At 45.2% G+C, this 234,213-nt stretch overlaps 1 protein-coding gene across 2 annotated transcripts; it reads left to right on the top strand.

The window, feature by feature from the left end:
• Positions 1–5,890: 5,890 nt before the first annotated feature.
• Positions 5,891–227,651, top strand: PID1 (phosphotyrosine interaction domain containing 1). Of its 2 annotated transcripts, none has more exons than XM_066345922.1 (3): positions 5,891–6,242; positions 113,019–113,165; positions 225,481–227,651. In XM_066345922.1, exons 1-3 carry the CDS (start codon positions 6,213–6,215, stop codon positions 225,955–225,957), a joined length of 654 nt encoding a protein of 217 aa, XP_066202019.1. In that variant the 5' UTR covers positions 5,891–6,212; the 3' UTR covers positions 225,958–227,651. The 2 variants fall into 2 exon arrangements, with proteins under 2 accessions (XP_066202019.1, XP_066202020.1); XM_066345923.1 differs by lacking the exon at positions 5,891–6,242 and adding an exon at positions 29,686–29,789.
• Positions 227,652–234,213: the final 6,562 nt, after the last annotated feature.

Here is a 234,213-nt window from a genome sequence, read left to right as displayed (position 1 = left end):
TAGAAGCCAGTTTGCCGAGAACACCAGTGCTGTACTGTCGCCTCTGTCTAGACTCACTGTGGGGAAAGTGGACCCCAGCTCCGTCCTCTGTTCCGGTCTCACTTCCCCAGGCTCTGGTTGGAACGAGGGCTGGGTTTATCCCTCAGAAAGGATGGGCCAAAGGTCGTTTATGTAGACTGTGTCTCAGAGAGAGTGAGGAGGGCTGCGGCCGGGGAAACACCTTCATGTTCACTGCTGATCGTGCTAGAGAAACACCCGCCTTGATCATGATGTACCTGAGACACAGCCCATTGCCCATCTTCCTTACAGGAGGACTTACTAGAAAACTTGGCTGGCATGACTTGGGGAGCATGGACCACAATCTGAGACTAGAACAGAGGTGGGCATGAGGGAAGTGGGAGGCGAAAAAAAAAAAAGAAAGGAAAATGTGCCTTGATGTTCAACTGTTGGGCTTCCTGTCAGTGTCAACTCTGACAGATCGGTCCTTGGGAAATATTGAGAAGGATGTGAAATTTCGTGGGAAAGACAAAGACTTAGCAATGTTTTCTGGATCAGGAGTCTACCATGACCTACCACACCATCCTAAACCTCAGGGATCAAACAACAAACAACAAACAAAACCAAAACCAAACCAGTCAGCTTATTTGCTCACAATTCTGGGGGTTAGCAATTCGGTCTGTTCTCAGCTGAGTGGTTCTTTTGTGGGTCTCCCCCGGGGGCACCCACGAGGCCACTGAGCTGGGTGTTTGAAGGTGAGCTCACTCACCTGCTAACGGTCAGCTTGGCCTCCCTCTCTATGGCCTTTACCTCAAGGAGGCTAGTCCGGCTTCCTCCTGCAATGATCTCAGGTTCCAGGAAGGTGATGGTAGAAGATGCAAGGTCTTTGCAGCCCAAGCAGGGAGCTGCCACAATGGCACATGTGTTACACTGTGTTGATCAACGCAAGGCACACGTCAAGTGGAGGAGATCATGGAGACGATACGACCACCAGTTGTTCCTGGACCTGGACCCAGGCAGGGAAATAGGAGTCTCCTCACCCCTGCCCCATCTTTGGAATGTATCCTTTGCCCACCATTCCCACCATGGAGCACTTTCAAGGACGCAGCCTTGAGAGAGCCCTGTGCTGTTGAGACCGTCTGGACCAAATACATGACTAAACCTCTTCAGGCTTCTTCTACATAGAAACTTCTCAGATTCTGGCGGGCGAGTGCGGTGATCTACTTGTCTTGCAGTTGCCCAAGACAAGCCCATGTTTTTAACACCTGCCACCTCCCCGTCTGGAGTGGTCTGCCTCTTCCTTCTGTCTCTCTGTGCCCTTCGGGTGTGGGAGCCAGTTTACAAACCAGCGTCCAGCGCAGATTCGAAGGGTGCAGATAAATCTCATCTCAGGATGACAGGAAGAGGCAAGGGCATGACTTCTGGAGGACGGGGATGTTTGTGGCCATCTTTGAAATTAACTGGCCACATTTCCAAGGTAGGTGAAGGCAGGAGGAAGTTTCGAATAGAAGAACTGCAACTTGCAGTCCTGGGTATGAACTGCTCTTGCACCATGTGCCTTTAACCAAGTTTGCAGATGCACTGTGAAGGTTCCCCTTTAGGAAGGAAAAGAGTTATCTGCACACCCTAGTAAATGCCTATTACTATGTGGGGACAAGAGCCAGCAGCTCTGTCACTGCAGAAAGACTTACATGGTTGAATGACTTCTCAGACTTTTCTATATTGCTCATCTACAGCTGTTTTGGTGACTTTGAAATAAGGCTAATGCTACCTGAGGAAGAAGTTTCCATGCTTGCTCTGCTAAATATCCAACCATAGTAAATTTTGCTGGCCATCTGATTATATTAGAAAGGTAAATGAGCTTAAACATGGCTTATTCACACTTGCTTGAGAAACTAAAGCAGATAACTGAAATCCACAAATATTCCAAATGAAAATGACTTAACCATGAGAAACATGGGCCACTTTGTGAGAGTTTGATCATTTCAATAATAAAAAGGGAAAGGAAAGCAACTGGGTGGAAACTAATGTGTTCTGCACACCTACTGTGTGCCAGGCACGTTGCATATATTCACTCTGTCATAGATTCCAGTAATTCTAGGTGTTGAGTAATATTATCACCCTTTTTACAGATGAAAAATCTGAGGTCCCACAAGGCAAATGACTTGCTAAAAGCAATCACCTAGAACCCCTGGTCGGCAAACTGCGGCTTGTGAGCCACATGCGGCTCTTTGGCCCCTTGAGTGTGGCTCTTCCACAAAATACCACGTGCGGGCGCTACCTTGATAAGGAATGTACCTCCTTATATAGTTTCAGTTTAAAAAATTTGGCTGTCAAAAGAAATTTCAAGCGTTGTATTGTTGATATTTGGCTCTGTTGACTAGTGAGTTTGCCGACCACTGATCCAAACCCTGGGACTCAACCTGAGCCTCCCCATTGTTCTAGCTTCTTTCCAATATTTACTGAGATTGAAACATGTTTATATACACTGCTCACAAAAATGAGGGGATCAGGGAACGTGCAGACACTCCAGTACTTTCAGCCTTTTGTATGGTGCATTTTCACCAATGAAATAAAAGTTAACTTTTCATTTATTTGCATAATAAAACAACTTTCTTTGACTTGTCGTTTGTGTTCTTATTTAATAAAAAAAATATCAAATGCTTCTTTTTTAATCACTTCATAGTCATTTTGAAATATCCCCTAATTTTTGTGAGCAGTATATATATATTCAAATTATGCACATTTTTACCCTACTTTTAAAAATCTATAATTACACAATAAGCATTTTCAGATGCAACACAGCTTCATAATTATCCTCCTTAATAGCTGCATACTATTTAATATTTCTTTGATATTTTGGACCACAGTTGACTTCACCTTTTTCCTGATTTAGAGTTGTAGGTTGCTTACCAGTAGGGCCCAGAATCATGGATGAGATTTAATCTGGTTTACAAAAATTTCTAGGGATGGTTGTAATTCTTTCCTTGGACATAGCATCGTTTTTATACTTTGTGTGGGCCTTGTCAATCTTTTCTTTTTATTTCTGTTTTTGTCATTTTTCTTGACATGGTATTTATTAAGATTAAACCTGTTTAGATGATTATGGGGGATTAAGGACATGAAATTAGCCACATATTTATGTGCCGGGCATTTCTACTCATTGTATCCAAACACCTCCTGCTTATTTCAAGAACAGTTCTTTGCTCAGAACAAATCGGTTTGTGCCCTGAAGCAGCAAGTTCAGACTCCCCGGGAAGCGGCATCCCACAGCGGAACCCGGAGAACAGAATGCATGTCCCGCCTCTAGCCAGTAGATGTCTCTATTTCATTCACCCTCTCTGGCAGCTTCCTCCTGAATGAGAAAGAGTTGGGAGCAAAATTAATGGGTGGGCAGGTTGACCCATCCCTTTTGTTACCTTCCTCCAGCCTCCACCTCCGCTGTCAACCCTCCCCTGGGGGTTTTCTGATTCATGACAGAAAGGTAATTGGGACAGGAGTGTCTCTTGAGTTCATGCACGATCTCTCCTTTACCAACTCTGTTTGCGGTGAGACTGGTATAACTAAAAGCAATCTCTACAGACGTTTCTCTTTAAATAGCACCACACTCTGAACTAAAAGCTATATTACTGAGTCATAACAATTAATTACACTCGGAGGTGAGAAGGCAGGATTTAACGCTCTAATGGGATGTGAAGTTAGGCCGTTATCTCATCCCACTGCTATTTTAAACAAAATCACTTTTCCACGAGGCATCTGCAACTAAGGAAGGTTTCAAAGCTTAAGTCTGAAGACGTCCCCTGGCAACCAAATATTCCTGTTTTAGCTTCCTGTGCGGTTTAGCATGCACATTTGGATTTTCTAGATTTTCATCACAAAGGGCATCTCTTTCTGCTTTGGGATTTGACAAAAAAAGAGAACGAAGAAGCTGGAAAGGTCTATTATTTTCATCAGGATTTTTTTCAGGTGTGGGAGGTGTGCAGGATGAGTTATAGAAAAAGTAAAAATATCGTCTCCAAACAGAGACCACATGACCAAGCATCTGAGATGTACGTCCATATAGGGCTGACACACCAACGCCTCCTCACAAGAGATCTATTGACGGTTTCAGAGCAAGTGGCAGGGACTGGGGGAAGGAGCTGAGAAAACAAGCCCTCTGGTCTGCAGGCAGGAGGGGGAGTGGGGGCCTTTGGGGAAGGGGAAGGGTATGAGTGAAGAGGGGGGTGGGGGGTGTAGGGGGTGGGGGGGTGTCCTCTGGCCGTCTAGGGACAGATCATCAGCCTCTCAGAAGCATCACTGTGGCTTTGCCAGAGGCTTGAAAGACACTAAGGATCTTGTCCCTTCCTAAGTGGGTAGCACCAACCAACAACCGTGTGGACTGGAAGGAGCACCATGGGGGTCCGGAACCCTGGATCTGGAGCCCCGCTGGTGACTCTCCTCTGGGGGGCCGCACAAGCCTTGAGAGACAGGGGTCTGGTCCTCAGCTCGCTGCTGGCTGCGTCTGCCGAGCTGAGCGCTGGGTTGGGAGCACTCTGGTACCACTCTACGAACACACGAAAATAGAGCTTCCGACGCCGGTGTTAATTTGGACAATGCACAGGCTGTGCACATCCCAGCGCAGTGTGCCTTCAGGCCCCTCCTCCTGCCAGCTCTGCGGCTCAGGGCCCCCCTCCTGAGAGCCTGGCACCCCCTCAGGCCCTGTGTTCTCCTCCCCCTCTCTAGTCCGCCTGTCTCACCATCTCCTCCCACACGCGTGGTCAGCCCTGCAGAGGCAGCTGGGCATCCTCCTCCTGCCCCGTTTCTCCTGCTCCAGACCCAAGTGGCGGCTCTTTCCAGGTGTTTCCATGGTCAGAGCAGTTAGAGCTGCATGGCAAGGGCTCTGGCCTTGATGTCACCTGACTGTGCATACTGACCCCCTCACAGTGTGACCTGGACAGTGACCTCCACTCCGGAAGCCTGATGTGTTCTATCTGTAGCTGGGAATATGAATACTTATCTTGCCTAGTTGTTAAGAGGATGTGAAGAGCCAGGCCATTGTCTGAAAGGTGGTTATTGGGGGGGGGGGGTGTTGGGAGGGCAACAGGGGCCTGTTCTCCTGGGAGCTCAGGGCGGCCCAAGGCTTATCTCTGGGTTCACAGAGCCTCCTGCAGCACCTGGCGGAGCTCAGGGATGAAAGATGGAGGACTGTAGCTTGTCCCCTTCATCCAACTACAGGTGCCCCAGTCTTTGGCCTGCATGCCATCCCTCACTACATCTTTCGGGTCTTCCTCTCGCATTCCCACGGCCCATTCTAGCCAGGCCCCCCCCCCCCCCCACATCAGCCCTGGGTGATTTTCTTCCGGACTTTCATCTCCACCGGACGCATCCCCTGTTCACACGTTTGCTCGCTGTGGACTATCTCCCCAACTAGAATGGAAGTTCAGGAGAGGAGGAACATCTTGTCTTCTATTCTGTGCAGCTCTAGCCTCAGACCCCAGCGTAGGGACTGACTGGCGCATACTAGGTGCTCAGCGAAGCGAGTGGAAAGCATGAATGGAAGTTTGCCGCGCAGCAGTGCCAGGCAAGACCCAGGCGGCCCAGAGATCCCCGCTGCCCAGAAACCTGGGACCCCAGGGGGCTATGGTTCCTTTTCTCAGAAAGCCCTGCTCTCCAGGCCCTTCCCTCCCCAGCCAGTCTGTCCCCTCTGCCACTCTGCCAGACCCCATGCCACCCGGGGTGCCCGCTGAGAGCAGGGCCGCCGGCTCTGGCCTGCCCACTCTGCTCTCGCCGGGATCTGGGGGCCGCCGTGCAGCGCCCCAGACCCCCGCGGCCCCGGGGTGCGGGCTGTCGGGCGGGCGCCGGCCCCGGGCATGCTCAGAGCGCTCAGGTCCGGAGGCGGCGGCGGTGGGGGAGGAGGAGGGAGCGGTCGCCGCCGCCGCCGCCGCCGCCGCCGCCGTGCGCTCGCGGGCCCGGGCGGAGCTGCGCAGTCTTCTCGCAGCTGCGCCAGGACAGCCGGCGCGCGGCCGTGCCCACAAGTTGCCGGCAGCTGAGCGCGGCGCCGCCTCCTCCTGCACGCAGCCCCCCCCCCCTCGCCCACCCCGCGGCGGTGGCCAGCTCCAGGACGCACATCCCGCGGACGCCGACCCCAGATGTAAAGCGGGACCGCAGCCGCTCGCCCCCAGGCGCATCCACTGAGTCTCCACAGCGTCTCCTGTGCCAAATCCCTCGGCTGGAAGATGTGGCAGCCGGCCACGGAGCGCCTGCAGGTAAGGGGCACCCCGGCAGCCGGGGGCCAGCCTGGAGGAGGAGGTGCCCCGGCCACAGGAGCCGAGCTGGCGCCTTTGCCCACTTGCAGGGATTTGCCCAAAACGATCGTGTAAAACGGACGGATAGGAACATGATGCTGTCGGCTTAACCTAGCGCCGGGCATCGGCGGGGACGAGGGGTGATCAATTGACGAACGTATTGCTTTGGGTGTCAGAACTTTCGGCCCGGGGGTGCTTGTGTGATGGAATAGGAAAGGTTGGACTTTCTGACCAGTAATTTTAGATTGCATTCCACTAACACAATTTTACTGGTCTGGGGTTAGTTAGGGTTTTTGCATCCAGATTTTTCCCCTTCTTTTTGTCTCCAGGAAAGACAGAGCAAATGATTTGTGAAAGCATCCGTTTGCCAATATAATTTGGAAATATCCAGCTTGGTTTGGCTTGGTCATGGTATGCTACTTATTTCTCCCCCCCCCACCCCACCCCCCATTCGTTGGCGCTCTCTCTGATTCTACCCTGAACCTAAGCTTCCCCAGCTATTTGAAAATCAAAAGTTAAGTTCAGCCAGGAATAATTATGTCCTGGGTCATCCTATCACAAGTTGTTCACAGCTGTCTACTGGAATCCCTTTCCTTTGGATTCTGAAGCTATGGCGTTGGGAAGGAGGTCAAAGTGAGAAGGGACTGTGTTTTCAGAGGGGACACTTGGGACTCTGGAATTGCCCTGCCTCGAGGTTTGGTGACGACTGCCTTTAGCTCGCAGACATTCTCAAGAGGAAGGGCAGCAGGTCTAGCCAGATAAGACCCACTGAGTCCCGTTAAACTTCTGGCAGGCTCAGAGCCACACTGTTCCCCAGTCAAGTTTGAAGAAGTGTTTAAGTGGTAAAATATAGCACTGTTGGCGGCCAAGTGGGTCTGAAGAGTTAGGACGGTGCAGGCCAAGAGGCCCAGCTGGCTCGGACGGTTTCTCAATAAAACGTCAAAGCTGCAGACTGCCCCTCAGATGCTGGGAGAGGCTAACCTGTGGGTTCTCATCCTGATTCACCTGCCAACACCGCTGCATTTGGCAGTAGCGGATGTGCCGCAGCGCCCATCCACGCCTCTCTGGGCCTGAGATACGAAGGGACTGGGTCCACAGGAACAGAACTGGAGCAATCAGGCCAGCCCTCCAGGGTTTCAAGTGGACTAAACAAGAAAAGGGACCTTTGGTCTTGGGGATGGGGTGGTAGGTGACCAGCCTGTAACCTCCTCCTTGTCTTAGTAAGATATCAACACTGGGCTCTGAGTGATTGGCCAAAGGTGATGTCAATGCACTTCGGCAGGGACACCAGTGACCAGTTGTGCATTTGAATTCCCCCTTCAGTTTGGGGCATGGATTCTGTTCTAAAGGAGGTGGGTGGCAGAGGGGTGGAGGGAGGAGTGTTCCCCATCAAGTGAGGTGGGTAGCTCTTGGGAGTCCTTAGAGAGCTGAGGCCACGCTTCCTTAAGGTGGGTCTTATGGCCCGGTAATCAGTGCCTCGGCAGAGTTTGTGGATTTTTGTCCCTTGAAGTTATTTCTGCCGGCCTGTTTGCTTTCAGGACTCCCGTGTGCTGCAGAGCCCGTGCCCCTTGGCAGGAGGGAGCTCTGGCTTGCCTTCGGCGTGTCAGTCATTACTCACTGGAAATGTCCTCCTGGCTCTTCTGTGAAATGTACACATGCACATTTGGCAAGAGTCTGGTTTATTACAGTTTGTGTTTGCAATGCACTTCTTTCATTTGGAGACGTCATGTTGAGAGAGCCCTGGCTTTTGGCTTTCGAAAGCGCAGGTAAACATGACTTATCCCTGACTCAGATCAAGGCACTGTTGGACGGTGCCTATCAATATGGGGCTTAACCTCATGCTCCCCAAATTTAAATCAGGAAACAGCCTGGTGCTCTTTTTACAAAACCACCTCAGGCCTCGTGATGCTCAAAGTGCGCCAAATGGAGGAAAAAACCCACAAAACTTCATATTCGTGGCTTCTTCCCCAAGAGCCTCCGGATACTTCTTTGCAGCACACACACTTTGTGGGTTTTTCCTTCTTGCTCTGGGGGAGGGAGATGTTGAGTGTGAGGTGGCGAGTGAGCTGCTTGCAATTCTATTTTATTTGCATTCCTTGTGGTTACCTTTTTCAGGGTCCCTGCTGTCTGGGAGCTTTTTCTTCCCCTTTCTGCCCTCTAAGGCAGGGGTCCCCAAACTTTTTACACAGGGGGCCAGTTCACTGTCCCTCAGACCGTTGGAGGGCCGCCACATACAGTGTTCCTCTCACTGACCACCAATGAAAGAGGTGCCCCTTCCGGAAGTGTGGCGGGGGGCCGGATAAATGGCCTCAGAGGCCCGCGGGCCGTGATTTGGGGACACCTGCTCTAGGGGAATCATCCTAGAGGAACGTTGCTTTCTGGTTCCTCAGTGCATGGGGTGCATCCACTGGCCCAGCCTCTGTGGCCTTGGACACGGCCATGGAAATCGTGTCCCACCAGGAAATAAGTGATGAGTCCTGCTCTTTGAGGAAGGCCCACCTTTCTCGCACAAATCTTTTTGACCTTCTCATGTCACCTCATTACTATTTTTTCATTAATTTTTTTTTATAAATAAATTTTTATTATAATGGGGTGACATCAATCAATCAGGGTACATATATTCAAAGAAAACATTTCCAGGTTATCTTGTCATTTATCATTAATTTTTAATGCAAACATTCTAATTGAGATGAGCTGAAGTGAAGAAGGCAGCTTCCTGTTGGGACTAGCAGTCAATGTATTTGCACAGATAGCTGGAAGCACAGGACACAAGGGACATCGTCTTTTCTTAGTTGGTTTTGGTAGTTCCTATTTCAGGGGGCCCATTTCAAGGGCCCAGGGCCCAGGGAGAGGGGCAGAACTTTGCTGAGGCTTGGCAGTCACCCTCCGATTTGAGTCGAGCTGATGGCCTCTTTCATCTTTCATCTTCTTGGATTATCATGATCAATATTTATTTATTTTTTCCTGCCAAATAAAATGATGCTGATGTTTTCTGATTGGAAGTGTTGCTGCTGTCTGACCCAAATCCAGTCCAGGCGAAGCGACCCGTTGCCCCGAGCAGGCCCGAGCTGGGTAATTTCTCATTCAGTCACACAAACCGCGGCAAGTTCCTCTGCTCCCTTGAATGTTAAAAACTTCGGCTGCAACCCACTCGAGCTCTGGCTGGGAGCTTCTGCCATGCAAAACGTAATAGGATCGAAAGGGATGTGAAGACTTAAATTACTACCCCAACTTTTAAAAACGAATAAATCCGAATTCTTCTCTTTCCCCTTCCCATCGGAGCAACTGACTTTTGTTCTTGAAGGGACTGGGTAAAGTTATACATTTTTAAAGAGAGATTTGAAATAGGCTCCATGCAGAGAAGTAAAGGGGGCTTTTCAGTAGAAAAAGGCTGTTTTGTTTTTTTTTTTAATAGAGATGAGGTGACTTTTGGCTTTATTATTTAAATTGTGCATGCATGGGTGTCCTGATTGTCTTGATTACTGGGCTGGGCAGCTCCTTGAGAAGGTATTGACTCATCCATGCTGGAAGGGGGACTCGCTCAGACATAAGGAATGTCTGCTTCCCCGGGCATATGTCTTCACCAGGCTCTCAGATACATTTTTCTTCGAGTCAGGAGTGGAGGAGAGCCAGAAAAAGATGGATGCGTGGAGACCGAGTCAGAAACAGAGCAGGCCGACGCATCCCTGCCCATGGTGTGTCTGTTACAAGGACGGAGTGGAATGGGATGGCGAGAAAGTACGGGAAGTAAGTTCGGATTCTCACGGCGGGGTCCGTGCACAGCCATCTTCTCCTGAAGCATTCTGGGCAGATTGCAGTCTAACCATTGGCCTGCCTCCCCTGAGGTCGAAAGTCTCCACGGTGGGTTCAGAAAATGTGGAGCTTTTCTCCATCAAGCTAGATTGTTCCATCTTAGCCTGGGCCATGTTTGCCCTGCGTCCCCACTTTCCAAAGGAGGGTGGAAAGAGGAAGTCTAGTGAGACAACCGGAGCCTGAATAAACTGTCTTTGGGCTGCTTGTTAATCAACTTCTGGCTGATAAAAAGGCTGATGTTTTAAACGAAACAATATTTGGAGATTTTAAGGGGGAAGAGCCCTTCTTCTGCCAGAAGTGTCCTGCCCTTTCTCTGCTTGGTCATATCTGCTAGATCTCGCCTCGGCTTGGAGTGTGGATTGTTTTCGATTTGTTTCTCTATTGTCATGCCATGTCCTGTCCGCTTAGTCCCCGAGAAGCGAGACGGAAGAACCCTCCAGAATGTCAGCTGGAGACCGTTAGACCTGGGCCAACCAGGCAGAGGGAAACCCTTGGCGGAGAGGACACATTTCTAGGCGGACCAGATCGACAGAGAACACGGAGCAAGGGAGACGATGCCAGCAGCCCACATTTACGGAGCACGTGCCGGGCGTGTGTGGCACTGTCCTCAACGGTTTTATTTGAATGACCCAGTTCATGGGTTATGTACCTCCCCCTGTGCTAGATAAAGAAGCTGAAGGCTAGAGAGTTTAAACCATCTGGCCGGGGCCAGACAGCTGGAAATGAACTGAGCTGGAATGCGAACGGTTTGTCTCTGGAGCCGACATCTTAACCACGTCTCTGTCGTCCGGAGGGATGAGACGAAGCAGGATGCTCGACCTGTGCTGGTGCTGTTGTTGCTAATGAACAGAGCGAGAGCAGCAGAGGTCTTGCTGGCTCAGAGAGGCCGCTGTCCTGGTTCTTGCTGAGGCAGAGTGTGGTTGCCTACGTTAACCGAGGGCGACCTTCTTTTCGGTGGCCCGCACCGAAACTTAAACCGAAATCCCCAAGTGCCATTTGAGAGTCTCTTCAATGGAAGCGCATAGCATTTATTCAAACTAGATGCTGCTGCGGAAGCTGGTAATCAAGCCCAATCACGTTTGTGGGCATGCCTTGTTTAGACCAAAAATGGGGGAAGGGGGGGGAAGCAGTTGGAGAGGTCAGGAGCAATTGCTTAGGGACCAGTAGTGACTTCTCGAACAGAGCCACAGGCTTCTCACTACATCCTTTCTAGGGTCTGTTGTTTTTCTTCATTCCTCGTAGTTGAGCAAGCGCAAAGCATTGGGCCTTATCGTGTGTAAAGGCAACCTGAAGTTATCATTTAGTTTGCTTCTCTCAGAACGAAAATGCTATCTTATTACATCATTGGGTCTTCCTGTGAGTTTGTCAGCAAAATCTCTCTACCCAGTGACTTGCAAAATGCTAGCCTTGGGAAAGCCTGTCTGCCCCTTGGTTATCCATTGCCTAATGTTGACTGTGCTGGGTTATCTTGGGGTGTTAGGCAACTTTTGCATTTTCTTTGATGTTCCAGATTAGTTCTCTCCTCCCTCCCCCCATTCCTTCCAACGGCCTTCTTCATTCTACCATGTGAGTTATTAGTCCATGAATTGAATCTTAGAAGAGTCGGCCCTGGACAGCCTCAAGGCTCCCGGAGATGAGGCTCTCTTCCATAGTCCTGTTTTACTCCGAGTAGCAGCAGTTCAGGGACTCGTTAGTGGTCAGCAAATAAAACTAGCCTAGAAGCTCTCAATGACTACAGTGTGCCTCGCTCAGCCCCGTTGGGCAGAAATCTAAACGGAGGCTTTGTTTAAGTGGCGTAAGAAGAAATAGTTGAGATGTTTGTCCACAGACCTCCTTAGAGTCTTGCGGAATTAGTTACTATCATTTCATCCCAGTTTAGCTGCTAACCAGTGATACAGCAGTTTTCATCCCAGTTTAGCTGCTAACCAGTGATACAGCAGTTCTCATCCCAGTTTAGCTGCTAACCAGTGATACAGCAGTTTCCATCCCAGTTTAGCTGCTAACCAGTGATACAGCAGTTTCCATCCCAGTTTAGCTGCTAACCAGTGATACAGCAGTTTCCATCCCAGTTTAGCTGCTAACCAGTGATACAGCAGTTTCCATCCCAGTTTAGCTGCTAAGCAGTGATACAGCAGCAGCCAGTCCACCAGGTCTGTGCCCTCAGGGCACGGGCTGGCAAAGGACAGCATCAGCGAGGAGGCACAGCCTGCTTTGTGCCGCGGGCATCGTTCAGGGCTGCCAAAGTCTCAGGGAGCTCTCTCAGGTAAAGCAGATGCCACTTGGGCCGGCTCATCTTCCTGAGGTTTCTTTCTCAGGCCTGAGGGCTGTGGCCTCCTCCCCCCTCCCTCATTTGCAGCAACCAAGGTCTTACTTTGATAAGAGAGGTTTCAGTAGTGAGCAAAATACCATCTATCTCCTTCTGCTTGTTGAAGCCCATGGATTAGATGGATCTGGAATTCTTGGTACCTTTGGCATTCATAACTCACATGGCTACTGAGGGACCCTGGTCTCCATGTCTTTACTCTTTGTTGTGGGTTCACTTGAGTTCCCCCCCAAAAGATGTGATACAGTCTCACCACACTATATGTGAATGTAGTTTTATTTGGAAATAGGGTCCGTGCCGGTGTCATAGAGTTAAGATGAGGTCATACGGGATTAGGTAAGGCCTGAATTCGGTGACTGGTGTCCTTATTAGGAGAGATTTTAAGAGGAGACACAGGACAGAAGGCCATTTGAAGATGGAGTCAGAGTATGAAGTTATGCTCCCCAAGCCAAGGAATTCCCAGGATGGCTGGCAACCAGCAGAAGTGAGAAGTCTCAAGGGTGGATTGTTCCCCAGAGCCATTGGAGGGAGCATAGGCCTACCTACACCTCGATTTTGGATGTCCAGCCTTCAGAGCGGTGGGAGAATACGTTTCTGTTCTTGAATGCCACCCAGTCGGTGGTATTCTGGTAGAGCAGCCCGAGGATGCTAGTATACCGTGTTGCCTTTTCACTGTGTTCTCTGTATTTCTAGAGAGCTAGGTATGCCCAATGTTGACACGCCGGGACAGAATGAACGTGCTTGTATAATGTGCCCTTGTGAATGCTGAGTGTGAATTTACTTAGAGTGAGTTTGAAAAAAAAACAACAAAGGAAAGCAGCCATTGAAGAACAATTAGGACATGTTCTTTCTTCCTCCCGTGTCTACTTCCGGTCAACATCCTAGGAAGAGGCAGCCAGTGGGGGGCCTCCGGAAACTGCAGTGGGCGGCTGCTTCGCGAGAGAGTGCGCTTCCGTCATTTCAGTGGCGGCTGGTGTGTGCAGATCATCACTGGAAGGTGGATCCCAGTGACACGTTTCCAGACGGGCGGAGAGCAAGGGAGGGCTAGGCTGAGATCCTCCAAGCAGCCGGGTGTGCGCAGGGCCTCCGGGCGGCGGGACTCCGGGCCTGACTCTTCCCGACCAGGGAAGCACGCGGGCTGACCTTCTGGTCCTTTCCAAATCGGCCCGCAGGACAGCCTCTGCGTGTGTCCCGTTGATTATTTGTATCTGGTTGAATATTTTGTTTTGTTTTCATCCTCACCTGGTAACGGTATAAATTATTTCAATGAAGAAACCCATGCCTGTGCGGGGACTCGCTTGTAAGACAAAAACATAGATGTCAGTGAGAGTCGTAGCCCTGGCCTTCCTGGGAAAACGCTTTCTGCTGCAGCTGCTGATGGCAGATGTTTCCAGTCCCGGCGAGGGTGGGGGCCTGGGTCACTGCAGAGTGGCTCGCTGGGGTCGCTCACGGTTTAAAATGCTGTTTCACTTTCCATCCATCCCCCACCCCAGGAGGCAGTGAGTTAGCGAATGACTGTGTGTGTGTGTGTGTGTGTGCGCGCGCGTGCTTGCGTGAAGGGAGAGGCGTGGATGGAAGAGAGGGGCTCTTCCTCTGTCGCCCTTCCCCAAGAAGAGATCCATCCCAGTCCTCGCGTGACCCGTCTTTCCTGACAGTGTCTCTGATTGTGGGCCCGAGGATCAATACACAGCTTCCGAAGCCCCTTCTGCCCACGGCGTGCTTGGATATGTTTGCTGTAGGACGGGCGGCTTTTCCTCAGGTGTGTGTGACATCCGGGTGTCCAGGCCACCTGTGCGGTGGGGTTGTGGAAACTGCTGTTACCTCTCTAAGTCTGCTGCGGATGTTCCCTGGGGACCGAGCGGGGGCTGTGGGACCACGGTGTTGATGCGTGGCTCTTTGGCTCTTGCCTTAAATTCTTGGTAGCCTAGCCCGTTAGTTTCCTGAGGGGGCTATGACAAAGTGCCGCAGACTGGGAGGCTTAAGCGACAGACATTTCTTGCCTCACAGTTCTGGAGGCTGGATGTCTGAAATCAAGGCGTTATCAGGGTTGATTCCTCCTAAGCGCTGCGAGGGAAAATTATTTCCAGGCCTCCCACCCAGCTCCTGGGTGTTTGCGGGTCACCTTTTGCATTCCTTGGCTCGTGGCAGCCTCCCTCCAGGCTTTGCGTGGCGTTCTCCCTGTGTGTCCAACTCTCTCCCCTCCAACTTTCATCCAGTCGTGTTGGATGGGGGCCTGTTCCCCGCCAGTGGGATCTTCTTTTAATTTAGCTAATTACCTCTGCAATGACCCTATTTCCAAATAAGGTCACATTCTGGGAGTTAAGATGACTAGATATGAATTTTTGAGGGACACAATTCAATTCATAACACTTAGTGTGGAATACTTTTTTTTTTTTTTTTTGAGAAGCCTCCATTCGCCAATATATTTCTTCCTATGTAGACCGACCCTCTGAAAAAAAAAAAAAATAATGAGAACTTTTTTTCCAAGTAGTAGCGCCACTGTGAAATGGAGGGGCTGGGACATCTGTTACATGTCATGGGGCCCTTGCTACTCTTTTACACTCAGTTGAAAAAAAATACAGAATAATATCTGCTTAGGGCAGTGGTTCTCAACCTTTCTAATGCCGTGACCCCGCAATACAGTTCCTCATGTTGCAGTGACCCCAAACCAAAAAATAATTTTGGTGGCTACTTCATAACTGTAATTTTGCTACAAGTTGAGAACCGCTGGCTTAGGGTAACCAGGTAACAAGTCAGACAGTTTAGAATTTAATAAAAAGAAGTGAATAATCTTCCCTCATTCTCATTTCTTCCCATGAAGGAAACTCACGGGATCCCTCTGGTAGCTATTTTTCCAAAAGTTTCCCCAGATTTTTTTTTGCAAATGTATACGAATATGCAGATGCCGATTTAGGCTTTCAAGGATATAAGGATAGAACACACGCGTCCCTCTGCAATTTCTTTTGTGTGTGTTTACTTTGTCCCTGAGAAAGTTTCAAGGGTATCACTTCTGGTCTGTACCTCAGCTCCCACTCGTTCCGTTGAGACCCGTGGAGAATTCTGTGGGGGGGCTGGACGTGGGATCCAGCCAGTCCTCCCTGACCCGGGCAGGGTTTCGGTCGCGTCCCTGTCCGGTTTTGTTTCCCTGTCAGTGACACTGTTCTACGGATCTGAGCCTCCTCCCTGTCCTTGGGTTTCTTTCGACGGAACTGCTAAAAGTAGAGTTGCTGAATCCATGCCTTTTGCATTTTAGCGGCTGTCAAGGAGGACCTTTCCTGGGAGTTCTGCTTTTTGATCACAAGTGTATGTGATTTTGACAAAGGTGCAAAGCAGATAGTTCACTGGAGAAAGGAGAGTCTTTTTTTTTTTTTTTCTTTTTTTCTTCAGTGAAACGATGCTGGAACAATTGCCTATCCCTATGCCAAAAACAAAAACAGTACCACCACCACCAAACCCCAAACTTCAATCCACGGCTCACTTATCCCGTACACAAAAATACCCTCAAACTGCGTCACAGACATCCCTGTAACGCCTAAAACCCTAAAACTTATGGACAGAAACAGCAGAGCATCCCTGTGACTTCATATACATCTGTGTCAACAATCAAGATAATGAACAGATCTGTCGCACCCAAAACTTTCTCTAGTTTCGGCAGAGATTTCTTGGAACAGTTAACAGAAACACGTCCAGTAAAAGAAACCTTAAATAAATTAGACTTTGCCAAACTTAAAAAAGTTCTGCTCTTTAAAAGATTTTTTTAAAAAGAGAATGAAAAGATAAGACACAGACTGGGAGAACATGCTTGCAAATTATATACTTATAATGAAGGACGTATATCCAGGCTATATGAAGAACTCTCTCAATACTCAACAGTAAGATAACGTGATTATTTAAAAAAAAATGAGCGAATGATTTGAACAGAGACATTATAGGGATAGGAAGTAAGCACATGAAAAGATGTTCAATGAAGCATCCACCGGGTATAATAAAAACAAATGTCGGAGATAGATGTAACTTTATTGGCCAGTTTCACCTGCGCAGGGGCGAGTTCCCTGATGTTCGGAGACACCGTGAGCTGCAAATGGGAACCGCCCCGGGCGCTTACAGCTAGTTCCTTATATATCCTAAGTAAGCAAGCATAAATACAGAAGCAAAAATAGCGGTCACTTATTTGCTAAGGGAGTTGCACATAGCATAGCAACAGGGGCTGGGTCTAGCTCATTGGCGAACTTCAAACATAAACTTCTGATAAGGGTCTCTAACCAATGGAATGCAAACGTTTGTCTTCCTTTGTTCTTAGCCTTACGGGTCCCTATCCTTACCTCCCTGTCTCTGCGTCTACACTCTGGCAATCCCAGCACACTTTCCTGAATCTAACAATTTGATCTTTTCTTGATCCTTACATTCAACGTCATTACGCAGTAGGAAAATGCAAATGAAAACTACAGTGATATAGCACTCCACCAGTATAGAAGAGCTAAGAATAACACCGTGTGACTTCCCCGGGTATTGGTGAGGATGTGGAGGCAGCAGGGCTCGAGGCACCCCTGGTGGGATGTAACGTGATGGAGAGCTGATTAGTAGTTGCCTGGGGCTGGGACGGAGGAAGGGGTTTGAAAGGGCTTGAAGAAACATTTCGGGGTGATGAATACATTCAACATCTTGATTGTGGTGATGGTGTCACGTGATTATGCATATGTGAAAACTCTCAAGCTGTACAGTTTGTTCTAAATCCTCGCTGCGTACACAGAGCCGTTAACAGTGCGTGTAGGACGGACCTTGTTCGCCAGGCTCCGTGCTGGATGCTGGGGAAACTAAACACTACACAGTCCCTGCCCTAACGTCTGTGGATTCTGTGGCATATGAATGGAAATTTATGTGAAACGGAAAATGGAAATTAGAACATAGAATGTAAATAATGAACTCTGTATTTTTCTTCGAGTCCCATTTCCTCTTTTTCAGACGTTTCATTTAGCCCTTGAAAGGGTATTTTTCATCTATTCCAGTGTTGCCCAAGGATCTCAGAGAAACGAGTAGTTGAGCAAGAGGAGACATCCAGCCCAAAGGGGGAGAAGTTCGAGTTGGCACCTCGTGGGTCCTTCCTCACTCGGGATGGCCCTTTCTCATTGACGCTCCCAGGGGTCCCTTGGTCAGCTCCTTTTGGTGTGTTGGCTTTCTGGCTGACGTTCTCAGCTGGCTCAGTCCTCCGAGGACTTTTTATTAGCCCTGTAGCTCAGCATCGAGCTCTGGCCCAAGTGACCGGTACACTCAGGAGATTTTGCTGTTGAAAGGGTGGATTTCTGGGACTGTGACCCGTGTCAGGCTGGGCCATTCAGTGGAATTCACCATGCACAACCACAAATGGGTCTTAATTCTAGTTTGTGGCTGTCATATGCCTAGTAGATAGAGGGTCTGGATTTCTCATGAAATAGTTCCTTTTCTCAAAATTATGGCTACTAAAAACGTGGATAGGATGCGACAACTTTATCAATGGCCTTTGAGCCGTAGTAAGGAGTATATTGAAAAACATTCATAAAAATAGCTTTAGTTTAAAAATAGTTTTCCCCTCAAAGAGGAAAATTTGAGGCATTTGACTCAACCTCTTTTAAAGAAAATGACAAGAGCCCTGGCCCGATAGCTTAGTTGGTTAGAGCATTATCCTGATATGCAGAGGTTGTTGGTTCGATCCCCGGTCAGGGCACATACAGGAAGAGATTGATGTTTCTGTCTTTCTCTCTCTTCCTCTCTCTCTATAATCAATTAATTAAAAAAACAAAAACAAAAACAAAGTAAAGGCCAAGAAGTATAAGACTTGGTTCCATAACTATATGAGGAGATCACCTGCATGTTATCCAATCTGAGGTCCTATTGAGGTGATGGTGGCATCGTCATTAACAAACGAGAACAGCAGGTGTAACCTGAGCATCTCCCAGTCACCAGGATGTGTGCTCACCCCTATGCATGGTGGGTATGACGCTCAACTTCTTTTTCTAACTGAATTCGCCATGCGAGTAGAAGAAAGAAGTGCAATAGGTTGAGGTGAGGGACAGCAGACAGGCTAGAAAGCTAGGAAGAGGGGACACTGGGGAGTCGAGGAGGGTAAAGGATGTGCAGACAAAAAATGAGGAAGAGACGGAGGGTGGCAGGAGCCACACAGGCCCTCAGCAGCCCTGGCATGCGCACAGGCCCACGAGAGTTAGCTGTCACATGTCCCATGCCGCTGTTGGCTTTGGGTCCATTGCTCCTTCCAGCAAAGGCATCAGTGTCCCCACCTGCTTAGTGTTCTGACCAGCTTGGTGGACCGTCTGCTGTCTCGGAAAGACAGTGTTTTTTAGACAAAGAGCCTGGAAACTTTGAGGAGGGAAACAGAGCCGTGCGGAGCCCCAGGGGCGGGCTGTGTGGGGAGACGGAGGCGGTGAGACCACTCCTCCAGGCTGCAAGTCAGCCTGCCTGTGGCCCCCGGCCGGCTACCGAGCGAGCAGTGGACGGGCCGTGGGCTTTGCAGTCAGGCACCCTGGGCTACACGTGGCCAGTTCACATACTTAGGGGTTCCCTTGGGCCTCCGATTTGTATTTTCTCAACTTTGAGATGGGGATCGCAACACTTAGCTCCTGACTGTCAGCTGAGAGAAGGAAAGCAAAGTGCTGAGGGAGGTGTCCGGCCCGTTGTTGGGAAGGAGTGCGTCCTAGCTTCCCCCCCCCCCCTGCTCCAGACCCAAGGGGAAGTCAGGGAAGACAGCACCTCATTGTCGAGCCCGGCGGGGACGAGAGGTGTGCTGTTTCCCAAAGTGCGTTCCGCGGAGCACCAGCTCAGAGAGCTGCTCAATTGAGTCTTGCCACAAAGGGTTCAGTCTGTAAATAAGTTTGGGAAGCCCCCGGGGAAACAGAGCGAGCCTGGTTTACTGCAGGGCTTCTCACAGCCTGTATGTCGCCGCTGCCCCGTGAATTTCCAGGTGAGTGAGTGGATAAGCCCAGCCCCCTGTGAAGGATTTCCCCTGGTCTGGGGGGCTTCAGTACAGAACTCGCACTCCTTTAGGCTGACACACTGGGGGCCTGAGGTTTGTTTGACTCTTACCTTAGAGAACTGTTCCTTTGGCCCCCTTCATTATGTTTAAAACTTTACAAACTGGTCTCCAGGATTGAAAAATTAGAGAAATTCACAAGAATATCATCTGGGCTTGCTGGTTCTCTCTGCAGATGGGAGGGTCTCAGCTCCGTGTGGGCCTGGATTCTCACGTGGTGACCGCTGACTAGCTGGTGTTCCTTTGGGGTGGGTCGTGGCATCGGCTTGTCCCAGGCCGTACAGAGTGTATCTGGCTAATTCACATACCTGCTGGGTGCTTGCGTCTGGGACCCAAGTCCAGGTCGGGTGCTTCTGGGAAAACAGAATCTCAAGTTCACATAGTGCTGGACTCGGGACCAGATGGATCCGTGATCTCCTGACTCTTAAAGGCCAAGGTGACAATTGTGAGACCAAGTGTATTTGTAATTTCTTACCAGGCAACACTCTGGAACCCACCGTCCACTGCCCAGAGCCCAGTTTCTCTCCTGTCTTTTTGGGAAGCTGTGTGTTGGAATTTGCATGGCTGGAGTGGGGAGATGCCAGTGTTTCTTCTCTCCTGATATTGAGCATCTGGGAGGGCTTCCAGGCAGAGGTGACAGGCTTCACCAACTTTTCACTACAATGCAAATCTCAGTTTCCTTCATATGGCACTCTCATTGTTAGGGTATTGGTTCATCTGGGACACTATTACTGCCAACCATTAGAGGGAAGTTTAGAGGGCGGAGAGTAGTCTTTATATTTAAGAATCCCCATTTTACCCCCCCCCCAAAAAAAACCCACTCAAAAGCACTTTTGCTGATGTTTCCTAATCATTCTGGGAGCTCTGTGGCGGCATCGCATGCCTCCCCAGGCACGTCGTGTTCTCGTTACCTCTGCCCATGTCCTGCTGCGTTACAGGGTTATGATTACTTTTGGTATTCAATGTACATGGAACTAACCAGAAAGTGGCTTGAGCTATCAAACAATGGGTGAGCCCTCCCACCCTCAGCCAGTCTGCTTGGTTCCTGAAAGCACAAAGCTGGGTTTTTCCGGGGACCCCAGGATTCCCAGATCCCTCCGGCTCACGCTGCCTCAGCTCTAGGTTTGAAAAAGTTGCCTGTTGCTGCTCCTTTTGACCTCGTTTCAATAAAAGCTTATGAACTTCATTGGTAATTCTTCTGAAAATTATTGCACTCTATAATCAGATTCAGAGTTAGGTCAATGTATTATACATTTATTCATTCTTCTATCTAATCTCCTCTAATCGTCCCCCCCCCCCCATGGCACTGTTTAAAACCAGAAATTTATCTGGAATAGTTTCTGCTGCAGCAGGTTAACTCTGCAGTAGCAAAAAAGGAGAGACAATGTTGAGTGGAAAGGTCTTGGCAAATATGAAAGTTGGTCAATCAGAAAATGCAGTCATACCTTAGATCAGGGGTCCCCAAACTTTTTACACAGGGGGCCAGTTCACTGTCCCTCAGACCGCTGGAGGGCCAGACTATAAAAAAACTATGAACAAATCCCTATGCATACTGCACATATCTTATTTTAAAGTAAAAAAACAAAACGGGAACAAATACAATATTTAAAATAAAGAACAAGTAAATTTAAATCAACAAACTGACCGGTATTTCAATGGGAACTATGCTTCTCTCACTGACCACCAATGAAAGAGGTGGCCCTTCTGGAAGTGCAGCGGGGGCCGGATAAATGGCCTCAGGGGGCCGCATGCGGCCCGCGGGCCGTAGTTTGGGGACCCCTGCCTTAGATGCTTCTATATTTCTGAAGAGGTTGGCTTTTGGTTAGTTAAAAAGAAAAAACCTCAAGTGCTTTTGAAATTTTTATTAAATTAAAATAGAAATATTGAAACATTAAAATAAGACTGAAATAAAACCTTCAAGTACCAGTCGTATCAGGAAGAGAAGGATTAAGTTGTGCCTAAACACATAGAGTAAGGATAGCTACTCTAACTGAGCCAGAAGCTTTGAACTCGGAGCTTCTCAACAGCCTAAGTCAGAAAAGAAACACGATGAGTTACTGACAGTCCTCATTATCTACTAGAAGCATGTAAGTCAGCTCATCTGGAGCCGCAGACATTTTCCTAATTTGAAGACCCTGGCAATTATCATGTGGTTCTTTACTTGGGACAGTGTAACAAGAGTTTGTTGTGCAATAACATCGGTTGCAGCTTTTGCCAAAGTTGTCCCTAGAAGTTGAAAAAATAAACAAGTCAGTAGGAATGCTAAGAGTGTTTATGCAGAAGTAGAAGTGGACATCCATTTCTTTTCCTTCCTCGCTTCATTTCTCATCTTTGGTTAACAGCACCCTGATTTCGCTTTTGGCAAACTACTGTTCCCCCACTCCAGCGGGGATGGAGGGCTTGTTCAATTTAAGAGGGTGGGGTTCTCCATCACTGCGCCCTTGCTTAGCTTTGGGGTCGTTGTGTGTCCCAGATGTCTAGACTAATCAGACACTTTTCCCAGGAGTTAGGATCCTGAGCAGGATGACCAAAACGCTGCAAGTTGCTGCAGGTTGGAAGACGGATCCTTCCGACCCCCGGGACCTGAAGGAACTGCGCTGTCCTGCTGTGTAGAGCCGGGAGCGGCCTCCGCCCTGTCGTGCTTTCTGAGTGTGGGCCTTCTGCCCTCCTTCCAGGCCAGAGTCCCTGCAGTCATTTATTGATGTTTTTTTTCTGCTCGAGCGAGCCGGAGTTGGTGTCCATTGCTTGCAGCTGCAGACCCTGGATTGCTCTACAGGTAGAATTTTCCACAGACCTTCTGATATTCAGAGTTCAGATTCTGATCCACAAAATACGCTGTGGGAGGCAGAGCATACGCAAGGAGAAAAGTGAGGGGGATCGTGCTTGAAGGGTCTCAAAGATTCGAACCAGAAACCCAAGGATGCTCACGTGTCCTCCTGAGGGGTCCACTTCCCTTGTAAAGAGGGTGCATGCCTAAGTGAGGGATGAAGAAAGGCTGCAAACACTTTTTTTTTTGTCCCCTTGAAATTTTTAATGTACATACCCTGCCTTTAGTAGGTGCCACCGAACAGAACTAATCCTCTTTATCCTGTGGTCCTGGCCCGCGCTCCCCTGTTCTGGCTCATGGTGGGAGAAAGGCTTTTGTCTTCGTTGTTTATAAGGGTGGAGCCCTACTTGGGCATCTGCTATAAATCTTAAGGTTTTTATAACTTGGATGTCACCCTCACCTTCCTGCCAAATTTCTGTACTGAGAAAGTAGAGTGTCATTTTAAGTAATGATGCATGCACTGCGTCCAAAATAAATAATTTTGGTACACATTATAAAATGAATCGCTCTTGTCACTGAGTCTGGGATAGAGATGGTTTCAGGGATGCAAACAGCTGCTTTGGCCCAAATAGCCAAAAAGGACACAGTCTCAGGCGGTTTGAGCCTCAGATCTTGAGAAACATTTGTAGTTGTTGGTTAAAGATGTGAATGGCTCCGTCAAGTTCACTCTGGGACAATGTGGGTTCTTTAGCCCAGAAAGTTAAATACCTCTAACTTTGGCAGCCCTGACCTTCTGGGTAGAGAATGTTGTTCTCTAGTTAGTCTTCAAGACCTACTTTGCCACTTTGATTTTAATACAAGGGGGAAATCTTCAAAACAAAGCTGTCTGGATCCAGGAAAGTTCGTCTGCCGTGGGTTAGCTTGGACATCGCCTCAGCCCCTTCCCTTCCTGACCCTTCCCCCACTCCCTTGTCTTTCCTCTAGGAGCTTGATGCTTTGTGGAAAAATGACTGTCTTTGTAAAACTGCAAATTTAGGAGAGTGTTGTACAACCAAAGAAAATTCAAGTTAGTATTCTCCCCCTGCCCTGTGGAAATCCTCTTGGGGAAATTGAAATTATATTTAAATATTCCCAGAGAGTACAGCCAATATCTGTTTTAGGCTGTGGACTGACTGACTGGTCCAGCTCAATGGTTTTCTGGAAGTAAGGCAGTCTAGAGAATGAAGAATAGAGTCTGAAAACTGACTAATTGGTGCTTCCATCACTCGGCTGTGTTCATGGTAAATAGCACAGACTCAATGCTGATTTCTGTGCTCCTTGGCCCAGAGAACTGGCCTTTCTCTTCATAAGGTAATTTAATGCCCTTGTTGAACAGGGGCTGACCCGTGAGATATGTGTGTGCTCTGAAGAGGCGGGGTACCTAGGAGCAGGGCAAGCATTCAATGAAAACTTGGAGGAAGTCTCTTGGAAATAATACTTAATTTGCAAGGCTCTCAACTCTACACGGAAGGTAGATTTACTCTGTGATTTGGGGCCACATCTGTGTTTTCTCTCTTTTTATTTGACCCTCTTTCTTGCTTGCTTCTCTCGTCTTCCTTTCCTCACAATTAATAAGAATGAAGTTCTTCCCATTCCTGAATTTCTTTGAACTCTCTTGCTAACGGCAAGAGAATCCTTTAGGCATTTTTTTAATAGCTTTCTCAAGGGGCAAGCACCACCTTCCTTTTCTCCCATCTTTCTTTCAGCGGCTCTGGGTTCTTGGTGGGCTGCAAATCACAGCTGAAATGGAGAAAAACAAATTTGGCTATTGCTTCAAAGCCATTGCTTTTGGGGGCTATTATAAATTTTTTCTTTTTTGGCTTATGATTAAGAGGGCATTTATCTTTGCATTAGATGGTAATCAAAACTCATTTCTTGGGTCGTGGATGAGAGAGCAAATGGATTCATTTTCATCCAAGGACTGGAAGAAATTGATATACTGTTTATTTCTTGTAAAATGTACTTTAAAAGGTCTATCTTGGAACTTATCAGATGCCTATTTTTAATATGTGAAAGACTTAATGCTATTTGTCTTTTTTTTTTATTTCAATCATTGGCCCCTCTTAGTGGAACATTTAACTTTGCTTTGAAGCTATTAATGCCTACTGGTAAATAAAAAAATGTGTGATAGAGAAAATTATTTCTCATCTCTTGCATTTGTATGGGCATCTCAGATTCAGGAATTTATATGTAGCATAACAATTTCTTAAGTGTTAACATGTTTTTTTTAAGCTTCACATTATAAATAAGAGCAGAAGCCTGCCTCAGAAATTAATTAATTAATTAATTAATTAATTTGTATTTTTCCGAAGCCAGAAACAGGGAGGCAGTCAGACAGACTCCCACATGCGCCTGACCGGGATCTACCCGGCACGCCCACCAGGGGGTGATGCTCTGCCAATCCGGGTCGTTGCTGTGTTGCAACTAGAGCCATTCTAGCGCCTGAGGCAGAGGCCATAGAGCCATCCTCAGTGCCCAGGCCAACTTTGCTCCAATGGAGCCTTGGCTGCGGGAGGGGAAGAGAGAGACAGAGGAAGGAGAAGGGGAGGGGTGGAGAAGCAGATGGGTGTTTCTCCTGTGTGCCCTGACTGGGAATTGAACCCAGGACTCCTGCATGCCAGACCGACGCTCTACCACTGAGCCAACCTGCCAGGACCAGAAATTTAAAAGTAGATTAAAGTTGGCCAAAGCAGCAGGCAACTCATAGTCCTGTTACAACTCACATCCTTGGAGTTCTGGGAAAGGTACTACTGACAGAGGAATAGATCTGATTAAAATGTTCTTACTAGGGATGAATAATTCTTGACCTATGGATCTTGGAACTCATGAGGGTCATGGAATTATTTCAAGATATCTGTGAACCCAGTGCACATTATATAAATACATACATGTCCTATAGGCCAAAAACATACACCTTGTCAATATATCAACCACTTTTCAGATGCTGTAGGCTTTATTAAAAGACATATTTATTTAAATGCAGTATTGATTTATAGTGGCTTTGGACTCTACCTATATTTTCAATTAGTGAGTACTAAAATACTCTCTGTGGGTAAACATCCTTTCGGATTTAAAAGGGAGTGTGGTATTTGAAAGAAGCAGACAATACAGATGTGATTAGTGCCGAGTGCAGGGGGCACGGACACACTGAATCTGGTTGAGATTTGTCTTGATGATCCTTGTCGAATCCCTTTCTCCCAGGCTTTCCTTCTGACTAATGTTTATTGATCTTTTATGTTGGGTGAGGAGCCAACCTAAATTATGAGGTGGGTCTAAAGAAGTAGTCAGAGGAGCATCACATGTGCAGGAAGGTTTCAGTGAGTTAACTATATACAAAGAAAGTTGTTGTTACCACGGTGGAAACTTCCATCCTAAGACGCTGTGATGAGGGCCTTCTCGTGAGGGACACAAACGCTTCCCCTCAAGTCCTACACATGGAGGATTCCAACAACTCAGGGACAGGGACAATGCCACTTGGGCGTATGTTGTTTGGGAGAACAAATATTGAATTAAACTGGGACCATTTTTGCCCCCAGTTGAATCACAGAGTTCTGTTCGTAAGGCCAAGGGGGAACATGGCAAGTATTACGGCATCTCAACCACAAGTGCCAAGACAAGTTTAAAATGATGGCAGATGTGGACAGTACGGCATCCCCAAATTCTCTGAGTTTTCCCTGTTTCCCTTAGAACCTGGTGTTTTCCCCCGTGGTCTGGGCAATTACAGTGAGATCGGCGCCGTCCTCTGACACGAACAGTCCGTCGTTGCTGGTCTGATATGGTATCGGGTGGTGTTCTAGCCTGTCTTGCAATAAAAACATCTTGTCCAATGGCATGTCTTGAGAGTTGCCAAGAGTACTGAAAAAAGGAGACTTTGTGGTTAAGATAAAAATTTGCCTCTGAGTGTTTAGAAGTTTAGAATTTTTGTTTGTTTGGACAGATGCTATTTGGCTAATTTCTTATTTGGGAAAATGTTACTCTCGCTCCCCCCCCCCCCCCTCTCTGCTGTCTTTTGCACATTGGATGTGAGAAAATTATACGGATTAAGGCCGATGAATCAAAATGTCGGTGATTAGGCAGAACCTTTTGTTCCTCTCTTGTGTGCTCAGTGCGTGTAAAGAAGTGTCCTTATCAGATGCTGAGGAGTTGCTTTGATGTTTGGGCTCAAACTCCTATACCATCCTTGTCTCTCTCCATCTTTCCATGAACCCTGGACCATTTTCCATACTGCTGTGTTTTGATGTTGGCTGCTTTTCCTGTGTAGTCTCCTTAGTTGCAGTATTCTTCCTAACCCCGGGCTCTGCCCCGGGGACCATAATCCTGCTCCGGATGATGAAACTCTTCCCCTTCTGCCTTTCCTCATCTCCATCTGCCCAGTCATCCCTTTCTTCTGGGTGTCCGCACTTTGTTCTGATGTTGCAATTATCCCACTTAGCTCATCCTGCTTGCTCTGTTTATCAGAATTACTTGTGGAATTCCATCTCGTAGGTCTCTAAGCTGTGGAGGCGGGAGGCTGGCTCTTTATTCCTCATTACATGTCTCATTGCACCTGGAGTGATCCTTGGTGTGTAAAGCTGGGAATACAATACAAGCTCATTAAGTATATTTATGTGTACGGTGCTCCACTAACCTAATGAAGTTTTATAATTATTTGCGGCCTCTCATAATTTCTGTGGGAGCAGAAGCGAGAGGCAGTGTGGCACACCTGTCTCTGTCCATCGGTGAGGATGCGAAGAGGTTGATTTTGATTTTTGTATTTTGAGAGACAGAGAGAGAGGGAGGGACAGAGGCTATCTCTGCATTTATCTTTAGAGCTACCTATTCATGAGGACACACACCATTCTCTCTGCCCATATTAAGCTCTTTGGAACGTCCTGGGTCTCCTTGACATTTAAGTTAACAGAGCACACTGTATCTTTGTTATATTTAATTTCAGGAATGCAAGAGACATCAACAGTCAGAGCTATTTCTAAGAAAGTGTAATTAATGAAAATATAAAATATGGAAGCTGCCTTGCTTAGAGCTAAGTCTCTTTCTTGGTAATTGATGAGGATGGAGTTTCGGATGGGAGAAATTTTTAGGTTGCTTTTCCTTATGTAAGATAAACTGAACTGCAGTTGGGCATCATTAAGAAACCTGGAGGGGCCTGACCTGTGGTGGCGCAGTGGATAAAGCGTCGACCTGGAAATGCTGAGGTCGCCGGTTCGAAACCCAGGGCTTGCCTGGTCAAGGCACATATAGGAGTTGATGCTTCCAGCTCCTCCCCCCTTCTCTCTCTCCTCTCTCTCTCCCTCTCTGTCTCTCTCTCTCCCTCTCTCTCTCCTCTCTAAAAATGAATAAATAAAATAAAAAAAAATAGAAACACAACATACCAAAAAAAACACTATAAAAAAAGAAACCTGGAGGGCCCCAGGATTGCTAAACGCATTACTTGTTGTGCTGTAAAGCAAGGATGTTTGCCAAAAAAAAAAAATGTTGTTATAGGATTATTTCAAAAGGACCTAGAAGCCAGCTTGGTTTCCATTGGCCAGATATGGTACACGTTGAGTTTCAAAACTAATAACAAATGTTGTGGATTATAGACCATTGAATGAAGTAAGAATCTATGATGCCATACTAGTTTAAACTGATAAAAAAAAAAGACAAAAATAGGCAAAAAGGAAAGCTTTAAAAATTTTTTTATTATACAGTGTCAACTAATAGATAAGGCAAAATGATAGAGTTAGAATATTACCATTTTCAACCATCATCATAATAATATTTGGTCCAGGCAAGAATCCTTACTGAATACTAAAATGAGGGGATAGATGTTTGATGAAGAGCAGGATATTTACATCATCTGAATGTACTTCCCACAAATTATCAACTGAAAAAAGAAAAATAGTAACTTTTCAGTGGAGAAATCAAGTGGGCATCACCTTCAACAAATCGTCAAACTCAGCATCACCCAGAACACGGTGCCTCCTGAGATGGTGTCTGAGAAGGACCTCTTGCATTGTACCCCTGGCCCAGGAGCACCGATTTGACCAAATAACTGGCTCGTGCTCTGAAAACATACCAACACCAAGGCAGACAGAGAAAGGCCGAGGGATTGTTCCAGGCGTGACGACCAAGGGCAGTGCGTGATCTTGAATTGGACACGGGACCAGGAAAATAATTGCTGTAGATTAGGACTTCACTGAGTGGGCTGGTGACAGCATTGGTTATGCAGAGAGGGTTCCTGTTCTCGAGAGACATATACTAAAGCTTTTAGCCATGACATCTGTGGTCTGAATCTTACTCTCAGTAGCACGGGAGGGAAGGGAGGAAGAGAGGAGAAAAAGAAGGGACAGAGAGAGACGGAAGGAGGCAGAAGGGAAGGAGAGAGACAGGAATGGGCGAGGAGAGAGACAGGACAAGGGAAGGAGGGAGAGGGGACTGCATGAGGACAAGAATTACGTTACAAAAGCAGACGTGGTTCCCTGTTGATGGTTGGTAGATCTGACAAAGGGTGTAACTAGCCTTGCTACATTTTGGTAAATTTTAAATTGCTTCAAAGTAAAGTGTTAAAGGCAACCAAATTATGTATCCACGTTCACGAGAGCATGGTTCCTAAGGGTTTGGGCGGCAGTGGCCGCTGAGGACAGAGGCTGTTCTATTTCGTTCCTCAGCAGGCGCAGGGCGCTGCCCAGAACCTGGGGAAGGTCGGGCAAATCTGAGGTGTTTGCTGGACGGTTGTATGGATCCCAGGGCCTCGAAGCCTGTTGAGCTGTGGAATACTGATCTTTGCACAATTGCAAATGCCGTTTTTTGCTGTTTTGAGCTTCCATGGCAGTGGGTTATGGCCGTAGAGCAAGTTCGTCGTAGCCGGTGGGGTGGAAGCAGATAAGGTCTTGGGGGAGGAGGCCTGCCCCCCCATTCTGTCCTCCCACCCCCCATTCTGGTCGGAATGGGAATGGAACGCCGACAGTGGACAGGCTGCGCCAGACCATCTCTGGGAGCCCTGTGCCCTGGGTGGCGGGATGTGACTCCCAGCGGTTGTACCTCGGTGCCAGGAAGCTGCTACCCTAGCCCCAGGCTGCTTACTCAAGATGTCATTTCTTTCTTTTTTTTTTTTTTTTGTGAGAAAGAAATGAACGTCTATTTACTTTAAACCACTGTTATTTTGCTTTTTCTCTCATTTGCTGCTGAAGCTAATCCTAAATGATACACTGTTCTTTCTAAAAATCATCACCCTTGAATTTTCGTTCCTCTCTGAGCTTCGTGTTCAGTGTGTCCTAGATACACATTAACTATTGCAATCCTCTGCCCTCCAGAGTTTTTTTTTGTTTTCTTTTGTTTCCCGGAGTAGACGTTTTCTTATTGTGATAGGGATTCTGTGTCTGCCCTTGAGTTGGTGGTGGGTTAGCATTTGTGGTTTGGTGAAAAGCACCCTCCTCTTTCCTCTGTCCCGGCGAACCTTCTGCGTTCTGCGAATTGCTTAAATTGATCTGAAAAGATCGTGAGAACTGGCTTTCCCTGGGAGAGTTCTTGTCCTGATAGAACCAGCTGGAGCCCGGATGTGCAGAGGTAAGCACTTGGAATAATCAGAAAATAGGAAATTTTTTAACTATTTCCAGTTGTCAAAAACATTTGACTTCAGCAGCAGGATTCGGAGCGGGGTTCTCAAGCGCTCCTTCGGCCCCGGGAGTTTTGTGTAGCAAATCTTTGTCCTTTTTGGAACCCCACTCATGTTTTTACTTGTCCGGCGGACGGTCCTGCCTTCGGAACTCTGTGTTGCCTCAGGTTTGCGGTGCGCTGGGTCCCACAGATAATAGATGGGTGTGCGTGCCCGCAGCACTACCTAAATAGAGCCGCCGACTCCCAGCTTGTTTATTGTTCGACTGATTTGGAAGCAACGGGCTTAAGGCCACAATTATGTGTTTGTTTCTGTGCAGTGAAATTCGGGAACTGAAATGGACCTCGGAGGGGCAGTGCATGGTGTGTTCTACTATTTCCTTTGATGTATTTGTTTTGTCAGGGTTACATAAGTGAAGGCTGTATCTTCTTGCATAATTCTCATTGTAATGTTGTTTTTCCCTGACCCGGGGGGGGGCTCTGTGGTTTGAAGCACGCTTTCAGATGGCCATGGGCTGTAGTGATGACGGGCGCCCTGGCTCAGACGACTCTGGAAGGTGACTGAGAGCCACTTGAATGTGTAAAGGGTTCTATTTGGCATTGCCATGGGTGAAGTCTTCTAGCTCTTTTTTTTCTTTTTTTTTTTTTCATTTTTCTGAAGCTGGAAACAGGGAGAGACAGTCAGACAGACTCCCGCATGCGCCCGACCGGGATCCACCCGGCACGCCCACCAGGGGGCGACGCTCTGCCCACCAGGGGGCGATGCTCTGCCCATCCTGGGCGTCACCATATTGCGACCAGAGCCACTCTAGCGCCTGAGGCAGAGGCCACAGAGCCATCCCCAGCGCCCGGGCCATCTTTGCTCCAATGGAGCCTCGGCTGCGGGAGGGGAAGAGAGAGACAGAGAGGAAAGCGCGGCGGAGGGGTGGAGAAGCAAATGGGCGCTTCTCCTATGTGCCCTGGCCGGGAATCGAACCCAGGTCCTCCGCACGCTAGGCCGATGCTCTACCGCTGAGCCAACCGGCCAGGGCCTCTTCTAGCTCTTTTTAACTCCGACTAACTTAGACGGGAATCAGGAATTGCTGTTGTATGCAAATTTTGATGTTATTCTTACAGAAAAAAAAAAAAAAAAGGAACAAATAACTTTATTTTTCTAGGGTCAGCTGAAGAAGTCCCTCTCATGGTTTTGTCTGCAAAACGAAACAAACCCAACATCAAAGGAAACCGACAAGCAAACAAACTAAAACCAAATTGTAGGGGGGACGCGGGATCAGAATGACTTAAGTCGTCCCGTGAGCTAAGGGATGCTGGTGTAACAGGAACAGGGCAGGGCTAAGGATCGGGACATTTCTGTTTAGTTCCAGCCCCACGAGGTCGTGTCTGTACGGGGCTGGGCATCTTATTATTCCCTCCTCTGGGACTCAGGGTCCCCATATAGTAAAATGAGTCTAATAACAGTGTTTTTCTGAATGTAACATGAGATCATACATGTCAAAGCGTCTTGTAAACTGTTAAATGTGTTGAAAGACTTTTGTTTTTATTTTATTTTTTTTTAAATTTATTCATTTTAGAAAGGAGATAGAGAGGGAGAAGAGAGAGAGACAGAGAGAGAGAGAAGGGGGGAGGAGCAGGAAGCATCAACTCCCATATGTGCCTTGATCAGGCAAGCCCAGGGTTTCGAACCGGCAACCTCAGCATTTCCAGGTCGACGCTTTATCCACTGTGCCACCACAGGTCAGGCCGACTTTTGAGCAGTCTGAGCGGTCTGCTCATCAGTGGGGTGGCCAGCCCTTCCCCGAGGCCCCCAGTGCTGATGCACCGGTAGTTTGTGCCCGAGGTGACAGGAATTGGTAAGGATTTGTCGACGTTTTTACATTTTTATAGAATGTGAAAAAATAGGTTCTGATTAAAATAAGTAGTATTTCTGTACCTGCAGGGTTATTTCTCTTAGTGAAAGCTTATGAGAGAACTTAGGCAAAGTAGAACAAAGTCGCCTTTCTCCCCCCCCCCCCCCCGCACCCTCCTCTCCCCCGAGAATAAGTAGCCAACTGTGGTGACCAGGAGGCTTGGGGTGTTACAGGAAACATCATTTCATCTTGGCCCTGTTTGGTCTAGAGAGGCGTGTGTCCAGGAGGGAAACTTGACGAGGTTGTGTGTTCCGACCCCACAGCGAGAGTAGAGTGAGAGGAACTGAGTCACGCGAAAGGGTTTTAAACAACAGGTGTGTCTTGAAGAAGGTTGTCAAGGAGAAGATGCCAATGGCATCATTGGGTTGAACAGCTTTTTGAAGAAAAAACTTGCCTCCTGGTTAGAGATGGGCTTTGTTACAGGATGGACCGAATGTGGGATTTTGCTCTCAGACCATTGAAAAGCAAATAGCATCACATTTTTATTACCTGAAACTTCTGGTTATGGAGCTTTGAAGTTTTCCAAGATGGTTTCTTTGAGCACCAATATGACTAACACTAATGGCAGATGTCATACCTAATCCTGCCAGAAGCAACATGTGGATAGGGGAGGATCGTGTAGGAACCTTCTTGATGGGAATTCAGAGAGCAAGGCTGGGAAATGAGGCTCTTAGGAGAAGTGAGAAAAGAAGACTCCCTGGCTTTAATTTTTAAAAGAATGGAGAATTGCTTTGGCCGGTGAGGCGATGCCATCATTGGGGTTGAACGGCTCTTTGAAGTATCAAGAAAAACACGCCTCCTGGTCTGAGATGGGCTATGTTACAGGACAGACCTAATGTGGGATTGTGATCTTAGACCGTTGAATGAGATGGTGGGGACAAAAAGAGGTATTTTGCATTTGTAATAAACAGGTCATTTGGAGAATGAAAAATACAAAGCAAGAGGAGGAGAAGCTACGCAGGCTTCTTAGGAACAGTTACGTAATGTAATTGAGTTAAAATGAAGAAAATCTAAAGGCTTTTGAAGGGTTGATTTAAAAAATATTTCACGAGGTGGTCCGCAGAGTTGGAATCTGGGGAAAGAGAGTCCTGAATATTTGTTGATGAAGACAGTCACGCTGTGGAGCTTCGAGGGGACTTGCTCAGACAGACTTGATTTCCAGTGCTGTTTTCCACGGCTGGTTGCCGTTGCTTGGATGAGGATAAGAATCAGGAATATTTGGTTCTGTATTTGGAAAAAATGATGCTCAAGTGCTTAAAAATATGGCTGGAAAAAAAGCTACTGAAGACGAGGTTCTTAGGGACTCTGCCGAGTGCTTAGCGAGAAATCCTGGTTCTCTCTGCCTGACACGGAAACCTCAGGTCTCAGCTGAAATCCTGGTTACATGAGGTTGCACTCATTTTCTGTTGAGAACAAAAAAGTAACATATTTTGTTTACACAGTGCTGGTTTTTGCTTTATTCTTGTGTTTGTATTAGAAATGAGTCATTGAGTCCCAGAGAAAACACACGTGGGGCGCTCTGCCAAGACCCAGTGCCAAACACGAGTTTTGTGATTAAAGTATCCAGTGTGAATCTTTGCTTGCCGAAAACCTAATTAAGGCTTTAAATTTTTTTTTTTTTTTTTTAACATTTATGCTGTAAAAAGAAAGAAGTATAACTAAAATGTCTGCTGAGCTGGGAACAGTCGAGAGCTGTTTGGCTTTGAGTGGTATAGACATGACCTTGAACTCATCAAAAGGGAAGGTCCTTTCCTTCCTCTTGGTGTTGGAGAAATGCAGATAAAGATGATTGTGATTGACACTAAACCTCCTTCTCTCTTGTTTTCTTTGATTACTCTCCTTGGGTGATAGGATTAGCTGTGAGGCAAATATTTTATTTCGTTCTTGTTTTTCATCTCTGGGCTTTAATACTCAAAATGCCACACATACTCATTTATTAGTCCAACGCATGTACAATATATTGAGCACCTACTATGAGCCAGGTGCTATGCTGGACCCTGTCTTTGCCACCTGGAAGCTCAGAGTCTTAAGCATACAATAGACATAGAAACATTTCACTGCAGTACAGTGGCTAATAGTCACGAGCCCTGTCCTAGATGAGAACCCTTCTCCGACGAGGACGAATAAGCATTTTCTAGGTAGAGAAGATTACCCCAGGCATAGGTAAGAAAACGTGCAGAACTGTGAATTCGGGCTTGTCCAAACAAGAGTGAGCGTGCCATGTGAGGCCGGAGGGCAGGACAGGGACTGATGAGCCTCTGAGGGAGGCGGAAAATGGAGAACTTAAAATGTAGGTGTGATATGATTGGGAAGCATCTCGTCCAGGGTATTTCTGAGCATGGACTTCATCTTTCAGGCTTTGGGAAACCACTGGTGGCTTATAGGAGGCAGAGGACTCAGATATAGTGGTCTTCGGAAGATCGTTCTGGGGACGGCATAGATAATGAATTAAAACCAGTGAACTGAGGAGGCTGTTGGAAGTGGTGCCGAAAAAAAGAGGACGGAGATGTCATCTAAAGCAGGAAGTGTTGGGGGGAGGAGGCGGCAGGGGATTTGAGTGAGTTAAAGAGGCAGAATGGCTTAGCAGCAGGTTAAGAAGGAGAGGAAATGTGGAAGATGAGACTGAGGTTCCTAGTGTGGGAGCTGAGTGGAGCCAGCCAGGTTTTGTGGCGGGAGGAACAGATGTCAGTTGGGACAGGGTGGATAGAGGATCCCAAGTTTTCTTTTTGGACCTCTTAACTATTTTAGCTTGTGGGCGTGAAGATGCTGAGTCACAGCAAGCGGTGTGAGTTTTGATTTTTACCGGCCTCTAATTATACAGAACAGGAAAACTATATTTTAGTTGTTGGATTAAACTTTGTTCCACCTCATACTCTAAAGGCAGAAATGTCTGCCTTTGAAAATAACGATTTACTGAGCAATAGCTCTTCACCTGCTGCTGTGCTTCAGAAGGACCTATTGTTGCAAATATTTTGTAGGTGAAAAAACAGATGCTTATAGAGGTTAACAAATTTGCCAGAAGCAGTAAAGATAGAATCAAATCATGTCTCTATGAAATGTAGACACAGTTTTATATTTGATTCTTAAAAAAATGATAACTTCTATGAAAAAATAATTGAAAAAATGAAAACCATTCTATTTTAACAGCAGAAGCTAAATTGTAAGATATTTTGGTTCTCATTTTTTTTTTCATTCAAGGTATTTTGGCTTATTTGGTCTTATCTGGTCAGTAAAAATTTCTGCCCAAATTGGGAAATAAAACTTGATATACACATTTTGTGATTTTTGCAATACTTACAAGCGAAAATCAACATTACTCTTATCACAGAATGACAGTATAACCCAGAGTCCTAAAATGTATCATCCATCATGGTCAGTGTTAAAAAAAAATAATCTGGCAGGAAATGGAACACACAGCCAAGAGAAAAACAAATAAATAAAAACCAACCCTAAGAGGACACATGTTGGACTAGCAGAAAAAGACTGAAGCAGCTATTTAAAAATGTGTTTAAAGAACTAAAGTTTTATGAGTGAGAAAATTGGGGACCTCAACAGAGAAATGGAAACTGTACCAAAGGAATGAGTAGAAACTCTAGAACTGAAAAGTAAAATAGCTAAAATAAAAAAAAGTTCAAGGTCAATGAAAACTTAAAACCATATCAATAGGAAGTAGTCTAATTGAAGAACACAGAGGAAAAAAGTGATTGAAAAATAATTAACAGAGCCTCCGCCTCTCGTGGGACACAACAGGCAACTTGTGGTCTCAAAGAGAGAAGAAACAGACTGGAGCAGGAAAAGATGACAATGTTTAAAAATTCCCCAAATTTATTAAAAGATACCAACATACGGAGATGAGAACCTTAGAAAACCCCAAGGACGAGAGACCCCCAGTAAACCACTCTTAGGCTAATTGTCATCAAAATGCTGAAAATCCAAGTAATGAGAAAAATCACAAAAACAGCTAGAAAAAAACCCAATCTACTACATACAGGGGAACAGTAATGTGAATCATCACTACTTCTTATCAGAAGTAATGGAGATCAAGAGACCATGAGAAGGACTTTTAAGTTGTGAAAGAAAAGAAAAACCTGTCAACCCAGAACTCTGTGTCCTGGGGAGCTATGTCATGTCCTCAGGAACAGGATTTTCTGCTTACTTGGTTTGGGAGCCTCTGCATTAAACAAAGTCCAACAGGTTTCCGTATTTTACGACTTCTTGATAAATTGAGTTCTACAGAAAGGACATCACGTATTACAGTCACCAATTTTTAAGCTTTCCCCCTGCCTTCTTTTTCTTTATAAAATAAGTCATTTATTCATAGACGGTCTCAGGGGGATTAGTTTCATTTGTTAAACACTTCTGGAAATGCTAAACTCCAGGAATGACATTTGATATTATTTGTTCTTCGTTTTTATGTTCCTGGGATCTCAGGATGAAGTGGTTTTGTATCTGTAATAATGAAAATGTAAATGAAGTTGCACCTACATTGCATTTTCTTTCTTCTAACAGCACAGTTTGAGGGTTGAATGGCTTTGGGTTGTTGCCAGTTGAAATATTTTCCAGCCCGGCTATAAACTGTTCAGTGTTGCATCTTTAGACTGCTTAGCTATATAGATGGAAATCGAACTCCCACCTTGAGCTCCCAGTGCATACCTTATGAGCATAATAGTGCCAGGAACATCCGTTGGTTTGGATTACAATGAAATCATTATCTTTTGTGTCTCTGTCTTATGGATATGTACTCCTCTGTGGAGTTTAAAAATGAAGTCTTGTAAGTTAATGCTATAAAAAAGCAAGTCATAAAGGTAGTCCAGAACAATGTTGTAAATGACTTACGCCATCTAGTTATAATAGAATTTCAGCTTCTTGAAATCATTTAATGAAGAATTGATTTAAATTCCATTGCTACCGACCAACATGACCTTTTCTTGCATATTAGAAAACGGAGCTTAAGAGAACATCATTTGAAAGGTTTATTTGGAATGTGTTTGTTGTGCTCATTCCTCATCTTCCAGCCCAGTTAGAGCTTCCCTAGAATTCTAGCCTACTCCTCCCTTTCCTCCAGGACCACACTGAGACCCTCACTGCATTAACATTGATTGACAGACAAAGTTGTGCTGGTTTACCTTCTTGCTTGTGGCTGTTAAAGATATGTTTCTCTCTCTCTCTCTCTCTCTCTCTCTCTCTCTCTCATTTTCTCCAGGACTGTTTTATTTTCTCTTTCAACCAAGGATTTTAAAGTGAAGACCGCAAACCTCTTGTGTAGCGCTGGTTTTCTAATTGGCGACTCCCCAGACCCTCAGCATCAATCACTTGGAAAGTTGTTAGAAATGCCGGGGATGGGCCCCTCCCACTAACGCTGAATCTGAAATTCTGGAAGTGGACCCAGCCGTCCTCGGTGATTCTGAGCCTCGCTCAAGTTTGAGAGCCGCTGCCCCTAAGAAACATGTCTTAGGGGAGGTTTCCCATCCTGCTGGGATTTCAGCAGCAAAGGGAATAGTGCATGCAGGGTGGCAGATGAGTCCCTTTCAAACCAGATGAAATAGTTTCAACAATAACAATAATTCGTGGTAATCATCAAGAATAATAGGACTTACTATTTAGAGTACATTTCTTTTTTTTCCTATGGGTCAAGCCCTTTGCTTATTTTATTCCCATCAATTCTCATGATATCCCTGAGGTCAGTAGTAAAGTAATGGCTTTCTGCAGGGAGGAAACAGGTTCAGGGAAGGTGTCGGCCAAGGTCAAGATGTTTAGAAGGACATCCAGGATTATAATGCTGGTCAGACTTGTGTTAGCAGCAGTGTCATGACCCCACTGGTAATGCTCTACGGGACTTCAGACAGTGCTCACCTCCTCCTGTCCCTGCCCATGGCTCCCCTGTGAAGCTAAGGACCTCTTTGCAAATTCAAGAAGTGAAGCCAAAGTTCCTATCTTTATAGATAAGCTCATGTCATACTTATTTGTGACTTACCCCCCCCCCCACCAAATTCATATTCAAAGCTACTTTGATCAAGAAGAATGAATCTTATACTTTATGCCTTGTGCAAACAAATTTTTGTAGCCTGTTTTCTTTCAAAAGTTTATCACATTCTGGAAGTAACCAATTCCCTGACCTTTTATCTTTGGGTTCTAGTTTGTGGTTTTTGAAGCTTTCCAAGATCAGCTGGATGGTGATGTGTTTTGGCATTTTAAACAGTTAATACCGTATCTAGCTGGATGGTTTTGGAAGTGATTAATGCCTGAATGAACTCCTTATCCTATTGAGTTATGGTGCCTCTCTTTAAGAAAAAAAAAAACAAAAAACTTTATTGGATGATTAGAGGCAGGCTTTCAAATTCCATTCCTGGTAATTGAAGGATTTATTCTACCTCCAAGATATTTTTGTCTTCTTGACCAAAAGGGAAATAGAACATTTTTTAAAAAGTAAGACAACCATATTAAATGGAGAGAAAAAGCCTTTCTAAATTGAAATTTAATGTCATCATTTTTTTAGCATGAAAGTAAAAACTTAAATGAACCTTCAAAGTTACTAATTAATTAGATGCTAGCCCCACCCCTCTCAACATGCAGATTCCATTTAGTAGAGGAGTCAAAAAGAAGGACATTAATTAAAATTGGAATGATTAATTTTATTATGGGTAAGTCAGAATGAATTAATCCCAATGTCAGTATAAATTAACTCCAGTGTTAATAATTCCACAGACCTCCTTTTCATGGCTTGCTTCAGTAATCGAGAGTTTAGCAGACATTCCTAAGGATTCAGAAAAAGCCTTTGTGTGTGGGGGGAACAGTGGAAATGTCATTTATACTCCAAATTCTTATTTCTGTTAGGCTAGCTTTCGATTTTAAGCAAAATATCTGTTTAGAATGATGGTTTTTTTTTCTCCTTCTCCCTCTCCCTCTGTATTTGTGTCCATTTCCCTCTCTTTCTCACACCCCTTACACGTGGAGACAAGCGAACAGTTTTGCACTTGCCTGAGAGTTAAGGACTGTTCTTTTTTTTTTTTAATTGCAAAAAGTGGGTTATTGCCAAGTGTTGCTTTGTGTCTGGTCAAAATTGTGTGCTAACTAGAGAATAATGTTTGTTAGGTCTGGTTGGTATGGCAACATCTTTAAGGGACACTCTTGAATAAAAATGATAGGTGGGAGTGTTCGTGTGGCATGGATTTCATATTTCTTTTGAATTACACCCAAGTAATTCAGCTCCGTGGTGCTCTTTTGACAGGTTGACTGTTTGCCCTGTGACTCTGAGACGTGTTGGTCACGGCCTATTTTCTCCTGAGTTCTTTATTGTGTTGGCAGAATCAGTAAGAGTTTGGTTTGAGTTTTTATTATTATTCTTTGGATGTAAAGGGATTTCTTAGTTCCCAAAGTGGGTAATTGTCTTACTTACACATGACCTGTCATTGAGTTCTTCTGTTTGCTTTAATTTACTCATATTAGGGTGAGGTTTTACAGTACTTAATAAACATGAGATCATCATCTATATCAAAGGTCAGTGGTATGTCTGTGTGTGTTTGTGTGTGTGTGCAAAGGGCTGACCAGTAAGTTGATTAGGCTCTGTGGAACATTCTCTACCATAACTCTACTTTGATGTGGGAAAGTATAGACAGTACAGAAAGGAATGGACATGGCTGTGTTGTAAAAATAATTTTATATACAGAAGCAAATAGTGAGTTGATATGATGCAGGCTGTTGTTAGTTAGCGGACTGCTGTCCGTATTAATAGTTGTGGACTTATCTGTCCTCCATAACTGGCCTTCCTTCATTTCAACCTTTTGGCCCATTTCTTCTCCTCAAGGAGGATCGCGTGTTTTTGCCATTCCCCACCTTTGCTCACCTGTCCCTCCTGCCTCAACGTACTTCCTTCCTGTTCGGGCACGGAGCTGCTCCTTGAAGGCTCCCAGAACGTGCAGGTGACCTGGTGGCAGCCTCTCTTCCCCGCTGACAACCAGGCTTTATTCATTTGGTCTGATCATCTATGCTGGGCTGCGCCTTCCCCTGTTACCGCTCCAGGAAGATGCACTCTCGGCAGGCGTCTCAGAGAAAGGAGGCTGTTTCTTGGTAACAGGGAGGCAGTGGTTTTGTTCCCGGCCACAACAGAGCTTATGGGAGGACCATCTCCATGAAGCTCCCACTGACTGTGCGACCTGGAAATGGTCTCCCCTGCCCCTCGGAATCCCCTAGAAGTTTTTGGACCTACCCTCATTAGGTGCCTCCTGCTTCTCTCTCCTCTTCCTTCTGTTACGTACTTTCTTTTGGGGGTGGATTTATGTTAGGGGGTACCTCTGTTCCTGAAAGACAGCCTCTTTCTTAACAGTTAATACCCAAATTGACCCTTTCAGTGACTGTATATACATCATTTTTTTTTTTTTTTTTGTATTTTTCTGAAGCTGGAAACAGGGAGAGACAGTCAGACTCCCGCATGCGCCCGACCGGGATCCACCTGGCACGCCCACCAGGGGCGACGCTCTGCCCACCAGGGGGCGATGCTCTGCCCCTCCGGGGCGTCGCTCTGCCGTGACCTGAGCCACTCTAGTGCCTGGGGTAGAGGCCAAGGAGCCATCCCCAGCGCCCGGGCCATCTTTGCTCCAATGGAGCCTTGGCTGCGGGAGGGGAAGAGAGAGACAGAGAGGAAGGAAGGGGGGGTGTGTGGAGAAGCAAATGGGCGCTTCTCCTATGTGCCCTGGCCAGGAATCGAACCCAGGTCCCCCGCACGCCAGGCCGACGCTCTACCGCTGAGCCAACCGGCCAGGGCCTATACATCATTTTTTAAAGAGCTGATGCCCCTTACTAACGCGATCATGGAGTAAACCATTTACAGCCATGTACAGGTCATCTTTGGGATGATACGTTGTCGCCAGATCTCCTGGAGTGTTGTTCCAAGATGATGTCATCCATTTTTCTCCTAAATACAGGGTTTGGTTTTCTACTCCCTTGAAGGACTCCAGAAGAAGAAATGTCTTGTATTCTGCCCACTTTGCTACAAGCAGCTTCTTGTGTCCAGCTGACCGCGAGTCCTTTGTCGTCCTCTTGACCCGAGGGTGCCTGGAAGCCATAACGTGGAGTCTCTTTTCAGAGAGATCCTCCTGGGTCAAGCTCCCTCACCTCAAACTGCAGTGGCTGCGACCAGCTCTCCTTGAATGATTTTAATCTCTCGTGCCTCCAGCCCATCCAGTTGAAGAACCTGATAGGATTCCAGTGTCACCATCATGACCTAAGATCCTTGCTCAAGGACAGGGATCATCCCGGTCACTTATTGCGACAGTGGAGGACAATGCCAATGCCAATGTGCCAGTGGCTATTTCAAGGATTTATGTTAGCATTAAAAAAGAAAGAAAGAAAGAAAAAAAAAAAAGAAGTGGTTAAAAGTCAGGTAAAACCAGTGAAACTGATCTGAAATGTCTAATAGATGTACAAAACCTTGTTGGAAACCCCACCTGGCATTTGCCGGTTCTCCTGCGCCCTGCCCCCCGCCCTGCCCCCCCCCCCCCTCCTGGAGCGGCTGCCTCTGCCGCCCCAGCCGGCCCACTGCGGGGCTGCCTGCGCTCTGCTCCCCCGAGTGTAACTTTCAGGACCACAACCTCTGGGCAGCTCCCCGGCTCTGCCTGCTGCTCTGGGGAGAGTTGTGTTGGTTTTGATTTATTTCTCCTCCGGTAGCTGGGTCCTCCTTTTCCTTTTCTCCAGGAGAGAGCCTCGCTGCCTGAGGGTTCCTCCTGCCATAGGATGACAGGGGTCAGGGGTGAGGAACTGTGTCCCTAGGAGCTGAGTGGTAAAGGGCCACAGAGAAGACTTGGGGGGTGCCGGGGAGTAGGAATGCCTGCAGAGGGCCGGGGCGGGGCCGGGGGAGCTGTCGATCAAAGCCTGAACTAACAGTATCACCACTAGCATCTCAGTACTTAAAATTAAGCCTGGCCTCCGAGATGACCAGGATGCAGAAAATTGGACTTTGCAGTCACTAACCGTGTAAAAGTAACAGTTAATCTTTCCTGAGGGTTGTGATAGGCCAGATGCTGTGCTGGGTACTCAGAATACCCAATCGGTTATAATAATCATGGCCTTTCAAAACAGGTCCCTGTTTGACCATGACACGGCCATCAGGAATTCCAGGCTTGCCGACCCGGTCCTGTTAGTCCGCTGTTCGGTGAGAGACGTGAACACACACCTGTAGGTGCCCCTGCCTGGAACGTCCGCACTCTAATACCTGAAACTGAAGAGTGTCCTGAGTGTTAGTTCCCTCCTGCTGCTGCAGTAAACCATCACACCTTTAGTGCCTTAACAGGACAGAGTCATTATCTGACTTTTTTTAATATCTGACTGTTTTGAAGATTGAAGTCCAAACTGGGTCTCACTGGGCTCCAATTACACTGATCGGAAGGGCTGACTTCCTTCTGGCCACTCAAGAGGAGAATTTGTTGCCTTGCCTTTTCTGGCTTCTAGAGCCTTCCCGCTTTTCTTGGCTCATGACTCCTTTGCGTCTACAAAGCTGGTTGTCTTCCTCATACCGCGTCACCCTGGTGCGGACCCTCCTGCTTCCCTCTTCCCCTTGGAAGGACCCCTGTGCTCGCATTGGGCCCGCCCGATAATCCCGGCTCCTCTCCCTGTTTTAAGGTCGTGCTTGGCAACCTTAACGCCACCTGCAGTCTAATTCCCCCTTGCACTGTAAAGTGACACGATGGTGGCTTCTGAGGATGAGGATGCGGACATCTTTGGGGGCCGTTGTTCTGTCTACCACATGACATAGCAAAAGGAACTGGGCAGAGATAATTAAGGTTATGCACCTTCAATTAGGAAGATTATCCTGGATCCTTCAGATGGGGCCAGATGAGTGGGATGAGCCCGTACAGGCCGAGAGCTTCGCCTGGCTGGAGTTGGAGAGGGGCGGCGGCGGGGAAGGTGTTAGTTAGCTGGCTCCGCTTGCACAGCGCCGCTGGGTGGATCTTTTTGAGCGTGCTTTCCTTCCCTCTCCTTACCGCCCAGAGACGACACTGGATCTCCTGTGTGCCTCATGCAAGCCCAAAGTGCTGTTTCCAGTTCCAGCAGTATTCAACGTATTTACTAGGCATCCTGCATTGTTTTCTGGGCATTTCCTGAGCAAGTCTTAGCCCTCCAAGGTATAGGATTCTTGAGAGTACAGACGTATCTTCCAACACTGGCTCACCAACAGCGATTCGGTGGGAATAAGTGATGCATGTATTTGGTAGTAGACGTTTCCTCATCGCACAGTCTCACACGCTGGATTTTTTTGTTACTGGGACTTTAAGACCTTCAATTTCTAGAACTCATTTTTTCATCTTGGTCCCCATCTCCGTTACCCGCGCTCCCCGCCCCCACCCTGCCCGGGTACATCTAACACTAGTTAGCGGTGCAGGCGCCCGTGTTGCGGCATGCTGGTTGGTTGCCCTCTGACAGTGCCCACACCACAGGATTATTCTCATCCTCTCTCTCCCTGCTCAGCCAAAGTCTCTCATTCTGCCTTTGAACAAGTAAGCTGATTAAAGTAATTTCTATAGCATGAAAAACGGATAAGAAATTTTAACCCTTCTGGGTTGTTTTTGGGTTTTTATTTTTTTATTTTTTATTTTTGTTTTGTTTTCTACCAAAGGAGATTGTGGTTTATGAGGAAATCTTCTGCCTTCTCCTCTTTCCCTTCCTGTTCTTGGAAGCATGTTGAAGCTCCCCATCTGTACATGTACAGCTCAGCTTCACTGAGAAACGGGACACACGTCTGTATTAGTGGCCGTGTGGTGATATTGAAAAGCAGACTTAATAAATACATGCTCTGCTCACAATTCAGAGTGACTTCCTGCTGCTTTAGTTAGCATTTCGTATTTCACATACTTTTGCTGGTAGTTACTTTCTTTTGAGCATGTGAGTAGATATGTATGCACGTGTATATGCCTCTGGTGGGTGAGGTTGGGTGTGGGTGAGGGGGTTGAAGAGGAGGTGTGGAAACAGGTTAGGGGAAATGGCCTCCCACATCTGGACTATTGAGGTGCAGTGGTAGCAATGCCCGTCATAAGAACACGATTCTGGGAGAGAATTGAACCTGGGGAGCTTTGCTGCAGCTGTGTGTGTTCTGCTTTGCAGCCACACACATTTGGGTTGATGCCTGGCTTTGCTACTTGATCAGCTGAGTGACTTTGGTGGGGTGGGGGTGAGTTTTTCAGAATGCCTGAGCTCCATTGTCCTCATCTATAAAATGGGGCTAGTAATCCTTTCCTTGATGGGTTAGAGTGTGGGTTCAGTACCTGGGAAATGGTAAATATTAAGTCAGTGGCAGACATTGTTTTATCTGAAGGCTGATGTGACCTTGTCCTGTGATGATCTATCCCAGGATGACTTACTGTGCCGAGGGATCCCCTCTAAGAAGAATAGGAGTATCCGAATATGTAAATTACATAGAAGGCCACATTTGGGGCTTGGAGGACAGTTCCCCATAGACCAGAGGGACAGGTGGGTCCTGTACTTGGTGCAGGGGAATCACTTGAACTAGTCCTTGTTTGCTCGTGGCTTGGCTTCATTGGTGGCCTGTCGATTGAACGTTTGCCCTTGAATGTGCTTTCTGGCCAGACAGGTGGCCACACGGTTCTGCATCGTTTCTGATGCTTGATGGTTGGCTTTTTGTAGAACACCGGCCGAGGGGGAGAGAACGCAGTGCCTCATGTGGCTGTGGTTTCACCATTGCTGGGTGGTCCTTGTTAAAATATATAACAGTAATTTACTCATTTCTACGACTGTCTTGTGAATAGGTATTGATGAGACTCTTCAGTTTAATAAACACTGTTGAGTGTTATGTGAAACAAAGAGAAACAAATCAAGAGAAATGACATTATATAAAACATGTGTATATGGCCAAGAAGGTATATGTATGTGGTGTGTGTGTGTGTGTGTGTGTGTGTGTGTGTGTATATATATATATAGTTAAGTTTCTAGAGTGTATATTTGTGTATAAAATATATCCTTTTGGAGATTATTCTGAGCTATGTTTTGAAAAGAAGACCGTGGTTTGATGTAAAAACCAAAAATATGAACTTTTTTTTCATCCTCGGTAATTCACACAAGGCTTCCTGAGCCGATATTATAAAATCCCGAAGGGCAGCAATAAATTTCTGTCGTTGATTTAAATCCCATTAGGGTTCGAGTTTGTGAAACAAATGTTGAAATCATATAGCTGACAAACCAGATGACTTACAGGGGCTTTTTACCAAAGGGGCTTATGGAAGTTACAGAAAAACTTCCCGTTGTCAGAGAGAGAAGCAAGCTTAGGGTCTGTCTAATCTGAGTGTGCAGTTGGGCCAAGAAGGATTCAGATTGCAAAATGCAGGACTCAGGAAAGAATCGCAGCCCTTTGAACCTCTAGTGGTCTATGCTTCACCGATCAAGTTTATCATTTTTTTTCTTTCTCCCTTTTTCTTGTCAACATAAGCAATGTCCAAACCTGTAGAGAATTTTTATGGGTTTATTTGGGCCAAACTGACGACAATTGCCAGGAAGTGAAATCTCAATGGTTTGAGATAATGCTCCAAGAACGGCGGCATTGCAGCTTATATTATACAATAGAATAAAAGGCGGAGACGTAAGGAGGGTTATTACTGAGATCCATCGGTGGTAGGTTAAGGGGGCGGGAGAAAGCTGAGTGGGAAATCTCTGGGATTGAATAAAAAGCAAACCGGAGGGACACAGTTCTTTGACATTGGCGGGTACAGGGTGGTTACTATTTACAGCGCCCAGAGATGCATGCAGGCCACCAGGGAGCAGGGAGAGTCCGGGGGTCTCATGCTCTGGGGTCGAGGTTGTGTCCTGAGGGGTCTGGAAAAGAAGATTACTCTGACATTTCAGAGCTGTGTTATAAGATGCACAAGGACAGTAGACAGGCTCACCTGAAGTACAGACTGACCTTTGTCAAGAGAGCCACGTGCCTAGGATGTGACTACCCGCCATGACTCTCTTTCAGTTAGGAATTTCTGACTTCAGACCATCCTCTGTGGTTACTTCCAATCTCGGAGTCGGTAGGGCAGGGGCCCCCAAACTACGGCCCGCGGGCCACATGCGGCCCCCTGAGGCCATTTATCCGGCCCCCACCGCACTTCCGGAAGGGGCACCTCTTTCATTGGTGGTCAGTGAGAGGAGCATAGTTCCCATTGAAATACTGGTCAGTTTGTTGATTTAAATTTACTTGTTCTTTATTTTAAATGTTATATTTGTTCCCGTTTTGTTTTTTTACTTTAAAATAAGATATGTGCAGTGTGCATAGGGATTTGTTCATAGTTTTTTTTATAGTCCAGCCCTCCAATGGTCTGAGGGACAGTGAACTGGCCCCCTGTGTAAAAAGTTTGGGGACCCCTGCGGTAGGGCCTGCAGACCTCCCTGAGCGTCTCAGGTTTAGTATGTGGCTCTTTTTGCGATCCACACTCCCTCTATCCCTTTCTCTCTCTCCTTTTTTAAATTTTACTTCTGATTGTAGAGTACAATGCAGTACCTGATGTTGGCACTACATTACAATTCCAAGCACCTCTAATTGACCTGTAGCTACATTTAAAACTCTTTGACCACCCTCTATAAGAAATGATTACCGCTTGACCTGTGGTGGCACAGTAGATAAAACATTGACCTGGAATGCTGAGGTCGCTGGTTCAATACCCTGGGCTTGCCCCGTCAAGGCACATATGGGAATTGATGCTTCCTGCTCCTCCCTCCTTCTCTCTCTAAAAGTGAATAAATAAAATCTTAAAAAAAAAAATTATTACCTTATTGTTAGGTTGACACCCTTTCCTAGGCCAAGGTTAAACATCGCAATTACTCAGAGCAGTGTATGAGCAATGAATCAAAATATCAGAAAAATACCAAGTGATTGGTGCACTGAGACGGACAGTGGTTTTACATCGTGACATCTTACCAGAGCTCTCTCCCAGCATGCCTTGTATCTATCTCCATAGAAGTCTTAATATGTACCATGTGTGTAAATAGACGAGCTCAATAAAACTAAATAGATCACCTGGGGGAAGTTATTGAATGAAACATCTGCTTTCAGCCAAGTACAGATGTTCTCTTTGTAGAATCAGCATGTCATGGTATAATCTACACGAAGTGAAGAGGGATGCTTACTTTGGGGATTTGAATGTGTATTGTAGCCCCACCGAGAAAGAGGCACATGTAAGAGAACCAGGTGGGAGATACGAGATGCCCCCCCCCCGAAAACCGGTGGCGACCCTACATTTGTGTTGTCTGTATGATGGGAAAATTATATTAAAAAAATTGTTTATAATAAACTGACCATAACCTCACTTTTCAACATTGCCTTTGTTTGGGACCTTGCAAGGACATCCAGTCATTGTGCAAGTTGGGGTCAGAATGAACGTGATGCATTTCAGAAAATGCATGTGTCAGGTCTCGGAGGCTATGGGGGCTTCCAGGTCACCTTGCTGGCAGCCTTCTGGGAGGAGGTGGTACCGCAGGAGGAGATACGAGTTCCGGAGCGAAGGGTGGGTTTTATTGCCGGCCATGCAGTCATTCACAAAGCCCTATTCAGCTCCCACAGTGAGGCAGTCTTCACTTCACTCAGGAACGTGGTGACGGCCCTAGGCTGTGCTGGAAGACCTGGGCACCAGGTTGAAAAGGGAAGTCGTCAGACCATTTTCCCTTCATTCCACTTTGATGACACTCCAAGTTTGCCCTCTGGAAGGACGTGGTGGAGATAAGGGGTATCTCTGACACCAAACAATTTACAGGACCAAGTAGAGATAGATTTTCTCCTCACAGAGAGATGACATTTTTAACAGGCTTCACAACCCCTGTTTCGCCGAAGCCAAAGACACTTCTAGTGGTGAGATTTCAGACACCAGCAAAGGGTATTTCTGTGTATGAAGAAATCTTTCTATTAATCTTTAAGTTGATTTCAGGACAGTGACTACCATTGTGCTTTTAACAGATATCTTTTTGCTTAAATATGAAAGAGTAGGAAACCTTCTATCCCCATACATTATTGGGTGTTTATAAGTTACATCCACACACACAAAAGGAGCATGTACTCATTAAAGAACATTTTTTTATGGCATAAAACTTATCTGTGCATTTATTGAGTATATGTTCATTTTATACACACACACATATGTATATATATATATATACAATATATATATATATTTGCATGCATATTCAATAGTAAATGTAAAATCTAATTACTTTTGTGGTTGCATTATCTGCTTAAAGATTTGTGAGCCTTCCTTGGCCTCTGCCTCAGGCGCTGGAGTGGCTCTGGTCACAACACGGCGATGCCCAGGATGGGCAGAGCATCGCCCCCTGGTGGGCAGAGCGTCGCCCCTGGTGGGCGTGCCGGGTGGATCCCGGTCGGGCGCATGCGGAAGTCTGTCTGACTGTCTCTCCCTATTTCCAGCTTCAGAAAAATGAAGAAAAAAAAAAAAAGATTTGTGAGCCTTGACATGAGCATAAACATAAATATAAATTCTTATAAGCAGTTGGATTGTTCTGGACTCAGGAAGTCCAAAGTCTTGAGTTATTTCAGATCTTAGGGTACTAAATTTATAGAACCTCACCATTGTAGAGTGATGATTGTTACAGGAATATGTCTGTTTCTAATAGAAATGCCGCTACCAGTGGTTTAAACAAACAGGGACACAATTTGTCACGTCCCACGTGCAGAGACGAGTGATTGCCGAGGTGGGTTTGATTCTCCTCCACCACGCCGTCAGAACTGCAGGTTCGTTCTGTCCTTCTGGTCTGTTGAACTCAGTGAGCTGACCTTCATCCTCATGCATTGCAAGATGGCTGCGATGACTCCGGTCATTATATTTCTATTTGAAGGTAAAGGAACAAGGAAGGTCCAGTACTTTTATGAGGGAAATGAAAGGTTTCCCATGAGTTTCCCGTAGGGCTCTGCTTACAGTTTATTGGCTGCCGTTGTATCACAAGTCTACCAAGTCTGTTTAGCGTTTCCAGCCTGGGAAGAGGAAGGCAGAGGTGAAGGGGAATGAGGAATTGCAACATTCATGAACTGCAGTTGCTGCAACTACTCTGCCATCAGTGAATATGTAGATGGACATAGTGCCGCGATTTTCAACCTTTTTTATCTCATGACGCACTGAAACTAATTACTCTACTAAAATTCTGTGGCACATCAAAAAATATATTATTTTTTTTGCCAATCTGATAAATAAATAGGTATAATTTTGATTCGTGAACAGCAGATGGCTATGGTTGTGTTGGCTGTTGTCTTTTTTTTTAATTTGACAACCGGAGGGAAAAGAGGTCAGTGCCCCTGCCTAAATAGTCAGGTATTGCATGTTTTAAAAACTCTTGGGGCACACCTGTTGAAAATCATTGATATAGTGCGCAGAATGAAATAGAATGACCCAATGCTATCCGATAAAACTCTGTAGTGATAAAATGTTTAGAAATCTGTTCTCTAATATGGTAGCTACTGGCCACCTGTTGCATTTGAGCACTTAAACTGTGACTGTTGTGACCAAGAACCAGTTTTTAGATTGTATTTAACTTTAGTGAATTTAAATTTAAGTAGTCATAGGAAACTAGGTTGGTGGCCGCCATATTGGCCAGCACAAGTTTGATCATTAAACCTATTGGAGTAATTTTGAGGAGCAATGTGGACATTGGAAAGAGCCAGTCCTTTTGTGGTTAAGAGTGATTTTATAAACCATGTGGCAAAAATGGTTATTTCCTCATGTGTCTGTCTACTTTGTATTCATTGATCTGTGCTTTAGAAAGTTAGCCCAAATGTCAGTTTCTCTGACCATGCACAGACTTCTTTTTTTTTTTTTTTTTTAATTTTTCTGAAGCTGGAAACAGGGAGAGACAGTCAGACAGACTCCCGCATGCGCCCGACTGGGATCCACCCAGCACGCCCACCATGGGGCGAAGCTCTGCCCACCAGGGGACGATGCTCTGCCCATCCTGGGCATTGCCATGTTGCGACCAGAGCCACTCTAGCGCCTGAGGCAGAGGCCACAGAGCCATCCCCAGCGCCCAGGCCATCTTTGCTCCAATGGAGCCTTGGCTGCGGGAGGGGAAGAGAGAGACAGAGAGGAAGGCGCGGCGGAGGGGTGGAGAAGCAGATGGGCGCTTCTCCTATGTGCCCTGGCCGGGAATCGAACCCGGGTCCTCCGCACGCTAGGCCGACGCTCTACCGCTGAACCAACTGGCCAGGGCCTACACAGACTTCTTTGAAAGAACGTTTCTATCTTGGAGATTGCACTTTCATAGTTTAAGAAAATACGATGCCATGGCAAATTAAAAAAATTTTTGATTTTGAATGCCTTGTTTTTGTCCACGTCAGCTCTACTGCAGTCACAGTTGGATAAAGGGAGCCTTAAAAGGGGTCATTCTCACAGTTTCGCTCCTTGATGTCTGCTGTTGTACAAACTGGGAATATATTCCCCTCACCCTCTCGACCGTGAAATGGCCCCAGTTGTTGAGAAATGGGTGGGTTTACTCTGGATTTAATGATTTTCCTGGCAGGTTGCGTGGGAAAGAAATCCGAGAGAGGAGCAGGGCGTTCCGGTGCTGGGAGGGCTCCGCCTCTGGTCTCCTGGTCCGCTGGGTGTCGGTAACCATGGTGGCTGAGCTCCCGGGCCAGAGCTCTGACGGTGTGAGCGTGTCCATGTTGGGACGGTGCGCGGATGTGCTGATGGGAAACAGCACTGGGGCTCGCAGCTCTCGAGTCTCGGGTGGGGTCACGAGGAGTGGGGAGGTGTCATCTAGGGCTATGTTTCCTCAGGCGATATGACAGGGATGAGGCAGTTCATCCTCCAAGCTGGCATGTTCATATTGCTTTTAAGATATTTTTTAAAATTCATTTTTAAAGAGGAGAGAGAAAGAGAGAGAGAAAAAAAAGAGGGAGAGAAGCAGGAAGCATCAACTGTCACATGTGCCTTGACCAGGCAAGCCCAGGGTTTCGAACTGGCGACCTCAGCGTTCTAGATTGATGCTTTATCCATTGCGCCACCACAGGTCAGGCTGATAGTACAATACTTTTAGGTTCAACAACGACGTATCCTTTGCCTACTGTGATATTTAGAATAAAAGTATTGGCATTCTCAAATGGGGAATTCTATACCTCTAAAAGCTATCCTCAAACTAATTCTAGAAGATTGGGAAATGTGAGAGGTGCGTGCTTTTGGACTGGGTTGCAGACCCAGGGGGATGTGGGCCGGCCACCTGAATGTCGGACCTAGAGTGCTTGAGGGACTGTGACGAGTTTGCTCGTCCATGTTAGCAAGAATGGAGATTTGTGTCCGTGTCCCGGCTGAAGAACAGTGGGCGAACTAAAAGGATTCTCCGAGGTGACTTTAAGGATAGACTATCAACAAAGTGGAAACGGGGCCAAGGGGGTGCACAAGGGATGATGACACAGGCAGTTCAGCATCACTGTGTTGCTGTGATGGCCTCCAGGTCTCCAAAGGAAGGCTGCCGAATAGGAGCCTTGTCCCTGGGGAGCGTGGCCACTGTGTAAGCCCTGGGCCCCGGCGAAGAGGGGGAGGAAAGTAATAACACGTTTCTCTTACCAGGCGCTTCCCGCGCCTCAGGGTGCCTGGCAGTGCTCAGGAGTCTGCGGGCCAGTGGCGGACAGTCCACGGAGGGGGAGAGTGGCCCAGGCTGCTCAGTACTCACACACCTTGGCTCCCTCCATCCTCGCTACAGTCTTTACAAACGAGGAGACTGAAACTCAGGGAAGTCATGCAAATTTCCTCAAATTCAACAGTTGGCCGAGGCAGACTCTGACTTCAAAGCCCTTAACTTGTACGCTGTGACAGGGACGGTGAGGTCTCAGAAGTTGAAGAGGTATGGGACCCAAACCCGTGGTGACAGCTGTCGTCATCAGAATGGGAGGACGGCCCCTGCCTTCCCTTTCCAGACATCATCGCACGAGGTCCTCTCGGTATTCTTGGGCGTTAACCAGGTTAGGAACTGTTATACTCACTTTACAAATAAATAAAATACCAAGGTTCAGGCCAAATGTCTGGCTACGAAACAGCATCTCGGAGTGGGCACTTGAAGGCGGGTTTTGTGATTCTGCATCCATGGGTGAGGCAAGCGCGCCACACTGCTAATTAGGAAATGCTGGCAACAGGACCATTTAATTAAATTAAGTCAAGACACAAAGCAAAACAGACCAAACTCCGTGGTATACGGCTCTTCTGCTTACACATCCGTCTCCATCTGCCTCCCGGATCACTGTTTCCTGTTGCCCGTTCTGGAAAGCCCACGACCGGCAACGGGCCACCGGCAACGAGGTGGGTGGATAACACGTGAATCAAAACTAAGAGGAAGGAACACAGTAGTTGAATAAGCAAGTGGCAGTTTCTAAAGAAAGAGTTAGTTTAAAATGCGTCCGATATATCGAACATCAAAAATTCCGCTAGGGGCCGGAGCGACAGGAAAGCTAACCTGCGGAGATCTGAGAGGAGACGATGAGAGGAAGGGGGCAGTGTTGCTGGGTGCCATGCCAACTGGGCGCCGGGTGCAGTGTAGGGGCCGAGAAGGGTCTTCTCATCCAAGGCTCCCCGCAGCTCTGTGAGGAGGTGACTGCCCCACTTCACAGATGAGAAAACGGAGGCCCGCAAGCCCCGTGGCGGACGGTGGTGCGGCCCAGAGCCTTCCGCGTTCTGACGCCAGAGTCAGTGCCTTCACCGCCGTGGATCTCCGGATCATCCTCATCCTGGGACGTGTATTTTCTAGAAGACCTGGTAGGTTTCCGTAAGATGAACAATAATGTAGCTCAAAGCAAACAGTAAAACCAGCTGGGAAAATATTTGCATCACGTGGAAAAAAAAGGGTTAAATTTTATAACAAAATATTTTAGCGAAGGCCTAAGAAATACCAGGTCGGTAAGTGGATAAAGGGTATGAATAAAAATTAGAATATGCTTAGTAAACACATTTGAAAAAATTGAGCTTATTAATCATCAAAGAAATGCAAATTGAAATAATAATGAGTGGGTACTTTACATGTTTCGAATGAATAGTAGGATTTTTTTTTTGTTTTTTTTTTTTCAAGACCAAAACTGGGGAACATAGGAAATTGTTGGTGTGGTGGTGGAGGAATTTGTATGGCCTCTTTGGAAAAGCAATTTGGCAGCGATTATAAAGAATCGTAAAATTTCCACACCCTCTGACCCAGGAATCCCACTCCTGGGAATTTATCCTGAGGCCAATTATTAAAAAGGCAACGAAAGCCATGTGTAAGAACATAGTCACTGCAGTCATGTTTATAATAATAAAAAATTGGAAGCCATCTAAAGGTCCCACAACAGGGAAATGATTCAGAAAATTATGGGTCGGTATAGCCATCAAATTAATTATGGCAGCTATATAGTAATAGATCACCGATGTTATTATACTAATGATGTTAATTGAGAAGAGAGAGAAAATTCTATTTATACTGTGCCTTTAATGGCAAAATGTCCACATAGGGATTAGCTTTGAGAGCGAATACAGAAGAATAAACATAGTGGATGGACCAGGATGGGGACGTTAGTTAGTGGCTCATCTGAGACGTGTGAAGGCATGGGACGTACAGCACTGGGATGTGGCCCCCTGGCTGGGCCGAAGGGCCGTGTCCCAAGGTAAGGCTGAACAGGTAAGTTGAAGCCAAGTCGGAGAAAGTTTCCAATACTATTCTGAAGAGTTTGAACTTTGTCCTTAGAGGCCTTGGAAATGTTATAACTACATTTATGTCATGGGAACTCAGCACCGAGAGCTTCAGGAGTGGGAGGGAGCCACTTACGAGGCCTTCCCTTGGCCCTGGCAAGAGACGTGAGAGCTGAGTCAAGGTCCCAGGGTGGGGGTGGGAGAGAGCAGAGGGAGCCACTCGGGAGTGTGGGAGGCTGAGTCAGCAGCGTCTGTCAGGTGTCAGAGGTGGGAATGTGGCAGAAGGAAAGACGCCGGCCTCTTTTCTTACTTGGTGGGGATGCTATTAAAGGAATGAGAGGCAAGATCATGGGCTCCATTTTTTTTTTTTTTTTTTTTTTTTTTTTTGAGAGAGACAGAGACAAGGACAGACAGGAAGGGTGCTGACTTCTGACTCTCTGTGACTCAGTTTCCTCATTGGTTGTATAATCCTTTGGTCAGAATTAAGTACAGTGTTTGCATCAACTTCTTGTTGTGGCACTTTAGTTGTTCATTGTTTGCTTTCTGATATGTGCCTTTATGGGGCCAAGGGGACTCCAGCTGAGCCAGTGACGCCTTGCTCAAACCAGCAACCTTTGGGCTCAAGCCAGCGACCATGGGTCATGTCTATGATCCCACGCTCAAGCTAGCGATCCATCACTCAAGCAGGTGAGCCCGTGCTCATGGTGGTGACCTTGGGGTTTCGAACCTGGGTCCTCAGCATCCCAGGTTGATGCTCTATCCACTGTGCCACCACCTAGTCAGGCATCATGGGCTCCATTTTGAATGTGTTACAAGTAAAGGCATCATGAAGCATCCACAGACAGTTGAAATGTGCTTCTTGTCTTTGGGAGAGAGGGCGTGGTCAGCCTGTGGGCATTGTTGGAGTTGGAAGAATGGAAGATGCCCAGGCAACATGTGTCTCAGGGAGGAGAAGACTGTCAAGGGCAGAACCCTGGAAAGGTCCAAGATTTTGAGACGGATAGAAAGAAGAATTGACGAAGCCGTTGGAGAAGGAACGGTTGGAGGTCAAATGGAAATGGAAGAGGGAAAGCTATGAGAAGGAGGGCCGTGGACAGTGAGGCTGAACAGGACTGAGAGTCCAGAAGGCTGCAGTGCCATGACGGCCTGAGGTTAGGTCATTGGACCTTGGACAGAACAGTTTACAGCAGAGCATGGAGTCCCGGGGAAGGAAGGGGACAGAACCCAGATGACTGTGGGGTAAGAAGCTAAAGGGAGATGATGAGGTAGACACATGACTCTGAAGTACTCAAGACTTGAAAAGGTTCAACGAGGGAGTTACCAGCTGTCCCACTCTTCCTGGGACTGGAGGGGACTCCAAGGGCGCAGAGCTTTCATGCCTCAGTCAGGAAAAGTCCTGGGCCAACCGGGACAAGATGGCCACCCTACCTGCACAAAATCTAGAAGCTGACAGATCTGGCTTCTGAGCCAGCTGGAAGCCGGGTGAGGATGCAGATGTGTACGCAGAACACTGAGAAGGTTCGACACAAAGGAACAAGTCCGCGCCGCGCTGCCAGCGCAGTGGGAGGGAGAGTTTGGGAAGGTTTTCGAAAATATTTTTGGGTAGAAGCAATCTGGTGAAATTTAGAGGAAGCAAGAGTTGTTTTTCTTTTAAATTCTTAGTTAAAAAAGAATCAAGCCAGAGCAGCATAATAAAACTGTAGGAAGTAAAGCGCTGGTGTAAACACTGACAGTTTGAAACTAAGTGGCTTCCTTATTTGAGGCTTCCAATTACTGTTTTATTTATTTAGTTTTAATTTTACACCAAGGGGAATAAAAAAAAAAACAACCTGTGACAACACCTCATTAATTTGCATTAATGGAGAAGTAGTGTACTATTTGATAAGCAAAAAAAAAAAAATGCTGAGTTTAAAGACATAGGGTGGTAATAGACCCTGGGTCACAGAACAAACCCAAGTCCTCTGCTGGGGCCAGCACGTAGATGCGGTGTCCCTGTTTGTCGGGCTGGGCCCCGACTGCTGTCACCTCCTGGGTCCTGGAATTCCAGACCCTGGTTCGGATCTCCAGCCTCGTTGGTTCAGTGGAGAACATGGACCACGGGGCTGCTGACTTCTGATTCTCTGTGACTCAGTTTCCTCATTGGTTTGTACAATCCTTTGGTCAGAATTAAGTACCGTGTTTGTGAAGCAAAGGTGTCCCTGTGTCCAGGGCTCTTACCCCTGGCTTCTTGTCACTTGGTAGTTCTGTTCAAGTCACCTCATGCTTCCGGGCCTCTGTTGGTCTGTAGAAGAGCAACAAGATGGCGTTTAGAGCGATTAGCACAGCGCCTCTCCACAGTTTTACTATTATTTGTCGTGGCGCCGTCACTTTTTCATCTCATGACCTTAGACAAGCCCCTGGCCCTCCATTTTTAAAATCGACAGAACAGGTCTGGCCTAGGGGAGCCCTGGGGTCCCCTGTCTGGTTGTTGGCCAGGGCCTTGTCTTTTATACATATTTGAAGCTTGGACTGAGGCTGCACGCCTGTGTGTTTATGTGGCGATTTGAGAGATAGATCTCAAGAGCAAGTTTCGGATGAACACCTCCTGACCTTTGAAAGTGAGAATTGAGTCGGGGCAGAGGGCCTTTAAGAAGGCTGCAGAGCAGAGAGCGTGGGTCCGGGTGAGTTAATGTCACTCTACCCAGGTCCACGCAGAGGGTCTGCTCAGCAAAACAATAAATCAGACAGATTTGGGGCTTTTTTTTGCCTGCCTCCCTACTACCCAGCTTTCTGTTTGTTGCGGTAGCTCCTTCTCCCCGTTTCTGAATGTGGTACGTGCCTTTGGCCATTGGCCCTGTGCCCACGCCTTCTCCTCTCCCCGAGTCCCTCTGTGCGTGGAGCCTGCTTCCAGACTGGGCCTGTCTGCTCTGCCCCAAGTCCCGGGTGTCAGAGGCCTGGGGGAGTGCAGGGCAGCCGGGCCCGGTTAGAACAGGAACCGGGGTTGGGGTGATTGATTGGAGGTCGTCTGGTGGCGAGGGGATTATTGCAGCGTCGGCGTGGGTTGTGTCTCCATTAATGAGATTCGACTGTGAGGAGCTTGGGACATCACTGCTGGTAGTTCCGTGTTGGTGTCCTAGTGTCATTGAAGCTTTTGAAGGCCCTGTTTCTAAGGCCACTCATCCGGGCTCCTCTCCACCATTGTCAACCGTGCACGGATCGACCCCCCCCCCCCCGGCCTGGCACTCGACCTGGGTGTGCCGTCTTTCCTTCGGCAGCCGCCCTGTCTTTGTGGTGGGGCACCTGCCCACCTGCGGCCTCCTCCTGCACCCCTGCCTCTCAGGGAGATGAATGGGGCTCGGTCACTTCAGAGCCAGGCTTTGAATAGATCATCCCTGACTGGACTCCTTCTCTGTGCTGTTTTCTCTCCAGAAAGGCACTATCATTAATTAAGCGCCAACAAACAAAGCAAATCCTAAACAGCTGAGCTTCATATTTTCAAAGACCCGTATACCCCATCAGCATAAAATAAATTAAGTTTGGAGCTTACCTAGTGCCGGCACTCATTCTGATGGAGTGTTCTGGGCTTAATCGTGTTTCCTCCGCCATCCCGGAGCCCTGACAGGTCTCCCTGTGGATCCTGGGTAGAAATGAGCTCCATCCCCAGGAGGCTGATCCGGCAGAGAGGCTAATGGACCAAGGGACCCCGCGGCTAGCCTGTCCCAGGAGAGTGGAATGACAACCTCTGGGCCCGGGTCGTACAGTGCTTCAATCTATTTATCTATTTAAGAGCTCAGCCCATTTGTACTTGAGATTGGTACTTTTCACTTTGTAAATTATTACTCAATAAAAATTCTAAGAAAAGAAAATGTTTTATTAAAAACATTTTTTTTTTCCCTATGGGAATTTTCAGGTGCCCTTTTCAGGAGAGGACGTTGAAAACCAAAGAGACAATGACAATAATATCATTTTTGGCTTTGGGCCAGTTACTTCTACTTTCTATGTCTCAGTTTCCTCATTTGAAAAGTGGTGTTTTTGGTTTTACCTCCATGTCTGTCTCTGGCTTAGTTTTCCTCTACAGGAGAATCATATTTAGTAACTATTTTGTAAAAAAAAAAAAAAAAAAAAAAAAAAAAAAAAGACAAAACAGTTTAAGCAGCAGGGGTTATTATATTTACTGTTCAAGAACTGGCTAAGTCAAAGATTACCTATGCATTTTTTGAAAGATCAGAATCAAAAGTGTTAATCTACCAACTCTCTAATTCATAGCATCTGCATTGGTTTTCTGCTCTCTTCTCTGAGCCATGTGGTTATTTAGATGCTGGCTGTCTTGTTAGTGGGATAGTCCTCTTTCTTGTGTCTCTGTGTTACTTTCTTGTTGCATCATTTTGGGAGCTGATGCCATAAATACCCATAAGGCACAAGGATGCTGGTGTCGGGTTGGGAAGTAGACTGACCGTGTCACACTCTGAGCTTAGAGGAGAAACCTTCAGATGACTCTGAGCATCTGCGTCTCCTACACTGCTGCCTACACTTGTGGCCCTGGCGCAAGTTGACGGGACCACGTGACCGGCAGCATATTTGCCGTTAGCCTTTAAAAAAAAAGAAAAAGCTTCTTGTATTTTATTCTTCTGCTGCATAGGATGCTACAGTCAGAGTCACAAGACCAAGTTTGAAAGATGTCATCTTTTGAGAGCTCTTCTTGAAGCCAAGTGCCTCTTCCACAGGAAAGTGGTGTTCTGCTGGCCTCCTCCTGGGGTTCAGTGACTCCCAAACCACGGGAGGCAGAGGCGATTCCGGCGTCCCACAAATAATTGTGATTCGGGTTATATTTTTAAATATATTTTCACTGCCTAGATACCGTAATAGCAAGGCCGTACAAATGGTTGACTGTGTCATGGATTACATTTTAACTAGTCGGGGACTACCAGTGCATTAAATGGGGACGGTGAGCGCAAGGTCAAGTTTTTAATTTAATTTTATGATTTTACAATAAAATTTCGTTCTGTCAGGTCTCATCTTTGGACTTATGATAAAAATGTGTCCCTGAGTGGGAGTAAGCTCTACAGAGTTTGTTTTCGAATTCAAGCCGGCGCCTGTTCACGTCTGTAACGTTCATGAGAACACCCGACGGTGCCGCGATGGGGGGCTCCAGGGAGTGTCCGGGGGGACCAGGCGCACCCGCCCGGCCTGTGCTCTGCTCACGGCCCAGTGGTTCTGTGGGAATAGAGAAGTGTGTGGCAATCCGGTATACTCAAGTGAGCGTTTAGAACTTGAAGGCAGAGTTAGCCGAAGATAAATGACACGTCGGGACAAGTGCAGTGCAGGAGATTTGACCAAGGAGAGGTCTGCTCTGTTAACATTCAGAGTGCTTCCACAGTCAACACGAGAAAGGCAAGCGATCTAGTAGAAAAACGGGCAAAAGACTTGGATAAATCGAGCCACAGAAAGGAAGTACACATTTCCAGTAAACATGCCGAAAGAACGCCAGCCTCATTCGGTTAAAGAACTGAAAAATGTGGCGATAGTAGTAGTCTCCTCCTCCTCACCGTCGGGGAGGGAGGTGAGATAAACCCGGCGCTGCTGGATTAAGGGGTGATTGTCCCTTTCGTACCTCCCTGGTATTTGTAGGGGCGTAATTGCGTCTGCAGTCCCTCTGTGGAGGCTTTGGGTGATATGTCTCGAGAAAAATAAGGCAGGCTCTTTTCATACAGCAGTTTCCCTTTGGAAAATTCATTTCGCAGTTGCCCGAAGTAAGTGTTCTGCATGTTGTTTGTAACAATAACAGTGATTTACTCAAACTGCTAGAAATCAAATATTAATCTATGTTCAGGGAATTTAGGGTACCAAGATGTGATGCCACATGAGAGAGCTTATTGGGAGGGAGGGAGAGAGGGAGATGGAGAGAGAGCGGGGGAGATAGAAAGAGAGATTTGACATGCTGCTGTGCTGCTGTTGGGGGGCAATGTTCACTGTATAGAAAGAGGAAAAGGTACGCTGGAAAGTAGTATATTGGCGTGATCACATTTACATAAAAAATGGAAACAAACAAACAAAAACCACTCCCCTTATGCTTATTAACTGAATTGAAAATGCCGGGAAAGAGATGCAAGAGAAAAAAAAATAAAGCAGCGAACAGAGCCTGCTGAGAGTGATTGACGCTGGGATTTGGCATTAAAATTCAGAGACTGCGGAGGGGTCTTTTATATTTCACCGCTGGTAATTCAATTTCCTTTTTTATACTGAGCCTGTGGATCTTCAGTGATAGGAACACTATTTAATAATAAAAAAAGCCCTCTGTACCTTCTCAATCATTCTCTTATAGTGCTCTAACCCTTTCATCTGATTCTAGAATTTTTTTTTTGAAGTCTAAATACCTGTGGATTTGTTTTTCATGGACCAAAGCTTCACTAGTCTTCGGATATAGTTACTTAAGAGGTAGTAATCACATTTTGACTGACTTGTCCTGACAGCTCACTGGATTCTCGGCAGCAGGATTGCTCAGAGAGATTGCCTGTACTAGATCACCAGGGTTGGTCCCGGTGGATGAATCATTGCTTCAGGCCAAGAGAAATGGTCATGAAAGGGAACTCTCGGGTCAGATGACTTGGGTTCAGGTCATGGCTCTACTAGCGGTTGGAGGTGTGCCATTGGGCAAATTATTTAGCTTCTTTCAGCCTCTGTTCTGCATCTGGGGCTTATTTATAGCATTAACTTCGCTTGATTGTGCGAAGGGAAAGCCGTACTACTTATAAAACTCTTCGAAGGGAGTCCGGAACATAGTCCTAATCGCGGTAGATGTTATTCTTTCATTTAATGTTTATAGGCATGAGGTTACCACCTCACCTCTATATTGCAGTTTTCTTACTTTTAATTGAAAATGATGAGACAAGATAAAAGGGAGAGTCTCTTCCAATGCAAAATTTAATGATTTAATACCTGTACTTCTGGAACACTTTTTATTGAGTTCTACATGGCTTAAGATTATGTCTAGCTGTTATGTTTGATAGTAAATTTACTGGCGTGATTTTATGATCAAGGGTCCTTGGCTAGCTTAAGTGATGATACATTATATGGTTTATGGGTTTTTAAAAAAATATATATTCTGTACCGAGTGGTGTCAAGTGTTTGCTGTACTGAGGATTAAGGATGGAAGGAGGACAAAATGCCTGCCCTGGAAGGCATGGGAATATAATATGGCTTGTAGAATTTGGGGCTACTGAGCATAAAATGGACTATCTCAGTCAACACATTACTGACTGAGAAGGTGTTTAGAGGAAAATTGTGAGCAATCTGTTATTCTTGCAGGGGTCCCCTGAAGCTTAAGAGGTGGAAATTGCCCTTCCCTGAACCAACACTTTTTCTACCTTTCTGGATTCTAAGTTTCCCCTTTGCATTTGACTCAGATCCTCTGAATTTAGTTTTCCTAAATGTAAAAAGCCAACCCTGTAGGCAGACGGATGGTGTGGACAGATGTAACCCTTGAGAGAAAGGGCACTGGGAAGGGCTGGCGAGCCCGATGAGGTGAGTGAGGGCCGTGGTTGGGGCAGGCAGGGGTTGAGGATGGGGAGAAGGCCGTCCCTGGATGGCGGGTCCCTGAGCGGGGCTCATTTCTCTCGCTTCCATTTCAGAGAGACACTGGAAGCGGGGCATTTCAGCCATGAAGGGCAGGGGCTTAGGGGATTCATTTGCTTTATTTGCCCAAAGCTACGAAGTTGGTAAGTCCTAGAGCTTGGATTGGATGGAGCCCAACTCTGACCTACTCCTTAACTCATTTATTATTATTTTTCTCTCTCCCTCTAGTCTCCTTGATTCACTTTGTTTTATTTCATGAATCACAGAGTATATACTTAATCGCTTCCCCTGACGTCATTAGTTTGTGTTGCTGGTTCCATAAGGGGATTTGTTTTGAGAGCGAGTTTGGAAAAGGAGTTCAGGATCATGTTGTGGGGGGTTGAGGGGTTGCACTTGACGGTGGGCCCGCTGGGAAGCACCAACAAGGAGAATGCCTGGGATCTGGGGGTTAGAAGCCCTGCTTTCTGATTCTGTCTCTTCCACTTGCCTTGCGTGACTTTGAGCCAAGTAACTAAGCCTCAGTTTTTTCGTCTTTAAAATGGGAATAACATCACCTATCTGGCAGAGCATATGTGAAGAGTAAATGTCAAAAGCCTGTAAAACGCCTCACGTAGTTTCTGGCTAAGTCCCTTGCCCACACTCTGCTTTGTCAACCTTCAAATGGCAGCAATGGCCATGAGGTCCAGCTCTTGAAAAAGAAGCCTTCTGGTATATCTTTGTGGCCTATTCCTGTTAGCATTTTTACAAGGACATCTTTCCATTGAAATAGACTTAAAGTAGCACATTGGAAAGGACGCCTCCAAATTTCACCCCCTTTCCAGTTCTGGGTAGGACAGAGAAGTGCTTAAGACTTGTCCTCAGTTTCTAGTGACATGCTCATAGACATCTCCTCTTTCTGCTCTATGGGAACTTGGGGCGCTTTTGACAGAGGAGGGAAATATAAAGAAATCGCACAGCATGTGACAGCTCTAAAGAACCTTACTGTGATGGCTCCCTGCTTAGTCTATAGGGGAATTTAAAAAAGTTGTCCTCTGAAAGGGAATTATACATTTCTTTAGAAGAAATTTTGGACACCTGAATCAAGGGGGTAGAGGACAAGTCTATTTGAAACATGACTTAGGAGGCACACTGTTATAGGAAAAAGGAAACAAAATGGCTAACCACATATTTATTCTTTGTTTTCTATATCCCCTCCCCCCCCCACCCCGAAAATACAAATTCTAAGAAGAAGAGACCATAATAAATATCTAATGGTAGTACACAAACTTAATGGGTGTGTGGTTGTTACACATTAAGCCAGTCTGACACCTTGTATACTTGAGAAACTATAAAATGAAGATTTATTTCTGACACCCACCATGGTTTTTTTTTTGTTTTTTTTTTTTTGTATTTTTCTGAAGTTGGAAATGAGGAGGCAGTCAGACAGACTCCCGCATATACCCAACCGGATCCACCCGGCATGCCCACCAGGGGGTGATGCTTTGCCCATCTGGGGCATTGCTCTGCTGTGACCAGAGCCATTCTAGTGCCTGAGGCAGAGGCCATAGAGCCATCCTCAGCACGTGGGCCAACTTTGCTCCAATGGAGCCTTGGCTTCGGGAGGGGAAGAGAGAGACAGAGAGGAAGGAGAGGGGGAGGGGTGGAGAAGCAGATGGGCGCTTCTCCTGTGTGCCCTGGCCAGGAATCGAACCCGGGACTCCTGTACGCCAGGTCGACGCTCTACCACTGAGCCAACCGGCCAAGGCCCCCACCATGGTTTTTATTAAACTTTTTAAAAAATTATTTTAAAGAGGCAGGGGGAGAGAGAAAGAGAGAGAGAGAGAGAGAGAGAGAGAGAGAGAGAGAGAGAGAAATAGAGAAGGGCAAGGGAGTAGCAGGAAGCATCAACTCCCATATGTGCCTTGACCAGGCAAGCCCAGGGTTTCGAACCGGCGACCTCAGTGTTCCAGGTCGATGCTTTATCCACTGCGTCACCACAGGTCAGGCCATGTTTCTCATTCATTAGAGACATCCTCAGTTACTTTCAGAATTTTATTCAACCTCAAGTTGACCCAGCTATAATTTTCTTAAAATTCTGATTAACCAAAATTTGGTAATAATGCCGAACATTTTACTGTGTGTTGTCATTGCACGGTACATATACTGTTGCATAATGATGCTTTCTTTCTTGAAATGTCACTTTCATGACAACCTCATCCATCCAGAACACAAGCAGTGTCTCAGGCAGAGAACAGAAGCCGCTGGGGCTCACACGGCTGTCGCAATGCCCATGTGTCTTATCCTGGGGACGTGATAAGAGAACTCACAAACCTGGGTCAGAAATGTAGGGTGGTGCTATTTATACATTTCTCAAAGACCCACGAGACCATGTCTTCCTTTCGGCCCAGGGATATCCTTGATGTTCACATCGGTAGTAAGTATGATCAATCAACAGCTGCATTTTACAAGTACACAAATAAAGATTTTTTTGTTCGGTGTGGTCAACTGAACATTTGGTACTTGGAGCCAACAGCTTGGTGTTCCCCGTCCCCAGAACAGTTCCTGCCCATAAATATAGTGAATGGATAAATGAAGGGCAGAAGGAAGAGAGCCGTTAGATGACACAGAACGCCCCTTTTCTCGGTACTTGTGTAAACAATATGTTTGTATTATTTTGAACCCAGCAAATGCTCCTTTGCCAAACTCTCTGATTTATTGATAACGCCTCCCCCCACAAACCAGTCCACATTTTGTTCACACATTTTGTTGTATAATCCGTTTTATGAAATCGTTTCGCTGCGCCCCTCCCATCCCCCCCATCCCCTTCGGAGGACAGAACGCAACATCGCCGCAATAAATATTTCTTCATTGTAGGAAGGGGGCTTTGTCTGGAAAGGGGCTTTAGAAAATACTAGTTAATGACATTTTCAGCTGAGGCTGTCTGCAGCCACCAAAAGTGTGATTAAATTTTAATTAAACTATACTTAATTAAATCCTATTGGCTGAAAGTAAATGGAAAAAGTGATTAACCCTCTTTAACTGTTCTCGCTGAGTGTTCAGGTGCCCCGCCCGGAGGGCTCTGCTGGCGGCCAGACAGGGTGGGCACAGCGGCCTGTCTGGGGGGGCGGAGCTTGTTTCCTGACCCGCCCTGTGTCACCTCTGGCTCCCAGCGCCATATTGCCTCATCGTGTTCGGCCCCTTTTCTCATTTTTCCAACAAATTATCTGAACATACAGAAATTATGAGGCATAAAACTACATTATTTCAGTTTTGTTTTGGGAAAACCATGTTGAAGTCTTCTGACATCTTCCACTCTGGTTTTTTTTTTTTTGGTGACAAACTCTTCCAATCTGGCATGTCCATCTTCCTAATGCCTTTACCTATTTTGTCCATTTTTACAAGTTCCTTTATTCCCTGTTCGATAATAAACTTTCTGGGAGGTCATCTCAAGTGGAAGGAAGGGCGATGAGCAAGCATTTAGGGAAGGGGAGTTTATAAAAAAGTAGTCACCTTATTCTAGTCTATGTAAGATTTTGTAAGTGAAAATGGGATATTTTATTCCTAAAACCAGAGTGTAGGAATATATGTTCCTGTGTGTGTGTGTGAGTTACATTTACACATGGGAGGCGGTCAAGGACAAGACACAGCAGTGAGCTGAGAGGAAGTCCTGTTCTGACCGAAAAGACTGTTCACAGGGCACCATGAGGCCCCTGCACTAGCCTTGCACCGACTCACTGGGCAGCGATGGAGCGCCTGTCCTACTTTGCAAAGAAGTGTCCTGGAAAGCCAGAGTCCGGAAGTCGCCTGACGGGTTCACCCACTGAGCTCGCACCCAGCGAAGCCATCTTCGTCACTACCCAGTTTGCAGTGGTGACCAAGAGAGGAAGAGCTCAGAAAGTGGAGCCGGCCGTTGCTTTGGATGCCGAGGCGGCGAGAGCTGTGCGGGGGACGCCGCACGCCTGCAGAGCCAGTGGTGTTCCAGCTCTGGGGGTGGCTGTGAGTTCATCGCCGAGCCTCTCTGTGAGCACAGCGACCAGTCTAGTGACCAGTCTCAGAGCCGGAGCAGTTTGCTGTTTACTGAGCCCCGGGAGGAGGTCCCCAGCGGCAGGTGGTCGGGCACGCCCACCGCGCTCAGGGCGGGCTGTGCAGATGCGGGCAGTGGTTTCCAGCCCTCGCCGCAGATCAGAGCCCCTCAGGAAGGGTCCGGTCATGCGGACACCAGGGTTCCTCCTCGGGCCTGTGGTACGGGAGCCAACCAGGCAGAGGAGTCGGGGTTTTTATCAGGTGATCATCCCATGGCCGGCCTGGTGCAGGTCTGACATCCACAGCTGAGAACTTCTGGGCGAAGTGATTCGCCTGAGGGTCAACAGCTAATAGCAGAGCCGGTCTGAACCCAGCGGTGTCTTTTCCTACAGATCCAGTCCGTTCCGTCGGCACCAGGCTTAGACTGTTTGATAACGTTTGATGATCATCGAAGGCAGTGAGAACAGAAACTCGTGTTTGTTGAGGACCTCCTGAGCTAAAGCACTATTCATAAGCTTTAACTTCATCCTGTGCCAACCCCACAAGTGAATGTTTTCCATTCCCGTTTTGCAGATCAACGTTACTGAGGCCAAGAGATGATCAGAACCACTCTCAGGGGCCACAGTTTTGTTGAATGGAAGAGTCGAGTGAGATTCCAAACTGGGTTATCAGTAGGGTGACCCCGTATCAACCCCGTATCATGTCTCTAGATTTCTGCACTTTAAGTCTTACTCTAAATCACGTCATGGAAATTATGGCTGTAACTTTTTTAAGTTTATTGATTTAAATGAATAATTTTATTACTAGCAGGGAAAGCAAAATTAAACAGAAGCATTTTCAGTTCATGCCTCAAGAGAACCAAGCCTTTGATGTACCAAACCCGAATCCCAGCGTGGCCATCTCCCACCTTGCTTCTCCAAGTGTGGGCTGGGGTGTGGCCTGTCCGCAGCCCCTGGAGGGGGCTGGCAATGCAGACCGCTGAGCGCCACCCCACACCTGTCGACCAAGGATCTGCATTTTTAAGTACAATTCCCATGTGACTCGAGAAGCGCTGCACTACCCCAGAGCTGTGAGAAGCCAGACACTGCAGGAAGAAGTAAACAGAGTCGATCTCATTCCCGCGATGCTAACGTGTGAAGAGATGGCTGTGGGAGCATACGCCTGGGGTGGAGCCCGGCATGTGGCTTTGTGGGAGAACCAGGGGTACCCATCTAGCAGATGCTTGATTTGGTTCTGTTTGTAGAGTTGTCAGCCCATTGATTTAGCTTGTGACGTCAGGGTTAAAGAGCTAGAATTGGATCCATAGACCTCGGAAGGTAAAAACCCGCGGCAGAGTACTTCTTAAGGATGGGTGCGTAAGCAACGCTTTTTGGTCATGAAGAAGTTTATTGTTGAAGTTCTGTTGAACTTAATTTAATTGTCAGATCACAGATCTATTTAATTTAAATTAGTTTCTTGTGCTGTGATCATTGTTTCCTTGTGACTCAGAACCCATTTCTGATAACTCTTAGAATATAATGAACATTGAATAAAAATCCATATTAGTCATCGGTCTTTATAGTGGTTAGGCTCTTTGGTACATTTTGTAGTTATACTAGCAATACCTTGGTAGCAATAATTATTTTTTTATGTAATAATTTTAAATTTGCTTTTCTGAGGGCCTCAGAGTGCGGCTGATGCATCTGAGCAACAAATGTCACCTTGGCAAACGGTTTTTGCACGGACTTGTATTTTTGGGGCTGGAGTAAAAAAAAAAAAAAAAAAAAAAAAATAAATCTACATTTCACCCAAAGCACACAGGATCTATTTCGGCATCAGCCTGTTAATGAGACAGTAATTGGTGTGTAAGCCGTTCATTCTCCCAAGTTTTCTCACGAGGCATAATTTGTCTCTTATTTGTCGGGGATGGGCCCTGGGGAACAACACTCCCATTCATGATGGGCAGAGCGAAGGCTCTCAAACATTATCATAGCTGGGGTGAGCGGCCCGCTATGGATTTCTGTCAGGAATGTTAATGATTTGTTTATGAATAAGTGGGCCTGTGGCGCGGTGAAACAGGGCCCTGCAGAACTGCTGAATGGACAGTTTGCCCGCGGAGGCGTCTGGGAGGAAATAAGTCCCCTTGCCAGGCCTTTTGCATCTCTGAAGTCGCTACTGTGAATTGACCTGCGGGCTTGAAAGGGTGGCATTTACCTCACAAAATTCCCGGCTCACGCTCGCTGGTCTTGTCACTCTAAACGGTCTTGATAGAATATGGAGCAAGAATAGATTTTTAGCATGGACTCTAATGTATTTTTTTTAAAAAGACTGTGAAGAAGTAATGATATGATTAAATCTCTCATTGAGCAAAAAACTGCGCCTCCGCCCCACCCCAGACTCTGTGTGCTTTTTTTGACGTGTGTGCAAATCAATGGAAGATGTGGATTTGCAGATTTGGATTGGTAGACAGTCAGTTATTGCCAGGTAGAGTACAAGAAATGAAAAAAAAAAGATTATCTAGTGATTCACATTCACATACTGAGATAGATTGACATAAGAATATGTGTATGTATATATGTGTGTATAGTATGTATTTGAGTGTGTGTGAGTGTGTGTGAGTGTGTGTGGAGGGCTTGCAGTGTAAATGTTTATGATGGAATTAGGTGATGTGAATTCTAGCTACTTTTTAAATGTTTACGTTTTTATGTATGATTATGTTGGCTTTCTCTCAAGGAGAAATATAAAGTTAAGTGTTATAAGTGTTATTCTATTTACGTAAAGAATATTAACTTCTTTTTTTCTTTTGGTTTAGAATTAGCATAGTCAAGTTTTTCTTGACTTATATTCAAAGGGTCCTAATAACTTAAACACCAAAGAAAGTTTATATAACGTTCTAATTGGAATCTGAGAAATTTCATACCGCCAATGTGAATGAAAGGATATAAATGTCTGGGCTCTTATAGAATTGGAATACATGTACACTATTTGGTTAATAAAAGTGACATCTGCCCTCACTAACCAGAGAGCACCCATAATTCACTTGGTCCTTACAACATAGCAGTCCTGGCTGATCTGTTGTTACAAAGCTATGGAGTCAAGCTTCACATCAGGACTGCTCTTTCTGTTGCACAATATTATAGGATCAAACCCCCTGTGACCTGACCCCTGGTGTCCCCCCTTCCCCTCTGTGATGCCATCATGATTGCATAGGTAGGTGGACAGACTCACTGAATGATACTGAAACAAAATGGAGGGCACCGATGGCCTTCTAGGAGTCAGAGAACGATTTGCCGCAATGTGCAAGTCTTGCATAAATCTTGTGCTCCTCGAGTTTTACCTGATTCTTTAAGGGGTCCATGATCTTCCAAAAGATTGTTTTTCTTTGTGCCGAAGATTAACTCAGTACATGTCTAATCAGCTGGAGTGGATGAGCCTGGGGTGTTTGCCATCATCATCATCATCATCGTTTTTTTTTTGTTTTTGGTTTTGTATAGTAAATGTGGTTCTGAAGTTAAGAAACTGATCTTTCGATGTATTTCTTTACAAGTTGCTCTCATGCTTCGTGCCATACTTTATGTAAACTCTGCTCCGTCCCTAACCAACAGCTCTGGCAGTCAGCAACAGATGTCTAAACTTGACCTCTTCTGACCATTCTAAAGTTCAGCACCTTAGAAGAGACTGAATACAGGCGAGTGTATCTTTTTAAAAAAAATTATTTTTATTTATTCACTTTAGAGAAGAGAGAGAGAGAAAGAGAGAGGGAGAGAGAAGGGGGGAGGAGCAGGAAGCATCAGCTCCCGTATGTGCCTTGACCAGGCAAGCCCAGGGTTTTGAACTGGTGACCTCCACGTTCCAGGTCAACACTTGATCCACTGCGCCACCACAGGTCAGGCCAGGCAAGTATATCTCGATCAAGGCTCTTCTAGAATTAAGAGAAGAACTAGTGTGTCAACCTTTCAACTTTATTAAATGCCATTTTTAATATTGTAATGGACCTCAGTGAAATCTATTATCATTAGGCAAATGGTTCGATTTGGAACCGGGTTGTTAGCAGAGCATTAAAATTAAATCCAAAGGGCATGTGGTGAACACCTGCTGTGAACAAGGAATTCATCATGCTTGGGGATGAGAATATTTGGGGACCTGGACAGGATGCTCAAGGGGCTGAGCGTGTCCAGCTACGCATCGATTGTGATCATGATTCACCTGTGTGTGTGGCTATATCTTTTTCTACTGCTAACATTTGCGTTCCTTAAATGTTAGCACACTTAACATTTTAAGGTAAGAACACTTTACTAGAGATGCTCGATTAGAGCCGTATAGGATACTATCTATGGCATAGAATGAATATGTACTTACACTATTTATTATGAATATGTGGTTATTTTTCTTATAGTCACATAGCTTTAAGAATGTCTTCCCCCATCTGTTCCATAGATGTGACTATAATAAGTTTGATTTTTCAGAGAGATAGAAACCCATCTCTTCATCCTGAAGCCCTATCATCTGTGTCATTTTCCACCTGGCTCTATTAACCTCCAGGTCTGTAACCCTCAAAGATACTGGCCTCCAATACTGGTGTTTATTAGATTCCAGCAGGGCTTTTGTTAAAAATGGAGATGCCTTTCTTCTACTCAGAAACCGTCTAGCCTAACCAGCACCCTGAAGGCTTCTAATGTTGAACGGGCTATGTGCATGTCTTTTAGAGGAATGACTATAAGCCCCTGAAACTGTTTTTTAAATTTGGCTTCTGATCTTTTTATTTCTGGGGACACAATTCATAGTTTTGTTTATATTCTCGAAAGGGTCTAAAATCCAAAAAGAGTTTATGTGCTACTGTTCTTGAGGCTGGGAGGCAGGACATTATCTGTAGCCATACACCTGTTATTTTTAGTGCTCGGGAGGTAAATAGATTGAATTCACAGGCAGTGGGATGAAATCAGATTGTCATCAAAACAGTATTAGAATAGCCATTATTATTTTCAAACTGAAAAAATAGACATACAGTTTTAGAATACCATTTTGTATATTTTGTCAGTAGCAGTTCAACATTATAAAGTTGATGGCCAGGTGACGTTTAATTTTTTTTTTTTCTTTTTCTTTTTCTTTCTGAAGCTGGAAACGGGGAGAGACAGTCAGACAGACTCCCGCATGCGCCCGACCGGGATCCACCCGGCACGCCCACCAGGGGCGACGCTCTGCCCACCAGGGGGCGATGCTCTGCCCCTCTGGGGCATCGCTCTGCCGCGACCAGAGCCACTCTAGCGCCTGGGGCAGAGGCCAAGGAGCCATCCCCAGCGCCCGGGCCATCTTTGCCCCAATGGAGCCTTGGCTGCGGGAGGGGAAGAGAGAGACAGAGAGGAAGGAGGGGGTGGGGGGTGGAGAAGCAAATGGGCGCTTCTCCTATGTGCCCTGGCCGGGAATCGAACCCGGGTCCCCCGCACGCCAGGCCGACGCTCTACCGCTGAGCCAACTGGCCAGGGCCCAAGTGACGTTTATAGAAAGATTAAGCTGATGTTACAGATACAGAAACACTTGACAAACCTGGTACCTGATTAGGGCCGGTGTGGTGGAATGTGCAGACCCCTTATGTTCTTTTGGTAGAACAAGAAACCTGAAAGCCCTTTTATGAAATTCACTGTCCCAGCCCAATACCCATGGAAATTTACAGTTCTTGCCAACCCTGTCATTTGCCATTCACTTTCATAGGAATAGAATGGCAAGAAGGCATTAATAATTCAGGGCAGACGTAGCGCTAGGATAGATGAAATAATCATGTTATCGAAGTAATTGACTTGAGTTCAAAGAACAAATGCTACTTTGAGATTCAAAGAGAGAAGTGAATGGAAGCCAAGTGGATGTTTGACCTGGATGGATAGCTCAGCTGGCTTTCTGAAACTTCCTGGTGATGTGGACTTTTTGCAGAGTAGTGATAAAAACCGCATGTTCTTCAGACATGCTTTCTGTGTGTCCAGACAGTCAAATTAATAGGTAGTTTTCCTTTAGGGATTAGGTATGCTTTTCTCTTTTAAAAATATTTAATAATAGTTTCCCGGAATTGTCAGGGCACTCCCTGTGAGCAAAGATACAAATAATTTAAGTACTAGCTTCACTTCTATGTCTTTTCATATAATAGCAAGTGGCAGGGAGGGAAATAAAGGACTAAAAATACTGTGGGAGCTGCAGTAATGTGGCTTTGGCTAGTTAAGACAGGAAATAGGTTTCATTTTCAGAGTCAGATAAAAATATCATTGAAGCAAAAATGAATATGATTTATCTTTAGGGAAATGCAGATCAAAACTACCATGAGATACCTAGTACCTCACCCCCATTAGTATGGCTACTGTCAAACAACAACAGTGACGGAAACACCCAAACAGAAAACTAACAAGTGTTGGTGAGGAGGTGGAGGAATTGGAACCACTAGACACAGTCGGCAGGGATGTAAAATGGTACAGCTACTGTGGAAAACAGTATGGCAATTACCCGAATAATTAAAATTGAATTACATATTATCCAGCAATTCCATTTCTGGGTACGTACCCCAAAGTATCCACAGTAGAGTCTCAAAGAGATATCTGTACATCCATCTTTATTGCTGCATTATACACAGTAGATAAAACATGAAAGCACCCTAAGATAAATAAAATGTTGCATGTGGAATATTATACAACTGTAAGAAGGAAGGAATCTGGACAGATAGCTTGTTGGTTAGAACGCCATCCCAATGCACAGAGGTTGCCGGTTCAATTCCCAGTCAGGGCACTTACATGAACAGATTGATGTTTCTATCTCTCTATCTCTCCCTTCCTCTCTCCCTAAAATCAGTAAGTAAATATGAAATAATGTTGTCTTTAACCTAGTAAGTGCTTTTTTTTATATATATAAAAAAAGGAAGGAAATTCTGACATATGCTAGAATATGGATAGACCTCGAGGACATTATGCTAAGTGAAGTTTATAAGCCATAAAAAGACAAATACATACTGTTTAATTCACTTATATAAGCTATTTAGAATAGCTAACATCACTGAGACAGAAAATAGAGTGGAGGATGCTAGAGGCTGGGGAAGGAGAAAGTGAGGAGTTACTGTTTAATGGGCGCCAAAGGTCAGTTTTGCAGGATGAAAAGAGTGCTGGAGATAGATGGTAGTGATGGTCGCGTACAACGCGAATGGACTTCAGTCGCATACAGCGCGAATGTACTTAAGTCGCATACAGCGCGAATGTACTTCAGTCGCATACAGCGCGAATGTACTTAAGTCGCATACAGCGCGAATGTACTTCAGTCGCATACAACGCGAATGGACTTCAGTCGCATACAGCTCGAATGGACTTCAGTCGCATACAACATGAATGTACTTACCGCTATTGAATGTCAATGGGTACGATGGCAAATTTTATGTTATCTGTGTTTGACCACAATAAAAAAAATTTGGAAAAAAATGGTTTAAGGGTGTTTTCACACAGTTTAAAAAAGAAAGTCTTTCTTAGTTCTCTGTCTTTTGAGGGCCAGAAACTCCTTTCAAGTGGGACTGCAGAGTGTAGAGATTCAGGTCAGGCCGGCTCTGCCCATAAAGACTCCTTAGTGAGCATTCAACATAGGGGCATGGGGACTGCATTCACTGAACAAATATTTGTTCAGTGTCCCACCATGCGGGGTGTTGGTTCAAGTGTGGATGAGTGTGGATGAGGTCGAGCTCAAAACCATTTCTTCTTCTCTTTGAACCTGATAGGTCTACCAGGTTGGAGATGCCGTTTTGTCTAAATAATGAAGTAGACTTAGTGCTGCTGGGTTTTTTGACAACAGTAGTATTTTTTTAAAAAGAGTTTATTTATTAATTTTAGAGAGGCGAGAGCAAGCAAGAAAGAGAAAGGGAGGAGAAACAGGAAGCATCAACTCCCATATGTGCCTTGACTAGGGAAGCCAGGGTTTTGAACTGGCGACCTCAGCATTCCAGGTTGATGTCTTATCCACTGTGCCACCACAGGTCAGGCAAAAACAGTGGTATTTTTATAGTAGAAGATTTCATGGTGCAGGAAGTTATAAAAGATAAAGCAAAAACCATTAAGGTTCTACTGTTAATGCTTTGGCCTCTATTCTATGTCCTTCCCCCGCCCCCAATATTTATGTATACAGTCACACATATTTATTTACAGAACAAGAAATGGTTGATGAATTCTGCTTTGTGACCTGCTTATTTGGGTTAATACATGTCATTTGACATAATACCATAATTCTCTATTTTCATTTCCAATGATTGGGATGAAATTTAAAAGATTGTTAGATGTTTCAGTGAACATCATATCATTCGAATGGTGGAGATAAATGAAGTCATGGAAAAGAAGCAACATGGTTGAAATGTAAGGAGATGGAGGTGCTAGACAGACACATAGAGTGGGAGCTCTGTGGTGGGTGTTAGAGCTCAGGCTGGTAGCAGAGGCAGCCGCAGCTGATTAACCTGGGAAGCTTGGGGACAGGAGACCTAGCAAAGGCCTTGCATTCTTGATGGATGCTGAGTCTTGTTATACAATCTGGTTCTGAATTGACAAGCATTCCTCGAGTGCCTACTATGTGCTAAGCAGTGTGCTGTTTCTGGTAATACGGGATTGGAAAAACTCTTCTTTTTTCCAGAGGAGGTGTAGTGGAGGAGGCCGATACAGTCACTCACAATTATGCTACAGTGTGATATAGTGATATACAATATGCAGAGATTTAAACCAGTTTCTCAACAGCTACCTCAACAGATACAGGCCTCAGACAGAGGAGAGGGTCTTAACATCTATATGGTACAGGGCCTATATTGATGTTAATTCAGCCATCTATTATCTTCTCACTGCCTCTTTGGTAAAAAAGAAAGAGAACTTTGGGATAAACATTCCTGAAAGTGTTCTCTATATATAGTCACCTGATTATTTGGCCCCTTTAAAGAAGGGGGGTATAAGCAGTTGTGCTTATTGTAGATGGAATTACAGTAACTTCATAGACAACCAGAGCCTCCTTCCTGCCAGACCCAGGGCGAATTAGAGGAGTGAAGAGCAGAGTGACCACTTCACTAAATAGCTTCACAAAGGAACCAAATTTCCTTCTCCAAGTTCTCCCTAGTGGTACAACCTCTGCCTCCTGCCAGAATGGGGAGAAGTGGGCTCAGGTTTCCAGTTGACCTCCTACAAGTGTTGGTAACAGTATCTTAAAATTGTGTGTGTGTGTGTGTGTGTGTGTGTGTGTGTGTGTGTATAGCATATGTAGGAATATTTTGCTGTTTGATAGTAAAAGTAAATTTCTTTGATACATGATACATGTTTCATCCTACAGGCAAGCTTAGACTTGCATAATACTGAAGTATTGTTGAATTATGGTTTGAATTGATTGGCTCTGATGGAAAAATATTTGTATATTTTATATTTGCTTATTTTAAATTAGAAATTGCCCATTCATATTAAATGGTTATATTTTTTGGAACATTAAACAGCTCTCTTTAAATTTAGTCATGGAGTTAGTTTATAGATTTTATAAATCTGAAATGTTTCTGCTTAAGGAAGCATACCCCGATTAAGTTTAATTTTTGCTTTATTCCCTCTGTGCTTATTTGAAGAAATTAATGTTGTTGTTTTGTTATAACCAACCACAAAAAAACCTATTGATTGATAAGTCTGCCATGAGCCAGGCACTGTTCTAGGTTACCAGAACCATGGCTCCAATACAATTGTGAAAAAGATCCCTGCTCTCCAGGACTGATAGTTCCATGCTGGAAGCCATGCAATAAATATACCAACAAGAATTGAAAATGTGATATAATGTGGTACAATAATATAATGCAATCTACTACCAGGTAGTGGCAGCAATATACAGAAGCTTAAGTGCTGCTTGGTGGGGTCTGCTTCAGCTCAAGAGAAGCAAGATGTCTGTGAGAAGGTGCCCTTTGAAAAGACCACTATCTATTGAATATTTAGGGGAGGTTCATGGCAGGCAGATGAAACAGCCTCGGTAAGGGCTTTAGGTTGGGAACAAGCTTGGACACAGTGTCTGGAATGTTGTGCGGGACAGGATAGAAGAGGAAAACCAGGTTGGAAAAATAGGCAGGAGTTAGAGACCTTTTCAGCCATGGTCAGGAGTTTGGAATGTTAACCCATGAGTGGTGGGGCGCTGGTGGTAGGTCTTAAGCTCAGAGTTGACATGTAATCCGTTCTTTCAGAAAGAGCATCGTCTGACTGTTGCTTTGGAGGACAGATTGGAGCAAAGAGAAGTGGAGGCAGGGAGGCCAGTTATCAGGCTGTGGCACTGCATCTAGAGAAGAGACGCTGCTCTCAGGGGAGCCGGTGAGCGGTGGTTGGATTTGGGACCTACTTTGAGTATAGACCCAATAGAACTAGCAATAGATACAGAGTGGGCTCTCAGAGAAAAAGAGTAATCAAGAGTGTTTCCTAGCTTAACCCGATAGGAGCATGGTGGGACCATTCACCGAGATGGGAACGGCTCCAGGGAGATGGTGGTGGCACATTTTTGGAGAAAGAACTGTGTATTCGGTTTTGGCCATATTAATTTTGAGGTACCAGTTCAGACATCCGGTTAGAGATACCGAGAAGGCAAGTGTCTAAATAAACCGAGATCATAGAGGGCCAGGCATACGTGTTTGAAAGTGACCGGAACAGAGCTAGAATTGAGAACCATGGGGCAGAATGTGATTACTCTGGGGAGGGTGTGGGCAGAGGAGGGTCTCAGAGAGCAGGTCCTCAGCTGGCTCCCCCTGTGCTAGCCCTTGAAAGGTTGCACTACCATATTGACTGCTGCTGAGGGCAGATGTTGGAACAGATTAGTGCCTCACATTTTGTGAATGTCTAAAAAGCTACTTATGCTGCATATATAAATCCCTCATCAGTTTTGAAACGTTTATGCAAAAACCTCATGTGTTTTATTTTTTATCTTTCTAGTACAATGGGAAGGATAATAAATTTGGGGTGGATTTGTGCATATAGTTTCCAAGAAATATTTCTTTGAAAAGCTAAAGAGATTGCTTTCTCAGTGTGCCAACATTTTATAGCCTTCTCTTACTTTAAACCTGAATGCAATCAGGATTTTTATTTGTAACTAGATTTGCACCAAAGACTCAGAAAATTTTACTGTAGTTGTTCAGTGCTGCCACTTTATAAACGTGGATGTTGAGTCATAATAGTAGATATTGAATTGAGTTTTTCATAGTTGTCTTTTTTGTTTTTCCATAAAAGAATGAAATTCATTGCAAAATGGTTATAAAACAGTCATAAAAGGAAAACTTGTTTAATAAATAGCAACATTCCATGGTTTGAAGAATCATAAAAAAAAATGTACAGATTGGGCAAGACATTGGTGTCCTCATCCCCCCCCCCCCCCCCCCCCGGTGAATCTCAGAAATAAGAGCAAGATGAATTATAATAGTTGTCCTTCGTTATGGTGAGAGATTTTTATCTTGTCATGGTACCAGGATGTAATTGTTTACAATCCACCGTGATAGGTTTAACACTAGACATGTGTTGTTTTTCTAATTTTAATTGTTATATTTGACATGTATAGCAGCAAATTTTATCTGCGAGGAAAAAAAAGAAGTATATGATTTATAGAACACCATTATATAGAGAGGTAAAGTATAACCCCTAATTACTATTGTTAAATGCTGCCATATTCTTTTCTTTTCAAGTTTGTTAGCACATTAATATATTAATACCTAGTGATTTTTCACTGGATAGTGGATGTAATTTCCAGGGGGGCTTTAAAACAAAAAATAATGCCCAGAAGCTATTTACTTTATCTTGGTAATTGTATTATAATATTTTTTTTTGCTAAGTTTCCATCAAAGGCTACCAATTTTGATTTATATCAATTAAATCAACATTACTATTTATATAATTCAGATTCTTTGTGTGACTTTTTTCCTACTTGATATCCCAATTTTTGAAAGTAGTTTTTTAGTGTGTCATTATTTTATGTGGATTCTAATGTATTTTGTGTTCTATCTTTGCACATTATTTAATACACAAAGATACATGATTATTCCAATATCACTGAAAATTGTTTTTTGTCAGTATACAGTAATAAGTGTTTTTGTCTTATATTTTACAATTGATATTGTTTCACTTTTTGTCTTTTTTCTTATTGTTTTATTTTTAACTTACTTGTGAAATAGTTTATCAGTGTTACTTACTATAACGCTCTAATAGTAAGGATTCAATAAAAGATCTAAGTCGGCCCTAATGAAAGCACATATCCTCCCTCCCTCCCTCCTTCCCTTCCTTCCTTCCTTCCTTCTTTTTTCCTTCCTTCCTTCCTTCTTTCCTTCTTTTTTCCTTCCTTCCTTCCTTTTCCCCTTTCTTTTCCCTCCCCTCCCCTCCTTTCTCCTCCCCTCCCCTCTTCTCTCCTCTTTTCTTCTCTTTCTTCACAGTTATTAGGGCACAGTTTCTGTGAGTCAGGAGTCCAGGCATAGCTTAGCTGGATTCTCTGCTCAGGGTCTCAGGAGGCTGTAATTGAAGGTGTTGGCTGGGCTGTGTTCTCATTCAGAGGCTCAAGTGGTAATGGGCGCACTTCTGAGCTCAGGTGGTTGTCGGCAGCATTCAGTTCCCTGAGTGTTGACAGACTCAGGGCCTTGGTTTCTTACTGGTTGCTGGCTGAGAGATGCCTCCAGCCCACAGGCATCCTTTCTAATCCTCACAAAAACTTGGGGAGCTAGGAATTCTATTAAATGACTAAAGGAAGTTAAACCTAAACCATAACCATGCCCTGTTTAGGATGAAATAATGAACAATGGTGGAGTTAGGCTTTTAAACCAGGTCTGTCTGGCCTTAAAGTTTACTCTCCATTGTCTCCTCAGGTAGTTTTATAAGCAGTATGACTGAATAGTATATAGCGAGTCTGAGACACTTTAACAAGATAATCTTACCTGTTTACATTTATTGTTGCAGCTGATGTGCTCATACCATTTCAGTCATCTTATTTTGAACATATTTACATGTTCTCTAATATTGCACATTTTAATTAATTATTTTTAATTTTGTTTTTTTTCCAGTGATTTTGAAAGTAGAGATAACTTTTTATCTTTGAAGATGCAGATTTTTGGGTTATCTCTAAAGAATGTTTTAGAAAAGTTTAACCTATATACATTTTTTCTTCTCGAAGTTAATGAAATTGTATGTCGTTACTCCAAGTATAAAATAAAAATTAGCAAACTTTTATTTTTTTCTCCCTCTCAACTTTCCAATCTTTGCAAATATAACCTGAAGGGCTTAGACTTAGGCCATTATTACTGAAGTATTGTTTTTGCATTATACACATTCGCGTTCAAGGAGTGGTTCTGACTTTTATCTCTAATGTTGTATATATGTTAATAAATTAACCTTAATGTTTACTTGTTTTAGTGATCAGTCCTTCTATATCACTCCTTTTCTTTCCTTGGATTCTTAATTTTGTTGCTTCTTTTAATTTGAATCTTTTAGCTCATTTATAAGAAGAGAAGGAAATGTGGGTGCAATATATTCTAAGCCCTTCCTATCAACATAAATGACCTCTTCTACAGATGCTTTGTTGTTTTATCAAAATTCTGTAATGCTCTGATTGAAAACATATAAAGACATATACTCCCAGGGCTGTATTTCTTTTTGATTCTACATTAGAAAAAGCCTGGGGATATCTCAAAACCTATAAGAAAGGGACCGGTTTAATAAATTGTAGAACACCTATGCTCTCTGTTCTATGCTGTTATGAAAAAAAATTAAGAATGATATTGCCAGGTTAAACAGAACTGAAGTGGGGAGGATTGAGTTTCATAGTCTATTGGTTAGGAAAAGAGTGGAGAAATATGAGTACATGTGTGCATATGCAGACTGCTATGTGTACATATATGAATATATGTATTTGTTGTGTATATATATTTCCTGTGTGTATGTAGAATGTACATATGCATAATATACAAGTATTCTGCATATAGCCTATACACACACACTCACACACATACACACATGTATATAGCCAAAGAACTAAAACTGTGAGGTTACTGTGGGGGGGGGGGAGGAATAAGTAAAGGGAACAGGGATAGAAACGAGAATTTTCTAAATATATATAGAAAAAATTTCTGGAACTATGTAAATATTTTTACTTAATTATAGATAAAAATTAAAACAAAAGAAAATGTATAATCTCTAAAGACAACTTAGAGCAAAACTTAAACATTGAAGGTCACCACCTATCAGGGTGATGATTCAGCCTCATGGAGAAGAGTTATTCCAACTTACTGTGAAGCACGTTCATCTGACTCCCTGTCACAAGTGGGAGAAACCTAAAATCACAGGAAAAAAACCTGCAAAGATTTCTTAAAATAGTTTTAGTAGTCACTTTTTAATTGATCTTTTTAGAGTAATGATACTGGCATTGTTATTCTGAGCCTATTCATGTGTAATATGTAAATATGGGTGTATAATATTTGCATGCATATATACATAGTACATATGTATATGCATATATTCATAATGCATGTAAAAGTGATCATTGTTTTATTCTAATATGTTTTACTGTAAAGTATCCTATTCCCTATTTCTCATTTATCTTATCCAGTGTCTTCATACACTCATACTTACACACACTAACAAATATAAAGGAGGATCTGTATTATATTATATGTATTATGTATATTCTATATGCATTGTAAAAAATAACACAAATCAGTGATGATGTTAATGTCACCCAGGAACCAAGATGTCAGTCAATATACGTTCTAGCAATTCAATGTAAAAATTTATATTTTTTATTCAATTATAAATTTGAATGGGAAACATCTGTTTTTATTTACTATTTTTTTTATTTTATTTATTTATTCATTTTAGAGAGGAGAGGGAGAGACAGAGAGAGAGAGAGAGAGAGAGAGAGAGAGAGAGAGAAACAGAGAGAGAGAAGGGGGGGAGGAGCTGGAAGCATCAACTCCCATATGTACCTTGACCAGGCAAGTCCAGGGTTTTGAACCGGCGACCTCAGTATTTCCAGGTCGACGCTTTATCCACTGCACCACCACAGGTCAGGCCTATTTACTATTTTATTTTTTGAATTTATATCTCTGTATTTAATGTAATGCTATTGTCATTTCATTCCAAGTCACATTCTCATTAGCTTCTAAATTCTCTTTCTTAGAGGTGATGTCATCTTATATACCGCAACATGGTTTTCCAAAGTTCTTTTGTCTCTATAGTTCACAATATGTGAGAATCCACCTCTTTATCTTGTTCTAAGATATTTTTCAAAGGCTATGTCCCCCCCCTTTTTTTTTAACAGAAATGTCTAAGTTGATAAAAATTGAGCTAGCAATAAATCTTAGATCATCCGCTTTAATTCAATTACTTAGTTATTTTTTTTATTATAAGTCACTTTTTTCCCTTTCTTCTAACCTTGAGATTAACTGGCCATTTTGAAATTGTTTTTCAAAAACTCAGAAAGTTCAATATACTGTTGGAATAGCTGTGGTTCTGCTGTAAGCCCAAAACAACAAATTAAATTTAATTCCCTCCTAGAATTTTCATTAGCTTTTCTGGACTGTTGCTGGGTGGCCAGGGACTGGAGATTCCCCTTGCTGTGTCTGGAGGCAATAAGTCCTCTTTGACAGTGTCTTTCCATTTTACAACTCCAGCGCTTCTTCACAATATTACTTGCCCTCGTGGGAGGCCATTTTGAAAATAACATATGGCTTCCCTTTCATTTTGTGAAACCGATGTTTAATTTGGCTGTGAGAAAATGGTACTTGACATCAATTTTGCTTTTTTTATTTTTTTTATTTTTTATTTCTGGAAAAACTACTCCAAAAGGTTATTTTCTAATAAGGCCACAATATAATTTTATTAAGTGGACACTCTATTTATGATATGGTAATGAAGTTCTTCACATACACAGTCATTTGCACATGACACGATGAATAACAGCATACATCCCTCGTTTGCAGTGTTTCTGAGCCTGGACTCACTAGAGCGGCAGCAGGGTCCTGTGGACTGACACAGGATGTGTGGTTGACTAACAATGGCTGGAAATAGTTGCTACTTCTCCCTCTGGGAGATGGAGTCTAATTTCTCTCCCCTTGAATCTGGGTTGGCTTTAGTTATTTGACCCACAGGATGTGGCAGAAACGAGTTTCTGAGACTTCTGAGGCTTGCAGCAGCAGCGTCACCCCAGGCATTTTGAAACATGGTCTCTGGGAGCTCTGAGTCACCAGGTGAGACGAGGGACTACCCTGCGTCCATCCTGGTGAAGTCATGTCCAAGGGTTGTAGCAAAAAAGTCCCACTTGAGCCCCACCCTGTAGCCACCTTGCCGGGGCACCAGATGTGAGTGAGGCCACCCCCACTAGCCAGTCCTTTAACTGAATGTCACTGAGTCATTCTGTTCTGCATCTGCTAGAGGGTAACAATTGCCCAGATGAGTCCTGCCCAAGTTCCTGATCAACTAGATTGTGAAATTTAGTAAAAAAAAAAAAAATCCCTGGCCAGCTGACTCAGTGGTAGAGCGTCAGCCAGGTGTGTGGAAGTCCTGGGTTCAATTCCTTGCCAAGGCACACAGGAGAAGCCCCCATCTGTTTCTCCACCCCTCCCCCTCTCCTTCTTCTCTCTCTCTTCCCCTCCCACAGCAGCCAAGGCTCCATTGGAGCAAAATTGGCCTGGGTGCTGAGGATGGCTCCATGGCCTCCACCTCAGGTGCTAGAATGGCTCCGGTTGCAATGGAGCCATGCCCTAGATGGGCAGAGCATTGCCCCCCTGGTGGGCATGCTGGGTGGATCCCGATCAGGCACATGTTTCTAATAATCTCTGTGGCTATCAGTTATCTGACCTCTTTAAACATTATTTTTATAGTTATAAAACAAGAGAATTGACCTACATAACAACAAAAACAACAACAATAAATCTCAATGTAATAAAGCAAATACTTATGAAATACAAATGTGCAAAGCAATGAACTGAGTGTTCTAATTCATTATCTAATTTAATCCACATACCAACCTGGTAAATTATAGGTCTTGTTATTATTATTATTATTAATACCAGTTTACAGGTGGGGAAACAGACTTAGAGAAATGAGGCACCTGCTCTTATATGCTCTGTAGAATTACTTTTTAAAGCTCCAGTTTTCTGTATTCTAAGATTTGAATTATTGCTTGTGAACTGGTTTTCTATTTGTGATAGTTCCAGAGCATCTTTTTAGTGTACAAAAATAAATTTTATAGTTATAAAGGAGTACAAAATTAGTCATGTAAAGAGACTGCAAGAGTCCTTAGCACAATTTATTTTGATTCTGTTGATTATTAAGACAATAGAAAAGATGGAAAGGTTAAGTGTTCCTTCTGGTCTTTAGTCATGTGGTAAGGAAGTCACACTAGAAAGCGTGGGACAAACCTATACACAGAAATATACTGGTTACAGCAGTTCACACATAATCCATAGAGATGGATCTTGGCAGGAAGGAGAGAAAAGGTACTCCTAGGACAACTGGTAAACTGTTTTGTGTAAAGGACTGTGTCTTCATCTTAATTATTCGTGAAAAATAAGTTGCTCCTACATTTTTAGTATTTTATTCTGTTTTGATTTTTTTATGTCCCTTATTTACTTCTAATACACTTTTTCTTTCTCTTTATACTTGTAGCTATGAAGAGTGCATGCCATGTTTATTTAAAGAAAGAAGGAGGAGGAAGGAAGGAAAGAGGAAGGCAGGAAGACGGGAAATCAGGAAGGAAGGAAGGAGGGAGGGAGAGAGGAAAGGAAGGAAGGAAGGCAGGGAGTAAGGAAGGAAGGAAGGAAGAAAGGAAAGAAGGAAGAAAATAAGGAAGGAAAGAAGGAAGGAAGGAAGGAAAGGAAGGAAGGAAGGAAAGAAGGAAGGGAGAGAGGGAGGGAGGAAGGAAGGAAGGAAGGAAGGAAGGAAGGAAGGAAGGAAGGAAAGAAGGAAAGAAGGAAGGGAGAGAGGGAGGGAGGGAGGGAGGGAGGGAGGAAGGAAGGAAGGAAGGAAGGAAGGAAGGAAGGAAGGAAGGAAGGAAGGAGAGGGAAAACCACTACTATTCCTTGATTCATTGGGTAACTAATTGATCAGGTATTCTGCTAGATGCTTACACCTGCTACTAGCATAGCGCATATGGTATTTCAGGTTTAAAGTTTAAAACATTTAATGCTTACATTTTTAAGATTGATTTGCTTTTCCAAAACCACGTGGCTAGTAAAAGGTGGAACTGGATTTTGAATCCATCCTTGAAATCCCTGTTTCTGACACACAATATACCTGACTATCTCTCATAAGCCTGCTCTTTAGTTGATGAGATTTATTTTACTTACATTTGACTTACTGGTTCTTAAAAAAAAAAAAAGTCTTAATCCAATTTAAGGTTACTGATTCACATAGTGCATAGCATTTCCTGGTGCTCTGAATCTATTAATTTCAGTTGAAGCATTAAGAGTGTCTACGTATAAGCTCATGAATGCGCTTGCTGAGTGGATTGGAAAATACCCGTAAGCCTTTTAGGCTCTCGTGCAGGGTGTGCATTAGCTGTGGACCGTAAGTTTATTCACAGTGAAGATCTCTGTGAAGCACTGATGGATGTATCGCTTCATATGGTTAGTGAGGATGAACTACTAGGTGGAGTGGGGCTCCGCCATGTAAATTTCCTTCCCTGTAAATTTCCACCCTTGGAAACTTCTTCTTCTCCGAGCACTGGGGCCATGAGGCTGAGTTGCTGGCTGCCCTCATTGGATGCCTGTTACCTGTAGCCCAGTTGTTCCTGAATGGAGACAGTTTTACCCTCCTTTCAGGAGGAATTTGCCAAGGTCTCGAAACAGCTGGGAGAATCAGGTGTTCTGATTCTCTCTAGTGGATAGAGGCCAGGCGTGCTGCAGGACCCCTAACATCTCCAGGAAAGCCCTGTATCAAAGCATCTGGGGACCCAAATGTTGATAGTATAGGGGGAGAGACAGCTTACTCTAGTTTTTCAAACTTTTATTTTTTCCTTATTGCCCCCTGAAGGAGCCTTTTTAGACATGTCCCCCTAATAACACCCTTCCCAGTGAATTCTAATGTTATACTATATAATGGTTTATGTACTGCTGTATTTCCCCAGGTAGAAGATGCACCTTAATTTTGGGGCCTGAAATTTGAAAAAAAAAAATGTATTACTTAAAGTTATTGAACTCAAGTTTTATTCATCATAAAATTCATACAACTCCTCATCACTGTCAAAACTCCCATCCAGGCCCTGGCCGGTTGGCTCAGTGGTAGAGTGTCGGCCTGGCGTGCGGGGGACCCGGGTTCGATTCCCGACCAGGGCACATAGGAGAAGCGCCCGTTTGCTTCTCCACCCCTCCCCCTCCTTCCTCTCGGTCTCTCTCTTCCCCTCCCGCAGCCAACGCTCCATTGGAGCAAAGATGGCCCGGGTGCTGGGGATGGCTCCTTGGCCTCTGCCCCAGGCGCTAGAGTGGCTCTGGTCGCGGAAGAGCGACGCCCCGGAGGGGCAGAGCCGGGTGGATCCTGGTCGGGCGCATGCGGGAGTCTGTCTGACTGTCTCTCCTCGTTTCCAGCTTCAGAAAAATACAACCCCCCCCAAAAAAAACACTCCCGTCCATTAGCTTGTCCTCATGAGTGTCTGATGATGAATCACTGTCTTTAACAATGAGCGCAAAAACAAGCACGAAAAAGTGGGAAATGCAAGTAAAAAAACCCACAACCACTGTATAAGACACACCCGGTTTTTAGACTCCAAATTTTTGGAAAAAAGATGCATCTTTTACATGAGGAAATATGGTATATTACATTAGCACTTTACACATGAAAAAAAGAAAGACTTTTTCAGCCACCAAAAGCCTTTTCTGCTCCCTCGGGGGCAAGAAAGCCTCCGTTGAGAGCGCCTGTCCTCGGGAAGTGAGGGCCCGTAAGGAGCCCAGGCCGCAACATCCTTGCATGAGACATAACAACCACAGATCTGGAGGAGTCAGAATGCCCAGGACGTTAGTGAGAATGTCTGGAAGCGTCATATCGGCTCGCTGCGGTGCTGTCAATGGTCAACGTGAGTTGTAGGAATGCAGATATAAAAGAGTGTCTCCTTCCCTATCTCCTACCTCTCCACAGATCCAATCAAACCAAACAAACAAAAGAAACGCGCCCCTCCCCCCCCAAACTCCTTCTCCACAATCAGTAGACAGGACTTCCTGTCCTCTCTGTATGCCCATCACCCTCGTAGGCGGTCAGTGAGCGAGCGTCTCTGTTTTCCGTTATTCATTTGAACAGTTCTTAGTGACATCTGTTATATGTGTGGCAGTGTGCCAAATGCTGGGACCACCACTGAGGCAGAAGACAAGGACCTGCCCCTCCTGCCATTGGTGACGTCCCCCAGCGCTGGTCCAGCTCTAGTTATTTGAGTAATATAATCAACAACATTTTTGATACCTAGGCTGTCTCCAAAATTTTTACATAACTGTGGGCTAAGTGAAATATTTACTCTCTGTTTTCATTAAATTGGCGTACCACATTAGGTAACAGATTTATTTTAAAGGCCACATTTATGTCGTTGCGTCATATGGGAAACCTTGCAGTGTCACTTGTCATTCATTCAAGGAAACAAAAAAATAAATAAAGTGAGGAAAAGTACTTGAGATATTTTTGCTTTCTGAAGGCTCTGAGCTTGGAGCCTGTAAGTACCCTTTGGGCTTAAAAGAAAGATTAGGGTTCAAGAAGGGTGTTCAGGGTATGCTGAGACTTTCTCCCTGGTGTTATGTGAGAGAGAATTAAAGTGGCGTAACTTCCTCAAGAAGTGATTACATACTGTGTAACGCTGTCTGTGTGTACTACCTAAAATCGTCTCATGTGCCCCAGGGGGACATTTCGGGGACACTGACCAGGCTTAGCCCAGTGAGCTGCGTGCCCCTCGCTTTCCTGCCCTTGACCGTCTGCCCCATGTGGCATCATCAGGACTCCACTGTCACCATTGGAAGTTTCTTATTTCCTTCTGTGTTCCCAGTGCCGGGCACCGTGTCTGGCACAGAGCCACAGCGCACCATTTAGCTCTTCACGTGGTTGAATGAGGCTGTGTCCTCACGGACCTGCGTGCACGGCCCCAGAGTAGTCCGCGGGTGGCGCTGGTGGCGATCAGGGTCGGAGGCTGCTTCGTGGGTGCACACGGACAAGCAGGGCTCCAGCGGGATTTCAGCCTCCGCCTGTCGCTGGCTGAGAGGCACTCTTGTGCCAGGGCAGCCCGCCCGCCCGATTGCACCTGGCTGCCCCGTGTAGAGGTAGAGGAGACTGTGGGCTAACAGGTCAGGGGAGGGGATGCTTAGGTTTTCAGCTACGCCTTTGATGTGTCCCTGTTGTTCTGAGGAGCCTTTCAGGAGCAGTTACCAGTGATTGTCACTGAAACGCGATAAAGAAGGAAAATAGACTTTACATCAGGGGTCCCCAAACTTTTTACACAGGGGGCCAGTGCACTGTCCCTCAGACCGTTGGAGGGCCGGACTATAAAGAAAACTATGAACAAATCCCTATGCACACTGCACATATCTTATTTTAAAGTAAAAAACAAACAAACAAAAAAAAAAACAGAACGGGAACAAATACAATATTTTAAATAAAGAACAAGTAAATTTAAATCAACAAACTGACCAGTATTTCAATGGGAACTATGCTCCTTTCACTGACCACCAATGAAAGAGGTGCCCCTTCCGGAAGTGCGGTGGGGGCCGGATAAATGGCCTCAGGGGGTCGCATGCGGCCCTCGAGCCGTAGTTTGGGGACCCCTGCTTTACATTGATATCTGAAAGTGGGCTTACTAAAGACCAGGGTGATTCAAGGAGCAGTCATTTCATAGACTCATCTTTTGTTAATAGGCTAAGGGTGGGAAAGTCGACGTTTCTTTAACAGAACAGTATTTCGAGTGGTGCTTATTTCCTTTCCTTTATTCCTTCCTCTTCCCTCATCCCTCTCCAGCTCTCCTCTCTCTCCACTTCTCCTTTCCTCCCTCCCTCCCTCTCCTGTCTTTCCCTGAAGTGTCCTGCCATGGGAATGGGAATGTTTTCCTATGGGTAAGGGCGTTGCTGACCCCCCTGGGAATGAATGGGAGCCATTCACAGAAAGCTACAGCAGGACTGGTTCAGAGTCAACTCCTAACGTTTCTGGGCGAAAGATGAAGAAACAGAGAGAGATTGAGAGACCGCAGCCGCACAGCTTGGTTTTGATAGTGCGTGTTTTGGGACATGGTACTGAGGTTGTGTATCATGACTGGGGAAGTCACTCTGGTTCTAAAAAAGCCAGCGGGCGTCGTCGGCAGGGGACCGTGAGGGTGAAAATAGCCCCAGTGATCGAACAGTCCCAGTTTGTTATTCAGCAAATATTTGGGGCCAGTTCAGGAGAGTAAAGGGCCGCAAGAGATTAGACAGGGTTTCTGAGAGAGCGTGGAAGGATTGGAACTGAAAGAAAGGGCGAACACAACTTAGAAAACTGGGTTTTTCTGTAGAGGGGATGAGTGAAATGGGGCACTAACTCTTGCGGGAGGGTTCAGGAGGGGTGGGTTCAAGGCAGATTTTTTTCTTTTGGCCAGGGGAAGCTATGCCTTTTTTAAGTTTATGGAAATGACCCTCTAGAGAAGAAAGCATCAGTGACATAAGGGGGAAATTGCTGGGATGATGTCTCTGAGTGGACGTGGGGAGGGGTCAGCGTGCAAGTGAACGGGTTAGGGATGCCTCGAGCCGAGGTGGTGTCTATAAGAAGGTGAGACGAGGCGGGGTCTGAGGACAGACGCAGGGACGGGAGCGCAGGAAGGCCCCTGCTGGGTGCCCTGGCTTCCTCGGGGAAATGCCAAGGGTACTAGCTTCTAGAGGGGCCGGGACAAGGCTCTGCAAGCCCGGGGGCTGTACTAGACCCTCCCAGGGTCTCCTGGGAAACCATGCGGCGGGGATAGATACAGAAGATGTAATTATAAGGAGTGGCTGCACGCCATTGCGGAGGCTGAGAAGGGCCCGAGCCTGCAGCTGGCGGGCTGGGGGCTCTGGGGAGCAGACGGCGTGGTTTCACTGAGTCCGAGCGCCCGAGGACTGACGGTGTGAGTTCCATTCCGAAGCCCGCAGGCTCCGGACCCGAGAGGAGCTGATCCTCAGTTCCAGTCCAAAGGGAGGGAAGGGACCGTGTCCTAGTTCAAGACAGTCAGATGGAGGAATTCCCCGTCCTCAGGGAGGGCAGCCTTTCCGTTCTGTTCAGGTCGTCGCCTGATTGGACGGTGCCACCTGCCCATTGGGGGGAGCAGTCCGCTTTACTCAGTCTGCCGGTTTAAATGCAGATCTCATCCACAGCACCCTCCCAGAGCAATCCTGGACCGAACGTCTGGGCACCCTAGGGCCCCGACATGCTGACCCATGAAACTCACCTTCACGGTGGTGTAAATCGATGGAAACGTCTCCCCCACAGTGCGGGAGGCCAGCGGTCTAAACCCAGCTGTCGGCCGGGTCGGTTCCTGCTGGAGATCCTGAGAGAGACAGCGTCTGTGCCTCTTCCTTCTCTCCTGATGGTTGTTGCTGCTAGTCCCTGGCGTTCTTTTTAGACACACTGCTCCGAACTCTGCTAGCCTCGGTGGCGACACGGCACACCCCTAGGCGTGTCCGTGTTGGCGTTTCCGTTTCCTCAGAAGAACACACTGGATTAGGGCTCACCCTCATCTAGTGTAACCTCCCCTTAACTTGGTTACATGTGCGAAGACCCTGTTTCCACATGAAATCCCATCCACAGGTTCCGGGGGCTAAGACTCCACCCACATCATTTTGGAGGACCCCATTCCACCCACTCCAGGAAGCAAGACCCTCCGCTGAGGACGAGGGTGGGGAGGAGGAGGGAGGGCGGCAAGTAGCCCAATAAGAGAGCGGGAGAGAGTGTGTCTGCCTAATGACGTGCACGGAGGATGCTGGGCCCCCTGAATGCCCGCTGGAGGGTCCTGGTCACGGGCTGCACGGGAGACCAGCCAGCTGGGCTGTGTGGGCTTTTCCAGCCATGTGCGTCTCTGTGCATGCAGCGTGACTTGAGAAGAAAGCTGGTTTTTACCTGGGTTGGTTTTCCACGGGAGTTTGATGAAGAGGATATAAAAGGCCGTGAAAGGGATTGGTTATGCGGATGAAGCTGGGTAAGGGAAGCTGAGGGGACACGAGAAGGATGGGTCACAGAGAACAGGTTGTAAATGAATGAGGTGATATCCCCGTCCGGTTGAGATGGTAGGAATCCAAGATATTTATGGATGTTAGCTGAAAATATAAAGAGACTGGGGTCCAAGAGTTGGATGCTTAAAATTGAGCTGAGGACTCATGGCCTCTTAAGTGCCTAAGATTTCAAATAAATTTCCCCAAATTATTCAGCTGTTGTTCTAAGGGAGCCTCTTTTATTACTTGTAACTACGACATTCAATCTCCTTGCCCTAGGCAGAGTCGGACGGTTATTAATTTCCATTACGAAACAGTAATCTGTCCATGTCGGAGATGCCAGCTCTGTATTTCTTGTCTTTATCGTTTTAGTGAGGGACGGCTCTGGCCCTGTTTACAGAGAGAAATAAAGCAGAATGGCATTTCTGAGCCTCTGTATTGCTGTTTAATGGCTCGTGACTTCTAAATGTAAATTGAAGATGCTGAAAATAGTGTAATTATGAACTGGAATCCTTCAGTTATCAGTGGAGATTTCTCCCTCGGCAGAATATCTGGAGAAAGCGTAACTCTCTGGCTTCACTGGCTTCTTTTGTTTTCTATTACGTGGTAGCCCAGCTAATTTCCGAAGGTATTTACTGGTGGGTGCCTTTGGGCTTGCCATATCCTTTCCCCAAATTCTCAGAGACTTTTTAGGGCCTGCTGAATAGATAGTAGAATCTTTTCTGACCTGACCCATATCAATTTTTTTTCCAGCACTATCTTCTACTGTTCACTTTTTCGTACTGTATCTTTCTGCCAAGCTGGGCAACCTGCTGATTCCCAGATAATGTGTGCTTCTTGCTGCTGGGTTTTCCCTCTTCCTGTCCTTGGCTTTGTTTATTAACGTCCTGTTACGTCACCTGACCTTCAAGGCCCTGATCCAGGGGGACCTCTTTAAGAGGCTTCCCTTTAGTCTTATGACTCTCTACCATTAGCACATATCAGAATCACTGGGGGGAGGGGGGTGGCTAGAAGGCAGGTGCCCCCACCATCCCCCGCCATCCCCCGCCATCCCCAGGGTTCTGATTGAGCCTTTTCTGCGGAGAGGCCTGAGAGCCTGCCCTCAGGGGAGTCCCACCTGGTGCGGAGGGAGGCTGCCTCAGGATCCGCACTGTGAGAACTACCGTGCTGGAGGGTTCAAGTCTTTTCAAGTACGTTGACGTTTTTGAGACTTTCCTCCCTTAAACCTTCATCCTGTCACACTACTACACACATCATGTTAGCAAATAGTTATTAAGCGATGATTATTTATCTAATGTTCCCCTGTGCACACCGATTATGCACGTTGAATGGATTAGTCATTTCAAACACACCACAGAATTTACGGCATGGAAATTATATTGAACTTTGTCCTAGGCGTGGGCTAAGGCGTGTCTGTATGAATGTCAATCACAGTTTTAATGGTTCTCTGGAAAAAGTCAGGTCACTTGAACTTGCTGCAAAAGCTGATAAAGCCGAGATTTGAAAGACGGAGACTTCAGATTTGGAACGTGTATGTGAAGCGCTTGTGGATGCTAGTGTTGGCATTTATAGGCAAGACAGGAGATTTAGGCAGTCCCGGACCTGGCTCTTGTGTTCGGGGCAGATAGGGACTTGTGCTGGGTCAGGGCCTGTCCTCTAGGGGCTCTGCTGAGAAGGACAGGATGTGTCCAGGCAGATTGGGCTGTTTCTGAGCAGAGGTCCTGTGTTCAGTAAGGGTCCAGGCTGTCTTGTGGCTTTGTGTTGCTCCATTCAGGGTTAGATTCAGGACAAACAAGTGACCCACTCAAGGCTGCCTTTGCATAAATCAGCTCGGCACATTGTGTTCTCATAAACCAGATAAGATCTGGCATTTGCTTTCTATCTGTCAACTTTTGCTTTTAGTTGAGTTAAAAAAAAACAACAAGCTGGGACTCTTACATGATTGAGTTTTATAATAATGTTACATTAAAGGCAAAATACAATTTCCGTTAGATTAGTAACGGATTCTTTTTTTTAAAGAAATGCTATCGTCTCTATGTAAATGATGTAAAATTGAAGGGTGTCTTTTACTGCAGACTTCCTTTTGAGTCTTTTGCGTCCCCCAACTTCCCTCTCTTCCGTGTTTCCTACTCACTGCTCCATCTGAACAGTTTGCCCTGACAGCTCTGAGAGGGAAGCTGTGGTTCTGCAGGCTGCTGATCTTGGGCCCCATCAGGGACAGACTTCTGCTGACGCCTCGGAAGTGATGGAAGTGAATTAGCTGTTTCTGAAAACGCCGGGTGGGGGCGGGGAGGCAAGGGGAGCCCTGAGGGTCCCTGTCTGCAGCCTCTGTCTCACAGAACCAACCCTCCTCTGCCCAGTTCCCCTCCCTTTTGCCTTGGCTTGTGGGAAACACAGGACTCGCAAACCTTCCCTTTGGGAACAGGGTTGGGCGCAGAGCCTTGGGCTGAGGAGAGGCAGAACTGAGCTCGGGGCTAGCAAGTGGCTGGAAGCCTTGGGACCAAGTGGGAGTAAATTTCCACCCTCTCCAAACATGTGGAAACCAGAGAGGTGCATGTGTGAACGAGCCAGTGGTTAAATGGGTTATATGCACTTCCTTTGGACAGAGTTTTTGTATGTGACCTTTACAGAGAGAGGGTCTAGCATTGGGTTGGGGCGTTAGTCTCTGCAGAGTCACCCTCTGAGCCTCACCCTGAGCTGGCTCGACACCTTGCATTATCATAGCACACGTCCTGTCATCCTTCCCTCTCCTGACTCGGGCCCAGGCTGGTCACGGGGACAGTCCCATTCAGTCCCATTTCCTCTTTCGCATCTTTTCCTGATGCCTTAGACCACAGGCAAGCATTTCCTTCCTCTGACCGTTTAGACATGCGTAGTCTCAAGCCTATAGTTCGGTTCTATGTGGTTGAAACTGAAATGGTAAAAATTAATTTCAGTTTGAGAAATTCACATGTCTTTATAAGTAATAACATATGTTTAATTGACTATAATTAACAAACACCCACAAGAAATGAATGAAAGGTAATTATCATGGCCAACTACCGAAAATGAGCCATGGAGTTTAGGGCACAGTTTCAAGGAAGGCTGAGTAAGTGAGAAAGATCGGGGCACAGTAAAAATTAAAGACGAGAAAATAGAATGATCGTTGTATGGCCAGTATCTACGGCCACCATCACAGCTGCCTGGCCAACGCAGGTTCAGGTTTGATTCGGATCAATTGTAAAGAAATAATTGAGCCAAAAACTGATGGTCCATTTTCCTTTATTTTGTACTCGCACTTGGCAAGCGAGTAAAAACACACAGTGGGAAAACACTTCCCTTTCCATTCAGTGCTCCCAAAGCCATTGACTCATCTGAGTTTTCCTAGAGTCAAAGGCTTCTATCTCATCAGTCTTCTCCTCCACGAACTGGCTTCTCCTTCCCCATTCCGCCATTTTGGCTGCCTCCTCCATGTGGCCTCCCTGCCCTGCCTCCATGGGCTCTTCCTCTCTATAAGAACGTGGCCACTCTCTCCAGAATGGCTTCCTAGCTCCTCCTTTTAAATCCTCCTTTTAAAACCTTTTGGCACGAAAGCCCTCCCCCCAAAACATTAGCATAACCACGCCCATCCCAAGAATGAAGACAATTAATATTATCATCTAGGCAACGGCCATCCACATGGGCAGTGCCATCTTTAACAATAAGGGTGAGGAGAAATAACTTTATTTGCTCAACAATCACCAACCAAAGAATTATTACCAATATTTTTCTTTAAAAAAATGATGCAACTATGTTAAAATCTTTTTACATCACTGTTAAATCAAGATGCCATTTGAGATCCTCAGCTCAGTGGTTTGGGCTAGTGTGTTACAGGGATGGTCCTCCCCACTGTGACGTGTGGGTCTGTGTGGTCACTCTCAGGGGATGGAGAACCCCGAGGGAAGAATCACAACATAAATTTGTGATCACCTCCAGTAGGAGAGGTTCTACCTTTCCCCCTTAGCGTCTGATAATATGGAAACATGTTAGTGGAGGGACTTGATAAAAAGAATTGATTGGATAGTTTGATTCAGTGAATAAGAAAGAGGGAGAAGTAAAAATGCAGTCCTAGTCTCTGACTTTGGCCTCTTCATTGAGGTTGGGGCTGAGATGGACACCTTGGAGAAAGGAGAAGGTTTATGGGGGTGGGGAGAGTGGTCCCCAGAGAAGACAAAGAGCTCACTTTGGGACATTTTTTTACTTTGAGCTACATATGGGCTAAGTATTATATTTAACCTCTTTGTTTCTCAGAACTGGGCTCTGAAAAATGGGTTTTATTATGGTTTCCACTTTGGAGGGTGGTTGTCAGCATTTCCTGAGTCATTGCACCTGAAGTGGCACATAAGAAACAGCTCAATGTTAGACAAGATAACAGTGATGATGAGGGTGATGATGATGATGGTGATGATGGTGACGGTAATGATGACGACGGTGATAATGACGATGGTGACGATGGTGTAATAAGATGTCAAGAGTTTAACTGGGTCGTCATTTCCCTTCACCTGTCTGATCCACCTCTTATGTTAACCCTTTCCTTATGAGAGGTCAAAAATCAGCAGTCTGCAGAATTTACTCATCAATAAATAGGTCTCCAATAGAAATAGGTCACTTGGTGTTTCACAGAGATGAAAAGAAAAAATATTAAAAATCAGTGGTCAATAAGGAAGAGAAGAGAAATGATGGGATAGGGGAATCAAGAGCATGAGGAAAGCAAAAGCCAAAAAAGAGAATGAAAGCCAAAGGAAAGAATGTCAGTAATTATGCAGTAATGATTTGCATCGCAGTCATGAGCACTGTCCCAGCTCTTGCCCTGTGTCAGGACCCGTGCCAGTTGCTCTGCCTGCTGGGTGCCCCCAGCTAACTCCTTCTGCAGCCCTGTGGAGCACAGGTGCTGTTACTGTTCCCATCTGCAGCCTGGGGGCTCAAATGACCTCCTGTGTTCATGCATCGAGTAAGAGGTAGAACCAGGACTCAAACTCAAGTAACCTTGCTTCATAGAAGAGGAAGAACTTCTTAAATGCCTTCCTGACCTACTGGTGGACTCTCCCTCGCCCACAATAGCTGATTTTGCTTCTTTTTGTTAACTACTTGATCAGGAAGAAAACACATGAAAATATCTGTCACATAAATGAAATATTGGGGTACTTGGGGTTTAGTCAATTCCTTCTTCCCAACCATGGTAGGGTTGAGTAAAGCATGAATGGCATCAGATGACACAGTAGCCGTAGATGTCCATCGAGAATTGTTGGCCTCAGGCATGACTGATCTGCGGACCAGCTTAGTGGGCAAGACCACTAAGCATTGCATTGGGAAGTATCATTAGAGCTATCAGTGTCAGCTAGAGTTTTCTAAACTTGCTGGGACATAGGCTTTTGAATTTGGAGGCCTAGTTACCTAATAAAAGCAATATATAGCACACACTGTATTGGGAATGTGTGCTGAATCCAAGAACTAAAAATTATATGCCCCCAGGGCAGAGTCAGCTGGGTGTGTGACTATGAGCCGCAAGACAGGGGAGCTGCGAGCCAAACGGAACCAATTAGTGTGCGCTGGGATGTGGACCGAAGGTTGTTTACCAAGCCCGCTCACTGGTGACGAGTCCGCTTTCTCTGTCCTTCTTGTTTGTAATTTAATTTACTAATTGTCTTTTAAAAAAAAAGTAAAAGGATGTAGGAATTTGGGACTAAACTGCAAAAATCCAGATTTTATGAGCATGTTGAATGCAACTAAGGAAATATAAAGTTGTTCTAAATGTACATGCTCAATAGGCACCTGTTTTGAATTTGTCGCTCTGATTGATATTACTTGTTGGAATCAGTTCAGGGGGCCTGGGTTGTACTTGCAGCGGATGATAGGAGGCCGAGGCACCGGGAGAGTGAGATCCATCTTGAGCAACCGCAGAACTCACCCCCGAAAGGCTGGTTTGTGTCAGTAGGAGATTGTACGGGAGATCTCATCCCGCTTTCCTGAACTTTCCTTTGTGGTTGAGAACACAGAAAAGCCCATTCAGGTCTGTTTCCTGGGAGAGGAAATGAATGAAATGTGTGTCCTTTGTACGATGCAGTTAGTTGTACTACCATTATTTACATCATTACTATAAAAATAGCTTTTCTAATAACTCTGAATTATGATATTGAGTGGCCCGTGTGTAGGTCAATATTTGATTAAAAGTGGTAAGTGGAAGCCATGATAAGAAGTGGTCTTGTTTTAATCAAAAGATAATTTGTTGGCCCTAGCCCATTGGTTTGGTGGTAGAGCGTCAGCCCGGTGTATAGAAGTCCTGGGTTTGATTCCTGTCCAGGGCACACGAGAAACGCCCATCTGCTTCTCCACCCTTTTCCCTCTCCTTCCTCTCTGTCTCTCTCTTCCCCTCCTGCAGCCGAGGAGGCTCCATTGGAGCAAAGGTGGCCCAGGTGCTGAGGACGGCTCCATGGCCTTCACCTCAGGCACTAGAATGGCTCAGTTGCAGCAGAGCAACACCCCAGATGGGCCAAGCATCGCACATGCCGGGTGGATCCCGGTCAGGCACATGCAGGAGCCTGACTGCCTCCTTGCTTCTAACTTTGGAAAAATATTAAAAAAAATAGATAATTTGTTTAAGGCCAGTGGTTCTGCTAGAGGGGAAATGTTGCATGGTGACAGGAGTGTGTTTCCTCTTTTCCTTCCTCCCTCGTTCTGTTGTTTTCCAGTGTGAGGGAGGGGGCCAGTTGCCCACTACGTGTTTTGAAAGTATTTTCCACTTGGTTCTGGCCTGTTATGAACTACTCTTTTAGGGCTGGCTGTTTATTTTCTTTATTTGAAAGTGTTTATTTAGTGTCTTTCTGCTTCTTGGAAATACAGTAATGCTGTTATTCAGAGACTTGGGATAGTTTTTATTGACAAGCTAATTGACTCATAAAGAACAGCTTTATTTAAAAAAATAGATATATATTTGACAGCAAAGTATGACATGTGACCTTAATAATGAATCAATCCCTTAAAGACTCCTTGTTTACGCAACGCTTGCATGAGTTCTTAGTAGGCAACACAGTCAAAAGCAATGAGCACAGTCAGGTTAAGACTAGGGTGGAGGGGGTGTAAATTTGTAGTGACTTTACTGTCAGATTTGGTATCTTTGAGTAGTGTCTCTAAGCATCAGTCATGTTCCAGTTAATCATTGCTGAATAGGCCTGACCTGTGGTGGCACAGTGGATAAAGCGTCGACCTGGAAATGCTGAAGTCGCTGGTTCAAAACCCTGGGCTTGCCTGGTCAAGGCACATATGGGAGTTGATGCTTCCAGCTCCTCCTTCTCTTCTCTCTCTCTGTCTCTCCTCTCTCTCTCTCTCTGTCTCTCCCTCTCCTCTCTTAAAAAAAAAATGAATAAATCATTGCTGTATAGAAACTCACCTCCAAAATTATCTGTGTAAAACAATAACAGCCATTTATTTTGCTCACAAATCTGTAATTTGGATAGAGCTCCGTGGGGTTGGCTGATGACGTATTCCTACGTCTAGCACGTGGGTGCTGATTTTCAGCTAGGAGCTGCGCTGGGTTGTCTTGTTTCTTCTCCACAGGTACCCTCCCTGGGGCTATTTAGCTCCCTCACAGTACGGTGGTTGGATGCTATACCTTAGTGTTGCAACAGACAGCACCTGGAAGCTATCAGTTTCTTAACACTTGAAGCCCGTGATGGCGAACCTTTTTATAAAATCTGCCTACTTTTGCAGTGCTGGTCAACCTGGTCCCTTCCGCCTACTAGTGGGCGTTCCAGCTTTCTTGGTGGGTGGTAGTGGAGCAACCAAATGGTGCCGTGATTGGCCCACATGAAAGCTGGAACGGCCACTAGTGGGCGGGAGAGACCAGGTTGACCAGCACTGCAAAAGTGGGCGTTTTTTATAAAAAGGTTCACCATCACGGACCTAGACCCTTCCTCTTAAGGTGTCTAAAGTTGGCAGCCATCTTTAATCTGCTGTAGACCAAAGTGGACTACTTACCTTTGTCTCTGTAAGTTCTTCACTTTCATACCTTTTGGCATTTCCTAAGGTACTTCTTTACCTTGATTGTCCCTCCCACCCCTTTATTTTCTGTTTTTCTTCCATGCATTTCCAATGGGAACAAACATTGATTTTTAATGGGAAAGGCAAAAAACTTAGATATTATAGCTGGACTAGCTATACCAAAGAACGTAGACAGATACACTGTATATGTGTTATTAAAATTTCATGGGGCTGGAGGGGGGGGGAGTTAGAAAAATATCAGAAAAGGCCCCTTAGGGGAAATATGTGAAGAACTTTGAGAAACACAACTTTGCTGCCAGCTCAGGTCCGGTATCTGTCCTCCACAAAACCTGTCCCAGCCTAGTCCCAGCAAACAGAACTGTTCCCTTTCAACATGCTTGGAGCCATTTTACTGGAATATCTGCAGCCCATTTAAGCTGGTTGTGTGATGCCTCTTGCTTACCTGGCGGTGAACTTCTGAGGTGCGTAGACCATGGGCCTACAGAATGCCTGCAGCCATTATTCAGTCAATGGAATGAACATGGACCAAGGGGAAATTTTTATCTTAGTTTGGGTTCTTCCAGAAATGGATGCTGAGAGAAGGATTTAAATGCAGGTAGGCTTTTGGAATGGACATGAAACACGGGTGGGGAGCAGGGCAAGGGGATAGGGAAGGAGAGGAAGCTGACAGAGGGGGTGCTATCAAGCCAGCCACCCCGTGTGAATGGAGCTTGATCCTGTAGGGAAGTTTCTCAGAAATGTAAGAAACTGAAACAACACAGACACACACACACACACACACACACACACTCACTCACACAAAAGCCCACAACTTAGAGTTAAGCCACGTGGAGGGCCGAGGAGCTGGCGTGTTTTTACCCTTACTCTCTGTCACTCATTGATTGAAGCTGTCCATCTGCTGTACTGTGCTTCTGGGGCTTTGGAAAAGGCCCTGCCAGAGAGAAGCAGGTAGTGATGGTGGAAGTTGCCGGGGGCTCCCAGGGGTGGGGAAGCCTGCGGTCTCGGGGCAGGGCACCCAGAGCTCCAGCAGTAGGCTTCCTTGGCATGTCATGACTAAAATGGTCAGAAGACAGGTGATGAATGATCTTTGTTTGAAACGGGGGAAGTCTTAATTTCTCAATGTCAGTCTCCGTGACATTGAAGTTCAGCTCCATAAAGACGGGAAACATGCCTGTCAACACTGGATACCCAGCAGAGTCCCGGACTCAATAAATAAGAAGATTAACGAAGAAGTGGTGAGTAAATCAGCACTAGGATTTAAGAGGTGTGTTCTTTATTGTGTTCTAATTCAAGGGAGGTCAGAGAAGGGGAGACGCTGCTGCTAATGAAACCTGACAAGTGTCAGGTGCGATTTTCCATCAAGGACGCTTAGAAAACAAACAAACTAGCCACAAGGAAGATTGGCGCCCAGGGGCGGCCTGGGCTGCTTATTGAACCATTGACATTTTTGTGACTGAGTAGCCTAGAGTCAGATCCAGGTCCGCTGAACTAGACAGGCTCCGACCAGGTCTTGCCTGCCCACTTACTTTGGTGTCGAATCCTGGGACATTTACCACTGTCCTGGGGACAGGTGCAGCAGAAACAAGCAGTGTTGACAGGGGCGGCCAGCAAGCATCTGTGCACATGCAGCGTCCACATGGGGAGAGCCTCTAATTTCTGTTATGGGCTGACTTGCCCCCCAAGGGTATTGAAGTCCTAACCGCCCCTGTCTCAGAATATGACCTCATTTAGAAACAAGGTTCTTGCAGAGGTAATGACGTGACAATGAGGTCATCAAGGTGAGACCTAATCGATATGGTGTCCTTACAGAAAAAGGACACTTGGACTCATAGACAGACATACACAGAGGAAAGATGGCATGAAGACACAGTGGGAAAAGAGAACCATGTACCTAGCGGGAGGCATCTCTCTGTAGGATTGCCAGCATGCACGAAAAGCTGAGAGAGGCAGGGAAGACATCTCTCCTAGAGTTGTCACAGAGAGCGCGGCTCTGCCGTCACCTTGATTTTTGACATCCAGACACCAGAACTGTTAGACTTTCTGTTGTTTCTTGCCTCCCAGCTTTCGGTACTTTTGTTCCAGCTTCCCAAGGAGAGTAGTTCACTGTCTTTTCTTCTTTTATTTTTACAGAGACTTTTCCAAACGGTTGTCCCTTCCGTCTTTTCTCCCTCCTTTTTGCTTGTTTGCTGTGGGTGCTGCACTGATTAATATTTGCCGTTTACCTGTGGGTTCCCTGGGGTTAGGAAGGACATTCCAGTCTGAAACGATGGAGAGGACAGAGAAGTCCTTCTGTAGATGTTTGGCTGTGGCTGTGAAGGGAGGCCTTTTCCCCGCTGAACCGGTTTGCCGTTCCTGCCAGGGTCCAGTGGGAGCGACTCTTGGCTGCTCTGCGGTTGGGTGACACTGGCCCGGGAGGCAGTCTCACTTCCCACATGGAGCTTCTGGTGGCACCGCTGACACAGAGCCTTTCTCTTCCAAGGAAATTTGTGTGGTTTCAGTGAACCCAAGTGAGGCCACCGGTTGTGGTCTCTGTGCCTATGAGCCGTCGGATCCTACTAGTGAGACGGGATGTTTGTCTGGGTGTGCGCTTGGGCCCGAGGTCACGGACGGGGTGATTTTCAGAATGGGGAGCAGTTATTGATACTAGCTGGCAGTGACGTGTTGGCCGGGGCTGGAAAAGAGTGAGGTCAGATAAGAACAGTGTGACCCAGGTGTGTGTGAAGTTTGAAGCATTGGTTTTTGATTTCAGTACTATTGTTTTTATTCACTCACTTAATACTTTGTTTATTCATTAAGCACTCATTTAGTGACTCCTCCCTGAGAGGGGCTTTGCTGGAGACAAGAGATACAAAGAAGAGACAACATATATATAAACAGTACGTTCAGGTGTTATAGGTGGTATGGATATACTGACTATTGTACAGGTACAGTTTGGGCGTAAAGCAGGCCAACTGGGAGGTGAGGAGTTTTAGGAAAGCCTTTATAGGTGTGATTGTAATTGAGGGGAACAGGCCCTGGCCAGTTGGCTCAGTGGTAGAACATCCTCCTGGAATGTGGATGTCCCAGATTTGATTCCCAGTCAGGGCACACAGGAGAAGCACCCATCTGCTTCTCCACCCCTCCTCCTCTAGCTTCTCTCTCTCTCTTCCCCTTCTGCAGCCATGGTTTGATTGGAGTGATTTGGCCCCAGGCACTGAGGATGGCTTCATGGCCTCCACCTTAGGCTCTAAGAAGAGCTTGGTTGCTGAGCAACAGAGCAATGCCCCAGATGAGCAGACCATTGCCCCCTAGTGGGCTTGCCAGTAGATTCCAGTTGGGGCTCATGCAGGTGTCTGTCTGTCTCCTCTTCCCTCATGGAAGAAAATAATAATGATAATTGAGTGGAACGTCAACAAAATACTAATGTTGCAGTCTCCCTCAATGTAAATGACGTTTCTGTCTCTGCCTCTCCACTCTCTTAAAGGCACCATATACAGCAAATGAATTCCCTGTCCTCTGTGGGTGACGTTGCAACACAGCCCTCTCCACTGAGCCCCGATCAAAGCAGACCCTGGCTTGCTGGAGTCTTGGCATGTCACCATCCTGACCACTTAAAGCCTGGGGACAAAATTATTTTTATTTTCCTTTCAACCTGCCAAGATAATGTTCAGTCCTGTATCAACCAAAACATAGTCCTGCAGAGGAATTTTGTGTCGCAAAAATAAAGTGAAAATAAAACCAAACGTGTGTGGATGCAAATATCTGTGTGTTTGTAACATCTCTCTGCTGTGCTCTGATAAGCGGGGATTCACGGACACCAGGAAGGCAAGAGGTTCAAACTGGAACATGAAGGTGCCCTTGGGGCTCAACACAGGGACTGAATGAAGTCCCTTAGGGGAATGTGAGGAACAGTCTTTGGAATCTTAAACTCATAACATTCCGTTTGGTTTCCAGATCTTACATTGTTTTGTCTGACTTCTTTTCATTCTTTTAAAAGTGTGTTGACACTGTTTAGTTTTTATTCTCTGCCCTGTGGCCTCATTGGTTACTTGACCATGCAAAAAATTAAGAGGCAAAGCAATTCATTATGAGCAAACAAAGCCATTAGTAGAACCAGACTCAGAGATTACTCAGATATGGAATTGGAAATCATTCTGATTAACATATTAACAGTTCTTCTAGTGGAAAAAAGGATGGAGAGCATGCAAGAAGAAATGGGGAATTTCAGGAAAGAAACTGTAAGAAAGAATCAAATGAACCTGCAATGAAGTGAGCACAGCAACAACAGAGTAACAGAGATGACACCTTTAGTGAGCTCATCATAGTCGGAATGCAGCTGAAGGACGAAGAAGTGAACTTGAAGATAGACCGCTGAATTGATTGTGTGTGGATGTTGTGTTATAGTTCATTGGTTTCTCCTCTAGTTTTTATTATTTGGCTTCTTCTCTTCACTTTGGGTTTGGGGTTCACTTATTATTTTTTTAGGTTGAAGCTGATTTTATGGAACAAAGAATTTCCCTCTCTCCTCATATTGGCATTTGTGCTATAAAATTTCCCATAAGTACTGTTTTAGTGGCATTCCATGTTTGGCATGCTGTGTGTTTTCATTTTTGTTCAGCTTAAAATACTTTCTGTTTTACTTTTGATTTATTCTTTTATTCACTGGTTGTTTAGAAGTGTGTTATTTAGTTTCCATATGGTTGGAAATTTTACAGAGATTGTTCTGTTATTACTTTGTATAATTTGAATATAGATTTACTGAGATATCTTTTCTTATGGCCCAGAATTTAGTTTATCTTGGTAAATGTTTTTACACTTGAATGCTGTTGTTTTTGGATGGAGTGGTCTATAAATGCCAATTACGTCAAATTGGTTGAAGGTGTTATTCAAACCTGTATCCTTGCTGACTTTCTGTCTACTCATTTTATCAATTCAGGAGAGAGTGGTATTGAAATCTCCAACAATATCTGTAGTTTTTGTCTACTTATCCTTGTGGTCTATCAGTTTTTATTTGCTTTCTTATTTTGTAGTGAATTTCTCATAGACAGCCTAGAGTTGGATCATATTTCTAACAAATATCACTCTAACAGCTTTTCATTAAGGTTATTTTAAATACTTCTCAGATTAATTATATAGATTGTAAATCCATCTTATTATTTTATTCTATTTGTCTCATTTTTTTGTGTGCATGTGTTTACTTTATTTTCTATTTCTGCCTTCTGTTTTATGATTCCATTGTATCTTTGTTAGTGGGTTTACACTTTTCTCAGATTTGGAAATATTCTAGCCATCATTTCTTCAAATATTTTTTTCTGCTTCTACATATTTCTCCTCTGGGATTCCAGTTATACATATATGAGGATATTTGAAGTTGTTGCTTAACTCATTGATATATTTTTCCCGTTTTTCTCTCTGTTTCTTTTTGAAAGTTACTATTGTTATTGTTTTCACATTTACCGTTCTTTTTTGCTGTAGTGAAATCTGTTAGTAATTACACCTAATGGGCTTTTCATATATGACTGTGTGGTTTTTATCTTTAAAAGTCAGATTTGTGTTTTTTTTTAATATCTTAAATATCTCAACTTACATTTTGGAATATGTGGAATACAGTTTTAATGCCATTGCCTGGCAATTATCATATCTGTGTCAGTTCTGGGTAGGATTTGATTAACTTATTCTTCTCATCATTATGGGTTCTATTTTCTTGCTTTTATGCATGTCCAGGATTTTTGATTGGATGCAAGACATTTTGCTTTTACCTTGTTTGTTTCTGGATATTTTTGTATTTCCATAAATGTTCTTTGACTTTTTTGTTTTAATTGAGTTAAATAATTTCAAAGCACTTGGACCCTTTCGGATCTTCTTTTAAAAGACTTGAAGCTGGAACCAGAGTGGCACTTACTCTAGTGCTAGTTATTTCCCACCACTGAGAGTAGACCTTTCTGAGTACTCAACCCAGTGCCCTATGACTTAAGAGCTTTTCCAGTTTGGCTGGTAGAACAGGCAGTGTCACTGGCTCTGTGTGAGCCAGCACTCTCATCTCTAATCTTGCCACTGGTTAGTTTTCTTTCATACATACTCGGATTAATACTCAGTTGAATGTGCAGATTTCCAGAGTTCTTTCTTTGTGTAGATTTCTTCTCTTTTTTTCTCTTCCTGGGCTTTCATCTCTGTCTCCTTAGCTCGGGGATCCTGCTGGGTCCTTTCTGTATTTCTCCTCCCTGCACTCCAGCCTGCAAACTCTCCCAAGGTAGTTAGCTGGACAGTTGTGCTGCTTACCTCATTATTCTCATCTTTCAAGGATCACTGTTCTTCATTGCCCGATACCCATTGTCTTACAAACTGTTGTTTCCTAATATTTTTCCAGTTTATTTGGTTATAACCTTCAGTGTCAATTTGGGCCCTGATACTCCATCTCAGTTAAAAATGGAAGTAAAAAATATTAATCTTTAGCAATTTAATTATATGCAGTGCAAAAAGGAACATGACCAGGGTCAAGTGGAAATACTTTACGCAGATTCTTGACCCATACTAATCGTGTGGAATGAATGACAGACAGGTTGGCCTATTTATATTAGTATTTCTATTATTCATTCACTCTCTCTCTCTTTTGATTAAATTTTTATAATTTAAATATAGGTGTGAATTTGAGTGGCAGTATGCAGATGATGTGTTATAGAGTTGTACACTTGAAATCTGTATGGTTTTATTAATAGTGTCACCCCAATTAATTCAATAAAATAATCAATATAGGTATGAATTAATTCAGCTGTATATAACTTCTTTTTTCATGAGTGGGTGAAAGTTTTGTTTTGTGCTCCTAACAATTGTCCTTTCCATCATGGTTGCAAGCCAAGTGTCTGTAAGAGTCAAACAAAGTGGTGCATAGGAGTGAGGTTGGTTTTGCATGAAATGTCTATGAAAACAGTCACTTGTATTTAGTACAAAAAGGAATGCTGGCAGTGAGGGAAAGAGGGACCCGGGCAAATTGCAGAGCAAAATATCTAAGTAAATAAGGGTAGTTGCCCAACCAGTTGGAGCTAATTGCTGCCATGAGGGAATGCAGATTACTTTAGCAGATCTTCTGATCTTTCAAGAATAGTGGAAGTACAAATTTTAATCATCTGCACCCCAATATTTGAATGTTCTCCAAATTTAAGCACTCTGCAAATCAAGTAAAGCATTTATAGGCCAAATGTGCCTTTGAGCTGAGGGTTTGTAATGTGTGTTTTACAATAGTTTAGCTGTTAACATATATAAAAATTGTTTAGAAGATGACAGAAATAAATTAAACTAAGACTATAGCAAGTGTATGTGTATTTCAGATCAGTAACAAGAATAATTTAATCATGCACACACACATACACTCCCTGAGGGAGCCTTTTACAAGTCTTTGGGGGCTTTTGTGCATACTCTGTGAGCATTTAGTTATTTTGATAGTGCCCTTCCTACATAGTCTCTTGAGAGAATCTGTGATATTCAGAAGAAATGCTTTCATAATTGCACTGCATGAATTAGTATGAATGTGTGAACATGAGTATTTTCAGTCAGCTTAATAATAGCTATCTATTACTTTAATAAATATGGACAGTCTTGTTCTGGCCAGATAGTTCAGTTGGTTAGAGTATCATCCTGAAGCACAGAGGTTGCCCGTTTAATCCCAGATCACGTCACATAGAGGAATAGTTCAGACTGTCTTTCCTTCCTTCCTTCCTTCCTTCCTTCCTTCCTTCCTTCCTTCCTTCCTTCCTTCCTTCCTTCCTCCCTCCCTCCCTCCCTCCCTCCCTCCCTCCCTCCCTCCCTCCCTCCTTTCCTTCCTTCCTTCCTTCCTTCCTTCCTTCCTTCCTTCCTTCCTTCCTTCCTTCCTTCCTTCCTTCCTTTCCTCTCCTTCCTTCCTTCCTTCCTTCCTTCCTTCCTTCCTTCCTTCCTTCCTTCCTTCCTTCCTTCCTTCCTTCCTTCCCTCCTTCCTTCCTTCCTCCCTCCCTCCCTCCCCTCCCTCCCTCCCTCCCTTCCTCCATTCCTTCCTTCCTCACCTTCCTTCCTCTCCTTCCTTCCTTCCTTCCTTCCTTCCTTCCTTCCTTCCTTCCTTCCTTCCTTCCTTCCTTCCTTCCTCCCTTCCCTTCCCTTCCCTTCCCTTCCCTTCCCAATCTCCTCCTCCTCCTCCTCCTCCTCCTCCTCCTCTTCTTCTTCTTCTCTCTTACTGGAGTCAATAAATAAAAAGACAGTCTTTTAAACTTATAAGTATGCTTGATGTTGTCCCAGAGGCCCCTTAAATTATCTTCATTTTAAAAAAATTCTTTTTTTTTTTTTTTTGTGCTGTTCCGGTTGAGTGTTTTCTGTGACCTTGTCTTCCAAATTGCTGATTTTATCTTCTGCTTCATCTATTTTAGTGTTGATCCCCTCTAATGTATTCTTCATGTAAATTATTGTATTCTTCATTCTGACTAGTTCTTTTTTGTCTTCCATCTTGATTTTATGTTTCTTATCTCTTTGTTAAATTTCTCACTGAGTTCATCTACTCTGTCCCTGCGATCACCGAGCATCCTTATAACCAGTATTTTGAACTCTACATAATTGCTTGCCTCCATTTTGTTTAGTTCCTCTTTCTGGAGTTTTGTTCTGTTCTTTCATTTGGGACATGCTGTTTTGTCTCTTCATTTTGCCTGCCTCCCTGTGTTTATTTCTATGTATTAGGTAGAGCTGATATCTGTCCTGGTCTTGATAGAATGGCTTTGTGTACGAGGTGCCCTGTGGGGCCCAGTGGCTCAGTCTTCCTGGTCACCTGAACTAGGTGCTTCAGGTGTGCCCTTTGTGTGGTTTGTGTGTGCCCTTTGTTGTAGGTGAGCCTTGACTGTTGTTGGCACATCAGTGGGAGGGATTGACCCTCAGCTGATCGGAAGCGAGGACTGGCAGTGACTACAGTAGAGGAGCTGTTGTGTAAGGGCCGCCCCCATGGAACAGGATTTACTTTAGTGGGGCTCTGGTGCCCCTTGTGTCTGCCTTCTGGGTATGGCATTTGTGAAGGTGGTTGGGGAGTGTGTGGTGAGCTCTGGAGCTGACTACCAGGTATCTTAGTTCCTGGGCCTCTGGCAAAAGCTCATTTAGCTGCTGCCTATGCCCCATCTGAGGCTGCCTGGTATGGGCTAAAAATTGATCTGCAGATGGTTGCTGCTTGTGCTGGCCTTAGAGGTGCCTGGGATGGGCTAAGTTTTGAACCAAGGCTGGGTACCACTAGTGCCACTTAGCTAGAGGTATGGAACATGCAGAAGCCAGATGCTGCTCGTTTGGGGTTTGAGAGATTTTAGGAAAGCCTGCAGCATGAACCAGACAGGCTGTTTGTATGGAAAAGCTAGTGGAAGAGTCTTGGGTGTGTCTGAAAGTTGAATGAAGTGAGGTCTGAGGGAATTACCAGGGTGGCGCAAACAGTGTTAGCCAGGTTGATGGCAACTCAGATATGGTGCCTGCAGGCTGGCTGGATGGGGTGGGCTCATTAAAAGAAAATGGCTTCTGCCAGCACCTCTGTCTGGGATAAAGCTGCCCCTCCAACCCTCACCTTACAGGCAGACAGTTCAGTTCCTTTCTGTGTGTCCCTGACACTTCTTGAGAGCACTGGGGTTCAGACGAGCGAGTCCATCAGCAAATAACTCTGTGTGGGCCCTTTAAGAGGAATGCCAAGGGCTCCAGTCGCCTTCTGTCTCACTCAGCCACAACCCTTGATGGTTTTATAGCCAGAAGTCTTGGGGACTTCTCTTCTTGGCACTGGAGCCCTTGGCGGGGGTCCTGGTGTGGGAACCCCTTGCAGTTCATGGGAGACCTCTACAGCTGAGACATTCCTCCTGATTTTTAACTACCTTGCATGGGTGTGGGACCAGCCTGGTCCTTGTCTCCACCCCTCATACCAGTGGTTTCTTCTGTATATCCTTAGTTGTAGGACTTCTGTTCAGCTAGATTCAGGCAGTACACAATGATAGCTGTTCTGTAGTTTTGTTGTCACTTGATGGGGTCATGGGAGGGGGCGAACACAGCATTTACCTACACTGCCATTGTGACTGTAAACCCCTCTTTTATTCACTCTTTCTACTGATTTAACAGAAAAATCTTTTTCTTACTTTTATGTTTTCTTCTGTGTGAGTGAAAATGCTAGAATAACTATTTAAAAGCAGAAAATCTAAAAAATGTACATTAGAAATGGTAAGTGAAAAAGATCTTACCTAATATCACCAAAGAGGATTGGTACCTGTTTCTTGTCTCATGTGTAGTGCCTGAATACACCCCCCCACATAGGTGCCATACAATGTTAGGAAGGTACAAACTGAGAGAGTTCGTACATCACCCCCAACGTAATACAGTGCAGTGTGATTAGGAGCAAATGCTGAAGCCCGACTGGTTTTTGTACACTTGCACAAGCGAGCAGTTGTGTGGGGCACTGAAGTTTGCCATTCATTTGCTTCTCACACTTGTTCTTTGTGGGTCTCTTAAGGAGAGCATTTGCAAGATTGTGGAAATTTGATTAGGGCATTACTGACTCAGTAATTTGCAAGTTCAAACTGACCACTGTGGCCAGCCTTCAAAATGCAAGGGTGAACTTGCATTTCTTCAAGGGCGGGCTGGGGGGGGGAGAGAGTGGATTAAAACCTTAATGCCTTTCCCCTTTCATTTGAGTCAGGACAGGGGTCCAGTTAGTTTAGAAAAAGAGGAATCAGCATTTGCCTTCCAAAGATGCTGTATGTTTTGGGTACAGAATCAATACAAAAGTGAGATCCGCCCGATTTGAATTGATAAAATATGTAAATTCTCGCCTGCTAAACTGGCAGAGATTAATGTCTGAATAGGAGGAGGACGCGCCAACTGTAAAATTATACAGGGCACGGCGATTACCCCGTCCGCATAATGGGGCTTGATTTAGAGGCTCTATTTTAAGATCACACATAAAGCACCCAATGCAGAAAGCCGAACTTTGTTGCATTTGTCCGGGGCAGGGCCCTAATTTTCTACACCACCATTCACTTCCCCTCTGGAAGAATGAATAACGCATCTTCTTTATGCTACCCTGTGCATCTTTCTTTTGGAAGCAGGAGCTTTTCCAAGCTCCTCTATTCAGTTCTTCTTCTATGGCCTTTTTAATAATGCTACTGGATTATGCTATTTTAAGTTGCATTGTCTTTGTTGCACTGGTTTGCCCATGCAGAGAAACTAGCGATATCATCTTTGATGTGACATAGCACAGCCCAATTTTAAAGTTGACAGATGAGTAGACCGAGGCCCAGGTGGCCCAAGGCCGTGCAGTTCTGACAGAGCTGGTTATAGGTCTGGGTCTTTGCTACCCTGTAGGGGAGCCTGCCACCCAAATTGGGTGTCATTGCGGGGACACTATGGGGCTACGCCTTGAGACTTGGGATTTATCTCATTTGTCAGTAGCTCGGAGGGCTTTATCACAGACATGAATAATGTGGGGACGATAATACCTTCTTTAGATTATTATTTGGTGCTTTATCGTTAAGGCTCAGCCTGTTCATGTAACTAAGTACAAGATTCACTTTTTATTTTCAGTTTTAAAAGATAATGTTGCTTTTCATTTCTGTAATTTAACATTTACGACATCTTTCTAAAGTTTTCATCAGCGGCTCCGTTTTATTTTCACCAGTGACTTTTTTTTTTATTAAAAAGTAATTAATTTGTATTGGTGAGACTCCTCTAGCTGCAAGGATCAGATGCCTAACCAGAGCTTGCTTAACGCAGCGAAGGGGGTGTAGCGGTTCCTATTCTTAGCAAGACCCTGGATGGATCCGGGTCAGATGCCGCCTGATCCAGGGGCTCTTCCGGGGTCAAGCCTGCGATGCTGCCCCTCTCAGCTCTCCTTGTCACTGTGGGCTCGCTCTCAGGTGACCTGGGCAGACAGGAAGCTCAGCAGCAGCTCAGGAGTCACATCAAGCCGGTCTAGCACGACGTATGTCCGTCTCCCAGGAGAGTGTGTTCAGCCAATCTCGAGTTTCTTCCGAGTCAGAGCCTTTGGCTGGGGACGTGTGGACTCAGACGGTCAGCCTGTGTCACGTAGTCTTTCTCCATGTCAAGGGACGGAGCACGTGACCAACAGCCTCATTCCACCACAGAGCATGGCGTCGTGGAGGAGTTTCCCCAAGGAGAGGGGCAGCAGAGTGTTGTTGGCAGAAATCCTACAGCTGTCACACTCCCCCCCCCCCCCCGAACAGTCAAAGAGCGATGCAGAGTTAAAATCACGTGGCAACAGTAGCTTTCTCTAGAAAGATGTGTGATCATTGCATAGACGCAGCGACTCCATCAAAGCATCCACACTTTAGGCCCCTCTTTACCTCTGTCCTTTCACGGTGGAGGAGAGGACAAAACCATTGAAGAGAAAAAGAAATTATTACTTTTTGAACAGGAATCATTTTCGCTGTTTCACTTTTGAATATTATCTTACCCTCTCTGTTTAGCTTGTCTAACAAACCTGTCACAGAAACGCGCAGTTGTCATTCGGTTTCGCTTGTCCGCACCTGCTGTGACAAGCCTCCACAGCAGAGGCTAGCGCCGTGCTTTGGGGCCGCGGTGCCTGCAGTGCCCGGCGGAAGGCAGTGCTCGGGGAAGGCGTGTGGCAGGGCTGGGCGAGCCCAGGCACAGTGCACGCCCGCCTGGCCGGAGGGCTCAGGCTCTGGAGAGCGGGTAGCTGGGCTTGCACAGCTCGTTTTGTTCAAGCTGGAATTTGACCTCCATCACCCTCCTAGACCCAATGTAGGGTTTTTTAAAATGCTGGATTTCTTTAACCTGACTTCCCAGCCACGTAATCAAGGGGGTCATATGGGTGCCACTCAGGCTGTGTGCTTAGGGACTGAGCCAATCCTTAAGGCATTGGGTCCCACAAGACATTGGGTCCCACAATAGGGACAGGAAGACAGTCTCAGAACTTCTGGGCAGTGTGGTTGTCCAACCCTTTGAGGACAAGAGTCCTTTCTAGTGCCATCTTCAGAACCTTCCTAGCCAAGTGGACACATGAAACTGACCAGCAAAGTGCCGGTTGGTGTTCTACAGCAGTGGTCCCCAACCCCCGGGCCGTGGACTGGTACCGGTCCGTGGGCCATTGGGTACCGGCCCGCAGAGAAAGAATAAATAACTTACATTATTTCCGTTTTATTTATATTTAAGTCTGAACAATATTTTATTTTTTAAAAATGACCAGATTTCCTCTGTTATATCCATCTAAGACTCACTCTTGACGCTTGTCTCGGTCACGTGATACATTTATCCGTCCCACCCTAAAGGCCGGTCCGTGAAAATATTTTCTGACATTAAACTGGTCCGTGGCCCAAAAAAAGGTTGGGGACCACTGTTCCAGAGGATTCTGTGTGGACCTGTAACCTGTTGTCAGCCTGGGAGACCTCACTGAATAGAACACGTTCTGCTCCTGCAGCTCTCACATTCTAGTGGAAGACAACAGACAGTGAAATGAACAGAACACAGATCTCTAGTGGTGATGTGTAGTCGTAACTATAATAAGGGGTAGGGGAGGGACAGTGATGAGTATACACAGCCACCTAATTTGCAGGGCCCAGCACCAAATGGAAACTCAGCATCCTCTATTCAGAAAGTAGAGAAAAAAAAAATGCCTTACAGGAACTAACACCGAAAACTTTTTCTTTCTGTTATTGCTCTGTCTCTGAAAGAATCGTGATGTGTTGTTTGTTTTTCTACTTAATGCTATTCTAAGTAAAGAAAAATTAAAAGTTATTGACATGAATTTACCTTTTCCCATTATACTGAGAAATCCCCACTTCAAATGTAGATATAAGAACTGAATTATTGAAATTACCCAATTTTCATTTCCTTTTTTTTTTTTACCAGAACGGTGGAAACACTCCATAGAACTACTCACCTGTTGTCGATCTGCTTCTAATATAGGGACATTCTACCGACACTGCCTTTGGCTTATTGATTAGTGGAGGGACTGGAAGGGGGGGGGATGTGGTCACCCTGCCTGACCCTCTACTTCTGGGTTATCACTTTCAGCATAAGCGGTCACCTAATACAGGAAAGTTGCCCAGATGGAAAGGATATGACAGGGTTCCTTGGCCATTCGTGTTTCTTACAACACAGCTGACTTCTTTCTGCATTTGAAGCAAGGCCTAGTTCTCACCCTTAGGCTGTCTGTGCACCTGCGAACAGAGTCACAGACCTGACATGCTTACCTTGCGCTCACTTTGCATCTTGCCGAATTCTGTACGTCGGGGGATGCACACATTGTGCGTATCCTTTCTCCTCGCGGGGGCCTCCTCTGTTCCATCGCCTTAGCTTACAGAACACAGACTCAGAGAGAGAGAGTGCTTAAGGATTTCTTCCATGAATCTTCCTTTGAAATAGTCATGGTGGGTTTTAAACCAAGAGCATTAGGCTAAGCATAGAGCCTTCCAGAGCATGCTCATGAAGTACGTATGTATATGTTTGTGTGTGTGTGTGTGTGTGTGTGTGTGTGTGTGTGTATATATGCTATCTTAGATGATTTTGATAAGGAAGGACTGTCTCAGAAGGTGGCATTTGATCAGGGTCCCCGAGAAGGTGAGGAAGCAAGGCTTGCAGAAACCTAGGGCAGGAGGAGCATGTTCAGAGTCTCCAAGGCACACGCGTCTTCGGCTTCTTGTTGGACAGTAAGGAAGCCTCTGTGGCTGGAGCGAAGCAGGCGAGAGGGTGAGGAGGGGGCAGTGAGGTCAGAGAGGCAGCAGGTCCACGGATCCTGCATGGGCCTGAAAGCCACGGTCAGGACCAGGAACCTTCTATGAGGAGAGGAAGAAGACTTGGGAGAGTGTTAGCAGAGAGCTGACACATCCTGATTAGGCTTTAGAAGGACCCCTCTGGGTACTGTGTGACAGTACTCTAGAGGCACAGGGGCAAGAATAGAAGCAGTAAGGACCAGTTTAGAAGTTGCTAGACCAAACAAAGATGGGGCCTGGACTGGGGGTATAGACAACGATGTGATGGAATATGCTTGGATTCTATGCATCGTTTAGAACAAGTGCCAGTAGGAGTTGCACATAGAATGGATGCTTACCGAGGCTTCTGGCTGGAGACAGCAGACAAAATGGTTCATCAAGAAGTAGTGAGTTCCCCGAAGTCCTACAGCCAAGGCAGAGCAACACTGAGGGAGGCAGAGAGCAGAAGCCATGCGTTCTTTTTCATTTTTTTCCTTTTCAATTATCTCTATAAACTTTCCCCAAAATTGTTCCTATAGCATCTTCTTTTGAACATCTTTTTTTTTTTCTTACATGAGAAGTGAGGAGACAGAGAGACAGACTCCTGCATGTGCCTCGACCAGGATCCACCTGGCATGCCCCCTACCAGGCACTGTTCTGCCCGTCTGGGGCCGTTGCTCCATTGCTCAGCAACCAAGCTATTTTAGCACCTGAGGTGAGGTCACGGGGCCATCCTCAGTGTCCAGGGCCAACTTGCTCGAACTATCTGAACCATGGCTACAAGGAGGACAGAAAGAGAGAGAGAGAGAGAGAGAGAGAGAGGAGAGGGGGAGGGGTGGAGAAGCAGATGAGTGCTTCTCCTGTGTGCCCTGGCTGGGAATTGAACCCAGGACCTCCACACACCAGGCCAATGCTCTACCACTGAGCCCACTGGCCAGGGCACATCTTGACTTTTTTAGTTAAACTCGGCAGGGATTACATCTCTGGGATTTCATCTGTCTGTACCAGCTTGGAAGACCTTCTCAGAGCAAGGTCGGGGGTGACTGCCCCTAGCCCGTGTTCTCACGATGTCCGCGGAAGGCTTGGCTGTCTCCCACAATGGCACTTTTGCAACGGCCTGGCAGTGTTTTCCCTCCACTTTACTAACTACCTCTTGTCCTCTTCTATTAAGACAGAGGTAATGAAACAAAGATTTTGCTACTGGGTTTTCTGTACAGTTGCACCATGTACTATTCCAGATGACTTAACGGCGTTGGGCTTATTGTTTTTCTGCTTTCCAGCACTTCCAGACCATGCTGAAGTCAAAACTGAATGTCCTGACACTGAAGAAGGAGCCTCTCCCTGCAGTCATCTTCCACGAGCCCGAGGCCATCGAGCTGTGCACCACCACGCCCCTGATGAAGAGCAGGAGTCACAGTGGCTGCAAGGTAGGTGGCACCTGGCCAGCGGGGGCCCTCTGGCGGGACAGGCCAAAGATCATGTAGCCCTAAGATACTTGTTCCACAATGGTAACATTTTGCAAGAATGAAAATGGAAAACGACTCACAAAGTAAGCTTATGGAGTGATGGTATTAGATTCCTATCCTGCTTCCTTTTTCCTTAATGATATAGCACTCTCTATAATTTAGAGGTAACAGTAAAGACGTAAGTTTGGCCCCGGCTGGTTAGTTCAGTAGGTTAGAGCGTCGTGCTGAAATGCTAAGGTGGAGGGTTAGGGGAGCAAGCAATGAATGCACAACTAAGCGGAACAACAAATGAATGCCTCTCTCTCCCCCGCCCTTCTTCTCTGGCTCTCTAAAATCAAGCAATTAAAAAAAAATTTTTTAAAATAAGGCACAAGTTTAAGGATATGTAAATAAAGTAGTGTTCTTGCCATATATTCTTTTTTTTTATAGCCCTGTAGGACTGCACAAAAATGTCCTGGTACAATGATAATTCCCCCTTTGTGTTTGCCATCTGATAATACATATTTTAACAAGTAAAAAAAAACAAAAAAAAACCAAGTGTCTCAACAGTTATACTCTCTGAGTCCTTTGGGGGCTAATTTGGCATTTTTGTTTTGCTTCATCTCTCTGAATTTATACTATTCATGCCTTAGAATCCATTAGAAACATTTTTAGTGTACGTTACTTGTCATGCCGCCCGGAACAAAAAGTGGAAAGGAAATGTGTCACTTTGGAATGCTTCTGGATTCTTCCATGCATGATACTCTGTTTTATGCCAGGTGAGGAATAATGAAGTCGGTTTAGAGGTAACGAAGGAAACATTTGATGCCTGTTTGTCATCAGACATTCGTTTTGAGTTTTGAAGGGCAGGACGACGCTTGTTGGCATGTGGATTCCTTTCCTAACCTTGGAGACACCCTCCTTTCCTCACTGCTTTCTGGGTTTGGGAAGCAAAGAATCTGATCTGTCTTGTCAGAGCGTCCCGTCCCCTGCCCGGTTTTCACTTAGCCGTGGGTCAGGTCGGAGTCTGCCGCACTCTTGAGCACGGGCCATGTGCACGAAAGCTCACCACGTCCATTCAATCCACGTGGCCTTGCTGGGTGCTCACTGTCCGACGAGGGAGGGCGGGGGGGGGCAGTGGGAGCCACCCCCAGCAGCGTCATTGAGGCGCTTCACCGAATTGGAAGAGGAGGGAGGAGAAAATACAGGTGAACGAGCGTGGGCCACTGAGAAGGCCAGTCTGTGAAGGACGTGTGGAAGCTTTGACGCGGAAGGGACAGGGAGTGCGGATGCTCAGCGGCGGCAGGGGTCTTGTGTGCTTTAGGATGGAAGGCGAGAGGCCAGTGGAGCTGGGAGGCGGAGCACACTGGCGAGTGGCCGGGTGAGTGGGTGGGGGGCAGTATAAAGAGCCTTGTTGTCATGGCGAGAAGTTTCTGTTCTGAATCCGATTCCGATGAGGAGACTTCGGAGGCATTCAGGCAAGTGTGTGATAGGAACGATTTAAAGAAACAGTTTTATTTTATTTGTTACTTTTGTTAAATTTTATTTTTCAGTGACAGCTTGCATTCCGTATTATTTTATATTAATTTCCGGTGCACAGCCTAGTGGTTGGTCATATACTTGACGAAGTGTCCCTCACCCCCAATGTTTCCAGGACCCACCTGACACATGGTTGTTACACTGCTATGGTAACGTTACACTGCACTTCCCATCCCCGTGACTAGTTTGTGACCGCCCGTCTGCATTTCTCAGTCCCTTCACCCGGGTCACCCAGACGTCCCCCACGCTCTCTCTGTCAGCCATAGACTGTTCTCCGTATTTCTCAGTCCCTTCACCCGGGTCACCCAGACGTCCCCCACGCTCTCTCTGTCAGCCATAGACTGTTCTCCGTATTTCTCAGTCCCTTCACCCGGGTCACCCAGATGTCCCCCATGCTCTCTCTGTCAGCCATAGACTGTTCTCTGCACTTCTCAGTCCCTTCACCCGGGTCACCCAGACGTCCCTCATGCTCTCTCTGTCAGCCATAGACTATTCTCTGCATCTCTGAGTCTGTCTCTACTTTGCTTGTTTATTTTGTTCTTCAGATTCCACATGTAAGTGAAATCATGTATTATTTGTCTTTCTCTAACTTATTTCACTTAGCATAATACTCTCCAGGTCCATTCGTGCTGTCACAAGTGCTAAGAGTCCATTTTCTTTTATGGCCGCATAGTATCGTGCTGTATATATGAACCACAGCCTTTTCTGCCGTGCACTGATGTGGATGGGAATGCAGAGGTTGATGGGGTGCAGCCATTATGAAAAAATTAGGGAGGGTCCCGGGTCCTCAAAAAAATTAAAAAATGAACTTTTGACCCAGCGATTCCACTTCTGGGTAAAAAGGCGGTTTGGGATGGTGGCTCTGTTAAGGGGAACTCCCGGCTCCCGAGGGCAGCTGCCAGCGACTCCATTTCACCTGGAGAGGGCGGAGCCGCAGGACAGGCCTCTGGTAGTGCTGGAGTCGGTGCTTTTGGTGAATTGGTGATATGAAGGAATGATCTAAACACTCACTAAATTCAAAAATCGTACATGAGCAAACTGAATTTTGCGTACTTTAGAGACCTCCTAGAGCCATTTTGCATTCTGTTCCAGTGGAGGACGGTCGCCACTCAAAAGCAGGATGAAGCCAGTAGGTTTGAGCACAAAGGGAGTCTAGTTTGATAAAGTCCACGGAGGATGTGCAAATGGGAGGGGGAAATGCAGCAATAGAGAAAAAAGATTTAACCATCCAACCCAGATACATACACACATACATACATACATACATACATACATACACACACGCCGGGAGAGAGAAAGAGAGAGAAATTCGGTAGGAAGATAAAAGCCATCATTTTCCCGAAGAGGAGTCCAGGGTTCAGGGTGCATGGTGCAATCCTATCTTCTGTGGACTGCGTCAGATCACGCCGTCCTCTTGACTTCTGAAAGGGTGTCGAAAACAGTAGACCACGATGAGAAGGGCGTGCCGCAGACCACGAGTGCGGCCCCGTGTCCGCACTGGGGCCGGTAGACGGGGAGCCCTCCATGATTTCAGCCGGGCTCGGGAAGGACTTCTGCCTTCAGGCTGAAAAACACTTCCCATTGGGCTCGAAAAAACAACGTTAAACTTTCCATTCCTAGAAACCTGGAAGGGGAGATTCCAGGCGCAGAGAATTGTCATCCTGGGCTCGGGGCCCCAAGCCAGCCCCTCGGGAGTCACCGTCCACCCAGCTTTGTGATTTTGTTTGAAGGGAGAAAACCTCCAGTGAGTCACTGTCCACACTGTGCACTGTAATGCACTTTATCGGTTTAAATCTCAGCTGTGAGCAGACTGGAGTGACGGCTTTTCATTCTCACGCTCGTGGTCACATTTATGTTCAGAGTCGTATTCTGTTAAAGAAAAAAAAAAAAAAAAGGGGGTTGGATTTTAAACCTTGGTTAGATTTCTGTTTGAAATCTCCAGACCTCCCCCCAGGGTTTTTCCGATCATCCCTTGGAACAAAGTGTAGTGTTTTCTTTCTGATCCTTGTGAATAACTTAGCTCACAGAATGCCAGCTGCAGAAGGAGCGCGAGCTCGCTCTCTCTCCGGGGCTCAGGCCTGCCAGGAATAATGAGCGCGGGTAGCTGGGGCCCAGCCGCAGGCCGGCCCGTGGGGCCCGGCGCCCTCCCTCGACATGGCACGCAGAGCCGGTTGTCTCTGCCTAATCGCTCTCAAGTTGTGCTCGCAGAACTTGAGGTTTGGGGGAGGGAGAGAGGCAGGAGGAAGCAAAGGGAAGGGGCGTTGGAATGGATGATGATTAGCACGGCGGAGGTCCTGGCTCATCTCTGATGCCCCGTGTCCCTCTGATCTGTATTCTCCGAGGGTCCTGATGGGATCGCCCTGCCGGGCTATTCATGTTGCAGGCAGCTGGGTCTTTGTGTGTCCTTCTCTAGGGCTGCCACTTTTTTTTTTCCCCCTGCAGTGGAGTTCTTTAACTGTACAGCCCGCTGCATATCATTAGGACGCTCCCACCAGGTCCCTCGCTGGAGCCGTGAGCAGTATCGAACGCTGTGTCTGATTTTGCAGCGACAACAATGGCTTGCCATTCCTGCCTTCTCCTGCACAATGCAATCCCAGGTGGCTTCTGCTTGTTAGCAAACATTAATTTAATTACTGGTCACTGAAAACCTGCTGTGTACATGGAACTGTGGAGAAAGGAATCAAAGATGTTTTTCGGGTAATATCAATACAATGTATAGCCACACAGGAAGCAGTAAGGTGAGTGTGTCCCCCTTTAGGCCTCCCCCCATTGTCCAGGGCTTCTGAGACTCGTGTCTGTATCAGAAACCCCCGGAGGCAGGTGTCTGGACTTTCTTTCCAGAGATTTTGATTCAGGCACTCAGCTTAGCCGTGGGGAACAAGAGCCTGCCCTGAAAAAACCGAGCGTGGAATTTACACAAAGTGGTGCCTGGACCCTTTTCTAAGCTTTGAGCCTGAGGGCTTGGACCACAGGGTGGGGGTGAGAAGAGCAAAGTAAGTGACAGATGAGTTCGCCCATTAGGTGGGAGCAGAGGCAGGGAATGGCTTGCAGGGGCAGCTGGCACTTGCGGGGTTAGAGTGGGTTTGCCGCACAGCTGAGCGGAGGGCTGAGGTCTAAGCAGAGGCCTTTGGGCCTGACCTTGCCTTGGAGGAAGCTGGTGCCCTGAGCTTGGCATCCCACGAAACCCCCTCGAAGGCCCCTCTGTCCTCTTCCCACTCGTAAGGGTAAAGGCAGAAGCCATCAAACCATCTAGTTTCCAGGAAGACCTTCATGATTCTTAAACCATAACCATTTTTATATCACTCTTCTTGAGACGCTCTGCAATCAGGAGTGACAGTGGTAGTTTAGCTCTCAGAGAGGATGTGGTTGGTGTCCAGTTTCATGGCACAGAGAAGAGGAGTTGCTGAGCTGAAGGTTTGCCAGGCAATCCTCCAATCCTACCGTGGCATGTGTGCGCCCAACAGCCAGGCCGTTTTAGAAGGGGACTCCAGAAATCCCACTGATCTTATGATAATAGCTCCTGATTTGAATTTAAATAGGTTGAGAATAATTAGCATCACCTGTGTCTGTTTTCTACGTAGACCTTTGTGTTTATTTGATCAGTTGTGTATTTAATTAGAAATACAGTTAGGCTTTCTCATTTTAGCTGAAGCTTCTAAATTTTTTACCCTTTAACTTGTCATGCTCATTGGCATCTTACCTTCGCAGCCCTAGCTTGGTATGGGTCAGTTTTGGGCAGGGAGTGAATCCAGTTGTGCCCATGGTACATACTTTTTCCCCACTAAATAAGTTTCTGATGTTGATATCAAGACAGAATGCATATTATATATGAATATAATATATAAAGCAAGATTTAGGCCCACGGTCTTTGTTAGTTATTTTCCTCTAAATTTAGAGTGTAGGGTATTTAATTTTCATTTATTTTCTCTTCCTTCTTTCTCAGACTTCCTTGTAAACATCAAAGCACATCACTTCTGCTTGTCTCCCAAACACAGGAAGATAAAAATTGATTTGAGCTAACCTCTCTTGTTTAAGAGGCAAACTTTCATCTTTCTGCTTTTTTATTTTTATTTTTTGGTCTTTTTGTTGATTTATAAATTTTCTTTCTCCTTCTACCCTTCCTTTCTCTTCTTCCTAACTTTCTTTCTTCATCTACAAGAACATATTGTACACCTGCAGGATGTTGCCGGTGTTGATCGGGAAACAAAGATAATAGGTTTGGATGGTTTGGGTTGAAATAAGAGAAAACCTAACCTGAATTGACTTAAAAATCATTGAAATTTATTTGCTTTCAAATCTGCAAATCCAACAGGAGGGACGAGGGAAAGAAAGGCTAGAGAGACCACAAAAGAGTGTCCACTACAAAGAAGTTTGGCTTCATAACCTGCAGAGAGACAAGTCCACCCTATAGAAAGAGCAGGGGCAGGAAGGGGACACGCAGAGCGTCCTCCGGTTGCTACGCAAAGGGCACCCCCTCCTTCCGTGTTGCAGCCCCAGCACGCACCCCCAGACACGTGCGGAGGAAGTCATTGCCCAGGTGAGATGAGCCCACTGCGAGGACAGTCTGCTCTCTCTCCACGGTCCATGCACAGGCAGTCGTGACTAAGCGCCAGGGGCCACAGTCGGGGTGTGGAGGCTGCTCTCATTCACTGGGGAAACCCTGAGACCCCCCTTTTCAGGATTTTCATTCTAGGTTTCTAATTTGGCCACTCCTTGTTTGAGGTTAGGACAGAGAAAGAGGACATGATGGCAGAAGAGGTCATGAGTTTAAGCTTGCAAATCTGAGAGGTCTGCGGGGCCACCAGCGGATCACACCCAAGGGGCACCATGCTCGGTGATTTTGGAGTTTCAAAGAAGCCTGAAATGGGCCATGGGAAGAGGAAGGAGCGGGGCAGGCACTCACACACACACAAGCTTACACATAGCGATAGACATCCAGCTCTAATGGTTATGGACCAGGGAGAGAAAGAAGAATTATTGGGAAAGAAGCACCGTAAAAACCAGAAGTTCCTCCCCCCCCTCCCCCAGGCACTGAAGCTGTCCGTAGCCTGGTCCTCCCTCTGCACCCTGCTCGCAGCGCTCACTCTCCTGACCACCCTCTTCTCGTCTCAGAAGCTAGTTAAACGTGTCACTCCAGGGGCAGCGGAAGGCTCGGCATGATTGTGTTAGGGTGGGTCTCTGTCTATGTGTCCAAGGTACAGACTGCTTACACTCCCACTGTGCTACCTAGCATGGCAGGGTATGTTATTTGTGGTTGTGGTGGAAACTTCTTGGCCGTGAGTCCCAATTTATGACTTTGCCTTCTATGCTTTGGTCTTCCCGTTGAGGGCCAGAGTGGCTTCAGTGAAGTTCTTTATTCTTTGTGAGCTCACTTTTGCTATTCACTGACTAAAAGGAAAATTCTTTTCATACTGGAAGTGTCTTTATTTCATCTGACAGAAGTGTTTAGCACGTAGATTATTATTCTGCCTGAATGCTTGTTGAGTAGGAGCGCCAACTTCTTTGGAGGGTCAGTCACTCTTTCCCATGATTGATGGATGTAGTAGAGCTGGTTTTCTCATTGAGGAATTATCTGGGGATCCCTGACACCTTCAAACTATTTATTTCGGAGTGCCCCACACAGCGTGAAGGCTGTGGTTGAAAATGGTCATTTTACCCCAGGGAACCAGGTTTGGCATTGAAGCTTAAGCTTTGGACTAACATCCAAGATTCTATCTTCCCGTATCTCCAAAATTTGTGATGTCACAGCCTACTTGAGTCTACTTCTCGCCTCTAAAAACTTTCGGGAGATCAGCAAAGATTTATTAGTGCAAACTGGGGAAACAATCCAAACGTCTGAAGAAAGCTCTGATATTTTTGCTCCAGGATACTGTGGAAAACATGCGGTCATTGAACGTTATGCTGTAGAAAGTCTACCAGTGTGGAAAAGGTTCTCAATGTGTTAAATGAATGAAAAACAGGTTGAAACATGTTAGCAGGGTGGCAGTTTTTGTAAAAGAAAATAAAACTAAGATATATGCAGACATTCATAGGAGAGGGTTCACTAAAGTATGAACAGAAGTGTTGTCCAGACAGACCATAGGATTATAGGCGAAACTTTCGACCTTCTTCTTTTTTCCATTTCCTGACTTTTCTTCAATGAAATAACACCACTTTTATAATTAGTTTCTAAAGGTAATTATTAAAGCAAAATATTTCCTTTGGATTCAAGTTGGCTTGGGAAGATAGCTGTAAGAAACTCCATTCTAAATGGAGCATTTTGGAAAACATTTTGTTTGGCGAGGGTACATGCTCAGGAAGTAAAAACTGTAGTCTTTGTATGTCTAAAAATTTCTTATTACCTTTATTTATTTACTTATTTGTTTATTTATTTATTGGAAATTTGGCCTGCTATGAAGAGATAGACTGAACGCAATTTCTACTTAAAATTATGAAGGTGCCTCCCACTGACTTTTGGTTGGTTCTCCTGTGTCTCGAGGGGAATTTCCTCTGAATTCATCCAGTTGAAACACAGAAGGTCTTTTTCAATTTGGAGATTCTTATTTCTTGGTGTTTTAGGAAATCTTAAGTAAAATTCCCACATTCCCCCCAATTTTGGAACTGTTTGAGAAAGAAGAAACCTGACTCAGGTACATTAGCTAAAAATATCAGTTTCATAAAGCTTGATTTGGATGATGTGGATTAGATGTGTAGACTTCCTTGGTCATCTAAAGCTTTAAAATCTATGTTGAAGCCTCTACTATGTCATGGTCTCCTTGTCCATTTATTTGGTCCTCTTGTGCTTATGATTTAAAATGACTGTTACAGTCCATCAAGCGAGCTTTGGAGAAGAGATAAATATTTAAGATCAACTTGCCATCTTTATCCAGACATCTTCTCTGAGTTGTTAAACACTCTCTAAAATGGCTGATTTTAGTGTTTTAAACTTCCCTTGTTTTAAATCTTTGTCAAAGATGGAAACAGTGATCCTTAACTTACCTTCAAGTATAGAGAGATATTTATAAAATACTCTGAACTTTTTTGCAAGAGCAGAGCTGTATAAATAAGACACTGTTGTTATTCAAATATAGTTCCCCTTGGTTTGAGTAGAAAGGTCAATGAACTGTAGAAAAAATGGGAGCAAATGAGGTATGGATGTTAAAGTGGCAATAAATAACCCAGATCATTAAAAGGTCATAAACTTTTTTCTTAAATATGAACAGCTATTCTTATTGCATCTCTGAGTATTTCAACTCTTGACTACACAGCAAGTAAATTAGAAAAGCACTGTGACAACAGGTGCAGATGTGAGCCTGGGTGTGCTGACTGTTCATTTCTTTATTTTTATTAAAAATATTATACATTCCTTTCTTGGCAAGAGAAATGACGTCTGGGCTTCTGTGCGTACTGCGTTCTCTAAATGAGACATTAGTCAGATTGGCATTTATGAGTCACCAGCCATCTTCATAAGCCAAATCCAGGAATTAGAAAATAATTTACTCAGGAAGCAATGGGGATAAATGAAGTTTATTATCCCGGGAAGCAGGAATGCTACCTTGTGAGCTAAAGATCCCACTGGAATTATCCCCGCCACCCCACATTGGAGGATTAATTCATTCTCTTTAAAACTTCTTTTTGTGACACTTATGAACACGGCTCGAACTCACATATGTCATCATCTAGCTATGCCCCTGATGTTTGCTAGGGCAGGAAAGGTGCTGTCTATTCTCGTAAAGACATTTTACTGCTACTCTGTTCATGGCATGGTGCGAAACACCGATTTTCTTGTCTCATCAAAGAACGCGCCGATGTGCTCAGAGCCTGTCCTGCGTGCACATAAAAGGCCCTTCTCCTCTGTTGTCTTCCTCGTTCTCATTCCAGAGGTTCCCTAAAGTCCTTTCCCTCCTTGACTCTTCTTCGCAGCTTCATCCAACAAGGGTCTTGGTGCATTAGGCTGGGGGAAGTGACGGAGGGCTTCAGGGCCCTCCACCTACATCTGCACGACAGGAAAATCTCTATCTTGATGATAAAATGGAGTCCCTACTGTAGTGAAGCCTGGTTTGCTCAACAGAATCTTGATTTCATAACCCACATCACCCAGGGAGGGTGGTCACTCATCCTGCCATTTGTACCCTAGCGTCCTCCTGAGAAAAAAGAGCCAAAGAAGGGACTTTAAGAGATCCAGGAGGACAGAGAAAATTTAGTTTATTTCTTCATGGTCACTAAAATCCCTTTCTAGTGACTTCATACATTTTTTTCCTTTTTAAATTTCACGTCCTTTTAAACAAAATGAACATTCACTACTGATAACTATACATTTATTAAGATAAGGGTTAAATCTATGTCCTGAATACTAACATACATAAGTACTGTATTTTAAATCTATAAAATGGACATTTTAGAAGAATGAGCTAAACCTGAAATAAGCAGTGTTGTATGTAGACATTGTTAATTGTGATGGTTTCATATTGTCATTATTAAAGAGTGTAGGCAAGGCTCTTTATTAATAGTGGATATAAAACCAAATTCCAAGTGGCTTTAGTGATTTCAGTATTGTTGTACTGGTCCTCTCAGAGCCAACTGGATCATAAGTGTTCACCCCAAATGAGGCAGGGAAGATTGTGTCCCAGCAGAGCGAGATGTGTCAGCGCCACCATGTCCCTGTTGCTTCTTTGTGTGACATTCTTTTTTATTATCTGAAATCGGTCTTTTATTTTCAAGACTCTCAGCTGGGTTTTGTTGAAACCAGATTATGCAAATCCACCATCAATCCACGGGGACAGGCAAACACGAACTCTGTGCCCGGAGCGGTCCCGTGAGCCAGGTGTGTGCTGAGGGCGTTGTTTGGTATAGGGAAGCTGTATCTTCTCCCCCTTCGTGTCCTTCTCCTCTTGTCTCTCTATTTCACCACTTCCTCCAGTCTCTTTTCTGTCTTTCCCCTTTCTTCCCATTTCCTGTTATTCCCCTTGATGTCTTTTTTTCTCTCTGCTTCCTGCTTCCTTTCCGACTCTACACCCTGGATCCCATCTGTCCAGCAAGAGCACGAAGCCCCTCTGATTAGATAGGCTTAGCTCACCTGTCCAGCCTAAACAAAACATCTTGGCCCGAGTAGAATATGTGACCCTGGGCCTGGTGCAGAGCTACCTGGACTCCCAAAGGGCAGTCAGATCTGTTGGGACAGTGGAAGGGGAAATGGAGAGCACGGAACAGTGAGAACGTGTCTACAGCAAATAGCGTCTTTGCTTCGCTGAGGATGAAGTAAGTCCTTTATCTAATTAAGTACTGCGAGATGACGAGGTAGAACATTAGCTGTTAGGCTGCAGGCTGTCTTGTTTGCTCTTCAGTCTTGCTTCAATGACCTCCCAATAGTCAGATGGGTCTTTTAGTGACTGTGGAGGTCATATGCTGGGAACTTGACAAGAGGCTCTTGGAACCCAAAGAAAGTGTAGGGATTTCTGTTGGGTTTTGGTGATGAACGGGAACAGGAGAAAAGCTGTGTGAGAGATCCTGAGGAATTTGCAACAACGCGGGTGACCCTGGAGGACATTATGCTGAGCGAAATCAGCCAGACAGAAAAAAGACAAATATTGCATGATCTCACACGTACGTGGAATCTAAAATAGACAAAATCATTGAAGCAGAGAGTGCTGTGGGGGTTACCAGAGGCTGGGGGGGGGGGAGGAGAAATGAGATGTTGTTCAAGGGTACAGAGTGTCACTTATGCAAGACCAGTAAGTTCTGTAGATCTGTTGCACAGCGTGGTGACTGTGTATAAACAGTCTTGTATTGATAACTTTAAACTTGCTACAGAGGAAGGCCTTGAGGGTTCTCAATACACACACAAAGAGATAACTCGTGTGAGGTGATGAATGTGTTAATCAACATCACTGTGCTGATCATTTCGCATTCTCTGCATCGATCAGAGCATCAAGTTGTACACCTTAAATATATACAATTTTTATTTGTCAGGTATACTCAGTAAAGCTCAGTCACACAGTTCAGTAACATTTTTGAGGTGTTTCAGAAGACAGCTTGTTTGCTAGTTAATCTTAAGTCTCTGCACCTGCTGACATGAACATGGCCACAGTTTGCTCCCTTTCTGAAGGTCCCGCACGGAGGACAGGAGCTGCTTTCTGCGCTGATGTAACAAAGGAGGCAACAGGCCACTTCGTGTCAGTTACCAGCTAGGGTTCTGAGAACCTGTGTGCCTGTCTCCAGGCACGTGGCTTCTTCCTGCCACCGGCCTCGGGCCCAAGGATTTCTGCGGAGCGGAGCGGGAGGGGGCGCTGCGCCCCTGTGTTCGCTCGGGGCCCTCTGCACACAGGAAACGCTTGGTCCGCTCCGTGTAGCGAGGCCAGGTGCTCCCTGGTGCTCCCGCGAGATCTCGCCTCACTTTCCTTCCAGTTCTTCAAACAGCACCATAGGGAACCCGTCCAGGGCAGCTCTCAGTGGCCTTGCTGTGCATAAATTTATGAATTAGCCAAGGAAAATGCGTCATTGATAGGAAACAGAGCTCTTCATGCTGGATTCTGAAGCTTCAGTTACCTGCATATCCGAGGCCGCTGCGTTTGGCACGAACCCGCCCGTTCCATCCGATCCTGCAGAGACCTGTCCGCTTGTCTTTAGTGTTGCTCTGTTTGCTACTGTCTTTCAGCCTTTGAATATTGATTTATTTTACGGTGTGTTGAGTTCAAGCCTGTGTTCATTTCTCTGCCTGGATTCAGGAAATACTATGCTCAAACCATGAATACCCAACTAGAAACCTCAGACTGAATGGAATGGAATGTCCCCGATTTGAAATTGAGTCCTCTGGTAAAAGATACATGCCATCTTTTCTGTGAGGAATTAACTTCAAGACGTTTTATGGTAAGGAATGATAAAAGGATAAATGATGAGGCTTTATCTTCCACCCACTCAGGGCTCCTGGTTCTTTTCATTAAAATACATATGTCACAATTAAGCTACTTACCCATGCAAATATGCGTAATGTATTTGAACAGAAATCATTCCGTTCTCTCTACTCTTTTGTTCCCGGGGCTTCCTCAAGTGCATTAAAGAGAGCAACTTCTTCTTTTCTTAAATGAGGAATCAGAAAAGGGCACTGCTGTGTGCAGTTTATTTTACTTGAGATTGATGACATATGCAAAGGTTTGTGATTTTTAAAAAAAGATTGTGAACTTAATTTATGAAAGCTCTTAAATGTAAGAAGGAAAATAATATCCTTTATCCTCTTTGCATTTTTCCTCCACTCCTGTGAGCAAAGCTTGGGAGTAGGAAATGCCCATTTGCCTGAAGGGAGTTGAATTTTTCCGCTGCATAGACTTTCGTTTCCGGCCCATTTCTCCAAGAGAAACATCTTTACCATAAAGATCAGTGATGAGCCTCAGAACAAGAGGTAGGAAGCGAGCGGCTGCCTAATGCTTCCCATCGCTGCAATGTTCCCCGTGACTGCTGCGTTCAGTTTGAGGTGAAGGCGGGGCTGAGCACTCGGAGGGAATCATTTGTCTGACTTTTCTCGGGGGAGGAGAGGGTCAGTTAGTACTAATTGTTTACTTGGTCAATTTATATCTTTGAAGTTCATGATAGCCTGCCAATAAATTTAAATCAAAGAGAGAAATGACCAATCCTCAATTGATTTTTTAATGGAGGGCAAACAGTCCCATTATCCGTAATTCATGTAAAGAGGCAGAAGGAACCGTTTTCGTATATAGGACACTTGTGTGGGGGTGTTAAAATATGGCTCCGTTCAAGAGAGGGGGATATTACATTGCTCAAATGACTCTTTTTATTAACTAGTGAAATAATCAGAACACTCCATTGTCCTAGTTATCTATTCCATTGCTGCATAACAGGGACCCCAGATTAGTGGTTTAATGCAGCAATTCTCAACCAATGTGCTGCAAGAATTTTTAAAGCATGCAATAGTCAACTATTTAGTCAGGGACACTGACCTCTTTTCCTTTAGATTGTCAAGTCAAAAAATGACAACAACCATCAGAACAATAGCTGTTTGGTGTGAATGAATCAAAATTATATCTATATTTTTTTATTGGACCAGCAAAAAAATATAATAGTTTTTGGTGTGCTGCAGAATTTTAGTAATTCACTTATGTGTGCCATGCGATGGAAAATGTTGAAAATCGGTGGCCTAATGCAACAAACTTTTATAACCCACACTTTCTGCCGGTTAGGAATCTGACTGTGGCTCCGCTGTCTGCCTCTGCCTCAGGCTGTTTCCTGTGGTTGCCATTAAGTCTGGCTGGGGCTGCATCTGATCTGAAAGTGCAGCTGAGGGGCGTTCCACTTCCATGCTTCCTTAGTTCCTTACAGGCGGCTGGACTGGGGACTTCAGTTCCTTGCTGGCTGCCTGCAAGAGACCGCCTCAATCCCTCATCACAAGAGCCCCTCCACATGGCAGCCGGCTTCCCTCAGAACGAGCCGAGAGGACAACCAGAGAGGGTGAGCAAAGCGGAAGGCAGGGTCTTTTTGTAACTGGAAGTTGGAAGCAACGTCTCAGAAGCCAGTCAGAGCCAGGTCCAGTCCACACTCAAAGGGGAGAGGATTCTAGGAGGGTGTGAATATTCGGAGGGCCATCCTAATATTATTAGGTCCAGCTTAGATACCGAGTTCTCTATTTGATGATCACTTTTTCAGACCTCACTCCGTTCATCAGCTAGTATAAATTGTGCTTGTTGCTCACAGTCTAATAATCTGAGTTCTGCATTTCACACGATCTGCCCTTCTGCCTCCTTAAAAACATGCCCATCCATCCTTACCATCAAGGGTCTCCCTTGCCGCTCTGAGGTGCCTTCCTGACTCAGCGAGATGCCTTTGTGCCCTGCACCACTGCCTGCGCCCCATTCCTGCTCCAGGTCACTGTGGTTCGAATGGCTGGGCGTGCTAGAGACTGGTCTTCTGCAGCCCTGGGGTTTGCTGTAATTATGAGCATTTTTGTAGAACCCTTTTGCATTAGATGCCAACAAGGAAGATGTCACCCCGTCATAAGAGGGTCTGTTTTGGTCTACATTTGTAGACCACACAGCTCACATTCGGAAGCTATGAGGTACCGCTGTCTTTGTGTACGTGGGGCTCCCATCGTCCCCCTCAGGGTCAGAGGACAGTGCCTGTGTCGTTTATGACTGACTGAACCCAGCACGAACCACGTTGGAGAGCTGCGTCCAAAGCACGAGGTGTGTCTAGTCCTAGGGAGTCAATGCTGGAAGCATTCTGTGTAACAGGGAGAAAAAATACGCAGTTGACTAAGGTGTTGACCCATGATAAGCTGATTAATTATTGATGAAATGTGAATAAAAGTTCTGTGAGGTGTGTTGGTTTATCAGCCATACCTGTCTGATATTTAGCTATGAGTATCATGAGAAAATATGATTTCTTCACTATCACAAAGAGCTCTCTGCACTCCCATGGTCATTGCAATGTTATTCATAATATCTATACCACAGAAACAACTTTTTTTTTTTTTTTTTTTTTGTATTTTTCCGAGGTTAGAAGCTGGGAGGCAGTCAGACAGACTCCCGCATGCGCCCAACCAGGATCCACCTGGCATGCCCACCAGGGGGCGATGCTCTGCTTATCTGGAGTGTTGTTCCATTGCAGCTGGAGCCATTCTAGCACCTGAGGCAGAGGCCATGGAGCCATCCTCAGCACCCGGACCAACTTTGCTCCAATGGAGCCTTGGCTGCAGGAGGGAAAGAGAGACAGAGAGAAAGGAGAGGGGGGGAAGGGTGGAGAAGCAGATGGGCACTTCTCCTGTGTGCCCTGACCAGGAATCGAACCCAGGACTTCCACACACTGGGCCAACGCTCTACAGCTGAGCCAACTGGCCAGGGCCCAACAGAAAGAACTTTAAGTGTCCACTGACAGATGAAAAGGTAAAGATGTGATCTGTACAGGGTGGGGCAAAAGTAGGTTTACAGTTGTGGGTACATGAAAGACAGTTTATGCTTGTCTTATTATTTGCTGTATTATTTATTTGTATTACAACGGTAAGCCTACTTCTGCCAACGCCTGTATATGTACTGCTGTATTATTCCGCCATACAAAGAAGGAAATGCTGCCATTTGTGACAGCGTGGATGGGCCTTGCGGGCATGATGCCGTGAAATAAATCAGACAGATACTGTGCGATCTCACTTATAGGTAGAATCATAAAGAAAAAATGCATAGACACAGAACAGATTTATGGTTACCAGGAGCCGGGAGTGGAAGAAACGGGGAGATGTTGGTTAGAGGGTGCAAACTTTCCTTTATAAAATGAATGGGTTTGAGGGGTCGGATGTACTGCATGGTGACTAGTTAAGAATGTTACATTGTAAACTTGAAGGCTGCTATGAGAGTAGATGTTAAATGTTCTCAGGGCCACCACAATAACAAACTGGTAATGGTGTGAGGTGAAGGATGTGTTAACCAACCTTATTGTGGCGCATTTTTTGCAATATATGTGTTTATCAAGTCATGACACAGTACACTTATACATGGAAACTACATAAAGGTGTGTGTCCATCAGATACAGTAAAGCTGGAAAGATGAAAAGAGATGATTTCTGAAGTCAGCCATATGCATAAAACAAACACTGTTTTGTTCTTTTTCCATGATGTCCACTCCTCGCCCCAACAACCTAGCTAGCTAATGTGGCTGGTTATGTCTCATTTTGGCACAGGTGGGAGATGAAGGCTGTACAGTACTCATGAGATGGTTGTGGGTGAAGGTTCTAGAATAGGGTGTTCTGTTTTTTTTTTTTTTTATCCTATTTCTTTTCTGCTGAGAAATAGTACCTTCTCTGAGATAAGAAATTTCAATCAGGCCAACATTGTAGGGACTTTCTCTTTTCTAAATGGCTATGTGGATAATCTGTGACTAATCCACTCATGAGGCTCACGCGTGTGTAAGGCCACATTCAAGGATTTTACCCACCGGGTTCATCTGGACTTGTTCCGCAGCCGTAGGGTTTTGGAGTCGGAAGGAAATGCTGATTCCGCCTTCCGGTATTGCCGAGGCTTAAGCAACGTCATCTTCGAGTCTCCCTCACATCACCTTGTGCGACCACAATGGGTGAAACGGGAATCATCCTCACTTGGCAAGGTTGTTCTGAAGACTAAATAAGATTGTAACAGGTGGCAGGTGCTCAATAAGCTAGGTATTCCTTTTCTCACTTTTACTTAATTTTTACATCCTCTCCCTCAGGACTTTTTAAGAACACGTATCATAAAATTTATACCGTTGTAACCATTTGAAAGTGCATCCGTGCCGGTGGCGTGTGTAGTGCATTCACAGAGTTGTGGAGTCATCGTGACTGTCTCATTCCAGAACATTTCATCGCCCTCAGAGGAAGGCTCATACCAATTAAGCTGTCACTTTCCATTCCCGACACCCCCTCCCCCGCCCCCTCCGCTCCCCAACCGCGAATCTACTTTCTGTCTCTGTGAATTTGCCTTTTCCGGATACTTCATATAAAGGGACTCAGACAATATGTGGCCTTTGGTGTCTGGTTTCTTAGCATAATGTTTTCAAGGTTTGTAGCCACATGACTAATATATGATAGACACAGGAAGAATTGAATGAAGGAAAATAATTTTAAATGGAAGCTTTCGGAACGGTGGGCATGAGTAGTATCATGTTTGTATCGAGACAGACATGTGAGCCACCCAAGGACAGGGAGAAAATAAAAGTGGGAAAGATGCCAGCCAATTTATTTCCTAATCAGCTTCTGTGGAAACTGCTTCTCTCCTCTTAGCCCCCTGCGTGCCCCCCCCCTCCTTGTCTCCCCGTCTCCCCCCACCCCTTCATTACCCCCTCCCTCTATCCCTTACTCTTTGTTTTCTCCTTCTTTGATTATTCCTTCTTCTGTTCTCTTTGTGTAAAGGCAGAGCAGCAATTAGGTTAGGACTCTAACTTTTTATTTGTGGGCATTTATCCCAAGGACCTAGACAAAGTAATTTATTACATCAATCTTTGGGATCACATAGAGTCCAATCTAAGAAATTGGTTTTAAAAATATGGCCTGACCTCTGGTGGCACAGTGGATGAAGTGTTGACCTGGAATGCCGAGCTCACTCGCTGGTTCAAAACGCCAGGCTTGCCTGGTCATGGCACATACAGGAAGCAACTACTATGAGTCGACACCTCCAGTTTCTCTCCCCTCTTTCTCTCTCTCCTTCTCTTTCATTTTTTTGCCCTCCTCTCTCTAAAAATCAATAAATAAAAATCTAAAAAAATTATAAAAAAAAATAACAATATGGTACTGGGTGGTAACTCAGTAGATAGAGTGTTGGCCCAGTTTATGGACACCCTGGATTAGATTCCTGGTCAGGGCACACAGGAGAAGTGACCATCTGCTTCTTCTCTTCTTCCTCTCCCCCTTATCTTGCTCTCCCTCTCCCGCATCCAGTGGCTCAGTTGATTCAAGTGTGGCCCCACGTACTCAGGATAGCTCCATTGGAACACATCACCCTCAGGTGCTAAAAATAGCTCACTACTCGAGCATCGGCCCCAGATTGGGTTGCCAGGTAGATCCTGATCAGGACTCATGTGGGAGTCTGTCAAATTATCTCCCCTCCTCTCACCTAAGGAAAGAACACTGTAGAGCCATAAAAAATTATGCTTAATTTTGTCTCTCAGGACAGATTATATATTTAGAGGTAAAAAGACTTTTTTATGAATTAGTACTGCTATATGGTTCTCAGGTTTTAGTAGTTCAACTATTATGTCTATGTGCACCTTTATGCAGAAAATTTAAGGTGGTATGTTTAAAATGATAGTAGTTTTCTAACATTACTGGTAGCTTTAAGTTGTTTTTTTCTTTATGCTTTTTCTAGCTTCAAAGTTTTTAACAGTGCACATACAACAACCTTTGGAGTCAGGTAACAAGGATAATAAACATTGTTATTTGGAAGTATGCTCATGAATTCGATGAGTCTTTGGCCATGAAGTCAGAGGTCTGTTTTTAGTGTAAGGGAGGAACGCTCATTGGCTGAGGGCTCTCGAATGGGATGATTTGACCCAGGGGACATTTGACCATGTCTGGAGACATTTTTGGCTGTCTCAACTAGGGAGGTGCTATGACACCTAGGGGGTAGAGGCCAGGAATGCTACGGCGTGTTCTAAAACGCACAGGACATTCCGTCCCCACCACCGACAAAGAATCATCCAGTCCGGATGTTAGTAGTGCCACGGCCGAGAAGAAGTCAGATCACTTGGGTCGTATCTGATGGGCAGAAAGAAGTAATTTACTTTCAAGTAGCATTACGATGGCCTAATCGTCTAAGGACTCGTGAACACAGGCTGTTTCTCTACTCGTATACCTGCTGTCGGCACATTGTTGTTGTTGTTTTTAACCTGCACTGTTTATCTGAAAGGAAAGAAGCTGGGGCATCTATTTGAAGTTAGTATGTTGCTGCTAATTTAGGTCACAGCATTCCATGGAAGAAATGAGTAAAGGTTGTTGCCACAGAGAGTGCTCAAGTCGTGCAGAATGACAAGACAGCACTGACTGAGGGAATAGTGCCACCTACTGAACTGTGTTTGTGTTCTCGCTGGTTTCCAACGCAGGCAGGTTTACGCCTGGAAATGCTCCTCTCAATTCTCAGTCTTGCGCATTGGCTTAAGCAGGTGCCGCCCGTACCTTAAACAGTATTTACTTATTATTGGATCAAGGTGTAATTAGAATCATGGTGAGCATTGCCTGCCACCCGGCTCCTGACGTAGCAAATGCTGCTGTACTTGAAGACCTCAGATTGATCCACAGAGATTGTATCTGGCAGTTAAAACAAACGTCTCTGGTTTGAATGCTACCAGGTGGTCCCGTTTTACCAAGGTAACCAGAGAGATTAAACATGCATGCAATGCACCATTTCCAAATGTCATCAGGTTTTTTTTTAAAAAAAAAGAAATGAAAGTGCACACTAAGAAACTGTCAACATTTCATCCTTTTAAAAAATTTTACCAGAATTTCAGATCTGATTTTTACTTTCTGTATATTTTAACTGTCCATTTAAAATGCTCTCGTTTTTGCATAAGTATTTTAAAATTTTTCTACAGTGCAGTGCATACATTTTAATATGTCTATTTGATTGGGATTAAATTGTTTGTCTCATAAAATTATATGCCTCGGTGTAATATGTTAATTCTTGCTCTTAATCAAACATTTAATTACATAAAGAACGTGGGTTAATTTGTAGCCTGAATCTAGAAGCTCATTCATACAAAATTCAAAATGGTACGTATTGGAGAGAAACGACACATTTCTAGCAGTTTGCTTCAAATTTTTAGCCACACATGCCAGCAATAAACAGGAGGATTTGTGACAGTTTTCAAGGCCAGCAAAGTATACAGTGATAATGATGGCAAAAACTGGATTTTCCAGGTTTGTTTATTTATACTGATTTGCTAGTTTGAAAGCCAGTTTTATAACATTGACTATTCATTTGATTTCTCTGGAGCAGCGACTGCCTGTAACATGAGCCCGGAGGAGCGAGAGTGTGAAGAGGGTCCCTCTTCCCGAGGTCATCATATTTGGAAGGATCAGGGGTTGTGGTCCTCAGACGTGACTTTGAGAGAATGGGCAAGGGCCATATTCATCTGCTAATCGTTTATTGTCTGTGATAAGTGTCTCTGTCCCTCCTTCCTGGTAGCCAGTTTTAAGCCTTCTTTCTCCCATAAGTGAGCAGTCTGTGCACCTTTAAAAGGAGATGATCCTACCAAGTGCCATTACGTAAATGAAAAACAGGAAGCCATCCAGACTTCCAGGAAATGCAGAAGGGAATATCCAAGGACTGAATGCAAGAACAATGCAGCTGTTTTCAAAGACAGCTCCGTAACCATCCAGAGAGGGTTTACTCCCAGCCCCAAGGATGATATTACTAGATCATAGCTAACCTTCTCCCCCACTCTCATTGAAGTAGTTTGACAGTGTTAATCACTAAGATAGATAAATACTTAGTACAACTTTTAACCTAGGCTGAGTCTTGTTGCCTCTTTCAGAAAACGTTGAGCCCCTTTAACAATGGAATTTTGCTTAATTGACCTTTGTGGTTTATTTAGAACAAAGTTGACTCCTGAGACCTTGGCCTTTAATTGCAAAACGGGATTAATTAGTGAAATGGCTAGCACGAGTAATTCTCTGGTGCTTCTTTTTGGGAGAAGGGACATTTTGCCTGACCTGTAGCCTCAGAGGAAATAAATCACTCCTCAAGTCTGCCTGTCATGGTCATTTTTGTGTGTAAATAGAATTTTTTTTCACATCCCCCCCCCCCCTTTTTTTTTGGCATAGAACCATTGAATACTTATTTAAATTTTATTTATGCCCACGCGTTAGTTATAGGTTGAATTGTGTCCATCCCAAAGACTAGTATGTTGACATCCTCACCTCCAGCACCCCAGAATGTGACCCGATTTGGAATAGGGTGGTGATAATAATTAGTTAAGTGACAGTGAGGTTATGTTGGTATAAAGAGAGGCTCCAATCAAATATGACTGGCCTCCCTATGAAACGGGGCAAGGCGGGCATAGACCCAGGAAGAGGGCCTGGCAACTATTAGAGCTACGCCACCACAAGCCCGGGCAATTCCAGCAGCTAGGAGAAATACCTGGACCAGATCCTGCCCTACCCTCGCCTTGGGGACACCTTGATGGTGCGATCTTCTGGCCTCCTCAACCGTGTGGGACCATAGCTTCTGGTAAGTTTAAGCTGCTCAGTTTGTGGTATTCCACACGGCAGCCCCAGGAAACAAATGCATCAGACATTACGGATGTTGCCATTTCTAGTTAAGTCCCACTAACATTTATGAGAAGGGACTTTGTGCCAGGAGCTGAGCGAGGTGCCAGTGACACACAGTGAGTTATGCCTTCCAGGAACCCGGTCTCGCGGGAGAGGAGGGCAGCTGCCGACGGCGGGGTTTGAAGTGCCTCTCAGTTCAGAGTCGCCGACTTTAAATAGAGACGTGAAATGACCTAAGAAGGCTGCTAGTTCTCTAATTAACTTAACCACGTTCTCCGTCGACTGTCCAGATCACCGCTGTCCTCATGTGCACTCGACACGTGGCTTTCTACTACCTCTCAGGCGTTCTTTCCTAAAGGATGACAGTTCTAAGGACTCTTATATTCTTGTCTTTAAAGAAAGAAAACAGGAATTTTCCAAATGGGTCAAGTTTTTTCTTCTCGCTGTTAACATCACACAGGTGTCACTTTGCCCCTTTTTGTTTGGGCTCTGAGCTCCTTATCTTGGGGTGGGGGGCTCATTGCTGGGGCTTGCACACTTCATAGTGAAAGTCCTGCCCACGTGGGACACCAGGGCACAGGGTGTCTGCAGAATGCCAGATGGGTGGGGGACTCTAAAGCTATGGGGACAAGTCTTTTTTTCCTGCCCCGCACGACACTGTTGTTCGGACTGTCATTCATAGTCTCGTTGTAACTAAAGTTCGAGTATATTATGTTTCACAACTTTTAACACCCGTTGGTAAAAATGAGCAGACATTTATTTTGGCAACAGACAAAGGCGTGTCCCTGACTACGGACTTAAGAGCAAAGTGTCCTTGAGAAATACTTCCTCCTTGGTGTGACCCCTTCAGTTTGTGGGCGGAGCCAGCCATTGCTCTTCTGCTGTAATTTGTGTGAGCCCTGTTGGTGGAAGGTTGCCATGGTGACTTGAGCCCCCTGGGCAGCAGGACAGATTTTCATTGTAATTAGTGTGAAGGCCACAGCCCAGCAGTGGGTGCCATGGCCACCTCCCTTATTAACTCATGCTGTCACTGAGCGGGGTGACCAGAGAAAGAGAAACCTTCCCTTTCATTCTCTTTCCTCTGCCGTATTCTTGGGGAAGAGACCATGGCCAAGTTGGAGGATAAAGGCAAGTCTCATTGTTGTTACAAATGTGCTTCTTAGTAATACTGTGTGCATAAGCTACTACTCCCAGATAGTAATGAATAAAGACTGTCTAGCTAGCTGGGATTTAGTACACTTAAGCAAAGCTTAATATGTTACCCAGTGGAGGAGAACTTCAGGGCAATAGAAAAGGATGATCATACCTATTACCATAGTGACATTTGGGTTTTGATGTGTATCAGTGCCTGTGATTGCCAGTATGGAATTTGCAATAATTTAACTTCCCGTGGAGACATCGTGGCTTGGTGTGGATATAACACACACAAGGTGGGCTTGGGGGTTGGGGATTTGGGTTCAACTCCCAGCTCTGTGCTTACCTAGCTTTGCATTCCTGGGTATATCACTCCCCTTTTCTGAGCCTCAGTTTGTTCATCTTTTTACAGATATGATATAAATACCTATTTACAGTGTATCTGTAGGCATTAAAGAGAATGCGTGTAACTGATCTGGGGTAAAATAACAGACATCCAATGTATGTGGTTACTATGATTATTATTGTTAGTATTATTATTTTATAAACTAATTGAAATGAACAAAAGCTCGTAGTTTGTACTGCAGGTTAGTGTTATATTCATTAAATAGCTTGGGTTTTCCAAGTATTATTATTGTGGAATAAGTCCACTATATTCAAATAAAAGGATTCTTTGGCTTTGAATGGTTTTTTCCTTATAAAAGATTCTCCTTTAGCAATGGAAGTAATAAATAAGTCCCTTTGCGCATTTCGACCTGGTGCACTTGGAATTTTGTACAGTTAGTTGCACCAACATCAGAGAGCCTCCCCCAGTTGCTGGAATAGAACAGTTAGATAAAGGGAGAAGACACAAGTGTTGCTTTTTAGACCAAGATTTTAAAATACTTTTCTATCTGAGGTTTTAGAGAGAATTTAAAGGGAATGCATTTTCTTGAACTGGGTGATGCTTGGATTGAGGGCCCCGTGATGAGGTTGCAAATGTCACATCTGTTTACGGCCTCCTTGGGAACTCCTTTGGCTGTTGAGAATGCGCTAAGCCTGGGGGACTCTGGTGTAAAAGAACCAGTCCATTTGCCTTCTGTTAGATGCTTCTGAGTGCTTTCCCCCCTGACGGAACGTGTGACACTGACGTCTGGGGTGAACGGGAGACACGGACAGGGCCCCCGACAGCCCTCACCATAGCACAAGGACTTGCAGCCTTTCTAATGGCACCAGCACCTCAAAGGAAGCCGGTGTCCTCAGGGAGGGGTGAGCTGCCCCGAGGTCGGACAGAGGGAAGCTGAAGGGCAGATGCAGGGTGCTGTTTTCCCCAGACTGTCCAAGCGCCAGAGACAGACAGACAGACAGACAGGCCTTGTCTCTAGCACAGAGGAGTTTTTCAGCCACACCGTCGATTGTGTTAATTCATTATACTTTTTCATAATCTAGAACAATGATTCTCAATAAGGAGGAATACAGTTTGGTCCCTCAAGGGACGTTTGACAATGTCTGGAAACGTTTTTGGTCTTTATGACTGGGGAAGTGCTAATGATGTCCGGTGGGTAGAGACCAGAGATGTTAAACATCCTTTGATACACGGGACAGCCCTCTAACAAAGAACTAGGCAGCCCAAAGTGTCACCCTGGACACGTGGTCTGCAAAAAGCACACGTTCAGACTGACTGGTACATGTCCTACTTCTCCTACTCCTGCTCAGAATGTCATCTTCCAGTGGCTTTTTTTTTTTTTTTTTTTTTTTGCATTTTAGACACTGTTGGGCAGATAAAATATATTATGCTCACTTTGTTAAAAATGACGTTGCCCACATGGAAGCTGTCTCCCAAGTGATGATATTAGTTGCCCTTATGCTTGGAATGGGCATAATTATATTAATGTGTGTTGGGGGCGGGCTTTGGGCAGGCAGGATTCTTGTAGCCTGGGGCTTGGTTTTAGGACTAAGCCTTTCCTACCCTTTTTGACGTAGGGTGGTGCACTCTTATGAGGAATCCCATTATGCCTCAGATAAGTGACTTTGTATCAGAGACTTCCTTGTTTGTATATTGGATTAAAGGTTTTGATTTCTATACTATAAAATGGGGGCAGAATGGGAACTTGCTCTCTCTCAGTTCCTGAGATTAGCATTAGAGAGGAGAGCAGAGAAAGGCCACATGGAGGAGAGGAGAGCAGAGAAAAGCCATGTGGAGGAGACCAGAAGCAGCCAAGATGGTGGAGTGCTGAGTGAGAAGCCAATTTGTGCAGAGTTTGTGCAGGGAGAAGGAAGGAGATGGGGAACAGAGGTGAATAAGTCTGGTGAGCTAGAAACCTTTGATTCTAGGAAACTCGGATAAGTCAGTAGCTTTGTGAGCACTGAATGAGGGGGGTTTGGAGCTCAGTGTGTGTTTTTACTTGCCCGCTGGGTGCAAGCTAGGATTAAAGATGATGGCCCACCAGTTTTTGGCTTCGTTGTTTCATTACTGTCCGTCCGAATCCAATGCGAACCTTCATGGGCCAGGCAGCTGTGATGGTGGCCATGGATACTGGCTTTACAGACACCTTGACTCAAAGAAAAAGGTTGTCCTAGGTAGCTTAGGCTGCTATAACAAGATATCATAAATCAAGAGGTGGCTTATCTACAACAGAAATTCATTTCTTGTGGTTCTGGAAGCTGAGAAAGTCAAGATCAAGGTACTGGTCATTTTGGTATCTGATGAGAACCCTTTTTCTGGCTGTACCAGGCTGCCTTCTCGCTGTGGAGGAAAGAGTTGACCCACTCTCTAGCTTCTTTTTATAAGGCACTAATCCCATTCATGAGGGCCCCGTCCTCATGACCTAATTACTTCCTAAGGGCCCTACTCCAGATGGGGAATTTCAATATATGAATTTTAGGGGACACAAACATTCAGTCAATAACAGGAGTGTCCTAGTTGGTGACTGATAAATCCTAGCCTCCGATAGAAATGAACTGGCCACCTTGCTCACTCAGAAGTCTTTTAAAATTCAAGTCAGTTTTGAGTCTAGTCAGTTTTGGACCCTTAAAAAAAAAGTAGAAATAGTAAATAAAGAAAAAGAAATAATAATCATAAGAAGTAGGTCCAATTTTTATGCTCATATTGTAGAACAGGAAACAGACAGATTATGTGGTAGCACAGGAGACCAGTGGACTCACCAAATCTTGTCTCCTTCCCTCCTGGATGCACAGCTGGATTCCATTGCCCAGTGTCCTTGGCAGGTAGGCGTCCCATAGGACTGAGTCCTGACCCATGAGATGTGGGCAGAAGTGATACATTCTGTGTCCAAGCCTGGCCAAATGATCTCCTCCTCCTGCCATCCAAATGGAGAATTTCCAAGTTCCAAAAGCTTGGGAAAGCTGTAGCCCAGGGAACCATGGTGTTTGACCCGCTTCTTGGGGGACCACTGTCTGAACCAAGTAATTTAGCCTTGGAGACTTGCATGAACAACAAACAAACCATTATTCTCTTAAGCCACTAAAGTGTTGGGTATTAGTTATAAAAGTTATTAACCTGCCCCGCCTCATAATACAATGAAGTAGACTAGGGCAGACCAGAAGGGACACTTGGCTTGTGGCCATTGGTCTGGGGCCATGTGGAGAAGTTCACCTCAACTAATTGTGCAAAGGTACAAAATTCAGGATGCTTCTCTACCATTTGGTGTTTAGATTTGTACACGCTCTTCTTTGAAGCATGTTTTCGAGTCAAAGCGTCCATTAGAATCCCTTTCTCGGCATTTTTACATGAGAGCTTATTTGCACGGCAAGCAGTCGTTTTAGTGCAAGTTCCTAAACCTAGCATGAAGATAAATAAATTAACAGACCATCCCTTCAGTGCTAAATGTTGCATGTGAGTCTGGGATTTCACCGAGAGATGTGGAACGCAGAATTTTTTCTGCCAGACCAATTCCCAGTTGGTTGGGCATCTCAGGAGCCAAAGCTTATTTACTCTCCAACTTGTAATTGAAACTTGTGAAATTGCGTCCAGACCCGTCTTTTTCATGGAACATGATGGGAAAAGCTCAGTGCTGAGGCTCCAAATGTGTTTCTCTTTTATTTCTCCCTCTCTCCAAAATCCTACCTCCTTTGGAGAGAATCATCGTCCTGATTTCATGGAAACTTTGGGTAGGAGCATCTTTTAATGAAATCTTCTTGTTTTTCTGTAATTTTTTTTTGTTGTTGTTGTTGCTGTTGTTTGTTTTTGAGACGTGCTGTTGCCTCTGGCAGGTGGTGTGGCTTTTAAACTGGTGAGGTAGTCACATTTGTAAATCTTTGCAGGATAGCCGTAAGGAGAATTTAGGCTTTTGTAACTATGCAGGAAATTGACCTGGTAAACACATTACAGGTAGATTATCCTCTATTGCTCCCTAAATAGCACCTGAAGAATGTGCCATCCATGGCCATTTCAGGACCTAGCGGGAGCTTTGTTGCCAAGAAACAGAAAGTTTAAATTTTGCTCAGTGTGCTCAATAGACTTTGATGGAGAGAGCCTTCAGTGGTATACCAGCTGCCCGCATGAAGACCCACTTCCCACAGGCGTAGAGAATGCACACGGGGAACTGTGCATGGAGGGTACACATCAATTATGGGAAAATTTTCAGCAAAATTGTCTGGTTTCATGGTTTATTTTATTCTCATGCATATGAGGCTTCATGATATGTTTTTAGGGCATAGGGGATGAAGGAAAGGGGGAGCCACTTGGATACTTCTGTGTAGTAGAATCTGAATGCCAGGCAGTTTTTCTCGTTATTGTTGTTGGTGATGTTTTCTTCATGTTTCAGATGGCAAATTCTGCAACACTTTCAGATCAAGTTTGATTTGGCTTGTCAGTTGCCTCAATGATTAACAGAACATTTAAGTGTTTGAAGAGGAACTGGACCAAGAAATGAAAACAGCTCTTTTTGCTGCCTGTGTTAGTCCGGATGGAATGTTATGCTGCAGTAACAAACATTCCCCAGGTGTCGGTAATCAAAAGCAATGCAGGTTTCTTTCTTACTTACTTTATATACCCACCAGTGGAGGGCACTGATGCACGTGCTCTTTATTCTGAGACCCAGGCTGAGGGAGGCTCCTTTACGTGGAATTTCACGTGGCACAGTAATGGGGAACAGAGCATGGGGAGCCGCAAGCACATGGGTTTCTTAGTACTTCAGCAAAAAGGAGGCATGCATCCTTTTGCTTAATTTTATTGGCCAGAGCAAGGCTTATAGCCAAATCTAACGTCCAAGAGAGAGAAGTGTGATTGTCCTGAATACCAACACAGAAACTGGGTATCAGTAAACAGTAATATTTGCTTCATGTCCCACCTCGACAAATACTCACACATAATATATATAAACATTTAACCTGAAGCCCAATTATGAAATTGGCCCCTAAGAGAAAGTGAAGAAGTCTCATTAAAGGTAGCTCAGAATAGGAGGCACACCAAAAATTTTACATTCTTCTCCTGGATTAAGGATTCTCTACTCGCCAGGTGGGGGAAAGGCATTTTGTCTTTGGGGCCAGCCCTCCACATTCTACTCAGCGATGGAGCAGCCCAGCATAATCTCTGAGCTGGGAATATTTAGTTTGGGTATCTCATTTAAAATCATAAATTAAATACGGCTCAGACTAAATTTTGACTTTTCTTTTAATTTTCCTTTTAAAGAGCAGGTCAAATCTCAGTGAGAAATATATCCACAGATGTGAGACGTTCTCACTGAATCTAATTTTCAAGGTCTGCTGAACAGACGAAAGGCAAATACGAATCGTGAGAAAAGGACTTGGAACACATGAATGTGGAGAGTTAGAGGTGATGCTCTGAGAACTTCCTGCCACTGACGGAATCCCAGTTCTTTCTTGTTTGTAACTATGTAGAGCTGTAAGTTTATCTCATAATTTTTAATTCGTTCTTTTTGTAATGATTCTTTTTTATTTTTAAATTTTCTTTACCCCAAAGAAACAAATTTCCTGTTGCCCAGGAGAAATCAAAAGGAACACCACCACAGTAAAATGGAGCCCTTCCAGGTTGAGGGAGGCCAGGGCAGATGGATAGATGATGATGAGGGAGACTAATTAGTTAATATGTATATAATGCAGCCAGCAACAACTGCAAAAGTTCAAACTTTTAATTAGGTCAAAAGGAAAATAATAAAATTAACTCAGCGTGATGACTGAAGAGCCAACATTTCAATTTCACTTTGTCTTTGCCCCTGGTTTTAATTTATCGAACTCATCCAGAGGAAGTGTCTCATGCTAACATCAAGTCTGGCTGTGTTAGTAATGTATAGCAGAGCCTGACAGAAATCCAGCCTGCCAAGGTAGCATTCCTGAAGGCAAGTTCACCACCAGGTGTTGGTCTACTTTGTGCAAATCACATAACTGATAAGGGCTTTGTGTTCAGGATATATAAAGAGTCCTTACCACTCAATAATAAAAAAGACAAATGCCCAACTTAAAACATAGGCAAATAATCTAAATAGATATTTCTCCCAAGAAAATTTACAAATGATCAGTGCCTATGAAAAGCTGCTCAAAGTCAGCTCTAGGGACATGCAAATCAAAATTATCATAAGATGGCACTTTACACTGACTAGGATGGCTAAAACCAAAAAGACAGATAACAAGTATTGGTGGAAATTTGGAGAAAGTGCTGAGTCCCTGCTGGTGGAAATATGGAAGGCTCAGTCACTTTGGGAAACATTCTGGCAGCTCCTGAGACTAACCAGTGTAACTGAGAAGAAATCTGGTGTATCTCAAGGGCAAGAATCTTGAACAAAAGAATTTCATTAAACTAGAGTTATCACATCACTGAACAGTTCTACTCCAGCAACATGTAGAGAAGAGAAAGAATTCCAAAAGAAATGAAAAAATTCCCCTCAAAAACTCAGACATGGATGTTCATAGTAGCATTACATATTCACGATAGCAAAAAAGAAAAGAAAAAAAAAGCCAACAACCCAACTACCCATCAACTGACGCAGAGACAAGCAAAATGCGGTATAAGCCATAACCTGGAAAATTATCTGGCAGTGGAGAAAGGAAGCTCTGATGATACATGCTACAACATGCATGAACTTTGAAAACATCGTGCTGAGAGAGAGAGAGCCAGTCATCAAGACCATATCTTGTGTGGTTCCATTCATATGAGAATGTTTTGAATGGGCAGGTCTGTAGAGACAGAGAGTAGATCGGGGTCTGCCTGAGGCTGGGCAGGGGTGGCTGCTAGTGGAAGTGACTGCTAACGGCCTGGTGTTTCCTTCTGAAGTCATGGAATTACATTATGATGGAATTACATTCTGATTACAACCAGGGTGTCAATGGGAAATCTTGAACTTCTGAGGCTCAGAAATCACTGGGTTGGTGGTGCCCTTCAGAGATTTGGGAGTGTAAGGAGGAGGCTCCGTGCTCCTCCTTCTTCCCCAGTAGTTCAAGGTCATTGCCCTGTCTTGTAGATACTGTTCTTTTACCATCTCAACCCTGCCTCCAAGTGATCTCTCGCTATTATTTTGCTAAACCAAAGGAGAAATGATACCATTGCCTTAAGAAGCAAGGGTGGCATCCATCAGTGATGGCTTTAGGTAAGGAATAGATAACACAAGGTTAAGCATTTCACCCACTGACCACAGCTATTTTAGGGAGCTATTTTAAGGTATTAAATCCTTCAGTCATTATCTTGATAAAATGATAACATTGCTACTGTAAAGATAGATAGTACAATACCAAGTCTTCAGACTTCAGTGAGGATCTTAGCTTTGTCACATACTAACAATATAATTTTAGACAAATTAATTGATTTCTCAAAGCCCCTCTTGATTGTGAAGCGGAAAAATATACCACTTACTTTACAAGGTAGTAAGGATGAAATGATGTAGGTAAAAGTGCTTTGTTATAGAGTCTGCAGATAAATGCAAATGGCATCACCATGACCACACCACATATTTTTATGATGGTTTTACTTCTTTAGAAGATGACTGCATGAATTCTGCAAGCTTCTGAGGACATTTCTCACCAGCTGAAGCTCTGGAAATGCTATTTCCTTTGGAGTGAAAAGGCAGTTCAGGTAAAGAAAATGAATTATGTGTAATAAGTTAGAAAGCAACTTGAGAAATAGTCTGCTCCAAGTGGATTTTTTCTTTTTGAGCAGATAAGTGTAGTTTCATGAAATTGACTAAATTCTTTTGTTCAAGATTCTTGCCCTCGAAATACACTAGATTTCTTTGCACAGTTACACTGGTTAAGATCCTAATATTTTATTGACTTAGAAAGACAGCATTTCCTAGGCAGAGATCCCACCTTTCTCAGTAGGATTAATGTATTTTGCCTTCTAGATGTATTTTACTTAAAATCCTTTTATGTAGACTACTTTCCCCCAAACAAGCAACATGTTAACATGGTGTAAATAGGCCAGCAAACACATATGTGGCTTTTGACTCACTTCTCATTTGTACAGAATGACTGGTGGTCTCTCTCCCCTACTCCTTGCCTCTACAAAGCACTGTCATATTAGCGTCTCAAAATAGGGGATCAATAGGATTGTCTTCCCCCTTCATAGAAGAAATATTGGGATGTAGAGCTATTAACTGACTTACCGTTTGTTTCAGAGCTGGTTAGTGACAGAGCTAGGATTTTTTCTTTCCTGTTATAGTAATGACACCCTCTCATCCTTCTTCTGACAAACAGGCATGTGACTAAGTAGAAACAAACATCCTTTAAGTCTGGAGAAATACAGATTTAATATTGTAGTACTCCTCTAAAATGATGTTTTTTATTGTCACCATTCCTGAATGGGGAGACCCCCCCCCACTTTTCTTTTCCTTTTGCTAATCTGTGTCTGTATCGGAGAATGAAAAGGATGGTTTGATTGCAGAAGAAAACAGAAAAGGAAATTGAACAGATCTCATTCTCCTCCCATGGGTTCAGCCATTCATCGATTTATTCATCCAGCCATTTTTGAGTGCTTACTATTTTCTAAGCTTGGTTTGAGTCACTGAAGATGCAGGGGTAGAGAAAATAAGAACTATTCCAGCCTCATGGAACTGCCAATCTGCTGAGCGAGACAGAGAGCCGATGTATCAGTAACCACTCAGTGTCCATGATTGCAGTGAGGGGAAATGCTTGACAGACAAGGACAGGATACCAGGAGCCCTCTAATAGGGCATCTCAACAGAACATGGGGGTTCTAGGAAGTTTCCTGAAGGAGTGACCTTTACCTAGGACTAGAAATCTTGGAGTAGAAGTGTGTAGCAGGTGGTGGAGACTTGGGGGAAGCGGTGGCAGGAGAAGTCCAGGTGGTCACCAGTGTGGGAAAAGGTCCCGAGGTCTCAAGAATCTTGTCGTATTTGAAACACAGAGAGGTTTGCTGTGAGAGAGCAAGTGGAAGGAAACTGTGGGTTTAAGCAGTAGAGAGCCACAGACGATCCTTGGTCTTGGTCTTGGAAGAGCCATAGTGATGACCTAGAAGATTTTGACCTCTATCGTAGAACAATGGGAAGTTATTACAAAGCTCTGACTAGTGGGAATGTCAGCACTTTGGCTGCAGAGGAAGGAAGGATGGAGACCTAGTAGGAGATCTATGCAGTAATCCAGGCAAGCAATGGCGTTGGCTTTGCTGGGGAGGTGGCACCAGAGAGAGGCATGATGGATCTCACCGTATTGAAAGGCAGACTTAATTTGCAGGTGAGGCCTGAGACGAGGAAGATTTGAATGGTAAGTCCCTGGATTGGTACATGGGAGAGAGGAGATATAATGTCATGATTCCATTTATAGGCAAGGGGATGCTTAGAAGAAGAACATGTTTTTTTTTTTTTTGGGGGGGGTGGGCAGGGGATTAATACATGACATACTAAGTTTAATATGTGGGCTATTGAAATAGAAGTGCCAATCTTGGTTGCATTGATCCAGGGTCCAGAATAGAGAAATGGGCTGCAATGATCTGAGCTGTCCACTTAGAGATGCTGTATAAACCTGTGTGGGAGGAGGAGGTCATCAAAGATTAGAGGCAGGTGAGAAGAGAAAGGGCCCAGGGCACAACTGCTCGGTCTGTAAGATACGCATTATGGGAGGTCCTCTCGGGCAATGTTCAGGAAGGGGCCACACGGTTGAAGGCAACATTTAGAGCTCAGAAGGAGAGCCTCACAGGGGAAACTGAGAGCAGGCAGCCAAGGTAGTCGGTGAAAAAGCAGGGCAGTGTGATACTGTGGGAGGCGGAGGAAGGTGTGTGTGGGAGCTATGGAGGCCAGGGAAGGACGTGGCACCATGAGGAGAGTGGAGAACCCAACTCAGACAGGGTTAAATGCTCACACCTCACGTCTCAGGACTTGATTTCTCCCTACCAACTCAGTGGCTCATTACGAAGCAATGCAGAATTTCCCGTGCTGAACATTTCTAATGATTAAAATGATTTATTATTATTCTGAATTTAGAATGAAACAGATGAAGCAATTTAAAAAAAATGATCTAATTGACGCACCTTTGCTTTGGGGGCCAGCAGAAAATCCAGGAAGTAAAGACTGTTTCTGAATGGTTAAGTTGAAGCCCTTGACAAAATAAAATCTTGGAAATAGCCATTTCAGCATCACTAGCTAATGTGGGCACGTGTAGTGCGTCATCATTATAAACTGACGTTCCCCTGGTTTTCTGATAGATTTTTGCAGTTCTAGTTCTGACTGTGAATAGGGCCGAGTCCAAAGAACAAGCAGGTGGTAGATTTGCAACCGCAGGTTAGGAACAGTATTACTTGAAGGGTTCGTACCGTGTGTTCTCTCTCTTTTAATTCTTCTCTGAAATGTACCATTTACAATACATTTTTAAAAAATGATCAGATTTCAGGTGGGTTTATAAGGATTTCCTTGACATCTTCAGTGCTAGACAGCTAACTAAAGAGGGTTGCTGCTTCTTTTAGTTGGTGACTTGAGTTTTTTTATGTAAAACCGCAGCGTGAAACAAGAAACTGGATTCTCCACTGGATAAAAATTCCGGATGTCTATTATTCTTTCAAAAAATTAAGGTGGCTGCAAATCTGAACTGATACTTGTAAATCTCTCAGTAACACAAAAACTAATAAGAAAGGACATAACCACATTTTAACTTTCAAGTTAAATTTAAGCTATCATTGACCAAGACTTGGTTTTTACCGATCCAGCAAAACTCTATGGGAAATGTACCATGTAGGTTTCTAGAGCTTTCGTAAAACACAGACGCTGGTTGGTATTCAGGGAGCTCGTGGACGAACAGGGCAAGACAGGGATACACAAGTGGTTATCAAGGAGGTAATTTCTGTGACAAAGAGGTGGCTGTGGAATTCGAGGCGGAATGTAGAATGGTAAAGAGAAGGATTCACAGAGAGCATAACAACATGAGCCCTGTCACACTGAATAGTCAACACGAACTGCCAAGACCCAGAGGAAGAACTCATCGGGCAGGTTTAGCAGGAAGGCGCACCTCGTGGATTGGAGGTAAATGGCAAGTTAGTACCCAGATGGTGAAGGACCCAGCAAGCCAAGAGAAGAATAGCAAGCAGTTGCTTGATAGGTAGTTTATGCACTATGGGAACGATTGTTCCTGCCCTGAGGCCGAGTCAGTCAATGGGGATGAGGGGTTTCTTGCACAGCAGTGGCATCTGTGAGCTGACTTTAGGGTTCCATTGCTTCCCTCCAGCTGGTAGGGTTTCTGGGACAGAACGGCACCCTCTTCTTAAAGGCATGTTAGTGACACGTTCCCCCTTCTGTTTGGGAGAGGTGTTTCTGGATGTGAAGTGCGTTCATCAAGCTGAGCGTGTCGCTAGGAAGGTTTAGCAGTTTTAGTTGTGAAACCTAACACTAATGAATTAAAAAGCAACAACCAGAAACATTTTCTCCTCGATAGGGAAACTAGGAAATGTCTTGGTTGGTGACTGGAAGCTTTCCTTGTTCTTTCCTACCTGTCTGGAGTGAGATTTGTTTGGCTGTGTTTGCAAAATATGCACGTGGGCTCGTGTGGACTGGGAGCTTTGGACGAGCAGCCTGGTTTTAGCATTGGAATAAGAGAAGGGAAACTCTAGACATGTCTAGTGGACATTTTTGAATTAGTTATGGCGTGCCATCGAATAGTTGGAGCAACGTGCAGTTTACTGGAACAGCTCTAACGATTTTAGGACATTTGGACACTAATCTTTTCCCTCAATCACAGCGATTCAGACATGCTATTCATCTCGGAAGACTTTGGCCGGCTTTTCTTTTTTCATACTAAGCTCACTAGAGTTTTGTCTCTGACAATTTGAGACAATTTTTTTTTTTTTGGAAGATCATTTTGAAGTTATTTCAAATTACTCTCATTCTTATTTTGATCTCGTTTACTTGATCGTCTAATCGGGACTGCAAGCTCACTGCTGCCCTTGGCAGGCTGCTTAAATCTATTTTACTCCTCAATCAATATATTCTGTATTAAAAGGCTTAAAAGGATTTAAAGTAAGCCCATTAAACATTTTAAGCCTTGGTCTCATTTTGGAATATTGTTTCTGATGTTTTATTGGCATAGAGTATCCTATCTGTGTAGAAAATAAAAGATAAGAATAAGAAAAAGAATTCCTTTTCCATTACTTAAATAAGCGTGGACGCAGGGAGTCGGACACGGCCGCGTTTGGGTTCTGTATCTTTCCTTCATCCATCTTTGTTTTTTAAAAGGTGGATTTCAAATAAATATACACCACTTGAATTGAAGATTTCTGGGTCAGAAAACATCACTCTATCACCATACCTTATGATTTGATTTCTGAGACGATACAATTTCAGTCTAATCCAATGTCAGCTTTGTAACGAAGATTCATGGGCGATGCCTCAGCACTTTTATTAGAACCCCATCTGTGCCAACATCTGGATGAGGTGGGTCTGCCCCCACTGCTGGCAAATGCTCTGCCACCTTCCCTCACTGTCTCGGGCTTCCTCCCGACTGTCCAGGTGAGTGGCGGGGCACCTGGACAGGGAGGAGTGCGGAGGGGGTGCAGAGAGGGAGAGGAGGTTCCATTGCCTTGACCTGCCATCATCACTGTCAGACTGATGTTGCTTCTTCACCCCTGAAAGGACTACACCATTCCTAAAACATGACTTAAGGTTTCTTTTTAATTCCCAGGGCAAGTGACCAAGATAGCATAGTTATGAAACTTTTTGAGAAAGTTGTTCAACTTTCAGAGAAATGATCAATTCCATTATTATATTGTACTTCTCTATATAGTATTGTTAATAATAATAATATTATATAACCAATTTAATTTAGAGATTTAGGGTTCCTCCCATTATAGTTAATGATTTTTATTTTCTCTGTTGTCATCTCTGACACATAAATTAAAAAAAAAAAAAAAAAAAAGGTTTTGCAGCTTTTTGAGTTCAGGTCTGTGAACTCAAATGTCCCATTCTGTCTTGGTCCATGAGAATGTCTTCCTAGCTGCTACACCCTGGGAACTGCTCCTTGCCTCTGCCCCCCATCTTCTCAGAGAACCTCTCCTGCCTCCCCCTCCCTCACTCAGTCTTTCCTCCTCCCTGTACAGAGCCTCCCTGCTAGATGGGACTCTTCCTTGTTGTCACCTCCCCCACATTTGGTTCCTGGTGGCTCACCTTCCCAGTATGCTCACACTCAGTGCTGGCTCCAGGATGTCCTGCCCAGCTGAGTCTGCACCCGTGCTCATGGCCAGAAAGGTGATGGGACATCCCTGGTATATGCTGTGGGACAAGAACAATGGTACAGACCACATAAAACCAAAGAGTCTTGTTTCCAGTTACCAAACATTTAAAATCAACCCAAGAGCATTGCTGTGTCCCAAAGGTGCTCGTGTCTGAGGTTGTTTTGCAGGGTGAGAATCCAGGTGTCTTCCCAGCAGATGAGCTGGACACACTCCAGCAGATTGTCCCAGGCAACAGAAGATGGCGGAGCGGCCCCTCCAGTTATAGGGCAACTAAATGGAGCCCTCATTAGTAAGTTCTGTAGGGTGACGTGGAAAACATTAAGCTGCTTGGTTATTTAAAGAAAAAATATTTGGTGTGTGACAGAAGACACCTGTGATGACAGAATCTGTTTACACCAATGTCTGCAGCCTTGACGGGCAACCAGATATAGCAGCACATCCGTTGGGCTTGCTTTTCTCGTTCCTTAACCCATCCAGGACGCCAAGTCTTGCCAAGGCGTGGTAGATTTCTGCGTCCTCTGAGAGCCTGTGTTCCAATTGCAAAGTCTGGTTGTGTCAAATAATCAACAGAAACAGATCATACTTCAGTTCTCATTTCATGAGCACACTTGCACTGGTCCATCCTCAGTCGCTCACCCATCATGGTGCCTTGGGGGGCGATATGGATGGAGGTCCATCGTTTCTGGCCTGCTGCCTTCTGTGATGGGGGAGCAGCACTCGCTCGGCAGCTAGGGGGACACAGTGATGCGGTCTGTGTCCCTGGCCTGCGGACGGGCCCATGTGGCATGACATGTTCAGCGTGACAGCTTTTGACACATTTCTGTGCCAACTGCTATGTGGCGGAGACACGGGCTTTTCTGCTTCCCTCATTGCCTGGAAAATTCCACATTAGTTTTCCGGCTCCTTGCCACGGACACATGAATGCAGACTGTGTTAGGACTTGGGGCTGTTTGCAGCCTGAAGACACTGAGCTTGCATGTGCCCCAGTAGATCTCGGTGACTTATCTAAAGAGGTCCAGAGAATCTCCTCCGATAGGTGATCTGGCTGCCGACTTACCACGCTGACTATCTTGATGTTTTAAGCAGAAAATGTTCTTGAGGATTGAAATCCATGGCCTTTTCTCCTTCCTATGTCGTCACCACGGTCTACAGGTCCTGCAGTTAGTGAGTTCCCTCCCGTAATACTCGATTCCGCCGAATCATCATTATTGTTACCACTGCTACCACTGTGACTATTATTTCACTGATTGAGCTACACGGTGGGACCTAAACATGTCCCGTGTTTCATGTTTTGCCATTGTAACATTTAATCTATGAGAGGTGGCTCTTTTAGAAGCGTCCCAAGTTTTGCTACTGTTATATTCATAATATAATTCAGTTGCTCCATTTGGGGCCTGCTTTGTGAGATTCTCCAGAAAGGGAGATTCAGGCTTTTGAAATTCCACCATCAGTAGCAGGAAGATGAGCTGCTGTCACTCCACAACAGTGTTGTGGCCCCTTAGCTCGGACCACGTGGCTCTTCCCAGAGACTGGCCTCTACCTGCCTCTTCATCTTCATCTCCTTCACTCTCTGACTCCTCCTCGGTGCTCCACAGTTACCAGAACCCCAAATTCTTTCACGCCTCTGTGCTTTTGCTTATGCTGTTCCCTCCTGCTAGGCTGCCGTTCCCTCCCTTCTTTGGCAAGACTACTCCTCTGACTCATTCTTTAAGACTCTGCATAGACAACACCTCTTTGAGGAAGTGGTCCCTGCTCCTCCCAGCCCCCATGTGGGTCCTGTTTGCACTCAGAACCTCTCTGCGCTGTAGCACTTACTCCTCATGCTGAGATAGACCGTGTCCCTCTCGCCTGCTTTGCGCAGGGTGAAGTCACCCTTTGCTCATCAATGCATGGGTGTCATCTGTCATCCAGGCCAGTGTGCTCCTCAGGGGTGGCTTGAGAGGCTGATCACCAGCTGAGCTGTCATGGGATCGCTGGCCCTTTCTCATAAACTCAGTTAATAATAGATCAAAGCCACAGCTGAGAAGATAATTAAAAATGGACTGCTTCTGATCTCTTGGATTTGGGGGTCTAAACCTTCCTTAGGAGTCTAACCCCGTTAGGAAACATTGCATTTAATAAATACAGTGACACACATAAAATATACTTTTTTCACGTTTTCTTCTCTCTCTCTCTCTCTTTCTCTCTCTCTCTCTCTCTCCCTTTTAAATTTCAAGGCTGTGTACACAGTTCTTGCCAAAGTCAAAGAACCGAGAGGAGTAAAGCATTTGTGTGTGTGTGTGTGCATGCATGTTTCATGGGTTTCTGTCACTCTTGTTTTAGGATGAGATAATTTCACAGCCATTGAAGGAGCTGTCAAGTAAGTACTCTGGAGGAGAGCATCTCAAATTTTAATTTGTCAACCAAACACCTGGGGCTCCTTTGAACGATGCCGGTTCAGACTCGGTAGGTCTGGCAAGGGACCTGCGATTGTGCTTTTCTAATAAGCTCCCGGGAGACGTCAGCGCTACCAGCCCACGGACCACATTTAGTGTTGCGAGGCAGTGGTGCTCAGATGGCGTCTCAGGATTTTCATCCTTTGAGACTTTTAAAGCAAAATTGTTTCCTTCTGTTTCAAAATGCTCAGGTAAAAAGAGCGCGTCAGGTGCCTTCGTTATAGGAGAGCCCGTGTGGGCTGTCTGGGCTTCTGCAGCAGGGGGGGTTGCAGTCCCGGCGGGCTCCTGTCACAAACGAGATGGGAAGCCTCCTAATGACTTTCGGCTCTTTTTCCTAGTGGTTAGATTTAGACCGAAAAGAGGCAAGTCTCACCATTTTCTTTGGTAAAATTTCACCAAGAGTCTCTGGTCATTTTGTGGCATTTCTCCAAACCCGTTTACTGCCTCCTGTTCCCACCGGGGCAGGAGTAGAAGGTCCTGGGAGGAGAATATCATTGTATCCCAAGATTAGGAAGCCACGGGTTCCCGAAACCCCTGTTTTCTGGGGCTGTCCCCCCCACAAAATCCTGCAAACCAGGTGGGTGGCTTTAAAGAACAGAAGTCTGTCCTGTCACAGTTCTGGAAGCCGGCAGTCGAAGTGAAGGTGTCGGTGGGCTGTGTACGTGGCTGTGCTCGCTCAGCGGCTTCAGGGAGCATCGTATTTGCCTTGTTCGGCTCCCAGTGGCGCCGGAATTTCTCGGCTTGTGGCAGCAGCACTCTAATCTCTGCCTCCATCCTCACATGGTCTTTCTCCCTGTGTCTCTGTGTCTCGCCTCTGCCCCTCAAGTCTCTCGTAAAGACACTGGTCTCTGGATTTAGGACATACCAGGAATCCAGGATAATGATTTTATCCCTAGATCCTTAATTACATCTGTGAAGACCCTATTTCCAAATATGATCACATCAATAGATTGGGTCTAAGACATATTTTGGGGGGAATACTGTTCAACTCACCATACCCTGTTTCCTTGAGACCATTGTGGGTCCAGAATATCAAGGTGCAGCCGGATCAGGCGGTGGTGCAGTGGATAGCGTGTCAGCCTGGGATGTTGAGGACCCAGGTTCGAGACCCTAAAGTTGCCAAGCTTGTGCATGGGATCATAGACATGACCTCCTGGTTGCTGGCTTGAACCCAAAGGTTGCTGATGTGAAGCCCAAGGTCACTGGCTTGAGTTTAAGGTCATTGGCTTGAGCAAAGGGTCACTCACTTTGATAGAGTCCCCCCCACACACACACACACAGGCACATATGAGAAAGCTATCAATGAACAACTAAGGTGCCACAACAAAGAATTTATGTTTCTCATCTGTCTGTCTGTGTGTGTGTATGTCTCTCTCTCAATGAAAAAAAAAAAAGATATCAAGGTGCAAAAGAATAATTCATGCAAACACTGTTCTGTGCAGAGTGGGAGGTGCTTTGTACTTAAGTCTTGGGGAGGGTTAGGAAGGTGCCTAGGTCATTGTTCCAGCCCTCTGAGTAACTTCAATGATAATTAGAGAAACAGCTGTGAACACGTATTAGGTTTTCATAGAAGACTTGTCAGAGCCTGTGCAAAGGATTTTATAAAAGTTTTTGTTTGTGACTGTGATACCTATTATTGACTGTTTTAGATGGAGTCCTTCATTTATAAGACGTTTTCTTTTAGATAATTGGCCTCTGTCTATTCATTTATTCCTCCTTTCCCCTTTGAAAAGATCTACTTCTCGAGCTCTGTGCCAGTGCCTTTACCCCTCTTTTCCCCTCCCTTTCTGACCACCGACTCGCCAGGCTACCGAGATGTCTCCCCAGCTGTCAGTGGATCTAGTCAGTTTTTACTCCAACTCATTCTAGGAAGGACGAAGGCATGTTTCAATAATCTGGATTATTCATGCCTGTAAATCTTGATATGCCGTTCATTATTTAGATAGCAAGAATTTCGTAGCCAGCACTGACCAATGGGAAGCTGAGAAAGATTCTTCAGTGAATCAAAAACTCAGTGTGTGTACAGCGTCTCAGTGGCAGCAGATTGTACCCAACAGGAGGCACTCCCCTTGCGCCGGTGAGTTTCCCACTCCGCCTGTCTCCTTGGCCGGCTAGTTTTACAGGGGGGCAAGATGGTAGGCGTGAAGCACCTTCTTGTGTCATTTCTTCTAAAGTCCCCTGAAGATGTAAATGGGCCGCGCAGCTATTTGCCATGAAATAGGGAGGGAATTCGCCCGTGTCTTTGAAAGCAGTGGCTGATTAACAAATGAGTTAACCAGCAGCTACTGGGAAATTCATGGAGGGCGAAGCACCTAAGTGTCTTCTGGGATGGTTCACTGGGTCTTAGTATCGCCAAGCCGCAGGAATCGGCTGCTTCACTTTAGGCTTCATCTCAGGATCTGGAATCAGTTGAAACCAAAATTTCCAGAAATCAATTCCGTCGCACAGATAGAATTCCAAGGCTCTTGTTGGGGCCTCAGAAAGGACTCCACGGTCCCTTTGTTGGTGGACAGGGACAGCTAAACCAGAAGCAGATGGTGTTGAGTCGCTGCCTTTAAGGACGAGCACAGGCATCTTAGGCCAGATCTGCTGCCATCGAGATACTCCGTCACGAAAGAAAGGGTGCTGCTTTGAGTTTTCCGATGATTTGACCCTAACACACGAACTTGAACTGATGTGTAGGTAGTGGATCCTTTAGCAAAACGAGATACAGCTATTTGTTTCTCTGGGTACTTGCCTACGACTCCAACCTACACGAATCCCATTGCGCAAGAAGAGGCAACAACATTGTGCAGCGCGAGGTTTCAGGGTCCCCGGCGCTCCGTCTGGGCTCCACGTCTCACCAGCTCTGCGGCTTTGGACCAAGTCCTTCCACCCCTCTGTTCCTCGGTTATCTCATCTGTCTAACGGGGCTCTTTAGAGTCTCCATATTAGAGGGTGGTCGGATGGTTCAATGAGGGAATGCATTTTCACATGTAAGCACAGACTTACCTTCCTAAGGCAGCTCCGTCTGATAGAAATATATATAATATGAATCACATCGGTAATTTTGAATTCTCCGATAGTCTCGTTAAAAGGTAGGAAAGAGGCCCTGGCCGGTTGGCTCAGCGGTAGAGCATCGGCCTGGCGTGCGGGGGACCTGGGTTCGATTCCCGGCCAGGGCACATAGGAGAAGCGCCCATTTGCTTCTCCACCCCTGGCCCCCTCCTTCCGCTCTGTCTCTCTCTCTTCCCCTCCCGCAGCCAAGGCTCCATTGGAGCAAAGATGGCCCGGGCGCTGGGGATGGCTCCTTGGCCTCTGCCCCAGGCGCTAGAGTAGCTCTGGTCGCAGCAGAGCGACGCCCCGGAGGGGCAGAGCATCGCCCCCTGGTGGGCAGAGCGTCGCCCCCTGGTGGGCAGAGCGTCGCCCCCTGATGGGCGTGCCGGGTGGATACCGGTCGGGCGCATGCGGGAGTCTGTCTGACTGTCTCTCCCCGTTTCCAGCTTCAGAAAAATACAAAAAAAAAAAAAAAAAAAAGTATAAAAAAAAAAAAAAAAGGTAGGAAAGAAACGCCGTAGGTGAGAATAATTTTAGTAACGTATTGTAATTAACCTAATATATTCAAAATTATTTTTATTTCCACATGTCCCCCCCTTGTGATTCTGACTCCCGTGGCCTGGGACGCAGCCCTGGGCTGGGTGGGGTTTCAGCAACACCGGCTGATTTCACCTGCTGACTGGGAACGGGACCAGTGGCCTCGCTGCATCACTGTACTGTACCTACAACACAACCCAGTTGGTGCCCATGACTGTAACAACTTCACCATGTCATTGTCAGGAATCAAATTACGATGCTGATAATGAAATGTATGGTAAAATACGGAACGCCACAGGAATTGGCGAGTGTTGGTTGTGAACAGTTAACGTCTCAATATCTCAGCAGACACTCCCGGCGATGCGCAAAGGACCCGTCTGTCTTCTCTTTGATTCTGACTGTTCCTGTCTGTTCCTTGAAAGGAGGTGCCTGTCGTAGCTGCCACTGCAGTTTACTGAGCGAGCATGGTCTTTGCGCCAGGCTGGCTGGACACGGGACAGCGCATGTGCTTAGAGGCCGCGTTCACTGGAAGCAGGCGCCGGCTCCAGCGGCTGGTGGTGTTCTTCGGTCTTGGTTTCCTTGTCCGTAACTGGGCTTTTGTGAGGGCAGATTTAATTAATTAATTTATTTATTCATTTTAGAGAGGAGAGGGAGAGACAGAGAGAGAGAGAGAGGAGAGACAGAGAGAGAGAAGGGGGGAGGAGCAGGAAGCATCAACTCCCATATGTGCCTTGCCCAGGCAAGCCCAGGGTTTCGAACCGGCGACCTCAGCACTTCCAAGTCGACGCTTTATCCCACTGCACCACCACAGGTCAGGCATGAGGGCAGATTTAGATGGTGGATATAACGCATTTTGCTCAGGGTCTGGCCTCCCTCCCAGGCGTTCTTCTGGGCACCGTGTGTGTGTGTGTGTGTGTGTGTGTGTGTGTGTGCCTGCGTATGTGTGTGTGCGCACACATGCCTGCGTGTGTGCATGCACACACACGCGGGGGCCAGAGTGACTCGGGAACTAGCAGTGCTGTAGCAGTTTAAATCACTAGCGGCACTTGAACAATCCCAATAGTGGGCGAGCACACGCTTCCCCGGGGGCCCTGGTCCTGGCCCTCCTCTCCCACCTGTGGGAACTCCTTTCTTTCCTGTGTATGACCTCCCAGGAGATTCGGCCTAATCCATGTTCAAATGGACTATTTCTTTCTGTCCTGAGAGGAGAATTGGGGTTTAGTGTTCCTGAACTGCTGGTGGTTCAGCTTTTAACCCCTGGGGTGGGAGGTAAGGAAACACTGTTGCCGATTGAATCTTCCCTTGGGAGGGAAGGCAGGGGGGGCGGGAGGCCGCCTTCCCACGTGGTGCTGCTATTGGAGTGTGGGCTACAGGAAGTGCCCCCGTCTGTCGGCTTGTGGAACCGAGATAAGTTAAGCAATAACATCTTGCAACTTTCTGAGCATTCTTGCACAAAGATGTCTCAAACGCCCAGTGGCCAACTAAAAAAAAAAAGTCTTTGCTACAAAACGCACCCCGGACATAACCATCCTTTGGGTTGTGGTGACCCTTGACTGGTTCCCACAGTTCTGTGTCCTGTGGGGGTGTTCTGGGGGCCGGGGTCTGTGACGCTAGGGAAGACGCTGGTGTCTGAGCCTTGCCTGGTTGTTCTCAGTAGAAAAGTCTGGGACTCCCCGGGAAACCACACACACGTGATCTGTGTAGCTAGTGTTTGTGGACTGGAGGAATGCGAAATTCTTCAGATGGATTAACTCACTTTATTCCGTCCCTGTGAGCTAAGCACTACTGTTAGACCCATTTTATAGGCTAGAAATTCAACTCAGGAGAGTAAGTCGCTCCTCCCGGGTCTTCATCTCTAGCAGCAACGGAGACAAGATGGGGACCTGAGACGCTCGGCGGAGCACTTCTAGTGAGCACCGCTTGTCCTGAGTTTAGAGTTTACGTTAGCTGGAAGCTCACCGTGATCATTAACAATTTACTGTGGGTCCGAAGCGCTGGGGAAGAGGCCATAAAATGCCGGGTGATTAATTCCTCATGGGTGATACAGTCGATAAGTGCTGTATAGGCATTCAGACTAAGTTGAGTCGAATTTATTTTAAAACGCCACATAGAACATGCCATCGGCTCTTCCCGGCTTCAGGGCCCTCTACGTCACCTCCTGGGGCGTCCCAGGTCATCTGATCTCGGTTGCATCGTCACATAGCTACGCACATGAAGCGTTTCTTGCAAACATTTACGCTTGCAAACATTGTTGCTTTGTCAGGCTAATTAATAGCTGGCATGTTCAGGGGCCATTTCATTGAAAAGTCGTCTATAGGCAGAGGCTGAGCCAGATAAGCAAGTGACTGTGGCAGGAGGTGTGACTCCGTCGACTCTTTCATCATCGGGTCGCATTGGCTCACTGGCTGGCCTAGCTTCCCAGGAGGAGGTGAAAGGGGGAGTTATAGAGAGCTGCCTCCAGGGACGCGGAGTCTTATGGAAAAGATAAATTAGCCCTGGGAAGGTAGAGTTCCTTGGACAGAGACGAAAAGCCTCGTAAGAAATACCAGTCTCCCACAGGAAAGCGTGTTAGTCCAGGCCGTTTCTGTAACCAGTGGCCTTGAAACCCCGGTCACTTAACACACTGAACTGTGATTTTCTTTGCACCCAGCAAAGTCCAGTATGCACTGTCAGTGAATGAGGGATTCTTCTCTAGGGTCCAGAGTCTTAGCTCTTGTCATATAGTCATTCTACTGATCATGCCCCAGGGCCTTGGCTTCTGCCTCTGGGTCCTTTGCATCTGGCAGACAGAGAAAGGAAGAGAAAGTGTGGATTCCGTGTGCCTCCTCCTCAGGGTGACCTGCATCAGCTCTGCGCTCATCCCATTGGCGAGTACCAGTCATAGGACCCCACCTTGCTCCAGGGGCCTGGTGACTGTCATCTACCGGAGTGCACGGGTCTGACAGGGCATCTGATGTTGCTAGATACCAGCAGTCTCTCCCACACCTGGAATTATTGTTATGTCAAAACCTACCATCTCGAGTGCACATGCCACCTGAAAGTGAGGAATCTGAACCCGGAAGAGGTTAAGCTCTGTTAGTACTTGGTGTCTGATGACCAAGCTTTATCCCACCTGGCTGTCCTAGCTAAAGTCTGAACATTTGGGTTACTCCTTCTTCATCAGGTTCCACGGTCTCGAGAGACGGAATAAAATCTCTGCTAAGACTGCAAGGAACCCTGAGGCTCCAGTCCCTGAGAAATGACGTTTTCTTTATTCCCTTGCGGAAGGCTTCAGAGGGGACCGTCCTGTGTCCCATGCTGCCTGGCAGACGAAAGTCGGTTCTGCTGGCCTCGGGCCCTCCGGAGCTCTCTGTGCCTGGTTTTGACTCTAATTGTCAGGCGGAGGCCTCCCGGGACACGTGCTCCACATAGAGCAATGCCTAGCGGCGTCTTTTCCTGTGCGCCCGTTCAGACGGCGGAGGGGTTTGAGGAGGGTGGCTGAGCCCTCTGTGGGTCTGTGATGAGAACGACACCGTCTCCCTGCCTGGTCACATAGCCCAGGAAACAAGGCGGCACACGCCCCTCCAGTCTCTCCTCCCTGCGGAGAGCTGCGAGCTCTGAACTAAGGTGCGGAGGACCTGTCTCTGCTTAGCTCTTCCCGTCGTCCTTACCTGCGGGCCCCGTGGCTTTCCCTCTGGGCCGACTTCTTGCTTCGAGACTCGAATTACCATGTCTCAGGCTCTATGTTAGTTTCTTATTGCTGTCGTGTCAAATTACTCCACACTGAGTGGCTTAAAATGACGTGGTTTTTTTTTTTTTTTTTAATTAATTTTTTTTATAGTACAGTTCTGTAGGTCTGGAATGGTTTTCCGTGAGCTGAAACTGAGGTGTCAGCATGGCTGTGTCCCTTTCTGGAGGACCAAGGGAAGGACCCATTTCTTTGCCTCTTTTAGTTTGTATGGCCACCTGCATTCTTTGGTGTGCGGCCCCTTCCTCCACCATTAAAGCCAGCAATGGCCAATCAGGCCCTTCTCAAAGCCCATCGCTTTGACGCCCACTTTTCTGTCTTCCTCTTCCGTATTGAAGGATCCTTGTGGTTACCTCCAGGCCACCTGGATAACCCAGAATAATCTTCCTATTTCAAGGTTGCACCATTACCAACCTGTGAATTAAGCACCTGTGAATACGTCACGTGACAGAGTAGAAGGGGTGTTAAAGGTTCCGGACAGTTAGAGTGAACATGTTCTGGAGACCATTATTCTGCCTCCCTGCCGGCTCCACGGGTCTCTTGGGTCTCAGATGCATGAGTTTAAGACTGAAAGGAGCCTTTTTATTTTATTTTATTTTATTTATTTATTTATTTATTTATTTATTTATTTATTACAGAGACAGAGAGGGAGTCAGAGAGAGGGATAGACAAGGACAGACAGACAGGAACGGAGAGAGATGAGAAGCATCAATTATTAGTTTTTTCTGGGTTTTTTTTTCATTGCGCATTGCAACACCTTAGTTGTTCATTGATTGCTTTCTCATATGTGCCTTGACCGTGGGCCTTCAGCAGACCGAGTAATCCCTTGCTGGAGCTGGTGGATTTTTTTTTTGCTCAAACCAGATGAGCCTGTGCTCAAGCTGGCGACCTCGGGGGTCTCGAACCTGGGTCCTCTGCATCCCAGTCTGACGCTCTATCCACTGCGCCACCACCTGGTCAGGCTGAAAGGAGACTTTTGAAGCTGGAGATCTCGCATCAGAGGGCCTGGGATTTCTCACCTTCGTAAAGTACTATCTTTGTGAGCTTAGGCAAACTCTGGTGTCTCTGGGCCTCTCTGTCCCTTGAATTATAAAATGAACGTGACCATAGGACTATTCTCACAGAGTCATCTTGGTCTTAAGTGAGATAACACATGTAAATATTTTGCATACTGTTGGGGCCATAGTTAAAGCTAGTATATTAGCTGTTAGTAATCATTCTTGTTGATATATTGTTGAACTGTTGCTGTTGATCACCCAGGGCATGGCTGTATCCTACGAGGCTCAGTTAGTACCCACACCTGCATTGACTTTTGCATTCTCCCGGTGGAGGCCAAGTTGTTTTAAAAACATAGATGCCCTTTTAGAAGTAGAAACTCAATATTTTCTGCCCTGTCCTGACCCTGTGTAGCAATGGTTTTTCATCCCATGTCCAGTATCTTGTGTTCACAGCAAAGTGGATCTCCCTTCTCCATCCTCCCCAAGTTTCTGTGTGGAAAGAAAGCCCTTGTTAGACGATTTCATCAACTGCTTGGTTTGTGCAAAACACTGACTATCTCTTGAGTAGCAGAACATTTGAACATTTACTCGGTAGAAACAGATCAGCTGTATTTTATGAGACCTGTTGACAGTGCAGTAGGTCTATTTGATAGAACAAAAGGCTGTCTAGCTGCCATATTCTATCCTATGATGTCAGACTTCCTTGAGCATCTGACTGGACAAGGAGCAAGTAGGGACAGGGAAGGGTTTCCTCTGGTTTCTGATTATTTCTAGCAGAGTGGGCCCAACTGTGGCTTCAATTCTCATAGTTGCCTATTGCCAAAGCAGGTCTGGGGTAGCTTTCATCTAAAGGTGAGGGCTTTTAGTGGACTGAACCATCTTGGGATCTTGGATCTACCTCTTTATGAATGGGCATAGAGAGTAATTTTTCTATATTCTGCAGAACTAGTTAATCAAAGAGGGGAGCATCTATATGTGTGTGTGGGTGTGCATTTGTCTGTGTTTGTGTGCCTGCAGGCGTGTGAATATTATTACATTGTTGCTTGTGCCAAAAGTAGGAAGGAAGGAAAAAAGAAAAAAAAAAAGTAGGAAGGAAGGGCCTGACCTGTAGTGGCGCAGTGGGTAAAGTGTCGACCTGGAACGCTGAGGTTGCCAGTTCAAAAAACCCTGGGCTTGCCTGGTCAGGGGACATATGGGAGTTGATGCTTCCTGCTCCTTCCTTCTCTCTCTCTCTCTCTCTCTCTCTCTCTTTCTCTCCTCTCTAAAATGAATAAATAAATAAAGTCTAAAAAAAAAGTAGGAAGGAAGCCATATGTGTGTGTGTGTGTGTGTGTGTGTGTGTGTGTGTGTGTGTTTAGCCATAGTTTTATTGTTGTTTTATGGAGAAGCCTGGTTTTTATCTTCTGAAAAAAATGTGCTGGCTCATTAAGGAGTCATCATTTCCTTTGTAGGTTTCTAATTCCCTTTACTCAAAACGTTGTTTGATATTTAGAAAGAATCTATTTTAAATTATAAACTAACATAAGCATTTCATCAAACTGTAACGTATATGGTTTTATTGTAAGCTGTTGCGACCCTGTTGAAGATGCGTTGGGAGGTATACAATAAACAAGGGGGAAGGGTGTTCCGGTGCTACAGCTTAAGAAGAAAAGCTTCTACAAAGACAGAAGGGGGCTTTCAAATGCGGAGGGGATCAATGAAGTCTTTCCCTCCGATCGTTTCACACTTCTTTCAATTTGATCTTTTCGGCAACGGGAGGATTTCCGGGCCTAGAGGCAGGTCTTCTAGAAAGGAACTCAACATTTCAAGTTCTGGCCCGAAAGGTGTGCCTCTCTCCCTGTTACAGCCTCTCAGGCTGAATTTTAACTCACGTCAAACAATCGTGTTTAACCGGAGTGCCATTCTAAAATGGGATTTAAATTTTACATTAATGTGCTCACTCCAAGTTCCTAACCAAATGCACTTTTCACCCTTCTCAGAATTTCTTGAGTATCTTTCTTTGTCCATGTTTTTACATCAGTATTCACAGAATCCTGCAATAAGTTAAGCTATTGGTACCCTGCCTTCGGGTATTGAATTTCCTGCCTCAAAATGGTCTGCGTCAAAGCCAGTGGGTGCAAATCAGCCCATGGAAAGTGGTTAATAGAAACCACATCTGCCGCCTGGTCCGGAGGAAGGCGGGGAGTGAAGGAGGAGTCAGTCTGAGTCTCTCCCCTCGCCCGCTCCACCTCACCCGGTCCCTGACTTCTCTTTGAATTAAAATTACATTTTTCTTCTCCTGTAGACCCATATTCTTAGAATTCCTCAGCTGGTTTCTAACTCACTGATTATATAGTGCAAGATTTGGCACACGGGGGAGGCTGGGGGAGGTGATCTTTCGGACTGTATCCACGGTTTGAACGATGCACAGACTGTTGGGAAAGGGTTGGGGTTTGTGACAGATCCCAGGCACACACCGCTCGCCCGGGGCAGCGCGGGGCACTGGGCAGGACCTGGTCCTCTCGCTGGCTGTTTGTTCTGGCAGACAGGGAGAAAGTCCTCGGCCTCCCTCTGGTCTTGGAGAAATGCAGTGGAGCAGAAAGTCAATATATGATGATGAGATTCAGTCAAGGAAAAGGAAGAACGAAAACTGGAAAAGCAAAAGCCACCTAGCACGGTGAGAGCAAATTGCCCCAGGCTGCCAAAGAAAACAGTCCGTTAACTCCTGACTCGCTGTGAGGAGGAAGCCTGTGGCTCAGGGAGAGGGGTGAGCCGTTGTCTCAGACACAGAAGGAAGGAAAGGGGCTGTGGAAAAGCCGACTGAACTGGGTCTCAGAAAGCAGAAGAGCTCTGGGAGCAAGATGGCTGCAGGGGTAGATGGTGAATGGAGGCTGAACTTTGTTCGATATATTAAATCTTATTCGGGATATATCATTATCCCCGTTTCTTCCCCGTCATTGTCAGGAAAAAAACATTTGCTGTATATCTAACCCTAAGGAAGACATGTCTTCTGAAAGAAATAGATTATTTGGGGCACAGCGTGGGCACTTGAAACCTTAACAAGTAGAAGCTACTTAAGAATGCTTTACTATGGTTTGCATAGGAGTAGATTGGACAAATAGCCTTTAAGGATGCTGAGAAGTCTTGTCATAGAGAAAGAGTTCCCCTTTGCAACAGATTCCAAATTTATTTATCCACGATACCCCTGGGCCCCTTCCACCCCCTACTTTTTACAGTGGCGCTGCTCAGGGAAGCAGATCTGGTGGGGATGCTTCTCTGGGTCTGTTATTGTACAGCTGAGGGAAAGGGAAGGAGGAAAATGTCCTTGTCCAAGATTCCTCGTTCTGGAAGGGCTGAGCTGAGAGTCGAGTCTGTGCTTTGTACAGGACCCAGCAGTGTTAGCTTGTTGGCCTGCGGGGGTGATCTGAGGCCCGGCCCCCCCAAAAGGAGCGCTCTCCGGATGTCCTACAAGCCAGGCTCATGCGTCAGTGGGAGGGACTGTATCGGATGGTCTTGCACTGAGCGAAACTTTTGTTGGACCCAACGCTCATGCCTGTGATAAGAGACCCCAGAAGCCTGGCGGTGTAACAAGAGCTTGACCCCACAGAATTCCTAGCTCTCGTCTATCCAAATCTCGGAATGATTTGGATGGATGCTGCGTTCCACCTAACTTGCAGCAGAGCTGGAATCTGAAGATCTTATTGAAAGCAGACCTCCCGAGGACTTCCCCCTGCTTCTCTTTTCTGTAGAAGCAGGCCGTTACGGGTTCACGGCAAGTCCCGCTCGTTCCCTCTGAAGCAGGAGTCCCCAAACTACGGCCCACGGGCCGCATCCAGCCCCCTGAGGCCATTTATCCGGCCCCCGCCGCACTTCCGGAAGGGGCACCTCTTTCATTGGTGGTCAGTGAGAGGAGCATAGTTCCCATTGAAATACTGGTCAGTTTGTTGATTTAAATTTACTTGTTCTTTATTTTAAATATTGTATTTGTTCCCGTTTTGTTTTTTACTTTAAAATAAGATATGTGCAGTGTGCATAGGGATTTGTTCATAGTTTTCTTTATAGTCCGGCCCTCCAACGGTCTGAGGAACAGTGAACTGGCCCCCTGTGTAAAAAGTTTGGGGACCCCTACTCTGAAGTAAGACCCAAGAGGAAAGCTGTACGCTTGTTAGGTTAAGAAGGGAAAGAGGAATTTCTAATACTACTAATGGGAGGGGGGGGGGATGACGATGAGAAGGTTCTTCTACAGGATGACTTGATGTAACCTAAATCACTCAAATGGTTATTTGGAAACCATTCCCAATTATGCTTCCCACTTTAAGATGCTATTTCACGTTTTAAGAACTATATTTGATATTGTCAACTAAATGAATTCTTTTAGGCAGGAACATTGTAAGGTTCTTATCTGCTTGTCACGCTTTAGGTGAAGGTAATTGGGAAAGTGACTTCTAATTAAAGGTATATATTTCCCCCATCACTGCGAAGGCAACTTGAGACAGCTTTGTTAGCAATGATATCTATCCCAAATTGAGATGCTCAGGTTTTTAGTCAAGATGTTCTAGACCCTGTTATGTCTAAGCTGAGTTTCTTCAATGCACTCGAAGTTCAGTATTCTGGTTTATAACAGAGAACATTGGGTGATACATAGGACGGGGCATTTACTACCCCTGTCAGACTTCTTCAACTTGAGGTTTTCAGTAAGGTACTTTATTATTTATTTATTTTAATAAAAAAAATTTTTTTACTTGTCAATTATAGTTGACATTCAATGTTATTTTTTATTAGTTTCAGGTGTACAGCATCATGGTTAGACATTTATATTAATATATTATAATTTCCGATGTGACCCTCCCCCCATAGATCTAGTGTCTAGTGAGATTTCACACAGGCGGTCAACAGAATTCTGTTTTCATAAATACTTCATGTATTTCTTGTTTGAAAGCCCCTTAAAGGCTTCATTTTATCTTGTAGCAGTGGTGGACTTCAAACATGGCTGTTTTTGTAGAAATGTTTTATTTTTTAATCAAACACAGGGTAATTGGTACAAGCTATTTTCACAGCTGAGTTCCCAGTGCTGGAGGGTTAGAGCGTGTCTCATATGTTCTTACTTAGCTCTCTGCTCTTGACTTGTTTATTTTTCCCGGCACAGCTGAATATCTTCTTGTAAGCAGGACTGTCTTCCCTGGGATCCAACTGTAGGGTTATTAGTACAAGGGCTCGTTACAGGGATCCTCAGTGAGGGGTTAAGAGACACAGTTCAGAAGTGATTTTCTTTTCCGACCAAATATATGCCTGACATTTTCCTCCCGTGGAGATATAACCCAGACTTGAGTTTCTGAAAGCTCTGAGGACTTAGGACCTCGCTGCTTTTGTCATAACCCGTCTGAAGCTCTGTAGAGCTACTTACACCCTTATCTTTCAGCTGAACGGCTAGGTAGGAGGGATAAAGCATCCTAAAGCTTAGGTCAAGGACTGTAGTGCAGTCATGAGTCCGACGAGTAATGGTAATGCTGTCTTCTTTATGTCATCTGGTCAATTCTTAGTGAAATTACCCTGTGACATGGACCTTATGTGGATGAGTTGTGATGGCTTTATTAATGATATGGTAAGGGACTATTGCTGAGAAAAGAGTCTTTCTTTTGAGTGAGGACTACAAATTATTTTCACTCCATTTAGTAGGGATATTGCCTCCAGAACAAATTATTTAGACTTATGCTGACATTGTCCAAAAAAGGCCATACCCCTCTACTCAATAAAACGAGAATATAATGCTGGCATTGTGATTTCCTTTCCTAATTCAAAGTAATCACTTTTTCTGAAGCAAAAGAACTGAAAGCCCAATATTTTCTCAGCTCCAACCTCTAAAGGAATGAATACTTGAACTTGTAAGAGTATTTTAATACAATATGGCTACTTTGCTTAGAGATAAGTAAGTAATTTAGCTTATAAACAAAATGATAGACTATGCTTGTGGAGACATACCTTTGTCTGTTACTTATGTGAGCATTCTTCACGTCGTTTGACACGCTTCCAGGTTTCCCGTGTGTGAACAGTCACATGTAATATGAAACGATGATCATTTCCTTGCTCTCACCTTGGACCGATGCAAAATGTCTTATTCTTCCCAGCTTCAAAGCTTGGAAATCAAATCAAGTAGAAGCCAGTAGATCAGAACAATCCTGTAATTATCATCTATTGAAAGGGTGCGTGGTGACTCTATGATGATAAATCAAAGACGTTTTATGACTATGCCAATACCCAGAAGCATTTTCGGTCTGGAGTCTTCAGGGAGAGATTGATGAGCCTGCCTGGGACTGGGAACGCGGGGTGCACCATGGGTGTGCAGTCTGTTGACTGTACTGGCGGATTCTAATGTCGATAACGAGCATCTCTGTGTGAATGGTTTCTGATATGAAAAGACATTTGCTTATCAATGCAAGGAAAACCACTGGTGTGTTAATTTTATGCAAGCATCTTTTCACTTTCTAACTCCCTCCTCAATAATGGAATTATAATTGGATTTCTGAAAGAACATGCATAGAAAGTAATTTAAAAGGAACTTGTTAATCAGAAAGTCCTCCAAATTTGTGCAATAAAAACGAAGACGCATCGCCTTTGTACCAAAATGCAAAAATGGACAATTTCCCCTAAATAGTATAATTTGAGGGAGGCTTACCTACCACAACATGTTATCCTCAGTAATGCTTTCAATTCTACCGCTAGAGAATTAAAAGTTTCATCTCTTTGTGTCAAGCATTTTTCTGTCGCCTTGGTCTTGAGATGCAAAAAGCGCAAGATAGCAGTAATATACCAAGTCTTTAATTCTTCCGGCTTCCTCCGTGTTTTTGAGTTTTGTGTCTCTAAGAGGAGGAACCAGGATCTCTCTGTTGTATAGTGTAGGGATCACGGACAGACAGGCAGCCTCCCTGACTTTCGGAGAGGGAACGGAGAGGGGAGGTCAGCTCCGTGACTCACTAGCCGTGTGGCTTTGCCACATTACTAAATTATTCAGTTGTTATTGACTTTGTCTGTAGGATGCTGTCTTCCATCAGAGTGCCAAGGGGTTTTGGTCAGATAATGCATGTGACAAAATGTACAACATAGCACCTGGTCTGTAAATGGTGACCCAACTCAAGTCTTCAGAGGATAATATTTGAAACAGTTCGAGGCAAAGAGTAACTTGATAGGCACCTTTTCATGCGTATTACCAACAAATAATAATAATGTGAGTAAAACATAATAACAGCTCACATTTACTGAGTATTTACTTCTTACCGGGCTCTTCGCTCTTCTACCATTTTATTTGTTATCACCACAATCTTATGGACCGGGTACGAGCAAAGAACCCTCAATGATTAGCAGAACAAGCGGTTCCTTCAAGCTGTAGTGAGCACCTAGAATGTGTTGGGATGCAAAGGATGAGACTTCAAGAAGGATAGCTCTTGAGTTTCTCAAAGTCAGTAATTAATTGGACCAAAGAGAAGCCCAACTTTTATATCTGAATTTCATGCATTTCAATTCATTTAATGCTGGTGTCAACCTTGGCAAAGTTTATGTCACAGATAAAGTAGTTGAGGCTGAGAGAGGCTGCTTGCTTGGCTAATGGACGCACAGAGCGAGTAACGGATAGAAACCTAGCTGCATCTGGGACCTCCTCCTCCAAACCCATGGGCTTCCCTTGGGCTCTGCGGAGGCGACTAGGACAATGGTGGTGCCACTCTTAAAAACAGGAAAACCAGAATCGCCGACTTGAGTTTGGAGTTTGATTCGATTCTAGTTAGTTTATCTGATGGACTGGAGGAGCCGTTGTAGTGGAGTTGGCCAGATGGCAGTTGGATCAGCTCTGAGAGGTGTGGGTTTAGGAAAAGCTCTCTCACTCCCTATCTCTTTCTGCGTATGTGAGTCATGTTTCAGCATTTCTTAACCTTGTCACTAAGGATATTATGGCCTGGATCATTTTGTTGGGAGGGCTGTCTTGTGCATTAGAGGATGTTTAGCGGCTTTCCTAGCCTCTACTTGTTATATGATAGGAGCACCCTTACCACCACTACTTAATGACCTGGCAGCCAAAACTGTCTCCAGACTTTGCCAAATGTCCTCTGATTGAAAGGGCTAGAACTGTCCTGGGTTGAGCTAGACTGCTTGTGTGTGTGCGTGTATCCATGTATGAATGTGTATATATGTACGTGTGTGTCTGTGTTTGGGGGCATGTACAGCACATGTATACACAAATGCACACACACATATATGTCATTGGGAAGGAGATTGGGCAGGTTATATTGCTAGCCTCTGTCTCCAGTTCTTTCCCCTTTTCTCTGTCTATATCCTATGTCACTCGTGTTACTTCACAGCTTCTCTTACTAAAGAGAGAGAGTCACCTCCCTCCCCTGTGGGCTCATCTGTGTGACTGCAAGTTCAGCTCCTCAGCCTCAAGAGACAGTGCATGTCATCCCTTGCACTCTGGCACCGTCACCCTGGGAAGGTCATGACCAACATAACACAGCAAGACAAAGAGCTGCTCTGCTGAGGTGCCCTAGTCAAGCCCAGCTTAGGTCACAGTCCCAGCCAATGTGCAGATACATGATGAGTTCAACTGAGATCCACTGACCCTACTGAACTCCAATGGGCAAATGTACAAGAAAAAATTTATTTCTTGTTACAGTTCTCTGGTGCTAGTGACATTTTTGTTACACAGCAAAAACTTGCTGATATAGCCTGATGAGGCGGTGGCAGGGTGGATAGAGCGTCGGACTGGGATGCCAAGGACACAGGTTTGAGACCCCGAGGTTGCCAGCTTGAGTGTAGGCTCATCTGGTTTGAGTAAAGCTCACCAGCTTGAGCCCAAGGTCGCTGGCTCGAGTAAGGGGTCACTCAGTCTGCTGTAGCCCCCCCCCCCAGTCAAGGCACATATGAGAAAGCAGTCAATGAACAACTAAGGTGCTACAACAAAGAATTGATGCTTCTCATCTCTCTGCCTTTCTGTTTGTCTGTCCCTATTTGTCCCTCTCTCTGACTCTCTCTGTCTCTGTCACACACACACACAAAAAAACAAAACAAAAAAAAACCCCAAAACAAAACAACAACAACAACAAAAACTTGCTAGTACAGAGAGAGAAGGAAAAGAGAGACAGAAAGCAGAGGGAGGAAACAGGATTTAGAAAGGTGGACCATCAGAGAAAGAAAGAACATTATAAACAATGAGAGAGGGTCTGGTAATGGGAGGAGGACCTGCAGTGCGTTACCTGGGCGTCATTTGTTACCTTGCGACAGAACATTTTCAGTAGAGTTGGGCATTGAGATTGGAGCCAAAATCAGGTTATAGGAGAGTGAACAAATGGTAAAGCAGTTTAAACAGGATCTGTAGACTTTTCTCACCCAGAGTTTGACAAGGAAGGAAAAGTTGCAGAAAGATATAGACACTAAAAAAAATGTTACTGACAATGGAGTGATGTCATGAGCAGTGTATTTGATTTTGATTTTTTCCAAGGATGTATTGAGTGACTTGTTTTTCAGGGCGTCTCCAGGTGCACCGTTGGGGACCATGTTAGCTGAAGAGTCATGAGCTGCAGGCGCCCGTGAACGCGGGAGCTCCTCTCAGATGAAAGAGAAGGGTTGAGATGTTGCTTGAATGACAGCACTCTTGGGTCTTGACCACGGCACGCAGCTCCTGGGAGTTCAGCCGAGTGAGCAGTTGAATTCATGGCCTCTCCTGTTGGGCCACAGGGAGAGGGCCCCCTGTCACAGGAAACAGAGAAAGCACGTGGGCTCTCCAGTGGGGTTCATCTGAATCAGTCATAGCTCTCCTCATTTTAACTAGTTTCAGTTCATTAAGGTTTTCCCTTTGTGCTGTATGAAAACGTAAGGGTTGGGTAGTTCATGGAATTGCCTAAGCCTCTCTCAACCTTGTTTTTCACTTGTTCTCAACAGGTAATCCGTGTTGGGCTGTCTGACTCCCTTACTAGACTGTGTGCCTTTTAAGTCATGGTACTGTCTTTGCTGCAGTGCAGCCCAGTTTAGAGGACTACGTACTAAATAAGGGCTGAAATATTAAAACGTGCATTCGAGGACTAGGCACCCATACTTGAAACAAGTAGGAAAGGCTTGGTGGTAAACTTATTAGATCCCTCTGTAAATACAGAGGGCACTCGGAACAACGGGAGGTCAGTATGGCCCCGGGCAGGTGGCCTGAGTTTCAAGAAGAGGTTGGACGGGCATGGGGCTTTCAAAGCGAGGGGCCTGCGCAGCTTGGAAGGACGCATCGTCGGTATTGGCTTGTACCGGGGTGACAGGTTCATGAAGGACAGCCCGTCAGTAGGGTGAAGAAAAGTCCTGGGCAGGTGGCACAGGTGCCGGTGACAAATCTCCACGTGTACCAGCCAAAGCATTACCGCTGCCACTCACTGCAGATACCGAGGCTGACGTTCCAGTTGTCCGATCAGTGTGACTGTCCGATAAATTCCAGAGAGCTTGTCGATATTTCCTGAAGAGGTAATAAATACTTCAGTGTGTGTGTGTGTGTGTGTGTGTGTGTGTGTGTGTGTGTGTGTGTGTGTGTGTTTACCAGAAGGAGTTTTTGTGATTCTTCCTTGGAACAGAGTCTCTGCGTTACTCATGTCAGCCAAAACACCTTGCTGTTTTTAAAGGGAATTGCACGACTGTCCTGCTAGTCATCATCGTGTGAATTCAGTACACATGTTTTCAGAAAATAACTCAAGCATTGTTCAGAATGAAGATCCTAGTTTATCCCTAATGAGTAATGGTGTTGTGTTAATTGTGTCTAAATAGGAGTAGGGTTTTGTTTTTTTGTTTGTTTTTTTTTTGTATTATTAGACATGCACTATAAGTAATTATTTATGGATACTCAGGGTAGAAAAGAAAAATCTCTTTGAAAGTCTGACCCAGGGCTATTCTTTTGTGTCAGGTGTTTCCCAGGAGACACGGGGCAGGGTACAGAGAGAATAGGTAAAAGGTAGGGGGAAGAAAGCACACTGAGCAGGTGTCAGAGCTTCTTTTTTATTTATTTTTTTCTGTTTTATTTTATTTTATTTTATTTTTCTGAAGCCGGAAATGGGGAGAGACAGTCAGACAGACTCCCACATGCGCCCGACTGGGATCCACCCGGCACGCCCACCAGGGGGCGACGCTCTGCCCACCAGGGGGCGATGCTCTGCCCCTCCGGGGCGTCGCTCTGTTGCGACCAGAGCCACTCTAGCACCTGGGGCAGAGGCCAAGGAGCCATCCCCAGCGCCCGGGCCATCTTTGCTCCAATGGAGCCTTGGCTGCGGGAGAGGAAGAGAGAGACAGAGAGGAAGGAGAGGGGGAGGGGTGGAGAAGCAGATGGGCGCTTCTCCTGTGTGCCCTGGCCGGAAATCGAACCCGGGACTTCTGCACGCCAGGCCGGCGCTCTACCACTGAGCCAACCGGCTAGGGCAGGTGTCAGAGCTTCTGAGCTCGGTACCCAACAGAGGAGCCTTAGAAAGAGGGTTTAACATGAATGGACACTCCCAGTTCTCTCCTTTCCTCTCAGCACCATCTTGGTTCCTTAAAGGGTCCAAGCTACTTGGCGGTCACGGTGCCTGGTACGTGGTACACGCCTGGGAACTGTTTGTGTGGATGAATCACGGAGCGAAGGCACCCGTGAGTACATGAGTTGGTGAAGACACACGGCCTGGCTTTACGCCCTCCTTTCTTACCTGGCTTCCATTTCAGCCCCCGTTTGCTGCAACTCAGCACTTGCATGTCAATCAGGATTAATTCCAGAAAACTAGAAGCAGGAAGCATTTTAAGTAGAAGACGATTTAATTGTCAGGGATGGGCACTTCAAACCAGCCTGCAGGGCTGGAGAAGCAGGATTCGGGAGGCTGCGTGTACTGTTGAGTTTGAGCACACTGACCTGGGGTCGGGAAGGTGGGGGCTGCAAGCCCCTGGCCCTGTAATTGTCCCTTGGAAGCCACCCACCTCCCACGAGGTGGAGACCAGGAGGCACAGCCAAAGCAGCTGGACGCGGTCTCCCCCACTCCTCCGCATGCCGTGAGAGGGTAGAGAGCGATAGGACCTCATTCTCCTCGAGCCTGACCGGTGCCTCAAAGGTACCCAAGGATTCAAAAAAAGTCGGTTCAGACGCGTTTGATTCAATTAGGCGGTTCCGCAGATTCCAGATTTGTCTTCCCGAAGTGCAGACCCGGTGCTTTGGTTTCTAAGTTGATTCACTGACATGATTAGACATAAAATAACAGCGAGGACCCCGTTACCAGTCGGCTGACATTCGGGTGTTCTGATGGGGGTCTGCAGAAGAAGGTCACTCAAGGTCATTGTCTGACTGTAGGGAGATATGCCCCGAGGGGTCTGGACTGGGTTTGAGCTTTGCTTTGCACGGTAATTACAACTGAAATCAGATTTAACTGGGATAAATTAAGGAACGACCCTTGACCAGGAAATAGCAGTGGGAACGACTCAGGTATGTTATGTATTTGGGGTACAAAACTGTTTCCACCAAATTGGCATTTTACTTACTTGGAGAACCGCAGGCCACAATCCATCTCAGTTTCAGTCTCCCCTCTCTCATTTGTTTTCCTTCTTTACCTTCTGCTGCCACGTGTCCACCGTGGAGTGTTTTACTGCAATCCACCCAGAAGTACACCTTTCAGTTGCTGGTATCTGACAACTTCCAGCTGGTAGAACAGGAATCATCGCCGCAGATTCCGATCTAGACTGCTTTTCTTCAGAAACAAAAGCTTTGTTCCCAGGCAACTTATGAAGAACGGGGCTCTTTAGCATTTCGAGTATTAAGTGCATCCTAGTTGGTAATTAATTATGTAGTCCAGGTATGTTCTGCATTGCTGCCATTAATTAATATTCCTCCCAGCACTTTACAGATTTCATAAAATAAAAATCTGTAAGAAGAGTTCCTTCGTGTAAAGCATTGGGGAAGCCTTTCTGTTTTTACTTAATTAGTGTGACAATGAGCATTGCTCACTGGAGGGGAATGCTAGCCCAGAGATCAAGGTTATTCCAATGGCTTGATTATTTCTTTTTCTTTCTGAAGGAGCCCATTCCTTTCCGGGGTTGCTGCAACTAAAATCTTAGTAGACTCCAGACCTGTAGGGGTTGCCTGATGGAGGACCAGAGGCAACTCTGTGGAATCGGAGATGCCAAGTGCATTTTAACCAGCACCTTTGAAGGTGTAGAAATGAGCTGGTGCTTTTAGAAGTCTTTAAATATGTAGCACTTGCCCAGGATTGGTTAAGTAATGGCTGAAAGGTCAGCAGCCAGGGACAGTCGTTGATGACCAGCTCTTGCTGCTGACGGAATAGCAAAGAATGAACAGTCACGAGCTCTCCTCTCTCCTCTTCACTTTTATTTTACCTTTGCGTATGTTCTAGTATGAAAAATCAAGGCTCTCTTTTTTTTCTTTTGTGTCTGTCTTCTGTCTGCCAATTTGAAGTTAGAATTGTAATCTCAAAGAATTTTCCAGAGCAGAGATTAAGGAATCTCTGAAGGAAATGGTGGAAGTCGCCAACGCCAACAGATACTTTGATGTTAAAGGCGAAAGAATTTATTTTGGTGATTCTAACACTGTAAGCTACTGTACGGCTAGAAATATAAACCGAAGAGAACCCGAACAAGGACAAATTCCTACAAAGACCAGAAAACCATCTCAAACAGCATTTGTGGAAATTGTGAGCTCAGGAGGCGGGCAGATGGGCCTCCAGGGTGTTTTCTGCCCTGGTGTTGTTGTTGTTGTTGTTCTGTTGCAGTTGATGACAGTAAAGCACACCTGGGATGGAGCGCTCGGTGGGAATTTGAAAACTACCATCAAGTTCCTGTGCATTCAGCCACAGGCACACCGTGTGTTTAGGCTCCGGTTCAGCTCGGCAGTGCCGAAGTCTTTCTCGAATGGTGGAAAGTGGAGGAGGAGAGAGTCCTTCTTATCGATCAGGGGCTCTCTCATTTCTACTCAGGGGACGAATTCTGCCCACATCTCTGTTTCATCACAAACACTCTGTTGTCTTCTTTCTTGACTTTCCTAGCCTGTCCTTAGTAGGGAGAATGCCTTGTGGCCGTGGTGTTGCCTCGTTCCACGTTATCACCACGGCCTGGCAGATAGTGGTTGTTCAAGAAACATTATCATAATGAAGACATATAGAAGAGCAAAAAAAAAAATATGGCTGACCTTCCCTAGAGGCCTCATCTCTCATAGGGACCACCTGCTTCATCCGGAATCTTTGTCACCTGCAGAATAGACGGTGTTTAGAAACTGCCCAAACTGTTTGCAGGAAGCTGTTCGTGAGAGGCCCTCAGCTCTGCCTCTTGGGGGTTGTGTTCTCCATTTGGCCGTTCTCCCAGACCTCAGGGAAGAAGACCCCACCCTCCGCAGCTTCCAGTCCGGGGTTCCTGCACAGCGAGGACAGAACCTGTTGGTATTCACTTTCTTTAGTCTCTGCTTATTGAGAAGACACAGAGGAGAGGCGCTATGCTGATTTCTAACCGCAGGGATGGGTGGGGCGTGGTTCTGAACTGCAGGGAAATGGAATCCCACAGCAAGTACTCCTTTGTGTCTGGTTCTTTTCATTAGCACCATGCCCTTAAGGGTGACTCTGAAATTATTGCTGAGTTCCACGGCAGCTGATCTGAAGATGCTTGCATTCTTTAGATCCTGAAAGAGTTCCTTTTGTAGCAAATATCTGGTGTGAGAACTACAACATAATCTTTGACTCTTCCCACGGGGCGGGGTGGGGTGGGGGAAAGCACCGAATGGAATTTGATAAGCAGTTATCTTTTGAATTAGATTGCTCTGGAGAGCAGGGTACATGGCTTAAAACTGTGAAGCCTGAAATGTATCCACTGTCTACTTAATCTAGGATTCTTTGTAGTTCTTTGGAAAGCTGAAACATGGTGTTCGTTCTTAGAGTAGTTTGTGGTTGGAAATTGTGTGATAAGCCATTGGCTGTCTTCTCAGCATGTGTGCCTGTTTGTGTGCATGTGTGTGTGCGTGCTCACATGCATGCGTGTGTGTTGGTGTTGTGATGGAAAGAAGGGTGCATACAGATGGTCTGCAAATTTCAAAGAGTAGACTTGACCAATACTGCGTCTAAATCACCATCTCTGTCTTGCCACCCACACCAGCAGACTCTAATTGGCATCTGTAGCTAGTGTGTCTTTCTCAGTTATTAGCTAGACTTCCCTCTACTCCCCTCCCAGGAAGACCTCGTGAAGTCTTTTTTTACAGAGGGGAGATAGAAGTTTCTGGTGCCTTAGCAACTATGTCACTGAAATTTTCTCTTTCTTATTTTTACAAAATCTTTAAAAATAGTAGAAACTTAAATGAATAGAAAATGCCAATAACAAATCATCTAAAACTAATGATCTTTAAAAACATAAAGATGTATTTCTTTTCTTACCCACTATATTTTTTAAATAAGTCCTAAATTTAAATATAATTAAGCAGCTCAAAAAATATATATGAGTTATAGGGTCTATACAATATTATCTTCTCTTTTTAATGTTGTTGATCTGAATATAATAGTATGTATTTAAAATAAAAGGCAATTTTCCCTTTAATTGATTTTTCAGAAGCTATAATCAGTTCCCTTTTGAAGGCCTCTTCATTGAAAAGAATTTTGTGGTCTGATCAATGTTGTATCCAGTTGACTTACTGAAGGACAAGGGAGCATGTTGAGTGGTGAAATTTGCTTTTCCATTTATGTCACAGGTGACTTGTGTTATCAAGATGTCACAAATATATATTTTAAGCAATGGTTATTCATGGGGATCTTCTAACTACCATTTGCCTGATGTTTCCACAATGGTCAGTCACATGATCCTAAAGCTTCTAAATGTTTCAAAATTTGAATGCCACGATTGGTTGGCTTGTCGGTTCTCGCTTGGCTGATCATATTTCCCCATGTATAAGACACTCCCAGGCATAAGACACACCTTAATTTTGGGGCCCGAAACTTGAAATAAAATGAACTACATAAAGTTATTGAACTCAAGTTTTATTCATCATAAAATTCATACAACTCCTCATCACTGTCAAAACTCCCATCTGTTCGCTTGTCCTCATCTGTGTCTGGTGACGAATCACTGTCTTCATATATTGCCTCGTCCTCAGTTCCATCTATGGCATTTGAAATGCCACACTTCTACAACCACTGTATAAGACACACCCAGTTTTTAGATCCCAAATTTTTTGAAAAAAGGTGTGTTTTATACATGGGGAAATACAGTAATTCAATCTAACAACCTTCAGTTGAATGCCTCTTACAAGTACGAGGCCTGGGCTTGGTGGCAAGCATGGGAGGATGAGTGGGAGAGCTTTCCTGATGTTGAAGATGTCGAGACTCAATCCACGAGATCTTTCCTGAACTTCCTGACACATTAAAGAAGTCACATCAAAAATTGTGTGATTAAGCCCTGGCCGGTTGGCTCAGCGGTAGAGCGTCGGCCTAGCGTGCAGAGGACCCGGGTTCGATTCCCGGCCAGGGCACACAGGAGAAGCGCCCATTTGCTTCTCCACCCCTCTGCCGCGCTTTCCTTTCTGTCTCTCTCTTCCCCTCCCACAGCCAAGGCTCCATTGGAGCAAAGATGGCCCGGGCGCTGGGGATGGCTCCTTGGCCTCTGCCCCAGGCGCTAGAGTGGCTCTGGTCGCAACATGGCGACGCCCAGGATGGGCAGAGCATCGCCCCCTGGTAGGCAGAGCGTCGCCCCATGGTGGGCGTACCGGGTGGATCCCGGTCGGACGCATGTGGGAGTCTGTCTGACTGTCTCTCCCTGTTTCCAGCTTCAGAAAAATGAAAAAAAAAAAAAAAATGTGTGATTAAGATTCCCTCACTGGCATAAAGACAATACTCGCTCTGTTTCTCACAAGGATATTCAGTGTAAGGATGAGAGAGAAGATGTGTATGCAATAGGCTTGTTATGTTGTTGTTGTTTTTTTAAGCCATCTGTATCATTAAAATAAAACAGATAACATTATCATAGTTTATTTATAAGAGAAAATATGGTACGTTATTTTAATTCATTTTGGTAGTTAGGGAGCTCTGTCTTAAGTTTTTTAAAGAGAGAGAAAATTCAGAATTCAGAAATGATAAGGAAAGAGGAAAATGGAAGAAGAAAAGATCTTTTTAGTAAAAGGTGATCTGATTTCCTATTGGCATGAACCATCTCCTTTGAACTACTAAGGAAAATACAGCAGTATTTTTCTTGGGCTGCATCCTAAGCCCAAATGAACTGCTTGCAAGCTGTGAATTATGCAGCTTTAATGCACTGGAGAGAGACTGCTTTTCCCAAGGCGGCTGGAGACTTCATGCCTTGCACTTCTTCTAACACACAGCGTTCTGTTGTGTTATGTTATATTCGAGCTTGCTGCTGGGTCCCCATTTCACCCTCTGTTGTTGCAAGCTCTGCCATCTCTGCTGAGTTTTGAAAACCCTTTTTTTTTTAATGGTTATAACACAGATGTACTGGTTGAGACTGGGTCACCTTAGCCTCGCTTCCCAGTCTGTGCCTCCACATTTGTTACCAATCAGGAACATAATTATATCTGGAGCAGGGAAAAGAACTCATTTATCCTGGTAGGCCAGGATGAGACAATCCCAACTCATATGACTGTAAACCTACAAGCTGAGTCAAATCGTTGTTGCCAGCTCAATCGTTTTAGGTTAACCTGGAGGCAAAACAGAGAACTGTCAACGTCATTACCAGTTAGGAGGAAAATCTACTGTTCCCACTTGTTGGCATGATGAACAGTGAACTTGTCCTACACACCTATGCCAAGAGAGTATTTCCACTTGGTAGGCAACCATGGCCATGTGGACATCTAATGAATAATGATGATGATAAATAATACCAGAGGTGACCAAGAGCACGAGGATGAGTGTTTCTTTGGCTTTTTAAGTCTGACCTTGTGCCCTCTTGACCCCCGAGATCGCCAGTGGTATGACCAGACACCCTGGCTGTGTGTCGATCTAGTTTGGAGCTTGCTTGGAGCAACCACAGTAATAAGCACTGGGTCTGTGTTAGCCGGCAGAATGTAAATATTTAAAGGTTCCGATTGGCAGTGAGCTGCTTCAAAAGCCTTCTGTTTATAATCATTCACTGAAGTAAATGTTTCCTATTATACAGACAGCATGTGGTAGGTTACTGAACTTCACAGCCTGGCTAGAGTAACATGAAGAATGTGAAAATCTGGCAGCCGCCGAACTTCTTTTTCACTCTGCAGCCAACCCTTCACATCTTTCTGCCACAAGGGTTGCCCCCGTGTCAGGTCCCATGTGGTGCTGGCTGTTCTGAGCTAAGGCATGTGACTGGGGGTGTCGCAATCTGCAATGCCTTGAACAGCTTGCTTGGGTTCATAGGCAGTGATGTTGCTCAGAAGAACCACGCTGGCTCTGAAGATAACCTTTGGATCCCCAAAGCTTTCCTGGGCCAATTTCACTTTCCTTGGATCAAGAGATCTTTCTGACAATCACCAAGGGATGACAAAATGCCCACATATATCAACTGATTCTAAATAATAAACATTTGCCCTTTGTTGTCATTTTGGTTGCCTCAAGCTCTCTGCCTTCACAACTCGTGTTTATGCCAACATTGACTCCGCTTCGGGGCAGACTCTGAGACTCCTGTCCTTGGTCTAACTTACCACGCTGTTTGCTGGTAACAGGGAATCTCACTTTTGTTTACCCGGCGTGGGCAGTGAGGAACTGCAGCCCAGCCCAGTAGGCTTCGGTGACCTTGCACTCTTGGGGTGGGCGTGATGGTCACAGCACGGCTTGGTCTAAAGTAGCCACTCAAATGGATGCTGTGGGATTGAACGATGGAACAATGGTGCCCATCCTATCAGAAAATAGGTATTACATTGGACTGCAGAAAGGCATGGGTTCTTTGAACGGCATAGCAAAGATTTTGCCTGTGGGATCCCTTCCTCCTGTGTGCCTTTCCCACATTTGCCATCCTTGATGCTCTTGCCTGCTTTTACCTCATGGTTTTTACTTTCTGTATCGTTCACTTGCTTTATGGAAGCACATTAGGATAATGTACTTGTTCAGTTTCAAGACCTTCATGTACGTCACTTAATATGTACCAGTTTAATAATAATTTTCAGAAGGCCTGTTAGTTTTCTTCTGCTGCTACAATAAGTAAGCACAGACATTGTGGCTTAAAACAGCCCCCACTCACCCTTTGAGTAGTGAGTTTTTTTCATGCTCACTGACCCCGGGAGTGTTTTGTTTTTTTTTTTCTTCAAAAAATGAAATTAGTTCCAGTTCCAGTTTTATTAACTTAAAATTATATTTGTTTGATAACCAATTTATGGAAACAAGAAGAGCATACATTTGCCTTATTTTACTGTTGCCTTACATGTGTACGATCGTACTCGGGATGGTCAGGAGGCATGAGGACGTACCTGAATATTTGTATTACTCAAAGGGTTAAGTATCTCACAGTTTGATAGGTCAGAAGTTCTGGTGGACTCGGCCGGGCCCTCTGCCTAAGGTTTTCAAGCCTGAAATCAAGTTGTCAGCTGAGCTGTATCCGCCTGTGGGAGGAAGACTGGAAGAAGAATCCACTTGAGGATCATTTAACTTGTTGGCAGAACTCAGTTCCCTTTGGTTGTGGGACTGTGGTCCTTGCTTCCTCTCTGGCTCTCGACCAAGGGTCACCCTCTGCTCTTGGAGGCCACTTACCTCCCTCCATCTTCAAACCAGCAGCAACGCGAGGATTCTGTTTATGCTTCAGATCTCTCTGACTTTTCTCTCTACTACAGAGGGAAAAAATTCTCCGCTAAAGGGTTTATGTGACGAGACCCACCCGGATAATTTCTCTTTCTTAAGGTCGGCTGATGTGTAACCTTAATAGCACTGGCAACATCCCTTCGCCCTGTGATGTAGCAACATCCCTTCGCCCTGGAGTAGCACTGGGGGGCGAAGTCAGGGGGTCCATCCTGGAATTAGAATTTTGCTCAACATAGAAGGTGAGGGGCAATAAATACCAGCGTAACTGTGCATAGAAGGCCTTTCTTTCCGCCTGGCCGGCAGGGGTGTGAGCGCTCTCCTCCTTTCTGAACACGACAGTCCACGGTTCAGCTTCATGGTCTTGGCTCCCACGGCCCAAAAAGAGTCTCTGAATTACAGACACGAGCAGTTGCTCAGGGCTCCATGGCGACGTTTCAGCAACTCCTGGTTTTGACGTTGTGGCAGAAATACAATTTTGAGGTGCCTTAAAGAATCCTGAGGTTTTATGCACATTTTCTGTTAGGCTAAGCTTATAATTTTGTGTTTTTCTCCTTTTGCCTCGAGGAGTGCTGAGATTACACAGTCTGTCTGAAAAGCCAGACGGAACTGCCTCCTGCAGGGACGCCGGGTGCGCCGTGCTGTCCCCAGTCTCTTCTGGCCTTGAGAACCTGAGAGTATTTCCCCAGCACTGCTTGGCAAATACTTCTGCTTTTAGCTGACGAGTCACCACCTTCTGCATACACTGTCCCCTCCCGTTTGTCCAGCGTAAGGCCAGGGGCCTCCATCGTGGCCATCCACATGCAGGTTCTCATTGGATTCGGGCAGATGGTAAAGAAACGGCGGATCCAGAGGATGGTGGGCCATTCTGTTTATTGGTGTCTCACCAAGACAGGCAAGCCACAAGAAAAGCCAAGCCTGCTTTTCCCATGGAGGGCAAGGGATCAGTGAGGCCTCTGCAATGCTGATAGCAGGAACCGAGTGAGAAATCCCCTGGTCTGTCTTATTTTATAGTGTAGAAAATTAAAGCCTTTAAGCCAATATACAAAGAAGGAAATCTTTGATAACAGAACCACTTATCTGAAGCATAAATGGGATTCCTCGTAAGTAAGAGTGTACCACCCCCTTTCATGCAACAGTCAAGGGCGTGGGGAAAAGCTCAGTTTTAAGAAGATCTTAATATTAGAAGGGAGGGAAAGGATTAGTCTTAAATCTAAGCCTTCGGCTATAATGACTTAGCCAGCTACAGCCTGTCTCCCACACCCAAAGCGAGCAAACAGTTGTATATCATATTTACAAACCTATTTGACCCACATTCAGCCTGGAACTTCATACAGCATGCCTTCGCTTGATGTCACGGACACCCTTAGTGGCAGGAACTGAGGTGGCTTCATGAAGTCGAGAGTCTTACTCTGTAACTGAGGACCAGGAAGCTTAGGGGATCTCACAGGGCACCTTCTCCCCGCTCCAGTGGTTTCCTCATGCTGCAGCCAGGTGGTTCTTGCAAAACACCATTTGCATCAGTGCGACCCTCCACTCCCAGGCTCGCTGCTGGCTGCCCAGTGAGCTCGAAGCCTCCTGGCTACATTCACTCCCCTCTGCTTCCCAGGCTAAAGCTTCTGCTGCAGTCAGGTTGTATCTCGTGTGCTACTCTGGGTCTATTCTATACCTCATTGTACATCTTATGTTGCATTATTTTTCTGCCTTTGCACATTTGTTCTTCCTTGCCAGGCCTAAGGCTTCCCAAGCATAGTAACCATGTCTCACCCCTCTTTATAGCTTTGGGGTTCGACAGGTCTGCCGTGTGGCAAGCAGGGAGAAAACATTGGTACACTTACTGAAATGTACCTGTCAAACGTTTCTGTGATAAACATCGAGTCCCTACGGTGTTCCTGCATCGTGCTGATGGCTGAGAGATGCAAAGCGAATAGAATATGGCCTTGACCTCGAGAAGATCCTGAGTGCTGGAGGAGGAGATGGATTAGATTATGCGGTGACTTATGTGCACAGAGGTCAAAGCGCCTGATTGCATGGGGGGAGGGAGGTCCCGGAGGGTGGGGGAAGCGCCTTGGGGGAGGTGAGGTCTGGACGGTGTCAGGATGGGAGGACATTCACAGAGGGACTCACCGAGATAGGATGGAGGGTGGAGAGCCATTCCAGGACAAGAACACACAAGGCGGGTAAGGGTGTGGTGCCATCAAAGTCCTGTACGTCATTTGTTAGGGCCCGAGAGCCTGGGCGGAGACAAGGCTGCCAGGTAGGCAGACGCAGGGTTGTAAAATGCCTCACATGCCCTGAGCTTTGTCCAGGAGATGGCGAGGGGCCGTGAAAGGATTTTCAAGAAGTCACATGATGAGATTAACATATATATATATATATATATATATATATATATATATATATATTTTTTTTTTTTTTTTTTTTTTTTTTTTAATTTTGTGACAGAGAGAGGGACAGGTAGGGACAGACAGACAAGAAAGGAGCTCTCTGCTGCAGTCAGGTTGTATCTCGTGTGCTACTCTGGGTCTATTCTATACCTCATTGTACATCTTATGTTGCATCTTTGTTGTGGCACCTTAATTGTTCATTGATTGCTTTCTCATATGTGCCTTGACTGTGGGGCTACAGTAGACCAAGTAACCCCTTGCTCAAGCCAGCGACCTAGGGCTCAAGCTGGTGAGCTTTGCTCAAACCAGGTGAGCCTGCGCTCAAGCTGGCGACCTCAGGGTTTCTAACCCGGGTCCTCCGCGTCCCAGTTCGACACTCTATCCACTGCGCCACCGCCTGGTCAGGCGAGATTTGTATCTTTAGTTCTTTTTTGTACTCTTTCACAAAAGCCATGGGAAGACAAGAATTGGTCTGAGCTAACTAGCTGCCGGGCAGCCTGCTGGAGGCACCTGTGCTTCTGAGTGTCCCTGCAACATGTCCCGTGAAGGGTGGGCTGGAGAAGATGGAGACAGGGAAGGCAGGGCTTGTGTCATGACTGCCCCGCCTGGCCCTCGCCTGTTTTTAGACGGCACAGCCTGCTGGATCTCTGCTCCCTGCATCCCTCTGGCCAGCACAATCCTCCGCAAGCCTCCTGCTTGGATCCACCACGAGCTTCTGTGCCGACGGCTCCTTACCCACCTCCTTCCTCTCTGCTTCCTGTGGCTTCCGCCTCACTGCCCTGCCCCGGAGTATCTTGTTCTGTATCTGCGTGGAAGTCCACCTTCCCCCCCCCCCCCCCACACACACACATAGTACATTTGGGGAACAAGTGATAGATTCAATCACTCCGATCTAAGGGTCTGTTCTTTCACCTTCAGGATTTATGGATTCTTGAAAGAACACAAAGATTTGACTCGCCTTCCTTCTTTCCATGCCACTATTTCCTCAAAGGAAGCCACGGGAGATGCTAGAACTCCAGTTCTTGAACTTCAGGGAGGGACCAGCCACCTCTGGTACCCAGCCTTCCCTTGCATGCCTGAGAGTCAGGGACGTTCCGCTCGTACCTGTGCCTGGACGGAGAACTTGGTGAACAAATAAGAAAACCGAAGTGGAACCAGAGCAGATGACACGATGACTAGTAGGCTGACGGAAGGAAAGGGACTCGAAGGATGTGATTTCACGAGAATTTTTTAGAGCTTCCCCATCTTTTGTTCCTTTGAAGGTGTACTTCTGACGAATTGAAAAACTAATTAACAGAGGTATTTAGTTTTGTTGAAAGAAAAGTACCTTTTAATGCTTGAATGGTCCTCCTAAATTGGGGGAAATGAGAACAATAAATAAATATTTTTTAATAATACAAAGCCTTCTGGCTGTCGTGACAAATGAGATACCTTCCCGAGAAGCTTCTCTGATCCTTCACATGGGCTCAGACTCATCCTAGCTTTGGATTATAAATTTGTTTTGGTTTCTGATTTACAACCTGAAAAAGAACAGAAGTGGATCCTTTAAATAAATGCCTCTTTGTTATTTTCACTTTTTCTCCTTTTATATTTTGAACAGGTGTTCCCACAGGTGCCTGATGTTGTAAACAATTTCACCTTGGAGACTCAGTACTGCTTGTTTTTTGTTTAGTCGGTTTTACAAAAGCATTTTTATTTAAACTTCACCTGCCTCAGCATCTTTGCCTGTTTTTCTCATTATTCTCTGCAAATTGATTTTGTTTTTCTTTGCAGAGAAATTGGGGGAAAAAAGAGTAAAAATTCATTATGACCTGATATCAGTGTACATTTAATTTGGCAACCAGCCAATAAAATGGACTGTCAAGTTTTATCTCCCTGGAAAAAATATAGGTTTAGTATTACTACATTTCACTTTAAGCGATATGACGAGGGCTGTTTGATTGGCTCTATTGCTGTTTTGCCTCTGAAAATCATCGCATTGTGTTTGCCCTAGCCTTAGAGCAGTGGTTCTCAACCTGTGGGTCGCGACCCCGGCGGGGGTCGAACGACCAAAACACAGGGCGACCCACAGGTTGAGAACCGCTGCCTTAGAGTATGTCTCCCCTTCTGTGTTGTCTTCATGTTACATGCTACTCCTACTCTCACTTTTATGTCTTCAGGAGCAAGAGCTAAGGCTCTCTGAGTACCTGGTGACACTCAGCATGGTACTCTGTGTCAAATAGGCACTTAGGAACACTGCCTTGAAGAATTCATAAGTGTATTTTCCTAGAGTTGTATAGGTATATTTCTCAATTACAACAGAGGAGAAACAGGCTTAAGGAAGAGGGAGTTACAGTGTATTTTGGGTACAGAAAATGGGAGGTGCTGACAGATGATCAATCAGGGTGAGTCAGTGTCAAATAGGTCATTTGGGACCCAGGACTAGCGTTAAGGGGAAGGTAGGTATGTCCTGGGGATACACAGGTGTGAGTTGGCAATGTGAAAGTCCTGGAAGTCATGAGAGGATGGATTCCTTGAGAAAGAAGTTTTAGATGACAAAGAAAAGTGAGAAAGAGGATGAAGAGTGTAAGGTAAGGCCCAGGGCCCCCACCATCGCGGCCATGCACATGCAGGTTCCCATTGGATTCGGGCAGACGGTAAAGAAAACAGCGGAGACGGAGGATGATGGGCCATTCTGTCTATTGGTGTCTCACCAAGACAGGCAAGCCACAAGAGAGCCAAGGGAAAAGCAGAAACCAGCTTTTCCCCTGGAGGGCAAGGGATCAGGGAGGAAAAAGAAACCCTACGCACCTCTCAGTGGTGGGGCAGAATCTCTCTTCTGCTGCTCTTGCCTTTGAAAACTTTTTGGCGAGGAAACCTCTCCTCCAGCAAACACTAGCAAGACAATGGCCCTTCCCAAGCAGGAAGGTAATGTACAATTTCACAGACGTATACCTGGCGCTGCCCAGTGCCATTTTTTTTTTTAATACTAAAAGTGAACAAACTCAAAAAATACAAATTTTACAAACTCATTTGCTTGACAAAGAAGCAGCTGGATGCAGCCGCAGAGACTGGCCGGAATCAAAGGCAGGACGTGAGATCCAGGAGCGAAGTTTCTGAGAAGGGGGGAGGTAACGGGAGGCTGGCGTCATCTGACCAAACAGGACGCAGAGAGTTTCACGGAGGGCAGCAAAGTGGTCCCAGAGCGTGAGTGGGAAAGACGAGTGGGGATTTGATGATGGGAAAGTTACTGAGAATCAGGGAGAAGATTTCAAGACTTCCCAAACAGAAGCCACACCCGGGCGGGTTACCAAGAGACTGGGTGCAGAGGAAAGAGCTATCGTTCCCAAAATTGACTTCAGACTCACCGTGGAAGCTTGTTAAAGCCACAGGTAGCTGGGCTTTGCTCAAAGAAGCTGCGCTTCAGGGGGTCTGGTGTGGGTTAATGAAGCTGCATTTTTTTTAAAAATTTTGGTTATAATATTTATCTACTTAATTAAATGTTTTGGGGTGACATTGGTTAATAAAATCATACAGGTTTCAGGTGTACAAGTCTATGATACATCATCTGTGTTTTGCATTGCGTGCCCACCACCCGCAGTCGGGTTTTCTGGATCCGCATTTTTTGCTAAGCATCCCTCCCTGTTCTGGGTGGTAGGTGGTCTGCAGACCCCCTTGCTGAGAAACGCCACAGCAGAGAGAGGCCACCGCGGTACCCTGCTGCTGCTGGGACTGAGGCGGGGAAGGATGGCAGGAAACTGAGTGGTGGGTGGAAGGCACAGCGAGGTGATGTGAAGATGCAGCCACCACCCCCAGCCCAGCATTGGGAGGGGGGGGATTCTGATTTAAACCCAAAGGGAAAGAGACTGGGGTGGAAGACTGGAATGCACCAGGGAGGACAGGGGCGAGTGTAAGTCTTAAGATACTTCTCTGGATTGAGGAAGGACTGAGGAGTTGAACTGACCTTCAGTGACGCTTGGGGCCCAGCTTGTGTGACTGCCAGTGGAGAAGGATATCGAACGGTGACTCTCTTCTCTGTGACTGTTGTCTCTGCAGCCTCGCTCTGTATACAGCAGGAGGTCAGTCTTGCTTCTTTGTACCATTTTGCACAACCTCGTGGCTGGCTTGATTGCAGATGTGATTCAGGTCACTTTTTTAGAATTTCATCGCATTGATAGCGCAACATTCAAACATTTAAAACGATGGGATTTGTTTTCTATGAAAGCAGTCCATCAACACTCACTAATATGTGGTAGGCATGACAGATGGGCCAGGCTTTGGAAAGTAACTAAAATTATACTAGTATATTTTACTATAATACTAATATAGATTAAATCTCCCAGTACATATGTTTTATGGAACTACAAATTCTACACTTAGCTACATGGGCAGAAAAAAAAAAAAAAGAACTTAAAAATAAGCAAATAATGGTAGAAGTAGTTTTGTCTTTGGTTTTTCTGAGATTTCTTCAACTGTAAGCTTAAATCACCTTGAAATCTCAATGTGTATTTTGCCATGGATTTATAGGCTATTGGTCATTTTTAGAAAATAGAATTCCTAGATTTTATTTTCCATAATTGATTTGCATAGCTTATCATCAAAATTATGTTTCTAAAAGCTATTTAATATCCAGGACATATAGATCAGGCTAATCAAGTAACTTGTACTCTAACTAATTAAAAATAGGGAATTGGGGCCTGACCTGTGGTGGTGCAGTGGATAAAGCGTCGACCTGGAAATGCTGAGGTCGCCGGTTCGAAACCCTGGGCTTGCCTGGTCAAGGCACATATGGGAGTTGATGCTTTGTGCTCCTCCCCCCTTCTCTCTCTCTGTCTCTCTCTCCTCTCTGTCTCTCTCTCCTCTCTAAAATGGATAAATAAAATTTAAAAAAATAGGGAATTGCCCACTAACCCTTGGATTTTATTTCAGCATACTTACATGAAAAATGAAGAAAAATCACGAGATTATACTTAATGAGAAATGATCATCTAAATTCATTTGTTCTCTAAAAATTCATATTGGTTTTAATAATAAACACTACTATCTATATATTCTTAATTTGTTACTCAAAATTTTTTTATTGAATTTATTGGGTGACATTGGTTAATAAAATGATACAGGTTTCAGGTGCCCAGCTCTATCACACGTCACCTGCATCTCGTACTGTGTGTCCACCACCCCTAGTCAAGTCCCCTTCTGTCACCATCTGTCCCCCCCGTCTACCGTTCTCTACCTTCCCCTGTCCTCTATTTTTAAACAATATTATGAAATGCCGTTATGGTCATTGGTTTAGTGTTGCTTGCTTCTCATTCTCTCTCCCTTCCTCTCTTTTCTGAATTTGCACTTGTCTCCAGTTTTAAGTCCATTGGACGGCCACTGTTCCCCCCTTCTTTTGTTGTTATTTTTCTTTTAAGTCATCCCTGGAGGTGTCCTTTGTTGTGGATTTTCGGGATGGAGGGTCTGTGCCCCAGAAAACCAAGAGGACTACATTTCTGTGGATAGAAATCAAATAGCTCAAGTGTCATGAACTGAACAGATGGTAGTATTTGCCGAAGCCTCTTGTACTGTGTTTGTAAACAGGTTTTTACCATCAGAGTTGCCATTGACAAGCCCTATAAAAATCGAAGCGTCAATCTTTGTCTGTCAGTCTTTAGCCGTTGATTTATGCTCTGATGGTTTCTACGTGGGAGGAGCTCCACAATACATTTAATTAGGGGGATGCAGGGAGTTAATAAAAAGCCCCGTGGTGGGGGAACGTGGGCTCTCTTACAACAGTGCGTAAATGATATTGTTTACATGTACTTACACCTACGGCTCCCTCCAGGGTCATTTTGCAGCCCCTGAAATAAGAAAATAAGATTTGTTTTTATGTAAATTTATTTCCTTTCAGCTTTATTCCCAATCGCTCCTGTCTTTAAGAACGCATATGTATAGCTTCCTTCCAAATTGCCTTAAATGATAAAAATCTGTTCACCAGCTTGGGGCAAGTAATGCTAACGTGCATTTTGCTTGAACCCAGCAGAATTGTTTGCATCTGCCATCGTGTTTGTTGATGTCTTTAAGAGGAGAGATTCTTCTTCTCTTGTGCTCCGTGGCGTCTGCACTTCCTACTGGATATTGACACATTCGGACAGGGCAGGTCCTCTGCCTTCCGTAGGGACGGTGGTAGGGACGGTGGTAGGGATGGTGGTAGCTCTGTCCAAGGCAGGAGAGTGTTGATGTGGTGAGGAGACATGCTTACTCCAAAGTCCGGCGTTACCGAGGAGGGCTGTGCATGAATCCACAATCTAATCCTCCCCTTTTTTTGCTAAAGCTTAGTTTTTGTAATAAATAGTCTTTTAAGCCTCCGATAGTTCTTTAGTCAAATGCCAGCATAAAGAAGGCAGCACCCCCCTAATTTGTGGCGATCACCCCATGTTAGGCTTTGTCCTGGGGTGTGAGAACCTTGCTGAGCTGGTGCTCACTGCGGCTATTATGGCGCTGTGATGGTGGAGAGGGCTTTTACGCTTGGATTCCAATTTTGAAGGCACTCTGATACCTTTTAGAAGCACTTTGTTTTCCCAGCACATCTTTCTACATGCTGTCGTGCGTGATCTTTCCCACCCGATTTAGCACCTGCCTCCAGGCAGGAGGTGTGTGCAAAGCCGACATTAAGTTTGGCGAAGGACATTAGCTTGGAAACAGCAGAAGGCAGGCTGCCAACTTCATGCGAATCCGTGTGTTCCACGCGACCACTTCAGAGGAAGGCCCTAGCCAGAATGACTGTGAACCTGAACGTCCGTCACTAGAGTGGAGCCCACAATTACGGGTCTGTGCAAAGTTAGTAGACATCCGGATATCAAAGTTAAAATAGTAATAGCAATTTATTTCTGGGAAAAATGAGGAGCTTCTAAAAAGTATTGGAGTACTTTCAAAACTTGTAAGACTTCTTGAGGCTCCCATTTCCACTTATGCATTGTTTTTCTCATAGCCTGTTACTGTTTATGAACTTTTAGAAAGTATAGAAAAATGTCTGATTCATAATGAAATAGAGTTGCCTTATTCGCTTCCTTGGTGTGGCTGGTGTTGTATTGTTGTACTCAGTCCTGTGGTGCCTTTGAAAATGCAAATTCTGACCTGTGGTGGCACAGTGGATAAAGCGTCGACCTGGAAATGCTGAGGTTGCCGGTTCGAAACCCTGGGCTTGCCTGGTCAAGGCACATATGGGAGTTGATGCTTCCAGCTCCTCCCCCCTTCTCTCTCTCTGTCTCTCTCTGCTCTCTCTCTCTCCTCTCTAAAAAAAAAAAAAAAAAAAAAGAATAAAAAAAAACTAAATTGGAAAATGCAAATTCTGCTGACAAGAGAATAATGTAACCATTATTGCTGTAGATTTGCATACGATGCCACGGGAGTCCCAGGCTATCCAGAGTGACCCTGACCATTTGAGAATATCAAGTAAACTATTTCAATGTTACGGGCATTAAAGAGATTAAATTACTTTTGCAAAGAGGAAGTTGTGGAAAATGTTTCGATTCATTGAGAAACGATGTTTAGAAATACAAGGGGTCATCATTTATCCTTCATAATCCGATCCTATGGAGTTAGAGGAACACCTACAGAGAGGTCTGTGGGTGTGCATGGGCCTCATAGGGGCGGGCCAGGCAAACCGCACTTGCTAGGAAGACCATGCTATTCCCACGGGGTGGCTGTGATAGAACTACAGCCATTTGATGACTTCACGGGAGAAGGGACTCTATTGTTTTCTATTCAGAAAGGAGTTCTTAGTGCACATGGAGCCCCCCAGAGAGAAACTTGCTCTCTTTCTAATTTCTCTCTCTGAAGGACCAAAGGACCAGGCACGGGGGAATTCTGAGTATGTTTGAAGTGTCATCACACTTTGTGAAAAGGACTCAGCATGAGGAAGCAGTCACAGCGCCTCTGTCTGTAGCCAGGATACCAAGGCCACTTGCATTTTGCCTGTGTTGTAGAATATTCTTCTATATAGAAAAATAAGAGTGGTTTTCAAGAAGTGACTGTTCTAAATCCCTGGTTAGCTCCTGTGTAACTTTTCTATTTCAGGTTAGGTGTGACCCCCTCTAAGTGGCTTCCTTTGACCTCTCCAGTCCTGTTGAAACACTCCCCTGCCACCTGACACTGGGCAGATAGAACTGGAATTCACCTTGTCTTCCTGAGAGCTCACAGGGTCTCCGAAGGCACAGAGACTAGGTGTACTTTGATCACTTAGTGAGTATGGGTGTATTCAGGTATTCAATACATGAATGAATGGGTAGAATCTGGGATTCTACCACATGCCAGCTCCTATTGTGCTCATTTTGATAATTTATTTATGATATGTGTTTTTTTCTTGGGGTGTGTGTGTGTGTGTGTGTAGATTAAAACATAGTTTCATATGTTTTTTCTCTTTGGCTGTAATGGCATTAGAGGTAGTAAGTTTGCAGATCATGTGGATTTTCTTGAGTTACATGAAAATGTGCCAATTATGCTGTTTCTGTGCTCATGAAATATTTTAGTTGGGGCCTGTACTTACACTAATAGCTTACTGTCAAGCATACAAATTGCTTTCATCAACCACTGGAGAATTCATGTGACCACTGCAGCAGAATTCTTGGAATGCATTGGAAGAGACTATGAAGTGGTCACAAAGGTCGCGCTAACAGAGTGCTGAATTTAACGTCCAGGTTAATGCCTTCACACAAGTCTCTGATTTAAACTTTTGCTGTTTTTTTTTTGTTTTTTTTTTTTTTTTTTTTTTTTTTAATTACAAAAGGTCCATTTGTAGCTTTAGTTTTGAAAGAAATATAAGGAAAAGAATCATTTCTCAAGAGGATATTATGACCTCAGTAAACCTGGAAAAGGTCTCCTTCTGGTTTTCATTCTTTTAATTTAAAATTGCTCTGCATGTGTATGTCTGTGTGTATGCATTACACGTGTGTATGTGTGTTTTACTTGGCTGGGGGTGTAAAATGCGGAAGGATTTAAAGAAACTGTAGCACATATGGAGTTAATATGCCTTATGTTGGCAGATACCATGAGCACACAACAAAGCCAACCATTTCTATTTTTTATGGAATCTTGGTGTATGATCTAATTGGTCGCAAAAGTGAGAAAGAGTCACCAACATTACTTGTCGTGTATGTCATAGCTACTCCACTTTGGAAGAAGGAGTTCGTTCATTTCCTGGCTCATCTAAAGACTGTTCCAAAAAACTTAATGCTATTTGTCATGGGAAGGGTATTCTAGAATCCTGGATTCTCGCAGGCACTCAAAAGAAGGTTCCCCTCAGGGTGCTCAGATGAGTAGTTTGAATGGAAACCAGTTTCTGAAAGTCTCACGTCATTACCACCCAGCCTAGGTCTTTCTTTTTTATTTATTTATTTATTTATTTATTTATTTAATTTTTTTGGTATTTTTCTGAAGTTGGAAACGGGGAAGCAGTCAGACAGACTCCCGCATGCGCCCGACCGGGATCCACCCGGCATGCCCACCAGGGGGTGGTGCTCTGCCCATCTGGGGCATCGCTCTGTTGCAACCAGAGCCATTCTAGTGCCTGAGGCAGAGGCCACAGAGCCATCCTCAGCGCCTGGGCCAACTTTGCTCCAATGGAGCCTTGGCTGCAGGAGGGGAAGAGAGAGACAGAAAGGAAGGAGAAGGGGAGGGGTGGAGAAGCAGATGGGCGCTTCTCCTGTGTGCCCTGGCCTGGAATCAAACCCGGGACTCCTGCACGCCAGGCCGACACTCAACCACTGAGCCAACCAGCCAAGGCCCAGCCTAGGTCTTTCTTGCCGAGCACCTCGAGGAATGTGCTGTCCATCAGTGCGGTGCGAGCTGTTCAAGTCACAAAGCAAACTATCGATATAGGGCCAGTGATTAGCATCTGGTTCTGGCTCCCTAGAGCCTGACTCACTTGAAAGGCTACTCCAGGCTCATTGCATTCCACAGTTTTCATAGCCACCATCTGTTCCCTACACTGAATTGCCACGGTATTCCCTGACTCCTACATATTTTCCAATATGCTGGCTTTATACAGTATACATTATTCTGTGGGCTGTCTTTGTAACCAGCAGCTGAGTCAAGTAGGCTGTATTTCTGTTTACTTATGTTTTTAATCCAAGACTAGAAGATCAGTATAGAAGATTCTGGTATGATTATGTCCTCAGACTTTCTAAAATTTCTCTTCGTCAGAGAGAGAATGGCAACCGTCAAAATAATTTTAGGCCATTAAAGGTAGTGGACAGTTGCCATGTGGCTGTTGAAAAATACCAAAAAGTAAGAATCCCTCCCATCCTCACAATGTGACAACTTTTCTTTGTCAAAAATTTGAGAATTCACATGTTTAAAGAACTAATCCTGAGATAATTACGCATGCGTTGAGGAAGTTAAAAGAAAGTACAGTGCTTACTGCCGTTCAGAAGTCCCAGGGGTCGTCAAATTTTTTATAAAAACCGCCCACTTTTGCAGTGCTGGTAGACCTGGTCCGTACCGCCCACTAGTGGGCGTTCCAGCTCTCATGATGGGCCAATCGCGGTGCTGTTTGGTTGCACGGTAGGGACCAGGTTGACCAGCACTGCAAAAGTGGGCGGTTTTTATAAAAAGTTTGACGACCCCTGCTACAGCATGATCATGTGTGCGCAGCCCAGACCACCGCCCTGTGCTCTGTCGGGGTGCTCTGTTCGTTGCAGAAAGTCAGCTGATCCCAGATGGAATTCATTATTTCTCTTCCTAGGTTGTTCTTTCCTTGGTGAGTGGTAGTGATACCGGTTTTGATCCCAGTCCTGATATGGTTCAGTTGTGCTGTTGAGAGGAAGGAATTGCCAACAACTCGCGTTTGGAGAAGCTCAGGCTTTGGCAGTAAGGTTTATTTGGTGTTGACGTAGCAGATTGTTCACAGGTATTCAGTGTTTCACTTCCTCCTGTTTCGCCAAGGAAGAAGTCCAGTCTAGTCTTCATTAAGTCCAATGTAAAACCCGAAGTCCAGATATTCTGCACCGTGGTCTAGCCCATCTCGAAGCTCAGTCCAGTCCAGGCGCTGCTCAAAGCCTGGACTGGGGACTTCATCCGTGGGTGGACCGCTGAGCATGGCTGCAAACATGGCTACCAACATGGCTACCGTATTTCTCTGAGCAGGAAGGCAGAGAGAAGGGCAAAAAGGGGTGGACCTCTGTTAAGCTCGTGTTTATATTTGTAGGCTGGGCAGGACTGGCTTTCCTTCAAGCTAACCATTCAGTTTCTTTAGAATTCCATGGACTTGTGTTGGTTGCTCTCACTAGCCAATCAGGTCCTTCTTCTAAGTTAGACTGACAAGCCCCTATGGCTGCCGTTCTGGCTTCTGCTGCGCGTGCCTTGAAGCGCAAGCGCAGAGGCACCATCCCCCAGCACCCGAGCGGTACTGCCCTGAAGAGCTCCCTCCTAAACCTGAGTCCCGGGACTGGGGCACAGGGGACTCTGAAGGCACAGTGGGTTCCTGAAATGTATAGTTGAGCCTGTGAATACTTTAGCCTTCCAGCAAATTAAGCTAAATGGAGTGTTGAAGCTTCTTACGGAAGCAGGCTTCCCCAGTTGTAATGAATATGACTTCCGGCACCCTTTCTCCCTTTCCCCAGCATTATCTAGCTACCTGCCCACATGAACAGTAGTGCCTCCTACTCAGTCAAGTGTCCTAGAGGACATCTCACCCTGTGTCTTCACCCCCATGATCAATAACAGATAGTCCATCGTGAATCAGCTTGGTTTGACTCCCCACCGACTTCTCATCCTCACCTCCCTAGTGGTATCACCTCTCTCTTCCCCTCTAACTAGTGCAGTCGCCTCTCACCTGGCCTGCCTGCTGCCAGTCTCCCCATCCTTTTCCCTCATTGCAGTCCGAAGGGTACGTTTAAAATAAAAAGGTCTGCGAATGCTCTTTGCCTGCTTGAAACTCCTGAGTGGCTGCACCACTGAGCTCAGGATAGACCGCAAACTTCTTCACGTGATTTGCACTCGGATTTCTTCTCCAGCCTCAACGTGTCCTCTCACCCCTGTCAGGTCTGGGTCTCACCTTGGGTCTCTTCCTCTGGGGTGCCTGCTTGTGTCCCTCAGTTAGGTTTGGAGCCCACTTCTGGGCCCAGTGGCACCCACTGTTTCCCAGAACATAGCACCTAACACACTAATTGTAAGTGTATGTTTGTGTGTCCGCATCATGGACTGTCAGCTCCGTGAAACCAGGGACTCTGCCTCCTGTTATGTTCCCAGCATGCGAGCACATTCTTAGTGCTTAGTATTCACTCAGTAAATATCTGTTGAATGGAGGAAGTTTTACTTTTGGGGCTGTTACACAGTGAGACTAAAAGATCATTCAAACAGATTTTGCAGTTGGTTTATCAAATTGTATGTGCTCGAATCCCCACATGCAGTCAAGGCTGCCTGGCACTTATATGGTAAACTCGTTAAAAAGGACCATTTGATTTGATTTAGTGATCAGTTCTTAAGCCTGGTTGGACACAAAGCACCCTGAAATTAGATTCGGAAAATGCTTGGGTCAAGCCCTAATGATATCCTTTGAACTATGGGGCTAGATAAATCAATCAATGTGTCTGAGACTCATTTTTCTTCTTTGTTAAATGGAGGTGATAGTGGTCCTGAAATTTACATGTGTGCTTAAATGGGAAAATACCTAACCTGGCTCCTAGAACAAAGTAAGTATTCAATAATTGTTAGCTTTATGAGTCCTAATGAGTAAGAGCTAAGAAATACAGTTCATGTTGCTCAAGATGTTCTAGTAGTTAGTACATGAATTCAAGTCACTGTGTGACGTAGTTTACCAATTCTTTCTTAAATGTTCTCATTTTAATTTAAAAACTAATATAAAATTTCAACCAACGTAACCAAACACACAACCACACACACACGGCCCACCATTTTCATCAGTTCTGTTCTGTTTCTTCTTCCTTTCCTCAGTTTTCACCCATTTCTTCCTTGCTTCTTCTCCTATAGAAAATGCACAGGTTAGCCTCAACGAGGGGAATAACTCGGCTCCCAGTTAGCTTTCTTTTCTTTTGTTTTGAGCTAAGGAATCTCGAAATAATTCAATTTATATTTAAAATATTATATTGACACTGAAGGAAGACATTAGTGTTATTCACCTATGAGTCATTTCACATGTATTGTCTCTGAAGGTGAATACTAAATTTTAAAAATATTACCTTTTGGCCCTGGCCGGTTGGCTCAGCGGTAGAGCGCGGCCTGACGTGCGGGGGACCCGGGTTCGATTCCCAGCCAGGGCACATAAGAGAAGCGCCCATTTGCTTCTCCACCCGCCCCCCTCCTTCCTCTCTGTCTCTTTCTTCCCCTCCCGCAGCCGAGGCTCCATTGGAGCAAAGATGGCCCGGGCGCTGGGGATGGCTCCTTGGCCTCTGCCCCAGGCGCTAGAGTGGCTCTGGTCGCGGCAGAGCGACGCCCTGGAGGGGCAGAGCATCGCCCCCTGGTGGGCAGAGCGTCGCCCCTGGTGGGCGTGCCGGGTGGATCCCAGTCGGGCACATGCGGGAGTCTGTCTGACTGTCTCTCCCTGTTTCCAGCTTCAGAAAAATACAAAAAATATCACCTTTTTTGTTTGTTTGTTTGACTGTGTCATTGTTCATGGATTTTTGAAGCAGGGGGAATGGAGCTTTCTTTCTTTGTAGCATATTTCATGGTGGACAGATTCACCTTATGGACATGATCCCGTCAATGGTAGGAGAAAAGGTTTAGTCTCCCACCTCGTTGAGCTCCCCCACTTTTTTAAACTTACTCTCAATTTAATTAACCAAAGGCACATCTTTTGAATAGGCATTCCTATCGAGTGTGTTTGAATGTGCGATGACTCTAAGGTTTAAAGAAGACACGTGTCTGGCAGAGCACTGTGGTTCTACGATAGGCACACGAGAGAACCACCTAGAGCAGTAGTCGGCAAACTCAGTCAACAGAGCCAAATATAATATATCAACAGTACAAAGATGGAAATTTCTTTTGAGAGCCAAAAAGGATTTTCATTTCTAATTTAAACTTAAACTATATAGGTAGGTACATTCCTTATCAAGGTAGCGCCCGCACATGTTATTTTGTGGAAGAGCCACACTCAACGGGCCACAGAGCTGCATGTGGCTTGTGAGCCGCGGTTTGCCAACCACTGACCTAGAGAGTTCTGGAATGTATGTCAGAAGGAGTGCCTATCTGATGGGCATTGTCCTGGCATGCATAGTCCATACATTTGAACATTCATTTAACCAGAAGAGAATGCTTCCTCCACACTAGCATTCTCCTGAGTTGTAATTAGTAATGACAGGACTTCTCAGCTGGAGAACCTCCAGCTATTGCCGGAAACCAAACCAGGTAAAGAGTGAGCCTGGGAGAGGTTCTGCTGTGAACTTATTTATTTTTTTCTTCTTTTCAGAATGTGGCATTTTCCACTAAAGAAACACAGCACTTTAAAGGCAGTGGGTAAAGATGTTGGATGGGTTTTTGTTGATTTCCAAAGGAGACATTCAACAATAGTCTATTGTGTATTCATCCCAGGATGCTGTAATGGAGAGGATTGGGAAATTGTTCTCTAGCATTCAGGCGTCCACACAGAGAAGCAGCCCTTGCTTACAAGCCTGTGGGGACTGTATTTATTCCAGCAACTCAGTACTGAGGGGATACATAGCCATTCACCAAGGTGTAGTTGACCTTGTTAGCTGTATCTGCCTTGGAAGAGAGAAAGGATTTGCATTTCTAATTGCCTTTTAATTCTTTGGTAAACATTTAGGTCAGCAAAATATCACTGTCCCATTTCCAGGGCATTTCAAATACTAATTTAAAATATCTCAGCTCTTAAGAATGTACGTAGAAAAGGCTGTGATTATTCTCTACGCAGTGATAATTTTGAGATGAACATTATTCTCCGTGTGCCTTTGCAACCTCTCTCTAAAATATTAAAGGCTGATAGAAAGTTCTTAAGGCTACCAACTAACAGAATCTGCAATTCCATTTTAGCCAGACTCTCATTCATGGGTGAGAGTTCTTGCTAAATTCTGATTTTTTTTTTCATAGATAATTTTAGCTCTTGTGGTGTTGGGCCTTTTCTCATCAGGTTTAATTCTGTTTTGGGTGTTTAGCCTTATCTTGATGAAGCAAAAAGCAGCAGCTTGTTTGCAGGAGAAAGGGGCACCAGAAAGATGAGAAATGAGTGTTTCTGTTCACTTTTGAGCTCTTCTGGTCTGTTTGTGTTTGTTTGCTTTTGCTGTTGCCACACTGGTGTTTGGCACATCCTGAAGTCAGGAAAATTAATCATTTTCTGTCTGTTATGTTACAGTTGTGTATATGACATTTTATTTAGAAAAAAAAAAAATATCCCTGGCCAGTTGGCTCAGTGGTAGAGCATTGGCCCAGCATGTGTATGTCCTGGGTTCAATTCCTAGTCAGGGCACACAAGAAAAGTACTCATCTGCTTTTCCTACCTCCCCTTCTACCTTTTCTCTATTTCTCTCTTTTCCTCCCACAGCCATGGCTCAATTGGTTCTAGTGCACTGGCCCCAGGGTGCTGAGGATGGCTCTGTTGAACCTTTGCCTCGGGTGCTAAAAATAACTCAGTTGCGAGCATGGCCCCAGATGGGCAGAGCATGGGCCCCAGATGGGGGGGTTGCCAAGTGGATCCTGGTCAGAGTGCGTGTGGAAGTCTGTCTCTCTGTCTCCCCTCCTCTCACTTGGAAAAAGAAGAAGAAAAAAAATCTTGGAAAGATATTGCGTCCAGGAAAGCCAACAATCCCTCAGCTGAATACAACTTTGCCTCTTCCTCCTACAAAGGAAGGAGCAGGTCCTCCTTTGTCAGGAAGGGAACAGGCAGTTCTACCTCTTCTTTCTCCCCTGCAGGTGAAGAATAGCTAAGAAATGAGGGTCTCTGATATTAGAGTATATGAGAGGATTAACCACTAGGGACATTGATGTGAATTCGTTTTAATCATGCTGGCAATGCAATTTATTACCATGGAAATTGATTTTAGCAAGAGGTGTGTACGCACCTTTCGACAATCAGATTGCATGTTGATTTTACTAGGAAAGGGAAAAAAAAACATCCAATGAAAAGAATTACTTTGATTCTGGGTTGTAGACCGGGATAGATTTTTATATTTTAAAAAAATATTCATTTATATTATATTATTCTAAGGCCTTATTCATGTGCTACATTTAACACTTCAGAGTCCAGTTTCCTAAAGAGAGTCCAATTAATCATCCAAACTATTCTTTCTTCCCAGAGAGATATGTCCAGAGGTAGGAGACAGGCAGGAAGTGTGCTTAACAAAAGACAGAGTTTGTCAGTTATCTGTGGCCACAATATTGCTGCATAATAAATCATCCAAAACGTGGTGGCTGGTTATGCAGCAATATTGTGGACATACCTGGCAAATTAGCTGGGACTGTGAATTAATCAGTATCCCACAGGCTGGTCTTTCTCTGTCATGTTCATATTCTTACAGCATTCTTTGGCTAAACTAGATTCAGGAGCTTTGCAAAGAATTCTGACAGCAGCCACTGAGATTTCATTTCAGAAGAAGAAACAGCCTCTATGAGTGGAAGTGCCCTACCACTCAAAGCTATGGACAGTACATTGGTAACCTGCCTTCTCTGGTTATTCAAGAGTTCACTGGAATATGAGTTTTTTCTGGGTTTCAATTTGAGTTCTTACCAATGAGTTCTGTCCACTTGGGAAAGCCACGCAAGCTCTCAGCCTCAACCTGCTTGTCTGTGAAACGGGAACCTTGGCTCACAGAATTAGAGTGGAGTGTCATATCGTATGTAGAAATACTTTTGCAAACTTTTATAATACTACAAATGAGTTATCATTATTGAAATCAGCTTGTGTGCTTATGAAAGTTCAAATTCAGCATCTGTGGCTCTATTCTCAGACCTCATCCTGGGCTTTAGAAAAAAATTGGTAGATAGCATTGGTTAGTTTGTTTGTTTAGATACGAGCACAATGTGGTCTTCAATTCATGACATGCTGTATGTTTTCTATTGAAACGAAACTTTATTATATATATATAGGTAAACCTAAAAGGTACCGCTGTTTGGTTTTTCTTTTAACTTGACTCTATGATCCAGAGAAATTATAGTTTTGGTTCAAGTACATTTCTAAGTGTTCACCTATAGATTAATCAAATTGAGGACATACCGGAGGCAACTCTACCTTTTATCTTTTTCCTCACAATATTTTCTCCTCTGCTTAGATTTTAATTCCCTCTTTTCAATTTTGGCTTAGCAGGACACAAGGAAAGCCTGTGAGACATATTATATTACCCTTATTTCTCTTACCCTCTTCTTCCTCGGGGTAGGTTGAAGCAGAGAACTAAGTCTCAGGTGGAGACTGGTGTTTGACATGAGTCTTAAGAGGTCTGCTGCATCTGAGGAGTTGGGGGGGGGGGATTGGGGGGGGAGCTGGGAAGGACCACCTGCCAGGAAGCTCAAGACCTTGAGCTGCTCTGCCTCTCTCTGCACATCGGGCGTCTCTGCGGGCTCTCAGATCATTGAAGATGTTTAGATTCTGTGAACATAAGCACCCATCATGAATGATTAACAGAGAAGACCATAATGATGAGTTGAGAATTACTCACGGTACCCATTCAGTCACCATGTTTGGTCTATTTTCTTCAAAGAGTCTGATTTCTTCCCTTCTCTCCATTTGTATGACACTGACCTCTGTCACAGTCCCCAGGACTGTTCTGTGACTTTATCCTCCATAGGAATTTCCACAAAAGGCAAAATCTTGACTTCCATTCAGACATAAAATAAACATGTCTTCAGATTTTGTTCTACCCATGAGTCACTGTGGGAACCAGGCAGATGTCAGGGCCCATTCCAAAGAGAATCTGGGAAATGGGCTTACTGGTCGGTCAGGCCTGGTGAAATGACTGTGCACATGGATGAAGGCTGTTTCCCTTGCCGGGGTGCGGTGGAAGGGGGCAAGTGAAGTCACTTAACCACTTCTGGCCAGGGCAGAATTTACACATCGTTATGCGAGAATGATTTTGCATGGCTATCACTTTCTTACAGAATTGTGAAGTATTTTGCATAAAACGAGAATCTGATAACTCAGAGTGCTGTTTTCTGGAGTCTAGCAAATGCAGTTTCCATGGAGACCCAGCATTTCCCTCTAGGACTGCCTGGTCCCAGTGTGGTTGACTCTGACCTCCCCCGACGTAGTAAATGTCCTTAAATACTGCTTCTATCATTTGATTCGCCGCCACCAAATTTTCCTTGGCTTCCTGTCTTCGATCCATCTCGCCTGAATCCTTCCTGTTCATCCAGTTCTTAGTCATCTTCTACATGTCCTTCATGACGGGCCACTTTTCTCCAAAACACCAGTGCTCTCCACTGGTGTAACTTCTCGGTCACACCTCACGTGGAATCTCTCCTCTGTGACCTTGTTCAAGGCCATCAGCCTTGTTAAAGTTTGTCTTTTCGGACCTCCTGTTGGGATACGGGCTGCACTGAATAGCCCTCACTCAGCCACCTGCTGTCTTGTCTTGTCACTTCATGTCTGTCGATTCCAACTTGATTTCAAACTCTTTTCTTTTATTGATTGCATCCGCCCTGCCTGGCCCCATTCTGAGCATATAAAACCATGAGTTATATACGCATTGGTCTGTAAGTACCCCATCCTTGGTTACCATTCATTTGTATGAGTAAAACAAGAATGGAATAAATGAATAGAGATGGAGAAATTTTTTTATTTCTTAAAGTTGTTCTTCGATTCAGGGCTTTTTCTGAATCTTAATCCTTAAAACTTCCCCAAGGAGATGCTGAAATCTTGGTCCTGGTTCTGCCTTGACTTTTTGCTCGGATTTAACTACCCGTTTCACCTTAGAAAAATTGTATTTCTTGGGAGAAGTCACTTGACATTTCATTACTAAACCCCTTCAGAGCAATTTCCCAAGGCAACTATAAGCCAGAAATTGCATTTTATATTATGTCCAAAAGTGATAGTCCAATTTATAAGGTAAAAAGTTAACTCTGGTCTGCAATGAAGAGATTCGGACTGCATGCGGGATGAGAGGGTGGATCTGAGTTTTTACTGTCCAGACTCACTGTGGGAGACCTGCCTTCAGGCTGCTGCAGCTCCGGAAATGGCAGGTGCCACCCATTCTGCTTTGGTCACAGAAAATGAGAGGGTACAGTTTTTCTCTTCCTATAAGAAAGCAGTCTGACTGATGGTGGCACAGTGGGTAGAGCATCCACCCAAAGTGCTAAAACTCGAGGTCTCTGGCTTGACCCTGGGGTCGCCAGTTCAGTCCCAGGGTCATCAGCTTGTGCCCAAACTAGCCTGCTTGAGCCCGGGGTCCCCAGTTCCTTGATCCCAAGGTTGCCGGTTTGAGCCAGAGGTCGCCGGTTTGATCCCCAGTCAAGCCACATATGAGGAGCAATCACTGGATACACAGCTGTATGGAACAAGGAGTTGATGCTTCTCTCTCTCTTATCTATCTATCTATCTATCTATCTATCTATCTATCTATCTATCTATCTATCTATCTATCTATCTATCTATCTTTCATCTATCTACCTACCTACCTACCTATATCAGTAGAGATTTTTGTTTTTTTATTCTCTTGTGTCTCCATATTCCTACAACAGCTTCAGGCATATTTTAGATGCTCTGAAAATGTTTGAATAAACAAATGCTTATTTTTCAATCTTTAATAAGTATAATATATATATTTATAGTTTACAAAACTGAGTTTACAGTTCAAAAACTGAGTTTACAGTTTTTGAAAATCCTGTTTGGTGGTGTCCAAAGTAAACCGTTTTCCCCTAATAGATACAAAAACTCAGACAAGAATCCCAGTTTTATGACAAATGTCTAGTCAAGAAAAAGAGAATATAATCTGAACTAAAATATGGCACAGGTGTATTACACATTGATATACATTTGTATGCCTACAGACGTACTAATTAGGAGAAATCTGTATTCTCCCTAGAAGGGGTGATATTATTTTTATGTTTATTAATAAATGTTTTATTAGGCTTTTATATTTTACAGGCTTTTATTTCTCCTTATCATAGTTGGCTAAAATATCACTTAAAGTCATTTACTTGTTAATACACAGTTTTCACAACAATTTTATTGGGCATACACATAAAAGAATAAAAAGTGTTTGAGACAAAGATGTGTTTAAATATTAGACCCTTTCATTGAATACATTACCCACCATAAAGGAAATTTTTCAGATGGCTTAAAATAAAATTCTGTGACTACTCATTCTTAGTTCGCTATCAATATCCGTGTGGCACTGGCAGCTGGAATTATTATTGAATACCTTTCTCCCACATGTCAACTTGATGTTGATGTCGGCTAGTCTCCGGGTAGTTTTCAAGCCAATATTTTTCCTGCCTGCTTGAAATGAGCATTTCCCACAGGTCAAATTAGACAAGGGATAACCAAGGAAATTTATTTCATGTATGAGGGCTTCTGGAAGGGGAAATGGCCCAACACACAAATTTGTCTTCGAAGCAGCAAGGGCTGCATCGATCTCCATTTGCTGAAAAAGAGGCTTTCAAAGCCAAACTCAATCTCCAACAGCAATTAGGCAGGAAGGGCCTTGGTCGCAAGTAGAAATGGTTAATTAGCTCTTGAGAGGAGCACGAACTTAATGTGGAATCATATTGCTAAATATATCGGTTAAAGTAGAATTCTCTTTACAACAGAAAGCTTAACTGGAACTTTGCCCTCCATATCCAGCTTATAAAAAATGTCTCAAAGTTCTTTGACAAGAAGACTCGGACGTGAGCACTTACTTCCTCACGTCTGTGTATATTTCTGTTTATCTCCCCGTTGTGTTTATTCCTATTACTGAATATTTGGCATCACAATCTTGTCAAACCACTTTAGTAAACTCATCTTTTGGAGGTAGGAAGTGGAGGGCAGAAACTAACCAGGGCGCTCCAGAGGTGACCCGCAGCGGGTCCTGGGCCAGCAAGATGGAAGATGGCAGGCCTTTGGGGAACTCAGCTCACACGTCTCTGAACTCCCGGGAAGGTTGCGCCTAACATGACAGGCGGACTTTGCAGCTACAAAGCTACTTAGTCTAGGTCTGTCGTAGGCAGGACGGGGAGGATTGAGGCCAGTGTTCCTGGAGGAAATTGCTACCTACCAAATGGCCCAGAAGGCAGAGAGAAGGAGGATCTGGGACCCGGGGAAGAAGAATTCAAACGGACAGCAGGCTGGGCCACGTCAGTTTGTAAAAAAAATATAACAACTGCCTCCATCTTGGTTGTTTTTTTGAGACTTGGCAGTATGCTGGGCTTTTATTCACTCCATCCATCTCGTTGAATGTCCTTCCTGTGACAGTCCTGTACCATAGTTATTTATGCTTTTATTATATATATATAATGGACTGGAGGCATCTTTCTTTTTATTTTTTTCCCCCACTGCTGTATTCTCAGAGTCTGCTGGAGAGTAGACGCTTGAACATTTATTGATGGACTCCTCCTGTCGTCGAAGAGGAAGCCAGGACTCAGTAATGTTCTTACGACCATGGATCAGTTATAAATAGCCCAGCTACTTGCTATAAAGCCCATGGTTCAGATATAACGATAAGACTGCAGGTATCTTAGGATCCAGAGGCTGTGGCATTTTGCATATTTATCTGTTGAAATGGATACATTTTTTTTTCTTTTTTTATGAAATTCTACAGTTTGATTTTATTTCCCCCATGGAGTAGGGAGAAGGAATGAGGGACTGCCCTGGAAATAGTCACTAATGGGACTCACCAGAGTCCCCGAGGCGCCCAGGAATTGCGGTGACAGCCAGAAGCGCTGGGTGGGAGAGGCTGGACCTTGGACAGCTAGAGGGGCTCCCAGGCTCTCATAGCTCCGGCCCTCCTGTTGTATCAGAGCAGGTGAGGCGGACAGGAAGCTAGAGACTGTGTACTATAATGGGGGATTTCACAGCCACGGCTGCCATGCCTTCTGTAGGGTCGGCTACATTTCAGTGTCTTGTAAAGCTTCCGGAAACGCACTCCTGTTGAGATTCACAAAAAGATAACCTAAACAATCAGAGCTATCACTTGGGAGAAGTTCTGGAACGAAATGATTTGTTGACTTGGCATTCTTTCATATTTTTTCTCTTCCATAGTCAGTATTTATAGAGTTTTGACTGCACAAGGTTAATTATACACAAATGTGTGCGCATATATATATATATATATATATATATATATATTTACACATGTATATGTATAGATCTCAGGGTATAAATTTTCGCTAAAATGGTGATTAAGTAGATTGTTAGAGAATCAGGTGCTTCTGAGGAAAGGCTGTTAAGTATCATGACTCGAATGCAGCAAATTATTCCCAGAGTTACAGATGACTTTTTCTGGTTTCCCCTTCTTGAATTTTAAAACAGCATGAATACAGTCAGAAAGCTTTTTTTTTTTTTTTTTTTTTTTTAATGATCTTCTGAGTGCTGGAAAATTAATCTCAGGGTTTCTGAGATGTTAAACTCGGGAAAAAAATTAAAACATGTCTCTTGTGTCCTAAGCTCTTGGTGATCTGTTATCTGGGCTACTGATCATCGGTCCCCAGGTAGCACAGACGCTGGTGACATGCATTTGGCCGTTTATGCACGCTCACGGGGGTGTTTCTGATATTCTGCCGTTGTCGCTTGTCTCAGCTCTCCTTCTGGACATGTTGGTTAGCGGAGTGAGATGGAATCCAAAGTGAGATACAGACAGGGGAAAGGAGACAGACAGCCCTTCTGCCCGCACGAAGAAGGGACAGAGTAATTAATTCAACAGGTCATTTTCCAGGGAAGAAAAGCAAGATTTCCACTCAGCGTAGGAAACAATCTTGCTAGCAACCGTAAAAATAACAGGGTAACATTTGTTCATCTGTCAAATCGTGGAAGAGGTTAAAAAGGATGACGGCAGCTGCTGAAAATGTCTGGTATGTGGAAGGAGTCTCATAAGTAGCTATTGGGAATAAAAACTGGCAAAATGTTTCAAAAAGGCGATGTTAAAATATACATCAGACTCTTAAATACGTGCCTAGTCCTTGCTCTCACGGGTCTTCGTTCTACTTCTCAGACTTGATGACAGGCAGTGACTCTTTTCTTCTTTGCCCTGCTAATCTCGCTGAACATCTGATGAGAGGGATGACTCCTCCTGGAAAAATGAAGCTGCGCGATCGAGTTGGCATTGAAGTTCTCTGGTCACGCGATAACTGCCAAATTCCAGCACAATGACAATACCTTATACTGCGGTATTAATTTGGGGTGACACAGAAAATACTGCTGCCTTAAACGTTACAAAGAATTCATTGAATAAAACCCGTGGAATCCCATATTTAATATATCACATGTCTACAATGACTACAATTAAGCATAAAGTGAAATCTCATCTTTATGACAATCAGAAATAGCATCACATACACTGTGTGTCGAACATGCATCGTCAGCCATTGCTCAGCTCTCCCCTTCGCGCCCCAGCAGAGCGGCGGGCAGCCCTTCCCCGCCCGGGTTAGTGCCTCTGAGTGGTTTTCAGGACCAATTCTTTGGTCGCTGCTCTGCGCCGACCAGCACCTTCCAGTGGCAAGCTTTGCTTGGTCCCTCTTTCCTACCAAGAGGTATCTGTGAGAAGATAAACGCCAGCTAGGAGGACTCTGACTCCCTTAGTAATAGCGACACCTGCTCCTCTCCGAGGGGCCCTTCCGTCAGGGCCAGGGGAGCTTTCTGTGACTGCGTTAGAGAGTGGGGACCACAGGGAGGATCAGCAAGATGACTCGGGTGGGAACCAGGCTTGGTGGGGGGGAGCTGAGAGGTCCTGGTGCCGCGCTTTCACAAGAGCCCCTGAGGTGAGGGGGCTCTCGTGACTGAGGTCCAGTGGGAGGGTTTTCTGAATGAAGAGAGGAGTCCTTAGATCCCACTCCCTGTGGCTTCAGCTCATTTATTCACACGCAGGAGGAGACTGGCTCAGAGGTAGAGAGTGACGGCTAGTCCTGGTCTCCCCAGCAGAGTGGGAGCTGCCCCTGCAGGGCTTGCCCTGTTGAGGTAACTGTATCACGAGAGACCTTTTGGATTCTTTATGTCCCAGGGTCAGTGTGCAGAGTCGGGGGCTTGTTTTATTTTCCTCCTGTGGTTATTCTGTCTCGGGCGGAGATCCTACGCCGAGAAGCAGAGTGGAGTCTTTAGGTCCCGCCTTCCAGAAACCTCGGGGTAAAGGCCCCCTCCTTCCTCTCTGTCTCTCTCTTCCCCTCCCGCAGCCAAGGCTCCATTGGAGCAAAGATGGCCCGGACGCTGGGGATGGCTCCTTGGCCTCTGCCCCAGGCGCTGGAGTGGCTCTGGTCACGGCAGAGCGATGCCCCGGAGGGGCATTATTAATGTTAATGGGGTGACATCAATAAATCAGGGTACATATATTCAAAGAAAACATGTCCAGGTTTTCTTGTCACTCAATTATGTGGCATACCCATCACCCAAAATCAGATTGTCCTCCGTCACCCTCTATCTAGTTTTCTTTGTGCCCCTCCCCCTCCCCTTCCCCTCTCCCTCCTTCCCTCCTGCGTCCCCCCTCCCCCCACCTCCCGTAACCACCACACTCTTGTCCATGTCTCTTAGTCTCGTTTTTATGTCCCACCAATGTATGGAATCATGTAGTTCTTGGTTTTTTCTGATATACTTATTTCACTCTGTATAATGTTATCAAGATCCCACCATTTTGTTGTAAATGATCCGATGTCATCATTTCTTATGGCTGAGTAGTATTCCATAGTGTATATGTGCCACATCTTCTTTATCCAGTCTTCTATTGAAGGGCTTTTTGGTTGCTTCCATGTCTTGGCCACTGTGAACAATGCTGCAATGAACATGGGGCTGCATGTGTCTTTACATTTCAATGTCTCTGAGTTTTGGGGGTATATACCCAGTAGAGGGATTGCTGGGTCATAAGGTAGTTCTATTTTCAGTTTTTTGAGGAACCACCATACTTTCTTCCATAATGGTTCTACTACTTTACAGTCCCACCAACAGTGAATGAGGGTTCCTTTTTCTCCACAGCCTCTCTAGCATTTGCTATTACCTGTCTTGTTGATAATAGCTATTCTAACAGGTGTGAGGTGGTATCTCATTGTAGTTTTTTTTTTTTTTTTTTGTATTTTTCTGAAGCTGGAAACCGGGAGAGACAGTCAGACAGACTCCCGCATGCGCCTGACTGGGATCCACCCGGCACGCCCACCAGGGGCGATGCTCCGCCCACCAGGGGGCAATGCTCTGCCCCTCTGGGGCATCGCTCTGCCGCAACCAGAGCCACTCCAGCACCTGGGGCAGAGGCCAAGGAGCCATTCCCAGCGTCCAGGCCATCTTTGCTCCAATGGAGCCTTGGCTGCGGGAGGGGAAGAGAGAGACAGAGAGGAAAGAGGGGGTGGGGGTAGAGAAGCAAATGGGTGCTTCTCCTATGTGCCCTGGCCGGGAATCGAACCCGGGTCCCCCACACTCCAGGCCGACTCTCTACCGCTGAGCCAACCGGCCAGGGCCTTTTTTTTTTTTTTTACTAATCAGCTCATTATTTAGTACAATATTGGTTTCCAGTGGAGAGGATTATGCTTTGTTCTGTCTTTGCTCTTATTGTGGGGTCTGTGGCTCCCTGGCTGACCTGGGCCCAGAGTCTGTGACCAGCACAGAGATCACTCCCCGCCCACCCTCCCCCAGGGTCTGAGCAGCTTCCCGTGGGAACCCGAGCTGGGCGGGGAAGTTTGCTTCGGGCCCTTCGGCCTGGAAGGAAGTGGTGGAGAAGGGCATGTTGTCCGCTGTTCGTCCAGACCTTCGCCTGGGTTTGAATTCTGTTTGCTGGAGGAGTGAGAGACAAATGGAAGGGTCAACTCAAGAGAAACTGCACCAGACTGAGCACAGAGGGTAGCTGTGTGGGTCCAAGTGACCAAGGGTGGCCCAGAGTGGGGAAGGAGCTCTTTTTCCCAGGTTGATTCTGACCGGCATCGTTCTAGAAGCCCTTGGTTGAAATGTGGGGTAGTGCCCTCAGCATGAACATTGGTGTTACCCTCGTGGACGCAAATCCGTGCGAAAGGCATGGGCTGCAGCCAACAGGAGCAAGTGAGGGCCAGGCCTGGGGAGGAGGTACACGAGGGTGGGTGTGGCTGGTTGTAACTTTTGTGTGGCCTCAGGGGGCATCTCCTTGGGGACACCCCGTAATATCTGACTCATTATTGGGAGCTATTTTGTAACAATCAAGATGATAGGAGATCTTGCTGTAGTAGTTTGGGTATATATAATCTGAGTTTGTTATTTTATAAACACAGACTGAGAGGATTGGGAGATTTAAGTTTTATGTGAAGTCAAAAGTGAGTAGACATCGGACTACAGATCAGAAGGTTTAAGTTGATGAGGTTTAAATTGGTGGCATCATTAAATTGTAAATTTCCTGTTAGACCAACGTTGAACAGAAGAATCAGATATCTGGAAACAATATTTTGAGTCTTTTCTTGACTCTAGGCCTCTGGGTGCGTGTGTGTATTATGTCCCATTGAGTCAGCTCTGATTCCTGGTGACTATGAATGAGTGATGTCCAGCATGTCCTGTCCTCGGCAGCCCTGCTCAGCTCCTGTGGACTCACGGCCCTGGCTTCTTTTATGAAGTCCATCCATCTCATGCTTGGTTTTTCTACTTCCCTGCGGCCTGCTGTTTTTCCCAGCATTAAAAGAATAAAAATCTCACCTGACTTGCGCTTTTGGAGGATCATTGGGGGTAGTGGTGAGTTTAATTAGGAATAATTTTTCATTATCTAGGGCTTACATTATGTTTCTGTTTGATATTTTTTTCTGAAAGAAGATTAAGCAGCAGAAATTAAGAGGTGCTTTCCATACGATTTAGCCAGGTCTATTAATCTTCCCCCTCTGTCCCTCTACTCCAAGAAAAACTAGGGCATGTGTCCTTGTGCCTCAAAGTACATTTTTTTACTGTCTCTCTCTCTCTCTCTCTGTCTCATATGCGTGTGTGTATGCAAACATAGTCACCCCACACATTTCTAATTCAGTCGTGCCAAAGTTTCTTTTAGCATTCACACACACACACACATACACACACACACACAAACTTTTCAGAGAAAACACTTTAGGAAGCCAGTGGAGTGTGTACACCTGTGAATTAGGACTAAGGTTTAGCCATGGGGAAAATGCGGCCTCCCTCTGGGCTTGTTTATTTTCTCATTGAATCTACCTGTTCAGTGGAAGGAACTGTCTGGCTGCAATGTGGTTCCTGGTTGGGTGGGCGCGTTCTCTGATGGAGTCAGTGAGGAGCTCCAAGAGCCTTCTCTTCCCTTAGCCGCTGGCTTGCACTGCCCCCAGGCGGAGAGGAACGGACAGAGACGCCAAGGCGCACAGCATCCAGTTTGCTTTGGGCTGTGCACCCTTGAGGCGGGCCTCCCCGTCACAGAAGGAGCCTCACCACCAGTTCTGGGACTGAACAAATTGAAGGCATGTTAAGTGACAGTGCGGAGGTTTGCTGCTCTTGACAGGATGCACGGGGACTGGGGACTGACTGAGAAGGTGATGGGAGGTGGCCGAGAAGAGATCAGCCGTCAGGGTGAGTGCTGGGGAGGCCGGGCAGGTGTCTCAGCGTGGGCGCGAGACACTCGCTGTGTCTTCCAGCCTGAGTCCAAGTCCAAAGGCAGGAGGAGACCGCTGTGCCCGCTTACAGATAGAAAGAGCAAATTCTCGCTTATTCCACCTTTCATTCTATTCAGGGTCTCAGCTGGGTGGGGCACCCGCCCCCGCCCCCTCCCACACTGGCCAGAGCAGTCTGCTTTATTCAGTCAGTCTAGGGGTTACGATGTTCATCTCATCCAGAAATACCCTTTCAGACAGACCCAGAATGATGCTGGAGTAAGTATCCGGACAGTCCGTGGCTTAGTCAAGTGACACGAATTGAGCTGTCACCCCACCTCCCTGGTAGAGCTTGGAGGAACGAGCTGAACCAGCAGCAGCTCTGTCAGTGGCAGGACTTTGCAGCCCCGTCGGTCTGTGCATTGATTTCTGTGTCCTTGCTGGGCTCACCCCAGTTAGCATCTCAGCCTCTCTGTGCGGCTGGTGCAGGAGACCCGGTGAGAACGTGAAGCGCACCAGACGCCCGTGGGGAGAGTGGTGGCTGAAGGCCATCGAAAAGTCCGCCTCCGAAGACTGGCGTGTGAGCGCGACTGGATTTCCAGGGACATTGTTTTCTCACCATTATAAGGAGATAGTTCTTAAAATAATGACAATAAGTTCTTTTTTTAAAAAAGAGGATCTGCTTTCCTGGCCCGAGCCTGTGACTCATGGCTTCTGTATCTTTGCTTGAGGTGTCTGAGGCCGCAGGGGTTAGAGAGTCAGACAGTCACCCTTCGAAGGGCTTCCAAGGACAGACGAGACGTGTTCCTTGTTCCTCCCCGGCTGGCTGCTGCACACCTCCCTCCCCAGGACGCTGTCCACGGGTCTCCCCCTTGCCGGGCTGGGCTGCGTTTTCTGCTTCCCTGGGCTGATGGCTTCCCTGGCTCGGCGCCTCTGCTGAGCAAGTCAGAGGGAAGCGATTCTGAACCCGCCTCCTGGCCAGTGATGGCACACCTGTCATGGCTCGCGGTCACCTATTGGAGCCGGCAGGAAGGCTTTCGACGGGGGAGCAGGTGCTGCTTGAAAAAATAATGGAAGAGCTTCTTGCTTTTCCTTAATCCATCAGCGTTTGAAACCTTCTCTTCAAGTGCATGTGTGCTCTCACGAATATAATGTATACAGACGCACTCGCTCGCGGGGCCATTCATCTCAGAAAGACCCTGTGAGTCGGCTCCATTCCCTATTCTTATTTTCCCAACACTCAAAAAGAAAAAAAAAACTTCCTCCTGGTCTCTTCTTTTAAGAATACGTTCATCAGCAGTGACTTTAACTGGATTCCTTCAGAGCCACCGTACATAAGCCTCAGTATTTTAAATGCTTGCTTCTGTATTTCTCAATATTTGACCTCACTCGCTTTTCTGAAACCTAGTGAGAGAATCCTGTAGGAGATTTTTCAGTGTGATAATTCAGTGTGAGACGAGAGGAGATAGAATAATCAAATATAGTCACAATACTTCCTCGGGCCAAGCTCAGTAGTTACCGAGCGAAAGAGTTGTGGATCCAAGATGACTTTTAACTATGAATGTACAAACCGGATGGGGCTAGTCATTAAAAATTACTTTCACATTGTGTTTGCTCTCTATTGGGAAACAGCAAGTAAATATGACATTTAAAGCTCTTGAATGATTACAGATTTTGATTGCCAGTGGTGTTAGTTCATAGGAGCTGCTGCTTGCCTGTGGAAGATAATTCAACCCGGCACATGCCCACTTGAATTCTTGTGTATATAGGCGCACCGGGACACTTAGACTAGAATTTGTCATATATCACTAAATTAGATTGGTCCAGTCAGCTTGAGGAGCGGACTTTGATCATAAACAGACCTTTGGCTGGTTATAGCTTACAGCTAAATATATTCTTCAGGATATGAACATTGTTTAGTTGATTATATATACTGTACTCATAAAAATGTTTTTTATTTTCCATTTAAATTAGCATTGAACCAGAGGCAAATGTGTTCATTGATCTTCTTTTTAACTTACCCGTATGAAATAATTTTAGATACAAAAATGTTAAAAAGATATTATAAAATATTTTATGCATACCTTTTATATATATTCCCCAAGTATTTAACTGACCATTCTGTCTCTCTCTCTCTTTCTCTCTCACGATAAGATATTATGTTGCTATATTTTGGAGTGTGGGTCTTATAAGCTGGGATATTCTCTTATATGACCATATCCTTACATCTGTGTCTATCTCTATATATATCTTCTTATATATAAGGATATTCTCTTTATAACTACTGAAATCAGAAAATGAACATTTATACAATACTAGTATCTAATCCATAGATCTTATCCATATTTTGACCGTTGTGAACTAATATAATTTATATCAAACAAAAAGTAAATGATGGTTCTGGATCTAGCTGAGGATTACATGATCGGTCTCTGCAGCGTCCCTTAATCTAAAGCAGATGCTCGTGATGTCTCTTTTTGTCCTGTATATTTTTGAAGTTACACAATGCCCTTTCATTTAGGTGTGCCTAACTTTGCCGTGATTAGGTTCAGTGATTAGCAGGGAGGTCACAGAATGATGCTGTGTCCTTCACAGTACACTCACTGTATTAGTTGGTTATAATAGGGTCTTCTAGGATTCTCCACTGAAAACTTACTGCTCTCCATTTGTAATGAATACGATTCCTGCAGGGAGATACTTTGAAGCTATATAAATATTCAGTTTCTCATCAGATGTATAGTTCTGGTCTTAGCATGAATTGATGACTCTTGCCTAAAGCAATTCTTACTATGGTAGTAATCTACCTTTATAGATTTATGTTCTAAGAACTTTCCCTTTCATTAATTTATTATTTTCTTTTTACCTATGTATATCAATATTAACTCATGGATCCTTTTTTTATATTATGAGATTTTATTAATATTGTTGTTATTTATTTTGATGGTCAAACTGTCCCCAGTTTGGCTAATAGGGATTCCTGTCAGCTGATGCTGTCCTTTGGACAAGTTTTTGACATTCTCTGAACCCTGGCTACATTCTATCACAGCATGACATTTCGGGATCATCTCATGCTTTTCATATGCTAACCTTGGAATCAACCGTTTCTGCAAGGAGGCCTGGTTTCTCTCAGTGGGGACTGATACTTAGAAAGCAGGATTTGGGCGTTAGGTATGCTCATTACTAGTGACAGGCCACTGCTCACAGAGGCCCTCCGTGGGCACTGCTAAGAAGTATAAATATATTATATATGTGTATGGGCGATGAATAATGGATACACAAACACACCTCTGTGTCAGGGTCAGTGTTCACCTGTCTGTGTATATTGCAAACCATCATTTCTTTCAATGACGCCAGTTCCAGTCCAGTGTCACTGGGTTCTTTCTGGACTTTCTCCTTCTCATATTTGCAACACCCTTCTCCAATGATGAGAAACCTGGTTCTCGATCTTTTCCATGTAGTTCCTTTTAGCTTAATCATCTGATACACATGGAGTAGATTCAGCATTGCAAATGGACCCCCACTTTGCAAAATAAGCTTTCTCCCTGAATCTCAGTGTTGGTTTAGAGCCCTTTCTGTCCTTAACCTGAGGGCGTCTAGTCAAAATACTTGGTTAAGATGTTTCTTGGGCGTGTTGTTCCTCTTTTCACTGTAGTTATGTTTTCCATTTGCATTTGGTTAGAATTTTTCCGTTGTATTTTTGTTTCATTTTGAATTTTTCTTCTCATTCCTCTTGATGGCATTATTTTTGTCAATACGATTCTAAACAATAACTAGACCAAATATGTACTTGGAAAAGTATCACTCCCCCATTTCTTCTACCCTATTTCCAAATCCCCATCACTTCCAACCCATTTCTAGCCACCCTCTCTGGGTTTAACCAACCTCCGGTTTTCCTTCTTGTGTTTCTTTTATCACAAATGAGCAGACATAACAATTTACATTTGTACTTCCCTGTTTTGCTTACATAAAATACATAGATAAGTATTTTTTCTCTGCTTGTCATCACATGACAATATGTCCTGTAATTCACTCTATACAGGTTGTGTATACACTTCTATACAGAAGCTCTTTCTCATTCTTCTTCACACATCTGTAATAGTACATTAGATGAATGAACTATAATGTATTCAACTGCTCGCTTTTGTATGAGCATTTAGATTGCTTTGTATATTTTTTAATTACAGATAATGCCATAATGGATAAACTTGTGATTATATATTTTCACATTACGGGAGGTATTTTCAAGATAAATTCCCAAACAAGGCATTGCTGGGTCAAGAGCCATGTTATATATTGCCAATTTCCTTACAAAAAAAATTGTATCAGTTTGCAATCCAACCAGCAGTACCTGAAAGTGTTTGTTTCTCCATAGCCTTGCCAACGTAATAGGTACCATGCCTTTTCATTTTCACCAGTCTGATAGGTATCTCAGTGTAGTTTTATTTGCATTTCTTTAACTGTAAGTACATCTTTTAGGAAAGAATCAATCAGGTAAGACATAGTCTAAGGGTTTCATTTAGTTTTCTATAAAATAGATCAGTATTCTAGTTGGCCACACAGCTTTTAACTAAACGGCAGATATTTCCTTCATATATTTAAATAGTTGCAAAGAATATGATCTCTATCATGTTTTAAATGCTATAATTTCAAATAAAATTACCACGTGGCTCTTTTTAATGTAGTCAATATAATCTAAATACCAAACTGCATCTCTTTAAAATATTTCATGAACAAGCTCTTTTTTAACAACCGTAAATGTTATGTTTTCTTTTTCTTCCTGGTCTCTAATATCCCTAATTCCCCACCCCCCCACCCCCAATGTCATCCTAGTGTAATAATAGTAAGTGTGTACTCAAGAGTCTTCTGTTTATGATTATCCTGTGAGACGACACAAAGAATTCAAGTGAGATATTCAGATTGGAAATCTCACCCAGTACCAAACTTTCCTAATAACTTCAGGGACAGAAATCATTAGAAGGCACAAGCAAAACATAGTGAGACCCAGGCCATTGGGGCGGGTCTTTCAGTCCTTTCTTGAAGCATCATTAATTGGGCTAATGTGATTTTAACCCAGGAGATACCTAATACTGTGCGTACTTGCATTAGTTCTGCAGAGGAGAGCCCTTTGCATCTTTACCCCCTTTACTTTGTACTTCGTTATATAGCCTAGAGCAGTGGTCCCCAACCCCCGGGCCACGGACCGCTACCGGTCCGTGGGCCATTTGGTACCGGTCCGCAGAGAAAGAATAAATAACTTCCATTATTTCCGTTTTATTTATATTTAAGTCTGAATGATGTTTTATTTTTTAAAAATGACCAGATTCCCTCTGTTACATCAGTCTAAGACAGGGGTCCCCAAACTACGGCCCGCGGGCCACATGCAGCCCCCTGAGGCCATTTATCCGGCCCCCACTGCACTTCCGGAAGGGGCACCTCTTTCATTGGTGGTCAGTGACAGGAGCATAGTTCCCATTGAAATACTGGTCAGCTTGTTGATTTAAATTTACTTGTTCTTTATTTTAAATATTGTATTTGTTCCCATTTTGTTTTCTTACTTTAAAATAAGATATGTGCAGTGTGCATAGGGATTTGTTCATAGTTTTTTTTATAGTCTGGCCCTCCAATGGTCTGAGGGACAGTGAACTGGCCTCCTGTGTAAAAAGTTTGGGGACCCCTGGTCTAAGACTCACTCTTGACGCTTGTCCGGGTCACGTGATACATTTATCCATCCCACCCTAAAGGCCGGTCCGTGAAAATGTTTTCTGACATTAAACCAGTCCGTGGCCCAAAAAAGGCTAGGGACCACTGGTATAGGACAACATCTTCCTTCTTAGAAGCATGTTTCCTGGAAAACACCAGGGATTTCAGGTTTGCTGCTAGACGATTATAAAATATCCTTGATATCTGTGACCACAGGAAATGTCACCGGATTACAAAACATCACTAACAAAGGCCTCTGTGTAAATGTACTCCAGGAAATATGCACTTTAGAAAGCCTGTATTCTACTGTAGTGCTGTTGCTGCTATGAAACACCATGGAGAATGAGCGGTAAGCCTTTCTAAATCGTCCTGTCCCCTCGGAGGTTGACAGAAGTACGCTGTTCGAGTCCTGGGCAGGCTTAGCCCGGGCACCCAGGCTCCTGAGCTGTCTCTTGGCCAGCCAGCCAAGCCGGGCAGTGGATAGTAGACTGCTAGCAGACTTTGAAGGGTCTCCTTCAATTAGTCCCCATCCTGGTCCAGCCACAAGATAGCTGGGTCCACTCCTACACTGCAGAGGGATAGGTGATCTGCCCAAAAATAGAGCCCAGAATGGCACCCACGACTCACTCTGGAGAAGAGACACCTAGCTTTGTTTCGGAATCATCTGAGCTTGTTGTGTATGGCCCACAGGAGCCTGAGGGGCGGGGGAGGAGTAGGACCCCAGAGCTACTGCCACCGCAAAGGGTGCCCACGTCTGCCCAGCGCGGAGCCGGGGCCTCTCCAGCGGGCTTCCCACCCTCAGCTGCCTTCGCCGAGGAATGTGCACAGCCCAGCCCAGCGTGGCGCTTGGTGCCTGGAGCGACTCTGCATCCCCTGATGTCTGGCCTGTTGGTAGGCGAGCCCCAAGAGCAGGGCTGGGGCCAGCTCAGCACATGTTTGACATTTGCTCTTTGGAATTCCTCTTTGAAGTGGGGAGTATTTGCTTTGTAAAGCCCCATTGCAGAGTTCTTCAGGAATGCCGTCTCTGAATATTAAGCATGCATTCTTATCTCCTTCTGTTAATTATTGAGGCTCGCATCGTCATTTCAATCTCCGGGCCATGCAAACACATCTCAGGTTAAGGACTCCATCACTCTGACTCCAAACCTTTTTCAGAGTGTTTAATAAGAACCTGGTGGAGTGTTTGTCACCTTTTCATGTCCCCGACCAGGACTCAGTCTCAGGCGGACGCTTGAAGAAATGGCCGGGAAGAAAGTAGATGGTATGAAAGTGAAAAATAAGGGGTCCGTGTACCCTTCAGTGAAGGAAACTGGAGCGGTGGAAAGACCCTCTGGTGGAAAGACCCCGTGTTCTGCGTCTTGCTCTCTGAGCAAGATGGTTTGGGACAAGTATCCTCAGCTCCTTGGATGTCAGAGTCATCACGTCTGCATGACAGGCAAGGTATTAGGTTGGCACGAACGGCAGTGTTTAGCTCAAAAATGCTCATAATGCTGATGACATACCTTTGAATCATCAGCAGTGAATTACAATACAATTATCATCAGTACTTTGAGCTTACACTCTGGGGAAATTTGCTTGTCAGGTCTCCAAAATAAAGGAAGAAGAGACCTAAATAAAGTAGACTAGAAGCCGAGCAGCCTAAAAACAGATGACCGTGTTGTTGCAAGATTACAGTGAAGGCTAATGGGTTTGACTGGAACGTCCTAAGGGGACAAACACAGGTGTCAAGTGTGGCCCCATATCCCCACTGTCCAGTCACCAGGGCAAAAGTGAAGTCACCGGTGGCATTCCAGCTGCCGATCCCTTCTGTTTGGGAAGCAAAGTCTGCCCTTGTCTCTTTCCTTGGTGTCTTCCTTGCTGCCACACGCCTTCCCCTCCCTCTTGTCACTCCCCCAGAGCCTCCGCCTGCCTGGCTTTCTACTTCAGCAAGCATCTCAGGGGAGCCAAGCCGTAGAGAGTGCCAAGACCAATGAACCTTCATGGGACACAGCTTGACCCAAGGAATGAACTCCAAGTGAAGATTAGTCTTGTTCTGTTGGCGCCATCTGGGTGGAAAGACCTTTTTGAACCCAAGAGAGGTTTGCTGCGTTCATCGCAAGTACTCGCGAAGGCACGTGTGTGTGCCTTTCCCCCCAAGGCCAGCCCGGCCTGCGTAACGCTGAGCCCCGTGAACTTAGGGCTAAGCATCGTCGGTGTACGCAGAAGGTTAAGTCCCGAGACGGCAGAGAGCTTTATTCATTCTGTTCACTAATATATACCGGGTTCCCAGTAGGTGCTCAGCAAACACTTCTGAAATGAAAGTACAGCTAAAAGGAATTTCATTTTCAAGCCCAGAGCTTATCTCTTTTATATTTCTCACACTAACTTCATCGATTTCACCGTAAACAGCATTTATCCTTTAATGCCTTCTTTGTGGCTGAAAGCGTGTGATACAGGTTCAGGGTCAGGATTAGCATTGGGTTTGTGTTTGCATTGTGGATTGTTATGTAATTGGCATATAGATCTATCCTGACTCCGCAAAGTACCTAGTGAAGGTGTGCTGCTGCTCTGGGGAGGAGGGAGTCTATTCAAGCTGGGATCAATCTCAGGGTTTTGTCCTTTCTCCTTAGCTCTGAAACATGCAGGTGGGAATTAGTGCGGGGGGGCAGAGAGCTGGACTCTGGCATTTGGCCTCAGGTAACGAGCGGCTCTTCTGCTTCTCATCCTTTGCCTTGTCTGCCAAGGGCTGCTAGGATTCCCAGTGGAGTTGTCCCCACCCTGTGTTCACACCGTGTGACTTCATGTCAGCTCCTACAGACGGTGCAAGAACACTAAGACCTTTCACATCCCAGGACAGACCTCAGGAGAGTCTTTGTTCTTGGCATGTCCACCTGCAGAAACCTCACCGGAAACCACCCCAGCCACGCTAGTGAGGCTAGGAGGCTGGGTTTATCCGGCCTGGAAGGGAGGAGGTCCCCAGGCAACCAGGCACTTGGGGTCTTCCATGATCTTCTGTCCCATCTCATGTTCTTCTTTGGGGGCCCTTGTCATTATCCACTCCATCTGACAGTTCATTTTCAGGTGAGTAGAGTCAGGGTCCTGAACAAGAGTGTTTCAGGTTGGAATAAACCCAGACTGGCCACCAGGAGGAAGGAATGGAATGATGTCGACTCAGCCGGAAGGGCGCATGCCAGACACCCAGGGTCGGTCTGTCACACATGAGCAGGGAATGGGGACTCATGAGTGCAGAGCTGGCTGGGGTGTTGGAAAGCTCCTGGGTGGGTGGGAGAGGTTGTGAGGACCCTGCTCTGTCCTGACCTGTCAGCCTGTTAACCCTGCAGAGACTCGGGCGGGCGCCTTGGTTCCATGGCCTCTCCGTATTTTCCCATGCTGTGCATATGCTCAGAACACGTCCTCCGTTGGGGTCGGAGGTTAGGGCTAAGCCCCTTCACACATATTGCAAACGTCTGTATCTGGGACGTCGGTTTATGCCATGAATGACACATGGGGAAAACTTTTCTTTCTTTTTTTTTTTTTTTTGCTCTGTTTATTTCTTGCAAAATGATTCATTCTTAATAAGCTTCTTGCCCAGTGCCTGTTTCTGCAACCACAGAAAAGATGCTAGTATTTCCTGCATATTTTCAGCTGGTTTTTACTCCTGAAGAGTCTTCTGTCATCTTCCAAGTCCCCTTGTTCCAGCACTGAGGGAGGTGACAGCAAAAACAAACAAACAAACAAAAAAACACACACATACAAAAACCAAATGTGTCTACCCAATGGACATTTAGTGACCAGTTCCTTGAGTCGGTGTTTCTTGTACTCGGCGGCTCTGGAAAGTCTCCGTCCTTAAGGATGAGGCTCAGAAGAGACTTATTCACCTCGAAGACATTCGCCTCTCTCCAGATGGCCAGGAGAGCAAAACTTTGTTAACCAGACATGCCGTCGGTGGGTCACAGCTATGTTGGCAGCTGACCCCCGGAAGCAGCCGTGCACACTGGGTCCTGTGTTCTTACTCACCGGATGGGGTGCAGGGAAGCTTCCCCCAGGAGGAAGACAGAGGCAAGAAATGAGCTCTCTTTGAACTCTTAGAGTAAATCTCTGAAATAGTGTCGGCACAGAAGGACACAGAAATAACACCCACGTTTCGGGGTTGCTGTTGACTGAGACGTGTGTGCGTTCTGCTCCCTTGTCCACGGAGGGCGGGGCTGCGTGCACAGAGTCAGCAAATTGTTACTGCGAGACAACTGATTTTAAAACGCTTTTACACATTTCCCTTCAAAAGCAGGGCCATAAGCCACATTTCTCAAGATGCTGTAATCAGCTGAGCTTCTCGGCCAGGTCTCTCCTGAACGATGTATATATATATTCACCTTTTTCATCAGTGACTTACAGTCAACTACGTGGGTTAATGCTCGACTCTGGAGAATTTAATGGGAGATGTTGGAAATATGCAGGCAGGTAGTAAAGAGTTGACTTATTAAGGGAAAGTCCCCGGGCGAAGTCAGGATTCTGGAACACGGGCCATTATGAATGATAGCAGGGTTGATGGACAGGAGTCATTCTGAAGGCGGGCTGTGTTGGTACATCGTTTTATCATTATGTGTTTTGTTTACCAAAAAAAGCCTATTTTGGTAGTTCCTTTTTATTCCATTTCTAAGAAAACTCTATTCTGATCATTCTTCCTCTATATTTCTTTGAGAAGTGCCAACCTGTTGACATTGTGTCTTTGTATTTCTGTCACAATGTTGTCACCTCCACAAAGGCAGCAAAGCAAGAGCTTCACAGACTGGCCAGGTTCACCCAGAGGCACCGGTTCGACCCACTGACTCCTGCTGTGTGTTGACCAGATCCTGCAGGAACCAGTTCATTCCTGGGACTGTTCAGAAAGGTTTGGGCAGGGGTAACTCCTCTGAATCAATGAAAGACTCGGCCAAGCGCCTTGCCAAGGCCTCAGGTGAGGAGATCCTGGTGCTGTCGGCACCAAGAGCTGCCGGCACTAGAGAATCGAGCATTTTCCTGGCACCTCAAGAGCATTTTTGCTATTGATAATTCGGAGCTGGTAGGAAGGGCTTGTCTGTCCCCTACAGTCTCTGTGGCCTCCGGTGCAAATTCTAGCTGAGAGCAGACCTCAGCTGTGAGTCCCCTTGTCTGTGTCACAGTGGAGAGGGGTCATGGCACGACCCACTTACAGCATCCCTCCATCTGCGGGCTTGGTGACACTTCACAACGTGAAGCTAGTGGCCTATTCAGGATTAGTCCTATAGAACATATTTATGCTTCTCTTTTCAAAGAAAACTTTTAGAAAAAGTGCCCAAAGTCGGACCTTCTTGAGATTATTTTCTTTGATTTTATTTTAAATACATTGTACATTTTTTTGAGTTTTGGAAAACAGATGATATATTATAAACATTATATATTAAATATATAGTAGAATGTAATATTATATACATATGTTATTATTTGTGCACCATTTTACATGACAATTTTAAATTTCTGAGTCTTACTTTCTGCAGTTATAAAACAAGAATGCACTTGTAAAGAAATGCCTCCTTCTATATTGCTATGGAGAACAGTGTCATTTACAAAAGCACCAGACAAAAGAATGATGTTCATTTTATGGAAGAACACACTGCATTTGGATGTTCCTATAAATCTATAATTTCTCTGATAGGCCAAAGCTGGGGAAAATGAATAAATGACTAAAAGTGAAATTAGTTGTAAATGACTTTCATTTGATAGCAAAATAGTCCAGGAATTCAACACATGTCTTCTTAGGCTGTCTTTTCTATGCAATTTTCTTCACAAATAGTCGATACATTTCTGAAATTCCCGTAGTTAGCAATATAAACTAAGTCTCCCAGAGCCACCATCTGACCTGAGCTTCTTGTCCTTTAAAATGGCTTAGGGTACAAAGTGCTTTTTTCCTTAAGTGTGTACAGATGTTTGTTACTACTATTCAGTGTCTATGTGACTTGCCTGAAGATGTATGTGAATAGTGACTTGAGACCTTGTGGCTCATGTGTAGTGTTCTAGTCAGGTGACTTTGGTGAAATGGGCCTTCTCCTCTCCCTCTCCCTCTCCCTCTCCCTCTCCCTCTCCCTCTCCCTCTCCCTCTCCCTCTCCCTCTCCCTCTCCCTCTCCCTCTCCCTCTCCCTCTCCCTCTCCCTCTCCCTCTCCCTCTCCCTCTCCCTCTCCCTCTCCCTCTCCCTCTCCCTCTCCCTCTCCCTCTCCCTCTCCCTCTCCCCTCCCCTTCACTCCCCTCCCCTTCCTTTTCTTTTTCTTCTTTTTCACATGAGAGGAAGAAAGATAGAGAGACAGACTCCTGCATGTGCCCCAACCGAGATTCACCCTGCAACCCCTGTCTGGAGCTGATGCTCTGCCTATCTGGGGCCATTCTCACAACTGAGCTATTTTTAATGCCTGAGGCAGAGGCACCATGGAGCCATTCCCAGCACCAGGGGCCAATGCACTTGAACCAATCGAGCCATGGCTTCAGGATGGGAAAAGAGAGAGGGGTGGGGGAGAGAGAGAGAGAGAGAGAGACGGAAAGGGGAAGGGTGGAGAAGGAGATGGTCGCTTCTCTTCTGTGCCCTGACTGAGACTTGAACCTGGGACATCCACATGCCAGGTAGAAGCTCTACCACTGAGCCAACTGGCCAGAGCCAAAGATACTTTCCAATTAAGTTTGATTTCAAGATATTACATCTATGTATTAAGTTGTAACTCAGTGTTTTCAATTTTTTTGGATAAATGTCTACCTATTATTTGTGTCTTTCATTATCGTCTTATTAAATTTTTTTGAGCTACTGATCTCTGCCCCATTTTTCTCTGAAGTGCACTTCTGAAATAAAACTTAATGTCCCTTAAACTCTTTAGTTTTTAGGTAATAAATATTTATAAGGGAGAAATACATTTTGTCTTCGTTGTCAAAATTTTACTACTGTGAAATTGCTTTCCATTGGAGTGAGTCATTTACGACTTCTAATAACATTTTAAACTCACCCTGTCATTAGATTGCAATAGAAGACACTGTGTAATTTTTTTAAATTGTGCATGTGTTTGGGAGGGGAGGTGGGTACAAGCTTAGAGTGAATCAAAGGAGAGTCCTATTCTCCAAAGGATATCAAATATAAAGTTACTTCTAGTTCCAGTGGCTAGTAAAAAATACGCTTTCACTTCGAGCACTGGAGCTTGTTTTCTCCCCATTTGCTTTTAAACTCGCAAAAGTAAAGATGTCATAGAAACGAATGAGTTACTGATGCGTGGCACAACTTGGGTGAACCTTGAAAACATTATGCTGAGAAAAAGAAGTTAGGCACGGAAAGTCACGTAGTATATGATTCCACTTATCTAAAATATGAAGCATAGTAAATCCACAGAGACAGGAAGCAGATTGCTGGTCACCAGGGTTTTGGGAGAGAGGACAGTGCAGAATGACGGCTCACCTTCGGGTGTAATGAAAAAATCTTGGAACTCTTTAGAGCAGATAGCTGTACATTTTGACTACTAAATGCCACTGAATCATATGCTTCAAAATGGTAAAGTTTTCTGTGATGTAAATTTCACTTCAATAAAAAATAAATAAATAAATTTAAATTATAAAAATAACACAGGTATCATCAAGTACCATGGACAGAAAGAACATTTTCAGAAAATGGTATTCAAGAACGCTGTATGATACAGTGGCTCACAAAGCCATCTTTATTATCTGATTCCAATCCAGAGTGACAAGGAACTGGTCAACCAGTTGTCCCCTTTGGGGACTAGGGATAGTCACAGTGTCTGAGATATTGTCCCCCTTCGGTGTATTGTCACCCTGCCTCCTGGCCGGGCAGTTGCACGCCATCTTGCCTGAGCGTTCTGCTGTTGGCCAGCCCTCCCCATCCATCTTCCTTCCTGGCATCTTCAGGGCTTCCAAGATTACGACCTGGATCAAATCCGGGCACTCCTTGGGCTGTAGATCCTTAGAGGCATTCCATCAAGAGCAGAGAGGTCCCTACTCCCCAGACTGCACGCAGGGTCCTCCCCCAACGCTCTGGCTGTTCTTCTTCACTGGTCCCGGACCTTCTGTCTCTTCTTCTGGGCTGCCTTCCGCCACAGCCCAATGTGTGGTCAGGCCAGAGTGGCCCGTTTGCTCACCCTGGGGGCTTTCCCCTCTGCAGCCCTGCCCTTCCTGCTTCCTCCTTCTCCCCCCACCTTGACTTGTGGGGCTCCTCTCTGGCTTGGGAGGTCCTGATGCCTTAAAGTCCAATGACTCTTCTCTCTGAGACCTTCTGCCAGCAAGGTACCAGAACTTCTTCCGCAAATGTTCAGGGTGCTTTGTGATACCCTTGCCGTCCCTTTTCACAGTTGTCCTTACATCATAATTATGTCTGTGCACGCGCAGAGGGTCAGTGGTGTGTCCAGGGCCATCCTCCAGGGCACGGCGGAGCTGTGCTTCAAATCCTGACTTTGCCCACCTCTGAAAAGCTATCCAATGGCTCCCCATTGACCTCGGGCCGCCCCATCTTCCCTCTTCCCTCCCTGCTGCCCACCTGGCATATTGTCATTATGTGCAATAGGTTCTGGGTAAGTATTTCTAGAATGTGCAGCAGTTATGCATCTTGGCTGAAGAGCTACGTTTGTTTGTTTGTTTGTTTGTTTTTTGTATTTTTCTGAAGCTGGAAACAAGGAGAGACAGACAGACTCCCGCATGCGCCCAACCGGAATCCACCCGGCACGTCCACCAGGGGCGACGCTCTGCCCACCAGGGGCGATGCTCTGCCCCTCCGGGGCGTCACTCTGCCACGACCAGAGCCACTCTAGCGCCTGGGGCAGAGGCCAAGGAGCCATCCCCAGCGCCTGGGCCATCTTTGCTCCAATGGAGCCTTGGCTGTGGGAGGGGAAGAGAGAGACAGAGAGGAAGGGGGGGGTGGAGAAGCAAATGGGCACTTCTTCTATGTGCCCTGGCCGGGAATCGAACCCGGGTCCCCCGCACGCCAGGCCGATGCTCTACCGCTGAGTCAACCGGCCAGGGCATTGTTTGTTTGTTTGTTTTTTTAAAGGGACTGTCCAATTCACTCTTGTTTAAGAGATCAAGCATGAGAAGCTGTGACAGTACTTAATGTCTGTGTTCTGAAGTTTTTGTGAGTGGCCGTTGTAGTGCCGCTGAGTGTCAACATTGCTCTGGAACCACTGTGGCCAAATGTCCTCGTTCAGTTCTCACCGTTTCCGTGGACTGTCTTTCTGGTCCTTTCTTCATTTTGCACTGAATCATCTTCTATTTTGTGTTATTTCTTAAGCGATTTCTCCAGTCTTGTACATTTTCATGATGATAATAGTTCTCTCTGTTTTGATGGGAAAAAAAAAAGAATGACAATCCTTCTTGGTATTCATAAACAGGTTTTTAAGGAGGTACTATTTTAGTCACTTGGAATTACTTTCCTTTGTTTTCATACTGCCCATCTAGCTGTTTGACAAGTAAGCATTCCGGTCTCCGACCATCTGTAGATCTTTCGTTCATTATCACAATAACCAGCTGTTGTCCATCGATTCAAAAACTGTTTAGGTTGAAAAACAACTGTGTTGCTATATATTTTCAAAAATTATTTTGGAGGAAAAACAATCATGTTTTAGGCCATAATTTAAACGGAACTTTTTTTGTGTGTATGTATGTCACTGGCATTTTCTAGAAGCAAGTATTTAAGTGAAATTGAACCGTGATAGGTTTGGAAGGAGAACCAGACTAGGAGATGTGTAGTAAGGATTTTATTTCTCAGATGCACCATCCTTTTGACTCCTTCTTAGCATTAAATTCTTCTTGTGTTGGGTTGGAAATAAACTTCAAGTGGCTTTATGATTTTAAGGAAATACCAATTTATGTAAAAAAAATCATAATCACTCACTCCAATATGTGTGGAAAAGAGGGTAGGGAGAGGGAGAGTAATTCTCTAGAGATTAGAATTTTTTTTTTTTATTAATGTGTTTTTTTTGTTTGTTTTTTTTTTAGATTTTTAAAATCCAAATCTATTTAAAGAATTTCTGTGCCTTTGCTAAATAGGCCACTTGTTAGGGACAAAATTCAAAAATTACTGATGAGCATCATTCATTTAGGGACCAAGAAAGATGTCTCTGCCTTCCCAGTGGGCCACCGTGACTGTTTGAGAACATCCAGACGAACAGCAAGAACAGAGATCGTGCCGTTGACCTTTCCCCTTTCTTCCTCCCTCTGCTCTGCAGGTGACCTACCTGGGGAAGGTGCCCACCGCCGGCATGCAGTTTCCGTCCGGCTGCACAGAAAAGCCGGTCATTGAGCTCTGGAAGAAGCACACGCTGGCCCGAGAAGACGTCTTTCCGGCCAATGCCCTGCTGGAAATCCGCCCCTTCCAAGTGTGTCTCCATCACCTGGACCACAAAGGGGAGGCCACGGTCCACGTGGATACCTTCCAGGTGGCCCGCATCGCCTACTGCACCGCCGACCACAACGTGAGCCCCAACGTCTTCGCCTGGGTCTACAGGGAGATCAACGACGACCTGTCCTACCAGATGGACTGCCACGCTGTCGAGTGCGAGAGCAAGCTGGAGGCCAAGAAGCTGGCCCACGCCATGATGGAGGCTTTCAGGAAGACTTTCCACAGTATGAAGAGCGACGGCCGGATCCACAGGGACAGCTCGTCCGAGGAGGCCTCCCAGGAATTGGAATCCGATGATGGCTGAGAGGACGCGGGGGGCTGGAGCGAAGGCAGCGTGGGTCCAGGGATCCCAGACCACTGAGGAAGAAGCAACGATTGAAATTTCGGATGGAAGACTGCCAAACTATTGGCCGACCCAGCTTTTTAAATTCAGAAGAGCAATTCTAAATCTAAAGAAATGTATTATTAAAGTAATTACATTACATTGAAATCTGCTGCTGCTGTGACTGTGAGCAGGGTGGGAGTGTGGATGGGGAGGAAGTTCTAGACTCCCTCTCTCTCTCTCTCTCTCTCTCTCTCTCTCTTTCTTCTGTCTTCTCATTCCCCAGTACCTCCCTGTAGGAGAGCTCCATGCTGGTTTTCACTATTCTCAGGCAAACCCACTGAGGCTGTTATCTGACGGACCGTTCCAGTTTGCCTTATGAAACCCAACAAGAATGCTAGATGCACTTACCAGACCCCTCGCCATGGGCTGGGGGCGGTGGGCACCGACGCTGGTGCAGAAGTCGCAGAGGCCGAGGGAGGCATGGGGTGGGGGGTGGATTCGATCCTGAGACTCCCCTCCCAGGGCCTGTTTCAGAGTCTCTCCTCAGTAAGCCAATGAGCACAGCCTTCACTGAGCTTTACAACTAACTAACAGCCTGGTAGTTGGCAGTTCATTCACAGTTAAGGATAATGCTTTTATTTACGTGAATATATCAAGTAGTACCTTCTTCTTGTATTCACTTCATCTGTTTTCTTAGAATCCTTGCGACTGCTAATAACCCCTCCCTTTTCCTGTCCCGCCCACCCACCCGCCATCTTTCCGCTTCCAACCCGTGCCGACACCCCCATGGGGGTGGGCCTCGGCTCACACTGCAGGACCCCAAAAGGGAAAGACATAGCCGAGCAGATGACAGCGGTCATCAAACCAGCTAGGCGTTTCAAACAACCCCCCCCCCCCAACCAACAGACACCTTGGAAAGAAGGAAGGCGTTACCAGCAAGTGAACAGACCCCAGGCAGGCTGCCCTTTCTTCAACCCTGGCTTATGGTAACTTATTGAGTTGATGGTCCAGTCTGATGGGTCCTTCATGGCAAGCTTCTAATCTGATTTGGTATTGTCACCAAGGAAGCCTGGCTGCCGCCACTCAACATTGCACACCAGAGAGTTCCGTAAACTTGGCTTGTCTAGAGAACCTGAGAAATCTGACCCTGTTATCCTCAAATTGTTAACATCTCGGGGTCAGGATAGCCAGTGTGTTTGCTATTTCTAATGCGAAGCTCTCCCTAAGCCTGAGATGTTTCAGTTTCATGGTTCTCTCAAAGTCATAAACACCAAGGAATGAAATGGCGTTGTTAAAATACATAGCATTTCAGGCCGAGAGCAGATGGCTGATTTCCCAGGTAATGCTGCTCATCTGTGAGCCTGTGTTTAATCCTGATAATATTAGGGGCACTGGGGCACCTTACAGAGAAGCCTTAAATGAGAGCTAGCCGCATCTGGAGAGCAATGGTGTTGGGGTTTCGGTCTGTGTATCTGTGTGTCCCTGTATGCGTCCCTGTTGTGTACATGTGCCCTTGTATGTGGGTCCCGGTTTAAGGCATGTAGAATTAGCATGGAGTCATATTGAGAGGAACCTGCCTCTTGGAGATATGCTTGCTGCTTTTCAACACATGTAAACTATTCTTGAGCATAAATGCATTCATTCTTTAATAAAAATATGTTTGCATTAAGAAAGCTGAGGCGTTTCCTACTTCATGTCTTTCCTTTCTACGGAAAAAAGAAATAGAGTGGGTTGAGAAAATAGGGAATTCCATCAAAGCACATGTTTCAACCTGGTCACAAATACACCATTTCTTGATTGTGTTTTAAAAATAGCATTTTATTTTCTAACTCCCAACTTATATTTCATTACTCCTCCCCCGCCTTTTTTTTTGGGGGGGGGGACAAAGACAGAGAGAGGGACCGATAGGGACAGATAGACAGGAAGGGAAAGAGATGAGAAGCATAAATTCTTTGTTGTGGCACCTTAGTTGTTCATTGATCGCTTTCTCATATGTGCCTTGACATGGGGGGTTACGGCAGAGCGAGTGACCCCTTGCTCAAGCCAGCGACCTTGGGCTCAAGCTGGTGAGCCTTGCTCAAACCAGATGAGCCCACACTGAGGCTGGCGACCTTGAGGTTTCAAACCTGGGTCCTCCATGTCCCAGTCCAATGCACTATCTACTGTGCCACCACCTGGTCAGGCTTATTACTGCCCCTTAACTGAGATGGTGACATGTCAGCAGTGGAAACCGTTACTTAGGATGCTGAGCCAATCTCAGAGGAGAACCTTCTGGAACATTTTGCAAGTGACTAAAACTAGTAACATCTCCCCTGCATCTCTGAACTCCCAGGCGGTGAACAGGGAGTGAGTCCATCTGACAGGACTGGTGACAAACACCCTCTCCAGACCACGAGTGCTCAGAACAGCCCTTGAATTGAGCGTGGCAGGCAGGTGGCCTGGAGCCCCGCGTCTGGAGCAACGCCCTTCCTGGGAGCGGTCACAGCTGTGAGGGTCCCCAGAGTGAAAGCACGGTGCCTGGTGAGGAGATGACCCCGAGTTCTACCCAACTGCTCTGATGAAAATGGCCTTTTCTCTCCGGTTGAACTTTTTAACGTTTCGGGCTCACTCTATCGTCTTTGAATATGTTTCTAAGAGGGGGAGATGCAAAAGAAATACAGAACCCAGTCTGCATACATTTCAAAACAACACCATCTTCCTCCCTCAGTACCCTTGGGTCCCAAGGGCACCCACGGTCATTTATCACAGGGAGCCATTATTCGCAAGGATGTTTCGGAGAGCTCAGTGTGCGTGCTAAATAATTGGCTCTGATAATATTGGCAGGAGCTTTTGCTTGAGATGATCAGTAAGCAATTTAAGGATAAATACACAACAGCATCTTTCAGACAGCTAATAAAGTCCCTTGGGAGAGCCGATGCCAGTTCCGCAGAGAGGGCTGATTCACGCTGGCGTTAGTATTTTTTAATGGGGTGTTCTCTCCCCTTCTGTTCTATGCTTTCTACACTGGATGTCACAAAGCACTTCTGTGTGTGTGAACTCAGAGATGCCCCTCCAAAGGAGGCTGGAGGTGGGTACGGCAGTTGCTTTAGAGAGGGGACAGCAAGGATCAGGGAGTTTATGTAGTTGGCAAAGACAGCGCAGCGAGGGTGTGTTGGAAGGAGACTGGAGTCCTCTGCATTTTTCTATTGCTCTGTTGAAGCCAGATCCACCAGTTCTGAATTTTTTATTTCCATCGCACTTAAAACCCTCCAGCTTACTTTAAATGAACACACTAAACCGCCATCAACAGGCCTCTTCTGCTCTTCATTTTTGAAGTCTTTTTGATAGCCAGTGAATTGTTTTAAAAGCAAACAAAGGCCCAAGAGGTTTTATTGCTGCACAACTGACATGTTGTGAGATTTTGCTTAAGCATTTTATTGGCTGTGGTTAACAGAAAAGAAAACCACTCTCTCCACCCCTAAAAAACACCAAAATGCATGTTTTGTTTTGTTTTGTTTTTCTCTGGACATGTGAGGACTGAGTCGGATCCTTTCATTACAGGGTTCTATAGCACCTATAATTCCCCTTCAGCTCTGTCATCTCAGCTTGCCGTTACGCGTTCATTTGTGTAATTATGTAAATAGTTTGTTTAAGCCTCTGGGGTGTCAGGACCATGAAGAAAGGTGACTGTGCCCCCTTTTTTTTGCTCACATTTATCCCCAGGTCCTGCAGGCAGGATCCGGCATGTAGGGAAAACTCAGTAAGTTTCTGTTAGCAGGTTGGATGGAGGAATAGACAGACGGAAGGAAAAACCATGACGTGAGCCTTTGATTTGCAAGTTCTAGCACAATCCTGGGTCCCAGGAAGGTATTCTGAAGACTGTCTTGCTCACTTTCTTCCAAGGTGAACCAGTGGCTTCTTATTGAAGAAAAAAACATCCCTCACCTTACTCCAGAAAGAGCCGGTGTGGCTTCTTACAGAGAGAAGAATCATGTTCAGTGTCAGCTACACGATGGAAACAGAAGAAATGTTACCCCAAGGAAGTAGACAGATAATGTACTTTAAGACATCTGCATTTAGTAGATTACAGAGTTCTTGCCATGCATTTGTTTCTGTTTATTTCTGTCACTGAAAGAGGAGACAGGGAGATGAGGAAGGGCATGTTTATTTTCTCACTGTGCCTATGAATTTAACTGGCTTCTCCCCAAATTTATACTTTAGAAAAACATTTTTGTCCTCTCTTCTGCTTTTCTCCCCACCTTTCCTTTTCTCCTCCTTTTTTTTTTTTTTACCTCAATCGTTTAATTATTTATAGGACACCATTGCAGACTTTCTCTGATTTTAGCAGGAAAGAACATATATGCTCTGAATCTGAGATCACATTTTGATTCAAGATGCAAAATTTAGCGAGATTGTCGAGTACTGCAGATTATCCTAAAATTGTTGCTCCTATTATTTATTTTTCAGTCAGATGGACATAGCGGCAATTTAATACTTCATCACTCACTGTTTCTTAACATTCCAAAGACGTGCTATCTTCTCTTCTCCGTGATGAGCCCCAGGCTGAACTGGAGGGAAGATGGAGATCCTAATGGTGGTCAAATTCACGTTGATCTTCAAGAAACTTTCTTCTTAGATGCCAAGATTTGGCTTTTGGAGTAATTATTTGGGGGCACATTATTTAACAAAAGAACTTTAGGTGCTCCTTCTGAAGAGGTACCAGCTGATAAAGCAGCCAGAACAGAACTATACAAAAACCTAAACTTAGAACAAAAACAATGGGATGAGTTAAAGCAAAGTGCAAAGACAGCGCAAAATCTAAACTATCTCCTATTTTGAACATTCAACAAATAAACTATGTTTGTTGGAAATTAGTCTAAGACATAGTCTTGTCTACTTGAGCAAAGATGACATTCACAGAGAGATTTGGGGGAAATGTTTCTCTTGGAATGCCCTAGTAAGGATATTTATGTACCCAGAATGGACCATTCAAAGAGCATTTGAAAAGTTTTTGCTTAGGAAACTTATGGCTTACTCTTAAAAACAGCCTCGAGTTCCTACTAAGTTTTTGCTCTCTTGGCTAGTAAGAAGGTACTGATGTGACTGGATGATGGAATTACTGAAATACTACACACATTTTCAACCCCTTCATAATAAACTACCAACAATTAACAATACTTTCATGTCTATAACTTTATATAAGCAACTGTTCCTGAACGGTGGTGGTGCAGTGGATAGAGCATCAACCTGAGACACTGTAGTCATAGGTTTGAAACCCTAAGGTCACTGACCTGAGTACAGGCTGCCAGCTTGAGCATGGGGTGGCCGGTTTGAACACGGAATCATCATCATGATCCCATGGTCACTGGTTTGAGCCCAAAGGTTGCTGAATTGAGCCCAAGGTCTCTTGGTCTTGATCAAGGGGTCACTGGCTTGGCTTGAGTCCCCCCAGTCAAGGCATATATGAGGAACAATCAATGAACAACTAAAGTGATGCAACTACGAGTCGATGTTTCTACTCTCCCTGCTCCTCTTCCTTCCTGTCTCTGTCTCTCTTTTTTGCAAAAAAAAAAAAAAAAAAAAAGTTTTTATTCCTTTATCTAAACATGCATAATAGACAGAAATTAGGTCATTTGAAAGCATTATGAGGTTTGTGAAATAAGATGTGTTGCTCCAGGGATTTGCTTGATTTCAAACCTGTCATTCTGAACCCTGGTTGCCATTCCAGAATATTCTTTGTCTTTTTGGGAATAAAGTTTAAGGGGGACGTTTAAGGAAATGCCCACTTGCAAGAAAGCACCAAGAGTTGACTCCAGTCCAGGGTCTCTTTTTTATGTAAATTTGGGATCAACCAAACCAATGCTCATTTCAAATAGGAACATAGTGAATCTGATTCCAGTTTTGCACAGAAAACAAAAATCTAACAACAAATTTCACTATGTTCATAATTGGAATATCTTCATGTAGATGCTCTGATGGGTATAAAGATATTTTAATTGGGGTCTCCGGATAGAACTAGACCTTTCATATCTTATTGCCTTTCTCTATTTTAATTGCTACAGCTTTTCCTAGTATTTAGTACGGCACTTTTAGAAATCAGCACAGTAAAACCTCATTCATTTAGGTAAAGCTAATTAGAAGCTTGTCGTTTTGGCCTTGAAAGCTCAAGTTTTGTGCTTATTTTTAATAAGAAATAAATAAGGTGAATCTCATTATTGGAAGTCTTTGCCTACTAAGAAGAACACTTCTTCTGAATATTAAAATAACAGCTTATAAGACGTCGTAACTTCAGTATAAGTAGAAGCTGGCACAACCGAAATGGAAGTTTTGGTGTGCTGGTTTCTGGGCGTTCTTTATTTATTAAAGTGGGTTCTTTGAAAAGCAGCAGATGGTTAATGCAATTCTTGATTCAGAGCCCTTGAATGTAACAAAATCCCTTTAAAAATACTTATCGTTTACATACATCTTTCCCTTTAGTTTGTATAAATGTTTGGTCTTATTAATCACTCTCCCCTCACCCCCCCCAAATTTGAAGTGACTAACTCCTCTTGTTTCTCATGGAAACATAGCTTTTAAAGTAATTAAATAATTTTTCTGATCATCCAGTTTTAATAAGTTTCTCTTTGCAACTAGGATTTTTTTTTTTTTTTCTTAAATTACCAAGACAGAAAAGCATTGTGGCTCAGCTTAAGAAGCTCTGTGACTCACAAAGATCATCTAATGAGTCAGTGGTGGCCAATTATGGTTAGTAGTCTGGTTGGTATTTGAAGTTCCACATGGTATAATTTTTCAGGTCTGGGACTGTGTTTATGACTTGCAGTGATCCACTGCTAATCTGACCATGATGACAGTGTATGAGATTCTGAGGGTGACGGAATTTAGCGTGGAGCCTGGGCCCTGCCCAGCCACACGGGGCAGAGGGGACCAAGGGGACGGCACTGCCAACCAGCCCAGGTTCTGCCGGCAGAGAGGGTAGGATATCTTGGTCTAGGGGGAGTAGTGGAGGTCCAGAGAAAGAGGCACCGGTTTGTAATCCATCAGCCAAGAGAGGCGCCTTTGTGTAATTATCTTCCTAGAAGGTGATCATTTTCCCCTCAGGGGAGAGACTAAAAGAGCAGCTATGAGTTTTACCTATCTTTTCTTCAGGCACAGGACATACGAAATGATGGACAGGACTCCACATGTTTCACAAGCCGAAAGAGGGCACCTGGCTACGACCAGTGTCCTTAGGGCGACCACTAATAGTTCTAAGGTCACATTTTGGAGAAGAGCCCTCTCATTTCAAGTTGCCTACCTTTTAGACTCAGAATTACAGCACATTGCGAGCTTTGAATCATCACGTTCTCAGTGCTTTGGTATTTGGGAGGGAAAAATGTGTTTTAAAGAGTCAAAGTCCTTGTTTCAGTAGAGCTATTTCTTCTCTAGTGATCTCGGAGGAAAGGTGGGATGCATCCCACACATTAAGCAGCCTCAGAAAATAGAAAAAAAAAAAATTCTTGAAGCCCCTCAAGGATGCCAGAAAGTACTGGAACCTGAAGGTGAAACCTGGCATCACTCTTAACCTTAAGGTGGACCTCTAAGGCAGAAGTCTTGGTTCTTCTGCTCCTCCAGCCCTGCCCTCGACACAAGCTCTTCTCATGCCCAGAAGTGTCAAAGCAGGAGTGGGCTGACGTCAGAGAACAGCAGCTCCCGGGGAAGGGAGGGCGGAGCCGGCAGCGCCCACAATTTGGTTTTGGTCAGACCAGCTCCGTGTCCCCAAATCACTTTATTTTTTGTCTGCAAAGTGCCTCCTGGGACCACTGGATTCCTCCAAGGCCTTAGGAACGGGAAGTTCTCCAGATGATGCGTCTATTCCTGGGCCAGGAAAGAGCACTGGCCTCCCACCGGAGCCCTGAATGTCCAGCCTCGCCGCCTCCCCTCAGGGCTTCGGAGCGCCTAGTGTGCTGAAACTCAGTTAATTTACGCCAGGCTCTCGCTTAAACTCTTTCCATGGCTTCCTAATTGCATGCAAGAGAAACCAGCTAATGTCCTCCCTCCCTCCCATCCTGCTCGCCTGGTCTGATCTACTAAGTTAGCATGACGCACGTGTTCCTTTGCGGGCGAGCTCCCACCGGCTGTCCCAGGCTCGGGTTTAAAGCCCCTTGCTGCATCGTCCTGGGCTACGACCTTCACATGTTGGTGCCGTTTCCTCTTCTGCCAAATGAGAAGAAGAGGTGCTAAGTCGTGGAGCTGCCACGAGAACGAAACAAATGAGTA

The sequence above is a fragment of the Saccopteryx leptura genome, chromosome 7 (assembly GCF_036850995.1).
Source record: "Saccopteryx leptura isolate mSacLep1 chromosome 7, mSacLep1_pri_phased_curated, whole genome shotgun sequence".
NCBI lineage: Eukaryota > Metazoa > Chordata > Mammalia > Chiroptera > Emballonuridae > Saccopteryx > Saccopteryx leptura.
This window is presented reverse-complemented; position numbering and strand designations above follow the sequence as displayed.

Excerpts from the sequence above, each read along its gene's own strand:
- PID1 (XM_066345922.1), top strand. The coding sequence starts at position 6,213 with ATGTGGCAGCCGGCCACGGAGCGCCTGCAG. Across the intron at positions 6,243-113,018 it reads CGGCCACGGAGCGCCTGCAG|CACTTCCAGACCATGCTGAA; the intron begins GTAAGGGGCACC and ends TCTGCTTTCCAG. Across the intron at positions 113,166-225,480 it reads GGAGTCACAGTGGCTGCAAG|GTGACCTACCTGGGGAAGGT; the intron begins GTAGGTGGCACC and ends TCTGCTCTGCAG.